General features: G+C 27.4%; 8 protein-coding genes and 1 non-coding gene across 22 annotated transcripts in view; 7 read left to right on the top strand and 2 right to left on the bottom strand.

The window, feature by feature from the left end:
- The window catches only part of LOC100213207 (regulator of G-protein signaling protein-like), a 49,654-nt gene extending 13,463 nt beyond the window's left edge, over nucleotides 1-36,191 (top strand). For 6 of the 14 annotated variants that reach the window (XM_065788513.1, XM_065788519.1, XM_065788512.1 and 3 more), the window contains 15 exons: nucleotides 1,168-1,314; nucleotides 5,122-5,456; nucleotides 5,620-5,682; nucleotides 13,172-13,319; nucleotides 13,423-13,539; nucleotides 14,239-14,374; nucleotides 14,500-14,693; nucleotides 16,648-16,765; nucleotides 17,295-17,406; nucleotides 17,514-17,625; nucleotides 18,203-18,335; nucleotides 22,690-22,828; nucleotides 27,434-27,558; nucleotides 30,138-30,277; nucleotides 36,018-36,191. In XM_065788513.1, the coding sequence (XP_065644585.1) occupies nucleotides 1,168-1,314; nucleotides 5,122-5,456; nucleotides 5,620-5,682; nucleotides 13,172-13,319; nucleotides 13,423-13,539; nucleotides 14,239-14,374; nucleotides 14,500-14,693; nucleotides 16,648-16,765; nucleotides 17,295-17,406; nucleotides 17,514-17,625; nucleotides 18,203-18,335; nucleotides 22,690-22,828; nucleotides 27,434-27,558; nucleotides 30,138-30,277; nucleotides 36,018-36,127 (2,129 nt within the window). In that variant the 3' untranslated portion in view covers nucleotides 36,128-36,191. Of the gene's footprint in view, nucleotides 1-1,167; nucleotides 1,315-5,121; nucleotides 5,457-5,619; nucleotides 5,683-13,171; nucleotides 13,320-13,422; nucleotides 13,540-14,238; nucleotides 14,375-14,499; nucleotides 14,694-16,647; nucleotides 16,766-17,294; nucleotides 17,407-17,513; nucleotides 17,626-18,202; nucleotides 18,336-22,689; nucleotides 22,829-27,433; nucleotides 27,559-27,998; nucleotides 28,316-30,137; nucleotides 30,278-30,351; nucleotides 30,508-34,835; nucleotides 34,938-36,017 lie in introns of those variants that run through there. The other 8 variants (XM_065788516.1, XM_065788514.1, XR_010635921.1 and 5 more) reach the window with 7 other exon arrangements.
- Nucleotides 36,192-44,544: 8,353 nt separating this feature from the next.
- Nucleotides 44,545-73,347, top strand: LOC100208834 (WD repeat and FYVE domain-containing protein 2). The gene is made up of 11 exons (XM_065788509.1): nucleotides 44,545-44,899; nucleotides 45,068-45,135; nucleotides 54,964-55,037; nucleotides 59,309-59,363; nucleotides 65,632-65,782; nucleotides 66,410-66,522; nucleotides 70,931-71,057; nucleotides 72,104-72,311; nucleotides 72,385-72,515; nucleotides 72,902-73,010; nucleotides 73,156-73,347. The coding sequence occupies exons 1-11, from the start codon at nucleotides 44,751-44,753 to the stop codon at nucleotides 73,183-73,185; spliced, it is 1,215 nt and encodes a 404-aa protein (XP_065644581.1). The 5' UTR covers nucleotides 44,545-44,750; the 3' UTR covers nucleotides 73,186-73,347.
- A 2,878-nt stretch (nucleotides 73,348-76,225) lies between these two features.
- LOC100212363 (uncharacterized) lies at nucleotides 76,226-100,884 on the top strand. Its single transcript, XM_065788508.1, has 4 exons — nucleotides 76,226-76,538; nucleotides 95,771-96,217; nucleotides 96,312-96,629; nucleotides 100,283-100,884. The coding sequence occupies exons 1-4, from the start codon at nucleotides 76,364-76,366 to the stop codon at nucleotides 100,786-100,788; spliced, it is 1,446 nt and encodes a 481-aa protein (XP_065644580.1). The 5' UTR covers nucleotides 76,226-76,363; the 3' UTR covers nucleotides 100,789-100,884.
- Nucleotides 100,885-101,257: 373 nt separating this feature from the next.
- LOC100215982 (transmembrane protein 101) lies at nucleotides 101,258-102,046 on the top strand. The gene has a single exon (XM_065786836.1). The coding sequence runs from the start codon at nucleotides 101,258-101,260 to the stop codon at nucleotides 102,044-102,046; it is 789 nt and encodes a 262-aa protein (XP_065642908.1).
- A 1,051-nt stretch (nucleotides 102,047-103,097) lies between these two features.
- LOC136075416 (uncharacterized) lies at nucleotides 103,098-108,131 on the bottom strand. The gene is made up of 5 exons (XM_065788507.1): nucleotides 108,104-108,131; nucleotides 105,851-107,988; nucleotides 105,452-105,664; nucleotides 103,514-105,261; nucleotides 103,098-103,357 (listed from the first exon to the last, which is right to left on the bottom strand). The coding sequence occupies exons 2-4, from the start codon at nucleotides 106,905-106,907 to the stop codon at nucleotides 104,558-104,560; spliced, it is 1,974 nt and encodes a 657-aa protein (XP_065644579.1). The 5' UTR covers nucleotides 106,908-107,988; nucleotides 108,104-108,131; the 3' UTR covers nucleotides 103,098-103,357; nucleotides 103,514-104,557.
- Nucleotides 108,132-112,911: 4,780 nt separating this feature from the next.
- Nucleotides 112,912-115,785, top strand: LOC136074507 (LINE-1 reverse transcriptase homolog). The gene is made up of 3 exons (XM_065786835.1): nucleotides 112,912-113,596; nucleotides 114,976-115,668; nucleotides 115,778-115,785. The coding sequence occupies exons 1-3, from the start codon at nucleotides 112,912-112,914 to the stop codon at nucleotides 115,783-115,785; spliced, it is 1,386 nt and encodes a 461-aa protein (XP_065642907.1).
- An 18,975-nt stretch (nucleotides 115,786-134,760) lies between these two features.
- Nucleotides 134,761-134,832, top strand: trnap-cgg (transfer RNA proline (anticodon CGG)). The gene has a single exon. It is a non-coding gene; the product is annotated as a tRNA-Pro (tRNA).
- A 10,472-nt stretch (nucleotides 134,833-145,304) lies between these two features.
- On the top strand, nucleotides 145,305-178,971 carry LOC100211155 (3'-5' ssDNA/RNA exonuclease TatD). Its single transcript, XM_065788506.1, has 5 exons — nucleotides 145,305-145,461; nucleotides 150,232-150,673; nucleotides 161,540-161,849; nucleotides 177,019-177,217; nucleotides 178,320-178,971. Exons 1-5 carry the CDS (start codon nucleotides 145,413-145,415, stop codon nucleotides 178,616-178,618), a joined length of 1,299 nt encoding a protein of 432 aa, XP_065644578.1. The 5' UTR covers nucleotides 145,305-145,412; the 3' UTR covers nucleotides 178,619-178,971.
- Nucleotides 178,972-193,022: 14,051 nt separating this feature from the next.
- LOC124810115 (stress-associated endoplasmic reticulum protein 2) lies at nucleotides 193,023-194,203 on the bottom strand. The gene is made up of 3 exons (XM_065788505.1): nucleotides 194,002-194,203; nucleotides 193,194-193,266; nucleotides 193,023-193,105 (listed from the first exon to the last, which is right to left on the bottom strand). The coding sequence occupies exons 1-3, from the start codon at nucleotides 194,083-194,085 to the stop codon at nucleotides 193,065-193,067; spliced, it is 198 nt and encodes a 65-aa protein (XP_065644577.1). The 5' UTR covers nucleotides 194,086-194,203; the 3' UTR covers nucleotides 193,023-193,064.
- Between the last annotated feature and the right edge of the window lie 22,377 nt (nucleotides 194,204-216,580).

Raw genomic sequence — 216,580 nt, 5'->3', positions numbered from 1 at the left:
ATAGAAACTTTTTTTTACACATTTTTAAAACTTATTTTAAAACTTTCAACTTTATCAGATGTAGCTGTTTGTTTCCTTTTTTCCTTTTTTTTTGTACTAGGTGTTTTTTATTTTGAAATGTACATGAAGAAACAGGTTTACCTTTATTTTAAACAGCATCACCAACTTTTTCTTCTGAATTGGTCCGAAAAAAACAAAATAAGCTCAGTTAATAATATTTTATGTTTAATTTTAAATTTTTTCAATCTTATCAGTTCTCAAAATTGAGCAGCATTTGTTTGTGGTACATATATTTGAGAATTTTTAAAACAACTGTCAACTCATTTGCCAATGAAAGTAAATCTAAAAGATATTGCATTGTTTTTTAAGTTTGTTTACTACAGCCAATATGGCACCCAACTTTATAGCTATCCACCAAAAAAATCAAATTAATCATTTTTTAACTTTGGTTGTCTGGTCCCTTTATTAAGTGAGCTATTACACAGGTTTGTTACAGTCTCTTTGTCTCTACAGCTGTTTTCAGCGCTAAATAGTTAATAAAGTTTCTATGGTAACTCTATTAGAGCTCCTATATGCTTTAAAAACTAAAAGATTTAAAATTAAAAATTAAAATAACTTTTTGTCCGGAGATGAGTCTTTATTGATGAAACACAGTGTAAAATGAAAAAAGTTTGAAAGATGATTTTCTACTAATTTATTACTGCTCTGTTCTTTTAAGAACATTGAGCACTCTATTTTGTAGAATACATTTAAAGTTATTAGTGTGTGTGTGTATATATATATATATATATATATATATATATATATATATATATATATATATATATATATATATATATATATATATATATACAAATATATATATATATATATATATATATATATATAAATATATATATATATATATACATATATATATATATATATATATATATATATATATATATATATATATATATATATATATATATATATATATATATATATATATGTATATATATTGTATACCTAATTTATATTTAAATATATATTATGTATATTTTATTAAAAGCCGTTTTTTATATATTATTTTATATAGATATAAAATAATAGTATGCTATGTTAATGTCAGGATTTTATATGATTTATAAAAGTAAATTTTATTTGTTAATAATTTTTATCTTATAGATGAAAGAATTCCTCTTATTAAAAGACTGGAAACCACAAGTATGACTATGCTGGCAAAGTTGATCTGTACTCCTCCAATCAACAATATGGCATTACCGACATTTTCAGGATCATTTGTTTATAAAAGTAAACAAATGGAAATGCAAAGTAATTAACTTTACCTCATTTAGTGTATTTAGGTTTTGTTGTTGCATATATGCAAGTGCATATATACATATTTAAGTTTAGGCTCAATATATTTTCAGCAAATCTTCATTAAAGTAATTTCTTATTTAAGTACAATATTATTGAGGAGTTAATGCATATATACATGTATACATGTATATATGCATTAACTCCTCAATATATATATATACATGTATATATATATATACATGTATATATATATATATATATATATATATATATATATATATATATATATATATATATATATATATATATATATATATATATATATATTGATATTTGAGGCTGTTTTGTATTATAATAATAAAACAAAACTCATAGTCGTAAAAGAGTGCTCAATATTAAAAAGATACTTCAAATAGAGCGATATACATATATATTAACGAAGAAAAAACAACTTTTTCTATGGTACTTTAAGATTCATGCCTATACGGCAATCATCAGCCATTGAATACAAATTCAAAAACAAAAAAAACCGCTAAAATTACAAAATACTGTGTAGTGGGATCTTAACGTCGCTAAGAAAAAACAAAATATCAGCTAATCACCGGTGTCAAAAAAAGATAAGAGGAATTTATTCTTGTGTCTGCATTTTGAAATCAACTCATTTCGTTTATTTAACAAGTTATCACCTTTATATGTTAAAATAAGGAATTTTTCGTATAAACAAAGATTGCAAATTTTTGACGAAGTGTTATAAGGATTGCAACGTTTTACAATTTTCCACTTAATTAAGGGTGTAAACATTTTGACTTTTATGTCCCAAATTTCTTTAGACAATTCGGTATCATTTTTATATTTATTAATGTTAAAAGACTTTAGATGGTTAGCATACCGAAATTTAAATGGAGTTTCACATAAGCCAAAATATACTTTTTCTTTGTAGTCAGGTTCATTTGATGACACGGTCGCTTGATAAACGATGTTCTTCGACAAGCACTGATTGTTCATGGGACAGATGGATTTATTGACACAGTTGCATGTTTTTCCCTCATCTTTAGCCAAGGTAAAGATGAGGGAAAAACATGCAACTGTGTCAATAAATCCATCTGTCCCATGAACAATCAGTGCTTGTCGAAGAACATCGTTTATCAAGCGACCGTGTCGTCAAATGAACCTGACTACAAAGAAAAAGTATATTTTGGCTTATGTGAAACTCCATTTAAATTTCGGTATGCTAACCATCTAAAATCTTTTAACATTAATAAATATAAAAATGATACCGAATTGTCTAAAGAAATTTGGGACATAAAAGTCAAAATGTTTACACCCTTAATTAAGTGGAAAATTGTAAAACGTTGCAATCCTTATAACACTTCGTCAAAAATTTGCAATCTTTGTTTATACGAAAAATTCCTTATTTTAACATATAAAGGTGATAACTTGTTAAATAAACGAAATGAGTTGATTTCAAAATGCAGACACAAGAATAAATTCCTCTTATCTTTTTTTGACACCGGTGATTAGCTGATATTTTGTTTTTTCTTAGCGACGTTAAGATCCCACTACACAGTATTTTGTAATTTTAGCGGTTTTTTTTGTTTTTGAATTTGTATTCAATGGCTGATGATTGCCGTATAGGCATGAATCTTAAAGTACCATAGAAAAAGTTGTTTTTTCTTCGTTAATATATATGTATATATATATATATATATATATATATGCATATTAGGGCAGAAAGCAAAATAGGACAAAAGTGCACATTTTAAACAAATAAATACATAAAATTACCTTTTGGGGTTAAATAAAGTTGAAAAATAAGACTATTGATTTTTATAATCAACTAAAATGGCTTATGTATGATTTTGGTTGTTAAATACTATCCATGTTTGAGTCAACTACATAGTTAAGTCAATATTGAATGTCAAGTCACATATTTACAGCACATCTTTTCACTTCAAATATTTTTATTTGAAACAAAAATTTGTGTGTGGGTACCTAGATCATCTCTAATACAAAATGTGTATTTATGTTGTATAGCATTTATGCAGTAGTGGTATAATGGTAGAGCAATACATAAGCAAGGGCTTTAGCTCCCACTATGTCCCTGCTATTACTATGATCAACTTGTTTCTCTGTGTAGCAGCCTTGTTTCTCAAGGTTTGTGTTATAAACCACAAAAGTAACACAAAAAAATAAAAGAATTATATTGAACAAATAATAAAGTATGTGGGGAGAAGTATCTTATTTTGTTTATTTGTTTATTTATTTATAATATTTTATTATATTTATTATGTTGAAATCAACAACAATACTAAAATTTACCAATTCCTTAAAGATAAAAATTTTCTTACTGAATTGAATAATAAGGAATATAAGAATGAAAATTTTTATATACTTAGATATGAGAATGGAATTTTGGAGATTTAGTAACCTATTTAGTAACTGAGGAGATTTAGTAACCTGTTCTTACAATTGTTTTTACCTATTCAAATATTTGATTTTTAGTGTTGGTTTTATTACATTTAAGAGAATAACTGAAACTTATTACATTTAAGAGAATAACTGAAACTTAAAAATCACAAACAACTATAAAACAAAAGCAAAAAATTTTTTTTTCAAAATCAAAAAGATTTTTGAACATTTTACTGATGAAGTTAAAGAATTTACAAAAATTTGTTCTTGAAATAAAATTGTTCTTTAATACTCTAAAAATTAAAAGACTATTTCAAAACAGTTCAAACAACAATTCAGATTCTGAGAGAAATTTTTCATCATCAGTTTGGTTTTGCACTAAATTTAATGTCTAATTTTTATTTATGTTGGTTTCACTGTCTCATTTTTAGATATATTGGTTAGCTCGTCAGATGTGTTGGTTAGCTTGTCGGATGTGTTGGTTAACTTGTCAGATGTGTTGGTTAGCTTGTCAGATGTGTTGGTTAGCTTGTCAGATGTGTTGGTTAGCTTGTCAGATGTGTTAGTTAGCTTGTCAGATTTTGATATTGATGTTACTTATTATATTGCTTAATTTTTTTTTTAAAACTCAAGACATGTAAATAAATATTAAGTTGTGTTTTAATTATTTTTTTTAATAGTAACATTATTTATCATTTTATATTAATAACTTAAATCAATGCCATGAAAATATGCAATAATGAATAAAAAGACCTTAAAGAAAAAATTAATCAAACCTGTTGTTTTCTCTTCATCTCAAAAAGTGATTCAAAGAATAATTTAAAAGCCATTCAAGTATAATTTATAAACATCTGGAAAAAAAAAGTTTCGAACAATTTTTTTCAAACTTTTTTTAAAATTAGAGAATTTAAAAAAAAAAATTGTTTTTTTATTTAGATTATTATTTATCATATATTATTATCAAATTAGTTCTGTTGTTTTATAGTTATTTTATTTTGTGTGTGCAAATATAATTTAGATTGTTTTAATTTCCATTAAAAATATTTTGCTGTTTATTTTGCAGAATACGTTTGTTATTTTATTTTGAAAAATGACTTTTCTAAATTTGAGGAAATATTGTGCTACTGTGATTAAATAAAATCATGTTTATTAATTACATTTTTTGGAGAGGATTAGCTTTAAGGAGGAAAAAGTTGAATACAGTGCATGGTCTATTAACTAGGAACGTGGTCAGATTTGAATACTCTATCTTTTATTCTGGTGAGTTATAGAAACTGTCTCATTGCCTCACTTATCTGGGTCTGAGCTTGTTTCAAATTTTAGAAAATAATGATCTTTTCAATGTGATCTTGTGTGCTTTTTATAGAAAAAATAATTAATTTTTTAAAATTATATATACATATGCTTTAGATAAGGAAGAACCTCTTGATAGTCTTATTGCTGCTTTAAATACAGACTTCCTTGCTGGTCAGCCACTCTTAGAGTATATAGTGTCTATTGGTGACAAAGAAGCAGAGGCAAATTATAAGTTTTGGATTGAAGTAAATAAAACCTTTCATAATACTTTTTATAATGAAACAATTTTTCGACAAAAGCAATACCAAACAATAATCAATTTGTTTTTGGCAAACAATGCTAGCTATAACATTTCTCTGTCATCTTTGAAAAAGCAAGAATTATGCAGATACCTAACTGAAGATGGAGGATTAGCAATGTTAATTGAAGCTTATGACCAAATAGCACTTGTAAATATATAAAATTAAATTTGGTTATGTTAAGTTCATTGATTTATATTTACACATTATTGTTTTAAAACAAACAATTTAGTTTTAAACAAGCAATTCAGTAAAGTTAACTTGTTTTTTATATTCAAAAATAAAAAATGAGTTTTCTTTTAATTTTATTTAGAAACTTTTGCCAATATGGGAAACTTTTTGCAAAAGTGATAAAGATTCATTTTTTAATGATGTGGTATGAATAAATATTTTTCTTTCAAGTTAAGTTAATCATTATAGATTATTACACAAATGAACTTTTTATTAGTGTTAACATTTAGATTATTAAACATAAAAAAACATTTGCAATGTGAATTTTTTTTTGGTGCATAGAGTTTGTTGATATTTACACGCAAAAAAAAATTTTTTTCAAAAGCTCCTAGAATTATAGCAACTCCTAGTAAAATAAAAATTTGGCTCTACTTTGACAATAAGAATTCAACTCCACACTTAGACTATAAGAATTGCACTTAATGCAATAATTTTGACAATAAGGATTGCTCTTAATGCAAAACTTTGACCATTATTAAGGCAGAGGCTGAGGAGGCTATAGCCACAGGCCCACCACAAAAAATAGGCCTACTGAAAAAAAGATAAAACAATTATAAAATATAGATCCACTCGCAGAAAAAAATATCTAAAAATAAAAGAACTATCTTAAATACTTCGAAAAGGTTAAAACACCATATTATCAACAATCAGATATTTAAACTCGCGGCCTCGCATACTAAATGTTTAACTATCAAACATCTAGACACTGTAACAATATATTTTACTTTGTTGGACAAATTTTTCAATAAATAAACCTAGACACTGCAACAATATATTTTACTTCATCAGAAAAATTGTTTTTTTCTTGTCATTTTGTTTATATCTGATTCAATAAAAAAAATTTAGTGCAGATTGTTTGCTCGTTATATTATTTATATGTTTTCTTTTTATTAAAAAATAAAGTAATAATTATGAAAAAATGTAAAAGCGGATGGAAGAAAACAAAACTTAAGAAAAAAGAAGAGGAACATTACAAAAAAGTTCTGGCAGTAACTAAAAAGATTACTGAACTCTATCAACCCCACAACATTACCAAGCCTGAATCGAATATTAAATTTGGTTTAAGTAGCACAATTGCAACTGAAACTTGCCAAACTGACGATCATGACCTAGCAATATGTATGGAGATATTAGATAACTCAACAAAAAAGTTATTTAAATAAAAACTACGAGGAAGCGAATAATTAAAAGTCTTGTAGAATAGTGCATGTCTGAAAGGAACTATTAGCATCAACTTTTCAAACGGGTTTTAAGTGTAATCAAATTATTTGTTAAAACAAAGAGAGGTCTTGTTTTTGGTGGAAATAATGAGATTTTTGGATCTGTGAACAATGGAAATTATTTAGGATGTTTGGAGTTACTTGTGCAGTATGATCCATTTCTTTCAGAACACATTCAACAATGCGCTAATAAAGGTAGAGGCCACATATCATATTTGTCACCAACAATTTGTGGTGAATTTATTTTAATTATAAGACAGCTGTCCAGTTGCAATTTATTTTTTTGACTTAATTTAAAAACTGTATCTTTCTCTGCTTCAACAAACCGATGGAATCTACATTTAACTGGCTTTACTCCTTTACAAATACCTACATAAAACAACTTTCAGATACACGTTGGTCAGTTCACCACGATACAGTTCATACACTGCAGAAAGGATATAAACAATTCAACAGATTCTTGTCAATATGTCTGAATAAACAACTGAAAAAGCTGATACGCGATTGGAAGCAAATAGACTAAATGCAAGTATAAATAAGTTAGAGACTATGCTAATGGTCCAGGTGTGTTCAATGGTTTTAGAAAGATTTGACAAAACAAGCAAAAATTGTATTCAAATCAAAACTAGATTACAGCTACAAAGATGTTGCAATCATATATACATAAAGCTCTTAAATAAATGCATTTATTTAAGAGCTTTATGTATATCAAGAAGAGCATAAAAGAAAAATTAAGTGAAACAAATGGGACTATTGTGATGCAGAAGCAGATGATGCTGAAGCTGGATTGACACTTTTGGAAAAGTTTAAAATACACACATTTCTTCCAATTATTGACAAGCTATTATCAGCCTTAAATCAGAGAATCTCTGCATACAGTGTTATTGATGATAAATTTGGTTTTTTATCTCAAGTTAGTTCTTTAAAATCAAAATGGTTTGCAAGCCAAAACTGGGCATTTAGTTGAAATAGACCATGAGGACCTTGAGCCTCAGTTATCCAATGAAATTTTTCAATTTATTGCTTTGTTCAAACAGTTTAACAAAGAAACCATGTCAACTGAAAAAAAAATTTTCGTAAGCAAAAGTAGAGTATTGCAAATGTTCATATTTTTTGGTAAGCATACTCTCATGGCTGCTTTTCCAAATATTTCAACTGCACTATGCATGTATCTTTGTTTAACAGTAAGCAATTGCAGCAGATAACATTCATTCTCTTAACTTAAGCTTATTAAAAATGATTAAAGATCAACCACGGGCCAAGAACGTTTTAACGCCCTGTCACTGTTATGCACAGGAAAAAGACTACTTCAACAGCTTAATTTAGATTCTGTAATTGAAGAATTTGCTAATAAAAAATATTGAAAAGTTAACGTCTAATAGTCTAGGATTTTAGTGAATAAACAAACCTTCAAACTTAAAAAAATGACAATATCATTAAAGAATTATTTGCAATTTAATGCATAGATTTATATTGCATAGGTTTGTTTAATTTTTTACAATTTTTTATTACATTAAAAACTACTTATGACAGTAAATGTTTTAAAAACGATGTTAACTGCATTGAATTATAATAATTATAAAAAAAACATTTCTTATCTTTTTTGTCATATTACTGCTACAAATTTTGTAATTTTTTAACAATAAGCCGTAGGCCTAGTCCAAATCTGCAACCTAAAGCCCACTTGGTCCTTAATCCTACCCTGCCAATATCCCTAAATATTTCTGTCACAGTCTTACAAAAGTATTCTTTATTACATAAAGTATAATTGTTTTTCTTTAAATTTTTAATTAAAATTTTTTTCCTGCCTGGTATTTGTAGTTCTAATTTTTGAAAAATCATTTGCTTTCTATTTTCTTACTCCTTATTCCATTCTCTGACTCTATAAATCTCTTATTCTTCCTTGTACAGAATACTGTTGACATATTTGAGCCGGTTCTTTTAATAAGATCCTAAATATTGCTGTACCTGCTCTAGTTGCCAAGCCTCTGTCTCATTGTTTTAAGAATGCATCTCATTCACTTTTCTACAAATACTGGTTACTGTTCAAGAAACCTGTTATCTGTTGTTCCATCAACTAAAAGTTAATCTTGTGTAAGTCATCATTCAGCAAAGTTGCATGAAGTTGAAAACCTAAAAGAAAGTTATAAAAAAAGTTATTTATAGTTAGTTATGCATTAGATAAAATGTATTCTAAAAAGTTACAACTTCAAAATATTTTTTAGTTGCAAAAGAGTTTTATTTGCTTTGAGTTTTTCTAGTGACTATTTATTTTAACCATTGGTTCATAGTATTTACTACAAGATAGTTATACAACTTTTTTTACTTGAGTTTTATTTTCCAAGTTTTTATGTTTGCAAATTAACAGAACACAGTGCGCTAAATTGACCGCCAGGTTTTATGTCCACCCACTCTGAATTTTTTTTTCTTTATTAAGTTAACAACAAATTATTTGTACACAAAAATTTTCCTCTAACTAAATATAAACTAAATATCAACTTAACAAAGTCGAATGTGTCTTTTACTATAATAATATCTCCCCTCAACTAAACGACCACTTGATTCCTTAACCAAAGTTTGTAGAACATTGTAAATGGTCTCCAGATAGTCTTTCAGTCTTTTAAATATATTGTCCTCAAAACTGCTTTTCCCCACTTTTTCTTTTACAATATGAACTACTATTTTTTCTGCACACTTTAAGTCCTCATTACCTCCCAATGCATGATTAACTAGTTTTTAACTTTTTCCTTTTTTCCGCATAGATGAAAATATTTCTTGCCTTAAATTGAATTAAGCTTCATAATTTTATTACTATTTTATTTAAAAATTTATTTCTTATTAAAATATTTTTTAAACAACACAAATTTAAATATACCAACAAAAACAAAACAGTGAATTATTAGATATTATATTAGAAGTGTTTCTTCTAACCTAGGAATATTTTTGATTGTTTCAGCATTTAAACTCGCTCTTGTTTTAAGTTTTGACCAATCATTCTAAATTGTATAATTAACAAAACCTTTATAAATATAAATCTTATCAAGTTATTTGATATATTTTGAGCAATTAAATATTTTTTTTTACTTGTTTAACTTGAAGTAACCATATTTCTGGAGTTATTTTTCCTTGCGCTTGTAGGTATAAATTTCTTTTACAATTGGTACATAGATTGTTCAATGCATCATTTAATTTAACACCAAACCCAATATATATATGTATATATATAGAACCCTTAGATGTTGTCCGAAAGTTTTTTCCATATTTTGTTGACAAAAAGTAAAAATTAAAATGCAAGACCAAAATTTTTTTTTTTTTATAATGATAGACTGCCTGCCCCAACCAAACCCTCAGTCGATGTAGCAGCACTCCCTTGCGGGTCAGGCTATTTGTCAGTCGATGTAGCAGCACTCCCTTGCGAGTCAGGCTATTTGTCAGTCGATGTAGCAGCACTCCCTTGCGAGTCAGGCTATTTGTTAGTCGATGTAGCAGCACTCCCTTGCGAGTCAGGCTATTTGTCAGTCGATGTAGCAGCACTCCCTTGCGAGTCAGGCTATAAGATAGTCGATGTAGCAACACTCCGCGCTTGATTTACCGTAAAAAAAATAAAAATAAAAACATTTTATTAAAAAAAATTAAAATAAAAACATTTTATTAAAAAAAATAAAAATAAAAACATTGTTTATATTGTTAAAAACATTCAAAACATTTTAAAAACATTCAGAATGTTTTTAAAAACATTCCGGTCAATTAAATTTGCGTTTTTGTGGTTTTTTTAAAAAACGATTAATTTGTAATTAAATTAATGGTTTTTACTTTCGTCCAACACGGAAATGTTGGATGAAAGTTAAAAGTAATTAAAAGTGACGTATATGTTGGCGTAAGAATTACTTTTTTCCTTCCGCTCTTCCCAAAGCCAACAAACTATAGATCTATATATATATATATATATATATATATATATATATATATATATATATATATATATATATATATATATATATATATATTTATATATATACATATATATATATATATATATATATATATATATATATATATATATATATATATATACATATATATATATATATATATATATATATATATATATATATATATATATATATATATATATATATATATATATATATATATATATATATATATATATATATATATATATATTAGGGTGGAGCGATTTTCATAGCAAAAAAAAAAGAGTTTAAAAACCAATATTACTGAGACACGAATCAATGTCTATTAATTATAAGATAAAAGTAAAAAAATATTTTTTGATTTTGATGAGATCTTGAGGGTCCTCTTTGGAATTTAAATTCTTGACAGGTCCTAATATTTTTGAATTTTTTTTTTTCTAAACCATATCAACCTTGGACTCAAAAAAAGCAGAAAAAAATGCTTGTTTCATAAATAATAATTTTATTAAAAAAATTTATTAGTGAAAAAAATACTTGCAAAAATATACCTTAAAACCCCAGTTTTGTTGAGGACGGGGGTTTTTAATGAAAAAAACAACTCTACTTTTTTAATTTTAATTTTTTAATAAAAACAAATATTATTTTCAAAATCAGCATATTATTTTGCTTCTTTTAAGTATCAAGTTGATATAGTTTAGAAAAAAAAAATTTAAACATTATTAGGACCCATCAAAAATTTAGAATCCAAAGAGGAATCTCAAGAACTCATCTAAACTAAAAAAAAAAGAGTAAGGTTCTTTTTTCACCAAAAGATATTGATTTGCTGCTCAGGCAAATCAAATTTCTAAAATTTTCAAAATCGCTCCACCTTAATATATATATATATATATATATATATATATAAATATATATATATATATATATATATATATATATATATATATATATATATATATATATATATATATGTATATATATATATATATTTATATATATATATATGTATATATATATATATATATATATATATATATATTTATATATATGTATATATACACACATATATATATTTATATATACATATATATATATATATACATATACATATATATATATATATATATATATATTTATATATATGTATATATACACACATATATATATATTTATATATACATATATATATATACATATATATATATATATATATATATATATATATATATATATATATATATATATATATATGTATATATATATATATATATATATATATATATATATATATATATATATATATATATATATATATATATATATATAAATATATATAAAAAGCTTAAGTTTTCAAACAAAACCAAAAAAAGTTTGGATTTATATACCAAAGAGGTACCAAAGTTTGGAGGTACCAAAAAATGTTTTATAATTGACTCTCACCAATATTTTCAATCAGATTACAAAAAAAAAGTTATAAATTTTTTTTCTTCCAGCACACACCCACTTTTGCACCACCCTTTTGGGGACTGGCTGCATACAAAAAGTAATTTTTCTGATACACCTTGATAGATGTGAATTTAAAATTATTTTTTTTGCAAATATTTGGAAAGTATCTTCATGAGGAACCAAAAAAATTCAGAGTGGACGGACATAAAACCTGGTGGTCAATTTAGCACACTGTAAGAAATGAATCAAATATTACAGTTGTCTTTAAATAAAACTTTTATTTATATTAGTTTTTAAAGAGTACGAACAAAATTTTTGAATGGTTATAAGCATGGGAAACCATGAGTTTTGAGCAAAAAAATAATTTTTCAATTTCTATCCCATAATGTCTTGCAACCTAATTCATATTTGTTATTTATACTATTCAACTTATACAAAAACTGTTAAATGATCTTTAACTCTGCAAATAATTGTTGAATAATCATAATTTGTTGCTCCCTTATTTTTTGGAGTATAAAGAAACTTATTTTTTTTTAAATTGGCCTTGTAAATGTGTTATAATGTTATAAATGTAAATATGTTAAGAAGGTGTGTATACATTAGTTAGTCTGGCTATCAAAAAAAAAAAGATGCCTTATCAAATTTTTTATTAAACTTTCGTTGAACTTTTTTATTTGGTGCTGCTGTTAATTGAAATCTTAAAAACCAAATATCTCTCAAAATTAAACAGAAGTTAAAATAAAAACTAATGTTAAGATCTAAAAAATTAATTAGATTAAATTAGAAAAACTAGAGCAAAAGATTTGGATATATTAGTATAACTATTCTAATTTATTCTAATGTATTTCATTTCTTTCCGCAAATAATAGTATAATTATTATACTATCTAGATATTAAAATAGATAGCTAGATGCTTAACTCTATCCTCTATTTATATCATATACTCTACCATACCAACTTGTGTTTTATGCAATGAAAGCGTTAGCCAATCAAAATCTTAATTTAATTATTGATTTAAATGTATTAACTTGTTTAGAGCATCCTAGCCCAACTTGAAACAATTCAAGATATAGAAGATAATAGGTGCAGTAGTAACTTGAGATCTACTCTTAAGAGAAATAAATTTAATAGTCGAAGAATGTGGAAAGCTCTGGAACTTGCTTTAACTATATCTAAACCAATAAGTGAAGTTTTAATATCATAAACAAATTAATTGTTTACTTTTTATAAATTGAAGACAAAATAAAACAAAACAAAAACTTTTTAATATGATAGTATTTATTATAGAACATCAGCTCTTTACCATAACTTCTTTATCAAGTTCTGATGAAGATTCTGGAGATGATGAATTAAGTATGGAGCAAAAATCTTTAAGGAGAAATGAATTGTTTTTAATTAATAATGGTATATAATATTATATTTTTTCTGATTTATTGAACACAAGATATTCTTAGCTAACAATCAACCCTGAAACCTGTATTGTACCTGTAAACATGATTTAAAACTATTTTAATATTTAAAGAAAAATTTTATATTTCTGTTTGTTTTTTTGTTTTGATGTCACTGGAATAATTGAACATAATTTGAAATATTTGAATATGTTTTAAAATGTTTAAACATAATTTGAAACAAATTATCAACACCATTAAGCTCAGAAGTCATGTATAGAGACTTTTTATTACATCAGTTACAATGATTATTTTTATGAGCAATGTCAAGGAAATCAAATATTTTTTTATTGTTGTTATTGTTTTAAATTTTAGTTTTTAGTTCGATAAAAAAAACCATTTTAGCTAGATCAAAAATTCTAGAAAAGTTTTTCATTTAAGGCAATTTTTTTTTTACTTTGGTTGCTAACATTTTAAAGTGTTTTTTTTTTTTGTTAATTGCATTTTTCTTCTTAAACAACAAAAAACCAATATTTTTACTTTATGTTGTTTTTTTAAGAACACCAAAAAATGAAATTGTTGCTTTATTGCTCTTTGAAAAATTTAAGTACAAATTTCATTTTTAAAGGCAATCTATTTTGTATCCGCTATATTTCTGTCAATATTGACCTGAATACATCATCGGATGTGACTCGTTTTTTTTTTAATTTTACAGACTCTGTGTTAACTCATAAATATATGGAATGGAAAACTAGTTCTTTGAAATTTGACACTAATGCAATTAGTCATGATACAAATATTCAAGAACAACAACCTCAAGAAATTTTGCTTGTCAAGCCTCGTAAACCAAGGTTGTGGAAGTTTATAACTAAAATTTTAGTTAATATTTTTTTTTTAATATTTAACTTTGTTTTTAACATTGTTTGTATAAACTAATTTAATTTAATATATTATTATTTAATAAAAAACAAAACAGAAGTTTCCATGAAATTTTAACGGATTCATTTCAACTTGACTTTTTTAAACAATACTTGACAAAAGAAAAAGAAGAAACTCCATTATTATTTTGGATTGCAGTGGAATCTATGAGAACAAAAAGTAAGGATGCAATGATAAGGCAAGGAAAAACTCAGGCGATTGTGAAAAGATTTTTTGGATCTGCTAATCAAGGTTTTTACTTTCCATTTTCAATTTATCAGTTTTAACACCTAATTTGTATAAATATATGCAAATATTTATGTAAATAAATGCAAATAATTTATGTATATATAATATAAATATAAACAATTTATATTGTTACATGTAAATAATTTACGTAAGTTTATGTTAATAACTTATGTAAATAATAATAAATTATAATAATAAATGAAATAACTTATATTGAGTAAAATTGAGTGTAATAATAGAACAGTTTGTAATTATAGAACAGTGTGTAAAGTTGGCTTTTATATTTTTATGAATAATCTGTAAATCATTAAATAGTTTTTATAAATTATCTGTAAAATCTTTTTTAGATTTTTTTTACAGTGTTGCATAGAATTTTTTACTCTATAGATGTTAAATAACTACTTGATTTTGAATTTAAAATATTAATTAAAATTAAAAAATTAATTTGCTTAAAAAAATATTTTCAAATTTTGGAGTTAGTTGTTAGTTGCAGATTGGTAAGAAAGTAGACAAATTGAGACTGGTGTTTAAATAAAGGAAAGGCTATGAGATGTTGAAAAAAGAGAAGACACAGAAAACAGAAATTCCCTGAAAGGTCCTAACAGTAATTTGGCATTAGTCAAAATTTATTTTTACCCAAAAATTTTTAAATTACTACAAGCAGCATTTAAAAATTACTACGAGAAAAGTGTCGAGAAATTTGAAAAACATTTTAATATATGATAAAATCTACTGCTGTTGGATGTTCCCAGACAAGCAATTTTATACAATCCTGAAAGTAGCAGAGTTTTTTTTGCAAAAAACAATTAAAACCAAAAAAAAGTGTTTCAAAACTTTGCCATTTTTTAAAAATGGAGACATGAATTTTAAAACTTATACAAAAAAATGTTTAAAAAGTGACTTCTGTATATAAACATGCCAAACCTCTTTCAATTCAAAAATTTTGGGCAACATTGAAATTTCAGCTATGTGAAATTGTGACAAACAATTAATACTGTCAAATTTAAGGTGTGACAAAATTTTACTGCTTATCAACAGCTTGTGCAAGGTGTTCAAGTTAAATTGAGAAAATAATATGATTAGCTCAAAGATGATGTTATATAAAAGCTTTACTGTGTTTGCAGATAAATTTTCTTCAAAGCAATAAAAAAATTATCAAAATCAATTAAGTGGTTCCCAAAATATCATAAAAATTTCTTTTATGGTATTATCATTCAAGACCAGCATTTAACTTAATTTGTCTTAATTTGTTTCTTATTGTGTGAATCTTTCTAAACTGACTGAGATTTTTGTGGGTATAGAGTTATATTTATGTAAATAAATATAGTATATATATATATATATATATATATATATATATATATATATATATATATATATATATATATATATATATATATATATATATATATATATATATATATATATGTATATGTATATGTATGTATGTATGTATATATATATATATATATATATATATATATATATATATATATATATATATATATATATATATATATATATATATATATATATATATATATAAGTAGTTATTGTAAAAATGTGAAACAGTTTACAAAAATATATATGTAAATAAATTATGCAAAATAAATAAATGTAGGCAATTTATAATAATATACGTAAATAAGTTAAGTAAATTCATGTTAATGGTTCACATAGACATAAATAAATAAATTTATATTAATGTAAACAATTTATGTAAATATATGTAAAAAGTTTATGTAAATATATGTAAATAATTTATGTAAATTTGTGATATTAGCTGATTATAGATTATTTGATTGCGTTTTGATATTTAATGCTAATAAGTTATTCATTTCACAATCAACTTACATTAAAGTTACTCACAACACAGTTTAACTCATAATAAAGTACCTCATACCACAACCTTGATTTAAAGTCTAAGATTCTCATTTATATCTTAATTTATTTTCAGGCAAAGATTTAAATTGTAATGCAGAAGTTATTAGTCAAATACCATTAGCTGATAAGGTTACTCCAGCCATGCTTATTTCAGCTCAAGCATGTGTAGCTAAAAGTTTAGAGGAATCTTGGTAATAAAAAAACTTATGAATTTTATTATTGAACCATACTTATTAGCAAATGAATCGAATATATATTTTATATATATATATATATATATATATGTATATATGTATATATATATATATATATATATATACACATGTATGCATATATATGTGTATATATATATATCTATATATATCTATATATATATATATATATATATATATATATATATATATATATATATATATATATATATATATATATATATATATATATATATTTATATATATATATATATATATATATATATATATATATATATATATATATATATATATATATATATATATATATATTAGAATCATTTTCTTATTGTAATTACCATATAATTTTATATAGTATACTAATCTTTATTTTAAACAGTTTCTTTCTCATTGTAATTACAATAGTATTTTTTATCTCTGTTGTAATAGTTATTATCTCCCTTGTAAATATCTTTATTGTGTTATCTTTAATTTATAATCTTTTAAATAATGACATTTGTTTTACTAGGTATAGTAGTTATCTTGCAACCTTCAGTAAAGATGATGAGACAGACATAAACATACCTGTTTACAATAAACATGGTATAAGTGGAAAATTCCAAAGTCTCCGTGAAAAAACGGTAAGTTATTGTAAATTTTAAAAGCAAATATTTTCTGTTTAAAATTTGTTTTTTGTTTTTTTCAATTTATCATATTAACAAATTTGCTTGTTTTAATATTTATTTAGCTTGTTTATTGGAGAATGTTTGTTCGAAATATAACTGTTTTTACAAGAGGTATTTCAAATAAAAATACATTTCGAATGTTTCGAGACTTTCTAAAGCTGCAATACCTGATGAGTAAATGTTTTTGTTATTTTTTATTTCTGCATTTATATATTTGCTACGTTTTTTTTATTTTCAATTTTTTTATTTAAAACATTGAGCTGGTTTTTGGACAATCTTTCAGACAGTCTGCTTAATGTATTTTTGACTTTGTTTTCACTTTTTTGGCAGCCATCTTTGAATCAATATTGACTTACTATGATAATGAATTTTTAAATGAATATTTTTATTAATATTTATTTTTTCCATGGGGACTGTTTTAATGAAATCTTCTTTTTTCCTTGTTTTGACTAAATTCCAGTAAGTTAAAAATTTGTTGCACAATAATATAGTCTTCCACTTTTGCAGTGTTGTCCTAGATAAACAGGTTAAAAAAGCAACATACAATAGTTTAGTTATTAAGTTGATTTTTATGGAACTTTATGTGGTTGATGAACCTTATGTGGTATAATAAGTCATTATACTAAACTGATGTTTTGATAATTACTTCTATAACTATAAGTTATTATTTTTAAAGTAATTAAAAATAATAACTTATTCCCATAAAATACAACAACTAGTTATGTAAATATTTTTAATCAGATTTTTTTAGGTGGATCTTCTGTTGGTGACACAAACAACTTTGCATTAGACAAGATTTCCTCCTCCGTTATTGTCATTAACCACAAACATGTCTTCATAGAAAAACTTGTTGCAGACCTCTACTTTTATTGTGAAGTTCAAAAGTATTATTTTTATTGTTAATAAGATTTTTAAATCTTGTTTTTCAAACAAAAATAACATCAACTGATAGTATACATGTTATTAGGAATTGTTTTTAAGTATAAATTTTTTGTTTTTTATGCATAAACTTTTTGCTTTTTATGTATAAATTAATTTTTTTTAATGCATAAACTTTTTGTTTTTTATGCATAAATTTCAGTTTTTGTTTAATTAACATGGAATATTTATTGTGTACAGCAATTTAATTATAAACTGTTCTTTTCGAATCATGGTTTTCATTTAGCAAGAAATAATATTTTTATAATTAGTCATTTGTGCTACATAAATCACTAGTAATATTGTTTAGTAGAAACTTATAGTGAATTTATTATTAGTGAATTATTGTTTAGTAGAAACTTTTATTAAGTGAAAGATGACAGGATGAAAAGATGACAGGAAGATACTTAATTTATATTATAGTGTTTTCTAACAAAATTATAATGCTAAAACTACCTAAAGTAATTCATGTAAAAACTACACAAAGTAATTCATGTAAAAAGTATAAAGTTGGTAGTAAGTTGATTAGTTAACAAATGTAAAATCAATGGAACTGTTAAAACTAAGCATTTAGGAGATGACCAGGAATGTAATCCTCAAACAAATTGTAGAATTGTTAGATTTATAAAAAAGAATCCGTTTGCTTGTATCGAAATACTATTCACAAAAAAAGCAAAAAGTATAAAAAGAAAATATATTAGCAAAAGAACCAAAAAGGGCAGTTTGCAAATTCTCATAAAAATTAGTATGATGGAGATGAGTATTATGGTTGAAATTATGGAGATGTATTATGGAGATGAGTATATGGTTGAATCAAAGTTTAACCAGAGAGGTTCTGATTGTAGACAAAATGTGAGAAGACCAGTTGGTAAGCATTTAAAAACAATAAAGCATGGGGGGGGGGGGGGGAGGTATGGTGATTTCAAAGTGCTTTTCAGTATTTACAGATTTGGATCACACTAGTATATTAAAGGTATAATGGACTAAAAATGTGCCTCTATGGTGGACATTACAACAGGACAAAAATCCTAAACACACATCAAAATTTGTTAAAGCATGGTTTGATACAAATATAAATAGTGTAATACAATAAGCTGCTCAATCTCCTGACCTAAATCCTATTGAAAATAAATGGAAGCAACTTAATAATAAAGTACATTTGCATAGTAGGTTCAGAAATACACAAGAATTGTATCAAGAACTTGAAACTGTCTGGTCAAAAATAAGTTTAAATTGGTTTAGTGAGCTTATTCATTATAGATGTACTGAAGTTATTAGGATAAAGATGTACTGAAGTTATTAGGATATGCTATATGCTGATATAGATGTACTGAAGTTATTAGGATATACTATATGCTGATATAGATGTACTGAAGTTATTAGGATATGCTATATGCTGATATAGATGTACTGAAGTTATTAGGATATGCTATATGCTGATATAGATGGATATGCCATCAATTACTGATCTGATTTGTTTTTAATGGTATACTCTTAAAAGTTTCTTAAGCTTTTTAGTTAAAGTATGTTACATGTATTTACTTTCTGCAGTTTTGTACCTTACATACAGTAGTTAATTACACTATATTTTATCTAAGTTAACAATATATATATATATATATATATATATATATATATATATATATATATATATATATATATATATATATATATATATATATATATATATATATATATATATATATATATATATGTCAGCAATAAATTGCCAACCTCATTTTTCCTAATTTCAAGACCTGATATATATACACTACCCTCCATAATTGTTCAAACAAAATTAACATTAAAAGAAGATTCATTTTAATAATTTATTAATTTTTATTTCTGCATAGTTAAATAATTTAGATAATAAAAAAATAGTTTGATTCATAAAAATCATAAAGTTAACAAATTGTATATTCATATTAGTTGAAGTGGGGTTCAGTGTTTATTATTTTTATAAGTGTACTGTTTTGTTATTCACTCATTAATTGTACAATTATTAAGTTTGATGTTTATGTTAATGATTCATAACTCAATTCAATGTTTACAATTATTAATGTTTATGTGATGGTAACATAAGCAACATAAACATTAAGTTCCTGTATATTTTCCATTCCTGTATATTTAAAGAGATTTTGCTTGAATGAATTTTGATAGTTTGTTGTGCGCTAATAGTTTATTTTTTATAAATGGTTGATATTTTTCACTGATTAGTAGCCCAAAAATAAAAATTGTCTGTAGAAAAATGATCTGCAATTCACATTGTGGCAATAAAAATGTTGTTCCAAATAGTAAATAAATTAAATATTTTGACTTTGACTGTGTAAAGTATTAAAAAAAGTAAGAAGAATCTGGAAGTGTAGTAGGAAGTGAGCGAAAGTTAATTGAACTCTTTTTTCGTGAATAAGTAATCAAGTGTCGCGGGCTTAAAATTTGTTGAAGAACAAGGAAGAAAATTAAGTTTTTATAAGTGACTTTTAGCCTACAAGATCATTTGTATTTTTCAAACAATATTATAATATTGCTCAAATTATTCTTATTTTTATTATTATTAATTTGATAATTATCAAAAATTAATTTGATAATTATCAAATTAATTTTTTTTTCAAATTTAATTTTGTCGTAGATTTTTGCGTTTTTTTATTACAAAAAGATATTCTATAATGCAGTGGTTGATTATTAATTTTTTACTTTTCTTAAACAAATAAACAAAAAGCAATATAAATAATTTTAAAAAATAGAAAAAATTTTTCTAAATTTTCTTAATATAAAAAGTTTCAGTTAGAACCTTGTCAACAAAATAATAATTACTTAAACATTATGTGACAGAAAAATTACAACGTCTAGTAAAAGAAATATAATATTGCTCTGAAATTAACTTTGAATAGTTTGCCATCAATGACTGGAAATATAATTTTTGGGCTAACTTGGTAAAGTTTTAAATCTTTGATTCTAAAAAAAGATCATTTGTCAAAAGATATAAAATACCTTCAGGTATTTTTTGACAAACAAGTCAGATTTTTGGGGACCCATTCATTTTTCAAGAAGGTAGCGATACAAAGCATTAATCAATACTTTATAGAAGTTATTGAGTAAGTTTGAGAATGATCAAATATTAAATAGAATGATTTGTTCTCTCTAATCACCAGATCTCTCTCCTATCAAAATTTACATCCAGCTCATAATTTGAGGACTTTAGTTTTAGGCAACTTTTAACATCATTGAGAGAATCTCAGTTTACTTTCATGTTACTTTTAATAATACTTATGTTTGTAAATATCTGTTTACAATAATATGTAGATTTAAAAACTGTTAAGAGAATTGCCACAAGTTTTAGTTGGTTGTAACTCTTAAGAAGATATGTTTCAAATTTAATTGGATCTTCCTTTTGAGAATTGGAAAGTTCTTTCCAGCCATGATCTATTGCAATATTTTCTTTTAGTCTTTCCATGTTTTTCTAGTTCGGTTTGCAAAGTTGTAAACTTTAAAGACACAACTTTTTTTGTTTGACAAATCTATTAACTGAATTTCAAATTAAACTCTATTGATCTTTTGGAACAGTTTAAAATTTAATTTGTTGGTATTTACAGTAAAGTGTCAGTGTGTCAGTGTGTAAAGTGTTAAATGTGTCAAAAATAACAAGTAGTTTTTTTTTTCTGAACGAGTAAAAGATTGGAAAAGAGTTTTTTAATTTTTTTTCTATAGCAGTTACAAAAAAATTACATTCATTATAATAACTTTTTGCTACTCAATGATAAAAAAGTTGTATGCAGCTTGTGAGTTTCAGGTTGCTGACCCTTGCCCTAGCAAATTAAAAACTTTTTTGAAAACTCATTTTGAGGTCCCCAAAATTTTGGGGTCTTAGGCTGCGGTCTAGTTGGCCTATCAGTAAATTTGGCTCTGTCTGAAGCTCTGCAGCTCCCAATTTTAGTATGACATTATCAATTACATTTTATGCTCATCTATGTATGCAAAGATGTTTGTGTGTGTGTGTGTGTATATATATATGTATATATATATATATATATATATATATATATATATATATATATATATATATATATATATATATATATATATATATGTGTATATATATATATATATATATATATATATATATATATATATATATATATATATATATATATATATATATATATATATATTATATATATATATATATATGTATATGTATATAATTTTTTTTGTATGTATATTTATTTTGTATATATAAATATATATGCACACACGCACACATATTTATTTATGTAAAAAATTTATTTTACATGTGTATATATTTAAATTTCATATCCTTAGATACAGAGATTTTAGTGATGCAGTAGTTGAATGTGCAAAGTTAGGGAACTATTCAAAGGATGATGAGTTGGTTGTTGTCAAGAAAGCTTATGCAATTATAGACTGTTTCGTTAACTCTCTGGTCGCTCCAACTTTGCAAGTATATTGTTTATTTTTAATTAAAACAATTTAGGAACTTTTTTAATATTAATAAGTCTGCTATTATCCCCACATGTCACAATCATTGTTATTTTTATAATTATTTTTATTATTACCATCATCAACATTACTGTCACTATGATGATGATGATGATGATGATGATAATGATAATGATAATGATGATGATGATGATTATCATCATCATCATGATCACCATCATCATTATGATTGTCATCATTATAATCATTATTGTCATAGCCGTTGTTGTCAATATCATCATAAACGTGGTAGTGGTGTAGCAGTAGAGTGCTCGCTTCATAAGTTTGAGAAGTTCTAAATTCGATCCTTGCAACATTAAAGTAGTTAGTCACCTCCCCAGGGTCTTTTTGGCCTTGTGGAGGTGAATAACATTTAAAGAAAAAAAATCATAAACACCTGTTAAATACATTTTTCTGGGATTTCAGACCAAGCTAGTAATAAATATTTATATATATTTTAAAATTTTTATTTTATGTGTCCCTTGTCACTGATGGCATGATATATACCTAGAGCTTGCTTCAAACCCTAAATCTCTTTCTTTTAAAGCAAACACTCTAACCACAGCGCCACAGTTATTTATAACTAACTTGTTTATTTTTATTTTTACTACTTAATTTTTTTAATATTACTTTATTTTTATAAATTATGTAATAAAAACAAACAATAGTTTAAAGTTTTTTTTGTTAATTTTAAATAAAATTGAAATACAGTGACTTTCAAAAATATAATGTTGCTTAGATTTTTTAACAATTACTTAAATTATTTTATACTTTTTTTAAAAAATAAAAAAAGTAAATAATAAAATAAATAACATTTTAAAAATATTTTGGTATAATATATAATTAATATATATAATAAAAATTTTGGTAGCAAAATCAATCAAAAAGAGAATCAAAAAATATCAAAAGTAAAAGATTACACAATTCAATTAATTCAGTATTTTGCATGACCATCACTTTTTTTTATGCAGGCTCGAATACATTTTAGCAAAGATTCAATTAGATGCATACTTAACTCCTTTGGAATTTTGTTCCAAATTTTTTTCCAGTGCAAGTAATTAATTTGTAATTTATATTTCAATTGAAAAAAGCAAGTTGAAATTTTCAGGATTTTTGTATAATTGATTTAAGAATTATTAAGTTTAAATTAATTGACTTTATAATTTTGACACATTTTTCATATTACCATTAATTTAATCAGAAAGGATAAATAGGTCCGATAAGTGTTATATATCAGTAGAAAGTTAATTGATTAATAAATTAGTTAAAACACAGAAGTTAAAAAAAGTTTTTTTAACTTCTGTGTTTTAACTACTTATTATTTCAAAAATTAAATAAAAGATAATTTATTAGCCGTCAAAAAAAATCTTAGTGACCTTATATTTTTTGAAGCTACAATAGTATGTATCAGTTTCAAAATATTTAAAAAAATGAAAATTTATTTACTGACAGTGTATAAAAACCATTATATGTAAAGTACTATTAGATTACTTAAGTACATATAGAAAATATTTTTTAAATTAACAACCACCCTATTTCAAATTTTATTTTTTATTTTTTCCCTTGAAACTGTTTATGAACAAAAAAAAACAGACAATTTACAACAACAACAAGCTCTTATTTGTTATATTGTTCATTTATTTTTATGTTTAAAATAGAGGTGCCACAAATATTCGACAACTATTTGATATTTGGTAACATTTTATACTATTTGGTATTCGGCCAAATATTGTAAACTATTTAAACAAATCACATTAGAAAAGGATTATATTAATATATATATCTATAAATAGTATCATAAAAGATTAATCAAATAATAAATATATTATATATATAAGATTCTATTAATCACAAAATTTTTTTATATAAAATAAGTTTAAAACTTGAAATTTATCAGTGGTAAATTATGATTAATGAAAATTTTTTTTTTGGCATTTGTTGATAGCAAACAATTCCACTTTTCCTCATAAATAATACCTGCTTCCAAAAATAGCTGTTCTCTATATACACTATTGCCATGAGATGATAATTAAATCTTAGCAAATTCTGTTAGACTTGGATATTTTCTTGCATTAGTGCATTAGTTGGTCACCACTTGTAATGGTCTGCTTTCTGATCTTGGTGAACAGTTTTCATGAATAAATCAATTTCGTTTACTGTTGAACTTTTTTGTTCCACATTTTCATCTGTGTGCGTGTTTTCTATAACGACTTTTTCAAAACAGTTCCAGAAACTATTATGTATCTCAATTGTTTTATTCATTTTCATTGACATTTTTTTCTTCCAAAGTGGAGATAAGTCATCATCGGTGCTACTAGACTCTTCAAAACTTTTTTTCAGAGCTTCTAAACGAATTTTTTGTTTTGTGTTTTTACTATACCCAAGAAATTAGTTTTAAAGAGTGAGTCAAGAAAAGTTGCAACCAGATATTTGTCATTTTCATTAAAGTTAAACCGCGCTTCAAGTTCAGATTAAAGCAAAGATCTCATTGTTGATAAATTCAGTGTTCTCTATGCTGTCTCTTCTTTTCCAAGGTATTTTAACAAAGCGATAACATGTGAAATATAAATACCTCAGAAATGCAAGAAATACCTGAGCTGGTTATTTTTGTAATTTCTTCAAACAGCTTGAGAAGTTTGATACATTGTTCCATTAACTCCCATTAAGCAGGCGTTAAATTGTTTAAAGAATCATGGTTAGTTACATACGAGACAGATCGCTTTTGCTCTAACAATTGCTCCATTAAATAGTATGTTGAGTTCCAGCGTGTCCATACGTCTTCTATTAATTGGTGGTCTGACACAGGTCTCTCGTACAGCTTTTATCATATTGGCTCCACTGTTATAGACAAGGAAGTGGATCTTGCTATGTGAAATGCTCTATCTTTCTGCAATAGCATTGAATTCTTTTGCAATATTGGTACCAGTATGTGAACCAGAAAATGCCATGTTCAAGAATAAAATCTATCCAATGCGCAGTAAAACTTAAGAAACTTTGTTTTTTGTGCTGACATGTCCACATGTCAAATGTTACGGATACTGATATTGGTTGTGAAAAACTAGCTTCAATTTAGTGCAAATTCTATTAAATATATCAGGAATAATTTTCTCAGTCATTCAGAGTTCTGAAAACTGTTTCTTTTTTAACATACCTGTTACTGCTGGTACATTAGAGTTGGTATAAGTACGTGAACCGTCACTTTTGCTCCCTCTTGGCAGAGTTCAGTTAACTTAGCGTACTGCTCAGAATGCTTGTTTTAAAGGTAGTTTTTCAGAGAAGTTGTAGCTGGAAACAAAAGTATTTAAACTTAACTTAGAGTAATTAATGTACCTACTGTGCAAAAAAAAAATAGGAATAAAAAAATCACCAGCATAAATAATTAGTTTAATTAAAACATTTTTAATTAGTTATAATATACATAATAGTTTTACTTGCTTTCCTTCCTTCGCCACCACGCAAGATCTTGCTTTTACATAGCAAACAAACTGCTAGTTTATCGTCTTCCCTACAAATTTCATAGTATTTCCAAGTTGGTGATTTTTTATTAAAAGATGCCATTTTTAAAGCTTTTTGCAAACAAAAATTTGAAATAACACAATTTTTGTTACTTATTGTAGTTTTTCAATCAAATACGAAGTCTTTTATGTTCACTAAATTGACAGTTTTTAATAAAAATTTTTGAGGTCTGTAATTTAAAAAAAATTTTTGAATTTGTAAATGCATAAATTGCATTTAGTAAATTTAATTTATTTATTTACAAATTCTAGTGACAATTTATATTATAAATATATTAACAACTAATATAAATCACGAACAACACGATTACCTCTAAATGTTCTTAAGCTTTTACTATTGGTTTACACTTATTGTGTATCGTACGAAGCGGGTATTTATTGTGTTATTGTGTGTTATCTTACGAAGCGGGTATTTATTGTGTTATTGTGTGCTATCTTACGAAGCGGGTATTTATTGTGTTATTGTGTGTTATCTTACGAAGCGGTTGCAAGAAATACAACCTATAAAAAACAAAGTTTGATGTAACAAATAATCAACAAATAACATGCCCAAACACGCAAATAAAACAAATACATGTAATTACCCATAGCGTAATTACCCATAGTGTGACTACGGTATTCACTTTACTAATGCAGATTGGAAACTGTCACCCATGAAATTATCAAAGTGTTACTGAATATTTGGTTATTTGGCAGAGGAAAGCCGAATATTCGGTATTTGGTATTCGACAAAATCACTATTTGTCGCATCTCTAGTTTAAAACAGTCAAAGTTTTGACAAACATAAAACAAAGGTTTTCATTTTATGAACTTTTATGATGATTATTAATACTTTTATTTTATGATTTTTTTTTATTAATTGTTTTATATATTTAATAGAATACTATAAAATAGAGTTCATTAAGTTTCATTTTATGAACTCTAGTCTAGTTCTTTTTATTAATTATTGTTTTTCTAGCTTATTTTAGTGCTAAAATAACAGGAATGATAATGACTGGGTGTTTTACCTTGCATTAATCTTTTTTATTTCTTTTTTTTGTTTTTGAATACAGATAAATATTTCTCGTGAGCAAGCAGAAACAATAATGACTTTGGCTGCAAACGGTATCATAGAAAGAGGTCTTTTTCATGATGCTACTCTATCAATATTTACTTCTCTTTTTTATTTTTGGAAAAAGTGAGTTGAAGTAATCAATTTTTCAAAAATAATTTAATTATTTTTAAAATAATTTAATTATTTTTAAAATAATTTAATTATTTTTAAAATAATTTAATTATTTTTAAAATAATTTAATTATTTTTAAAATAATTTAATTAGTTTTAATATAATTTAATTAGTTTTAATATAATTTAATTATTTTTAAAACAATTTAATTAGTTTTAATATAATTTAATTATTTATAAGATAATTTAATTATTTTTAAAATAATTATTTTTAAGATCATCATTTTTTATATGATTATAAAGTTTGAGTAATTATTTGATTATTATTTTAAGTTGTTATTTAAAACAGTAAAACATTTTGATTAATGATTTGTAATTAATTGAATTATATTAAACAAAGACTAAAAAATTTAGATTTATTTTTATATTATTTTATAAATTTTTTTAATTTAGTAGTTTCATGAGTTAATGTATATAAACCATAAGGGACACAGTGTAAGAGCTGTACCCTCATTACTGATTGAAAAAGTTGGATAGCCACTACTAAGAAGGCACAAGCAAAAACTCATATGTAGAATCAAAAAAATCTAGCGTTTATCATCTTATGCAGAAAACCATCTAACACAGGTCTTCAACAAGACACCAGACATTTAACAGATAGTGGCTTATACTATTCAAATAACCAGATTCTGACACTTAATGATGTCAGTGTATAAAACAGAGTATATGAGTCAACCGATCTTGTTTGGCTCACTATTTTAGGAAAAGATGTAAGTAAAGACCAACCAATTACTGAATAATTGGTTGGTCCCAATAATTCAGTAACATCTCAATGATGGTAAATTTATATTTTGGCCCATTTTAGACTCGTTACTCACTGCTAAATCCGTCACATATTGGCTACAAGCACTAATATTACCACTGGTACCAAAAACTGTGAATCCGACAAATGTGCCAGAACCATGTTTTATTGGAGATTTATTGCCAATTTTAATATTAAAATTTTTCTCTTGTATGCTTAATACAAGAGGGACAGATGGGTGGGGGTGAATTTTAGTTCATATTTAATAAACGGGGGTGGGATGGGGGGGGGGGGGGTCTTAATAAAAAAGTGAGTAAGAATTTTTTACAGTACTGGAATAAAACAATTTAATTTATTAATTAATTGTGGCTTGCGGTCAAAGACGTATTTTTTAACAGCTGTTCCATCATAATTTCAATAGGATTTAATATGCTTATATAAGTTTTATAGAATATTGAGAAATAAACGAACATCTCGTTTTTGACAAATCGAGATTTACAAGATTTTTTAAAGTTTCTTTAAACTGAAAGTTATTATTCTTATAAGTGATTGAAATATATTTTTTCAGATTTTTTTTTTTTTTTTTTGATAAAAAAAAAAAAAAAGTTAATAAATGGGAGGGTAGGGGGGTTAACAAGCTTAGGGCGGGTGGTAAAAATTTCCAAAAATTAACACATTTTCCTCCCGTATATTAAGCACTTAAGAGTATATATAGATGGCTAACAATGTTTACTAACTGGAAATTAAGATCAAGTGTTGCCTGAGATGCAGCGCAAATTGCGAACTCTTCATAAGAAGCTTATTGTTGCAACTTTAAGTAAGAAAACAGATGTCAAGGTTTTACAAAAAATAACTTCAATGACTCTAAATAGAAATTAAATACGCTGTTATGGAGTTATAAGATTTTTTTAAATTTTTATCAGTAAACGCTTGTAGCTTTAATGGTTTTTTATTTAACCAATAGTTTGTGAAATAAAATTATAGTGAAAAAATAATTTTTATGAGACGCATGATACTTATCATTTTAAACTTTACATTTTTATTTATTCTCTGTATTTGTTATTGTTGGAACATTCTTATCTAGAATATTTTATTGATGTTTTATATTTGATAAGGGGTCGTCCATAAAAACTTCACTCCTACACAACGACCCCTAAGATGCTAATTAATAATAAATAATAACAATTGTTTTTTTGTTAATCATTCTTAACCTGTTTATGATTTGTTTTTGTTTTTTTAATACATTTTTTTTTAAATTTAAAAGTGCTATTATGGATGCAATTTTAAGGAATGTCACCATTTTTTTATGTTTTCTTTTTTCAACATCATTCAACAAGAATTTTTTATTATACTCTCTTTTCAAACTTTGATTCCAATATTGCACGTCCTGCAGGTTGAAGAATGGGATGGAATTTATAGGATAGGCACATTTTAGCATACATGCATAGACTCGTATATTATGCCATAAACAGAGTGAGTGTAGACTATGATAATGTTATATAATAAAACTTTGATGTAAAAAAAAAATAATTTAGAAATTCTATTTTTATTTTCAATAATGTTTGAAACAAGTTAATTATACATAAAAAAAAAACTTTTTATACATAAATTGAAATTACATTCATTTTTTAGTGTCCGTATTGTATAACCAAAGTTATGTTTTATAATTTTATTTTATAGTTGTTTATGAATAGATTACAATCAAATATTTACCAACTTGCACTGTTTTATATATTACTATTATATTATCAATTATTATTTTGTATTGTGTTACATAACATACTTGTTAGGTTTTGTACTTTTCGTTTTGTGCTTCCGAACTTGATTCTGCCAAAGGAGAAGACACAAAGAAATGATAGATCTGCAAAAATTGCTCTCAAACAAGAAGCGCTAAAGTTGAATAAGTTCAAAAAAGTTTCTCTTCCAGAAGGTTTTTTAATGTTGTATATTTTTATATTTTCTCTTATATTTTCTGCAAATACAATATTATTTTTTTGTGTGTAGGTCTGTTTCCTGGTTTTACTTAGATTTTAGTTGTGAATGAGACGTAACAGGACTTTCAGATCGTTACAGTTTTTGTAGATTTTTAAAAATCTGTAATCACTTTTACAATAATTTTAATCAGAAAATAAAAAAAAATAAAAAAACAGCAAAAAAAAACAACATAAATCCTCCTCAAACTTTATTTTAGTTCTTTGCACAAACTTTTTAAACAAAATTTACATTTTTCTACACCAAAAACATAATATATAAAACAGTACAATTTATTATGTCTGTGTTTATCATGTCTGTATTAATTATTTATGCATTAATTATGTATGTAATAGTTATTTATTTATTAACTATATATGTATTAACTGTGTATTGATTAAACTGTATTACTGTATTATTAATTACAGCTGTGTCGAAAGCAAATTTTCCAATATTGATCTTTACCCTTATTATTTTCTTGATACTAACGCCAATACTACCGGTACCAAATTAAAAGCAAATAAATTTTTCCTTTGTTTCAAAAACACAACACACTACAAAAAAATATCAATGAAACAATTAAATCAACTATTTTTATGTTGATAAACATAAAAATAGTTTACTATTAGCTGCTTTAAATAAAACAATTTTTATTTGAAATGTACAGATTTACTCTATTACTAAAGAGTCTTTTCCAAAAAGGTGGAGAGCTTAGTGCTTTCCAAAAAGGTAGAGAGCTTAGTGCTTATTATTAGCTCGACCAAAAGTAAAAATTGGATCTTGTGTGATTGCCAGCATTCATAAGGATATCCATTTTTGTCTTTTAGTTCACTATTTAAAATTAAAGTCAGCAGTCAACCACCTGTTAAGATATAAGTTCTTCAAAACTTCATAATCAAGCTCAAAAAAGCTTTTTCATATTTTCACTCATTCCACTCTTTTGGTCCGATTCACTTTCGCTAATTGAAGAGTTTGTCAAATTTTTTTCTTTATATAATAGTCTTTTTTATCTTATTCAAACTTAGAATAAGATAAAAAAACTTAAATTTCTAAGTTTTTTTTTTTTAAAAAAAAAAAAAGCAAAAGGAAAGATAAGTTAAAAGTGTATGGTGTTTTTTATATAGTGTTGTGGTCACCTTTGTATTGTTTAAATCTATTTTTTATCAAATCAATAGAGCAAAGAGCTTACTCTCTAGACCACCTATTATTTCATTACTTTAAGTTTAAATTTATATTTTCATTAAACCGTAAAATTAACTATTTCTTGGCTCCTTTTCTTTTTTGAAGAATTCTGAATAATTATCAAAAAATAAAAGCATATAGGAAACAAATTTAAACAAAATGCACAAAAAAAACCTTGCACCATCATATATATAATAATAAACTAATAGTTCTGAAGCCCCCACTGCATCCGTGATGTAGTGGCTATTTTAATAAAGGTACAGTTCTATAACTTAATTTAATGTTTATGTGGCCGGTGGATCAATAGGTTATCGAACTCTGTGGGTGGTTCCATTAATTGCTTTTGAAGATTTCCTTGTGAAATCAACTGCGTATAAAAGGTGCCCATGTTAAAGTTTTTTGTTTTCATTGTAGAAGCCACATAAAAAGCTTTTTAATACAAGTTTGAGTTTGATTAGCAAATAAGAAGCAACCGCATAGTTTATTGATTAGGGTGTCGTACACTATTTATGATTGAGTCAAGTTTAATATTAAATTAAAAATATGAGGACAAAGTTTTATAAGAATTTCTGAAAACATTAAACAAAACAAACACTAAATTGTCCTTATCAATTAATTATCCTTTACTAATTATTTTAGTTTATGAAAATTCTTTATTGCTCTACTTCTTGGATTTATGTTTCTGCTCAAGTTGACCGAGTCAATTGTTATCTTTATTGTTATCTCTCAGCCATTATTATGTTATTGGTGACTTTAATGCTCATCACACTAAGTGGCTTGAAATTCTAGTTCTTTCTGGCTCTAAAACTAAATTTATTTTGTTTTTATCAATCTCTTAATCAGATAAGTAATTTTGTGACTGGTTTTCTTGACAACCCTAATCATTTCTCTTCACATCTTAACTTGTTTCGAACCCTTCGATGATTCCTCTCTCAAGGCTATAAGACAAAACTAATTACTATCCGAAGATTTTTTTCTTTAGTAACGTGTAATAACTAAAAATCTGGTTTAAACTAAAAATTATATATTTTTTTAATGGAATGATCAGTTTGATTAACTTCAAAAGTATAATAACAAAAAAAGTTTGAATAATAAAATAAAATAATGAAATTAAGTTTTTCATGCCATAACGATTTAATAGAAAAGCTGTGAAGAAAAATGTAATTTTAGTTTTATTAATTAAATTTAAGACTTAGCTAACTGAAAATTTTGTTTTTTATTAAATTTAGAATATATTGAATTTTTTTTTTAATTTTTATGTGAAGAGCTAATGGGGAAAATTTTGTCGCAAATGAAAGCAAATAACATATTGTAGTAAAATAATATCGAGTGTATCCTTCCTTAGATTTAATTACAGCCTGAATTCTTTCAGGAACACTATTCAATTTGCGGCATTCCTCGGGTGTAATTGAGTACCAAACCTCTTGTACACGAGCCCAAAGTTCATCCTTATTCTTAGGTGGAGTAGGAAAGTTGTAGACCCGTTGTTTAACTTTTGCCCATAAATTTTAGAGTGGGTTAAGATCAGGGCTTTGTGCTGGCCAGTCAACGACTTTCAATTTCTTCTTGTGAAGGAATTTAATGGTCTTATCAGCCTTATGCTTGGGGTCGTTGTCTTGCATGAACATCATGTTACATACAGTTCTGCTCCATTTTTGAAGGGACTTGAAATATCCGACCTTAAGGATGTTGATATAGTCATCAGCGTTCATTATTCCATTATTTTTTCACTAATTCACCGACTTCACGAGCACAGAAACATCCCCAAAACAAGAGTTTTCCTCCGCCATATTTAACGATTGGTGTAAAATCTTGAGCACTTAATGGTGAATTAAGTATATCTTATACCATCTGATCCAAACATATTAGTTTTACTTTCATCTGTCTAAATCCAGTCATAAAAGTCATCAAAAGTCATATGTGCATGAAGTTTAGCATAATTTAAACGAGCTTGGCGGTGATGAGAAACTAACAATGGCTTCTTGATCTTTCTTCTGGATCAAAAACCAATTCTTTTGAGCTCTCTATTGACTGTCCGCACTGAAGCATGAGTCCCATAGCTGTTATTTATTAAATTAGTAACATCCTTTGCAGTTTTGGTCTCTTGGTGTAAACATTTTCTTTCGACCACTTTTAGGCTTATTTACTTCTAAATTATTGCACAATTTGATTTTATATATGAGATTATGAGACTTTCCGAACTTAGCAGCGATTTCACGATGAGATTGTCCGGATTTAAGCCTTTCCACAATATTTTTTTCAAGTTCAAGATTTATTTTCCTTATGATGATAATAACAATACTTTTTTTATGTTTTGTAAGCAAAATCAAACTTTAAATAATATTTAATCGTTAAAAATCTGTGAAAAGTTGATAACTCAATCATTTTAGTCATAAGGCTCGTATGCCTAATTAACTGTGGACAAATATGTTAATTGCTTTCATTCGCGACAAAATTGTCACCATTAACTTTTCACATAAAAATTAAAAAAAAAAGTTCAATATCTTCTAAATTTAACAAAAAGCAAAATTTTTAGTTAGCTAAGTCTTGAATTTATAAAAATAAAATTTCATTTTTCTTCACAGCTTTTTTATAAAAATATATACAAAATATTTTTTTGTTCAAACATGGTGACAATTTTGGCACATACTGTATTTGTATATGTACGGTTGTGATACACTGAATCGACATTTTGTCTTGCGACCACTTCCAACTTTTCTTTTTGGTCCTATAATGTTTTATATTCTTTTGAGTTTTTTATACATAGTAGATTTTGGTATGTTTTCTATTCAAAAGTTATTTACCATAAAGCTTTTATTCTCATCTGGATGCAAATCAAAAAATGCACTCATTTTCTAAACAAATCTTCATCATAAGCTTTTCTTCCATTTTTAAATATAACAAAATCAAAAAGTTATTATTAATACATATAAAGAGTTAAATTTGTAACTAAATAGGTATGAGGGCAAGTTTATTAAATTGTTCCTTTATATTTTTATAGTTAATAAAACTTTGTCCAGATTTTTAGTTTTCACATATTATAATGACTGATCGTTAAAAAGGGTAATCAATTGTTAGACACACAACCCACTCTAGTTTCTATTTCTAAAATTATTTTTCATTTTGAACCTCCATAGTTTGTGGTTCGTATTCGCTAGAAAATGACATCTATGGTTCCATTTTTTTTATTCTAAAAATTTCACTGCTCACTTTAGTTGTCGCCTTGTTAGTCTTTATACTATTGATACCTAAGTCTTTATTTAACAAACTTCAAATATTTCATCTTAAGTTTAACTAACTTTTGAATCAAATTAAATGTTTGACAATTTACATAGGTATTCTCGATCTAATGCTGACTCAATAACTGTTATAAAAGTTCTGTTGTGCATAAGCTGAGTGGAGCATTAGGAAGCAATTTAGCCAGGTAGAAACTATATTTATATAGATCTATCTAAATTATATTTATTGATTATTAACTCGACACAATCCAATAACTTATTGTTTAAAAAAAAAAAAAATTCTTAGCAACAAAAGAAGTAATTATTCATTTCAAAACAACAAATGAAGAGAACAAAAATAATTAACGAAAATAACTTATTAACAATTTAAAACAGGTAGTTTTGAATCTGATCTTATTCTGTGACAGCTTGGGACTTGTAATGGCTGATGAGCTTTAACCAAAAAGAAACTCAATTCTCTACTACTAATAATTACCACCATTGCTTTCTTTTAAAATCCATATATACAATCTGTTGCAAATCTGTAAGGGTTACCTCTTAGTGTTGTATCTGTAAGGGTTGCCTCTTCTTGTTGTTTTTGCTATTTTCTTATTATTAATTCCATTCTCTACCTTTTCTTTCTGTGCTACTTCATTCGTTCTACAGACATATTTATGAATGGAATTTGAACTCAAAGAGTTTGTCTATAGTTATTTGGTTTTCTAAATTATATTAAATCATGAATTAGAGCATGAGCACTTTATGGTTCTTCTTGTTTTATCCCTCTTCTTGTTATTTTTGATATTTTCTTATTCCTAATTTATTCTAGTATTTTCAGTATTATTTTTATAAAATTAGATAGATTCACTTGCTTATTTTTAACAGGTCAAGGAGAAAATGGCTCTTTCTTATTTGTTTTTTCCCTTTTTTCAATGATTTTTTTTCTTTAATTATACTTAAAATTCCTCTTTTTTGTGACAAACCATGAAACTTTTTAAATATTGTTATACTAAATTTAAATTCCGCATTCTGCATTCTGGAAAATAAAAAGAATATTTTTACTTTGGCTTTAGCATTATGACATTATAGTAATACATTACTATGTATGTATTACTATAATGTCTACTACTAATGTTTTGATTATTTTCAATTTGATAAGTTTTAGTTTGAATGTAGCACTTAAAATTAAATATTTATCATTAAATAAAAAATGTGTATACTTTTAATTATGTTGTTCTTTGATGCATAAATTATACAATTTTAAATATTTTGTTCATGAATAGGATTTTTCATTTCTAGACGAAGATTGCTCAAAAATAATGTTTTCATTGCAGTTCGGTTTACGCATTGCCCGTGTTCGTGAAGGAAAGCGAGCAAAAAGCGATAAAAAACTTTTCGGAGTAAATTAAAATTATCTTAAATTTCAACTTGTTAAAGTGTGTTGTTATGAAATAGAATGAACATGACAACTTCTTATTGTCTCATTATTTCTAATTTTGATTTATTTCTACGCTTTTTTCAAAGGTTTTCTTTTTAGAGTTAAAGTTATTTTTACTTAATGGATTTTTAAGCCAACCTTTTCAGACCTTTTCTCAAGGTTTCTATTTAATGTTACCATTAAATAGAAAACATTGGGAACCAAATTAAAAGCTGTATATATATAATTAAATGAATAAAAACAACTTTTAATGGAACTCCGAATTTCATGCCTTTCGCAATCATCGGCCATTGAGTATAATTCGTAACGTAAAAACCGAGAGGTTGAAAGAGCGCGAATTTCATAAGTACAAAGTGTTGCAAAAACTGACATAAGTGCGAACTGACATAAGTGCGAACTGGCACAAGTGCGAAGCAGTTGTAAAAACTGGCACATGTGCAAACTGGCATAAGTGCGAATTGACAAAACTCCACTGAATAAATATGCAAACATTGGCATAAGTGCGAACTGTTACAAAAACTGACACAAGTGCAAACAGGCGTAAGTGTGCCGAATAAATTTGAAAACATTGGCATAAGTGCAAACTGGCATAAGTGCGAAGCAGTTACAAAAACTGGCATAAGTATACCAAAAGAATTTGCAAGCATTGCCATAAGTGCGAATTGGCATAAGTGCGAACTGGCATAAGTACGAAGCAGTTACAAAACTGGCATAAGTGCACCAAAAAAAACTTTATTTTTGAATTCGAGATCTCCAGAACCTACAGTGGCTTGGTATATTCTTACTTGGTATATTCTTACAAAGACATTGGTTATTTAATAGGCATATTTTTTTGTCTATGCAGTTGCGTTGCTTTGATGTTATAATTTCATTGCATTGTAAAATCTTGTTGTTATGTACATTTATTAAAGACTTGGCTTTAGGCATGCAACTATAGCTAACTTTAGTATAGTTTCGATTAAAAACTTTTATGAAGTGTCCTATAGGAAAGTGTAGGTCAATTAAAGCTAAGAAGTGGTTTCCAATTTTAGTTTCAACATTTTTGTTAAACGGGGGGTTGTACCATATAATTTTACGTTTGCGATTTTTTTTTTTAATTTTGTTTATTTGCGGTTGGTAGGTTTACAATATGGTTGGTAAGATCTGTTAATTAGGCTTAATGTTACATCAAGATAATTGACAACTTCAATATTACATTTGATGGAGATAAGTAGGTTGTTACTTTTAAAAATATGCGTAAAATGCATTTTAATTTTTTCCATTTGTTGGCCGCTTTTGTTTTCAAAAATAGCCAGCCCGTCGTCACGATACAAGCCAAAAATTATTTTTATCATAATGTTGAGAGAGCTGAAACAATATAAAAATACCAACTAGTCAGTTCCATCAAATGTTCCCATTGTGTCATCAAATAATCCGCCTCTTTTCTTTATCCAGGCTTCAATCCAAAATTAAAGATTTTCTTGCATGATACATTAATTTTTTATTGTCATCATTTATTATAACATGTTGTTCGGCGAAACTGATTGCATTGGTAGGAGTGTTTTCACTAACAGATGTGTAAATCATTAATTTGTGAAGGTGTTTATTTTTGATTTTTATAAACCAATCTATAACGAATTGGGTGCTTTGCCATAGATTCAACTGTAGTTTATTTTTTAATTCATGAATAATTTTTGATAAAATGACTTTACTAGTTCTTCCTACCCCATTTTTCGATGTATTTGAAAGACGAACCAAAGGGTTGTTAATGAAATTTTCCTTATGGTCTTTTAAAGTGAAAAAACAGCCGGATAATCCGTTTATCTCAATATTGTTATACACTTCATGGTGGATTGAAAGGTTTTTTCTTCCTTATTTATTTTATCTTTTAATTCTGGCATCGATTTTTTGTCGGTAGAAATAATTGCGTTTGTTAACAATTCGTTGTATTCATTTTTTTATATAATTTATATAAATTAAATGTTTTGTCTGCCTTTAATAATGTTTTATGCAACGTACGTAAAGATTATAAGTCTTTTTTCATATTATCTTGAAACTTGCAGTTTACATTGCAAAATTTTATTGATTTAACTAAGCTTATAAGATCTTTTTTGAAAGAACGTGTTTCATTTATTTGTGGTGGGCATTTTGATGATTTGATTCCTAGTCTGTGTAATTTAATTCATTTCTTGGGTAGTTATTTATGAAATAGAACGCCTTTCATCTCATTTGTTTAGCAATTTTAATTTTTTTTTTTTTGCAGATGGAATTGGTATATTTTTGATTGAATATTTCAAGTTTATTTTTTCCATTTTGCCGACGACTTAAGTAGAGTGCTTAACTAGAAGGAGCAAATTTATACATAAAAAGATAATGTATTATTATGGTATAATAATAATATTAACACAAATACTCATGCAACTTTTGATGGACTTTTTTGATGAATATAAATATTGCTCTATTATTTAATAGTATTGAGCACTCTTAAACGCACTAGAGTATTTGTATTATTATAATCATACCATAATAAAACATTGTCTTTAATCTTTAATGTATGCTTCAAGTAATATTACTACAGGTATAACCGTTTCACTGTCACAGAAACTCCAGGCTGCTGTCACTTTGATTACTGATGACGCAAGTCTTTCATTAATGTAACCATTTATTGTAAAATTTTAATTTGTTCAAAAAGTTTAGGAAAATTTTTTTCCTTAAACTTTATTTTTCTTATCGCATCCAATTCAGTTTAAGATGCTCACGTCTGTTTATTCTTAACAAAAAAATACCTTCACTCTCCAAAGGAGGTTTCGTATCGTACTTGTAATTGAATTGGAGCTAAATACGCTCTGTTAACTGTTAACTTGGTCAATGGGGATTTTATTAATTAATTATGTTTAACCTCACTTAAATCTCTTTAAATTTTTTGTATAAATTTTAAATTATTATCAAAGTTAATCTGATATAAAAAACGCCATGAAAAACTTCCAGGTAAAGATTAAAAAACCATACACGTAGTATTTAGAATACAAAGTATTTCACTTAACAAAGCTGCTCAATAATTATTCTTACCAATAGTAACTCTTTACAGACATGTGTATGTCATAGGTGAAATAATTGGCAGTGATTCAAATCTGAGATTTGTGCTTGAATTGACCTTAGTATCATTAATTTATACGCTAGGGACTTTAGGACAACTTACAATGACGTTATTTCACTAATTATTGACTATTTACAAGAATAAGGTCAATCTTATCTGTATTCCAACGGTATACCAGGGAGACTATGATGTAAGCTTTTTTTTATAAGCAAAAAAGTCATAAGTTGAGTATCAAAGCCATTAACTAAGCCCAGCAAACATTTTTTATTGTAGATTTGCCGTTGGCTTATATAAGTCTTTTGAGCGGTTTGTTGGAGTTTTTCTCATCAGTGGCAACCGCTTTAAATGACCAGCCGATACATTTTGACATGCTAATAATGGCTAGTCATCGGCTCGCTACTTTTGGTGGCTGCCACTAACGGTCTACTAAGTCACCAATGAGCAAAGCTCAATGGACAGTGGACCATTACAGTGAACTGCTTAAAGGTCCATTGAAATTCTGCTACAGAATGTTTGCAAAGAATTGTTATATTTCATCACTCAAAGCTGCTTCTTGCACGAATGAAATAGTAGCAAAGTATTTCAATTCAATGCAAACCGAAGTCAACGTTGAGGTTGTGAACAAAAATACATTATTTTATTATTGGAATTTTATAAAAATTGGCTTCTCCAGTGATTAAAGTTGGTAACAATGGTTGGTTACAACAAAAAAATCAACAACAAAAATTTACTGTTGAAAATCGCATCAATGCTGCAGGTAAATTTTCTGGTGTCATACATTATCTGTGATATTTTCTAAAATTTTTCAACAAAATATTTTTTTAAAAAATTAGTTACTGGCTGTAGCTTAGTAACATTTTACTAAGGAGTATGTCCAACTTACATACACATTTTGCCTTTTTTTTTTTTCAAAACACATATTGCGTTCAAGGATGTTAGAAAACAATATAAAACTACACTTTACAACTTAAAATAATTTTGATCTCAAAAAAAATTATATATATAAAAATCAATTATATACATAATTGATTTTTATATATATAATTATATATAAAATTTATATAATAAATAAAACATGTTTAAAAAAATTATTTTAAAAAAACTTAAAAATATTGACTTTTTTATTTTCATCTTAAAAGCAACAGTTTTTTAGGGGATTATATCTGAAAAAAATACTTTTATTTAAATTGATTATTATTTTTTTATTATTTATCATCATAAAAATCATTTCCAACCAAACTTTTGAATTAAAAAAATTAGACCTTTACTTATATGCATTAGATCTCTTGATAGCATGGCAATATCTTTAACAAAAACTTTCACTAACTCTCGTTTTAAATTATTTGGGCTTGCTTCGCTAAGACAAACTAAATATCTGATTTGTTACTAATATTATACATTTCTGAGAAAAACTTTAGCTCTATAGTTGATTCGTCGGTGTTATCAAATCTCCTTTATGCACACAATATGAATTTTCTTGATCTTGTTTTTTCGAATAACAGTTCTCTTATAAGTGATATATCTGTTGAGTGTCCTTTTAGCACTAGCGACCATAACACAGTCCAATTTTCTATAAATACGAACAATTTCAACCAGTGGGAAAATAAACCAGAATCTTTCTACGACTTTTCTAATGCTGAATTTAAGAGCCTTGAGTTATATCTATCAAAAATAAATTGGGATTTCGAGTTTTCTTGTGCCTGTACAATTGAGGATTACTGGAGCATTTTTCTAAGGCTTTTTGGTACTGGTATTAATGAATTTGTACCTATTAGGAAAAAGTATTATAACAAAACGAGTAATCTCTATCCAAAATACATTAAAAAAATCTTAAGCCGCAAAGTATTATTATGGAAAAGATGGACAAATAATAAAACTATTTATAACAAATCAGCTTACAAACAGTACGCCAGGGGTTGCAAACTAATCTTATCTAATTACCAATCGAAAATTGAATTCAACCTAGTAGAGGGAAATAATATTAACAAGTTTTATAAATATGTTAATAATAAAAAGAATATCCTTAATAAGCACCACCATCTAATAGACAAAAATAACAACAACAAGGTCACTTCCAGTAATATAGAAATTGCTAAGGTGTTTAATAATCACTTTGGAAGTGTTTTTACGGACATAATTGCTATTTGCCTAATATTGCCACCTATGTTAATGATCCAATAAGTATTGACACGGTTCATTTTTCCGTGGAGTCAGTGTATAAAACCCTAATGGGAATTAATCCAAGTACTTCGTTCGGTCCTGATGGTCTACCTAATGCAATTCTTAAAAAGTTAGCTCATGTTTTATGTTTTCCTCTTTCATATATTTTTGAGGCTAGTTTTACATCAAACGCTTTACCTAATCAATGGCGCAAAGCTTTCGTCTCCCCAATTTTTAAAAACGGAGCCACATCGGATTCTAACAACTATAGACACATCTCTTTAACTTGTACTTGTTGTCAAATCATGAAAAAAATTATAAACTCACATATTGTTGAATACCTAAATAAATATAACATAATATCTCCTAGTCAGCACGGTTTCCTCAATAAACGTTCTACATGTACGAATCTTTTAGAATCTACTAACGATTGGAGTACCGCACTTGACAATCATCTGATTACAGATGTTATATATATCGACTTCCGAAAGGCGTTTGATTCCGTATCTCATTCAAAATTAATATTTAAACTTTCATTATACAATATTCGTGGTAACCTTTTAAAGTGGATCACTGCATTTCTCACAGACAGATCTCAACAGGTAAAGATTAGTAGTGCTTTATCAGATCCGATTCGAATTGTAAGTGGTGTACCTCAGGGTAGTGTGCTAGGACCAACTTTGTTCTTATTATTTATAAATGACTTATCATCTGTAGTAAACAATCTCGAATGTACAATAAAACTTTTTGCTGATGATTTAAAGTTATATAGTTCGTATCGCGATATGAATCATAGCCACGATTTAACTGTTGCTCTTGATAGAATAATTATTTGGTCGGATACTTGGCAATTGCCAATTGCCAGCAAGAAATGCTTTGCACACAGAATAGCACTTTCTCCATTGCATAGTATTAGTTTTAATTACAAGTTGGGTGATTGTATTCTAGCTTGGTCATCTAACCCAAAAGATCTTGGAATAATTATGGACTCCCGCCAAAACTACAAAAAACACATTGCCAGAGTCATTCATGTAGCAAATACTAGAGCATACCTAATCTTAAAATGCTTTAAAACTCGCAATCCTATTGATGTTAGTACGTGCATTTACCACTTATATAAGACCAATTATTGAATATTGCTCTCCAGTTTGGTCGCCACACCAAACTATGTTAATTAAATCTATTGAAAATATTCAAAAACGATTCACAAAAAAAATTGCTAATATTAGTTGTTTAAGCTATTCTAGCGGTTTACAGTTGCTTGGTTTGGATTCTCTGGAACTCAGACGTTTAAAACATGATTTAGTCATATGTTTCAAAATTATGCATAATTTGGTTTGCATAGATAAAAACTTGTTTTTCGAAATTAATAATAATAATTATACCCGTGGTCATACTTTTAGGATTCGAAAGCAACGATGTCAACTCGACATTCGCAAATATTATTTTTCTCAACGAGTTGTAAATATCTGGAATAATCTGACATCAGAAGCTGTAAATGCTGATAACATTTGTATTTTTAAAAATAAAATAAAATCGCGCAATTTCGATAAACATTGTGTCTATAAAGTAAATGAATGAAATCTTGAATGTTTCTATTATAAACTATATTTGTTCCTATGTACTTTGTTTTCTTATTTAAGGGCATATTGTCAGTGTCTATTTATTGGACCTGTATGTCCTTTAGAACATGTATTTTTCTTTTTAAACTTGTTCTAATAAATCTTTATCTATTTATTTATCCTTTTAAGTTTGTACAACATTTCCCTAAACTATTGATTACACGAGTAATATTAGTGATTATTATTAGTAATCTGTGGTTATCATATCAATTATTCCTAGAAAAACTTTAAGCATAATTTTTATGTCATAATACATTAAATAAAAATAATAATGACACACTGGCACAAAACACCATGTAACACATGCTAACACCACAGCAACCCAGTTAAAGAGTTCAAAAATTTATCAAACTTTTTCAGTGCAAAAATTATAATTCTGAATTTATCTTGTTTTTAAATATTTTAAACTAAAAACTGGGATTTTTTTAAATTTTTTCTCTTTCTTGCGAAATTAAGTAAGTTTTTATTCGTCTAATGTATACACATAGCACCGCAAAAGAGCATATAACTAGAAAGTTCACGCCTTCCTTACCAACGTCGCTTATAGGGCTAGAGTCGGCGTCAAACCTTGGACCTCTTGGTTCTGATCCAGAACCATAATTTTGCTATATTTGTTTAAAAATGCAAATGCAGTTTTAACTTTTGTCTTCACATTTTAAACTTTGTCTTCACATTGTAAAGTTGTTTAACTTTTCAAATGTTTGCCAATTAGGTAAGTGTGTGGGGGGAAGTTACCCCAATGAATCAAAAAATGTTTTTCAAAGACTCATTAGAAAATATCACAAAAACTTTGCAAGTAAGTGTTTGTTCTGCGTCTGAAAACAGTTTATTAGGATATAGAAGTAGTTTTTCACTGGCCCACTGAGGATTAACCTTTTTTTTTTCACTGGCCCACTGAGGATTAACATACCTTTGCGAGGAAAAAAATTGTTTTATTAATTTATTAAAAATCTTGTAGACTTATATCCTATTTTTTATTAAACTTTTTTTTTCTGTAAATAATATTTAAGCCAATATAAACCATTTAAAAGAAAAAAATATTGTAGAATAAGTTATAAGATTTTTGTCAGACGTTTGAAACAACCATATTTTACCCAATATCAGGCCAGCGGCGACTCTACAATTTATAAGGTTTTTTTTTTTTGGCTAACACATTTTTATATAAATGGTCAATTTTTAAACCAATAAATGGTCAATTTTTAAACCAAGGTTGAAGTTCAATTTCCAAAAATATATAAAACATAAATCACTCTAAGGAAGATACTTAAATTTTGAGTTTTTCCTGAAATTATCAGAAACACGAAAAAAAATTTTACGCTAGAGCTGCAATATGAATGGGGTATTATTAGCCTAAATTTAAATTTTCTTTAAAATTTAGATTAAAATTTTCTTTAAAATTTAGAACAATTTTATACTTTATTTATGTAACATATTTATAAAATAATTGTTATGTAACAATCAGTCACAAAATAGTTCCCGCAGTGGGCGATAAAATGCTCTGTTTTTTGTTATTTTTTTATTTCCTTCAATACGCCGCTCAGGGCGCGATTTAAAAGGGATACTTCTCTAAAGTTACTTTTAATAATTCGTCTAAAGCAGGGTGAGCTAATGAATGAGCTAAATCGAACGAGACTCGTCTTAATATGTTTATCAAAAAAATATTTTTTAACAACGCGTTACTGAAATAACTTGATAAAAATCATTTTATTACGATTAATACAACTTTAAAAAACAAAATGGCAACAGACACTAAAGCAAGTTCTGTTAAAAAGCCAACTAAGAAAAAACCAATTTTAATTAATAAACTAGAGTTATCTAATGAAACTATCCACATGGCACTTTTTATTCCACACGAGGAAGCTATTATAACAGTATCTTCTGACAAGTAATACTTAAATACCTATAATGCATTTTTAAGCTAATTAATTAAGTTATTTGTTTGGTCAATTTATTATTTAGTTGTTTTATTTATATCTTGTTTATCCTTTTTATTGATCGTCGAGTAAAATATTATTGTTTATTAGTACCTTGAATTGCATTTTTTTTTTTATAGAACTGTTCGTGTTTGGATTCAGAGAGATAACGGTCAGTTTTGGCCAAGCATATGTCATTATATGCAAGGTATTATAAATGTTAATTAACATTTTTATTCCTAAATTGGGAAGTTAGAAAAACACAAAACTCTTAGTTTTAATTAATATCTTCTTTTAATTAATATTTAATAAAAATTAAAAGGTAGAATAATAATTTTACTTATTATTGTGTCTTTAAATTTTGCATATATAAACTAAGGATGTATATATGCAAAATTTAGTATGAATATGAAGTAAAAATGAAGTATATTGATATTTTGCATAATATATACTAATAATTTTGCATACTTCATAGGATAATAATTGTAAGTGAAAAAATTACTTTAATAAAAAAAAGCTGTGTAAATGAGATTTCCAAAAATGTTTAATTTGTTTTATATTAGTATGTAGAAATACTTTTTCAGAGATCATTGAACATTACTAAACATAATATGATTTTAAATTAACTGATGTGAATACAGTAAGAAGACAGCATAAAAAAAAAAAAGAAGATAATTGAGTGTATATAAATTGTGTAACAAGTTTTATTTAAAGTAAATATATAAGACAGAGTATAAATAAAATTTTGTTAAATGAAAGAGATCTAACAAGGTCAAGTAAAGGTCAGATAAAATCTGGCAGGGTATTTCAATAAATTCTATTATCAAGTCAATTAGTAAAACTGGTATGCATTATAACCATTTTTTTCTTTTAAATTATATAACCTTAAAAATGGTTTTCAGACTATTAGTTGTTAGTTCATTTTAATCATGTCATGATCATGTTCATTTTAATCATGAGTCATCATGAATTTTTAAATTGCATTCGACAAAATGTTGTTGTTTTTAGGAGAATACTGTGTATGTAGATACAATTTGTCAAAAAGCAATCTTGAAGCAAGCACTTCATATTTTTTGGTGAAGAAATGGGTGCTAAGAAGTTTGTTGCTTTTGATGCCATTGTTGTAAGACTATACCTATCTTTTAAGAATAGTAGAGATCAGTACTCTTTTGAGAATGTTGTTCACAAAAAAATTCATTAAATTGACTTTTATGCGTTCTGAACTTTTTGAAAGAACTTCTTGATTTGTTTTATTTGAATCTGAATCCTAAATGACTAGTTTAAAAAATTTTTTTTATATAATATCACATATGTAATCCCTTACCCTCTGTAATCCCACTCTACCCCCACACTTGTTAGTACTTTTAAAAAACATAAAAAAAAGATCAATAAAAGCCTTTTAATATAGGGTACTTACGCCAATTACTGGCCACATTTTTACAAGAAACACCCGTTACAGAAAAATACTTAAGTAAAGGGTGTTTTTTTTAGAGGTATAGAACTTTAAATTGCAATAAAACAACGATGGATTATTCGATTGACAAGAATTTTTTTTTATTAGAAAGATAATCTTGTGGCATTACACTTTAAATATAATTTCTGGCATATGACCGCCACGGCTGGCTTGGATGCAGTCCAATCTGGACGTCCAATTTTCGATGACTTTTTCCAACATTTGTGGCCGTATATCGGCAATAACACGGCGAATGTTGTCTTCCAAATGGTCAAGCGTTTGTGGCTTATCTGCATAGACCAATGAATTTACATAGCCCCACAGAAAGTAGTCTAGCGGTGTTAAATCACAAGATCTTGGAGGCCAATTCACAGGTCCAAAATGTGGAATTAGGCGGTCACCAAATGTGTCTTTCAATAAATCGATTGTGGCACGAGCTGTGTGACATGTTGCGCGGTCTTGTTGAAACCACAGCTCCTGGACATCATGGTTGTTCAATTCAGGAATGAAAAAGTTTGTAATCATGGCTCTATACCTATCACCATTGACTGTAACGTTCTGGCCATCATCATTTTTGAAGAAGTAGGGACCAATGATTCCACCAGCCCATAAAGCGCACCAAACAGTCATTTTTTCTGGATGTAACAGTGTTTTGACATACACTTAAGGATTATCTTCACTCCAAATGCGGCAGTTTTGTCTGTTGACGTAACCATTCAACCAGAAGTGCGCTTCATCGCTAAAGAAAATTCGCTTATGAAAATCGGGAACAACGGCAATCTTGTTTTGGGCCCATTCGACGAATCTACGCCTTGCTTGGTGATCGTTTGGCTTCAATTCTTGCACGAGTTGGATTTTGTAAGCACGCATACCAAGATCCTTCCGCAAAATCTTCCATACAGTGGATGGACACAGATCCAATTCCTGTGCTCGATGGCGGATAGACTCATTCGGGTTTTCTGCAATGCTATGCTCTACAGTAGCAATAGCTTCTTCTGTACGCACCGTACGGCGTCTCTGGGGATGCGAGTTATCAATAAGAGTAAACGTGGTGCGAAAACGTTCCATGGTTAATCGAATTAACTGCTCTGATGGATGATTTTGTCGAGATTAAAATGGACATAGAGCGCGATACATATTCCGCACAGAACCATTATTTTCAAAATAAAATTGAACTATTTGCAAGCGTTGTTCAGGCTTGAGTCTATTCATGATGAATTGCCAAACCAAACTGAGAATAAATCACTTGTCACCTGTTAAATCGGTCGCCATCTTGAACAGTAATGCCAACTTAAAGCTACCTTTGAAGCCCTATCTTCAAGCTTTGCATTATAATCCTCCTCTGAGGTCAGAACAAAAAACTTTAAATTAGAGTTTTTTGAGTGTTTTTTTGTTTGTTTAATTTGTGGAGAAGGATATGTAAGAACATCTGAATTTTTGTCTGATGGACAAGATGAATTAGCAAATGGAAATGGAAGATCTGTTAATGTTATGCAAAAAACTTTTTTTTTAACATTTGAATCTAATGATGATTCGATTACTTTCACTTCTTCAATACATATATCAGTATTAATATTCAAACCCAGAGTATTGTCTTGAACAGAAAAATCAATAAATTCATTGTCTTGAAGACAAGTTAATCGCAAAGCTGTTTTCTGATAGATCAGACAATAATGGAAGGTTGTTTATTGTTGAAATATTGCATACATTTTGACCTGGGACAGCATCTGAAATTATACTATATAAAATGTTTGGGATATATGCCTCTTTAGGTATATCATCTGGATTAAAGGGATAAATTCCACAAGCTCTAAATCCTGAGCGTATATTTGTGTCAGTCATAGCATATTTCCATGCTTTTGAAAATAAACCGCAAAAGTTAGAATGCGAAACAACTACACCTGGGTAGTCATTCATCATTGTTTGGCATTCCTCAAAATTGGCAGTTTTCAGTGACTTAAAAACTGTTCTGTCACAAAGCTGCAACCAGTTGCTGGTGTGAGCTGGAAGCTCGACAATTTCAATTTGGTTTACGATAGCCAGCTCAATCATTTCAACAAAATTGTGTGAGTCATATCCATCTAGGATTAAAATCTGTGGTCTTGCTGAGCCAATATTTGGAAGGAATGTTTTTTCAAACCATAACTCCGCAATACCTCGTTTTGTCCAGCCCCAGTCCAGACACACTCCATGTTGCTCCTCTTGGAGCATTTTCGGTATCAAAACCATAAAGAGTTCGTACAGTTTTTCCTTCCCCTATTATATGAGGTGGTATGACTTGACCAGCTGCACTTACGCAACATATAACAGTAATTGTTTCCTTGTTGCCACTTGTTCGACTCTGAATATATTTTGAGCCTTTCCTGGCAACAACACATCTAGGTTTATGGTCTAGTTGCATCCCTGTTTCATCCATGTTCCACATTCTGGTTTGTCCTGTAAATTCTTACTTTGTATCAGAATTTCTAAAGAAGTAAAATATTTGGAAACCTTTATCCTATCCATACACATGTGTCATATAGAAGCTGTAGCTTCTGGACAACGAAGACTAACACAACTGTGTCTCTTTTTAAGTAGTTGCCACCACTTTTCACTAGGTCGACCATTTTTAAAACTTATCTTATGTTTTTTAGCAAGCTTAGCAGCATAAGTGATGTTTTTTTCCCAAAACCGATTCCCATTTGAGCACGATTGCCAGCATAATCAATTAGTTTTTCTTCAAGGTCACCTAGCATTGGCTTTTTCCCTGGTTTCGCTCCAATTTTGGACTTTCCAGAGATTATGGTTTGCAGAGTCGATTGCGGAACTTTATATGATACACTTGCTTTCCGTTGAGACATACCTGATGCAACTGCATGTACTGCTAGTTTCATGTTATTCTCAGTCCATAGCATGCGTTTTTTTATTATTCTTGTTGAAATAAATGGTTTCATGGTTTCATATAATATTATTATTTATTAAAAATAAAAAAATAAAAACATACATTCATAAAATACTTTTAGGAAAATCATATATTTACTTTAATGGTGTATTTTTATTGAATCAACATTATCAGAATATAATTAACTATAATTATAATTAACTAAAACTTTCTGAGTTCATTCTACTTTTAAAGTAACTTTAAAATTAGTAACTTTAAAATGATTTTAAAACTAACTTTAAAATGATTTAGCATTTTACTTTTAAAGTAACTTTAAAAGTAGAATTAACTCAGAAAGTAACTTTAAAAGTAGAATGAACTCAGAAAATCGGAAATTACTTTAAATGCGGATTTTGTTAATATCTTAACTTAACTTTTCTCACACATGAATAATAACTGTGAGAAAATCCTATATAAAAATATGAAACTAAAAAATTTTATACCTGATACCATATTGGCCATGGCCAGTAAATAGATTAATTAACCGGCCAGTAAATGATTTATTAGAAAAGGATTAATCTAATTCAGTTAAAACATTATATGTGAATCACCAACTAAATACTTTTGTTTCAAAGTGTACATAAGAAATTTATCTTTTTTTTTCCTTCCTGAATGGACTGGCACAAATACTTGCAACGCACAAAAAAATGAATTTAAGAAAACGACGCGTAAAATTGTGACATTTTTTATGTTTTTGACATTTAGTTTTAGCGACTAAAATCTTCTAGAACTTTCCTGAAATTGCGATATTTACTAAGTTTTAATGAAGTCATTGAGTTTAAATAATAATATAGTACAAGTTGTGCCTTAGTTTTTTATGAGAAAAGCTTTTAAAAGTGGCTAGTAAATGGTTAATGGCCGTTAATTGGCGTATTTACCCTAGTCAGAAAAAAAAACTGAAAAAGTTGAAATTTGTTTCAGACTTTTTTTAAAAAAGTAACTGTTTACTAAATTTAGAACATTACTTATTACAATAGTGCTTTAGAAAATATAAATTTTATGTTCTGAAGTTAAAATGTTTATTTCAAGTTGTGGTTCTTGAAAGTATCAATTCAGGAAAAAAAGCTCTACCATTTTATTATACCTTTATGATTTATTATGAATGATGCATGAAATATTTCTAATAAAATTTTTATAAAAAGATAAAGATGAATGATACTAATGTTGATGCTACTCAAGCTTCTATATTAAGCTATCTGAGTTTCTATCTTTCTTAAGAAATGGTTGTTGTTTGTTTATTTAATTGTAGTCATTGATATTTTTTTGTTTAAATCATAAAAAACCCTGGCATGTGTTTATTGCAATGTTAATAATACAAAACGTTCATTTTTTTTTTTAGTTATATTCCCTTTTAGAAATTTTGTTTCCTTTTGAGCCATTTTGATATGTTTTGTAGATTATTTTTTAGATGTCTAAAGGGCTGGTTTTCTATTTTTTGGGGCCCGGATGCAACATACATTTTGGTGGCCCACAGATATAAATAAAGTTTTATACTGTAAACTTTTTGAATTTCTGAAGAAGGTCGAAAAAAAAAAGTTAACAATAAAAGATAAAAAATAGAATAACAATCAAAAACAAACTATCAGATAACACTCTCTTAAGAAGCTTAGAAATTTTTTTGACTCGATTGCATGTCATTTCTGTCCTAGCCTGATATTTAATGTATATATATATATATATATATATATATATATATATATATATATATATATATATATATATATATATATATATATATATATATATATATATATATACACATGTGTGTGTATATATATTATCAGGCTTGGGCAGGAATAGCGTGTGATCAAGCGTTATTGTTGACCACGCAAATGGTTGTTTTTTTTTGACAACTTGACAACTGTTTATATGTTTTAGAAATGATATTAGAAATGTGCTGAAAAAAAAAGCTAAACTTAAACTAAGAAGAAAATTAAAGAAAAAAATAAAGAAAGAAAAAACAAAACAATTCCTAACGAAAAAGATAATATGTAAACACTAAAATAAAACACAAAAAACTTGAATTGGAAGTGAAAATTACTTTTAGTTTAATTTTATTTTTATAATTATTTAGTTTTATTTTTAATTGCGTTAGAAATAAATTACTTAAAAACTTATCTGAAAAGTTTTATTAAAGTTACGCAAAACACTTTTACAAATTACTTTTAATTATTGTTGAATGAATGAACAAATTTTATTTAAATTGTTAAAAATGTTATATATATTATTTTTTAAATGTATAAACATTTATTTTTTTTTAAAAAAGGTTTTAGTCTTTTTAAAATAGTAATTTTTAATCATTTCATGCTCTGATTAGTAAGTGAAGTTTAAAAAAGGTTTTCAACAATTCTTTGTAAAAATAGAAACGAAAAAAAATTAATTATATAGCAATTAAATCATTTCATTACAACAGGAATATTTAATTTAACTTATTCATTATTTAAAGTAACTTAAAAAAACAATCTTTTAAAAGATTTTTAGAAAAACATGGAAAAATAGTTTCAAACGTTTAAATTTATCATAAAAAATACATGCCTACATTAAAGAAATTAAATATAAAATTTTTTGTGAATTTACACAAACAAGTTTATTTTAAACAATTGTTATAATTAATATCTAATTTTATTTAAAGTTTTTCACTAAATAAAAGCTTTAGAAAAATGTTCTTTATATTCGTTCAATTCAAAATACAAACCACTAAAATTGTAAAATTTAACAGTTACCTAAGATTTAATTGTTTTTTTTGAAAAGATTTATGCGCAAAAGTTTAGAAACAGTATCGCTTCCTCAATTAAATTAAGTTTTTGTAAACAAAATTAAAGTATAATTAATTGCCAAAATGTTTGTAAAATTTGATGATTAAATTATTTAGTGATCTTTTTAAAGCATGAGAAATGCTAAGCCAGCCTTACTCTGGAAGGTCTAAAGTTACTATGAAAATGGCTGATAAATTATTAATAAGGTATTCCTAGAATAATCCTCGCAGCAAACTGCTGCGTTGATCCAGTTAAATATTATTTATGACAAAGTAATCTATATAGGTGCCGTCCAGTTTGCAAAAGATCATCTCAGTTGGACAGTTAATGACTGGTCAAAAGATCATCTCAGTTGGACAGTTAATGACTGGTCAAAAGTCCTGTTTTTAAAAGTAGGTATGTCAGAAGTCCAATAGTAGACAGACTTGGACTTCTACAACAGCTGGCAATTAGTTTGTTGGTTGGTTTTAACCAACACTATTTATTTGCTTTGATTAAAAAATGTTGGTACAGTATTTCTCAGGATGTTCTCATTAATTTGGTTGATTAGATTGTCGTTGACGCTGTTTTAAAAGCAAATGAATGTCACTGTTTTAAAAGCAAATGAATGTAATTTTTTAAACTTTATCAAAAATTTCAGCTTTTTTGAAATAAATATGAAACAAAATTTTGGTTAAATTTCAATGTATCATTAAATTTTATGATTTTTTGGTTTGTATTTTGAATTGATGTCTCTATATCTCGAACCTCAGATAACTCGAACCTCTAGTAACTCAAACTACTTTTGAGTTCCACTTGAACCCTCACTAATATTTTCACATAAAAACAACTCAATAACTCGAACACCTGTTAGCTTGACCATTCGCTAAGTTGAACCATTTTATTTGTTCCTGTGGCTAATATTTTTCTGATGACTCGAATTTTAGAACAAAAATATAAAAAAAAAACCACAATGAAACCCTTGCATTGCAATGTAAATGATAATAATAGTTTGATAGTTAAGTTTAACGTATAAGTTACACTTATGTGCATTTCAATATTATAATAAAATTTGTTGTGTTTACATTTTATTACGACTACTGTTGCTGTAAAGAGAAAAATGAACACAAAATAAATTAAAGAAAAGTACATTGCTTTTAGGGAAATTGGAGAAGGATTGTTTAAGTCTCAGGTTGCTATAAAATATGGCATTCCATAAAATATGTGGTCAACATGGATCAAAAATAAAGAAAAAATTTTCAAATGTATAAAGATGCAAGGGCACAAGTCAAAACGTATGAAAATTAAAGTAGGAACATTCTTAAATTTCGATAATCTTGTTTTTAAATGGCTTTTAAATGTGAGGAGTAGAAGCGTGGCAGTATCAGCAACAATTCTTAAAACAAAAGCCAGAGAACTTGCTGAAAAAATTAATATAAATGGATTTCAAGCATTTGATGGTTGGCTTGATCGTTGGAAAAACAGGTGTAATGTTTCTTTCAAGACAGTATGTTGAGAGGGTCACTCTTGTACAGCTGAAATGACCATGCCATGGAAGGAAACAACTCTACCTACAATTTTATCAAAGTATAAACTTGATAAAATTTATAATGCAGATGAATTTGGATTGTTTTTTTGTATGCAACCTAATAAGTTACTAAATCTTCAATCTGAGGCGTGTAAAGGGGGAGAGCACAGTAAAACTTGTCTTTCAGGAATGGTCGCGGCAAGTGCAGCAGGTGATAAAGTTCCTATGTTTGTAATAGAAAAATCAAAATCCCCTCGCTGCTTCAAAGGAGTTAATCACTTACCTTACAGATACAGAAATCAAAATAAAAGCTGGACGTATAGCGTACTGTTTGAAGAGTGGATACAAAAAATGGATACTAAGTTTACAAAAGAAAAGAAGAAAGTATCGTTCAAAATAGATAACTGCCCAGCACACCCAGCAGTTGATAATCTAAAATCTATTGAGCTCATTTTTTTACCACCGAATACCACATCTAAACTTCAACTAATGGATCAGGGAGTTATACACTCTTTGAAAGTTTATTAAAGATCTTTGGCATTGTAAAAGCTGGTCGTAGCCATTGATAAAAGAAAAGATCTTCCTGTTTCTCTGATTTTAGATGCAATGAAAATGCTTGATCTTGCATGGCAAAAAGTGAATACTTCTACCATCGTTAATTCTTTTGCAAAAGCAGGAATTTCCGAAAATTTCAGCAGAAATCTGTCCATTCTAATAAGGGCAATGATTCCTTTAAAGAGGTTCAAAATCAGATAGAAAAACTTGATAATTTTTACCCTCCAGGTACAACAGCTAAAGATGTTATTTTTGCAGATGAAAACTTAATTAGCACAGTACCTTTGAACAATTAATAGAAGAAGTTAAAAATGCAGCAAGTGAACATGATGGTAATGATGAGGAAGATAATGATGATAATGCAATCGATCCAGTTTGCCTAAAAGGCTAGTGATATTCAGGAGGCACTGCAAGTTTTGTATGACTATATGCCCTTAAAGATTTTCAACAAAAGCTCAATGCAGCCTCAATTATATTCAATACAGACGTTTCTTCAAAACTAAGACAGAGTGACATTTTTTAGTTTATAATGTATTATTTTTATCTTTGAGATTAAAACTTTTGATAACTTGAATTGCTTTTACTTATTGGCAAAAGTTTGTGTAATAGAATGCCCTGATAACTTGAACTATTTTCTAGGTCCCTTGGAGGTTCAAGATATCTGGTGTTCACTGTAATATAAAGCACATGTGGGAAAAAAATTCAGCTCATTTAAAAAAGTTTGTAAAATGTTATGGGGTAAAAACTGAAAAAAACTTCAGGCTCAAGTAAATTTAAGGACTGAAATAGAAAAATTGCATTCATAATGTATATGTTGTATAAAATGTTCTTCATTTAAATTTTAGAAGTTGGTCTTTGTCTGGACTTCAATAAGGAAAGTGGGAAAGTTTTTATTGGTCAAACAAAAGGAATGATACAGGTTTTATATATTTATAATATTACTTAGTCTATTTTTTAATAATTTTTAAAATATATTTTATATATATATATCGCTCTCACCTACACTCCCCTAAAACATTTTATGAGTGCAATTTATGGCTCTCGCATATAATTTTTTCTCTCAAAAGTATTACTATCATTGTAACTGATAGTTATATTTGTTATGTATTTATTCTTGTCACTTTACAAACATATGCTTGTAACAAGTATAAAACCAAATTTTGTATTCAATAAGCAATTTTTTTTAATGAATAAACAGATAGCTTATGCAAAAACAAAAATTCTTGGAGGAGCAGCTCACATGGCTCACTATGTTTGTTTTAGGAGAGCTTTTCTCTGCTCTTGCACCCATTTATTCCCGTCAAGGCCTATTTTATATATATATATATATATATATATATATATATATATATATATATATATATAAATATATATATATATATATATATATATATATATATATATATATACACTCTTGCATAGTCGTTTTTAAGTTTTTACCATAAAATGTCAGTTTTAGGTTGTTTTTTAAAAAAAAAATTATTTTAAAGATAAGAAAAAGTTTAAAAACTTTATTTAAAAAGTTTTTTTTTAAATTATTTAATAGACTGCTCTAACCAAACCCTCGGTCAATGTAGCAGCACTTTGTTGCGAGTCAGCTTATAAGATAGTCAATGTAGTAGCACTTCCTTGTAGCAGCAGGCTGTAAGATAGTCAATGTAGCTACACTTCTCGCATGTGTTACAGTAAAAAAATAAAAACATTCAGAATGATCATCACAATTTGGGATTGCCTAATTTGCCATTTGTGTGTGTATATATATATATATATATATATATATATATATATATATATATATATATATATATATATATATATATATATATATATATATATATATATATATATATACAGCCCTCAGTATTAAGGTTGGCATTTGGCAATGCTGACCCCAACTGCCAACCTAGAAGTGTTTGACCTCATTTTATGTTATATGGTAAAACCTTTTTTAAATTTTTTTTGCCAACCTGATGCCGACCTTTAACAGACTAAGGTCCTTATTTTTGATAATTCCAAGGGCTGTATATATATATATATATATATATATATATATATATATATATATATATATATATATATATATATATATATATATATATATATATATATATATATATATATTTATACATACATACATATATAATAGGGTGACAATTTTCTGCACTTTTTAAACTTTTTCCAAAAAATACACTGTGTAAATACCTTTTCTCTATATACTAGCTTATATTAAAATTTTAGCTTACAAGGATCATTACTAGGAACAGGTAGATGTATCCATTACTAGATCCATTACTAGGAGCATGTAGATGTATTTTTTCAATAATTTGAATATTCATCATTTTTTGCCAATATATACTAACAAATATATGTAAAAAAGCATAGGTTAGTTTGTATAATTACTGTTTTATATTATTAGTATTATTAACTTTGATCTGAGATAATTAACGAAAAAGTTAAACAAACAATGCATGTGTGCATTTATAACAATATAATAAATAATAATATCTATTTCAAATTAACATAATCTTTCTCATAAACATTCTTTAAAATCTGTTTTCAATTTTCTCAAACAACTAGCAAAATGTTTTGTCACTGATCCTCAGAGTGTGAAGAGTTCACAAACTTTTGTATAAGTCCAATGTTTCTTTCAGAACAATCATTTGTGACACTAAGGTGTTTAATAAAAACAACAAATTTCTTGTACAAGGGTATCAAGCCTAAACCTTCTTTATTCTGGCAAACTTTCAACCAAATTTTTGTTTCCTTTACTAAGTCCAAAAAGGAGGAGTTTTAGCTGCAATTAGGCCATCTTGAGTAATTTCTTTATTGACAAGGATTGAATGGTACATTGAGTACATGAATGGTACATTGATAATTTTCTTTTTTTTAGCGTTGTTTGATGTTTTTTTATATTCATCCTCATGAGAATTATAATTAGTATTACATACCATCAATGCCAGATTTGAAAGATCTACAATAATAATAACAAAAAATGAAAATGAAAAAGTACATTTACCAGGTATGCGGAGTCCCAAAAAGGACTCCAGATTTAAAAGTCACAAAAAGATTACTTTATCCTAGTTTTTGGTATCCAGGTGCTCTAAAAATATAAATAAGTTTATGGACTACTAATAGGAAAAAAATTAAGACTTTTAGATTAGAGGAACAATCGTTTTTTGAGCCCGGAATCCTTAGGTATAATGGCGATAAGGACTCCAGGACTCCGAGCTTACAAACAATAAGTTTCAAGTCATTAAATCTCATGAATTTTTTTATTATAGCACATAATAAGTCAACAAACATGTTTAGAGCTTCTGGACACTACAGACTTGGAAAAAGTAGAGATATAAAGCCGGAGTCCTTTTGGGACTCCGCATCGCTGACATTTACAGATTATTCCATAAAGTAATATACAATATGCATGTGAAATGTACAGTTTAAATTTTTCATGATAAAAATTACCTGATTCAAATATCAATTTTATCTCATATTAATATTTTCAATCAGCATTTTTAATTGAGGGTTTTCTTCTAAATCTAAGTAATCTTAGTTCTTGTCATTATGATATTGGGCTTCTCCATTGGCCTCTATTGACATTTTTTTCTCATAATCTGTATACTTAAGGTATCTCTCTTGTCTACGTTCAACCTCTGCTTCAAGTTTTTTATCTATATGCCCACTTATAAACTGTTTTTTAGCATTTTTCTGATCTTCCAAAAATGCTAAATCTTCCTCTTTACTCTCTATGTTTCTTGACATATATGGACTGAGTTGTATAAGCTCTTTAATGTTAGGTTTTCCAATGTCAAAAAGAGTCTCCATGATTGATTGAAATTCTTCAACAAACTTTTCTTTGGTGTCCTTTTCCTAAACTAATAACTTTCCCTTGGTCATTGATACCGATTTTTTGCGAAGTTACACAAATTTTGATAATATTTTATCCTCTCCAATAATATAGTTTTTAAAACCACAGGACTCCCAGATGTTCACTATTTTTTTTAAGAAGATACAAATCTCCAATTTCCTGATAACACATTGTTTTTCCTATGCATTTCATGTTAAAATTTGATCCCATAGGACAAGAAAAGTTATTGTAATTACTTTTGAATCGTTTTAATCTACTGCTGATTAAATATTGATAATGTCATAGAAATAACCCATTAGTTAGAAGCTGATTCAGAGGTAAAAAAGAAGTAGGATATTTAAGAAGGTAAAGGGGCCTCCTACAACTGACATTCAGTTGTCCAACCCTCAGAATTAGGGTCGGCATTTGGCAATGCCGAGATAACTGCCGTCCTGAAAGTGTTTGAGGTTGGGAAAAAATTGCCAACCTCATTTCTATGTTTTATGGTAAGACCTTTGTATTAAACTTTATTTGCCAACTTGATGCCGACTTCTAAAAGAATGAGGTCGGCAAATATTTGCCGACCTCATTTTTCCTAATTCCTAGGGTTGGATGTCTAATATGTTTTCGCCTTCTTTTCAATATTTTTGTCTATATATTGGCAATTACATAAATAATGTTTAATGTTTATTTTTTATTCATATTTAATTCATTAAGCATAAATAATATACTAAATAATACCTTTAATAAACCTTACCTAAAACTATGTTTACTGCCCCCTTTTTTTTATATGTGCAATTTTTTATTAGTGGTTTTGTTTAAAAACAGTTTTAAAATGTTCAAAACTACTGTAAAACGTTTTGCAATAAAGTGTTATTCTATTCATTGAATGAAAAATTAAACAATAAATTACATTTTAAAAATGATACATTTTGAAAATGATAATTTCAAAAATTTTCAAAATGATACATTTTGATGAAATAAAAAAATATTGATGATGAACAAAGAAAATTTTGAAATAATGGTTAGTTGTGAAATCATCCGATTTCTACATCTAGCACTAATACTAATCCTTAAAACCAAACCAAAATAGTTTTAATATCACTGAGGGGTGTAAAAAAGAATTAGTGCATTTTTATTTTTTAATTTTTTTTTATTTTGCAAAATATATATATATATATATACATATATATATATATATATATATATATATATATATATATATATATATATATATATATATATATATATATATATATATATATATATATATATATATATATATATATATATATATATATATTACTGAAAATAATCTACATTATTGATCTTCAATCATAATTTAGGAATATGATTTGTCCAATGATTGTAACAAGCTGGTCTTAAGGCGAAATTATTCAGGTAAAATATTAAGTTAAAAGTAAGTATTTTTTTTTTTTTTTTCATTTTCAATTTATTCAACTCTAGAACTAAGAACACCTGATATTTAAAAAAATGTTGACTAGCTACTTTAGAGCAAACAAAACATTTATCCCATAATGCTCGAGATACAATTATAGTTTTAGTATTGTTAATAATAATATAGTAGTTCAATAGTGTTTACAATATTATTGTTTTATGGTTGTTTTTTGTTTGTTTTCTAGTTGTTAATAGTAAACTATTATTATTATAAATTTTTTAATAATAGTTTTGTTGTAATTAATAGTAAACAATTGTTATTATAAATTTTTAATAATAGTTTTGTTGTAATTAATAGTAAACAATTGTTATCAATAATACTTGATAGTTCTAATAAGTAACTTATTGAAAGTCAGATTTTTTGACAATTGAAGGATTTTTAAACATCATAGTTTATGCTTAACTAAAATAATGCAGATGCATGTAATGTTTACAAAATAAACAAGCGCCTTGTAACAAGTTTTGCTTGGTGTATATATACTTGATAGTATGGTTTGAATTTTAATGCTGGATTAGTTGACTTAAATAGCTTACAATGTCAAGGCTAAATTATTAATTAAATACAAGGTGAAAAACAGTAAAAATTAGTCAATTAGTAAAAAAGTGTAATAATGTAAGGTTCATTTGAAAACATCCAACTTAAGGTATTCTAAAGCTCTTTTAAATAGTGAGTTTAGGATCAGAGAGAACTCTCTGAGTAATTAACTGAGATCTATCAGTGCTTTCCCAATAATTAAATTGAGTTTCTTCTTTGTCAATTTTATTCTCATCTAAAAACTTTTTTAAACTATTAAAACTGTTAAAAAAACTTTTAAACTATTGGACATTTGTCTCATCTATAAATCATGCATTTTTTTATCATCAGATAATAATTCTGCCATTAAAGCTTTGTTTCTAACATTCCATATTGTAAATGCTGTTCCATGAATAGCATTTACAATATTGACTTTTAGATGATGTATACAAACACATAATTTTAACCAGGCATAATTTTAAAATATTTATTTTCTTGAAAATTTTTTAACTAAAACTGTAAGGAAGTCTGTTATTTTTTTTTTTTGCTTATTTCATCAGTAAGAATCTTATTTTCATTTTTAAGTTTACTAGCATATCTTTTGAGATGTTTATAAACTTCAAGTTATTCTGCACCATTTTTATTTTTCAACTGTTTTCTATTTTTATTAAAAGGAATATTTTGATTAAAACAAAATAAAATGTATATCAAGAAAACTAACTTTTTAGTTTTAGTTGAAGCTCACTGTCTCCATCTTAGTGTGATTTTTCAAGTCTTTAAAATATACACCACAATCTACTGACTATAATTTATTCAAGTGTGTTTAATTCCAAAGAGTTTTAGTATATAATGTCGTTGTAGAACTTGGATAAGAAATTTAAAAAATTTTTTTGCTTCGAATTATAGATTTTTTTTTCAGCATAGATTTCTTTAGTTACTTGTGATTATATATATAAAAAAAAATTTTCTTCGTGAATTACTAACAGGGACGAACCCAGACCTGTTTTGATACCGCTCCGGCGGTGTGAAAATAAAAAGAAAAAATTTATTTTCCTTTTGCTTTTCTATTGAAAATAAGAAAAAAAGTTTCAGTTTCAAATGCATGCAGTAGTAAGTAACTAATTTTCAGTTTATTTTCTCAAGTTCATTTTTTCTTCAGGACAATAAAATGAATTAATTAATTTTAGTTAAGTAATTACTTTATCTTGTTAAAACTTAATGTTTAAAACTAGTTTGGTTACTGAGATTTAAAAAAATGAAAGTTGTTATGAAATTTAATTTAAAACCTGTTACAAAATTTTAGACAATGGAATGTATGAAAAAATTTATTTATTTAAAAGTTAGAACGGTTTTAAAATATCCATTCAGAGTAAAGTTAACTTTTGTTTGTTGGCAATTAAGAGTAAAGTTGCTTTTGATAATAAATAAACAAAAGTAAAAATTGCAGGCTTAATAGCAGTCACGCAAATTTAATTTTTGAATTAATGAACTTTTGATCTTTAGCACGCTATATTACCTTACGTTAGGAAAATGAAAACACAAAGCGAAAACTTCTTCAAAAGGTTTTGTTTCTTTTCCATATTTTTTACAACTAAATGATAATAAAATTAAAGACTTAGTTATTTTTAAAATCAAGAACTTATTTATTTTTAAAATTCAAAGACTTTAATGTCAAAAAAATCCCTAGTAAATGTTGTTTATTAAACGTAATTTTTAAAATTATACTTAATGATTAAAAAAATTTTTTTTTTTTTTTATTAAAAAATATATTATATATTTTTTCAATCATTAAGTTTACCACAATTATCTCTTTAATTTAAGGCACCTTAAACCACAATAATCTCTTTAATTAAAGGCCGCTTATTTTATAAAATTAAAAAAGCCAAAACAAATTTTATTAATTCAAATAAAAAATCCTACAGTGATGTAAGTTTTGTTGCTGAAACTATGTAAAATTAAATGTGCTTGAATAATTTATAAGTCTGTAAATTGTGTTGTATATATTTTAAATACTTAAAAATCACACTAAAATGGAGACAGCAAGCTTCGACTAAAACTAAAAAGTTAGTTTTTCTTGGTATACGTTTATTATTTTGTTTTAATCAAAAAAATTCAACCCAAACATTTTTTTTTAAACATTCTATTTGATTACCATGAGCGAGACTAGGTTTTTTTAAACCGAGACAAGAAGTTAGTACTTCTCGTGAGACCGAGAACGAGACAAGACGAGAAATTTAACAATTTTTGAAAACAAATTTATTAAAATCCAAGTAAAAAATTGTAAACATGGTTTTGACAAATAGACACAAATGACATTTGTCAAATGTATACAAATTTTTCAAATATTAATTCAGAATTTTTTTGCCAAACTTTTCCAACAAGACAATGTTTTCTCTGATTAAGATGATTTGTTCTACTTTTTCTGGATGTAAGTTGTGTCTGGATGATCAATCGACATTTCCACCTGAGCTAAAAACTCTCTCTTATTTAGTTGAACTTGCTGGAATAGCTAAAATTTGTCTAGCTAATGAAGAGAGTTCTGGCAACGTATTTGAATGCAATTTCCACCAATCAAGAATCGGAAAGTCTTTTTTGGCATCAGGGAGATATTCATACTGGCACATTTTGCTCAAAATAGGATTCAGTTCAGATGTTGGCTCTTGTGTTTCAAGTCTGACATTTAACTTGCGCTTCAGTTTTGAATTAGGGGACAAATCTGCTGAAAGGACTCTGGCAACAGGTTGGCACTCAACATTATCCTTAACCTGTGAGGCTAACCATTCTTTTGTTGTTTGAAATTTTTTGAAGAGCTTCAAGTGAAGTCCCTTTAAAGCAGGATTTAAGTAGTTTGCTGCAGCACTCAATAAGTTTCCAGTGTGACAAAGAGGAAATCTTTTCTCAATGCAGCTTATCAAGTTTTTTGCATACAAGACACCGTAGCCATTTTTTCCATCCGTCTCAATAAATTGATCAATTTTGTCATGGATTAAATAAAGAAAATCGACGACAATGTTAATTGTTGGAATAGACTCAGCCGACCAAGTTTCTGTAGCTTCTTTAAGTGGTGCCAAAATTTCTACTGCTCCCTCGATGGATTTCCACTGTGATGCACTGATGGTCTTTGAAGAAAAAATATTTCATTTGCACATAAGCTGATAACTGCACTCTTTAGATGTAGGACAGAAGCCATGCAATCCAGTTCACTATTCCATCTTGTGTCAACAGATTGGCGTAACTGTCTAAAATTGATTCCTTGAGCGTCTGATTCTGATTCAAGCAACTCAGCTGCAACTGTTGACTGGTGAGTTAAAGAAGCCAAATCTTTGCATGTTTGCAACGCATCATCCATTCCAGCAGTCATTCCAATGAGTCTCGAACTGCACATTGCAAAATATGATTGTTGCGCAAGTATTGGTCAAGGCGCTTTGACAATTTGACTGCAAGTTTCATGTTTCTTGCCTGGTCGTTCACACAGTACATTGGCAAATCAGCAGGCAAATTTAGTTCTTCTAAGAAAGAATCCAGCTTTCCTTCAATTAAGATACCTGTGTGTCTGCCTGGGAACTGTTGGACATGGGGTGTCCAGTGATGTAGTCTCCAATTTTCGTCAATAGCATGAAAAGTCCAAGAGATGTAGCTGTCCTAAGCTCTAGAAGTCCAAAGGTCAGAAGTAAATGCAGCACTTTTTAGATTTGGGGTAATCTCCGTTATTATGCTCTTCAATCCAGCTTGAACTTCTCTTGACCGAATTGAAAGCTTTCTTGAATATGTTGTTCTGTGATGAAGGCTCAGTTTAGGGTTTGCAATGTCAAACAATTTCTTGAAACCTCTTCCTTCGACTGCTTAAAAGGATGCCAGATCAGTGCAAAAGTAATCCAGCATTGCAGTCAAACTGTTTTTGAATGGAATTGTCTTTGTTATAATTGGACTTTGATTCAAGCATTTCGACCATGGTTCGTTGTTTCTTCTTAGGAGGAGGAAGAAGAGAGTCGTCAGTTTTTTCAGAATACTCAACGTAATCTTGGCTGTGTTTTTTTTTGAGGTGACAATGAAGTCCGCTTGTGTTTCCATCTTTTGTTTTCAAAGACTTTTTGCACGCCTTGCATTCAGCACTGTCACTTGTTTTTTGAAAATACCTCCAGATTTTGTTTTTTCTTGGTGACATTTTTGATTGTTGAAATGAGGCAAGAATATTTCTTTTCAATATGAACAATATGTGTCAAGTTGAATTCCACTGGTAAACTAATGAAATTAGTTTACCAGTGGAATTCAAAAAAAGAAAAGTGGAAAGTGCACCATTTTATACAAAAAGTTTTTGTATTTAAAATCTAATTAAAAATATTTAAAATCTAATTAAAATTTTTTAATTAGATTTTTAAAAAAAATCTAATTAAAATCACGGAGTCAAAATATTAATTAATTAAAAAAACAAACTATTAAGCATTTTGCAAATTATAATAATTTTTAATTTGGAAAATAATATAATATTCAAGTCTCGTTCTACTTCTCGCGAGAATTTTCTATTTCTTGTTTCTCACGAGAAGTCCCATTTCTCACGAGAAACGAGAACGAGACAAGATCTCGCTCATGTTTACTATTTGATATAAATACAACTTGTCTTTGCACTTTTGGGATCCTTTTAAGACCTACCATCAACAAACATGCACTATCAATTTCAAACTCCATTTCGTTAATAGAAACAATTTTATTAAAAAAATAAAAAGCATTCCAGTTTATTAAATTTTGTTTTTAAGGGTTTTTAAAAAATGATAAAATTTAACTAGTTTTCTCAATTAAACTTAATGGTTATTCATAAAGTGTACTTAATTTTGTTATTTTTTAAAATCAAAGAGTCATTAAAAGTTGTTTTTTGTCATATATCGTAAATTTAAAGTCTTTACTATAGGAATTTAGATATACTATATCATATATAGACCAGCAATTGCTTACTCATTTTGCTTATCTTTATAGGATACAGCATTTTGAGAAAAAGAAAAAAAAAGGGGGGGGGGGAATAATGAAAGAAAAGATTGTTGCCCTAGCCCAAACCCTAAGTTGATGTAATGGCACTCGTTTGCGACAGAAGGCTATAAGTCAATGTATGTATTAAAGCCTCTGGCAACAGGCTATTTCAGTATGATGCCACACTGCTTAACTAAACACCCATTTATACTTTTATATATATATATATATGTGTATATATTTATGTATATATATATATATATATATATATATGTATAATTATGAATGTGTGTTTAGATAACATCCCTGATGTCACACTGAAATAGTCTGCTGCTAGGGGCTTCAGTACATACATTAGCTATCTTATAGCTTGCTGCCACAAATGAGTGCCACTACAATGACAATCTACAATCTGTGTATATGGACTTCTAAACAAGTGTTTCAAAATGCTAATTTTATTCTTAGAAATTAAACCTTGTTTATTGTGATTGTCAAAATTTGTGTAAAATTTATAGAATTCCTAACTTCAGCTGAAAACAGGAATTTCTACCATACCAAACTGAATATGAGAGCTTCTTCTAACTCCAGTTGAAAATAAGGAATGATTCCAGCTGATAGTAGGAACTCCTGGCCAACCATACAAACCTATTTTTTAATGCTAAAAGTAAATTATTTAAATCTTATTTTTGTGCTGTTTTTTATAATTTGTTCTATTTTTATTTAACTTGGTTTTAGCTCATACTTCTAATGTAAACACTGTTTTATTTACCTTGGACTATAATTGGATACTGAGCTGTGGTAATGATAAATACTTTCAATGGCATTGTACAAAAACTGGTAAAAGATTAGGTGGATATGGAGCAAAATCACATTGTAATTGTTTGCAGTATCTTTTTAGTTATAATAATACTTTAAATTGTTTTAGTTAATAATCATAGTTATATTTAGTTACTAAGTTACATTACATTGATTACAATTAAATTACATCTATTAATTACATTTTACCAACAAATACAATTTTCCTGTTTCTCTTCTCCTAATATAATTGTTCTTCATTCTCATTTTCCTCCCTTTTTTTAGTTTAAAAAAATGTAATTTTGTTTTTCAAATGCCAGAATGGATATCTGGTTATAAAAGTTGCTTTAGGTCTTCCATTATGTCATTAAACTTAGAAAATGGCAATATGGAAACTAGTCCAATCCACACAAATGTGAAAGCAAACACATTAAAATTGAAAAAATATTTTACATGTTAAAATATACTTTATCTTATATATACATATCAAGAAGGCTATTCTTCTCTTTTTTCTTTTTTAATGACTTTGTAGATTAAGGTTGATGCCTTTTTGTATATACATTTTATTTCTATTTAATTAATTGATTCTCTGATATTTATTATTTTGTTTGCTGAGTAAAGTTTAATAGAAAGTTAGAGTTGATTATTTTTAAAATAGTTTTTCTAACATCATTAGAGAATTAATTGTTTAAGAACCTTTCTTTGATGAATGAAAAAGATTTGACATAGAATCATCATATGTGTTTATGGGTGACGATTCTGGTGAAATACATATACTAAAACTGAGCACTGAAAATCTTAAAGTTATAACTACATTAAAAGGCCATTCAGGTTGTTTGTTTTTTTACTTTTTTTTTTACTTTTTTTTGAATTTGTTTTATGGCATTCTCATATTAGGATTAAAATCAGTTTACCTAGCATTAATAAATTAAACATTAGCTTTAATTTTAATTAAATCAAAAAGTTAATTAAATTTTGTTGCTAAATTCATTCATCTATTGTTATTTACAAATTTTATAATAAAAGTTTTTTAAAAAATAACTTAAAATAAAAAAATAATTAAAGTTCTAATATTTTTAAATCCTCTTAATATTTCAAACTATTAGAACTATTTACAGTTTACAGTTTTGTTTGGTTCAGCATTTTAAGTAACAGGTTATATATATATATATATATATATATATATATATATATATATATATATATATATATATATATATATATACATATATATATATATATATATATATATATATATATATATATATATATATATATATATATATATATATATATATATATATATATATATATATATATATATATATATATATATATATATATATATATATATATATATATATATATATATAGCCTTCTCAGGAGAGGCCTGTGGTGGCATGCCTTGTTTGACCACAAAAGGAATATTTTTTTAGACAACTTGGCCACAGTTTTTTGTATGAGTGTTTACAAAATTGCGTTGAAAAATCTAACTTTAAACGTGTTTACTGGACTATTAATGGATTTATTATGGATTCTAGAGAAAATAAAAGCATAAAGCTAATATATTTTTTAATTTAGAAGCGTTTCAATTAATAGTTCAAACAAAATTAATTTTATTTAAAAGCATTTCAACTAATAGTTTAAAACTAATAATTTTTCCTGTATTGCCACATTGATGCAGCACTTAGATTGATTAATTGCGTCATTTATGAAGCGCAAATGTTACATTGGCATTGGTTGAGGGTTCAAATCTTACTAATACTTAATTTTTTGGTGTCATATGGTGACAGTGTGTTTTAAACTCTTTTTAAAATGTTTTTATTTGTATACATTTCAATTTTTGTAATTAAAAACAATGAATTATGACTTATTCAAGTAGATTTAGTTATTCTCCAAATTTTTAGTATGCAGTGTGTGTATAAAATGTGTACTAAAACTTTTTTTTTTTAAGCAAATCTTAAAATTTTGATTTTTTAAGATTTTATGTTGGGCACATGTCTAATTATTATAAAAGTATTAATTTTGCTAATTTCTGTAAAGGTTTTCTTTCACAGTCACTTACTCCCCAATGCATAAAGTTGAGGGGATGAAATAGCGTAAAGTCAACAAAGGAAAAAGTGTTAAAATTTATTTTTTAACTTAATCTAGTTTTCAGCTTCTTTTTAATATGCAACATTCAGCTTTTTAATATACATATTTCAACTTCCTTTCAATATACAAAATTTTCCTTCACCATGGATGTGGAGTTAATTTTTCTGAACTCCGAGACTTTGACTACAGGTTTTTAAAATATTATTAAGTAGTTTGATTTTGTACTTTGATCTGGAGTTTTTATAAATTAGAAAATCACGGAAATGTCATAGCGTGCTATTAGATTTTCTTGCTAATTAAACACAGAAGTTAGTTTGTCCAGTAGCAACTGAATAAAATAAATGAATGAGAATAATAGATAATAATAATCTAGAATATTTATCTAGAATCCATAATAAATCCATTAATAGTCCAGTAAACACATTTAAAGTTTGTAAAACTTAGCAACTTTTACAAACTTTAAAAATTTAACTTGTTCTAACACACTGATGAAGAATATTTTATAAATAAAATAATTATGTTCTTGTTCTTGCATATTGTTTTACAGTTCAATTATAAATTATTTTTACTAATTGTTAAATGATATCTATCAGTCATTATGTTCGACCCATATTTTGTGTGCATTTATTTTATAATCATTTTAGTTGTTCCAAAATTATTAACTCAGAATTGTATATAAACTTCATTTTTCTATACAAAACAGAAAATGAAGTTGAATACTCAGTTATGTTAATAAAGTACATCATTTTTATAACATAGACGCCTAAGCATTAAATTTTTTTGATTTAAGTAGCCCAGTTTTTATTGTTTAGGGGAAGTGGGGGCAGAACCGCCCTCATAGCGTTTGGATTAATGCTATATAAAAATAAAATAAAAATGTGTTTTTTTAACAGTTTATTTCAATAACCACATTATCAAGCTAAATTAAAAAGTTTTTGAAAATGTTATTTCACAAAAATTACACTTAGTGAAAAAAATGGTTTTGCTCCGATTGTTAGACACAACCACACCCTCACAAAAATTTTTGGAGTACACTTTTCTTGGTACATTTTCTTTACAATTGTCACAGCTCAGATTAATTGCTGATTTTGTTGCACCTTTGCATATTGTGTAGGCATTCTTTGTATTTATAGCCTGATTTTTCTCATTTGATATACTCTTAGCTTTATATCTTAATCAAAATTTTATTTATAAAAATTAAATAAAAAAATACGAAATCTAATTTCCAACATCTCAAAACAAAACTATTTCTTTTCAAGTTTTGACATGAACGTATTCAAGTGTGACAATTGTAATTATTGTTATTCGTAATTATCTAACTTTGATAAATATCAAAAGTATGTGGTTGTGCCTCCTGTGTGTCTATGTGGTTCTGCCCCAAAGGGTAGTTTTTAAAAAGAATACAGGTTCATAGCTTGCTTATTAGGTTATGTTGATATCAAAAATGGTTTTCACTTGATGAAATAACGCTGATAACACATATCTTTTACACTAAAATCAAATATTGCTTAATCCTCAAAAGAAAGGTCTGGAAAAATATGATGTAAATATAATATTTTTATCAAAATAAACATTATTATGCACATCTTTTCAGAAATGTAACAGGCACTCTTTTTGACATAAGCGAAAGATAAAGGAAACTGTTTTACTAACACGTGATATGTTTTTACTATATTAGATAACATTTTTCAAAGGAAAATCTAAAAAATTGTTGTGTCGCCATATGTTGTTATGCCCCCACTTTCCCTATATTCCTTTATATATACGTTTCAATTAATTATTAGTTTAAATTTATATTTCAATATTTAATTTTTTGTCTGATGATTTTTATAAATTTCAAAAGAATATTTTAGCTTTTAAAACCCCTTATTTATCTTATAAAAATTTTAACGTAATAGTTTTTTTAATGCTTATAGAAACCAGTACTTTTTATTACTCTATTAAATTTGAATAATGTTATGTAACGTTTGTTTTTTCGCTAAAGTTTTTTGTTATTATAAGTGTTTATAAAAGTAATCATAAAAAAAGTTCAAAAAGATTTATTCAAAAATACATATTTAAATAAATGTATAATATTCTTTGATAATTTAAATATGAGTTTATTTTAAACAATCATTAAAATTTATTTGTTTGTTTATTTAATAAAGTAATAAGTAAACATAATAATTTATGTATTTAATATATTTATAATACTTTACAAAGTATTTCGCATACTATAGTAAATTTTTTCAAAGTGTAATATAAATGTAGTTTACTTTTCAAATTTTAGTTTTTTTAGTTTAGATTTTTTCTTTTTCTTTAAATTTTTTTTTAAAGATAAGTTATCTTTTAAATTTTCTTTTTATTTTCAGCTCATTTTTGAAACGCCTTTAGTTGTCAAAACAAACTGCCATAGTCATTTGTAAAAACAAAATATTTTAGACATGGTCAGGAATGGCCGATTGCATTTCTTTAGGTTTTATCGGACATGTCCACTAAGCTTGAGTAATTATCGGACAAAATGTCTGGAACAAAAAAGTTCGTTATTTCAAGTCCTGTATATATATATATATATGTGTGTGTGTGTGTGTGTGTGTGTGTGTGTGTGTGTGTGTGTGTGTGTGTGTGTGTGTGTGTGTGTGTGTGTGTGTGTGTGTATATATATATATACACACACACACACACACATATATATATATATATATATATATATATATATATATACACACACACAGGGCTCGAAAACTTTTTATACCATAATTAAAAACAGTTTCTGCTCCAACCCAAACTTTAAGTCAATGTAGCAGCACTCCCTTGCTTGTTCTCCCTATTTAATCAGTCAATTTATGTACTGAAGCCCCTGGTATATCACTATTTCAGTATAGCATCAAACTTCTGACACGCAGTGCGCTGTGATAAGACCATAAGGACTTTTTGGGGCACCTAAAAATAAATAAATAAAAAAATATATATTACTACTATTACAAATGCTGCAAGATACACATAATACTAATATAACATGTTAGTTCTGTATGTATCTGAATGTAATGACTTTTTTTATTGATAAAATCTGAGTTTATATATATATATATATATATATATATATATATATATCTATATATATATATATATATATATACATACGTACATACATACATACATACAGGAAGCGTTCAATGTATATCTTGGGATATGGAGAAAAAATGGTTATATTCTGGAAGTTTTGATGAATCTATCATCATTTGGGACATAGGTGGTCAGAAAGGCTCTGCATATGAACTGCATGGTCATACGTAAGCATAAATTCAAATAAAGTTGTTTTTGTTTAAATATATTAAAATCAAAACATTAGCATAAAAACTCTATTCATTGATCATAATTTAATTTTGATTTTAATTTTGATTTATTTAGAGTGTCATAATTATGCACATTTATAACTAATTATGCACATTTTTAGTTATTGAAGCACCATTTTTTACTTTTCTTTGAACTTTACTTCACTTGCACCTCCAACTAATTTGTTTTAATAATTTTTACCTTTATTTCACCATAAAAAGAGACTAAACAAAACATTTGAAAGTATTTTTTTAAAGAAAATCACTTATAAGACAAGAAAGTTACTTATAATACTTATAAATTGATTTTTTCTCCTTTTTATATACCCATATAATATACACATGTTTTAATAGCATTTAAAAAGCTGCATCATAAGTAATATTGTTAGATTAACCGTTAGTGCATATTTTACTTACATATTAAAATAGTTATAATATAATAAAAATAATATTATAATTTTAATGTTTTAATTAATTTTTTATTTAAAATCGCTTTTAAATTTTTAATTAATTATGTTGATGGTAAATTAATAAGAAAGTTTCAAAATTGAAATAAGATGTGAAAAGGAGTGCTGTATATTATAATTTTGTAGAATAAAAATAGAACTTTGAAATGTGACAAATTAGTATTTTAGTTTTTTGATTTTGTATTATGTGTGCTATGGATAGATGTATTTTTTTTTTAATTATTAGGTGCTCTAAATTTAAAACAGTTAGCATGGAGCTGTGTTTGTTGCTTGTATATCTTATTAACTTGTTTAGTAATAAATTATATTTAAACACTAAACAATTGATTAACAAACTCAATAGTATCTGTTTTATGTTTTAATAAAGTTATCATTTTTTATTATGTGTAATATTATTTTATATAATGAAGTAGTTGTTTAATTATATATTTGTTTAATTTCTTAGGTAATTATGAAAATTCTTATAATTATTCAATCAATGTGAATATAATAAAATGTCTTTTTTAACAACAAAAAATATATGTTTTTTTGGTTTAGTGAGAAAATAAGAACAATGTCGTTAGCAACTCATTCTCAAAAGCTTTTTACAATTGCCGATGATTGTAAATTGACAGTGTGGGATATGAAGACAGAAAGAGCTGAAACACCTACATGGTCTCAGAGCGATATGTGTGAGAAATGTGCCACACCCTTTTTTTGGAACTTTAAGCAAATGTGGGAGGAAAAAGCTGTTGGTGTAAGGCAGGTTAGTAAATGTCCTTTTTTTTTCATTTTAATTCTATGTTCAGAAAATTGATTTTTTATATTTATACTTTTAGCATCACTGTAGAAAGTGTGGACGTGCTGTGTGTATGAAATGCAGCTCTTATGTGTCAGTGCTTCCTAATCTAGGATATGAGTACGATGTTCGTGTTTGTGGTGACTGTTATAATTCTACTAAAGATGAAGAGTAAGGATTTAATTGTATTTTTTTTGTTTGTAGTTGTTGTTCTTTGTAGTTTTTCGACTGAGCGCCTGTTTTTGTGTTGCTCTAATACCCTTGGTTTTGAGGTCAACACCCTAGCACACCTCTGGTAGTGTCTTGCTAAACTTCATTTGCATTTTAACCAGCTTGCTTGCTTGTCAAGTTTTGTGATTTGGAGTTTTAGCTTTTGGAAAGGGAAAATAAAAGTATTTATGATAATTAAATGAACATTAGAACTGAGCAGTTTCCATAGGCTCCATCCTTTGACAGCAATAGGTGTCAAAGTGTCCTCCCTAGCCTTGGGTGATTTATTTTTTAAATTTACTACTATATATTCAATAAATACAAATTATTTTTAAATCTTGTTTCAGAAAAATTTCAACTACATGCTTTCATGATATAAAACATTTGATTAAGCATATGAATGTTGACCTTTCAAAAAAAAGAATGTTAACATGTGGAACTGATGAGCTTGTCAAGGTAAAACTTTTTGATGATTGTATAAAGCAATTATAAATAAAAAAAATTTTATTTTGTTATGTCTAACTTAAGAATAAACTTTAAATTTGATATAAAAAATTGAATTGATTTATATCTATTTAAAAAAATATGTTTTAACATTTAGATATGGGACATTAAAGAGTTATTGACATAAATGTTTCTTGTCACAGATGCTGTGTTTCTTCTAAAAATCAATTCCTAAATTTTTTCTTGTGAATTTGTAAATTTTGTTTTTGAAACATAAAAATTTTAAAACACTCAAAAGTCTGTATAAATATTATATATGATGTATATATAATACTTACATATGATATTCCATGCTTTTTATATATTATATATATATTATATATATATAATATTATAAATATCATACATGATATATATATATATATATATATATATATATATATATATATATATATATATATATATATAAGCTTACATATATATGTATATATAAGCTTACATATATATGTATATATAAATATGTAAGCTTATATATACATATATATGTATATATATATATATATATATATATATATATATATATATATATATATATATATATCTGTACCTCGGAGGGATACAACACTATGTCCATTTTCACAACTTTACAGGAGAGGACCACCAAGTCCACATGGTGTTCTATCCCTCTAAATGAAAGTGGACTTGGTGTTGTTTTAAAACATGCTATATCCGGTTCTAACTGGTTTTGGACATAGTGCTCTATTCCTCTAAGAAATATGAGAAAAGCTGATTTTAACTCTGTAATAAAGTCAATATGGAAAAAAATGGACATAGTGTTGTATCTCTCCGAGGTACATATATATATATATATATATATATATATATATATATATATATATATATATATATATATATATATATATATATACATACATATATAAATATACTTACATTGTTCATGATAATTATAATATTATATGTATAATATTTATAATATTAAGCAAAACATGCTTGTGTATAGCAATCAATGTTCATACTAGATTTGTGAGGCATGTGTTTTTGTTAAATTTCACTTACAGAAGAAAATAAAGAATTATATAATTACAAATATTTTTTAAAACTTGTTATTATTATTTTTGTTTGTTTTCTTTTTTCTTTTAACTTGTAATTTTTGGTTTTGTGCATGAATGTTTTTATTTGTTGTATGAAGTTATATTTTTGTTCTTTTTTAAAAGAAGCATTTTAATTCTTTTTTTTTTCTTTCTTTGAACTTTGCAAAAAAAAAAATTTTCTAATAACCGAACATTTTTTAGTCATTAGGTTTTTAAATTATTTATCCTTTTTTAGAAATGTGCAATCTGTTTTTATATATCAGATAGTTGTTATTTCTTGTCATTCTTTATTTTGTTTTGTATGTTTCATTGAAAATAGTTTAAAAGTCTTTATTTTTCTTAAATTTGTATTAATTATTTTTAATATATTTATTATTTTTTAGTTGACCATATCATAGTTTGAAAGAATTATAAAATAAATATTTTTTAATAATTTTGATCTTTTTTTTCTCACTTAGCTAGAAATACTTTAATTAATCTGTAGGTGGTATGCAGATGTAGATTTTAATTATCTGTAGGTAAATGTATCCTTGTTTGGAATTTTCAGTAATAAATCATTAAATGAAATGAATCTTAAACCAAAAGGTTACTAAAATAAATAAAAAATTTATAGTAGGCATAACACATAGTTGAATAGTTACACATACGATGTATTCAAGTTTTAGTTTTTTGTATACATCGATGTATTTTTGTATACATCGATGTATACATCGACTAAATGCCTAATAAAAATTTTTTGCTATGACCTTTGTTGAACCTAGTTATGATACCTAATAATAAACAATGGTTGCTGAGGTAATCAATGATAACCAATAATCTGAGTTTTGTAAAGAAATTCGTAAAGACTCCAATAGTCACATTCTAAGTTGCATGTGACTATTGGAGTCTTTACGAGTTTGTTTACAATAGAAATTCGTATAGACTCCAATAGTCTGGGCATTTATATTTATAAGAATTTACCCATTTGTCTGGAAATTAGGTTTTAGACAAAAAATTTCTCTTTTAGACAAGGTTCAAAAACGCATTGTAAACATAGTTGGACCTGTTATCTTGCTTAATAAACCTCATCTTTTCTCTTTCAATAACTTCCAACTCTAGTAGTGGTTGCTTGCAGCCTTGTTGGAAGGGAAGATGTTGAAAAAAAAATTAAAGTAAAAAATTTTAATGAAATTTCTAATAAAAAAAAATTTTCTTTAAAAAATTTTATTAGAAATATTTGTTTTGATGTTAGATTAAGATGTTAAACAAATTACAACAGTTAAGCAGTATGCATGTAATACTCTGACACAATACATGCAATTTAATATAAGTAAAGCTAGGAAGAGCTTGTAAATTTGGATGGTAAACTTTTTAGTGGTAGTATCCCATTAAAATTACTCAGTGGTCATCTGCAAAACAGGTTAATACAAGGAAAAGTATTTGGTTGTAAAAAATTGCTTCAACTTTTTTATAATTTCATTTAACATAGAAAATGGCATTGTGGAAACCTATCCCAACCATACAAAAGTGGTAACACTAATGTTAAAACTCAATTATATATATTTATCTTATTAGTTATTAAACAAAATAAATATTTTATATTTTAGCTTTAAATTTTAGTAAATAAAATTTACCAGATCAGAAGTTCTTGAAACAGTTTTTACAAGATCGCAATTCAATGCAGTCTTCTGCTTCTGTATTCAAAATATTTAATAAAATTTACATAATCTGGAATTTAATTTACTAAGATTTTAACAAAACGGTTACTGAGATTTTAACAAAAAGCCCTTACTTGTGATGAGTTTGTTAAATTTGCAATAAAAATACAATATCAAGAATATCTTTTGGTCTGATGGGGAATGGAGTTTAATGGAGAACGGGTGTGGGTAATGGAGTTTAATGGGGAATGGGTTACTAGCAAGAGCATATAGTGTGCTAGGTATATAGATATCTTGAAACTTCTTTGTTTTTTAATAGTATGTATTGTTTTATACAGTGTTTCCTGTTCAAGTTTAATTTTGTAATTCTACATGTAAAAATGAACATGGGTTTTGTTTTGTATACATAACAAATCCATACCAGCTTATAAACTTTAAACAATTTTTTTTTTTTTTTGTAGATTATATGTTTAGCTTATCTAATGTTTGTAATTTATTTTGTTCTTCAGTTTTTTTATGAAATTTAAACTTTGTTTCAAAAAATAATGAAACAACGGAACACATTTAAATATTAATATGAACCATTGATGGACTTGTACAGTTTAAGCACTGCAGGATGGACAAGTACATGCAAAATATCCATCCCGCACACATAGCGCTTGGTATAATGATAGGTGCAAGTGGAACTTTGGTTGCAGTTCAACTTTACTCTTTGTTGCAAAAGCAACCGAGAAAAGGCAATCCTCTACTACAACAAAATGATGTTCATTTGTCACTCTATCAATCTGCTGGTAAGTATTTGTATTATATTTTTGATGATATTTTATTTATTTTTTAATTTTTGTTTTTATTTATTATTATTTGATTTTAGATTTTTTTATTAAATTTTTGTATCAAATTTTATATTAAAATAAATGAAAAAAAAACAAAACAGAATTCCAATGATAGCCATTTCCTGGCTTCTCTTCACAAGTGCAGTGAAATCATCAAATCACTAATTGATTTCACTGCACCAGCTGAATCATGAAAATTTTAAACTTTTAGTTGTTAAAGTAGTTGTTTAGTTTTGGTTTTTTCAAAATGCTTTAAACGATAAATTTACTCCAAATTTACGAACAACTATTATTCAATTTGCAAAAAGCAAGCAAGAGCAAGAAAGCAGTTTACAGAAGACTTAAAAAACAGAATATTGCATGAGTCTGGAAAACATAAAGAAAAAGGAGAATTCCAAAACACCAATGTTCAACTAAGCACTAAAGCAATAGTGGCAATCTTAGAAGGTGAAATAGAAAGTGATACTTCAAGACTGGAGTGAATAGTTGTGTTACTTCATCAGTAAATAGATCCAATTGAGATATTAGATTATAAGGAAGATCATTAACATAGATAAGGAGCAACACAGGATCAAGGAATAAACCCTGTGGTTTCCTAGGAGTTACTGGAAACAAAATAGTGTTGTCTTCACGGACAACTTTAGTTATGCGATGAGAATAGAACAATTAAAAAAAAAAAAGACCAGTATGCCAGGCTTTTTTAGAAAACCTTTGATATGTCATTAGCAATGGCTTCTGCTTTCATCTGATGCACTATAGAACTTTTCTATTATAATGACTAACAAGTCAGCATGAGAGCAAGAAGATCAAAATCCATATTGATTGTCAGGAAATAATTTGTCAGACTCAAGGTAAAAAGTTGGTTAATTAAAAATGAAAAGACTTAATAAAATTAATTAAGACTAGACTGAGCTGTCAAGCCCAAGTGAATTTGCTAATAATAGTAAGAAGACTGGGCAATAGTTAGAATGGTCTCCAGATCTCTAGAGTTTTTAAAAATTAAAACAGTTGTTGTTTTCTAGCAGGAAAACAAGGTTTAGTTTTAAAAAATTTAAAGAATAATGAAAAGAGTTTTAAAGCTTTTGAAAGTAACAGAAATATTGTCTGAACCACAAACTGTTGAGAAGTTTAAGTTAGCAGCAGAATCATTCCTGATTCCACTTCTAATATTATATCGCAAAAAAATCACGAAAAGTGAAAAAATTTAGTAAAAGCAAATTTTACTAGATTAAAAATTTAGTATAAGCAAATTTTACTTGATTAAAAAGGAAAAGACTTTTGAAATCTCTATACAATAATGCTTTTTTTGAAATTCAGGTTGGCTCAAAATATTTTGACATTTTTTATCACATTTTAAATGACAGCCATGGCAATTTTTAATTGCATTTTGCATGTTGACCATATGTGTTCTCAATGCAACTAGGCATAAAACAGCATTTGTGTTCACAATGCAAAAAGACATAGAACAAACAAACTTGTAAAAAAAAAAAACCCATTAATTTTAAACAAATCCAATTGGTTGTTAGTAACAAATCGAACAACTTTTTATTTATTAGTATTTAATTTATGCAAACAAAGAATTTGTAAATAATGGCAAAATATTATAAACAACGGAAGTGTCTGTTCTAACAGTTTTGCAGGAGATATATCAATATAGTTATAAAGATATCTTGAAGTGTTTGTTTGACATAATTTATGAGCCTAATTACAATTTAATACATTTGTATTGGTATATTTTTAAAAATATGCTACTTTTAAAAGCATATAGAATGAATTGTGTAATATATATATTTCATTTTGCTCTGTGCTAAAAACAAAAAGTATTTATCTTAATACATTACTGAAGCCATAATAGTTGTTTGTATCAACTTAATAGACAAAGATATAATTGTTTTTATAACAATATGTTAAAAATAACTTATTACTTTTAAATTATTGTTATAAGAATAAAAGAAACCAAATGTCAATTAAAGTTTACTAATTATATAAAACGAAACAAGTTTGAAAATGAAAGTAATTTGTTTATAAAGTTTACCGCCTCTGTTTTTTAATTGTTTACGCATTCTGAATGAAATAAATTATTTTTTCAAGATAGTTGAATTAGTCCCGAGTATTTAAAAAAATGATACTAAATACAGAAAACAGTTTTGAATGGGGCTAAAAGTTATGATTATTTATGCAAAAACGACTTTTGTAGAAAAATCAACACTACCATAGTTTATCTGAATCTAACATGACATTATTGGTAAACATACTCATTTTGGTGTGGTATTGAAAATAATAACTTCAATTTTCAATTAAAAAAATGGTTTTTCATGGATAATTTTCCCAAATAATGTCTGATTTATAAGTATTTATAAAAAAATAAATGAAAGAAAAAGTGTTAATAAGTATTTATAAAAATGTAGTTAAATGTACACTTTATTTAAATAATCATACTTGGAAAAAGGCGATATAAAGATGGCGGATGTTGTGACACAAGATATTGATAACATTATTTTAACTGAATCATCAAACTATTTTAGTGATTTTGAGAACTTTTTTTATGATTTTTGTGAGACTGATGTGATGTTTTATTATGAACATGTAAACTTTTTCATAAATGTTATCCTCCAAATTCAAAAACAAAAGAAACGAGCGGATACTAACAGCATATTTTCTGAAGTATCTAAACATTTTAAAAGCAAAGTTGAAAAAGTGGATGTTGGCAATTTTCTTTGCATCTTGTCTCGGAAAACATTTTAAGTTGCTTACCGAAAGATGGGAAAGAATCTTTCAATGTAATAGGTAGTCTTAATAAAAATATTTATAACGATACTATAGAATTATTTCAAGAAAAACTTAAGTCTATGGAAATTGAAATAAATACTTTGAGAAAGGAAACAAACAATCTATAAATGATAGAGAGCAGTATATCAATCTTAAAAGATGAAAATTTATTCCTACAACAAGAGTTAAGTGAAATGAGGAAAATAATTTCATTTTTTATTGATTACGGTAAAAAAAATCAACTGACTAAACTTGAATCACCTAAAATTTCAAATCGCATTTTATGTAACAATTATAACATATTGTTTAATTCGACTAATAGTTCATTTAATGATTCAAATAGTGTTGACAAATTACAAACGAAAGTTACGCATAATAAACCTAATAAAATCATAAAATTAAATGAAGTTCTTTCTATAAACCCAACAAATAAAAAAGATTGATTAAATAATCAATTACTTGCAGTTCGCTCTCAATTAAAAAATAAGAAACATTTTATCCTGAATATGCAAAATCAACTATTTCTCAGATAAATGAACCAATTCAACCTTTGTACCCAAGAAAAGAAAAAATATCTAATCAATTAATTTTGGTAAGGAAAAAGCAAATAGTAGATTACTCTAATTATCAAAAAAGTTTACTCAAAAACAAAAACTTAAAAACTAAAAATACATCTTTCTGCAAAACTAAATCTATTCAGAAAAGTGTTATAATCTTTGATATTCAAAATAATAATCACAAATGGCCCTCAGGAATAACTTTGATATGTGGCGAAGAAAGAGTTTTTAATGGTGCATCTATTGAAAACATGCATTTTAATTTAATCCCACTTCTGAGAAAAGAACCTCAACTAAATCTCCATATTGAAATGAACAACTGCATAAATGACTCATCAGAAACTGCTATAAACAAACTGAATGATCTCATCACAAATATTGATTCTAAATCCCTTCTGCTTAGTTATTCTATCAACACCAATTTGCCGCTACGATAATGCTAAAGCTCAGTTGTCATCCAAACACTTAGCCGCAAAGATAAAAAGATCCAAGTAATTAAACATTAATTACTCAAATTTAACAAAAGAACACCTTGGGCTGCAGGGTCTACATTTAAACACACTAGGAACAGGTAGGTTAGCTATGAATTTTATTGCATATCTTAAGTCTCTTTGATATTTCTAACTCCCATAAGCTAAATGGTCACCAAACAACCTTGTATAACCCCAATGAAGAAAATAGTCATGTCTGTTTTGGATAAACTTAGTTTAAAATTCACAAATATTGTTAGTATAGCATTCATCAACATAAATTCTATACAAAATAAATTTACAGACATTACTTCCTTTATTAATAAAACTGTTGATATTTTTATTATTGGGGAAACCAAGCTAGATAAATCTTTTTTAACCAATCAGTTCTTATTAACAGGTTATAAAACTCCTTACTGTTTTGACATTTCTAATCTAAGTGGAGGTTTTCTTGTATATGTTAATGAAAACATCCCTTCAAGAAGGTTAAATAAAGTAGTTATACCTAATGATGTGCAAATCATCACTTGAAATTATATTAAAAAATCGAAAATGGCTAATATTAGCTATTTACAAGTCTCCATCTCAGATAAATGATTATTTCTTCATTCATCTTAAAAAAGTGCTTGACTTTTATTTGCAATCCTTTAATAATTTAATTATAATAGGCGACTTTAATTTAGAACACCATAATAGTTCAATGAATGAATTCTCAGAACTCTACCAATAAAGTAATTTAATACAATCAGCAACTTGTTTTAAATCGGTTATAAATACATTTTATATCGATCTCATCCTTACAAACAGAAAGTTTTGTTTCCAACATGCTAATGCTGTTTGCACGGGTGTGAGCGATCATTACCAGCTTGTCTATGCTATGTTAAGATCTACTTTTTGCAAGCTACCACCCAAAAAATTATATAGATCCTTCAAAAACTTCTCAAGCAATATTTTTTCTGAAAACTTAATGATTTAAAATCTTGTCAAGATATTTGTAAAATTAATAAAATATTTAGTAAAATTTTGAATTTACATGCAGAATTAAAACTAAAATCCTCAGAGGTAATGACAAGCTATTTTTTACTAAACCATTTAGAAAAGCAGTTATGCTTTGTTCATACTTAAAAAATAAATACCAGGCTTATAAATCTAAAATTTCTTTCTTATTATATAAAAATCAAAGAAATATTGTGGTTAACTTTAATCAGAAAATTAAACGAACGTATTTTGGATGCATCAATTTGCAAAAGAAAACCAAAACCTCTCTTTGGAGATTATGTAAATCATTTCTTTCAAGTAAGTCTGGTAATTTCAATGAACGTATAACTTTGGTGCAAAATGGTGAAGTGATTTTTGACAAAAATTTAATTTCAAATATTTTTAACGACTTTTTTCATAAATGTCACTTCCTCTGTTAATAATGAAGGCAAGATCTCTCAACATTTAAACATAATTTTGCAATACTCTGTTAAGACGGCTGTTGAGAGATATTTAAATCATCCGAGTATCAAAATTATAAAGAACAAATTTAAAATGATATCTCCGAGTTTTAAATTTCATAAAATTACGCAGAATGTTTCCAAAATTATTGATTCAATGAAAATTAATGAAACTAGCGACAACATACCAACATCTATGTTAAAGTCCTATGATAAGTTTTTTAGAGAAAGTCTTGCAAAATGTATAATAAAAAAGCATTTCTGGTAGGATATTTCCTTCCTTTTTAAAAATGGCTGATGTCATACCTTGTTTTAAGAAAGATGACCCAACAGATAAGTCAAACTATCGACCAATAAGTATCCTTCCAGCTCTTTCAAAAGTATTTGAGCTTATTATATTTGAGCAAATACGGGCATTTATTGAGCCTAGATTGAACATTCTGTTGTGTGGCTTTTGTAGAGGTTATGGCACTCAGCATGCGCTTTTTATTTTACTGAAAAAATGGCAGGAATGCTTGCATAAAGGAAATATTATTGGTTCCATGCTTATGGATCTTTCAAATGCTTAGGACCTGATCCCTCGTGATTTTTTAATAGCTAAATTGGAAGCTTATGGTTTTTCTCATGAAAGCCTTAAACTTTTACTATCATATCTAAGCAATCGTAAACAAAGAGTTAAATTGGGTTCATCATTTTCTGAGTGGTTAAGAGTTTCATTAGGAGTTCCTCAAGGATCAATGCTTGGGCCAATATTCTTTAATATATTTATAAATGACCATTTTCTATTTATTAAAGACTCTGTGATTTGCAATTTTGCTGACGATAATACTCTCTATGTTTGTGATAACTTAGAGAGTGTTATTCTTTGATTGCAAACCGAAACACTAAATGCCATTGAATGGTTTAGTTTTAACTATATGATCGTAAATCCCAAAAAAAATTTCAATTTCTTATAGTTGATCAAAAATATTCAAACAGCCAATTTATAATGGTTGGCGACGACAAGATTTTGCTTCAGATAAAGTCAAGCTACTTGGTGTTACAATTGATAAGGTTTAAAGTTTGGTGATCACATTAAAGCTCTATGCGGAAAAGCTAATAGTAAGTGCTTTGCCCTTTCTCAAATAAGAAGTTTTCTATTTTATAAAGAAACAACTCTATTATTTAACGTTTATATCTTATCAAATTTTTCATACTGCCCTTTGATTTGGGTGTTTTGCTCAAAATACAATGACAACCTTAATGATAAAATTCATAAAAAAGCACTCCACATAGTCCATAAAAGATTTGATTTGTCTTTGGATGAAATGTTAAAATTAAATAATAAACCAAGAATCTATCTTCAAAATTTACGATTTTTAATGATTGAAGTTTTTAAATCCCTTAATGGTTTAAACCCTGAATTATGAAGGGCTTATTTATAAAGAAAACTTTACCATTTCAGCTTAGATGTTGCAATAAATTGGTGCTACCGCCCTAATGCTCTAATCATAAAAATACAAATAATGTCTTTATAGAGCCACCTCACTCTAGAATTTCCTTGACAATAAAACCATGTGCTTAAAAAGTCTCCAGGTGTTCAAAAATAATATTTTACATTGGAACAGGAAAAAATGTTTTTGTAGAATTTGTAAAACTTAAATTTATGTATTATTATTACTAATCATGTCATTTTTACAAATTTATAAATTTATTTGTTCTTTTTACGGTATTTGCAAAGTTATTTTTTCTTTTTACAATATTTATAAAAAATCTTTTTTTTTCTGTTTAATTTTTTTTATGCATGATATTTTATTTAAGTACATTCTTATGCTAGCTGTTACTGATTTTTTATGGATATTTTTACAATATTTTTGTTTGTTTGTATTGTCTATACAGTTCATTGTGTTGATTTTAATTAGTTTATTTATAAACTAATGTATGCAATCAACTATAAATAAAGTTTTAAAATGATTATAAATGTCACGTTACATTCATTAAAAGCAAACACCAATATGTGCTTTTATGAAAAAATCAAATCTATAGATTTATCTATAGCCAAGCCCCAAGGTACTTTAAGATCAAAATTACATCTTTTCTAAATAAAACTACACTTGACGATTTTTATAGTCACATTACTTTTACCAGATTTTAATAGTGGTTAAAATAATCTTTTCAGACGTACCAAATATGTCATACTTTTTGATGAAAAAAATTTACATATATTTTAATTGAAAAAACTTGTATTTTTGTTCGGAAAAATATGTACCATGTCTTTGTTGCATTGAGTTTTCTTCAATGGCAACTATGTTTTGGTAAATATTTTTAATTATGTAGCATGATTGTTTTACTAATTTATTAAAAAGCATGTTTGAAGAAAAAGAATACCTAGGCAGTAGGGCGATTCCACCTAGCAAAATTTTTTGCAAACAAAAATTGATATGGCTGTGGAAGATTTTATATATGAATCCTAACACATTTTTATAAAAAATAGTTAAAAAAAATGTAAACTGATTTGGGTTTCAACATTTAAAAACTGACAAAATTGGGAATAGTTGTGCAAACATATATACTTTACACTTAAATATGGCTTGTGGTAAAAATTGGCTAAAATGTAAAGAATTAATATAAATATACAAGCTTAAATATTTTTGGATATCACCCATATAATATATGTCTGATAAAGGTGCTAAAGAGACTAACTCTCAGATCAATGCGTGGTAAAAAAGCGTAAACTTTACATATGGCATCGATTGAATAAAAATAAAACACCAGTTTAAGAATTTTTTAATTATCAATCAATTTATCATTTACTTGAGATAAAATAATTGGTTTCGTTAACATTCCTGTGATTTTCTTTTCTGCTCTAATCTTTATTAAGAATAAAGTTGTGCCTTTTTTTGAGACCATAAACTAGTTTAGATACTTTGGTTACAGACTTTACAACACATTCAACTGGTTGAGAGTTGTTTGGAAGATATGTAAGTGGCAAAACTTCTCCAGAATCTTTTGTGTTCATTAGATTAACAGATGAAAAACAGTGCAAAGTGGATCAGATTTTTTTATTTTTAAATTAAGCAAAAGTTAAAATATGTATTTTATTTTTTCAAGGCAAAAGGATGGAAATATATGTCCTTCATGATAAGAAATCACTAAAACCAAAATATTTATTATCTAATGGCTCACAGAGAGGTTTAAAGTGAGTTGTGTTTCGTGATTCACTGTGCCCCAGTACTGGGGCACTGTGAATCAATGAACACAGTTGTGAATTAATGATAGTAATTAGGGGCATAGCCAAAAAACTTTAAGGCTGTATGAGTAAAGGCACTTCGAGCTATACTTTTGGCATACTTTTAATGAGATTAGTATAAAATCAAAAAAAATAGACATTTTGAAATTTGAGAAGGAAAAAAAAAGAATTATATTGATAACAAAGCTTATAAAAATATTAAAAAATTAAAAACTCATTCAAATATTATTATTCATAACTTGAAACTAATAATTTCATTTTCATGTAGTTTGTTTGTTAAAAGTGCATGAATTTAATCTTTAAGATCGTTAATGGGCCATAGTGAATCAACCAATTCACTGTACCCTGATTCATTGTGCCCCACCATAACAAATTAAGTTTAACTCTAATTGTTTGGTACATCTTCTTGACTCAATGCATGGGTTTGCTTGTGTCACTGTTTTTATGACTAGGCAACTCATTCTATTATCTCCTTATGAGGGTACAGCTCTAAAACTCAGTTTTATGGTTCTGAGGCCGGCTGGTAGTCAGGTTTCCCAAACTCTGTGGTAGCTCTCAGAGAGGCTGATTCCATCAACAGCTGAAAAATATCAAAGTATTAACATGGATGGTGTCCCTGCGCATGGATGGTGTCCCTGTTTGTACTTTTGGTGTGCATTGCGGAAGCCACATTTGGAGCCCTTTGTTACGGCTTAGGGTTTATTAGTAGTAATGAGGCAATTGCTTGGGCTATTAAACGGTGTTCTGAGTACTATCTATGCTTTGAGTCAAGTTATTCTATCTAATTTAAAAATGAATATTTGCAATCTTTTAAATCGTCCGTCAATCGTTATCTTGCTCTACAATCTTCATCTTTTCTCTTACAGTAACTTCCAACTTTAATTAGTGGCTGCTTGCAGCCTTGTTGCAAGCGAAGATGTTTAAAAAAAAAAAAAAACTGAGTATTGTTTAAAGGAAAAGCTAAACTACTAAAAGGAAGCATATCAATAATCCGAATGAAAAACTTCAACTATTAAAGATATTTCAATCATAATCTCCGTAAAAAACATAAGGAAGGTAAGAAAATTTACTTAAGCTAAAAACTAAAATTACGTACCAAAAACTGGCAGTCAAAAATTATGTGGTAACAGCTATAAATAAAGATTGCTGATATATGAGCATATAAAATGATTACATTATCAAAATGAACAAAATTCTAATCTTTGAGAAAATGCATCTTATTCACTATGTCCCTCGATTCACTGTACCTCAACTTCTCCTACTTACTAAGCCATTTCAATATTTTCAATCTTCATAATTGATTTGGGTTTAATCTTAGGAACAAATTTTTTATTTTCTTTATTTTTATCTATTGAACACAGTTTATTACTCAAACTTGTGTTTTTGTAGGCTATGCAAAATAAATTGAATTCGTGTTTCTTAAAAAAAAAAGTTGCAACCATTATGGCGGTTTGTTTACAATGTTTCAGTCATTCCGAGTAACTTAGTGTGCTTTTCATTTCTTTGTGTTCTTTTTATGTAAAAATATTTATTTGGTTTGTAAAAAATTTTTTTACAAACCAAATAAATATTTTTACATAAATGGTTTTCTGATGATCTCCTTTTTCTTGATTTTTATAAATTTTTTCAATTTGCTAGTTATTTTTTAAGATAACAAAGTTCAAGTACAGATTCAAAGTTACACTTACTTGAAGGGTAACTTTGAACACTATTAAACTGAATATCAATTTTAATATTTTTATTTTAAAAAGTTGTTTAGATTTCTTTGCATTGTTTTAAAATAATTTTTAAACATATATAATATATATATTATATATATATATATATATATATATATATATATATATATATATATATATATATATATATATATATATATATAATAAGAATATTTGAAAATAAACACAAGCTATTCGATAAAATAATGCAAATCACAAAATAAACTTGTTGATCAAATTTTAAGATTATGAGAGAAAAATCTTTAAAGACAAGACATTTATAATTCTCTACTCATACATCATTTACTATAAAAGAAATATTACAGCAGTCTTCTCCATTTGATGAGCGCTTCCTTGCTCTTGCAGTTTTGCACTTGCCCACATGCCCACCAATTCTACGGCTGGCCATAGAATTTTTTGAAAACATGCTAGGAATTTTTTGGCGAGCGCTTATTCAGCGCTCACCAAAACATTCCTAGCATGTTTTTAAATTGCAACAAATCTTTTTTCTTAGTTAAACTCTAATTAAAGAAGTACAAAAAACAAATATTTTTAAAATCGCGCACCCCAGACAAATAATTACTGTTTGGCCAGCGCTTTTTCGTGCACATTGTGGTAAATTTCAAGCTATTACAGTGTTTAAGGTTTACAAAAAATCAAAGTTATAATATCTAAATGTAAATAAAATTATTGCAACTTAGCAACCAACGTGTCATCATTTATTGTATACACATTCTCATTAATTGAGAAGGACTCATTTAAAATGTTTCCAAACAATTTATCAGTAATTTCTATTTTTTCGACTTGGCCAGGGTATAAGTTCCCTTATAGATGAGACAAAATTAATTTTCAACAAGCTGTTAGTTTTTGGTGTTATTAGATAATTATAATTACTAAAGTTATAGATATAATTACATAATTACTCTGTTTTGAGACACAAATTTTTTCAATATTATCATTGTCTCATTCGACTTGGAAAATCACAATCAACTTGGATTTGTTCATGTCTCAAGTCATTATGTTGAGTCACAAACTTATTTATAGCATAACTATGATCTTCGAAAAAATGTGCATTGTAATTGTTTACTTGTTTCCTTGAAAATTATCCAATATTGAGTTAAGCATCAATATTTCACATCACAGAGCCCGAATTAACGCTAAAAAATCTAATCGCGATTTTTTTGTTGCTCATAACCCCTCCTGCACTCCCGCCCGAGGGGATGGGGCATTATTTATTTTAACTTATTTATAATAACATATATAATAGGTCTCATTTTTGCATAAGATGTCATAACATTTACGTTCAGCGGTTGTAAAGTAGCTTTAGTTATAGTTTACATTATTTCTATTATTATATTGCATTAAATCTAACAGCTATATTTTTGTAAAATCAATGAACTTGATATTATCTTCTTTTAATTAATTATTTCATTTTCTATTTTATTTACATATTTTAAACTGTTTAAAACAACTAGAATATTCAATTTTCTATAAATTTTTAACAGTAAAAAAAAATATTTCAAACTCTAACAAAACAATCTATAAATTTGAAACAGTTATAAAAAACTATTAAAAATGACGAAAACATTATCGTTAGTGTTCGGACTTTGTCAAATAAAATTCCGGTTTACGAGAAATTTCGAGAAATTTTTGATAAAAACTGAAAAATTCGGAAACGATAAATTATTATTTCTCGTTCCCGAGTTTTTTCCTAACGTCAGAATGAATAAAATATTTATTAATTTCTGTTCGAGTATTTTCGAAAAAAATCATTGTTTACAATAATTTTCATTTTTGACCACTATGTTTTTAAATACATTTTACTTTTTTTTACCTTTAAATTTTACAACAAATTTTTCATTGTTCTTTGTTTATTTTTATGATTTATTTTTATTTTAATTAATAACAGTGCAGAGACTTTCGGAATGGCGGACGCTTTTTTATAACGACTTTTATAAATAAATTATAAGATAAAGAAAAATAAATTATAAGATAAAGAAAAAAGAATAAAATAAGAAAAATAAATGAAATAAAAATAAAGAGAATGAAGAAAAGAAAAAAAAGATATAAAAAAGCAAAAACTAAAAAAAAATTAAAAAACAAATCAAACAAATTAAAAAAAGAAAAAAATTAGATAAGAAAAAGACAAAAAAACAAAGTTAAAAGAAAAAAAACATTCGAAAATGGAAAGTAATTAAAAAGAATTTTAAAAATATATAAAAATTGCTCCGTTTATGAAGAAAGAATTGGCAGAATTGGCGAGAGAATGGCTTTGTGTCCCAGCAGCTTCAAGCAGTAGTGAAAGGCTCTTTTCACAGAGTGGAAACATCATCAGTTTAAAAAGGCAGAACTTGGATCCTTCCACCTCCAAGAAATTAACCCTCATCAAGGTCAACTACGAGTTGGTGGTTAAAAAAAAAAGGTCAAACTGTTGAATGATGAGGAGAGAAGAGGTCGACGCAATGATGGAAGAGGAAGTTGAAGAGAAGGAGGATAGCCCCAAACCACCAGAAGCATCATCAACCCCAAAACCTCTAAAGAGAAGGAAATCATCAGAACAAGGTTCACAACAGAAAAAAAGAAGAGTGTCCATTAGATCAAAGGATTTGTTCCAAACCCAGTCAAAAGCCAGAGAAGGTCAAAGCTCAAATGCGGAGTTCCTCTAAGTGATATAAAAGATTAAAAAAGTGATAAAAAAGTTGAATTTTAGGTCCACTGATTAATTATTACAATAAATAAAGTTTGTTTTATCATAAAATATATTTTTTATTTCTGTAAAAAGTTGTGGAATTAAAAACTAACAATTAGAACTGTTAATTTATGCCTTAGACTTTTTATATCCTATAAGCTAATTACTTCAAAAATGTTGTGGATTAAAGTAAAAAAAATTCGACAAAAAATGATAAACTTACAATTTTTCGACGAAGTATGATTGCCGAAACATTACAAACATTCTCGAAAAATTCAATAAATTTCCGACTTTCGAGAAAGATTTTTTTTCTTGAAACAGATTTTTACGTTATTTTAAGTCGGAATAAAATTTTTATTCCGTTCCATTCCGAACTAGTTTTTGTCGAATCGAGTGTCCGGACACTAATTAACGTGATAAAATGTTAAAACTTAACATTTTCACGAAAACCTGCACAATCACAAGCAAGAATGATAATTAAATTCTTATTAAGTAAGTTTTCTTATCTAAGTAACCTTATCAAATTGACATGATATTTCTATCTATTGCTTTTTCATTCAATTTATTTTTTAATAAAAGTTAGCATTCACTTTTTTCATTCAATAAAATAAAGCGAAAGAAAAAAATGTGTCTAAATAATAGAATCTTTTACGATCTAATACTTTTTGATTTAAGTTTTGCCAAGTAATACGCAATATTAAACTTTTTCCGTAACAAGTCAGCGTTTTTTTACGGCCATTTTATGTAAACCACGTCCGACTGGAGTATTATGAATAACATGGTTAGATAATGAAACTGAACCTAATGTTATTTGTTGATGAATTCGCGTGGCCTCTTTATGTTGCGCACTGCACAAGTGCGGTGCCAGTGAATCTTTTTTTATTGATATTGTTCCTGGTTTGATCCAGGTCATGGAAAACAATTTTGTTTGACTTATCCGTTTTTCAAATTGTTTACATAAACTGCATCTTAATCTTATAACTTCATTTCCATTTAAATCGTATTCTAACTTGCAATTAAAATGTTTTTCCCACTTTTTAACTGTAGATAATCTGCATCTGTGGTCCTTATTTGCATCCATTTATTGCTATTAATTTAAAATTAGCAAGTGTACTAACAAACTTTAAAGTTTTTTTTTAATAAATATTTAGAGTCTATATTGCCTTCCACTCTTCTTTGCAAAATAAACTTATAAAAATATCATTAAATTTGTTCATAATGAATGAGCTAAATCAGAATAAAGCCCTTGAGAATTCGAGTTAATCGCGAAGGTGCGAAAAGTATTTGCGATAGCGATACGCTTAATTTGAGCCCTGCATTATATCCATGTTGCACATGTTATCTGCAATTACTCCATTTATTTTCTACTCTAGGTTTTGAATAACTGAAAAATAGTTTTATATGACAATTCTGCACATTTTTCTTTGAAATACTATAAGGCACTTTTTCTTTCAACAACAAATATCTGTCAAGATAAAGCTAACACCATTTTCAACCTGGTTGGCAATCTTTAAACTATTGTCTTATTTTTTCCCTTATTATCCAGATTGATTTTAACAAAACTTTTAAAGTCATTAACACCAATTTGTATTTATAATAATATTTTCTTGTGCCAGAATGAGTTCTCAAATATTTTCTTGACATTTTTGAATGCTAAAAATATAAAGAGAACTGCTATTATTAATAGAAAAATAAAAATTAGTTCATTAATAGTATATATAAATATTAAAAATAAATTATAAAAATATCTACCTACTTAAAAATTTTAATAAACTATTGCTTGTATTTTTTAAGTTATTTTATAAAATACATTCATTAGAAGCCATTTAATGTATGATATTATGCATTAAATGGCTTCTAATGATAGCATTTTATAAATAACTTTCAAAAAATATTAAAATAAATTATAGATATAAATAATAAATTATAATTAATATTAAAAAAATAGATATAAAAGTATGTTAACAATAGTTATTTTAATTAATTACTACATTAAAAAGATGTCTATTATTTATTATGTATTATTGCAATGTTACTCAGACATGAAGAAAAACATTTTTGGGTAAAATTGAATATTCAAAGTTATCCTGATTTTGGTTATGTTTTAGCTAAGTGGAATTATATATCTGTTTTGTAGCAAAAAACATGAAAGTTAATATTATTTTGAGCTTATGTTAAAATTCGACAAATAAATCAATAAAATACAAAAGTATTTACCTGATATATAATAACAATAAATACAAATTGAAAACATACGATGCTATCACCACTTTTGACTGTCACTGCAATAGGATAAAAATATTTTTGACAAATAAAATTTATTTACTATGTTAAAACTCCTGTAAAAAAAAGTAATTTATCATACTCTCGTAGGTTGAAGCAACAGCAAAGAAATTAGCAAAGGAAAAAAAATTGAAAACATTTACAAGTTTTATTAAATGTTATCCGCAAATTCAATGTTACCCAGAATGACTGTATGAAAGAGTTTATTGTTTTGCCGTTCCACACAGCGCGCCATAAACATAATTAGTTCAGCTTTTAATATTTCTTTTTTGATAGAAAATAACACTTAAAATACCTTTCCCTAATCAGTTTACATTTTTTATTAAAAAATAATTACATCATTGTTCTTAGTTTTATTCACAGAATTTTCCTCGTCTATACCAATATTTGATGGAAAAAATGGAATTGCCCTACTAGGTAGATTCAAGGTAATTTTTATTTGAACCATTTGGAAACAAAAGCAAATAAAATAAAAAGCAACCATCATTGATTAAACTCAAAGTGTTGATGCTCTTCATACCACAAAGAAGTAAAATGGCAATAATCAACTTCGATCAAGCTTCAAAGTTAGAGAGAGGCTTGACTCAAAACCTTCAAGAAGGAATAAAAGCTTCCTTGCCTACCTGAACCTAGGAGATTACAAAAAAGGTGCAATTATCAGCCATGAGAAAAAAATATATCAGCCAAAATTGAGTAATGACTAGTCAGTAAATCATTACCAAAGAGCATTCAAAGATCATTCTTTAGAAATACAAAAGCAATAAAAAAAATTATAGCAGTTTTGTTATTTAAAAGGAAAAGATTTATGCAATATCCTGTTCCAAAGTTTTATTACTTTTGTTTTCTTATTTTCACTATGATAAAATTGATAACTTTAATAAAATTTAGTATTAATTTATAATAGCTGAATGTATAATTTGTATAATAGTATTAATTTATAATAATTTATAATGTATAATTTGTATAAATAGTTGTATAACATAATAGTATAATAATGTATATATGCCCATCTATAACAAATCCTTCCTTAATGATTTTTAGATTAGGCAACATTGTGTCAAAGAGGTGTCCATGATGTTATCATTATAATTTTTTAAATTAATATTATTAATATAATTACTTAGTGTCACTCCTTTGATCAGGTTTCTGCAAAACAAATGTAGATGAGAAACATTAGACTTGTGATATCGCTGCTATTAATAAATAAAGAACTGTTAAAAAATAAATTTAATGAAAACTACTAGAAAAGAAGGTTTAATTTTAAAAACTTTTTACCATATAAAAAAACCTTAAGGAGAACACTATACTAATTCTGCTTCAATAACTATTAGGTTTAGCGCTGACAAACAGTCTTTGTTGTCTTTAAATGTGTTTTAATTCTTTTTAATTTGCAGATAGATTTTGTTACAGTTACCATGTTAACAAGTATTGTCAAATATAGCATAAGTGCTGTAATTATATCAGTGAATAAGCAACTTATATCACATTATGTTGTTGTGGACACATAAAATGTAAAAATGGAGAAATTTTCAACATGTAAGATGCTCCAGAAAAACAAAACAAACACTGAACCTTGTTACCATTTTTGAAGTTATTATTTTTATTGTTAACTATGAAATTTATCTAAAGCAGCAGTGTAGTTTTCAGGAATTTGTCAACAAGTTGTCCAGATTTCAAAAGTAAACAAATAAACAAATAAATTAGATTAATTTTTTAAAATAAAACAACATAGCACATTATTTTGATTTCAAATTTAATTATGGAACTATATTAATCAAAATTTTGAAGTTGATACAGTTGATACACCTTGGGGTCAAATTTTAGAGCAGCTACAGATTAAATTTCCAACATTAATATATATATTAATGGAGAGGTATGACATACTTTTAGGCATCAACATAAACCATAAATGTCAACAATTAGCTATCTGAGCAACACATTGAAAAAGACAAAAATCTTGAGCTTTAGAACCAACAGGTTCACTAGAGCCAAAGTTGTCAGTCCTTGGCCTTGCCTTAAGGCTAAAAATTGAGGCCTTAGCCTTGAAAATTTTAGCTCTGACCTTAATTGTTTTGGCCTTCAAAAAAAATACATATTTTCTTATTGACTTTGTTGAATTCTGCGCATAACCTTGGTCTATTTTTACAAAATGTGATTGTATTTTCACAGCACTTGCTACTTACAGTTTTGTTAATAATTGGCCTTAACAAAAATTGAAGTTTTTGGTCTTGAAAATGTTTGCGTAGGCTTTGGCCTTGAAACTCCTAATCTTGGCCTTGACCTTAAAACTCTTGTCCTTGTAACTTTTGGGCTTGGCCTTGTAACGTGTGGTCTTGGCCTTGCTACTTTTAGTCTTGTTAACAACTCTGATTAAGGTGAGCCATTTATAGTGATGAGCATTAGAAGTCACTAATAACAATTTAGGAATAATGAGAAAGGCTTGGTCAATTTGATCAGAAAAAATATTGAAAAAAAGTCACAGTTTTTTGATGGAAGAAAAAGAAGAATGTGAACGATAAAATTGCAGGTTTTTTTTATTGGAGAGGAGCAAGGTGAATGATAAAAAATAAAAACAAAATTGATGAAGTGAAGAGGTGCTTGAAACGAAAGCATAAAAAAAATACTCAGAGATAATAATAGAGAATTTAAACTCGGCTTTATGACAAATAGATGAACCTAAGTATATAAAGTATGCAATAAAGTATATAAAGTTGAAATAAAGTATATAAAGTATGCAATAAAGTATATAAAGTTGAAATAAAGTATATAAAGTATGCAATAAAGTATATAAAGTTGAAATAAAGTATATAAAGTATGCAATAAAGTATATAAAGTTAAAATAAAGTTTATAAAGTATAATCAAAGGATAATAGTCATCAACGATATCCGAAGATGAAACAGTTTTGAGGTAAGGTTCAACAGATTTTGAAAACTTATTTTGAAAACTATGAATATTTGTAAAGGATTGAAAAAGTATTTTTAGGTTCTTTATTCATGTTTTAAAATAATAGAAAACTTGACTCAATCATAAATAGCATATGACACTGTAAGCAATAAACTATGCAAATGCCTTATTTGCATATTTATCAACTCAAAATTAATCCTGCTAATCGACTCAAGACTCCAGTGAAATATGGTACTGTTAAAATTCTTATATTTTTATCAAGGAGGTGCAAGCAAAATCCAATGAGTTGAGTCAAAAAGATCTACATTAGCATATTTGATGAATAAGGTCTGCAAAGCTGGTCATCAGAAATTTTATGATTACCTCTGGTATAAGTAAACTATACTAGAGTATAATTTACTTCTCTTTTAAAAAACGGAAGTAACTTACTCTCTGAAAATTATAGGCTTGTCTTGTTGACTTCAGTGCCATTCAAAATAATATAAAGCATAATAGGTGAGTTGGTTATAAAGCTTAATGAATTCTATTTTAACTCCATGCTTTAACATGATTGGATGACATTCTTACAAGCTCTTTTCTTCTTTAATTTTTTTTTTCCAACTGAATTTTATGTCCAATTTTTCAAGTTTAAAGCACATTCTCATGTATAAGTTGATCTTCATATTTACTTTGTTTAAGCTCAAGTCCCCATTATTATCTTCTAAATTTAATCCATCACAAATCCACAAATAATTTGAGATTTTAGATTTTGTAATTTGTAGTTGTGAAAGACTTTCTTAAAAAACATTTGCTTTACAAGTATGATAGAGTATTTTTAATTTTTTTTTTTTTTTTTTTACTTTTAAAGAATGAAATAGAGTTATCTGATTGTTAAGATTTTGATACCATTTATTACAAAGTAAAGAAAAAAAAATACAAAGTTGTAATATACAAAGTAAAATAATTTCCATTTACAAAATAAGTGATTATAAAAAACGTCAATTTTAATTGACTTACATTAATGTAATAGTTTTTACATTATTAATATTTTAATGATAGTTACATCAGTTTGCTTATAATATTAATATAATATTTTAATGTTTTAATTTTTATTGGCAATATGTAATTTTGGTACCATTGATAAAATTTTAGCTCCTTTGATGCAAAATCATCATTCAAATAGTCTGACATCAGCTACCCTTACGCTTAACAATGACCCTGTTGATAATGATTTGTCACAGCCATCTGAACAAACATCTGTTCATAGATTTCTTTCAGAAAATGAAGAAGCTGCTTGTTTCGACAATGATGTTGACCATAAAAAGGAAGCTGAAAAATTGCTTTGTCTACTTTATAGCATTGGTGAGACGCAATCAAAACAAACTTATATAATTCATCGTGGAATAAGTTGTAATATATGTGGGACCAACCCTTTAACTGGTGTTCGTTTTAAATGTATCAATTGTGTTGACTATGATGTTTGCTCTCGATGTGAACCATCGTGTAATCATCAGAGAACACATGTTTTTGTAAAAATCACCACACCAATACCACCTCTAGTCAATCCGCGTTCTGCCATGCTGCCAACCTTTTATCCAGGTGTGAACTATTTTCTATTATAAGCAGAGTTTATATTTAAACATATATTTAATGGTTTTATTTCTTTAGGTTTTTAAAATTGTTTTCTTTGTAGGTAAAAACAACTTAGAAAGCTCTTTGCCACTAAATGAAATAATGGTTCTTCGCGAAAAATCCAGTTTTGACACAGCTTATATTGAAGTTTTATATGATCAATATTTGTCACTCTGCAACGATGACAGAGGTATCACGAAAGATGTGTTTCAAATGTGTCTTGGACCACTAACGTCAAAAAAAAATTTAGTTGTTCAACAATTGTTCCAGTTTTATGATCAAGATAAAGATGGGATTATTAATTTTAATGATTTTATACATGGAATGTCTGTTTTAACAAAGGGCTCAAAAGCAGAGCGTATGAAACATATATTCGATGGTAATAAGCTTTCTTAGAACTTAATTTTTGCTTTGCTTTGCATAGTTTATTGCTTTAGCTAAATTACTATTAATTTTGATATATTATTATTTGATATCATGTTTAAGTTTTTAATATTTTAGTATATGATATTATTTTTTTTTTTACCTTCATTCCTGAGAATACACACTTTTTAATCTGTATCTGCCATTCTGTCAATATCTTTGTTATGGTAGCTTAATGATCGTCATACTGATTGGCTTGACTCTAATGCCAAGTATTCTCTAAAATCAAATCTCTTTTCATAACATCGAAAGTTGATGAAAAAAAGATTTCTAAAAGGTATTCTCGCATAAAAGCTAGCAGCATTGGCGCAGTGGTAGCGCACTTGCCTCAGAAACATAGGATCTGTGGTTCAAACCCCACCTCTGGGCAAGTCTTGTGACATCGGTTAGGAAGGAGAAATGAACTTCCAATTAAATGCTCATCCGCGGTGCTCTGTGATAAGACCGTAAGGACTACTTGGGGCACCTAAATAAAATTAAAAAAAAAAAATTAAATCTTGAACTCTTCCTGACATTTTAGACAAACATTTAATGCATTGACATTTAAGAGAGCTTCTGTTATTAAGTATCCATTTAAAATTTTCTGATGCTTGTGGTTTGGATAAAGTTTTTACAGTCTTGAAAAATTATCCAGAAATCTCCTCATAACTCTTTAAAGTAACAAAAACTCAACTGAATCTTCTTGCCTGTTAAAAAATGGCATGTTGTTCCACTCTGACCCTTTCGACATTGTTCAAACAATCTTCTTACAATGTTTTAAGTTTTTTTTTGTTGTTGTTGTTGTTTTCGGAAAGGTTAGACTTATTCAGATTATTTTATATTTATTTATATTTAATGTTTAAAATAAATGAAATTTAATAGAATTTTTTGAAGATGTTTAACAGTATTTTTAAAAACTAATTAATAATATTAAAAAAGTAGAGTAAAAGTACCGCAAACCGGATACTCTTCACAAACCGGACAAAAAGCTAAATAACTTTTTTAATATTGAGAATTTGTAGGATTTTTTTTTCTGGAATAAAGTTGTTTGTTAAAGCAATTCTGAAGTGTAAAAAAAAAATTAATTTCAAGTTTCTATGGAAAATAAAATTTTATTTTTTTAAAAAGTGTTAGTTTTTCGGAAAGTTGTCCCTAAAAGTGGACAGTTCCAAATTATATGAAAAAAACATAGATAAATTGATAAATTCAATATTTTTATTTTTATTGTTAAAATATACACATAATGATAATACAAGCAGAAAAAACTAGAAAAAAAAAACAAAGAAAAAAGCATAAGCAAGCTTGAGCTTGAAATAAAAATAAAAAATTTATAAACTAGGTTCTGCAACTTTTCGTGCAAAAGAATTCTTCGCCTTTTACACATCTTTTTGGGAGACAAGGTTCACAAAGCCACAAACTGCAACCTGATTTTTCACAAGTTTTCCATAAAACTTGCATCTCTTCGTGTTCGAAAAACTTTGGACACTTTTTGTACTTTTTTGGCTTTCTTGGCAGGAGTTTCTACTTCTGTTGCTGCAATTTCAACATGTGTTCATTTTAATAGCTTTGCGTCTTCTTCTTCTCTTAACCATGCTTCTTCTGTAAAAGCTTGACCAGCCACTGTTCTAACATTTCTCATTTCTTTTTTTGCAGGATGCTTGTAAGCATTTTGAATAGAATTTGCTTCAAGAGAGCTCTTTCAAGACTGATTTTTATACAAGTCGCTAATTCTTCTTGGGAAGTTAAATTTAAAGTTGAAGTTGGAGTTGCAGGCGGAATTAAGGTTTGTGTTTGTTAAGCAGTTTGAGGCAAAGAACTTGGGCTGCATGGTGATTTTGTAAATGTTGATAATGTTATTAAGACATTAAAAGTTTGACAAATTTGTAGTTTTGATTTGTCAATGTTGTCTTGATTTAATGGAAAGAGCCTAGTATTTTCAAAACCAGCAATAATTTGAGTACGAGTGTAAGCTTTGTTCATTTTTTTAGACAAATTGCTAAAACCACTTTTAGCATAAAATTTTCTTAAAATATCACGCCAAACATCTTTAACATGGCAAAATATACCAACATCTAGAGGTTGCAGAATGTGAGATGGGTGGGAATGCAAATTAGTGTTATATTGTTTTTTTTTTACACTTTAAGGATACACTTAATGACACGTGTGTGCTGTGGCTATCCAAAACTAAAATATGTTGACCACCAATTTTTTGAATGTGAGCCGCTGCAAAAATTGATTACTTTCCATCCAACCAGATGGTGATGTTTTGTAAAGTGTGTTTGGTGGGCCTCCTTTAATTCAATCATCATAGAGTCAATTCTTTGATTTGTAAACGACAAAAGGCGGTAGAAAGAATCCGTCAGCATTAACACAATTAAGAACAATGTAGTTTATTTTTTCGTTATTTCCAGTTAATACTAGTGGGCGCTTTGCACCTCTTCTGGTAATTACATCAATTACATCGGTAATTACTTTCGCATCGCCTTTGTCACCATTGAAACCAGTTTCATCGCAGTTCCTCAAATGCACGGCTTTACTAAAACCTATTCTTGCTAAATCAAAATGTTTTTTCAAAGCATCAAAATAACGAGCAATAATTTCCAAAGCCCCAATCGCCAAGCATCTGAAGAAGGTGAACTAAGGTTAATTCTATAAAAGGGCTCAATTTTGTCGTATTGCCACTACCAACTACTGAAGTCTTATTTGATTTTCGGTCGGAAAACGTTGATTTTGGTATGCGGTAGAATACTTAAGCTTAACTTGCCATTTTCAATCCTATTCAATGCGTTTTTTATTGTCTTCTTAGTGTAAGCCTTCTCATTTGTTTTATTTTTTTGCCATAATAAGTTTAGTAAAATCAATTCAGTTACAGATTTTTGAAATTGAAGAAACGAAGCACTTTGTGTTTTGCACTTCAATAGTATAAGTGCATAAGTACAAAATTAGTTAACACGAAAGTGTGAAAACTTAAAAAACTCAAATGAAAAAAGTTCAGTCAGTGTGAAAAAATAATAAAATAAATTAACACAATAAAAAAATTCAATTAAAGTGAAAAAATAACAAACAAATTAACCTATTAAATTTTAATTGATTATAGGGTTGATTTATTGTGTCCGGTTTAAGGTGAAAACTGAAGAAAATCTTATTTCCGTCATAATTTTTTAACGGAGTAAGGTATTGAAAATCTAAAACTATTCTTGAAATTAGAAGAAAATTTCCAACAAAATAGCTTCCTTGTTTTTAAATTGCCTTTTTAAATCTTTCATGCTGAGAACCTAATTTCCAAAAAAAAGTTTGATTTTAAGGGTTAAATTTTGAACTTAAATATTTTATTAAAGCAATATCTGAATAATTTTTTTTGAAATTTTCTAATTTTCCACACACTAAAAATTAAAAACTTTTTTAAATTTTGCAAATATCTTTATTTTTAGTGAAGATATTTAGTTTTTTCGTTAAGTGTTCGCTTTTGCGTCCGGTTTGTGCTACTTTTACTCTATACTTAAAAATATTTAAAAAAATTATTTATCAATACTTTAAAGATATATATTTAATAAATAGATTTCTAAATAAATTTTGTTTTATTATTTTTTTAATACTATGTTAATTGATTTAAGTTGCGTTTTATATTAGGATATGATCTCGATAGAGATGGTTATATTTCTCGAGATGACCTAATACAAATGTTGCAAGCATATCATCAGCTTTCTATGGAAATCGTACGAGATGTTGTGCGTTCATGTGAAGAAGAAATGATGTCTACATACGATGACTCTGGTAACAGACCAATATCAGCTGTGTTTAATGCACCCATTCCTGATACTGGTAGCTCTGGGAATTTTATTAAAAACGAGAGAACACAATCTGTGTCTGAAGAAAACAAAACTTTAATTCAAATTAACTTATTTGATTCTTCAACTAGTCAAGGACTAACAAACAAAAAAAACAATAAAAACCGCGAACGCTTGTCTGCAGTAGAAGCAATGACTCAAGATGCTATTGTTGAGTTAGTTGACCAGATCATGCATGATGCTGATATTGATAAAGATGGAAAGTTGTCTGAACATGACTTTTATCAATACGCTGTTATAGATACTTCTTTGCTTGCTTGGTTTGAAGCAATAGATACTGTTTTCTAAATTTTATTTTATATTAAAATGTATATAGTGTTGGTAAATTTTGTTTTTATGATAAACCCAGGTTTCCTAATATAAAGTGTTCTTATAACATTGAAATATTTGTTATAATAATGTTAGCGGTTTTAATTAAAAGAAGTTAAAATTATTTTTTGTTTTGTTTTATAAATGAACATTTTCTATAAGTGTTTTTTAACTATTTCTTTTATATTGCATGCACATGTTTTAACTAATGTGTTCAAGGTTTTTGCGGGTTAAGCGTTCTTAGATCTTTAATGTCATCTTTAAATTTTGGCAAAAGCAATGTATATGTGTGTGTGTGTGTGTATATATATATATATATATATATATATATATATATATAAATATATATATATAAAAATATATATATATATATATATATATATATATATATATATATATATATATAAACTATTTTCATTAAATTTTTTTTTTTTTTTCAGTGTTAAATATGGCCAAACAAATGTCATCTGATAAGAAAGATCCGCTTTTGTCACGTGATATATTAATGCGTGCTTCTTCTGAAAGTGCGTGCTTCATTTTAACTCGCTACCCGTATCTTTCTGCCGTTCTTCTAATGATAATAACGGGTGAGCAATCAAAAACAACTGACTTGAATGAGAGAAAGTATTACATTTATGTTCACGTAGGTCTTTATTTTGTGTCCGCAACATTGATGGCTTATAACTTGTTTGGACTAAAAAAGTTGTTCGCTTTAGTCAATGTTTTTCATACAATTATTGTTACTTGCTTAGAATACGAACCATCTAGGCACGGTGAACATATTGCGATCCGGTTATTGATTCGAAATTTTGGCATTGTTGGTTCTTATTTAATGGTTGCTGGTGGTTTAGGTGAGACAAATGAAAAACTGTTGCCTAGCAAAAATCTTATGTCGTTTGGCATTAGAATTATTGGTGCTTTCTCTATTTTATCAGCTGTTCTAATATGGAATAGTAAAGAAGAATTGCAAATATATTTGCAGGCGTTACCAACTGGAACTTTGCTTGTGTATGCAGTTGTATTTCCGCTGGTTATATGTGGTGTTTGCATTTATAGTGGATATCATGTAGTATTGACATGCAAGGTATTAACGTTACTGCTGCTAATTATCACTTTGATAGATTTCGCTCATATCTCTTCAAATTTTAAACAGAATAATAGTTGGGTTTCCATTTATGTTACATGTCGTCTTATACCAATAATGGGTGCTCTTCTTTTAGTTAATAAAACGTATTAAAAAAATAAGATTTCGATCGAATGTTGTGAACATTAAATTTTGTACTTTTATGTTTGCATTGAATATCAGTTCATACAGTATCTTAATGTACAATATTAGTTTATTTTGCACAAAATATCGTTTGACGTTAATTTTTATATTTGAACGAAAAATCAGGTGAAACAATTTATGCACAGTAATTGTTATGATTAGAATAATTAGTGGATCGGGCACATAATAGGTACGTGTGCAAAATTTTTAAACTATTCAAATATTCAATTATTATACATCATTGTAAAGAGCTTTAATTCAGTATTACAATGGTGAAAATTTCATAAAAAATAAATGATTCTACTAAAAGTTATGCCCATTTAAGTGACAAAAATTCATTATAAGGAATGCTTAAGAAAACTGCAACCAACTTAAAAAATTAGCGTTCGGCTTACGGTAGTTTTATAATAGAACTTCATTGTTTAGTTTTTAGCGCATAACTTTGCCTCGCTTATATTTTTATTCAAGTTATAACAAACAAAAAAAATTAAAATTGCTTAATTAAAAAAAATTATTTCTATTAACAAATTAAAAAAATTATAAATAATAATAAGATAAATCAATTTTTAAAAGATTAAAAATTTTTTTCATAAATTAATTTATTTTATAACTATTTTTTAAAGATAATACTTATTATATTACACTTTACTTTACATATATAGGCTTATATATTAAAACGCGTAGTTCATTTGTTGCGATATTATATATGTACATAGCCTACTAGAAGATAAACAGTGAGCTGAGAGAAAGTAATAACCTCTTTAATTATATCTATTTTTTGCGAGCGAAAAATATGGCTTGAAGAAAAAGTCGGAAAAGGATGTGATTTGTGTATTTGTATGATCAATAGTTTTGGGGAAAAAAAAGGCCTGTTGTCCCAACCGTACCACTGTTATTAATCAAGCCACATAATTTTCCACTTAATCCATGATAGATACTAAAAAATACTATAATAAAAATTGTTTAACTACTTTGACAATTAGCGATAACATTTCATGTTAATTAGTATTTAGAGAGATGAAGATATGTATTTAGAAATGCGCTTCAGAATATCCTTTGTATATCGCCTCGATTAACATCGAATAATACGCCCACCCCTATAAAAAAAAAGATTTATTTGTTTTAAAATATACTTCATAATATAAAATTTAAACTAAATTAATTGTTTTCCATATGCTTATTAATGTTTTTAACAGAATTATGGCTATGAAAATAGCCTAGTTTTGAAGCAAATCTAGCATTGACATCCAAAGATAGAAAAAGTCGATCCTTCGAGAATATCTAAAAAAAACAAACAGATTTTCAAATAAATCTATAGATCACCACAGCACAACCATTATTAATAGAGAAGGCATATGTCCTGAAAAATAAATTATTATCTAATATGATACAAATATGTTATTACTGCATAATTTAATCTTATAAGTATAAATTAACCTCTTTCCTGACTTGTTAAAGATCCATAGAAGCAATAGTCTATTTTTCAGTTTTCATACTGTGAGTTAAAACCTAGCAATGATAGATAAAATACATCAGATATTTAAAATAACTACTAAAAAAACCCATCACAAATTAGGAAAAAAAAAGGTTTTTGTTTTAGGTTAAAAATAATTTAAAATAACTTAACTTCTGATGTATAACACATTATGTCATTAAAACAGAAATATCAATGGAACAAATAGAATTCTTCGATTTGTCGCCTGAAAAAGAAAAGATATTATGTATAAAAATAATAATCAAAAAAACTGATTTCTATACTGATTGATTTAAACTACATAACACTAACATCTTGGTGTCCATGCATGCAAAAGGTCACCTTTTTAAGTTGAAATAGTATATCAAAAGCTAGATGATTGGCTCAAAGCCAATAGTAAATGAGCTATGGTTTCCCATAGCATTTTACAACCAAGTCAACCCTGGTTGTTGGATGTCGGTAACTACCCGACTACCTAAAATAAGATCTGATATATAAAAATAATCAATGAAAGAATTATAAATCTTTTCATAATCTTATCAACAACAACAAAAAGAGGGTGAGGGGGCATAATATACACATTAGGCATTTTAAAAATATTGCTAACCAAGGCACTTACCTAATATCTGTAAATAAAAATTATTAATGCAAGTATATAAACCATATTATGATTTACAATAACACATATCTTATTATAATCAATTTGCACATCATTTTTTTATGATATTACCATATTACCACTAATGATGTCTGCAGATAGTTGATATTTGCTCATTTCATACTCAACAGCATCATCATCCTCATTTGGTTTCCAATAAGAAACTATGTATATACCACTGTTTTCTTTTTAATGCTAAGAAGTCTGCCATAATATACATCTTGGCTGTTAGTGGCATTATCAAACCACAAGTGGCAAATACATTTTCCAATAGCAGCTCTAATAAGAATTTCTTCAATATTGGAAGCCTCATTATTTTCTAGGTCAGGAAATATTTCTTTTATCTGATTTAGGCATACAATTTTTTAAAATTTTTTCTATTTTTCTCTGTTCTTTGAATTTTTTTATTTTGAATTTTGTCAGCCATACGCTTTATAAGTTCTGACGTCATTTCTTTATGAGATTGTGCATTTGCAAATCGAGTTTTTCTGGCATTAGAAATAGCCCATAATGTTAATTTGTTTTGAATATCAGTAGGTTTTTTGGAGAGTAGAGCAGTTGTTTTATTTTTACAAGCATGAAGTTTTGAAGAAAGAAAGCAAAGCATGGCATTTGGAGCTTTTTGCTTTGCAGCACTAAACATACCCATAAGTTCTTCTGAGTCAATGTTGTGAAGCCTTGCTGATTTAGTCTGGTTCATAATTTGATCATTAGAACTCATGTTGAACTGCTGCTTGTACTGCCTGTCAATGACACTAACAACAGCTTTCAGACATTCAGCTAATGTTTTACTCATTTCATCAGTTACTGGGCAAAAGCTGATTATTGAATCAAAAACAGGATCTTTAATAATATTTCCGAAAAAATCAGTTTTTTGTTTAATTAGATTTAGAGGATCCTTGCTGCTTTCAATAAGAGTATTCCGAACATTTTTGACTACCTGAATGCCAGATATGTAGTCAAGTCCCTGACCTGGTTGGATATAAAATTTTGTCATCCAAGGACCAGTCAGTAGCTTTCCAATTAAAGCTAGAGCACATAATCCACGGATACCTGAAACAAAAAATTTATAAATAAACCATAATATTAGTCTCTAATAATCTATAATCCATTAACTATTGCTCTTAGTATCATTACTACTGGTTTTAAAGGTTCATCCCATAGCCTTTAATATTGCACCCTTTCCTATCAATTTAATATCTGAATGTGTCCAAGAAAGGAAACAATCATATAAAAGATTCACCTGTTTCAGATGTAAAATCTTGGTACAAACTATATCTCAGACCTCCGCATAACGCTAAGCCAGAAAACAGAAATGTTTTCAATATTTCATAGTGATGAATCAAAATACCACATGTGTGAAAAAGAATGTGTAGTCTATTACCTCTGTAGCGTGGTAGCAGTCCTCTGGGCAGCTTGTGTTGGTCCAAAAAGGCTACAAAACCCTTTGGGTCACCTTTAAATAACATAAAGCAATTGTTTTAAAGAGCATAAGGAGCATGTGAAATAAGAAGAAATCTAAAATTTTTTTTTTTATTAGCATTTATATGCTAATAAAAAAAATATTTTAGATTTATATATCATAATTCACAAAATTATGTTGTGTTAAAGTAAAAAAGTGGGATTAAGATTATAGATCTACCTTTTCCATCCTTATAGCGAAGTTTGTTCAGCTGTAAAACAATATTTGCTGCAATGCAGTCTCTTCCAAAAAGTTTTCCTTTAGAAGTCTTTAATGCTTTGAGTGAAGATTTGCATGAACTGGTCATTGTGTCCAAGGGGTGAAGGTGACAGTTTAGTTCATTTAATGATTTCTGCCAAACAAGGTTTAACTTAGTAACTGTCGCATGGTTTGTTGCTACTCTGTCACTCATCGTGTTAGTTATGTTTCCAATAATAGTACTTCGCACATCAGTGAATTGTAGCTGGTAGAAATCACTATATAACTTGGCAAGATTATCAACAGATTTTGTTATGTGACTCTGATAGTCGTAAGCTGTACCTCCAGGAAATTGATCAATAGCTACAACCATGCATACTGATTCTGTTGTTAAGTGCACAACATTTACATGAACACCCTCCTGTGTTGTTGCATCAAAACCAAGTGTCAGATTTTTTGTTGAGAAAGCTATCTCAGCAGTCAGTAAGTCTGAAATTACACCTAGCTCATGCATCATTTGTTCCACAGTTGTGTGATGTGGAATGTGACTAAATTGATAGCCAGTGTGTTCTCCAATTTTACTGAGCAAAGTTGGAACACTATGTGTAGGAACTTGGCACACAAGAATGTCATATATAAGTGCTCTAATATCTGCTGAGTAGCATTTTTCAGTTTTGGTGTTTTGCGTTATTTGTTGCATTTGCTCCACTTTTTCCTGTAAAATCAGTAGGTCATTTTGCAGTACAAGAACTTCAGAATTTTTGTGAGCAAGTTGTTGGCTTAACATAGCCTTTTGATAAGATAAGTTGCTTTGAGTAAATGTCAACTGTTGTTTTAAAATAAAAATGTGATTTTGAAGTTTCTTTAACTGTAAATTCAAATATTTTTCCTTTAATTTTTTTCGAAGATTAAGGATTGTCTTTTCTTTGCGAGCAATAACCTGATTTAGATATTTAAGTTGGTATGGTCGGGCCTTTGCCTTTTCTCTTAACTCTTTTAGATCCTCTTTTATGCTTTTTTTTTTTATTTGCCATTTCATTTGCCAAAATGGTTAACCTCTTTCGTAAAACTTTTTTCCTAGGACTTAACTGATCAGCTCTCAACCTGGGTAGTAGTGGTTCATGAGAAGAGGTTATTAAAGTGAGACCAGATAAAGGAGATAAATGATTACTATTTGATACAGATAAAGCACTGATGTGTTGAGAAGGTAAAATAGAAGAACACGAAACAATGTTACTTGAGTTTGTGGTTGAATGCAATGGTTGTGGCACAGCAGATATTGATTCTTGGTATGCAAAGAGCATGTTGCAGATATTAATAAATTGTTCAGAATCCCTTGAATAATTACGAGCATAGAATTTGGATCTATTTACTAGTTGCACGATCTGACTTTTACATATTTTGAAATTAAAAAGTTTATTGACTATTTCAACAGTTGTTTTAAATGATTCATTGTTGGATATGAATATATTTAATATATGTCCATTTCTACATTCAACATTTAAATGAGTTGGCATTGTAAAGTTACAAGCTAAATAATTTTTGGCTTCACCATAAAATAGATGATTCTTTTTAGGTCTCATAATGCTCTAAAAAAAAATTTAATAATCATAATAATTATTTTATTGAAACAGCTTTAATTATTATTACACTTTTTTTTAAATAAAAAAAGCTATACAACATGCAACAGAAAAAAAAATCAATTGAATCTTAAATAAAATATATATAAACAAAGAAATAGCATAGTGTGTGTGTGTGTGTAAATCATGTTTTGAATACTTTAAAAAAATCACCAATATTTTTAATAAAGTTTCATTTTTCAAAAAAAAAACAACTTTTTAATTAATAAAAAAGTTCAAATATACAAAATGCTCATAATCGTGAATCGCCCTCACCCACAACCTCTATAACAGAAGAATATTTGGTACCTTTACTGCGTGCAAAAATAGAGTATGAGCGTGTCATTATTTTTTAATGAAATTTGGCAAGTACATAGAAAATAGATATATAAAATTGACTGGAAAGTTAGAAAAAAAACCCATCATTCCTTCAATGTCAATCCACTTCCAGAACAGGAACGAAGTTTTCAATAGCAATGAAATCACTAAAAACGTTAGTAACTGCAAAAAAAAAAAAAACTGCAATAAACTTACAACACTCTACTTTTAAAATATTATCTAAGTCAATAAAAAATTCTGAAAAAAAACGACAAAAATCCATCCTTACTACACCTACTTCGAGCACGCGGTGAAAAAATGGTCACAGATTTTATCTTTAAAATCGGTGCCGTAAATCAAAGATACGCACGTACCTACACATAATGAAACTTTTATTTATGGATAAAATAGAACTCAAATTAAGATAGTTTGACTCTAAAATTGCGCTAAGAAAATGGAAAATATCTTTTGATTTATTTTTCCGCAATATATAGTTATTTTTAGATGCTGTGTATTCGAGAAAACGTTTTTTCATTTGATACTCGTACAAAAATTTCCAGGAGACCTTTGTCTCTTTCGCAAATATTAGCAGTGAGTAGCTTGGTAGATGATAGAAACAAAAACCTATTCTGGCGTTTGAAGTTTTGTGTAAATTGATGACCGGAATATAACAAAATAAGTGTTTGCCTTGATTTTTAAATCACTTTTTAATTCAAACTATTTTTTTAACTTATTGCATGACCAAATCGAAACTCTTAGTTGATGTATGTACACTCCCTGAATGTTCTACCTATTTAGTCAGTTGATGTATGTACACCATCTGCATGTTATACGTGTTTAAGTCGGTTTATGTGAGCACACTTCCTAGTTTTTATAATAAATAATAATTTATAAACAATATAACTTTTTGTTAACAACAATCGTAGGCATCGACGACAAGGGTACTTTACTGTCTTTTTAATACTCGTATAATAAACCATTCCAGCAAGGTTTTTATCCAAGTGGTCCGCATGCTTTTTCCATGAGGATTTACAGGGTATAGTGCGCTAAGAATAGCCCACTCAAAGCATCGGTTATTTATGCTTTTAACATTTATAACGCAGCGCTTTGGGATGTAACCTGGTGTTTTAATATAACTATTCCCCCTGAATGGGTTATATTTTGCAAACCCAATGTGTAGTAATTCAAAACGAATAAGTTGCCAACCTGAACCTTTATGAATAAGTTTTTTTATTATTTTTCGCTAGAGCTGTATCGAGGTAAATCCTTAATGATATTTTTAACAGCTATACCTGAGCGCAGGTAAATAATTTGTTTTATAATTTTAGAGGATTCATTAAACGCGGCCTTTTTTATTTCGGCTACTCAAACCAGTGTAACTTTGTGCTAATCTTTATGGTTTTACTTTATATTAATTCATTTATTTTTGGTACCATTTTGTTTATAAATACGAGAGCATTCGATTCAAGTCTATGACCTTGTGGTAATTCAGCCGCATAATTCGCAAGTTGGATAGTTTTTTTGCGAATTTTAAAATTGGGTAAAATGTCTACCTTTAGTACACCTAACTTTATTAAAAAGTTGTGAAATTCTTTATCTGAAAATTTCCTTTTCATTTTATGTGGCTCTTCAATCTTTGGAAAAGGCTTAGTTGCTGGCCTAGGTGCTGGTCTTGGTAGTGGTATTGGTTTAGACAGTCTGGTTTGTGGTATAGGTTTAACCAATGGTTTATTGATATATTCTTTTACAGCTGATTTATAATCATCAAACGTAATTATTTTATTGAAAAGCAATTCTTTTAGGTCTGCAAGAGCTTGTGCTTTACCAGAGTCCATAATCTCTATTATACAACTTATAATTACCTTTATCTAATTGAAAGATTTTAAGGAAGTTGCTATATTACATTAACTTTTTAGCTTTACGATTTTTATCATATAATGCTAAATCCTTGTTTACTTCTTCACTTTTTACTAAGACGTAAATACACTAGTTTTCTAAATTTAGAAAGATCATTAGAGTAATAGTTGAGAATTTTGTTTGTTAATGTCATAACTAGCTCTGGCGTTACTTGAAGTTTTTCCGGTTTTACTTGATGAATATCAATTTGTGTTTTTTCTTTAATATCTTTCACTAATTGAATGAAATAATCTATTCGTAAAAAGCTCTTTTTTACTCCTCCGGTAGATTTGCGAGGAATATTTTCATAAGCAGCTACTTCACCAACAATTCTTGTGAGATGTTTTCGAAGATCACGTCGTTTATAGTTAAAAATAGTTTTTGCATAGATATCAAACTCTTTTTTATTCAAGTCCGCAATTTCTATGAACTCTTCTTTGTTTGGTTTTCTTAGTATAAGATCAATTTTAGTAAAATCTATTTTTCATGGCCGACAACACGGGTTTCGAAGCGAGGAGGAGGGGGATGGGTTGCACAATCGTTAAAGTCCTCTATATCTAGAATTTTTTTTACAATTAAAAAAAAAGTCCTTTAGAAAAAAGTGTGTGTGTTGAAGGGGGACATACCCCGGGCCCCCCCCCCCTCCTTTCTCCCGGTGTTATTGACCCTGTTTTTAGTAAAATCTTTTTTTTAGTAAAATCTATTTTTAGCAAAAAATCTTTTGGTAAAAACTTTTTTATATACTATATACCATCTTTTTTCTCTAATTTAAATTTGTCGATACTTTTTTTTTATTTTCAAAGTCTGAGAATAAGTACTCTTCATCGTCTGCTATTTTTTCTACAATAACTGCTTTTGCATAGAGTGAAAATGAAATTCCTATAGTGGTTATACAAATGCTACTAAAATTTACAATTGTATCAATCTTACATCCCTTCTCAATAAAATATTTAATATTTTTATTTGAAGTTTTCTCTCCATTCACTTTTGCTAGTTTATATCTTGATTTACCTTGCACTAAATAAAGTTCTTTTTTTATCATAAAATTTTGTTTAATCCATGCTTAGTAAATCCTTGTTATTGCATTCGATGATTCCTGATACTCTTTAACCACGCTAACAATTTTTGGATTAGGAACAACTATTATTCCTTTTAACAAAAGGTTGTGATCTGTATCTAATAGAAAACATTTTACTATTTCTTATGCCATCTGCGTAGTAATAAGTACATCACCTGCTTTCTTAGGATAAGCAATATCTTTTACATAATTATTTTTTCTTATGCTTTCTAAATACTCCTCACCGCGCTTAAAACGTTGCTTTGTTTCATTAATAAACGCGTCATTCAAAAGAAAAATAGTTGCATAATAATTATTTATTATATCACTATTACTTTTTCGAATTAAAATCATTGGTCTCTTTTTTCTATGTCATTTTTACAAATAACACGTCCTATATGAGTCTAATCATACATTGAAATTAAATCTTCTGAAACGCCTAGAGGGTTTGTATATGTAGCACCTATCCAAAGAATGTCATTATTGCCTTTTTTAGCATTATTCCATTTAAATATCAAGAGTTAGAGTCCACTAGTCTTCTGTATTACTATTAGAGTCCACTAGTCCTCTGTATTATTATTTTTTAGTTTAGATAAATGGCTAACAACGTCTTTTACATTAAAATCGTTTTTGTATATTGCATACTTTTTTTTATTGACCGCTCTCTATATATGTAGAGCTATTTGGTGAAAAGTTTAAACATAATATGTTTTAAAAAGTTGCGTAAAAATGTCTAAAATTTTGAAAACTGGTGGAAAACCCCTCCATGGAATGGCCGATTACCATGCACGGTCGTTTAAAAGCGCTATGTTTAGGTGCGTCAGAAAATACGAAAAACTTTTGAACTTTTAAAATGGCTACGGTCCTTAACTACTGTGAATATTTTATATGGCAACCGTCCATTTGTTATTTAATTTCTGAAAACTCAATGTTGTAGCCTTATTTTTAATGTAAATCAGTATATTATTACAAAAATTTCACAAAAATATATTAAAAAAAAAGATTAAAAATATTTTAGCGTACTTAAACTTTACTTTCAATTAATAACTTTTTAGTGTAACTCATGATTTGTTTATTTATTTGAAATCAATTTTCTAAAAACCTGACTTTAGGATTTCAATAACTTTTTTTTAAACTTCAGATAATATGTTCTATATTTATGATATTTTTCTAGTCATTGCTTTAACTTTTTTTCGGTATAAAAATTTGCTTTTACTGTTATGGCTATTTACTAATATATCAAAGGGCAATTTTACACACACACACACACACACACACACACACACACACACACACACAGATATATATATATATATATTTTTTTCAATTTTTATTTTAGGTGCCCCAAGAAGTCCTGACGGTCTTGTCACAGAGCACCGCGGAAGTGCATTTAACCAGGAAGTTCACGCCTCCTTCCTTACCGTGACGCGAAAATTTGTCCAGAGCTCGTTTCGAACCTGGATCTCCTGCTTATAAAGCAAGCGCTCTAACCACTGCGCCACGGCCGCAATATATATATATATATATATATATATATATATATATATATATATATATATATATATATATATATATATATATATATATATATATATATATATATATATATATATATATATATATATATATATATATATATATATATATATATATATATATATATATATATATATATAGTGCTGGCAAAAAGTCTTGCAACAAGGCACAATTTTACACAAATCAATGTTTGCAATGTGTACACAAATGCAAAAAGTCTTGCAATATCATAATTACTTTTCATAATTACTTCCAAAAACAATAATACTTCCAAAAACATTATATTTTCACCAAAAACAAGTTCAATTATTTTTATTACATTGTATAATCATTTAAAACAGATGTACTACTAATACTTTTTTTTTTTTTTTTTTTTTTTTTTTTTTTTGTTTTTTTTTTTTTTTTTTTTTTTTTTTTTTTTTTTGTTTTTTGGTTGTTGTTTTCTGGTTGTAAAGTTGTTCAATAAATTCAGCTGTTGAAAGTTTTCGTTTTCTGTTTGTTGTTTTCTGAAAAAAATTTTTGTTTTGTTTTTTTGGTAAATTTGAACAGAATTGTTTCTGATTTGAATTTAATAAAAGAAAAAGAACTTGATCATAATAAAGTAAAAAAAAGAAATAATGGAAATTACATTGAAAAATATAGAGAAATTAATTACAAACAAACTCGAAGAACAAAAAAAGAGTATTTTAAAAGAAACGGAGCGCCTGTTAAAAGATCAAGAAAAAAATTTTACTGGTATAATTAGTGCAAATTTAAAAATACTCACTAATCGATTAGATAAAATTGAAAAAGAAGTAGACTCTAACAAATCGAAAGTCTTGAGCATAGAAAAAGACCTACGCGATTTTAAAGAAAGTCTTAACTTTCAAGAAATAAGCATCACGGAAAAATTAAATCAGATCACGAAGCGTTATGAAAAAGAAATTAACAATTTAAATAAAAAGGCATTAGATCTGGAGAACCGGTCTCGAAGGAATAATTTAAGAATAGACGGGATATATGAAAAAACAAATGAAAATTGGGCTGAGTGCGAAAATGTAGTAAAGGAAATGTTCAAAAACCAACTAAAAATTAAAAATGATATAGTTATAGAAAGAGCTCATAGAATAGGCCAACCTAAAGAAGATAAAAAACCAAGAACTATTGTCCTAAAGTTGTTAAATTTTCAAGACAAAACAAAAATACTTAATGCTACAAAAAACTTGCGAGGAACACGGATTTATGTTAATGAGGATTTCGCTAAAGAAACGATCGAAAACCGAAAAAAGTTGTGGGATCAAGTCAAAAAGCTGCGACTCGAAGGTAAGTATGCAGTTATTAAATATGATAAAATTTTTTCTAGAGAATTTCGGAAGTAAATGTGTTCGTTCTTAAAAAGAATTCCTTTTTAATTTATTTGTTATAACTAATCATGGTTTTAAAAAGTGACTTTGAAACTCTTGCCTTTAATTTTTTTGAAACGAAATTTTTTTCATTACACGAAAACTCCGACCCAGATATTAATTATTTTCATGATACAAAAATCGAATGTTCTTACTATTATCCAAGTGAATTAAAAGGAATTCTATTTAAGAATGTTAACAAAGAAAGCAACGTTCAAATTAGAATTCTACACGTAAATATCAGAAGCATTAATTGTAATTTTGAAAAGTTCCAAAATTTACTTGAGGAAACTAAATACTTTTTTAATATTATTTGCTTAACTGAAACTTGGACTACCTCAAACGACACTAATAAAAACTCTAATTTTTATCTTTCTCATTTTGAAATGATTTCTCTTGAAAGGCAAATAAATAAGCGTGGTGGTGGAGTTCTAATTTACGTTCATGAAAATATTAGGCATTGCTGTAGAAATGATCTTTGCGTTTCTGACGGCGATAGAGAAATATTAACAATTGAGATTATTAATGAACGAACAAAAAACATTTTAATTAGCTGTTGTTATCGACCGCCAGATGGCGTGAGCGAGAACTTGAGCATGTTTTTACAGCAAAAAGTTATTGCGAAAGGTAACAACGAAAAGAAAAAAAACTTTCTAATTGGTGATTTTAATATGAATTGTTTTGACTACAATGACGATAATAAAGTTAGAAATTTTTATGATGCAATTTTTGAATCTGGAGCAATTCCTTTAATAAATCGTCCAACTAGAGTAACAAAAAATTCAGCAACCTTGCTGGATTATATTATTTCCACAGACTTGTTCAACAGTGATATAAAATTGGGCATCTTAAAAACAGATATTTCAGACCACTTTCCTATTTTTCTAACCATAAACACTAACCAACCACAACAAAAATTAAATAAAGTTATAAAAAAACGTTTTTTTAAACCATCAAATATTGAGTCTTTCAAAAATCAGCTCTCATTATTACATTGGAAACACTTAAATTTTAATGAAAACGCAAACAACCTTTATGAAAAGTTCTTTGAAACATTCACCTCTATTTACGAATCTAATTTCCCAATTGTTACAGTTACATTAAAAACAAAACACTTTAATAATCCCTGGATTACCAAAGGATTCAAAAAATCATCGAAAACAAAACAAAAGCTATACATTAAATATCTGAAAACAAAAACACCAGCTAGTGAAAAAATTTACAAAGATTACAAAAATCTTTTCGAAAAAATTCGAAAAAATTTAAAAAAAACTTACTATTCAAAATTAATTAATAAAGTTAAAAATGACTCAAAAAGCACTTGGAAAGTATTAAAAGAAATTACTGGAAAACAAAAAACATGCTCAAGCTCTTTGCCACAAATGCTGAAAGTCGATAACAATAGCTTGTATGAACCACAAATAATAGCTCATGAATTCAATAAATATTTCACTGAAATTGGATCAACTCTGTCAAGAAAAATACCAAATACCCAAACCTCATTTTATGACTTTTTGGTACCTATTGACAAAGATATTTGCTCTGAAGAATTATCTGCCGAACTATCATTTGATGAGTTTGAAAAAGCTTTCAAATCCTTAAAAAAAAATAAAGCACCTGGTGCAGATGAAATAAACGGGAATATTGTTATAGATTGCTACGAACAATTAAAAAATGTTCTTTTTAAAATTTTCAGAGCATCAATTCATCAAGGTATTTTTCCTGAACGTTTAAAACTTGCCAGGGTTACCCCTATCCATAAAGAAGGCGACAGATCCAATATCAGTAACTATCGTCCTATCTCTGTTCTTTCTATATTTTCTAAAATTTTAGAAAGAGTTATCTTCAACAGAGTATACAATTATTTTAATTACAACCACTTATTTCATGACAATCAGTATGGTTTCAGAAAAGGAAGTTCAACAGAACATGCCATTATTCAATTTATACATAACATCTCTGAATCTTTTAAAAAATCTCAATATACACTAGGTGTTTTTATTGACCTATCAAAAGCTTTTGATACGGTCGATCACCGAATTTTAATCAAAAAAATTAAACATTATGGTTTAAACAATAAAATTTTAAAATGGTTTAAAAGCTATTTAACAAATCGAAAACAACTTGTATATAGTAATGATGGTCAGCAAAGTGAACCCCTGAGCATAACCTGTGGTGTTCCACAAGGTTCTATTCTCGGACCACTACTATTTTTAATCTATGTAAACGACTTAAACAATGCTTCCAAATTGAAAAGTATAATGTTCGCTGATGATACTAATCTTTTCTTATCCCATACTGATGTTTATGAACTCTTTTCAACTACAAACAAAGAACTCAATCTCATTTCTAATTGGTTCAAAGCTAATAAATTAACTTTAAATATAAACAAAACAAAATGGATTATCTTTCACTCCTGCGCAAAAAAACGTTTTTTACCAAGTAATATGCCTCAAATTTATATTGATGAAACGATAATAAAAAGAGATAATGTTATAAAATTCTTAGGTGTTTATCTTGATGAGAATATTACTTGGAGAAAACATATTGATCATATAAGCACTAAAATTTCTAAAAACATTGGCATTTTATACAAAGCCCGAAATTATCTAAACAAAAAAAACCTAACCCAACTCTATTATTCATTTATACACAATTATATAAATTATGCAATCATCGCCTGGGGAAGTACGGATAAAAGTAAATTACAACATCTTTATCGCCGTCAGAAACATGCAATCCGCATAGTTAATTATGCGGATCGCTTTTCACATTCAAAATATTTTTTTGATTATATGAAGGTTTTAAATGTTTATAAACTGAACGTATTTAATGTCTTATGTTTTACTTTTATATGGAAAAACGATTTATCTTTATTTGTTTTTAATGATCTTTTTTCTTTAAAACCAATAAATAAGTACACATTAAGAAATTTTAGTTTTTTAAGTGAACCTTTTTGTAGAACTAAGTTCAATCAATTTTGTATTTCATATCGTGCACCCCATCTTTGGAATAAAATAGTATTACCTAACTTTGATCCTTCTATTACTCTTCCTGTTTTTAAAATTAAGTTAAAAAAATTAATTCTCTCTATGGACAACATTCTAAAATTCTACTAAAAATAAATGTAAAATGTATTTGTTAAATCTTCAGCTTATTATATATTAAAATGTGTTGTATATTTGCATAATGTAAATACGTTAAATCTTATGTGTGTGTGTATATGTATGTATGTGTGTGTATGTATGTATGTATGTATATATGTATATATATATATGTATGTATATATATATATATGTATATATATATATATATATGTATATGTGTGTGTGTGTGTATATGTATATATGTATATGTGTGTGTATGTGTGTTTTGCATATATATATATATATATATATATATATATATATATATATATATATATATATATATATATTTGTATATATATTTTATTTTATATATATATACGTTATAAATATTACTTTTTAAGGTTCCGATGATAAGATCCTTATGATCTTCTTTTGGAAACCTAGCTTTATATTGTTAGTACGCTGAATTGTATTATTTGCGTAATTGTATTACGACTTATGTTTATGTATTACGGCTTATGAATTATTTAACACGACTAACATTGTAAACTTAAAAAAATATAAAAAAAAAAAAAAAAAAAAAAATACTTGGAAGGATATCCTTTGTTTTTTAACACAGCACTAATTCGTTTGGGCATGGATTTGGCAAGATTTTCACATAGTCCTGATGTAATTTCTGTACACCATACATGACGAATAGCATTTTTTAAACCATCTAATGAACTGCAGTTATCAAGAAGCGTGTATCTGCACTTAGCAGATACACGCTTCTTGATTAACATCCAAAGATTTTCAATTGGGTTGGTATCTGGAGAATTTCCAGGCCAATTAAGCAACTATATGTTTTTTGATCCAAGCCACTGCTTTACAGAGTTCGCAGTGTGGCATGGTGCTGAATCATGTTGAAAGATTGTGTACTGATGAATAATCGTGAAATTGATTAGAGATTCATCCAAAACGTTGAGGTACTTTTTTGCATTCATAGTTTCTCCTTATAAATTATAACATCATAGAACAATTTAAAACCGTTTATATACACTTAAAGTTTTAATGAATATACTAATGCTGTGGTTGAAGTAGACGCAAATGTAAATTAGAAAAAAAAAATTCTAAAGAGAAAAATGTTGTTTAAAAAATTGATGGAAATAAATAAAATTTACATAAAATATTGCGCTTTTTAAAATATTATATTATAACTCTATATATTGTCTAGATTTTAAAAGTTGTTAGACTAAAATTGGTATGTAATTAACATATTTATAGCAAATTTAAATATGCTTAATTTGTTATATTTTAATGTCTAACTTTTGCTTTTAATTGGCAATATATTTTTTTTATTGCTACATCTTGCTTTTATACTCAGATATTTTAAAGCTTATATATGTTTGCTTAAATAATTTCATAAATCTGGCTGCCACTAGCCGCCACTTAGGTTTTCTTTTACGTTTGAACTCTTTTACCTAAGAAAAAATCTGTAATTGCGCTCAAAAATTTTTATTTGCACAAAATTTTAAAAAACGTGGAAAACATATAATACGGACTTAGTCATACAAAACGTATTACTGAACAATAATACATATATATATATATATATATATATATATATATATATATATATATATATATCCTAATTTAACTTTTGTTCTTATTTATTTAGCGCTTGTCAAACGAAATTGATTTAATAATCTATTTTGGTTGTGGCTATTCATTTTAGATGTTGAAATGCTGTTTTTATTAAGGCTTCATGAGTGTCACAAGAAGCAAAATTCACTAATTTATTTGACTCAACAATCTTTCGTTTATTTATTTTGATTATGTTAAGAGATGGATTCAACGTAAACTAACCGGTGCAAGGTTTATTATAAAGAATTCAGCTTGGCTTGAAAATGATTTTAATACCACATTAATGAAGGATAGTAAAAATAAACAACTCGGCAGACCTACATTATCATTTCAAGAATCATCATTAAAAGCAAAGAAAAGTTGCAACTTTGTCAACTTCAAATTCTTGTGAATTATTGTTTGCTAAGCTTGTACTACTTATAGATTACATTGTCAAGGATTTTTGACGATTGTGAATGCATGGGAACAATATAAACATACAAATTTTAAAAATTCTGTAGACGCTCGTAAAATCTGTTAATTAGAAAAACTAATCAAGGTAGAATACAATTTTTTTCTTCAGGAAAACAAGTTTATCTAGCAACGTGTAGTCATATTAAACTTAAATAAGTTTTGCTTTTCACGAGCAAGGGTCTCATAATAAAACAGGTGCTAAATAGTGTACATAGCGCAAATAAAACATATGCAACTAATATAAGTTAGTTGCTGCTAAGCAAAATTAGGTATCCATAGCAACTAAATAAAAAATATATTCGTTTTTAAAAAGCCTCATATTGGTACTTATATAAAATTTGGTAAACATAGCACTCGTAAAAATATCTGCAAATACCAAAACTAGATTTTTGCTATCCGAAATTTAGTATCCATAGCAACTAATTAAAAAAATAACACCTTCATAAGAAGCGCAGACATCATATTATTAATCATCCTAATTTTAGTCAATATAGCCCTAATATTAAATTAGTTATGAATTTTGTCCAGTAAAAGTGAATTCTGGCCCACTGTGCATTGTTACCATCCTGAGGTCAGTACGCTGTGAAGTGACTCTAGGACGACCAGACCTCTTTTTAGGAGACAGGGGGATAACCTGCTTTACAAAACGCCAAATTGTAGTGCGTTCAACCATGTAAATTGTTGCAATGTCTGCATGAGACATACCACTTTTAGCAAGACGTTGAATGCATGCTTTTTCTTCTTTACTAAGCTGCCGAATCTTAGCCATGATTTTCACTGAATTAACTGTTTAAGCTACAAAATTGTCTTTATAAATATATTTATACCTTAAGATAAAAATATAAGATAATAACACTGAGCCTACTGGCGCGGAAACATTGATTTGTGTAAAATTGTGCCTTGTTGCAAGACTTTTTGCCAGCACTGTATATTATATACTTCTATTTTACACAGTATTTGTCATTAAAAAAATATAAAGTCAATAAAACAGTTAGATTTATAACAAAACTATGGAATTAGTAAAAATCAACTAAAATAGAAAAATTCAACTTTTTTAAAAAGAATGGTAAAATTGAGTATGTTTTCTAATTTTTTGCATCTATGTTGTTTAATAAAGAATGCTTAATGCAATTACATTTTCCCTTGATACAACTAAATAGAAATTCAATCAGTTTTAAGTATAATTTTTAATACTTGGTCACATAACCTTTTGCATCAATAACCGCTTGGCATCTGTGGGACATGCTTTTAAATAGTTTTGTTTACAAACTATCTTCAGTGAATTTCAACCGTTTAAAAGTGTCAAAAATAATTCATCTCCATTACAAGGTTTTCTGTCTTTTAGTTTACAATCTAATATAGACCACAGGTTCTCAATTGGATTAAGATCAAGTGATTGTGCCGGCCACTCAAAGGTAGGTATACCAGCCTTTAGCATATACCTTTTATTTTTTATTTTTTGCTGTATGCTTTGGGTCATTGTCTTGCTGAAATATAGAATTTCCATCTGGAAATAGATGTGTCATACTAGGTTTTAATTGGTGAACTAAAATATAATGGTACTTATGTTGGTCTTACTTATATTATGGTCCATAATTCCTTCAACTCTGTACAGGTTTCTCACTCCATGAGTAGCAAATGCATCCCAAATAATGATTTTCTTGTCATGTTTTACTGTCGCACGTGTGCACTCTGGATTATATGGTTCACCTTTTTTTTCCAGATTCTTTTTCTTTTTCCAGATTCTTTTTTTTTTCCAGATTCTTGTACCTATTTAATGGTTGAATTTTTGTAGTAGTAGAACCAAAAGTATCTAACTTAGCCATTGTTGCCATTTAATTATATTTTCTAATTATATAAAATTGCTAAAAAAATTAATTTAAATAAAATAATACAAATTTTTTGAGTCATGAAGATATAAAAAGTTAAAAACAACTTAACTTTGCAAAAAACAATATAAAATCACATGTAACACTTTATAATGAGAAAAACTTTAATGTTCTAATTTTATAATTAAGAAAAAAAACTTTGATACTACATTGATTTTTATCATTTTATATTTTATATTAAAACAGTGATACTACATTGATTTTTATGACTTTTAACAAAAAAGTCATGCTGTCCCTTTTTTTTTAAAGACACTGTATATATATATATATATATATATATATATATATATATATATATATATATATATATATATAATTATTTTATTTTTTTCGTTACCTGAAATATGCAAATATTTTTTCATAAATATTCATTGCAAGTAACATAAAAAAATAAGTGATTAAAGACCTGCTTGCTATGATGCAAGTATGCATTTTTAACTGTATAATTGCATATATTTGCATATACAAACTATTTAAATGCATATGTTCGCATATTTATATTTAAAAAATAGGGAAAATCTTAGCAAAAAAGAGTATTCTTATTGCATTTTCTACTTTTTGTTGCAATATTCAACAAACTTAGTAACAAAGTATAATAAAATAATTTCATTCAATAATAATGTCTAAGCAATTTAATTTGTAGGATTATAATAATTTTAGTTTTTAGTTATGTTAATATAGATTAGATTCTTCTGACTTACTAAATATTTACAGTTAAACAAAACCTGCAAAGTGCAAAATATAAATAACTTTTTGAAAGGAATGGCGTTAAGTCTGGAACATCTTCAACACATAAACTAATTAAGGAAACAGTTCTAAAAGTAGTTCTATATTAACTTGCAGGTTGCTTATCATTTGTGTGGTGCTTTTGTGACAAAATTATTATAGATTTTTTACTAAAGTATACACAGCTAAAGTTTCATCTGCAACCAGTCTTTGCACAACTCATGTTAAATAATTGTGCAAATCTTGTATTGAAACTATTTTATCAATTGTTGCTCACAAACACTCTTGTTTGTGAGCAACAATTGATAAAAATGATGCTTCTGGGAGATCACGCATGCTTTAATTAATATCAAGAGCAAGAAATCACCAAACAAAACATTTTAGGCAGATAAACATGTGAAATTTTATAGGAAAAATTTTGTGAATTATTTTGCTTTTTATTTCTGCTACACCATATATGTTAAAAGTAGCTTGAGCTTTAAAAAAAGCTAAAAGAAATATACTTTGTTACACAACATTATTTACTTGTTAATATAAAGCTGCTTTGTATTAAAATATAAAACAAGTACGTTTTTAATTAAAATAAATATGTTGTATATATATATATATATATATATATATATATATATATATATATATATATATATATATATATATATATTTATATATATATATATATATATATCCATGTATGTATGTATGTATGTATGTATGTATGTATGTATGTATGTATGTATGTATGTATGTATGTATGTATGTATGTATGCATGTAGTTGGTTTGTAAGTTTTGCTGTAACTGGCTAAGTAAGCCAGTTACAGCAAAACTTAAGTGAGTATGCCTTTAAGGATACAGTGTTAGCCTAATCGATCAATTGTTGTTCATCATTTACATATATATATATATATATATATATATATATATATATATATATATATATATATATATATATATATATATATATATATATATATATATATATATATATATATATATATATTGTTTATACATTCACATCATTTATATATTTATATTATTTATATTCTTTATATGTTTTATTGTTACATCCATATATTTTTCAAAAATGTTGTTTTTTGGGAAAACCCTATTAAATAATAATATATTTTTTTAACTTTAGATAAATATGTTCTATATTGATGATATGTTCTATATTGCTTCAACTTATTTTCGATGTAAAAAATTACTTTTACTGTTATAACTTTTTCCTAATATATTGAAGTGTTTTTTTATTTTTGTTATTTATTATTTAACAAAAATAAGTAACAGAATAAGTAACAAACTCTCTCTCTTTCATCTCTCATCTCTCAAAAATAATAAATAACAAAACAATTAATGAAATTGCACTTTGATATATTAGTAAATCACAACAGTAAAAACAAATTTTTATATTGAAAAAAAGTTGAAGCAATGACCAGAAAAATATCATTAATTATTTATTTATAATTTTTCTGAAATTTTAAATAAAATTATTGAAATCCTGCAGTCAGATTTTTAGAAAATTGATTTCAAATAAATAAACATATGATTTACTCTAAAAAGATATTAAATAAAAATAAAGTTAAAGCGCGCTAAGATTTTTGTTACCTCTTTTAATTTATATTTTTGTGAAATTTTTGTATTAATATATTGATTTACGCTAAAAAATAAGGCTGCACCATTGACTTTTCAGAAATTAATTAAAAAAGAAATTGTTGCCATATAAAATATTCTCGGTAAGGGGTCGTCCATAAAGTACGTACGCCAAAAATTTTGAAATTTGACCCCCCCCCCCTGTTGCCATGCGTACTTTTATGTCCCCACCCCCCCTTAAAAGTACGTACGTTTCTCAAATATCCCCCCCCCCCCCTCAAATATCCCCCCCCATCCCTCCTTTTTTTTTTTCTTAATTAAAAAGTTTAATTAAAAAAAAAAAAGACGGAGGGTACCTTAGATACTTTATACTACCGCAAAGCTTTTTGCTTACGCATTTTGAAAACGTCTTCAAGTATAAATGCAAATAATAATTTAAATAAATTTAAAATTAACTATTGTAAGTGTGTATTTGGGCGAAAGGTTTGTGCGGCGGCAAAAGTCGACGGAGATCCAGGTTTGATTCTCGGTGAAATCGCGAAAAACTTTTATTGTTTTTTTAACGAATCAAATGTAAATAAACTATACTTAAGGTGGACGTTTTTTTCAGGCACCCCTCTTTAGTAAGTAAAAAACGAGTCTAAGGTGAGATCAGTAATATTGAAAACAAAGGGTAAAACCCAGTGGGAGGGAGCAACAGCAAATTTTGTGCCCTTTTGCTATTTTAAGAAACTTTTTATTTTAGCAAAGCCTAGCGGTCTTTGAGACGCCATTGACACGTTTTTTTTGGGGTGACTCCGTCCCATCAACCACGGCCCTCAGGTCTTACTCAGGGCCAGTAGATAAGGGCGGGCATGTGTGCATAGGCCCCCTCAGGATTTTTTGATGTTTTGATTTTTGATGATAGAACACTTTCACACAACGTGCAAACTTAAGTTTGTTAATATGCCAAATGAGGTGGCCTTGCAAAAAGTTTGGATGGCGGAGGCCATCCAAATTTTTTTCCAAATCTAAAAGTTATAACCATGCAAAATTTACACCCCTCTCATTTTGGGGGTCGGGAGGGTAAGCGTTTTAAGGCTTTTTGTTCACAGGCCTCCGCCATCCCGATATTTTGCAAGGCCTCCTCATTTGGCATAGGTATAAACAAACTTAAGTTATGAGTTTGCACGATGTGTGAAAGTGTCCTATCTGGAACATCAAAAAATTCTGAGGGCGCCCATACATGTGTGTGCATAGAGGAAAACTATACCCTCTACTTCATATACCATACATCTTTTTATGTTGGCAAACTAGAATCTTTAGTCAGAATGTAACTTTTCTATTGATTAGCTGGTTAATTGTGATAAATTAGAAAATCGAAGTACGTACTTTTAAATTGAACCCTCCCCCCCCCCCTCCCATACGCTTTCGTACGCTTTTTGAAGACCCCCCCTCCCCCCTATGAGCGTACGTACTTTATGGACGACCCCTAATTAAGAACCGAAGCTATTTTAAAAGTTTAAAAGTTTTTCGTATTTTCTTACGCTTGCAAACCTTATAGTCAGACACTACGTGTAATTTTTTCTTAGAAATGAAGTGGACATGACAAAAACTAATTAAATAGTTTAAGGATGATGTGTTGAGTGAGAAAAACTTTACGTGCCTTTCTGAAAGTGCTTGAAGGGTCAAATTTGGGCCCCTATTTAGTACTGATGACGTCACGCTGATATATATGTTTTTTATCAAAGTAAAAAATACAGATTTACGTTAAACGTTAAATATCCTCTTAAGAAAACCTTATAACCTAATAAAAAAAAATATCTTGAGAAAAACTTACGAGCAATTCTAAAAGTGCTTAAAGGGTCAAATTTGGGCCCTTACTTGGTACTATAGACGTCACGCTAATCGCTTTTTCAAATATATATATATTTACGTTAAAGGTAAATTCTTTCTAAAAAGGTAAATTTAAGGTAAATTCTTTCTAAAAAAAAATTTCGTGAATAGATTTGTAAGAGGGAAAATATTACAAGAGACGAAGTTCTTGATTGATGACTTCATTCATACATCCAGGATAAATACATTTTCGATTTTTTTGCATGCGTGTGTGTTTGTGTGCGTATATATATATATATATATATATATATATATATATATATATATATATATATATATATATATATATATATATATATATATATATATGTATATATATATATGTATATATATATATCTATACATATCTATATATATATATATATATATATATATATATATATATATTATATATATATATATATATATATATATATATATATATATATATATATATATATATATATATATATATATATATATATATATATACATATCATAAATATTCAATCAGTTTCAGAAATTCCTGAAATTGCATAAAAATTAGTCGAATAATATTCTGTTAAAGTGTCGTCCCAACTATTTGTGTCTTTGCAAGACGAACAATTGCACAAATCCGTACAATTCAATCGGTGTGATCGACAAAGACAAACCCGTATTTCACATTTTGACTTTTTACATGCACGGAAATTAACTGCAAAACATCTTCTGGAGCAGGTGGAATGATCATCCATTCAACCTCAAGTTGATCAGTTTCTTCAGATGTACTATAACCTTTTATTCCTTCTTAGCATTTCTGATCACGATTTATAGTTTGTTCAATGCAGTGGTCAGATGGAACTTTGTTAAACGTACCGCTCGTTTTTCGTACGGAGAAGTTTCCAGTCAAACGGATAATAAGTTATGAAGCTATTTTTAAAACTAAAACTTGTTGAAATCCAAACAAAATATTTTGGAGTACAAGCTTACATAAACTGTTGATAAATACTTCGATAAGTTTTAGGAGTTTGCATCATTTCGGTCCAATAGAAAGTTAAAAAGCGAGAATTATTTGGACGATCATTTGCAAAAAACTACGGTAGCATTTGGTGTGTTCCCTCCAAATGAGGAGTCCAGTTACCAACCTTCGTTGAACGAAGCAAAGCAAAAAAAAAATTTAACATTTCAACAAAGGAAAACCAAAGAGCGGATGTTGGTCCAAAAATATCAATATCATTTAACATATTTGAGTAATTATCTAAAGTTTTGAAGAAATCATCATCAAACAAGGATTTCAAATTGTCATAATTCGCCTAGAAATAATCAAAGTATAATTTTAATATCATCATTAAATTGAATTAACTATATAAACTGAATGCGGTAGTGGTGTAGTAATAGAGCACTCGCCTCATATGCGAGAAGTTCCGAGTTTGATCCCAAGGGTTTTTTAATTTACCTGATGCATTATACACCCCTACGCTCTCTTTTTCTGTTCTATTTCTCCGATATTGTAGAATATTTAACTTTTTTATATTCACATACTTATCGTAACATTTTTAATGAAACAGAAGAGTTGTTGGGCACGTATCAGGTTGAATGTTTATGATTTTAAAGTCATTTCGAATTTGACTAAAGTAAAAAAAAGTATTATTATCAAATTCATGCTATTTATTATTTTATTCCGTACCATTGTTTTAGGCATATATAAAGAAATAAATTGAGTTGGACATTTAGGTTGTGACTTACCAAGCATTCTTCACTTTCGCAAGCGCATTTTCAGTAAAACTACGCAGTTCGTTATTATTATGACCAACTTCCCCTTGATGAAGTATGCAAGCATTTTTAGTTTCTTTTTTAGGAGCTAGATTAAAATGCTGCGTTTTTTTGCTACTCGTCATTATTTACTTTATTAATAATCAATAAATTGAATAAATAAAACACATTTTTTGAAGTAAACAATTTTTGAAAAGTAAACATTTTTTAACGTAAATAAAGAACGGGAACAAGTTTTATTTTTTAGATTTAGATTTAAGTTAAAACTGTTTTATAATTTTAATACAACATTAGGCAGAAATTATAAACAAATTTTTTTTAAATAATGTTTATGAAATTTTAATTACATAAATTTAAGTATTTATATTTAAAGCATCTAATTTTACAAATTGTTAACCCCCTGTCAATAATTTGTAAAAACTAAATTAATGCTTTGCGGTATTCGATTTATATAAACATGGAGGATATTTTATACTTGAAATCTTTTCAAAAAGTAGTATCTATTTTTGTCTCTAACTAAAGTTATAAGCAGTTTCCAAGCGGCATGTAAAAATGTTTAAACTTCTTAAGTTATATGGAACAAGTCTATACAAAAATTGAAATGTCCACTCGAAATGTTTAGTTTTCCTTTTTTTTTTTTTTTACATGTAGCGACCAGACTATTAACATAGCACTTTTTACTAATATCTAAACAACCGTGCATTGAGGAAAAATGTTTTTCGAGGGGTTGTCAAAATGTTTTCTTAGGGAGGGGTATCAAAAAGGTCTACACTGGGGGTTACATAGAAAATTTAGGGAACAAAGTAGTCAAATGGCCTCTTTTACATCTACTCTTCATACTCTAAAATTTATACTCTTTTTTTTTTGCGTACATTGGACAACGCAGTGGACAAGTTTAATCCTGGTAAAATTTAAACATTCCGATAATTTATAAATGTCATTTAAACACGGTGCATAGGAACATACTCTAAGACCTTGCAACACATCCCTAGAAATTTTTTTTTGATTATCATTAGAAAACATTTCTTCATTCAAAAAATGTAAACGGCAACTTTTTTTAGTGGGGGCCTTAGGAGAAATCATATATTTTAAGGGAGTGCTATCTTGAACAACAAAATGTTGTTCAAGATAGGTAACTAAGAGGCATAGAGTATACTCAAATTTCTAGCATGTTGATACTGGTGTCGAATGAGAATGACTAGTAAAAAAATTAGGATAATTGAAGCTAAACCAACCTCACCCCAATCCCTAACTACCCTCTTTCTAGAACTACGTCTTCTTTAATCGTAAAAAAATTTTTTTTTGTTCTATCATAAACTGGATCAAAATTCATCGACAGATTTCAAATTTCATCAAAAAACCTTTTTTCGTTTAAGATTTATAACCATGCAAAGCTTAAAATTACCCCTGAAATAACTTTAAATGGTCTCAACTTTTAAACGAAAAATTTTTTTTTTATGTTATTTGAAATCTGTGGATGAATTTTGATCTAGTTTAATATAAAACAAGTAAAAAATTGAAAAGTGTTTTTTGGAACCATACCCTAGGGGGGATTCGGGGATCGTTTCGAACACCACAAAATCATACCCATGCCCCTGTATTTAGATTTTCAGAAATGTTTGTGATAGATTTATCAATTTTTTTTTAAAGTTTTTAAAAATTTTTGTTTATCATCGAAATTTACAGACGGATAAGTAATTTTCATTACTTTCTATTTACATTTTTATTGAAATAAAAACAAATCAAAGCAACCTTTAATTATTACCAATTAGTAAAATGTAGCAGTTGCTAATTTGTTAACAGTTGCATAATAACTCCTTGCACGCGTTAATATACGAACTGAAAGCATGTTTATAGCCATTATATTGACATTTGATTGATATGATCGATATATCATGCCATTATTATCACTCCATATCAGAAATTTTTATTTGAAGCATTCATTTAAAATGCCTAAACATGCAAAAGGACATAGTGATTTTGTTAAAAAATTTTGCATTTGGTGCTTCAGGAAAGGCAAGGATTTAAGACTAATGAACAATGTTGAAACAACTAATTTAAATCTAAATAAAAAGAAAAATGACTACTCAAACCTTTTCAAAACTATATTCTGAAAAGGTTATTCAGCGAATAACCCTGACCTTCCTACCATGCTTTGCTCAAAATGTAGTAAAAGGCTTGCAGGGACTGATCCTTACTTCATTATGCAGCCGTGTTATGAAGGTAATTTTAACTATATTGATGTTTAATTTACTTCAGTTAAAATTTAGTTTCGTTATTTTGGTTATTATAGTTGCTATACATATGCTATAAAATTTAGACCTGAATACCAGAGTTATTAGAGGGAGAAAATGTGAATGTTTTATTTGTGAAAATGGGTACAATTCAAAAATGAAAAAAATATTGGCCCCTATGGTTGAATATGTGCCGGAAAAACTTGTTTATCAAGGCGGTGAAGATGTTTCAAATAAACCTGCAGAAAGGCTAATTTGTCAAGGTTGCTATGCCCAAGTGGGACAAGGAATTCCACATCCTTGTACGAAATTAGAAAGACAAAAGAATATGACTGATATTGTAAAATCAACATCCCCAACAACGCAAGGAAAAGTTCTGTCCAGCTCTATCAAAGATTTCAGCACAAATGACCCAGGGAACACCTTAGCTTTGAAAACTTTTGGTCCAAAGCAACTCATTGTATCTTTCGGAAAGACTGAGGTTAAGAAACCTTTCTTTTCTTTAGATAAATTGAACAAATTTTAATTAAAACTACATTCCAGGTAAGTTTTTGTTGCTTAAAAATACTTTTAAAAATAAATTTGTTATGAGTTTAAAGCTAATTTTTTTTATAACTTCATTATGATTTCTAAGTAATTGCAACATGATTGTTACACGATTTCTGAGAAGTGAGGCAGGGCGGAAAAGTGTGGAATCTGATTTCAATATTAAACTGATTGAGAACAGCAAAATGATTAAAAAATTGTGATAAACTTCCATTGCTATTGGAGTTTAATGAAAGCGAAGAGGTAAGTAAACTATTACCAAAAAAAAAGATTTTTATAGTTAGATTGCAATTTGTATTATTCATTTTGATTTTTTATAAATGTATAGTTGGTAGAAAAAGATACTCCTATCGTGTATTGCAGTGACATTGAAGGGCTTGCACTATGTGTTTTGGGGTGGCCAAAATACGAAAAAAAGTTGTCTCAGATTTTCGAAAACTAAATTTCTACTGCTTTATAATACTCAGATTAAGGAAAATACAAAATATTTTTACTCTAGTGATAGTAATCTCAGAGATAGCGACGATCAAAGTCAAAAATGGTTGCCAAATTTAAGTTTTCAAAAATTATGTTAGCGTATTAAATTAGCGTATCTGGCTATAAACGAATCCAAAAGGCATCTAAAATAAGATATCCATCTTATTCAACAGTTGAAAAAGCACTTAAGTTGTGTGGTCCATTGGATAATCACTTGGAAGTCAGTGATTTAAGAATCAAAGTAGATTTACAAGCACTTGAATAAAACCACTGAAAGAATTGTAAAAATTAGGCAAAAAGAAATAATGGATTTATTTGGATATCAGTAACAAACTAAGTGAAAATATGTTGCTTTTAAGCAGTTGGGGTATGGATGGATCTACTGGGCAGGCTTTGTACAACCAAGCGTTTTCTGATTTTGTTGACAGTCAAAATTCAAGCATGTTTGCAGTTGTAACAACCCCTCTGAAGCTTAGTATGTCAAATTCAAAAAATGCATTAATTTGGTCCACAAAAAACTTTTTGTGGACCAAATTAATGCTTCTTAGTGTAAGATTTTGTAGGCCAATTGAATTTCATTTCATCAATGAAACTGCCGTAGTTGTTTTAGGGAAAAAACGTCAAATAGAAAATCAAATTTAGGATTTGCATTCAGTGAATATTGAATTGGTTAATGGAAAGTTTGTTATTATTGATTTCAATCTTATTTTGTGCATGATTGATGGAAAGGTTTTAGCAATTATAACAAACACATGATCAACGCAGTGCTGTTGTATTTGCGGAGCTATACCAACTACAATGACTTGTTTAAAGAACTTTCTAAATGGATTTACAGCAAAAAAAGGTACACTTATCTATGGGATATCTCCGTTACATGCTTGGATAAGGTTTCTAGAGTGTCTTTTACATATTTTATACCGACTCAAATTCAAAAAATGGAAAGTAACCAAAGAATTCAAGACAGTATACGATAGCAAAAAGAAATTTATCCAATTAATGTTCAAATGGAAGCATCTCCGAGTTGATTTTCCCCCAGTTAGTGGAGCAGGAACATCTACCACCGGAAATGTTTGCAGAAAAGCGTTCTCTTACCCAAAAGAACTAAATGAAATATTAGGGATTGATAAGACAATTATTAAAATGTTCAAAAGTAGAGATCATCCGATCCTTTTATTAGTTCTATCTCATTAGAATCTAGACGGACGAAGAAAGTTGTGCTCAAACTTCCAAAAAAAGTAAAAAGTTTTTTAATTTTAGAATTTTATAAGGAATCAATAAAACTGACAGAACTAGAATCCTCAGACTTAGAATTATTGGAACAAACAGAAATTATTAATTTAAAAGATGAAATAATGAACGATTTAGAAGCTACTAATGAAGATTATTTGGAAGATGAAAACATTGACGTGTGAAATAAATATAGCGATATTTAAAGTAAAAATTGTTACTTTGAAGAAAGTTTTTTAAATTTTCTCTTTTTAAGGTGGCACACAACTGAAAAAAAGCAAGTTTTTTGAAAAAAATCAATTTTTAGATTTTTGGGTATTTTGATTCTATAACCATTCCTTGAACATATAAAAAAAAAATTAGTCTCAAAAATGATATAAAAGTTGATTTAATATCATTTTAGTAGATGACACTTGAAAATAAATTCCCTAACAACGCCTTAGCAACCATCAGTCATTAGAGTTTTTCTGAATTCAAAACAGTAAAACACCATCACAAACTTGGTTTTAATTTGTTATACGCAGACTCTTGTTAGTTTTCAGTTTTAAAAGTCATAATTCAAAATTTTATTTACGAACAAGAGTGTTTTTAATCTGTTAATGTTAGTCTTTTATACTGTAACTTTTCTCTCATTTTATACCAAATAATTTAAAAATTGATTTCAATTTAGTTGGAATAAAGTTGTTTTTAAATGAATAAACAAGGAAATAAAACTAAACAAAATTTATCAAGAAGGATAAAACGAAAATGGAATGGTGTTGTTGGAAATAAAAAATCATCTTCTTCTTACATCTTATCATCGACGATGACATCGTCCACAACTCAAGCAGCAAGTAGCTGTTCTAGTGAAAGGAAAATCAAACCCAACTACTCGAATACATTTGATTCTGGAAAAGATAACTATTTTGTTTTTATTAATTTTTCAATTCTTAAAGAACTTATAGCTTAAACTGCATGCAACAACTGCTTTCAGCCATTACTTTTAACAGATGTTGATTCCAGTAGAAAAGGATTTGCACATTTGTTTCAATTAAAATGTGAACACTGTGATTATGTTAAAAGATTTAATTCATCAAACAAATCAATAAATGCTAAATTTGATGCAGTAACAGCTAACTCACCATATGATGTTAATATTCGTGCAATAATAGCTTTTCGAGAAGTAGGCTGTGGTTATGGAGCTATAAAAACATTTTCATCTTGCATGAACTTAAAATGTATATCTGAAAATGGATTTCAAAAATTAAACAAAACTATTATGGTAGCTTATAAAAGTGCTTCAGAGAAAAGTATGTTATTAGCGACTAAGGACTCTAAAAAAGTTGACATTGCTCAGGATATACCATGTGTAAGAGTTTCAATTGATGGTACATGGCAGAAACGCGGTCACAATTCATTGCACGGTGTAGTTACTGCGATTTCTGGGGATAAATGCATTGATATTGAAGTTTTGTCTAAGTACTGCATGGGCTGTAAAATGTGGAACAGTAAAAAAGGAACTCCAGAATATCAGTGTTGGATAATTGATCATCAATGTGAAATAAATCACAAATCTTCGTCTGGAAGTATGGAGTCTGCAGGAGCAGTAACAATTTTTAATCGCTCGGTTAAAAAAAATAATCTAATTTATAAAGAGTTTCTAGGTGATGGAGACACTTCTTCATTCAAAGATGTCAAAAACTCAAACCCTTACCAGGATTTTGACATCACTCCAATAAAACTTGAATGTGTAGGTCATGTGCAAAAAAGATTGGGTACACGACTTAGAAATTTAGTCAAAGCACACAAAGGCACTAAAACACCTTTATCAGGTAGAGGTAACCTAACAGAAAAATGTATAAATTCTATGCAAAACTATTATGGCATGGCCATTCGTCAAAATGTCAACAACTTGTATGCTATGAAATAGGCAGTTTATGCTATTTTATTTCATTTTACCAACTTTGAAAACCAGCAAATGCAACATCAGTTTTGCCCAAGAGGATTGGCAAGTTGGTGCAAATATTGGGCTCTAAATAATACAAATTACAAATCAAAATCATGTATACCTATCTGGATTAAGAATCTTATTTTACCAATCATCAAGGATCTTCAGGCTGATGATCTTCTAATTAAATGTTTGCATGGAACGACGCAAAATGCCAATGAAGCATTAAATTCTATTATATGGTCTCGCGTACCAAAGCACACATTTGTTAGTAAGTCTACAATTGAAATGGGAACATACTCAGCAGTGCTGCATTATAATGATGGTGCTAATGGTGTATTAGAAGTTTTAAAATACTTTGGCTTGAGTGGAATTGTTACATTAGCTTCGTCAAGTAAAGTTGACAAAACCAGAATTCGACATATGAAGTCAAAGTCAACGGATAAAAGTAAAATGCAGAGAAAAAAAATAAGAGCAGTTAAAAAAGGTTTCATAGACGATCAGCAAATAAAAGAAACAACTGATAGTTACATCTCTGGTGGATTTTGATAATTTTTATGTTGTTATATATTTTTTTCTTATTTTTGCTTTTTTCTCAATATGTATTTTTTTAAACTTTGAAACACATTTTCTCATTAACAAAACAGAATTACATAATACAATTTTCAGGATTTGTTTATCATAATATAATACTTCATTTAACCCTCAGAATTTTCATAAAAAGTTATAGAAAGTGAAATATTGATGTTTATAGTGCTGAATTTATTGATATTTCATATATATATTAGGTGATTTTGTTAGAAATGCAATATTTCATGAAATAATTTAAATTATAAAAATTCCCACGGTCAAACAGGGTGAAATATGATTAGGAAGCTATGTTCAAAATTTTAGTTTCAGTAGTTGAGGCAAAATTAAGTTATTAGGTTTTGAAGATTTACTAAAAACACATGTTTTACAACCCATTTTTGGCCATTATGGATAATAAAATTAATTAAAAAAAAAAATTATCTGTTTTTTATTTTATTTTAATATAGAATAATTGTCATTAAAAAAAAAAAAATCAAAATTTTGATTATTTACAAAAAAACTTGTTTTCAGTTGTGTGCCACCTTAAAAATTAAAACAAGTTTGTAACCTTTTGTAGAAGTACTAGTGTCCTTATCGGTATTTATGGCCTACTACACAGTTTACTAATTAGGTCTGTGAGGGTAATGGGTTATCTTTAGAAGTTGCCTGCTCCAACGAAACAATATAATTAATAATAAATAATACAATCAGTGGCGCGGCTTGTTGTTCGGAGTTGTCCCCTAAAATTAGGGGACAACTCCGAACAGTCATTAGGGCCCAACAAATCTTAAAATTTTTTCCTTCATTAAGTTTAACTATAAATAAAAATAAAAAAAAATCGAAATTTGTACTTTTATAAAAAAAACTCTTAAAATTGGGTCAAAACGCAGCGCCGTCCAGGTGTTTGAACTAAATAAGTTAATAAATTGTTAGTTTAATGACATAAAGAAAAAAAATATTACTTTCTTTAAAACTACTTTTGGCCACCCATTTGTATAAAATTACGACGTAGTGAGTTGTTGGTATCTTTTACCTACCGTCAAGACATTTATGTATATATGATTAAAAAAAATTTTTTTGTCGTCATTATATTTAATTTATAAACTTTTTAACTTCGTAGTAGTTATCTGGCCTGTTGGTCTAGTGGTATGATTCGCGCTTCGGGTGCGTGAGGTCCCGGGTTCGACTCCCGGACAGGCCCGCATAATTTCATAATCATTTTCTTTTTCAAACTTCTTGAACAATTCTTTTAAAAATTTAACTTCTGTTTAACACTGTAAAATTTATCTAGATATTCTTTGTTGTTTCTAGAGATAATAATAATAAAAGTTTGAAATAATCAACTTTTAAACAAAAAGAATATACCCAATTTTTTTACGTTCATTTTTTACGAGGGGCTAAGATTTTAGGGTTTCAGAAACCCTAAAATCTTAGCCCCTCTACCCTAGACGTGAGGGCAATGAATTGAATTATTAATTTTTCATAAATATAAACTAGTTATGGATTCATCGACAGATTTCAAATTTTATGTTTAAATTATACAGTATTCAGTTTTATGATCATGAAAAGTTTGTGGCCCCCTCAAGTTGAGAGGTGGGGGTTATTCTTTACATGGTCATAAAAACTGAACAATGAATAACTTAGGGTTGTCCATTAATTACGTCAAGAAAATAGGGGGGAGGGGGGTCTGATCATTTTTGACATTTGTTGACAAGGGGGGGGGGGAGGTCAAGTAAAGTGACGTCAATAATTTTTACTTTTTTAATTCTATTAGTCCCAAAACAAAAATTAGGCTGCGTTTATAGCGTAGTTTCTTCACATAATGTGAAAGAAGATTTTGAAGACTTGTAAAAAATTCCAATAGTTACGACTTCTTTATCATAATAAGAATTTATGAAAACATCGAACATAACGTTCTGAAAGTTTTGAAACCCACATATTATTCTTTACGTTAACTACAATGTTTTCCTTTACTTAAATCAGAACTCCTTCGACTCGTTTATTAGCTAGTCTCTACAACAATTTCTCTTAAAACCTGGACGATGGTAAACATTAATTATCTGAAAGGTCCATTGAAACTCAAAGAAATCCAAGTTTCAGTTTATGCAAATTATATATCCAAGGTTTAAAATTCTTCTTAAAAAGGTATTTTATTTTTCGAAAAAGCAAACAGACACATTTTCATTAACATTACCAGTAGACATGTTAGTTTTTCTCAACCGTATTTGGGACTTGCGAATAAGAAAACTTAAAACAAAATAAAGTTTTGATATAAGTAAAGAAGAACAACTTTAAACCAATAACATCATTAAAATCTAAGTCCCGATTGCATACTTTAAAACCCTATACAGGCTCAGAATAGCCAGAAAAATGAGCAATCTGATTCGCTGATTTTGAAAGAGAGGCAAGTGCAATTTTGTTGAAAAATATAATTAAAATCAAAACAAACAGATTTTTGAAATAAATTTCAAAGTAATGATATACTAAGTTTATCAATACAAGTCACGTGTTACTATCAACACAGGAAATTCATTTTATTTTAGTACTCTTCAGAGTATTTATAATGTATCAAAATCTATTTGTACAAGAGAATTTTCACTCGCAAAATTTCAATAAAGTTTATCTTGGTGATGAAGATTTTATTTTATTGTGTAATTTTAAGAAACGGAAAAAAAAAATGTGTTGAAGTAAATTTGAAAAAATCTACAAATGTGTTTCTCTTAAAATATGCTCTTGGCCTTAAAGCATTCTTAAATACATAGTTTATATAAGTATGTTGTACGAGACTAATAGTGAAGCACTTTTGCATACAAAGTTTATATGCAGTTTTATGTGACTACTGGTGAAGAACTTTATTTATAAACTGATTTACATGTTAATTATGAAGAGTTGAAAATTAGAGTTTTTAAAAAAGAAAATTTGTACTAATTGCAAAACTAGTTTACATGTTCCATGTCAATATATGAGCTCTGAGGAGATTTTGTTTTCATGCTTTGTTTCAACCATAGTTTGGAGGAGGCTGATGTATTTTTTTATTACGTAACTTTAATAAAACATCGTTTTTTTTATATTACATTAAAAGCAAGAAAAAGTATTGAAGTCAAATAAGTTAACCAAATAAAAGTGGATTATAGCATAAATAAAAGTGGATTATGGCAAATGATTGTGGCATTTTTTGTATTGCAGTAATTGAAAAAAAAATGATTTAAAAAACTAAACTAAGTGGTTAAAATCAATCGTTTTAATGAAAAAAGAGTAGTAAAAAAAGAAAAGAAAATTATCAAAAAAAGAACAAAATAAGTTGTCATGCTATGAATATTTTTGCTATTATAAAATGCGTTTTGTATGTATAAACTCTTGAAATATTTCACTTGAATTTGCATGTGTGCAATTTTGCAAGATTTCTAAATGTGTTTCTTATCAAATATAATGTCTGTGTTCTATAAAGCATGATCGATACAAAGTTTATATGCAATTGCACCAGACTACTGGTAAAGTACTTAAAATATGCAAAGTATAAATTTTAGGCTGAGGTAGAGGTTGTTCTAAGCTCGTTACTGCATCTTTATACCAACTTGTTAATTATAAACAGTTTAACATTTAAAATTTTGGAAAAAGAAAATTTTTACAGCTGTTTTGCCAAACTAGCTTACATGCTCCATATAAATCTACGAACCCTGAAGCAGTTACTGTTCAACCTAAATTTTGAGAAGGCTGATAAGGTGCACATCAATATTTTTCTTTATATATTATATAGGATGAAAATTGGATATTAATCTAATGGAAATAATTTGAATAATAAATTGGATAATAATCTATTGAAAAATTTAACAAAAAATTAATACTTGTTTTTTCACTAAACATTAAAACTTGACTGATTATTAAATTCAAAAAATTTAACCAAATAAAGGTGAATTATGGCAATTTTTGAAATAAAAATAACTTCATCAAAATTAGCTTTTACATTTGAAGAAGCAAGTTTTCAAAAAAATTGTTAATATTACATCAAAATAAAACATAACGCATCTCTGTTTTTATATTAATAAACAAGAGATATTCACTGAAATTTGAAAAAAGAACACTTGTTTTTATTGGTTATATTAAAAATTACATAATAAAACTGTAAATAAAGTTTGTAAATATGGAGTACATTTTATTTAAGATTTTTTTTCTAATTTTTTTAGAGCAAACATATTTTCTTTTTCTTCTAGAGTATATAATGTAAAATAAATTATTAGCATTATAAACATATAAAATTTATCAAAGTTTGCTGCTTTATTTAATATTATTTACCATCAGTTGCTATTAAAGGATACACATTTTATATTATTTATAGAATACAATAACAAGTATTTTGTTCAGGTTAAAAGCTATATATCAACAAAAATGTATTGAGTTTTGAAATAAACAACAACATGAACTTGCATGTTTGCAATCTTTCTTGTTTCTACCTTTTTACACTTAGTTTTTCATCAAGAATATAAGTTTCCTATATCAAAACACACTTATGGACATCAGGTTATAGATTTTTTCTAATAGCTTACAATGCTTTGTGATCTTTTATTACTATACATTACCAAAGGATATCTAAATTTGCTCTTGCTTACAATTGCTTTTAATTTAAGAGTGTTGCAAATCATCTGGGCTAGCTATAACAACCAATAAGCAATATTCTCAATTTTTTTTAGTGTTGTATATAATTTATATATGGGAGTAATAAGTGTAAAGTTCTAAAAAGAAATTAGGCTATTGTTTCAAAATACTTTTCTTGCTAAATGATTGGATAAATGGGAACTTAATTTAAAAAAATTATACCAAGTTAATTATAGTCTATTGATATTAGTAGATAAATTTTAAAACTGTTTTAAAAAATCTATTGTATGAGAATCACAGCATAGTCAAGTTTCACCATCTGGTTTATATTTTGTTACAATGGTTGTCTTTTTTATATCTTAGAATTATAAAAACAATTAGAAAAACAAACTAATTTTTTGAAATCTTTATTTTAAGAAAAAATTCTGAAAATTACGGATGTTTTGAGCTGTGAGGGTTTGTATAAGTATTTGCACTATATTGCACAAAATTGGATAGAAAAATCATAATTTTTTTTGCTAACTATTATTTGGTTTTTTATGAAATTACTCAAATTCACTTGTATTTTTTAATAGGTTTTTTGACATTTGTTTTAATTTAAACATACGCGCAAAATGCCTCTCTTTCAAAATCAGCGAATCAGATTGCGCATATCTCTGCCTATTCTGAGTCTGTATAGGGCAATGATATATATTACATAGATATCTAACTCGAGCCGCGGTTGTGAGGCAAATTTGTTTATCGGAAGCCATATTGAATACTGGCAAAAAACGCAAAAAAAATATCATAATATTTAAAAAAAACACCTAATTTTACTTTTTTTACTAAAGAAATGGTTATATCTTGCTCTGCTTATGGTTGTGTAAACCGATTTACCAAAGGTGTTGCGATATCTTTTCATAAATTCCCTTTAAAAAATAGCGAGCTGTGTCAAAAATGGGTTGTGGCAACAAAACGTGCTTTATTTGTTCCTACGAAATATAGTTATATATGTAGTGTTCACTTTCATAAAGAAGATTATAATTATGAAAATGCGAATAAACCTCGTTTAAAGGCTAATGTTGTACCATCTATATTTGATTTCCCGGCGAAAATGCATTGTAAAAAGCCAATCAAAAGAAAACGTGTTTCCAGGAATGTAACCGAGACATACAATCAAAAAAAGATATCTCTTTCGTTGCCATCTTCTTCTCAAAATCATATTTTAACTAGTGTTGATTTTACTATTGATAACCTAAATAATAAAGTTGACTCTCCATCTAAAGTAAAGCTTAAAAGAAAAATTAAGACTCTTAAGCAAAAACTAAGAAGAAAAGAATTGAAAATCAATACAATGGCTGAAATTATTAAAAAACTTGAAAATGATAAGCTTATATATGCTGATACAGCTCAATTTCTTGATAATAGTTTTTCTGGTCTTGTTTGTGATTTATTTAAATCTGAACTAGTGAATAAATGCAAAGATTCTAGATGTCACAGATATTCAGAAGAAGTGAAGAATTTTGCTTTGACACTTCATTTTTATTCACCTCGTGCCTATACTTTTGTCAGATCATTGTTTGCTTTGCCTTGCATAAGTTCTTTATCAAATTGGTCTTCATCTATAGATTGCTCACCTGGGTTTTTTAAAGATGTTTTTTCTTACATACAACAAAAGGGATTAGAAGATAATACATATAAAGATTGTGCATTAATCTTTGATTCTATGCATATTAAATCAGGTCTTGTTTATAATCCAAGTAATGGTAACTATGAAGGCTTTTCAGATTATGGAAACAATAATCTGCTTTTGATCCAAATTGTATAGCTACTGAGGCTCTTGTCTTTATGCTTGTTGGACTTCAAGGTCATTGGAAATGTCCTATCAGTTATGTTCTATGTGAAAAGATTTCAACAACAAACTTAGTTTGGCTTCTAACTAAAGCAATTAATTTGTGTGTTCAACATGGTATAGATGTTCACAGCGTAACTTGTGATGATGCTTTTTCTAATTTTAGTGCAACGAAAAGTCTTGGTTGTTCGTTTGATAAAGTTGAAAATATGAAAACTCATTTCAATATTGAATCTTATGATAAAGTTATTTATTTTATTCCTGATCCTTGCCATATGCTAAAACCAAGATCACATAATGCATGAAATGCATTATGTGATCTTGGTTTATAATTAGTAAAAACACTTATCTAATTTTTTCTTTCTACTACACAGTATTTCTCCATCAGTAGTTTCATCAGGAAGAATCTTCCTGATGAACTTACTGATGGAGAAACACTGTGTAGAAGAAAGAAAAAATTAGCTAAGTGTTTTTACTAATTTATATATATATATATATATATATATATATATATATATATATATATATATATATATATATATATATATATATATATATATATATATATATGTATATACATGTATATATATATATATGTATATATATATATTTATATATATATATGTATATATATGTATATATATGTATATACATATATATATATATATATATATATATATACATATATATATATATATATATATATATATATATATATATATATGTATATATATATATATATATATATATATATATATATATATATATATATATATATATATATATATATATATATATATATATATATATATAATGTTTATTTATAATAATTTTTTTTTCATAAATATCAATTATATTAGAAAAACACAACTTGCATTATCCCCAAAACCAGGTTTTGTATATATATATATATATATATATATATATATATATATATATATATATATATATATATATATATATATATATATATATATATATATATATATATTTATATATATATATATATATATATATATATATGTATATATATATATATATATATATATATATATATATATATATATATATATATATATATATATATATATATGTTTACTTATAATATTTTTCTTTTCATAAATGTATATATATATATTTATATTATATATATATATATATTTATATATATATATATATTGTATATGATATAATATATATAGTGGAAATACTATTATTAATAGTTAATTTATTGTATTCTGGTAATAGAGTATTTACTAAATACCTCCTTAATCCAAGCTATGTCCAGTTTTTTCAAAGCATATCATAAATAATAGCTTCTTTCTAAGGTAATTAACTTATTTTTATAACTATAACCTTAAAGTAACATCAACTACTTTAAGTTTACTAATATAAAAATAACATCCAGGTTAAGTAATTATAATAAACTTTTTCGACAAAAGCGCAACATTAACTATACTAACAAGATTATGTTGTGCCATTTTTAATAAATAAATCTAAACAGGTCAGATCTATTATTTAATGTTTATAATTTCTTGTAAAACTAATGCAGAGGTTCATCGCTAATTTACGATGTTTTGCCAGTATTCAATATGGCTTCCTCCAAAAAAAAAAAGCCTCAAATTTCCTAACGGTATTTTTACGGAGTTAGACATCTATGTATATATCATTGGTATAGGGTTTCAAAATATGCGTCCCGATCACGGTGGAGAAAAACTAACACGTCGACTTTTAATGTTAATGAAAATTTGGGAAAAAATAAATTTTATATAAAAGTTGTATCTTAAAAAAAAAAAAAATTACCCATTTAATTTATATATGGTTTTTTTTCCAGGTACAACTTTTATATAAAGTTTTTTTTTCGCCGGTAACCGCCCATTCGTTTAACGGGTACATGGGCAAGCATTTTTACGATTTTCGACAGTCTTATCTAGGACTTATTTAATATCTTATTAATACATTACATATCTAGAACCATTAAATAATTGTTAAACAGGCCTAGGTCTATATGTTCTTTTGTGTTAAATAACAAATTTGTTACCAGTTGATTTTAGATTTTTTATTTTTTATTTTTTTTTTTTTTGGTGCTCCAAGAAGTCCTAACGGTCTTGTCACAGAGCACCGCGGAAGTGCATTTAACCAGGAAGTTCACGCCTCCTTCCTTACCGTGACGCGAAAATATGTCCAGAGCTATAAACTAAATCAAATCTTAATCAATTTTTGAATTATCATATTTTTTTTAGATTTACAATGGACAAACCAAACTTTCACAAGTCGTTGTATGAAGCATATATAAAGGCATTTCCCAACAAGCGTAAGCAAGACTGTCAAAGAGAGGTTACTGAAATTTGGAATGATTTGAAAAAAGAGGACGATTTACCAAAAAAAAATAGATTTGTTGTTGAATAGTTATTCCGCTTTAGCACAGAAAAATAAGGCAACATTGTTGACCATTTGGGCAGGCCATTCAACGAAGGCTGGAAGTGTCCTTCCTAAAAAAGTAGCAACAAATGTAAAAATGTTACAAGTTGTGAAACGACAAACACAAAGCATTCAACAAAACCTCATAGAAATCGATTTTGAAGCTGGTCCATCTAGTACTACTTGTAATGAAAAATCTGTAAAATACAAAGCAAAAGCACAAGATGAATTACAGATTCAGATAAGCATCTTCAAGAGCGATTTGATTGGCTTGTATAAATGAAAAGAATGTGGTGTTATAAATTCAGATCAGGAAAAGGAACTAAAAGAAAAGAAATCTAAAGTTAATGAGCTTGAAAAAAAACTCAAAAGAAAAAATATGAACAAGAAAAACAAATAATATTTCGAAAAAAGAAAAAAGAAACTTTAGCGGAAATTTGTGCTAAAAATCTTGACATCAGCAGTAAATTAAAGATCTGACAGACAGCTAGGCGACCAACAATTGAAGAAGATCAGCCGCTACTTTTAAAAACCATAGTTGACATTGCATTGTATGGGTCTGCTGCTCATGGAAAAAGACAAAGTGATGTGTATCATAGTGTTAGAAATCTTGATGAATTGACAGAACAATTAAATATTAACGGTTTTCAAATAAGTAGAAGTGCTGTTTATACTCGGCTCCTGCCAAAACGAAGTTTGTCATCGGAAGGCAAACGCCATGTAACAACTGTACCAGTGAAATTAATTTAAGCATAAAATGATTTGCATTCAAAACACATTGATGGTCAGTTTTGTACAGCTACTTTGAATCACCTAGAGGAAGTGACTTCTTTGTTGGCACCTAAATAAGTATGCTTCATCAGTCAAGATGACAAAGCCAGAGTACCCATAGCATTGACAGCAGCTAACAAGCAAGCTCCATTATTAATGCACGTCGAATACCGCGTTACATTGCATGATCACAACTGGGTTGTAGGATCTAGACACAAACTCGTACCATCTGTTTATGCTGGCATTGAAATCCAAAAAGACGGTTTAGGTAAACCGGAAGCTGTATCATATTCAGGTCCAACTTACATAGCTATCAGATCAGACAAGCATTGCTCATCATCTGCTTATAGTCATGGACTAGATTATGAAATGCTTCTTAAATTGGAGGAGTTTGACATTGTTACAAAAAATCCAAGCAGCAAGTTGATCAAACCGATTCTTATTATGTCTGTGGATGGTGGACTTAATAAAAATCCGAGGTATCAAAAAGTTATTGATGTTGCTGTCCATCATTGTGTAAAGCAAAACATTGATGCAATGTTTGTAGCAACAAATGCACCTGGTAGAAGTGCGTTTAATAGAATAGAAAGACGAATGGCTCCTCTTAGTCGAAAACTGTCCGGACTAATTTTGTTGCATGAACATTTTGGAAGCCACCTTGACACACAAGGTAGAACAGTTGACGAAGAATTGGAAAAATTAAACTTCAAATATGCTGGGCAAACATTGTCAGAAGTAAGGAAGCAAGTAAATATAGATAATTTTCTAACAGTGGCAGAGTATATTGTGTTTGAAAAGTCTGAGCTTAAAGTTGAAAATTTAGTAATCTAAGATCAAGTCTGGTTCCAAAACCATGTAAGAACAAGTCACTATTTTCTTCAAATTATCAAATGCTGTGATTTAACTTGTTGACAACCGATTAGAAGCTCGTATTTTGAAATTATTGCTAATAGATTTATCCCCCCACCAATTCCAGTCTGTCAAACTAATGAGGATCTTAAAGCACCAGATATATCTGATATAAACTTACATAGATTTCAATCTCTTTTCTGGAGTCAGTCTATCAAAGTTGAAACTATACTAACTTGATCAGCAAAAGCTTTCAAAATTCTTCCATATGATATATATTGTCCATCTATTCAGTTATCATTGTTTGAACGGATCTGTAAAATCTGTCACGTTTATATTACTTCGCAAGCCATATTAAAAAAGCACATTCAACAACACCAAAAATGTATGTCTGGTTCCTGTCAAATACTACATGCACCCCAACAACAAGGAATTCGTCCAATGCGAGTAGCTGCCAAAAGTCAGAGAGAACTCATGGCAGTTATTGCTTATGGAGAGATGCTAAGTGTAGAATGGCTAGATGAAGAAAATATTGACTGGTGTTTTGGTTCCTCAAGAAATTATTCAATCAGACCCAATGCCAATAATAACAATTGAGGAGCATTTGGCATCTCTATGGGAAGATGTAGAGGCTACAATTTAAGATTTGGGTTTATTTGTAAATATATGTTAGAAAATTAAAGAAATTTTTCTTGAAGTTGTAAACTACTAATGTAACTACTACTTAAAATAAACTTTTTTTTCTTAAGGAGGGGGGGGGGGTAATTAAATGTTGATGTAATTTTATAGGGGGTCTTTGAAAGTTTGACAAGTTGTTGACAAGGGGAAGGGGGGGAGATAAAACTCGTCAAAAATTTGTTAAAGTAATTAATAGACGGCCCCTTAAACACGAAATTTGAAATCTGTCGATGAATAACATAACTGGTTTATATTTATGAAAAAATAAATAATTCAACTCAAATTCAACAACTTTATTTGTAATCAGATTTTCAACTATCAATAAAAATTGAAAAATTTTCTCCCTATTTGTAACGGTATTAAGAAAGATGAAGAACCATTTTCTCAAAACATCTTTTTTCATTGGGTTTTTATTTGCAACTCTTACATAGAGCTTTTTAATTTGATACTGTTATAAACAAAATAATAAAACCAAAACATAAATGTTTTTTGTTTTCGTCGAATATATCTTATCTTTAACGCAAAATGTTGTTTCGAACCTATCAAATTCACGAGATGCACGTGTGATTTATTATACGTTAGACCACGGTCTCCTCTTCTCTTGCCATCTGCATTTCAAAAAGGGCACAAAATTTAAAATGTCTAATCCTGGCGTAGCTGAAACTGCAAAAAAGCGTATATATGTTGGTAAGCGTTTGTGAGATGTGTTTCTTAATGGAATCCTAAGTTAGGAAGGGTTATTTAGTTTTCAATTAATGCTATGGCAAAATAGGTTATAAACACAATCCGCTCTCGAGTTGCCATTCCTGACTAATGCCTAATTACACGCCTGTATTACACCAGCAGCTATAGACTAACATACTATAGTAAAGTCAAATATTATATATTTTATATAAATTGTAATTTTATATATAACATGGTGTATATAGGGTTAATAATGCCACTCTTTTCTCATAACCTCATGTTTTCAAGTAGTTATGAGATAAATAAATATAAAATTTAAACAGTAATTTTATCTTATAACAAAAGTTGTGGACTTGCATCATTATCTGGCGAATTGTATTGCATTGCTGTTTTGTTGTGTATCTGAAACATTAACCAAGTTAATTCTAGGGTGTAATGCCCTTGTAAAAGTGTAATATGTAGAGTGTTTTTATTTTCCTTACAAAAATAAAAATAGATACATATTTGGTTAATTTTAGATTTAAATGTAAATATCCTGTAGACCTTCTAGACCTATATCATTTATTAGTCTGTATCATGTGTAGTTGCATATATATATATATATATATATATATATATATATATATATATATATATATATATATATATATATATATTTATATACACATATATTTATATACACGTTTATATAGTTATGCATAGAGTGTCAATCATATTCATACCTAAATAACCATCACTATTGGCTCAATGATTTTTTTTAATAATCTGAAAACCAATTCTCTGACAAAAAAACAACATTTGTGAAATGGTTGCATAGATATTTTGTGTGCATGTTAACATGAATATGACCAAAGTTAAGTATTGTAAAATCAAGAATGAACAAATAAAATGTGTGTGTTGGAACAAGGTTGGAACAATTAATAAATTTACACAAGATGGTAAATATGGTGTTTATAGTTCTTTTTGTTTTGACTAGAACGTAAATACTAAGAAGTCAAAAAAAGATTTTATATGTGTATTTGCTAGTTTTTATCCCATTTAAACTCTCAGTTGATGTAGCAGCAACCCCCTAGCATGTTCTCCCTATATCAGTTGTTGTATGCATTTAAGTCCTCACATCTTCCTAAATCATTATGCCATCAGACTATCTAAGTGTGCTTTTATATTTTGTTGTATATTTTATATTACATGCATATGTATATATAATTAAGAAAAAATGGAATGTGTCAAAAACTTTTGTTATCTCTGAGGTACAATTAGATCAGCTGGTGAATCAGTCAAGGCATCAAGAGCCAAAGTAAAGTGTGCTTGGGCCAAGTTCAGAAATTCAACATAGCAAAGGTTGCATCGTTGAAGATTCAGAGAGTGAAGGAAACATTTAACTAGTGCAGAATCACTAAGATAATGTTGATGATTATATTATGATGTCCAATCACAATTTCAAAATGTTTAGCATTTGTTATTATAAATTAAACTGCTAAACAACAAATACTTTAAGCTAAAAAGAAAATTCTAATTCTTTATTAGTATGTTTTGAATTCCAGAATGTTTTAAAGTTGAATTTGATTTAAAAAAGGCAGCATATAAACTATTTTTTATACATATTTTGATTTAATAATATATTAATGTATATATATATATATATATATATATATATATATATATATATATATATATATATATATATATATATATATATATATATATATACACTTCAGAGTATATATATATATGTAGCGTGACTTGGTCCGCAACTCCGTTATATGCAGACTTTCCATTTGGTAGCGTAGTTGCAAAAGCGCTTTCACTAAAAAAATTTCATGGCTACCAAAAAATACATAAAATAAAGATTTTTCTGTATTATCAAAATAATCTCAAATGTCTGCAATTTGATTTTAAAGTTTGTGCTATATGTATTGTTTGCAACTAACTCCATGTATTATTTATGTTATGCATACATACATGTTGATCTAGACTTTTCTATCATCGTAAATTGTGAACTAATCTATTGGGACTTTATATTAATTTTTTTGTAAACCTAATAAATAGGAAGATAACATAATTCAGGTAGACTTTTTTTTTAGTTTTTCTCACAATAGTAACTAAAACTTTGATTTCTTATATCGAAAAGTACAACCATTTAAATAATTATGGACGGTTGTGTATTTAGGGTGACTATTGTCGCAGTTTTTACATAGGAGAGCGCAGTATTAAACTAATTTTAATTAGTTTAGCGCTGCACTCTCCTACATAAAACCAAGACAATGGTCACTCTCTCTTTCTATATATATATATATATATATATATATATATATATATATATATATATATATATATATATATATATATATATATATATATATGTATATATATATATATATATATATATATATATATATATATATATATATATATATTATATATATATATATATATACTAACATATACAAATAATTTTAATTGTATTCTACAAAATAGAGTGCTCAATATTCTTAAAAGTACAGAGAAATAATAAGATAGTAGAAAATCACTTATAAAACTTTTTTCATTTTACACTGTTTCATCAATTAACAGTGGCGTGCTGGCTTCAAAAAGTGCCAGATTTTCCCATATATACTTAATTTGAATGCCCATAAATAAATAAACGCTACGATTTATAACGACATTTAAACGCTACGTTTTATAACAACATTTAAGTTATATAATACTTTATTGATATTATAATTAATATATATCAAGTTTAATTTAAACTAAAGTTTGGTAAAGAATTTTAACTTGTCAGGCAGATAAATTGAAATTCTTGAAGTGTTTAACTTTTGTTATGAAAAATGTGTGATTTACTATGTTAAATAAAACAAGAAATTTTTAACTAGACAATTTAGTTGATATTTTCTTTTATACAAAACAATCTTTTGTCATGTAAAGTAATTTTTAAGCTTTGAAATCACCTTTTTAAATAAATTTTTACATGATAACTTGGATATTTGATTAAAATACTTTAATTAGTCTAATGGCAAATTTTTGTTAGAAGTAAATTTTTCTTTATTCAAATAGCCTATTTATTTTTTAATATACAATTAAAAGTAGATTATTAAATTGTCGTTTCCAAAGATAATTTTAATAGTAAAAGAATAATTTTTCTTTGAGAAAATTTAATTTTTTTTTTTAACAATTTTATCAATTTGAAAATATTTTGATGGCATAAAAAAGTCGGATATCAAACTTAAGATATCAACTAAAAGCATTGTTTTAAAGTCATGGTTACATGACAAATAATCTGATGGCCAACAAACCAACAAAAACAATCAATTTATTTTCCATAAATCATGTTAGTAGTATTAATAAAAATATAAATAACATTAGTTATAAAAAACAACAATGATAATTATTATTATGATTATTATTATTATAAAAGTAAAAAAATTGAGCTATAAAACAAAATTAATGCAAATTATAGTAATAGTAAAAATAAGTAAGTTTACAATAATAACAATGAATAAAGAATAATAATAATATAACAATAGCGATATAAGCATTATGTAATTTTTAATAATCAGTTAATGATTTATTAGCAAGCAATAAATAAGATTTAAAACTAAATAGCTTTAATAATAAAGTGTTTTAGCTGAAAAAAATATTAAATTTTATGAGCATTATATTCTAATACTTGAAAATCAGCAATTGTAATTTCTTTTAGTTTAATATTAAGACGCTTCTTTAACTTATTACAATCTTTAAATTAAATTGTTAAATTAAATCATTGGCGCTTTTTTACTTTATCATAATTGTTAAAAGCAATTTATGTGGCGAAAAATAAGCCTTTTTTGGAATTATTTTTTAGATCTTTACATTTTATTATGGAAAGTACTAATATACTGCTAAAAGTTTTACACTTTAAATCAGATAATTAGAACTTTGTTAAAGCAATAATAGAGTGAATAAAAAAATATTTGTTGATCATTTAAAGAATATAGTATAATATACTATAATTTTTTTTTTCTTTTCAAAAAACCTTTCTACGATAAAAGTCTTAAGGCCCATGTGGAATTCCCGCATAGCCTCTGGGGTCAGCACACCACTGTCAATAAAGACTCATCAGAAATTAATGATGAGCCTTGATTGATGAAACACAGTGTAAAATGGAAAAGGTTTGATATGTGATTTTCTACTAATTTATATTTGATCCTATCAATTAATCCTGATCCTATATTAAAACAGGTGATATGTAAAGCAGGTTAACTCCTGGGTATTCAATTGTGAAAATTTGTTTTATTTCTCCAACAATGTCATATTTAAATAAAAAACATTATAGAAGCTTGTCTAAATAAACAAGTGTGGAACCATTAAACAAAAAAGTGTATTTTACTTTTTATTAATCATCTAAGTACAACATTAATGAATCATTCTAAGTATGATGTATTATAGCAAATAATTCTTTATTCTTTTCATTATTTCACTAAAAATGAAAGTGTACTTTTAAAGTTTAGTAAGGCAAATATTATTGTGTTGTGGCATGATAAATTTGTAGAAGATTTAGTAGAAACAAAAATGTTACTCAATGATTGACTTGGATAGGTGACTTAATATTTAATTGCATAATATTTCAAGCAAATAAAATAAGCCAGTTTTTAAGGTATTTGTATGGTATCCAAGTAAGAACACTACTAAATTACACCATTACAGTTTGTTCAAATCTGTTTCAATATTAATGTCAAATTATTAATGTATATTTTTAAATGTTTGTCAGAACTATTTTTACTAATTATAATTTAGGAAATTTGGGTACAAATGTCACAACAGAGGATTTAACACAGTTGTTTGGTCTTGGAGCCACACCTTATCTACGCCAAAGCTGCAGTGTAGATCTTGCAACTTGTGAGAAAACTGGCAAGTCTAAAAACTTTGCTTTTGTTAATGTCCCAGAACATGTTCATAGTGAGCTTATGAATCTTAATGGAATTGAATTTTATGGTCGTCAACTAGTTATAGAAGAAGCAAAAACAAAATCAGATGACGATAAAGAAAATAAAGACAAAAAAGAGAAAAAGACTTTTAGGGGCAATACTAATACTGCTAAAAGAGGAACTGGAAACTTTCGCAGGGGAAATAATAGAAAATGGGGCCCCCGTCCAAAAAGTAAATTTAATCTCCCAACTTTAGAACCAGATCAAATTTTTCATCTTGTTGATGGTGGTGTGAATTTAACAAACCCCAAGTAAGTTTTAATTAGCAAAAAGTAATAATTTTAAATACCAAATTTGTTTGTATGTGACTTGAAAAAAGTGTGTCGAAAGTTATATTTATGTTTCACCATGAATTAATTTAATAATTTGATATCTAGTTTGGTGAATCTAAAGTTATATGTTTTACCTGTTTTCATTTTAGTTTATTAGTGCTTTTAAACACAGTTGAATAAAATTTATAAATTATTTAATTATGGATAGATTATAATAATTGCTTATAAGTCTCTTTTATTTGTCTATAAATTTTATTTTATTTCAATTAAGTCTTATTTGTCTATATGTTTTAATTATCTTAATCAAAATGTTTATTTTAATTTATTTTTATAAAAAAAAAGTTATTTAAGCAATTTTAAAATTTTTTTTAAAAATAAAACAGTTTTTATTTAAAACAACAAGAGGCTAAAATTTAAGTGATTGAGGATCTAAAAAAAAGAGGGATTAGTGAGGGGCTAAAAAAATAGGTAGTCAGCAAGCGGCTTGAAATTGAGAATTAGTGGAGAACTAAAACTATTTAAATGCCAAAACATTTTAAAATAATTCAACATTTGAATCTTAAAATATTATACTAGTACTAATAAGCAGTTCTATATTAAGTCTCAATGACATGATAAGGAATTGTAACCAAATAAAATTCTAGTTTTTGGATATATTTTTCATATTAGGATGATCAAATGCTGAAAACTTAAGTTTTTAGTTGTTAGTGGTTAAGAAATTATGTTTATTAAAATTTTTATTGGTTTTGTCATTTTTAGAAATATTTTTTCTGTTATATTAAACGCATGTTAGAAAAAGCTCGATATTTTTAAAAATATTTTTAAAAGTTTATAAAAATTGCTGTCTCATCATTTTTGAGTGAAGAATCCAAAAGTCTAAGTTCTTTGACAAATTTCAATAATTTCCTGATTCAAACTTACAATTTGCATAGTTATATATAGCAAACTTCCAATAACTCGAATCCTCAATAACTCAAACTATTTATTTGCCTCTAAGAGGTTTCAGTTATCAGGAGTTTACTGTAATTTCGTTTTCTCAACTTTCGGTTTTAAAATTAACTAACTTTATAACTAACTGACTTTGAAACTATGCATAGGCTCTTATATTTTGATTTGAATAAATCAAAAATAAGTGTTTATTCTATTGTTAAGAGGTGAAAGAATAAGCATAAGGGTTATTTTGCTAATGGTTTGTCGATGTTGTGTTACAAATTGTAATGGTAATTATAACCTTTAGAGTTAACACTTTTTTAAATCGCAAGAAACATTGGTATATAAAGGAGTTGGATTGCTATAATACCAATAAATGATAAAGCACCAGTAATTCCAATAAATGATAAAACACCAAAAGTTCCAATAAATGATAAAACACCAATAATGCCAATAAATGATAAAACACCAATAATGCCAATAAATGATAAAACACCAATAATGCCAATATAATAAATAATACTATATTATTTTATTTTACCAATGATTTCTCTATACTAAAAACACCAAAGTTAGTTTAGCCATAAGGCTATGCTACTTATTACAATAGATTATTTGTGATTTTGCAAAGATGAGACCTAGTGATTCACTATCACTAGACCTAATCTTTGCAAAATCTCAAATGGCTATACACAATCAAATTAGTATTTGATTGTGTAAAGCCAAGTTTAGTGTTTTTACTTTACCTTTGTCGCTCAGGAGAAGGATGAGTTAGCAAAGTTTAATTCCCAAGACAAGATAGAGAGTATACATGTTTTATAAAATAATTTAAAAACTAATGAATTAATTTTTTATATTATCAATTATTTATATAATTGATATTAGAAAAATTAATTATATCATTAGTGTAATTATATATTCAGCTTTCAGACTTGGAAAGTGCAAGTCCAAAAGTTTTTCTGTAAATACAACTTTAATTATATATTTTTATAATATAATTGTTTTTTTAAAACTTTTTCAGTCATGGCTCAGTAATTTTTCGCTTATTGCACAAAATTTGAGTCTCATAAAAAATAAGTAAGCTACGGCTAAATTTTAAATTAAGCAAAGTTAAGTAAAATGAAATTAAAATTAAGCAAAATGTTAAGTTAAGCAAAGTTTATAAATTTTTTTTTTTACAGATTTCCCCAATATTTTTTGTCAGTATTTTCTAGATTTTTAAAATATGACGCAGATCTCTGTATTCCTAGATTTTTGCTTTGAATAATTAAAGGTTGGCTTCCGCAGAAGTCTTATATACAATCCATTGGTCTTTATTGTTCTTTTCATTGTCCTGATTCCATTTTCAACCTCTATAAATCTCTTTTTTCTCAAACATCAGTTCTTTGAAATTTGCTCCCTTCAACTTGTTTTCCTGATTCATATAATTTGCAATCTTTTAATTAGTCTGTTAATTGCTATCTTCCTTTATAAATTTCATCTTTTCTCTTCCAGTAACTTCCAACTCTAATAGTGGTTGCTTGCAGCCTTGTTGAAAGTGAAGAATTTAAAAAAAAAACAACAACTCTAATTTCAATATGCTATAAAAAAAAGAATTAAGTTTTATGAGAGATAAAGAGTAAGAGATCAAAGCAAGTCATACTCCTTGTCTTTAACACCCGCCCCCCAAACTTTGTACGCATTCATACGTTTTTGATAACTCCCCCTTATCTCCATACATACTTTATGGAAGACCTTATTTGTCTAAAAGTAATTTGTAATGAAACATTGGCAGGATTTAAAAGTCATCTAGACCTGCATAAAAATGAATGATTATTTTAATCTCTCAAGTCATTAATTTCATTGTTTTTTCTCATAATAAGAACCTTAAGTAAATTTTCTGCAATGAGTGATTTTGCAAATAAAATATAAAAAACCAAAGGAAAAAGGATAAAAATTAAAAAAACCCAGCGTGAATCAAATAATAGATACTATTATATTAAATATAAACTTTTATTACTTGTTATTCTACTTTTATTTTTGAAAGTATGCAGATCTTTGCATTTCTTTGTTGTTTTTATTTTTTATAAAACCCAAGTTATTAAGAATTGAAAATAAATTATAGCATAAGTTTAAATATAGTTGTTAAATGATCTTTAAAAGTGTTACAATACTTAAGTTAAATTTTAAATTTCACTCAAGTTTCAAAAATATAATATTTAAATGTGTCTCATTAATTTTATCTTGACTATCTAAAAGATAAAAGTACAGTTGTGCATTGGCAGGGTCTATTATATAGTAAGCCATGCTATATTTTTTGGTATAATTAAGCCAAGCCATTGTTTAGATAGATGTACCCTTTAGGGCTTCCAGTTCGAGCATTCGAACTTTTGCCATTTTTTAAGAGGTCCAAGTTCAAACTTTTTTTCTCAAAAAGTTTGAACATGTATATATATGAAAATGAGATTCTTTATTATCAATTTTAACAATTGAGCCAAAATCTTTTTTAAACTGACTTTTTTAAAAGTAACACTTTTAAAATTTAAGACACTTAACCTGAACATCAAATGTGTTACAACCATGCTATTCATCTATGTGTAATTAATGTGCTCTTTACAAAAAACAAAGTTTGTGTACATGGTTCTGATAATAACCCTGTTGATGGTGATATAGAAGCTGTAGATTATGATTGCAGTTACAGTGATCATAATCTACAGCTTGTTCATGCAGTTAGTGAAGATTCTATTCCATTATTGAAACTGGAATATCAATAAACCGTGGCAAAAATTAAAAATTAAAAAAAATGTTATAGATCACTAGTGAGCAATGAAAATGAAGTTTAACCAAATGTAATTGAAAAGTTTGGAAAAGAAAAAGCTTTGATTTGTGATTCAAGGACAAGATGGATCAATACTCTTTATATGCTTGAACGATTTTTGGAGGTGCAAACAGAAGTAAAAATAGCTCTGATTGGTATGAATATTGATTCCTCTCACTAAAAATGAGCTTGATGTCATTAACTTTGTGTTGCTTTAAAACCACTAAAATTGACCGTTAATTTTCAAAAGGAGATGCTGATCTTTTATATTCTAAAATTTGAATTTACAAGAAAAAACTTCATGAAGATAATACACCTATAAGTCACTTGTTATACAGATATTTAAATATAGAATAATTGAAAGAAGAAACATTTATTTAATTCATCTCATGAAGTACTTGTCAAATCAGAATGTCTTAAATGAAGATCACCAATTTAGCAACAAGAATAAAAAAAAGATAGTTACTAATCTTGCTGCTAATCTCATTCAGTGATTATTTCAGCCATCTGATGATGGCTCTGTTGATGAAAAGGAAGTAAATATTGATAGTATCAGAGATGCGGAGTTCCAAAAGAACTCCAGCATTATATCTCTACTTTTTCCAAGTCTGTAGTGTCCAGAAGCTCTAAACATGTTTGTTGACTTATGATCTGCTATAAGAAAAAAATTCATGAGATTTAATGACTTGAAACTTATTGTTTTAACTTATGATTGTTCCTCTAATCTAAAAGTTTTAATTTTTTTCCTATCAGTAGTCCATAAACTTATTTATATTTTTAGAGCTCCTGTATACCAAAAACTAGGATGAAGTAATCTTTTTGTGACTTTCAAATCCGGAGTCCTTTTTGGGACTCCGCATCCCTGGATAATATAATTGATAACGTAAAAAGTATCAAAAATGAATTGAATTTAGCTCAACGACTCAAACTTTTTATTAAACAATCAGACACTGAAATTAAACTTGACCACCAGGAAATCGGAACAAACCTCATTCAAAAGGAAATGGCTGTTTTTGAAGCTAGCAAAGCTTGGCCTAAGTATTTAGATTTGCTTTTCAAAGCTCTTCAAACAATTCCTCCTACATCTGTTGAAGCTGAGAAAGCTTTTTCTAGTCTTAGACTTTTTGCTACTAAATTAAGAAGTTCTTTAAATGACAAAGCTTTACATGCACTAACTTTTTTGAAGCAAACTCTAAAGAATACTCATTAATGTTATTTACTTTTGTCCTAATTAATGATGATAAACAAATAAATACTTTTACGCATAGTTTGTATTATTTTTGTGTGTTTTAACATAACTAAAATAAAGTTCGAAACAATTTGAAGTTTTTTCTGTAATATTTCAAACATGTTCAGGTTTGAACTTTTAAAAAAATGTTCTTACTGGAAGCCCTAGAACTCTTATGCTGTGTTTTTGTCTTCTTTCTTTTTTTTTTGTTTGTTTTGAATAAAAAAGGATTTTGTGAATTTATAACAGTTAAAACTGAAATTAAAAAAAAAATTATAATAAATTAAGATTTATGGTAAGGTTTTTTCATTGCAATGTGCATCAGTTCATATTTAGCTTGAAAGTATTATATTTTAAAAATATTTTTTTTTTTTACAACAATCAGTAACAGTCAGTTTTGTGGGGCAGTACATATTATGCTTGTAAGCTTAAAGTCTTGGGTTCAAATTGATCGTTATATAAACATTTTTTATATACAGATAACTGTATTTTCAAATCTGATTTAGCAAATTTTTTTTTTTGTATTTGTATTGGAAATGAATCTTATAAATAAAAAATTAAAAAAACTTTCTTATAAGGGGGCATCCATAAAGTATGTATGCAGTAAAACCACTGATTTAGGGCCCCCTCCCCCTTGTACAAACCTGTACGGCTTTCAAAGACCCTCCCCAAGTCAGAAAAAAAACGCAATACTGATTTGTTACAAACGTGAAATTCAATGTTTTTATAAAAAATAATAATAATGAAATCAAGTTTAGGAGGGATACTCAAACCCCATATGTACTCACTGTCTCTAACACTCCTTTCCACCCCCACCCTCTCCTTGTACGCGCTCGTATGCTTTTGGGAAACCCCCTCCCGCCATACCTGTGTACGTACTTTATGGATGGCCCTTAAATAAAAATTTTACAAAAATTAAAAAAAACTTTCTTATAAATTATAATAAAAAAATAAAAAAAAAACTTTCTTATAAATAAAAAATTTTAAAAAAATTTCATATAAATGAAAAATAGTTTTTATTAGATTATGATGATTATATTTTATGATTTTAGAAAATAAACAAATTCTATTAAAATTTGCATTTTAGAAATGTGTTCTGCCCTAACTAAAGGAGGCTTTTTGATACAAAATAAGTTTTTTATTTTTGTTCTATATTGTTCTATAGGATTTTCAGAATCTTTTGGTTAAAAAAATGACTTATATTTTGCCTCAATATAGTTTTTTAAATTTCTGTTTATCTGAAAACATAAGACTTAGCATGCTTTATTTTTGTTTTATACAAATAAACTCCCAACAAGGCTGCAAGTAACAACTAATTAAGTTAACAGAAAAGTTAACGAAGAGTTAACAGAAAGCAAAAAGAGTTAAAGAATTCCAAGCAGTTGATGTGACTATAAAAAATACAAATCCCACAAGATTGAGTTTTGATTGATGGAACAAGTGCCTCTATTTTATGATTATAATTATTTTATACTTTCTATTTAATCAAATTTAACACTAAAAACAAAAATTATTACATTGTTTTGAATTTTAAATGAATTTGAAATAAAAACTAGAAATGTTAGCATTTCTTGTTTTTCTTTCAAATTCATTTTATTAAAAAAAAAAATTCAAATCAATCATAGATATTCATTAACATTTATTTAACTAATTGAATTTTTTTTTTTCTGACTTCAAAGTAAAAAAAAAAAAATGTTTTAATTAAATGAAAATATTCATCTCAAACTATTTAAATTAATTTAAAAAATATAAATATCTCAAACTTTGTTTATTCTGCCAATCAAAATATTCATTAATTTTTATCATTTTGTGTTTTTGCTGTTTTCAGTTATATTTTCACACTTTTTTTATACTATAAATTAAATATTGTTATGGTCTCAAAACTTTTTTTTTTTCCAATTATCAAAAACATTTAGTTTTTAACTTAATCATTTAAACTTTCTGTTTTTGAAAGTGTATAATTTTTTATTGTTAAGTTTGCCTTGCATTTCTTGCTAATCAAATTTAATCGGCAAGAGTTGATATTGGGAAATCAAAACATCATTTTTTTAATAGTAGACAGTCATTGATTGTTGATCGGCCGTTGTTTCCAGCGCTGTAGTAATATTAAAAAAATATGATTTCTATTTATTTATTTTTTTTTTTTAAGAAAGAAAAAAAACAGTAGAAAATGGTTAAACTTTTTGTTTCAAATAAAAATTTCTTAGTGAAATTATAATAAATACAAGCATTGTATTAAGGATTTGACACTAGCTGTGAAGTTTTTTGTTTTGTTTTCGAGGTTCCAGTTATAAAGCAAACTTGGTATTAATACAGTATAGTCCATAATTATTTTTGCATCGTCCATAATTATTTTCGTGTCGTCCATAATTAATTTCGGTTTAAGGAAAAATAAGATTTATTTTATCAATAAATGATTTTTAAAATGTAAATTGTATAAAAAATTGCTAAACACAAATATAAAGTGTTATAAATAACAAATAAAGACATAAAAATTTTATTTAAATAAATTAGTGTCTCTGCAAATCTTTCAATAACCATTCTCTCACATGTGTATAATAATTTTGGAGATTTTGATTGGAAAATTGGTTCAAAATTTCTGTAATTTTTTCAATCATCTCTAGTGTTGAAGTTGACCTGGGATTGATCTTTTTGTATAAATTTTTTAAAACACCGAAAAACTCTTCTATAGGATTAAGCTGGGGGCTATAGGGAGGAGGATATTGTATGGTGCAAAAAAAAGAAAAAAGATGAAGATTGTAGAGCAAGATAACGATTGACGGACAACTTAAAGGATTGCAAATTATATGAATCAGGAAAGCAAGATGAAGGAAGCGAATTACAAAGAGCTGATGTTCGAGGAAAAAAAACTAGATAAATAAGCGTTTTTGGAGCACTTTGGAACAGTCACAGAAAAACGATGACACTTAATTGAATGACGAGTAACACGAGAATGAATTTTAGTAGATGGCACAAGAGACACTAGCTCTTTAGAGCAGTGCCCATTATAGTGTTTGTAGAAAAGAGAAAGACAAGCAACATTATGACGATGTGAATGGTTGGAGGTTGGCTGCAAGAGCAGGTCCAACTATGTTTACAATGCGTTTTTGCACCTTTTCTAAAAGAAAAAGGGCATCATTAGAAGAACCGCCCAAGATATGGCAACAGTATTCCATACAAGGCCGGATTTGAGATTTATAGAGATAGAGAATAGAATCCAAAGTAAGAAAGTGACGAGCTCGATAAAGAGATGCAACCTTAGCAGATGCTAATTTTGCAACTGATTTGATATATGGCTTCCAAGAAAGATTGGAAGTAAGAGTTAATCCTAGAAGATGAAGAGTAGGTGACTCATCGAGTACATCACCATTCATAAATATAGGAAGATCTAAATTATTGCAATAATGATTGGCTGAAAAAAATTGAGTTTTATCTGAATTAAAGTTCACCAGCCACTGTGAGCCCCATGCTGTAGCAGAAGTGAGATCCTTTTCAAGCTCAAATGCCCCCTCCAAGCAATTAGAGGGTGTTGGTTTCTTATCACGACAAGAATAAATGGTAGTATCATCAGCAAACAATGCCACCTTAGATGTGAGAATATCTGGAAGATTGTTAATGTAAATTAAAAAGAGTATAGGGCCAAGGATAGAACCTTGAGAAACCCCTGAAGTTACAGAATAAGAAGAAGAGTGCCGTCCATCGAGGACAACTTTTATACTACGATTAGAAAGGAAGGATTCAATAATCCTAAAGATGTTGCCGGATACACCATAAGAAGAAAGCTTATGGAGAAGACCAGCATGCCAAACTTTATCAAAAGCTTTTGAAATGTCAAGAGCGATGGCCTTAACCTCTCCACCTTTATCTAATGCACGATAAAACCTATCAGTTATTACTGTTAACAAATCAGCTGTAGAATGAGAAGATCGAAATCCATATTGATATTAAATGTTTGTTAATTAAAGATTCAAAAACCTTACTTATGATAGGAAGAAGACTAATGGGACGGTAGTTAGACGAATCAGATCGCTCTCCAGAATTTTTGAAGGTGGGGTTAACAGATGCGGCTTTCCAGCAGGCTGGAAAATAAGACTCTGATAAGCACTTGTTGAATAGTTTTGAGAGTATAGACGACAGCTCCGGAGAACACTTCTGCAAGACAATAACAGGTATGTTGTCCAGGCCACAAGCTGTAGAAGAATCTAGGCAGGAAATCACTTTAGATACAGAAGCTAGAGTGATACGAATGTCAAGCAATGGATCAACCTGTTTGTTGGCAATATCAGGTAGAGCGCAACTAGTGGAATCAAGAGATAATATTGATGTAAAGTTCTTAGCAAATAATTCAGCTTTGTCTTTAGGTGAGGTGACAAAGTCTGAACCAAACAAGAAAGGTGGAATTAGAGATTTGCCCTTATTATTGATATTATTAAAAATTCTCCAGAAGTCACGAGAGCCTAATTTTTGAGATGAGATACGAGATTTCATGACCTGAGAATAGCGGGTTTTGGCATTAGACAAAACCTTTTTACAATTGTTTCTAGCAGTAATAAACAGACGTCTGTTTTCTGGAGAATTATTTTGCTGATAAATATGGAAGTAACGGTTTCAATTGGCAATCGCAGCACAGTGTGAGGAAAACCATGGAGGAGAGTGAGGCTTGACCTGGAATCGTCGAGAGGGAACAAAAGATTCCATTCCAGCCTGAATCCACGAAGTTATTTAAGAAGCACATTTGTCGACAGGAAGACAAAAGATTTCTACCCAAGGGCCATCACGAAGAAAATCACGTAAAGAATCCCAGTCAGCTTTACTGTAGTTGTAAGAGGTTCGATAATAGGGGGGTTCAGGTGATGAAGAAGAATGAGAAGCACCTAAGGGTGAATGTGGAGAAACTGAGCACTGACTAGGAGTAGAAACAAGACATAAGTCGAGTAGTGTAGGTAAATGATTCGGGTTGTCAGGAAAGCGAGTTGGAAAGTTGACTATTTGAGTTAGGGATTGAGAAAGGCAAAAGTTGTGGACTTTAATGCCTGCAGAATCAGTGTGAAGAATCACTTGTGAAGAATTTCTTGCAGCAACTATAGGTTTAAGACGTTTTCTAGTATATCCCATATTTCTGAGTTCCCTTTTTATTGTTGTTGTTAAACATTTTAAATCTGAGGCATTAGTTCTGAAATATCAACTGTAGTTAAAGAGTTGTTAGCAGAAATTAATAATTTTTTTTTTCTTCTACGCTGATTATTTATATTTGAATGTCACCCCGTTTTTTGGGACTAATATCTGGATTGTTTTTTAATTTTGCAACCCAATTTTGAACTGTGCTATTAGATAAACCTGTAGCTCTTGAAATAACAATATTTATCTCACCTGATGACATCATACCCTTTATTGTATCAATAGTTTCCTTTGTAACCAAACTTTTAGAGTTATTTTTTGGGCAGTTGAACCTATATTTTTAAAATTGTTATATTGATTGTTGTTATATTGATTACTTGATGCCATGTTAAAATTTAAATTTGCATTAAAACTGTTTAACTTTATTTAAAAATTTGTCTTATCATACCGAAAGTAATTATGGACAATATGAAAATAATTATGGACGATGCGAAAATAATTAAGGACAATGTGAAAATAAATATGGACTATACTGTAATACCAATTACAATTTTTGATACCAAATTAGAATGTTAAACAGATCATTTAAACGCTTTATCTTTTTGAAAAAAATACTAATAAGTTAAAAGTTTTTAATTTGTAGATAAAACAAGATAACAATTTGTTATCTGAATATTGAAATATAACAAGTATTAAGCAAGTACCTAATTTAATAATAGTTTGTATGGTAATTGGTTTCACCAAAATTTATTATCAATTTATATAACAATAGGTTTCACCAAAATATGGATTTTATTGTTGCTCGTGCTTTAGCTGCAGGTGTTCAAAAAATGGTTATAACTGGACTTAAAATGAATGGTAATAAATCTGCTGTCGTTATGGCAAAAACAAGACCAAATATTTTGTATGCAGCTGTTGGTATTCATCCTCATTTTGTAAAAGATGATTGGAATGATAAATCAGCAGATATATTAGAAGAAATGATTAAGTTGACTGAATGTGTTGCTGTAGGTGAATGTGGTCTTGACTTTAAACGCGATTATTCTCCACGAGATATTCAGGAAGCTGCTTTTAGAAAGCAGGTATTTTTTATGTAATGTTACTCAGATGAAAACAACTTGTGTTATTAATAAGTTATTAGCTATTAGATGTTGAGGTATTTTATAAAACAGGAAAAAGAAACAAAAAAACAGAGATAAAATATTTTGTAAAAAAAAAATTCACCTAATTTAAGATTTGTTTCAAATAAAATAGTTTCAAAAGTTTTACAAACACAGTTGCTAAAATTTACAAACAAAATTTCTACTAATAAATCAAAACTATATTAAATAATTTGACTAATTCTGAAAACTTCTGAAACACTTAAAAATTTAAATCACTTTTAAAAACATCTCAAGGAAGATATAAAAACAAATAATACTTCAGGTGAAAATGGTTTTTGCGACAAAAAAGTTGATTTAAATAATTTTTCGAAATGTATTAACTACAAATAAAATAAAATATCAATGAACATTATTCAATTATTACATTATACATATGCCAAGAGCATAAAAGTAATGTTTATCTGAGGGTATCAAGGCCAAAACTTTATATTCAGTTTAAGTTTAAAAAAATAGAAGGCTTGTTAAAAAAAACCATTGTTGGATTGACATTCTCAAAATATTTTAATTATTTCACTATAAATTTAAGGTAATTAAATTTGGCACTGAATAAATATATTTGTGTTGGTTAAATTGAAATCTCTACTAAACTTCACTAAACTTCGCATTCTTAGTTTTGGCTTCTTTTTAATAATAGATAATTATGGTTAATAAATAAAGTGTTTCTTGTACCTCTAATTATATTTGTTGGGAAGAAATATCCAAAAGATAATGATTTGAGAAAGATTTGTCAGTAGAAAGTTTGGTACTTTCAAGGACTGTACAAGAAATAAAAAAATGCAATACAAACTTTTTAAAAATGTGAAACAAAATATTTTTATTTTTAATTTTTTAAATGCAACATTTGAAATAATATCGCGTTTCTTTTTTTTCTTTTTTTTTTAATTTTAAAATATTTATTATAATAAGTCTTTTAATGTATTATTAAAGTGTTATTAAAATATTAATAATATTATTTAAAAAATAATACTTTCCTTCTTATAGAATAAATTAAATTATTAGAATAAATGTTTGAAATAACTGTTTATATTTTCTTTTCCACAATTTTGGTGATTTAAACATAAAAATGGTAGGATTAAAAATAAAATCCTTCTCTATTGCCACAAACTAACTTTGCTGATTTACAGTATTGCATTTGAGGCTGATAAATAACATTAAATATGTGATCGAAACTGTCTCAGGTATGTTCTAAAAGTGTTAATGATGAATTTGTTAGCCAATATCTGGACAGTTTATTTAAATAATTGAATTCTGTTGACAATGTTGAGTACAAAGCAATTTGCAACATAATTCAAACTTCTTATTCAATTTTTGAACCATAACTGATAACTTCACAAGAATCATCTGATAAAGTCACACAATCAAAATCTCTTTCTTTGATCTGCTCCATCAAGGATTTAACATGTTTATCTTCAACAGAATTGGTATCATTTCCAAAAATGAAAATTATTTTTTTTAATTAAACTTTTGTTAGGATTACCCTCTCACTGCATAATCTCCTCTTAAATCCTCTAATACCCTCTTTTCCTTATAAAAATTTTATATGGCCATCCTGTTTGGGGATGTTAATTGAAATTTAAAAAAATATGTAAATAGAAGTGGAAATTTCTTTAGCAGTAAATATTAAGTTTGCAATATGTTTTGTAACATAAAGGCAAATTGAAGCATATTTGAAGAATAAATTTGATTTTTTTAATTTTATTTGGTGACCTTTAAGTTTTTCAAAAACAGAAGACAACTTTTCTTTTTTGATGCTAAAATGTAAATTGAAATTTTTCACCATACTCCTTTTTAATATACTCTTACTATGGTTACACACATTGTGTTACTCTGAGCTAAGGTAGTAATGAAACTGGAAGATTGTTATAAAAAGTTTGACAATAATAAAAACTTTTTGCAATGTGAATAGATTCAGCAACTTCATGAATGTGTAGATCATTTTAATAACTTTCTCAAATCATCATCTTTTGTATAACTTAAAACTGGAGCTACTTAACCACCAATATATTTTTATATACAACTAACAACTCAGCTTTTATTAACCATAATTACTATTACTAAAAAGAAGCCACTTATAGTATACAAAGTTTTAGTGAAGGTTAATAGAGATTTCTATTTAACTAACGCAAAAATTTTTATTCAGCCAGATTTACTTAGTTAAATTTAGAATGCAATAATTAAAGTATTTTAAGAATGTTTGTCCATCTGACATATATATATGTTTTTTAAACTGGCCTTCTTTTTTTTTAAAGCATTTTAGCAGAAAGGCTACATATTTAAGTAGGCCATGGGGAGTAGTTAATACAAAGAAAAATTATAAATTATGAAATTTGTTTATAGGGGCAGATCTATAAAGTTTTAATGTTTTAGTGAGGTAACTTCCAAGCATGCTGCAAACCTCAAACTTTTACGAACTTATACTATCATTAAATAAGGATGTTTGGCCAAAAATAATTTTTTTTATGTTTTATTAAAATACATTCACTAACCCCAAATGAAAGGCAAATATTGAAATTAAAAAGTATTTTTGTACTATCTTTTAGTAAATGAAGTTTTATTAATAGAAATTAAAAAATTAATACAAATCCTAACATTGCATCTGACATAGTAGACTTTCCTAGATTTTCATCAAAAAATAAAAAAAATAAAGAAATAATAAAAGTTCTTCATAGCTTGATGATATCTGTTAAACCTAAATCCATAATTGTTTATGTATCAATGACTTTTTATGTTAAGTTAAGTTAACAGATATTTACACACACATGAACACACACTGGGCGCACAACATGTTGACAAAATTTAAGTAAAATAAAAACATACCATTAAAGTATAGTATTGCGTACCTTCATCGACTTTTCTTTATCCATATCCATCAACATCATAGTATTTTCAATTTTATCTTTATAGCCTCTTTATTGTAATGTGGTTGTTTATTGAATTCTCACTAACAAAAACTCCATACATAATAATCTAAAGATTTGTATCTAATAAACTAATTAGCTTAATTTCCTTTGACCAAAATTCAGTAACATTAACACCGAGAAATTGTTGCACCTTTTTAGATAAAATGATGATCATTTCCTACTTGCTTTATCCATCATACAAATACTATACAACTACTCAGAGTTATTAACAAGGCCAAAAGTAGCGAGGCCAAGAGTTTTAAGGACAAGGCCTATGCAAACATTTTGAAGACTTAAATTTTTACAATAAGGCCAATTATTAACAAATCTTTAGGTAAGAATTGCTGTGACAATAAAACCACATGTTGTAAAAATAAACCAAGGTTATTCGCAGAACTCAATGAAGTCAATAAAAAAATATACTTGTAGGTATATATGAAAGCCGAAAACAAAAATACATAAAGAAAAATAATGAAAACTTTTAACTCTTTAATTTTATGTACTTTTTTTGAAGGCCTAGGCCAAAACAATAAAGGCCAAGGCCAAAATTTTCAAGGCCAAGGTCAACAGTTTCAAGTTTAAAACCTTAATTTTTGGCCTTAAGTCAAGGCCAAGGATTAACAACTCTGCAACTACTATAAGGTTAAACATCAGTGACCTTCAAGCTTTATGAAAAAAAATGCAGAGTCATGGTATCTCCTTGATTGCTTACAACACCTAGTGCCATCGAAGTAGCAGGATTTTTTTTTTTTTAATGAGAATTGGGACTTCGTTATTAGTTTTACAGAGCTGTCTTAGTTTCTTTTGTTGACTATCTGGTCCTTTTGAAAATTCTTTTCATTGGAAAAGAAAATCAAAGATTTTTTTCTTTATTATTTTCAGTTTTGTTAGAAGTGTGCTTTTTCGAATTGCCTTTTCTTTGCTGTGTCATGAATCAACCTCTTCTAAAAACATATGATCTGTATTAGATATTTTCAGCAATGCTTATGCAAATAGTTGCATCTGATAAATGCAGATCTCTTGCTATGTAGCACATAATCTTTCTCATGTATTTATTAATGATCTCCTGGATTCTCTGTGCAATATCTGGACTTGTGTGATCCTTATGTACTCTGTGCGTTTTCTTTGTTTGTGTGGTGGCATCAGGATCAGTATCTTTTACTTTTTTGCATGTTGTTGAAGACCAGTTTTTTTTAGAAATTTACCCTTACTGCAGTTCCATTTAAAATTAACATTAAGCACATGAAATAATGAAATAAACATTTATTGTCAATTTATCTTGTGCACCCTTTATATATATCATATATTTAGATTGGCACTTACATTAATACCAACTTAAATCCAGACTATTTTTTCAGAAAAAGGAAAAAAAACAGTTTTTTTGTCCTAATTAAAGTTCTTCATATCTAGGTAATACCTTCCCAAACCCTCAGTTAATGTATGTACTGAAGTCCCTGGAGCTCCCTATTTCAGAATCATATCATCAAAGGCATTTTATGCAAGGCTAAGTACACAAATATATTAGTGCGTGTGTGAGTGTATATATATATATATATATATATATTTTTTATATTTTATATATATATATGTTTTATATTTTATATATATATATATATAAATATATATATATATATATATATTATATATATATATATATATATATATTATATATATATATATATATATATATATATATATATATATATATATATATATATATATATATATATATAAAAGGGTGGTTCAAAAAACAACTTTTTTTAAAATAGTCTGCTGCACTTAACTAAATGTGTTTTATATAATACAAAAACATAAGGTTTAAAATTTTTTTTGAATAAAAATTATTTTTAGGGGTGCCTCTCAACCCATAAAAATTTGACAAGTCCCTAATATTTTGAGAAAAAAAGTTTATCAAAAATAATAATCATTTTACATAAAAATATAATCTGCTGTTATAAGTTGCAGATATAATCGCTTAAAAACTATTGTTTTTAAGATGAAAATAAACAAAGTCAATATTTTTAAGTTTTTTTTAAATAATTTTTTGAACATGTTTTTTATGTAAATTGATTATTATTTTTTAAGTTTTTACATAATTTCGCTTCTTTTGAGTACCAGGTTGACATACTTTAGAAAAACCTTTTTTTTTCAAAATATTAGGGACCTGTCAAATTTTTAAGGGTCTTGAGGCACCCCTAAAAATATTTTTTATTCAAAAAAAATTTAAACCTAGTGTTTTTGTATTATATAGAACACATTTAGTTAAGTGCAGCAGACTATTTTTAAAAAAAGTTGTTTTTTGAACCACCCTTTTATATATATATATATATATATATATATATATATATATATATATATATATATATATATATATATATATATATATATATATATATATATATATATATATATATATATATATATATATATAAATAAACATACACTCACACACATACATACACACATGTGTGTGTATATATATATATATATATATATATATATATATATATATATATATATATAAATAAACATACACTCACACACATACATACACACATGTGTGTATATATATATATATATATATATATATATATATATATATATATATATATATATATATATATATATATATATATATATATATATACATATATATACACACACAGTTGTAACCAAAAAGCTGTTGTATTCGTGTTTTTTCAACAAACTCAAAGTTTAAACAGACACAGTGTCTCTGACACATCTCACAGTTTGTCAATACATTGTTTAAAATTGCATTAATATATTTCTTTAACTATAGTAACTAAATTAATACAGTTACAAATTACAGTAATATTGTTCAGTTTTACATATCACTAATATCTGCTACACTGTCCCTTATTCTTAATTACTTCAACAATTCTTGCAGGCATAAAATTATGAGATTTTTACAAACATCAAAAGTTATGTCTTTGCACCACACATGTGTAATGATGGCACAAAGATCATCTAAATTTGATGGTTTCTCTTAATCAACTTTAGTTTCATTATATGCCACAAGTTTTCGATGGAGTTAAGGTCTGGGCTCTGTCCTAGCCAAGAACCTAGAACCTCAACCCCATGATCCCGAAGCCAATTTTTCACTAAAGCTGCTTGATGGCAGGGAGCACCGTCATGCATAAACAGTTTGTAGTTGTGAATCTGCATAACTGTCAAAAGCTTTTCATCCAGTATGGTAATATATTTCTGTGCATTCATAGTGGTATTTTATGGGAGAAAGTAGAGGGAGCCTCAGCAAGACGCTGAGAAGCTGCCCCATACCATCAAGTATGCTGTATGTTTAACAGTTCATATGCAAAACTTTGAATCAAATCTTTTATTGACAGGACAGCGAACATATCTTGGTGCTGCAAAATACAACTTTGTTACCTTCGTCACTAAATATTACTTCATTCCACATTTCACTAGTGTAATGTTTGAATTTCCTGCCAAAAAGTGATCTATGACGAATGTTCTTCTTCGATAACAGCGTGCAGGTCAATACGGTTTTAGATTAAGTGTCACTTAAACGTCGTTGAATGGTTCTTGCACTAACTCTGTGTGGCAGTTGACTTGCTACGGCAAAGGATGATATCATTGGATTCTTTAACACGTGTTATTTTATTGCTCAATCTATAGTAGGAGTTGTAACCTTAGGGTGTCCGGTTCGACATTTTGATTTCACATCACCTGTCTCTTGCCAACATTTCATTGTCAATGACACAACTTGCTGGAAACATTAAGATGTTGTGTCACAGGTGCTTGTGTTAAACCCGAGTTAACTAATGCAACAATCTGACCATAATTTTTATGTGAAAATTCAATTATTGGTATGAAATTATTGATCTAAAGTAAACAAAGAACACAACATAAACAAAGAAGAAATGAAACTATTTCATTTTTTAAAATAAAAGATTATCTTAATTAGTTCAAGCACTAAAAGCAACAGCTTTGGTTCATTTCTAGCTTTCAACAAGCTTAAAACAGCAAATTATGCAAAATGCAGTTATATTTGAGCATACAAAAGATTTATGGTCACAACTGTGTGTGTGTGTGTGTGTGTGTGTGTGTGTGTGTGTGTGTGTGTGTGTGTGTGTGTGTGTGTGTGTGTGTGTATATATGTATATATATATAAAACCCCTAACTGGTTGTCAGGAAGTTTTTCCGTATTTTGTTGACAAAAAGTAAAATGTAAGACTGGAATTTTTTTTTTATTACTTGATAGACTGCCTGCCCCAACCAAACCCTCAGTCTATGTAGCAGCTCCCTTGCATATCAGACTAAAAGATAGTTGATGTAGCAGTACTCCGTTATGAGTTAGGCTATTTGTCAGTCGATATAGCAGCACTCCGTTGCGAGTCAGGCTATTTGTCAGTCGATGTAGCAGCACTTCATTGCGAGTCAGGCTATAAGATAGTCGATGTAGCAACACTCGGTGCATGATTTACAGTAAAAAAAAATTAAAATAAAAAAATTTTATTAAAAAGAATAAAAATAAAAACATTGTTTATATTATTAAAAACATTCAGAATGTTTTTAAAAACATTTTGGTCAATTAAATTTGCGTTTTTGCGGGTTTTTTAAAAGATGATTAATTTGGAATTAGATTAATGGTTTTTACTTTCTGACAACATGGAAATGTTGGACGAAAGTCAAAAGTAATTAAAAGTGACATATATGTTGGCATAAGTAGTGGCACACACACACACCAAAGCTCAGCAAAAAACTGATTTAAAACAATTTAAAAGATTTGTTGTGTCTCGCCTAAGTGCTCAAACTACAAAGTAGTGGGCCAGCATCCCATAAGGAGAGTGCTCAGCAAAATAAAAAGTTATATATATATATATCAGGCCTTGTTAAGAAGCGTTATGCAGCTCGCATTATGCCTGCGAAAAGTCGATTTGCCTACGCGTTCAGCAGTTTTGCGTTACGCAAAATCTTTTATCTTTTAGAATATTTAAATTATCTCTTGATATTGTTTACATGATGTTTATACAGAAGAAATAAAGTCATAAGTAAAAGCATTCAACCGCAGTTGTAAACTAATAGATTTTTTGTTAAAGAAACAGTTTGTTTAATAATTTTGTTGTTGTTGCTAAAAATTAGTTAAAGAAAATAAAGTGTTTTAAGTTTTATCTTAAGGAATTCAATATATAAATTCCTTTTAAATGTAAAAATTATTTTTTGTCATAATAGTTTAAAATTATTTTATTTTGATGTATATATTTTATTAATAAGATATTTTGTTTATTGTTAATTCAATAATGTAAAGTTTTAATGATGTTCGTTTAATTTATGAAAATAAATTATGATCACAAATATATTATCGGTAACTGATAAATAATAAAAGAAAACTCTTTATTGTTTAAAAACATTATTAAAAAGAGTTCACAAAATAAATAAGAAAAAATTTATTAACAGTTAATAATATAACCAAAAACCAACTGTAAAATTATGAAAAAATAAACAAATATAATGTTACGTTTTATGAAAAAAATGTTTTTTTCAAAAAAAGTTTAGTTGATATTTGAAAAAAATAATAAAAATGATTTTTCAAATAGGAACTTAGATTTTATTTGTAACTTTTGTTATTGTGAGAAAAAAAAACTGTTTGTATGATTTTTAACACGTTGATAAAATAACTTTAATTACAATGCGGTACTTGAGAAGACACTAGTGACGCAATATAACTTCTAACAATACAAAATATATTTGCTGAGTTGAGTTACTTTGAAATGCGTTATGTTTTCATTACGCAGGGAAATCTCGTAACAAGGCCCGATATATATATATATTTGGGTGGGTCAAAAAATATAAAATTTTAGCAACACAAATCAAACGTACTTAAAAAAGGCGCTCCTTTTTTTCCTGAAAAAGATGGTATAAAATTTTTTGAATAAAATATATTTTTAGGGGTCCTAACTAGGGATCCTTGAATATTTAATGGGTTCCTAATTTTATCTTCCAAAATATTTTTCAAAAGTATGTCAACCTGGTATTCAAAAGAAGCGAAATTTTATAAAAGTTTTAAAAATAGCTATTATTTTTTATAAATATTACCATTTTAAATTTTTTTGTATAAAAGCAATTGTTTTTCAAAAAAGGTAGTTTTTTTTTATAAAATATTTTATAAAAAAATTTTTATATAAAATATAATCATTTAAAAAAAAAAAAAAAAGAATTTATAAAATATGATTGCTATTTTTAAAACTTTTATAAAATTTTGCTTCTTTTGAGTACCAGGTTGACATTTTGTATGCTTTTGAATTTTTGAACATTTTAGTTATTAGTTAAATCAATCAGCGATTTTATGTCCATTTGTATTGGCCACAAATCTGCAATTCATAAATTACTAATTTATTCACACCTGCATACAACACATATGTATACTAGGATGGTGCTATAATAACTTTTTTTCGAATACTATGTGAAACCTTTTCTAAAACGTCAATAATTAAAAAAAAAATAGTTGAATTTTTAAAAATTTTATAGAAATAAGAAAAAAATCCTTTTTTTTTTTTTTTTACTCTACAAACTATAAATATGATAAAACAGAGTTTAAAAAGTTAGATCATTGTTGATTAAACATTTTAATAAACATTTCAGTTAAGAAATGTTTATTAAAATGTTTCAAGAGTTCTCAAAAGCATCATCAGACTTAGCCCGGTAAGCTCAAATGTCCATAGTTCGAAGTCCTCTCAAGCAATCTCATTTGTTCTATGCACATTTTTTAATGTGACCTCAACACCAAGAATATGCCTGGTCAGAGCTTCTTGGGCTGTAATGTAGGCTGATGTGGCCTCTTTCAGGTTCACCCAATTGGAATCTTCCCTCATTTTAATCCATGCATGTGACCAAGAACAGCTAATAAAAGCCCGGGTGAATAAAAATGAGCAATTGCTTTTACTTAGTAATTGGTCAGCTTTACGTGAATAAAAACCTCAGCAGTTTTGCTCAAATTTTTATTCACGTAAAGTTAAGCAATTTGCTCAGTAATTGCTCAGCTTTACATGAATAAAAACTTGAGTAAAATTGCTGAAGTTTTTATTCAGGTATAGGAGAAGAGATCAGAGTCATTGTCATTTTGAGAGCTTGATTCTGCATATAATTGCTCTAGATAATGAAGATCCAGGTTTTTTTAGTATCAATTGCCTATTAGCAGGATGCTCAACAATTTTTTGATCGGTGGATACACAGCTCTTTCTATCAGCCATTTGATGGTTATAAAAGATTTGTTCTTTGCTCTTCGTTTTTCTTTTTTCGTCAAGAATATTAAACGGCATAAGAAAATCCATAGTTGAATATCTCTTCAAGCATTTTTATATTCAACCACAAGTTTATTTAGTTTTTTTGTGATGCCAGCTCTGGTTACTGATGGTAAGCTAAATTTCATATTGCGAAGCTGCTCCAAATCCTTCACTATTTGTATAACAACTTTAGATGGTGGTGCAAGGTGTGTGTCAACTAAATGGTGATAGTAGCCAAGAATGTGTCGAATTCCTGGAATAGTCTTGAAATTAGCTAAGCTTTTTGTTCGTAATCCATATGGAGCAGCTGATACCAGAAGCTCCCTTGATTCTTTTGAACATGGTGGTCTAGAGTTGTCTGCCTTTCTCTTTGAGGCTCCATTAGCACTTATGCGGGACATATTTATGGAAATATATTTATATCTAAATTAGAAAATTAAATAATTTTCTACTCCAACAATGATAGTTAAGCTAAATTTATAATATAATAACTATTAACTTCATCTAATTTAAAAACGGTATAAATATTCTCTAATAAAGGATAATTATAATTAAGTAATCCTGATAAGTATTTTTATCTTATTTCTATAAAGTAACTTTTTGACCTAATAAAATTTTTAAATTATTTTTTAAATTGTTCTTAGAAAACATTTATTCTTCTTATGGAATAGGTTTCATGAGAAAATAAAAAGTTGCATCACCCTAATGTATATTATCATGTTTGTTATTTAATCTTGTTTCCATCAAACTAGTTGAGCTCTGTTTCCTTGGATAACTTAGGAGTGTTTGTTAAACGTGTAAAGTTATTAACTTTATTCTTTTTTACATCTTTATTAAAATATAGTTATCCTTGTCCTTTTTCCCACACTTTCATTTGCTTCTTTGATAATAATGCTCATTGTTTTAAGATAATATATTCTAAAATGTTAATGTAAGGAATTCTGTTTTTGGTGGAACTCAAAAGTATGATAAAAGATATTTTTAATTATGTTCTTACTTTTTCTTTTTAAGCATCATAATAACTTTAACAGCTGAAACATTTATCAGAAGTTATATAATGATAACAATATAAATCATATAACATCAGGTATTTAAAGACTAATCAGGAATTAGTCTTTAAATACATGATGTTATATGATTTATATTGTTATCATTATATAACTTCTGATACATGTTTCAGCTGTTAAAGTTATTATAGCTTACAATACCTTGTTATTGCTGGTATGCAGAAACAACTTAGCAGAAAATGATGTAGCCCAATAGCCTATAACTATTAGAGAAGGGCTGAATTATTTTAACAGTATAATAAAAAAAAATTTTGTTTTTTTATTTTCACTGTTTTAAGTTATTAATATATATTTATATAAACTTATATAATTTACACAAACTTAAAAGAGCATTTTAGCTTTTTTGAAAGAAGTATAATAAAAAATATTTTTTTTTTTAAATTTATAAACATGGTTTTCCTTTGTGAATCTTTAATCATTCAGTAGTCATAGTTACTTATCAAAGCTTTTTAAAGTTATGAAAGTAATAGTTTTTATGAAATTTTTTGTGTGTGTGTGTGTTTTAAATATTTTATTTTTTGTAAAATAATGATATGCAATAACAGCAGGCACTTCTTCTTGCAATTTCTGCTATAGTAACAGTAACTAATCTTGTAATTCTAATCTTGTAATCTAAGTAATTAATCTTGTTTCACATCGTTGGTTCGCATTTTTTTAAGGTGTACAGTGGTAACACCTGGTTTATTGATATTATAAGTGTTTCTCAAAATTGTAATGATTCATGACTTCTGTGAATTTATTAAAGACGAAATTAAAGTGATTTGTTGCTCTTGATTGTTGATTTTGCTGATACATCAAAACTATGTGGCTTCAAACTATGTGGCTTTGACTTTGAGAGTGTCTTTATTATAATTTTTTATGGTTTATCTCCTTTATATTATCTTTATTTATATGGTTTATTATATTTTTTTATGGTTTATCTCCATGTTGTTATAAATGTGTAGCTGCTCTTTTTTTGAAAAAAAAACTGTTTTTCATAACCAACATGTAGGTGTCTGAACAAAAAAACATTTACATTTGAGAATCATTTTATTATATGGGAATAAAATTGCATGGTAGATTCCGTAACGCTTATAAATACAACAAATTCATCCTTTTTTATTTTACTGTGACTAGGATGGTGATAATATGAGGAAAAATTTAGCTGGTCTTCTTTTTATATTTTCTTATTTAAATATACAAGTATAATATCACACCAAGGGTCAGTACATTAAAATTGTTATTGTATTGTGTGTTTGTATATTTTGTTTATTTTTGTTAAGTAACATTTATTTTTGATCACTACAGTTCAAAATATAAAATAAAAAAACACTTTTTAATAAAGTCTTATCACATTTTATTTTCTTTAGAAAATGAGAAAGTTTTCTGAAAATGTGCGAGAGAAATAAAGTTTTTTTTTTTAAATTATCAACCTAATTTCTAGCTAGTTACAAATGAATAACGTTTTATTTAGTTACACAAATGAATACCGTTGATAGTTTATTGATTACACAAAAGCAATCAATGAAAAAAAATGAAAAAACCATAAAAATCATTTTTCAAAAAAATTGTAAATGTTAACACAGTTCATAAGAAATCATTTGGTAGTTTTGCAATTATAAAACCTTAATTTTTTTCCTTAGATAAGATCAAAAAAATAAAATTTATCATAGCATATTAAATCATACTGAACTATTTTATTTTATTAAATATGAAACTGGATATTCAAGTAAGTACACTAATTTTCATGATAAAAAGATGCCTCAAATTAAACTGTTTTCTAAAATTCTTTTAAATAACAAGTCTTGAAAATAAGAAAGTTAAGTATTTAATTTGGATACTCTGAAATACTTTGCATTTTCTTTAATTTTTTTGGTTTTTTTTATAACAATCATTTGTGTTCATTTGAAACTCCACTGTGTACACAGGGCGTAAAGTTCAACTTATAACCTGACTTTGAACAACTTAACATATATATAGTTCCCAGATCACAGTTTGATTTTAAAAACCTTAATTGTAATATTTAAACAAAAAATAATTTTTTAGTCTGTAGTTGACCTCTTGGCTTTGTAGAGGTGAATATATTTTTCAAAAAAGTGGACTATTTATTCTGAATGTGATAAGAGTGTAAAACATTTAACATGTTGATGACAAACCTAATAAAAACAAATGTAGTTCCAATATAATTATATTTTCTAATATAAATATATAAGTATTATATCATACCTCTTTGCAATTAAATGGTATTGCTTTATTCATCATTATTTTGTTATCTTTTATGAACTGTAATTTAAAATACACAATAAAGCTGCCTAGTCTCTATTAGTACAGTTAATTTGTTAAATGTTGCATTATCTGAGACTGGTTTTTGAACTTAATATCATTGTCTTAATATGTTTGTTTTAAGGCAAGTTAAAGAATGTGCTGTGAAAAAAATCCATTGTGAAAGAGTTTTGCCATTTAAATCGATTTGTAAGACAAATGCTTTAGTTATGAAATTACAAAAAATAGAATAAAGCAAATTTTTTACTGAATATTATATGCAAGGTAATATAAGGTTTTAAGTATGCAGTTTTTTTAAAATAATGATGAATCTAAGGTAAAAACTACAGTTGTGCATGTCTGACAGTTGCCACCTATGATTAAGGATAAATTAAATTAAGTATTTAGTATGCTTTTGCATTACCTCTTGTAGCAATAGTATGTTAAAATGTAATCTTATTAGGATACAGCAAGAATCAAAATGATGACAAGTCAATAATTAACAAAATGGTGGATAGCTCAGTTTGTTAGAGCGTCAAACAAAAAGTTAAAACCCGTATTGTTGTGCAATACTAATTCAAATCCTGCCACCCCCAACTCAGTGCTTGAGTAGTACTTTGGTGCGCAAAAATATTGTTCAATAATGGACAATACTTTAGATAAATCTCAATGACTATTTGTGACTGTTCCTATGCTAAGTCAAAAATATCTTAAGATATATGAGTAAAGAAAAATATCTTCATATATAAGATTACAGAAAAATATTTTCACATATAAGATTACAGAAAAATCTCTTTACATATAAGATTACAGAAAAATATCTTCACATATAAGAGTACAGAAAAATATCTTCACATATAAGAGTACAGAAAAATATCTTCAGATATTTCAGAGTACAGAAAAATATCTTCACATATAAGGGTACAGAAAAATATCTTCAGATATTTCAGAGTACAGAAAAATAAAGCATGAAAATTCAAAAAAAAAAAAAAATTTTCTTTATTGATCAAATTTGATTGAATATAATTAAAAAATAATGAATCAATTTTCTAGAAATTACATAAATGTTACCAAGTAGCAGTGTATAAAAAAATTCTGTTAAATCCAAATTTAAAAACTAATTGCTTGAAACCTTATTGGAAGTAGGAGTTGATTTTTTTTTTTTAATTAAGTCTTAAATTGACACTTTTTAAACTAAAGGTTTACTGCTATTTATCAGAGTGTGCAAAGATCAACATGATAAATAATGTGTGTATGTGCGTGTGTATATATATATATATATATATATATATATATATATATATATATATATATATATATATATATATATATATATATATATATATATATATATATATATATGCATTTAAGAATGTAATATTTTGGGAAAATTGTCATTAATATCATGGAAAAGTCATGCATTATTTAATATTATGAATAACCGGAGATAATTTAATTGATACAAATAATATTTCATGTCAGCAGTTTATGCTTAAATGATATAAAATATATTTTGAATAAACGTAACATTTTTTAATTAACATAAAAAAAAAAAATGTGCTAAATTACTAATTGTTTAAAAAAATTTTTAAATGAATGATTTTAATTGTTTTAGGTACAACTTGCTATACGATATCAAAAAGCAATTCTTGTTCACGAACGTGATTCACATCAAGCTATCTTAGATGTACTAAAAGACTTTGAATCTTCATTACCCCCAGTTGTTATTCACTGCTTCACTGGAACAGCTGAGGAAATCAAAACATATGTTGAACGAGGATATTTCATAGGCATTACTGGATTTGTTTGCAAGGGTATACTGAGGGTTTATGATTAAAATATTAAAAGCCTTGAAATATTTAAAGTGTCCAGTTGTTTTTTGACTGTGTTGTGATCAAAATTTAACAGTATTTTTTTTTTTTTTTTTGCCAAGATGTTATAGCTTATTTCATATTCTTAAGAAAGAATAGTCTGAAAGAAATAATAGCAAAAGTTTGTATAAATATTTCTATATTAGTTGTTGTGTAAGTAATTGTGATTAGGTTTTTCAAAATTTTTGTATTTCCTTATGATGAACAACATTGATGTGTTCATCATAAGGAAGTTCATTTGATTTTTATTTTAATTTCGTGTTATTGTTGAAATCTTAGCAATGATTGGTAGTGTAAATCATTCATGAAGTTATTGGTACAATCACTATAAGTATTATTTATAGCTGAATATTTTTATTCAGTTAATAAATTATTTAACATAGTTTAATGGTGCAATATAGAGAAATCTTAATAATCCTCGATACCTAGTGTTCGGGAGCCTTAGTAAGCCTCGTTCCCCAATCCTCCTACACTATGGCTTATAAAATGATATCCTCCTACGTTATGACGTATAACGTTGTGGTGTATAACGTTATGACGTATATATTATTGTATAACAATATTGTAACAAAAGTACAAAATATAAAGTATTAAATATAATGCTTTATATTTTTGCAAGTTTTGAAGTGGAAACATTTTGAAATTTGAAAATTGTGTTTAGTCGGTGACTATTATTTCTTATGACTGTTTATTTAAAAATATTTTTAAAGTTATGTTTACTTTTTAATATACTTTGTAATGTTATGATTTTCTAATATTGTTGTTTTTAAATACCTTATCGGACAAGAGTAAATAAAGTTTATCATGTTTATTAAAAAAAATCGATCTTGTAGATACAATTTTATTTATTTATTTTGTAAACGGTTACAGTAAATGTACAATAAACAGTGGATACTAAGTTATGTCCAACTAAAACTTATTCGATATTATTTAAAGCTATCCGATAAAGTATATATGTACAAACTTTGTAAAATGTTTTAGCAGTAAATTTACGGCGAAATAGAGCAAATTTTTTTATGTATTCACTTTCCATCATTTTTCCTAGAAAAACACGGCCAAGCACTTCGTGATGCCATAAAAGATGGAACTCTACCGTTAAACAGGATTATTGTACAGACTAACGCCCCATACATGACACCGAATACTCCGCGTGATGAAATAGATCCAGTCAGTCAAACTTTGTTAGACCATTGTTATTCCGATAATGAACCGTGTACGCTTTCAATTATAATTCGATGTATTGCTAAATGTTTATCTCAAGAACCACGAACGATTGCTGACGAATGTACAGAAACTGCAATGAAAGTCTTCCGATTTCAAAAGACAGAAGTAAATTTTGAATGATAATTTAATTTGTCTCTTAGAAATGCAGGTGGCAGAGTAATTTGATGCAGCCGGCCTTTAAATTCTGAGAGTTTCTTTAATATTCGTGTTCAAAATTGTTTATTTTTTCTACGTTCTACGTAGTTGTGTTAGTGTTCCGTTAACCTTTTTAAAAAAATCCTTTAGTTTTTTTAAGCTGCATCACATGTTTGCTACTGCCTAATTGTATCCATTCGGATATGCGGTATTGGCGCCGTTTTGTACACATTTTATAAACGGAATTTCTTTTAATTTTTTTTTCAGAGAAAATTTATTTTATGTACTTTACCGAACCAAGTAAATGCAATAAAAGCAAAGGATTATAAATCATCGCATTTGTTTGGTTTTGTTAATATATATATATTTTTTTAAATATGTTTTGCTAAACTTTTGCTTCCAATTTGTTACTGATCGTCGTTTTTTGAGACTCGCAATAACTTTTGCAATAAGTAAGAGGACTGTTATGAATATAAAATTTTTCGTTTTTTTTAGTGTGTATTAGAAAAGAAAATAAAAAATAAAATTCGTTTGAGCGAAGATGAAACAATGGAAGAGAGAAAGCAACATCAAAAAAATAAAATAAAAACTTTATTTAGCTCAAAGATACACAAAGTACTTTTTATTGTATTGATTGAAAATGTGATTATTTTTTTAATAAAAAGTTAATTCAACCAAGAACTTATAAATAGAATTAATTTATACGTCCTTGGTTCAACCAAGTTGAAAAAGATGTTCTTTTTGAAATAATTCAGTAAACGATTTGATTGAGTGTTAATATCAAGATAAGTAATACTAAATTACTCAAATTGTGTTGAAAGATTTAGACTATTGGGCATTTAGACTATTGGGCATTTCCGAAAAATCACGCACGGAAACTCGTATATGTTTTGTCTATTATTTTAATAATAATAAAACTGGCAATCTCAAATTTACTCTCATTTCATTCTATTCTATATAAATATTTTGTAAACAAAGAATGGTTCGGATTTTAAAGAAAATTCAGATTTTAGTTACTTAATTAACTTTAATTCTTCGGAAAATATAAGTTTTAGCAGTATACTTTTTTTATAAGTAATATTTTATCTATTAGTAAAGATTTCTAGAAAGTTACAGAATTGCACTATGTATCATAGAGATACGTATACAGATTTCATGTAGGTAATTCTATGATAATAAATTGCTTGTGAGTATTTCAAGTGAAATATTATTTAATAAATATTTAATGATAATAAATATTTAATTATTTCATATTTCTAGCTAGAGTATAGCGTTTTGAAAATTATTGTATATTTTTCAAACTATTTCGTCATTAACACGCACAAAAAATATACATTTAAACGTTCAGGTAGCCTAAAATATAAAAATCTTTTTGTTATTATTTGCTCTTTAAGATAATCATAATAGTATCCATATTGCTTTAAGTCCAAAGCTTCTTTTTGTAAAAAAATCACGCACAGAAACAAAAATTCCCTACTATAAAAAACAGTTTTGAAATTATTGTTTATTAATTTTTAGAAAGTTTAAAGAAAGGAGCTGTCTTCTTTAGAGCTATCCGCGTGTTGCCGTAAAATTATTTAAATAACTTTCCAGATATTTAATTTCTTTCCACTTAATGAAAAAAGAAAACCATCTAGGTTGAGTTTTTAGATCTAATTTTTTGAATAAACAAAATGTGTGTTAAACTCTGGCTCTAAAGACTTCATAATATATTTCATGCGCGCTCGTAAGCTTAAAAATGGACATTAAATAAATTATCAAGTAACGTTAACCGGTAGGGGAAAGGGGCCTATGATGGCATACTTAATTTTGAAGCTTCATTATTCAGTATCCTGTAGACCATGAACAAAAGTTTTGATATGGATACATTCTTTGTTACATGTAGAACAAAAATTACCCCAAGAGTTTTTACCTGTTTTATTTTTATATTAGTTATTTTTATTTTTAAAAAAAAGCACAAGTATGCCATCATAGGCAACTACTGCTCCTATGATGACATAGGGGAGGACGGGGCTGGTTAGTATCAAGGGTAACTTGACAATTTCATTTCACCTACCTTTCATTTCAGAGTCTTCCCTCAGAAATGCCAGAAACTACGCGTAATCATCCTAATTAACCACTTCGTGCTACACAACAGCAGTGTAGAATTTAGCGCTTGTGCATAAGAGATATTGCGTTTTATGTGTTTTTTGAACCCAAAATTTTTTAGTGAAGTAAAAATTCCTTTTTACTTCACTAAAAAATATGTTGTTTTTATGAAAGAAAAAAGGTTTCTCAACTCGTCAATATTGCAACACACCTAACTCCTCAGTATGCCATCATAGGAAGAAGTCATCATTTTTATTTAAACAAGCTATGTCTGCCTTGTCCAAAAGATGAAATTAAAATAAGTATTCTACTAAATGCACAAAACTTGGAAATAAAATGCATGAAAATTTCATTTCTGCACAATTGATAATAAAATCACAATCTTAAATATTTAAAGGGATTAAATATACAACAGCACATCGCAAAATCGATTTTAGTTGATTATAAAAGCAAAATTTGTGCATAAGGAACGTATTTTTACTAAAATTAATGTAAAGTCAGTATAGACATGTTGGTCTAATCACTTTTTTGCCATAAGCAATATTTATGAAAATATGACCGGTATGCCATCATTGGTGCTATGCCATCATAGGCCCCTTTTCCCTACTTTATATTTTTCTAGAAAAAAAGACTTTATTCCAACAATAAACAAATCAATAAGAGTTACAAACAGGTCTTCTACTCTACTTGATAACATTATAACTATTATCAAATTTCAAAATGGCTACTAAAAATTTTTCATCTGCACAATTAAAAGATATTTTGGAAATTCATGAAAATACTATTATAAATTTTAATTATATATTTCGTCGTTAATAGTATTTACAATAACAATGTTCATGAATAAAAAACAAGATATGACAGGGGCAAAAAGAAGACTATAGTTGCCTTATCACTAAGCCCCGTAATAAATATACCGTAAATTACAATGCTAATAAAAACCGTAAAAGTTACATATGGTATAAATTATTTTTTTTTATTAACGCTTAAGTTTACTTTACTTACTAAAAAGACCAACAATAAAGAAGAAAAAACAAACAAACAAACAAACAAAAAAAAAAAAAAGACAAAAAAAAAAAAATAAACAGAAACAAGACTAGAGACAAGATTATTTATCATATTTATGTATTAGAATAGACAATCTTAGTAATAAACAATTATTAATACTAAATCATTAATAATAGTACTCTCATTTTAAACGCTTCAGAAGAATGAAAGAATAAAGATGTTTAATGATAGAATTGAAAAAGTTGAAAACAAATTAAACTCAGTAATTGACGAGAACAAGGAACTAAAAAAGGAATTACGCGAAGTTAATAAAGCTGTTGAATTTTTGAGTAATAATTATGATAAACTAGTTGCTGATCATCTAACATCAAAAATATCATTGATAAATGAGTATGCAAATACTAAAATGATTAACAAATTGGCAGAACTTGAAGACAGAAGTCGACGCAACAACTTAAGATTCTACGGGATTGAAGAAATTGAAAATGAAATTTGAGAAGACAGTGAAAATAAAGTAAGGGAGTTTTTAAATAATAAACTTCAACTACACGGAAACTTTGAAATTGAAAGGGCGCATCGAGTTGGCAAAAAATTACCTGAAAATAATAAAAAAAATAGATCAATCGTAGTAAGATTTCTTAACTACAAAGACAAAGCCACGATATTAAAAAAATATACGACGATGAAATTATGGACTCAAAAGGTTTACATAAATGAAGATTATAGTAATCATAAGCTGGAATTGCGGAAAAAACTCCTGAATGAGGCAAAAGATTTAAGGGCAAAGGGTAAGTACGCTAAAGCTGGATATAATAAATTAATCATACGGGATTTATAAAAGAAATTCTTTGATCTCATTTCGAATATGAAAGAAACAAAAATTAAATGGATTCTAATGAAACCTTAAATTTTGAGTCTAGTTTTTATAATTTTTTTCGAACAGTTCGGATGACGTAAATTCTTTTACCAATTTTGAACGGCAGGGTTTTAATATAATTTCATTGGCACGAAAAACAAATAAGTGTGGCGGAGGCATTCTTATTTATGTTAAAAATAACTTACAATATTTTACCCGGCATGACATGAGCATCACTGATGCTGATAAAGAGGTTTTAACGATTGAAATTTTAACCAAAAATTAAAAAATAAAATTCTAAGTTGTTGTTATCGCTCACCTTCAGGTGAAATTATAAATTTTAATTCGTTTTTATGTAATGACGTTATTAAAAAAAGTAACCGCGAAAATAAATTTATCTACTTATTGGGTGATCTGAATTTAGATTGTTTTCAATACCACGTCAATAATAACATTAAAAAGTTTTATAATGGCATTCTCGAAAATGGTGCGATTCCTTTGATTGGCAAACCGACAAGAATTACTCAATCAAGTGCTTCTTTAATTGATAATATTTTAACCACTGATGTTTTTAACGTATCCTTAAAAAAAGGCATAATTAAAAATGACATATCTGATCATTTTCCTGTTTTCTTTTCTATAAATATAGATAATAACTTACTTCCTAATGAAAAACGAGTTTTCAAAAAGCGAATTTTTACAAATAAAAACCTTGAATCTTTTAAAGAACAATTATCTTTAATTGATTGGATCTTTTTAACGCCTCTGATAATTCAAACTTAGTCATTTTTTAAAACTTTCTATGATATTTACGACACTAATTTCCCTGAAGTTAATTTAAATCTCAAAGCTAAAAGTATTAAATCGCCTTGGATTACAAAGGGTTTTCGTAAGTCTTCAAAAATGAAACAAAAATTATACATTAATTACTTAAAATGTAAAACAAATGATAATAAAATTATATATAAAAATTACGCTAAACTTTTTGAAAGCCTCAAAAAAAAAAAATTATTTTAATTTACTAGATAAATATAAATTAAATTTTAAGCGCACTTGGTTTATAATAAGAGAAATTACTGGCAGCAAAAAAGTACATCTCACCCTTTGCCAAACATGGTTAAACATAATAATGAATTTTTATATGATAAAATAGAAATTACGGAAGAGTTTAACAAATATTTTGTGTCTGTAGGACCAAATCTTGCAAAAAACATTCCTATAGCAAACAGTTTAATGATTGATTTATATTTTGCTCTAAACTTTTACTTGAACTCTTTTGAATTATCTTTTGAAGAGTTTGAAATTGCATTTAAAATGTTGAAATCTAACAAAGCAGTAGGCCCTGATGGTATTAACGGCAACATTATTATAAGTTCATTTGATGTTTTAAAAGATATACTCTTTAAGATTTTTTCAATATCAATTAAACAGGGAATTTTTCACAAGCTCTAAAATTAGCAAAAGTCATACCAATATTAAAAGGTGGTGACATATCGTCCAATTTCACTACTTTCTGTATTCTCTAAAGTTTTAGAAAGAATTTTGTACAATAAAATTTATAATCATCTTACTATAAACAATTTATTATACAGCAATCAATATGGATTCCAAAAAAACAATTCCACTGAACATGCCATTTTACAATTTACAAGAAATATATCTGACTCATTTGAAAATTCTCAATTTACTTTAGGTGTTTTCATTGACTTGGCAAAAGCTTTTGATACTATTGATCACAAAATTCTTTTTTAAAAAGTTGGAGTGGTACGGAATTACTGGAAATCCCAGTGGGCACAGTACGTTTTTAAAACGTTCTTTGGACATTTTTATTAGGTTTAAACCTTATAAAAACGTCTAAAAAACGTTTTAAAAACATTTTAAAAACGTACCATGCTTACTGGGATATATTAATTTGGCTTAAAACTTATTAGGACCCCGCCTATTTCTAATATATATTAATGATATACCAAAAGCTTCTAATCTAATGACAATTATGTTTGCTGATGATTCTAACTTATTTCTTTCTCATAAAAACATTTTTACACTTAGCAACATGAACATTGAACTAGTCAAAATTTCCGAATGGTTTAGATTAAACAAACTATCATTAAATATTGATAAAACGTAATGGATTCTTTTTCATCCTTAAGGTAAAAAGCACCAGCTGCCTAGCAACTTACCCTTTCTTTTTATCGATAACATAATTATTAAAAGAGTTCTAGTGACAAGATTTTTAGGTGTATATATCGATGAAAATCCTAATTGGAAAAGCCACATTGCTAACTTGTGCAATAAAATTTCAAAGAGTATAGGCATTTTATACAAAATAAGAAACGTTCTAGATAAACATACCTTAATTCAGTTATATTATTCGCTAATTCATTGCCATATTAATAATGCAAACATTGCTTGGGGTAGCACTTATAAAAGTAAACTTAAACCTCTCTATCGGCAACAGAAACATGTAGCACGCCTTATAAATTTCAAGGACCGTTTTGCTCACGCCAAGCCTCTTTTATATGATATGAAAGCACTCAATATATATGAGTTAAATGTTTTTAATATTCTTTGTTTTATGTATAAATGCAAGACCCACCTATCACCCGTTTCTTTTCGTAACTTGTATTTACAAAGAGATAGAAATAAATATATTTTAAGGAACGATAATTTAATTCGACAACCATTTTCTCAAACTAATTTTGGAAAATTTTTTATTTCATTTTTATGGAATGTGGATCATTTTTATGGAATAGTATAGTTCTAAATACTTCTAAAGATTTTTCTCAAGAATGTAATTTTGATTCTTTTAAACAAAATTTTAAAAAACTCATTATTTCAACTGAAAATATACTAATCTACTTTTAAATTTTAAAATTTTTTGAAAATCCCTTATCTATATTAGTATACGTATATATTTAATGTATATTCTTTTTTATTTATTTTTTGTTTGTTTGTCTTCTTTGAGTATACACGTTCTTTATATTTATTATTACTATATATTTTTTAACGATATCTTGACTTGTTAACTTTTATTATTGTAATAAAGTTTTGTTTATTTAAATTGTAATAAATATTGTAATAAAGAAAAGAAAAAAAAAAAAAAAAAAAAATCAACTAACAGTTTTTATAATAGTCCTCTTTACTGCACCATTCAGACTGATTTATCAGATCATTTTTCTAATTCTTAGCTACCAACAACATTTTAATTAACAATATTGCCACAAAATCCACAATATTTCGGCGACAGATCAATGAAAACTCCTTAAAACATTTTAAAAACTGTTTAAAACATTATCTTGATTGGAATCTGGTTTTTGCAATCAAGTGAGGTTAACAATGCTTACAACTTGTTTCTCGGTCAATTTTACAAGCGATAAGAAAATAGCGTTTCCAGAAAAAAAAAGTCTCAAATACCAAAAAAAATCACAAATACTTATATATTTTCATAGTTGTCACTTTAAAGTCTCAAGATGTGAAAAGCTTAACTAAAATCTTCAAAAAACAAAGAAAAATTATTGAAGCTTTATTTCATATTTTCGATTTTTCATTTAAATTAGGTGTTGTTCGTGACAAACTAAAAATTGCCTGTATAATACCAATTTTTAAATCTGGAGATAAGTCAAATATTTTTAATTCCAAGCCTATGTCTATACTAACTTGTTTTTCAAAATTGCTAGAGAGAATAATATAAAATAGGCTATATAATATTCTAACTGAGAACGATATATTGTATTGCAAGCAATTTGGTTAAAAAAAAATTCCACTGAACATACTGTAGTTGAACTTTCAAATCAAATAACTAACGCTTTTGATAATGGCTGTTTTACATAGGTAGTTTTCATTGATCTGTCAAAACTTTTGATACCGTAAATCGCAATATTTTAATAAAATAATTTGAAAACGACGGAGTAAAAATTAAAAACTTACTTTGGTTTAAAGAATACCAGACTGATCAAAATAACACAATTCCATATTCCATAACTTGTGGGGTTCCTTTGGACCGCTTCTACTTCTATTGTATATAAACGACTTACACTTAGCAACAAATCTTTTAGACCTAATTTTGTTTGCTAATGATTCTAATTTTTTTTTGTTCTCACAGAGATATTAAAACACTTATTAAAATAATTAATGAACAGTTAAAGAAAACATATAAGGTTAAAGAATGGTTCATAAGTAACAAACTTTCACTAAATGTTGATTAAACAAAATATGTACTTTTCCATAAATTAAGTAAATCAGAAAGCATTCCTCTTAAATTACCAAATCTTATAATTAATAAGACTTATTAATTATAAGGTTTGTTTATAATTAATAAGACTTATTAATTATAAGGTTTTATTAAAGAGGAAACATATATAAACTTTTTAGGAGTAAAACTGGATAAAAATTTACTTTGATATTCACATATAAATAGTATTGAAACAACACTCTCAAAAAATAACGCAATGATGTTTAATGCTTTTCTAAATATAACATCACTGAAAAAATTATATTTTGCCTTTTCTCAAAGTTATTTCTCTTACTGCAATATTGTGTGATCTAATTCTATCCATATAAAAAAAATCTATAATAAACAAAAACATGCATGCAGAATAGTGTTGAAGCTTATAGAAATGCTCCTTTTACATGCGCTTAAATGTGTATAAACTCAATTTACACCAAGTTTTATTGTTTATTTTTAAAACAAAAATGGGATTTCTCCAAAAATCTTTCAAACTTATTTTAATAAAATTAATCATAAATATTTAACAAAATTTTCAAACAACAACTTTGTTCTTCTCAAAATAATTTAAAATTAGCTTTCTATTAATAGAAAGCTAATTTTAAATTATATTTGAGAAGAACAAAGTTGTTGTTTGAAATTTTTTAATCAACTTTCAAATTTACTATAAAAGAAACATTTAAAGTCGGATATATTAAAATCCCTGAATAGTAATAACCGTTTTGATTCATTCTTGTTTTTGTTGACAATATCTGGGAATTTTTTCCGCAGATAAGGTCTGCGGCATTTAATTGAATATATTCAATTTAATTGAATATATTCATTTAATTGAATATATTTAATTAAATGCCGCAGACCTTATCTGCGGAAAAAACTCCCAGATATTGTCAACAAAAACAAGAATGAATCAAAACGGTTATTACTTTTCAGGGATTTTAATATATCCGACTTTAAATGTTTCTTTTAAAGTAAATTTGGATGTTGATTAATAATCGATATTCTACTGATTATGTTAATTATAAATTTAATTCTAATTTTTTTTTTTTTTTTTTTTTTGCCATACAAATTTATTCAAATCGTAAAACATAATATAAAAACAAATAGCAGGAGCAAGAAGAAGACATAGTTTGTCTTATCACCAAGCCCTTCAGTCTCTACCGTAAATATAAAACAACAAAAATCAAAAAACGTAACACTATATAATATGAATAACGTTTGGGTTGAATATAACTGTTATTTCAAAATCTGGTTAGATATATATTCTGATTTATTTTCAATAGCGGGTAAAATATTTTAGGAAACATATTTTTATCAATTTTGAACATAAATATAAGTAGATAATAGACATTTATTTGATAGACATTCATTATATTTGAATTAACAAACAATGCTTCGAGTGAGAAAAACTACCCACATTGGAAATGATTCTGATCGCATGCTTTTGTTTATTAAACAGTTTTTTTATTTTATTTTTATTTGTACTGCACCAAGCAATGTTTGCATAATTAAGATGGCAATGAACGAGAAATATAAAAACTTTAGGCGACTTGCATTTAAAAAAGGCTTTGCTCTACACAGCCTGCTATGTTCTTTGAGATTTTACTTTCGAAAAAATGTATGTGATCTCTCCACGTCACGTTTTCATCAAGAAGTACGCAGAGAAATTTTAAAGTGGTGTCTCTTTTTATGTCCTGATTGGCAATACATAGTTTTGGAAGTTTTAAAGGAGTTTTTTTCGGTAATGAAAACGATGGAAAAAAGTATATTTTGTTTTGGTTACATTTAGAGATATTTACATTTAGTAAGATTTAACAGCTCTTTGTTTACTGACTTAAACAGAATATTTATATCATTATGTGCATAACATGGATTTGTGTCATCTGCAAATAAAACTGTACCTAGTTCAGTACAAGCTTTTTTTAAATCATTAATATAAATGAGAAATAGGAGTGGTCCTAAAATAGATCCCTGAGGAACCCCACATGTCATGTTCATATTGATCGTTTTACCTTCATTAAAAGAAATGTATTGTTTTATATTTGACAAATAGCTTTTAAAACACGCAATATTTATATGTTTAATGCCATAGTTTTCTAATTTTGTTATAAAATGTAATGATTGACAGTGTCAAAAACCTTACTGAAATCAATAAATACACCTATGTATATTTATTTCCATCAAATGATTTAAAGATATCATGAACAAGATAAACAATAGCTAATCAGTAGAGTACCTATTTTTAAACCAAAATTGCTTGCTATAAATAATATTTCTAGCATCTAAAAAGTAATAAAATTTTTCAAACATAATGTACTCTAATAATTTTGAAAATCATGATAGTATAGAGAAAGGTCTGTAAATGGAAACACTAGCCTTATCTCTTGATTTTAGTATAGGTATTACCCTTGCAGTTTTAAGTTTATCGGGAAAGATTTGTAGAATTTTTGTTTTGATAAATCTAGATGATATTGGGAATGCTTGATTGTAGTAACATTCAAATATATGATAAAATTTATCATAAACTTCATTAACATTTTCAGTTTTCAAAACAAATTCCCAGTTTTTCGTCAATACGAGGCTAATAAATGTCACAAGAGAAGTGTCCTTAATTAACCGTTTTATTAGTTTTTACTTTATCAGAAAGTTGATTTACCGATTTTTGTGCTGTTATAAAAACCGAAAAATGGTCAGATATGTCTGTTAAAAATATTCCAGTTTTAAATTTTATGTTTTTGAAATTATTAATAATAATTTGATCAATTGAAGTGGCAGTATTTTTTGTTATTCAAATAGGTTTATTTATAGTTGGAATCCATTTTGAAACATAATCATAATTTCGAAACATAATATTAATAGAAAGTCTCATACAACTTAGTTTGCTGACGATATTACGCAATCATTTTATAAAACCAAAGACTTATGTACTTCACGATAATTTTTCTGTACTCGCGATAATTTATTTTTTATTTTTTTTAGATTTCGCTTATATTAAAATGTCACTGTACAATTATATATGTTATATATATCGTATTACAATTAAAATAATTACAGCATTTGTCAGCATAATTAAAATAAGAAAAAAACACACACATATACATATATAAATATAAGTATTTATACTCTTACAAATGTATAGATGCGCACATATATAAACTAAAACTAACAATAAAACATATGCTAGGATCTGAAAGATCACAAGATCTTGTCGTCAGAACCTTATAAAGTACAAACAAGCAAATTAAAGACAAGTAAATTAATTAAATTAAAGACAAGTAAATTAAAGACAAGCAAATTAAAGACAAGTAAATTAATTAAATTAAAGACAAGTAAATTAAAGACAAGTAAATTAAAGACAAGCAAATTAAAATCAAGATATTAAAAAATAAAGTAAAAACTAAAATGAAAAAGTATTAAAAATCCAAGTTTAATAACAATTTTCGATATTTCGACCTTGTTTTGACATCTAATATCAGCTTCAGCTCTTTATGAAACAAAGGTTTTGCGTAGATTTGTAAAACGTCATTTTTAAGAGGTGATTTGCGGAACATTCGAACCACTTTTCGAACCATCTGAATTGTTAAGGTTATATCTACGCTATTTTGTAAATCATCAATAAACGTAACACCTGTTGAGCTGTATGACTCATCATTACAGTCAAATACATCATCAAACTCATCGTAATCACTCAAACTTTAATCGGAATCTTGCAAATGCGATTCAAATTCAATATATTTTGCTGTAGAGTCTGACTTTTTGTAAAGAAAATCACACACTGCCAAATGGAGTCTGTGGGCATAACACAGCTGATGTTCGATACCACCTAGCCGTCAAAAGTTTTTCTTTATGGATGCTCCGTCAGTGACACTAGCTATAAAGTGTTTTTGAAATGATAAATTGAAATACGACAGCTTATTTTCAACCAGATCAACAATTTTTTCTGCAGGAAGTGATCCAGCTATAGGAGTCAATCCCAGGTTCCAAAACTTTGTTAATAAGTGTAAATTTACATTTAAATAACGTCGATTTTTTGAAGACGTATATTCGTCTAACGATAAAGAAAATCGCGACCCACTAAATATTTCTTTTGTTATCTCTAAAAACACAGTTTGATTAGCTAAATCATTTCGTTTTTTTATCATACTCATAACATGGGATGGATTTTTTGGTAATAAAATGCCTTTTTCAGACAATGATTTTCAAATGAATTCACTTTTTGTTATGGCATTTATTGAAAAGCAATTCACCGTTGCTAGCTTTGACACAATTTCCTCGATAGTCTGCTGTTTAACAAACAATATGATTTTCTTTTGCACAATTTAAATTTCCGAACCAGTATCTTCATGTAGACGCTTCATATTTAAATCTAGATCTTTAAGTGCGTTTTTAAAACGACGAAGGAGCCCACTTGTCGAAAATCCTTTGCACATTATATTTTCTTTGCACTTTTTGCAAATTGCAGATTCGTCAGATTTTTCTTTACAAAAATACTGCCTTGCTTTCGATCCATTTATAATTGACATAGGATAAGTAAATTGAATCGTAAAACAACTAAAGGTAAAGTTACAAATATTTCTTACATATGTATGTTATCTTACGTATGACTTTTCCTGTTTTTTAAATACAAAAATTATTAAATATTTCAATAATTGAATGCAGAAAAAGTTTAACTTTTCAATAATTTAGAAGTTTAAAAATCAAACTTACTGTTTTCGTCGCAAAAAATCTTTTTTATTTTTTACTCATATTTTATAATAACGAGAAAAAAGAAAACGTCGCATTGCAAATTGCAATGCATTTCTTGAGTTAGATAATTTCAATAACATTTCTTGTTGTGCTTGGTTTTAATATGAGATATGAACACATAAAACACAACAAAATGCAATAATATTTTTCTTATTTTTGGTCGAATTAGTTCAAACAGTTATCATATGTATGTTTGAGAAACCCTAATTATAACTTTAACACTTCTTAATTACCTGTTATTCTGAATTTCTTTATTCTCTTGGTTATTTCTATTTCATTTCTAATTTATATTTACATATATATTTTTGTATGTTACGGTTATGTATAATTTTTTAATGTGAAGCTCGGCAGCTAAGCAAAATGGGCCTTCCTCTTGCTCCAGCCATTAATTTATATATAGGCATACGCAATGTAAACATTCTTTAACGGCGAAATAAACTAGACTTAAAAAAAAATTAAAATAAGGCTTGCAGTAAAAAGGTTGTGAAGCTACCCGGGTAAAATAGGTCTTCATTTCCAAAAAAGATTCGGCAGATTGTACACCAAGATTAAGATGAGTACTACATAGTATGTAGAGAGCTTAAATGTTATTCTGTATCAGTGCTTGTAACATTTGGGCAACGCTGTTTTGTTGATGTATTGAACAGCTGATATTTAGAGAGCAGTAAGTTAATCGGATAAACTAATTTATCTTTTAAAACAAGCAGCTTAGTGTATGTAAAAATTTTTTTAGTACCTTTAAAGGGGTTTATCAAAAACCTTTTTAAGAAATAAAGTGAGACAAACGTAATAAATGTAAAAGACAAAACTTTAATTTTAACTTTGCTAAAAATGTTCTGAGGCAGGAGACGTGCAAATTTTAAATAAAAAGTGTATTTGTTTTAAATAAACAATTGAAATAAGTAATTGTTTGCACCACCATCATGTAAAACAAAATTTAAATTTAAGTTTAGCGGTTTTACCATTTTACAAATTTAATATTCAATTAAAATTTTTAACAATAATTGTAACTAATAATTATTGTTAAAATGGCAAAATTAGATTTATACCGAACCTTAGCACAAACTTAAAAAATAATAAAAGGTGTAATGTTTTTATCATACCGTGAGTTTACATTTTTTTGGAATAAGATACACACAGCTGTTAACTGGTAACAAAAAATCGAAGGTGAATAAGTAAAATATTTTTAAAAGCTGCTTCAATGTACCGCCTTATAATTTTAAGTTTTTCAACATCAACAAGAAAAAGATATTTAAGCAAGGATATATACATCTTTATTCTACCCATGCAGAAATAATTAAAATCGATTTTCCATTTTATAAAAAAAACAACAAACCATACAAATTAAAAGTGTAAAAAAAAAATACACTTTTTGGGGAAATTTTGAGACTAATAACAGTCAACTATTGAAGGGGCCAAAATTACAAATTTAAAGTTCATAAATTATAAATTAAAGAAAAAAATCCATATAAATATTTTTAAAATTTCTTTATAAACCAATTTTGACGACATTACATTCCATATCGAATACTCTGTATTATTTGAAAGACAGCTAAAAGTAAAATAATATTATGTTTAAAAAAATTATTACTATTATTAAAAATGATTATTTTAATTATTAAAATGCTTTTAGTTTATACCTGAGCCACAAACAACAAAAAGGAATAGTCCTAAGAGATATGGTCCAACTGCATATTTTTCATCTTTTGGGTTCTAAAAAAAATCTAAAAAATTTACTATGTATCATAAAAGGAGTTACTCTCTAAATGATAACTTTATATTAACTACGAATAACTATAAAAACTTTAAATTACAAAATATACATTTATCTGGCATCGTGTTGCTTTTAGCCATACCAAAGAAATATCTATATTCAACTTACAAAAAAACAATAAAAAGTTTTTTCTATTTCTTTAATTTAAATTCTCTTTCTTTAAATCAGGTTAAATATAGTAAGAAGTAGGATAATTTCTTCAAAAAAATGCTTCATTTTATTCTAACAACCACTTGAAAATTTGTTAAACTTTTATTTTTAGTGTGTTAGTGCGTGTGTTTGTTTGTGTGTGTGAATAATAATTAATTTGTATAAAATATTTATAATGTATAAAATTTTTAATGCTGTTATAAAATTGTAAAGAGGTGTTATGAAATTGTAAATATCACATACTATGCTTTTTTTTAACTACACTTAATACTCATTTGAAAAAAACAAAAAAACATTAAACATATCTACTTTGTCTTTAAAATATGCCATATTTCAATAAGAAAAAACACATATGTAAAACTTTAAATAACAAACAACAAATACAAACCCAGTAAATAATTTACACGTTTACTAACTAAATTTAAAACTCTGTTAAGGCTTTTTAAATTACATTAATAAAGACCAATGTCAAATTTACAATAATACGATAATTACAATAACTATATGTAGAAAAAAAAACAAACCATGGTTTTTGGAACATTTCCTCTCATTGTGACATTTTGGCTATGCTTCTCATTAGCAACACGCATTCTTTGTTTTGGTGCCATATTATTATGAAAATGAAGTATGGTAGATTTTTACTGTATTTTTTTTTTAAATAAAATAAAAACCTTCACAATTTGTGTTAAATTGAAAAAGGAAGTTGCGTACATTAACTGCAATTTTTGTTTAGTACGAATAAATTTCGGATTGGTTGAAAATTTTTGCCACGTGATACGTGTTTTTCAATTATGCGGAACAAAATCTGTATCGCTTCTATGCTTAACATCAAATCGTTACAACTGAAGTTATAATTGCCAATTACCATAAATTTTGCCTAGTGCCTACCAATTACCAATGTAATGTCTTTAAGTACTTTTTTCATGGGATTCTTTTAAGTACCGTATTTCTAGTAATTTTAAGTAAGTAATCTTATGTATTTTCGTAAGTGTTTATAGTTTTATGGTTTTCCACACTGTGGGTTTCGTTCTGCAAAGTATACAATACCACAGAGCTTAAAGCTCAGTCTAAGTGCAAATTTCATAACTGCAAATCTGCTAAAATGAAAATGTTAAAAGTGCAAATTTGCACTTACAACATTTCAAGCAGTAGACAATGTTTCGTCTGACTTTTTTTTTCCCGTGAACTTTGGGAAGTCATGACTTCCCGAAGTTCACGGGAAAAAAAGTCAGACGAATTATCGTCTATTCAAGCAGTTGAAAAAACTTGATTACGTGCGATTCTGCGTAAGAGCGTTAAAAGTATTTAATACTGGTGTTAATGCTAACTTGCGTAAGAAAAACCTTTTAAAAGTGCGTACTACAAGCTTTTATGAAAAAATAAATGCGTCACTTCTGTGATTTGGTTGGGAACGATGTATTTTAAACTTTTCGTTTAAAATACATTCGTTTATTATTAAAAAAAGTTAAAATCGTTTGTCCACCTTTAACTAATTTGCGCTTTTTCAAGTTTTTGCCACTGTTTAGCACTTTTGAAGGTGTGCAATTATGCTAATTTGTACTTAAGACAGTGTTTAACAACTCTTTTGGCGCAAAGTTTTTGCAGATTCTGAAAACACTAAACAAGCTCTTTTATTATCAAAAATAAAACTAACCAGTGATATTTAAGTTCGAAATATAAAAAAAATTATACACTGCGCGACATAATGATAGGACACCCCAAAAAGATTTATAAAACTCTACTATACATTTATAATTAAAAAATAATTTTTATTGTAAATGAAAGCAAAGGGTTTACAACACTAAACAGCAGTTTAACAAATTTATTTTTAATGTAACTTGCATTTTATTAAAAAAAACCCGTTTTTTCAGTGCGACAAAATTATAAGACAATTTTATAAAAAAACATTTTATTTGCAAACCGCAGTTGTGGGCAATTAAGAATATTTATTTGATGTAAACACCTCAGACGATTATTAAACTGTAAACTTTTGTGAACTTTGTGAAATTAAATATAAAATAACAAATTAAATAACAATGGGTCGTGCTGAACTGTTGAGTCCAGATGAGAAAAAAGTGCTCTCTAACTTACCGAAAATGGGTCACTCCGTTAGTTACATGGCTAGAGCTATTGGACGCAGCCAAATTGTGATTAAAAACTACGTTAATAGTCCTCATATGAAAGGAATAAAAAAAAGTCCCGGACTTCCATCAACATTAAGTGACCGTGATAAGCGAAGGTTGTTGAAAAAAGCTTCAAATTCTTCATTAACTACACGTCAAATTAATGCAGAAGCAGGCGTGTTTGCTAATTTACGTACAGCTCAGCGAGTTATTCATAATGCTTTTTACCTTTCACGCAAAATACTTCAGTGAAAACCACCTTTGACAACACAGTCACATAAAAAATCGAATAAATTTTGAAAAGGACTACGTAACATGGAAAGAAGAATGGTAAAAAGTAGTATTTTCTGACGAAAAGCAATTTTGTCCTGATGGGCCGGATAAATGAAATTATTATTTTCACGATTTGCATAAAGAACCCGCAACACAGCAACGACGTCAAATGGGTGGTGATGGTATAATGATTTGGTGTGCAATTGAGTATTATGGTATATCAAAAATTCATTTTATTGACGGAAAAATGAAGGCTATGGATTATCTTTTAATTGTTCAAGAATTTTTAAGACATGAAGCATCTGTAATAGGTGGTGAAAATTTTGTTTTTCTGCAAGTTAATGCTAGCGTTCATACAGCTAAAATAGTAAAGAAATATTTCAAGTAAAATTGAAACATTGAAGTGGCCTAAATCAGCTAAAAGAAAGTAAAGAACCATACAACTAAAAAGTTGTATGGCTCTTTACCTTCTAGGATGATTGAAGTGATTCAAAAAAGTTGTAAAAGTACCCACTATTGATTGTTTAAAATTGAGACGTCTTTTAATATAAATGACTATTTATACGAATTGTTTCCAAAAGTGTCTTATAATTTTGTCGCACTAAAAAAACAGTTTTTTTTTTAATAAAATACGTGATATGTTTAAAATAAGTTTTTTAAAATGTTGTTTAGTCTTGTAATCCTTTTGCTCTCATTTACTATAAAAATTAGTTTTTAAATATAAATGTATAGTAAAGTTTTATAAATATCTTTAGGGGGTCTTATCATTATGTCGCGCAGTGTATATGTTCAAAATATATTATTTTTCAGTTTTTGTTCAGTTCTTATGGAATTGATTTATTTTCTAATTCTAATTTTACTTATAAAAATAATTCCTGTTTCAGTTTTAAATCTTTTTTCTTAAAACTAATTTCAGCTTAGTTCTTACGATTTCAACAATTTTACTTCTTATTTTAGTTCCTAATTCAGTTAATATTTTACTTTTATCAGTATTTTTTTAGCAGTTTTTAACAGGATGTTTATAAAGTAAAGTATCATTATCAAAGTTTCAAGGCAACAATATTAAAACAATTTTATAATATAATACAATATCAATACTAATTAAGCAAACGATAATTGTGAATCAGTCATTCAACAATTGATTTGAATTGAGATTAGATTTTTTTTGATACTGTAAGAAAATAAATGCCTAAATGGCAATCGCATATCGTTGTTTAGTTTTTATAAAATTCTTCTCTCTAATAATTTTTTCATTCAGTTATGGCGTCCACTTGTTAAAATTTTTATGATTAATTTCTTTATTTGAAAGGATTTTATTCGACAAGAATTTAAAGCGCTTCAAGACACCAGATTAACATTTAGATCTATTTACTCAGCAGATTCACATTTAGATCCATAGACTCAGCAGCTGTTTGTAATTCTGGCTCATTTCCATAAACACTTGTTATATACATCTTTGTTACATGGAACAAGGTTTCCATTTCCGGCTGTAAAAATTGAAACAAGGTTTTCATTTCCGGCGTAAAAATAAAGACAGCAGTAGTTGGATCTAAAACCATGCAGCAGATGTAAGAGGATTAAATGAATTTGAGTCCGGGTGCAGAATTGATTTAAACGTTCGACATAGGTCTCCAAAAATTTCGCTGTCAAAGTCATGTTTGTTGGATTATCTTGCAGGTGGCATTCTAAGTTGAGTATGGATGTTAAAACCTGTGAAGGAAATTTGGGCACCGGTAGTGATGGAAAAAAAAACGTATTTTTTTGCTATCGTGTTTTTTTCACACCCAAAAAACGTGTTTTTTTTATTTTTTGTTTTTTTTGGAGATTTTTTGACTTTTACAGATCTTTTTGGTGTTTTTATTTACTTACTTTCAAATTTTTTTAAATGTCTCCAACTTATCTAAAATGTTTCTATTTAGTTTTGGTTGAGTATTTTAGATTCTATATTAAATTAATTTATTTTTAAAGCGTGAACAGAGTTCACAAAAGAGTTAAATTAATGATTTTTTTATTGATAAAATCGTTAACAAACTATTTGTTTTTTTCAAAATTTGAATTCAAAAATTGATAAGAAGCAACTTTATTTTAAGTTTTTTTTTATTATCTCAAATTCATCTACAGAAGAATCTTGACTAGAAAGCTCTGATTCTTGTTCAAGTGACTCAAATTCTAGTTCAGGTGGCTCTTCATCTGAAACATTAATTGTTTCATGAGATTTATCTAAAATATTTATTAGTTCTTTAGGCAGAACTGGTTGTTGTGTTGCACACATATCCATTGCTTCAAGTTTTAAATTTTGTGATACAAACACTAATTTTGTTGCTCTTTCATTTATTAATCTGTTTCTTTTGGCACTGTGAATATTTGCATAAATGCTAAAAACTCTTTCGCAAGCAGCACTTGTAGCAGGAAGCTGAAGAATTTTTACTGCTACTTTTGATAATTCAGTAGATGAACATAATCCCTTCCACCAGTTTGGACCTAACGTTAGGTCAATAGCTGTCCATATAAAAGTTTTTGAAAAACTCCTCCTTTACTCTGGTAATTTTCTAAATCAGCCATCAAAATATCTATTTTGGTATTAGATGAGTTTACAGCAATTGAATATATTACTTCACATGCATCAATCTGTTAAAAAAATTTAGATATTGCATTAATGGTTTTACTTAGTTTAATAAAAATAAACAAAAGTTACTAATAATTTAACCTTTTGTTCCCCCATTTAAATATCTTCCTTGATATTTGGGGTCAAGTAGATTAGCAGCCATATGAATTTTTGTTAAGCAAAATTTTTTTCTTTTAGCAAATAGTTCTTTCATCTCTACATCCTCATTCTTTGTTAAAGGACTGCTTTCTATGTTTTGATTAATATTATTTTCTAAATTATAAAAGATTTCAACTACAGACGACAACATTGGGCTGTCGGCTTCTTTTTGTTGCAGAATTCAATACACATCGCTCAGAGATGGCCAAAGATTTTAAAGATTGTTTATTTTTCTGTATACTCTCAAGACACGCCACAGTGGAACCCCATCTATTAATAAAATAGATTTTAATCACATATCCTAGTTTAGTAATATAAAATTAGAAATAAAATAGATTGCTATATAAAACTATGTTTTAATTAATTGTATAAAAAATAACAATTACCTGGTCTTTACCTGTAGTTTTAATGAAATGTTTGAATTTTTGATTGTTGGTTTTTGAATTTCTTTAAACATTGCGCCTATTATGTGAGAGTTTTTGATTTCCTTTACAATATCTGTTGCTTGTGACATTAACATACAAAGAGTAGGTATTTTACCTGAAGGTAGTGATTTCCATAAAATGGGCAATGATGAAGGTAATGTCAACACAAAGTTGATAACTGCTTCATTTCTGCAAAATGTAAATAGTTTTCAAGTTTTTATTTTTAAATTATTTGCATAAATAATATATTAGTATTTTTGTATAAATTTATTAAACTAATACCTAATATAACTCCATCCATCACACATAAGTCCTACTGAATCTGCTATTGCAATTAAGTCTTTAACATTGTTTGATATTCTATTGAATTCTTTATCCAAAAGTGTGTTTGACACTTCATACCTTGATGGAAGCTGATAAGCTGGGCGTAAGTTATTTAAAAAGGTTTTCCAGTATTTATTATCAATTAAACTCATGAGTGACCCACTTGCGTAAATAGCTCTAGATAGATGTGCATCAATTGATTCCTATGACATTATTAATCTTAGATAAACAATTAAAAACAAATATACTACGCAACAAAAAAAAAAATGTTGATACCTTTTCACATTGTTTCATGCTATCAAACATTGAACAGGATTTACCACTTTTAAATATTAGTTCTGAATGTTTTAAAGTGTCTGAAATAATGTTTGTGACATTTTTACTATTACAATGCTTACTTAAAACAAAGTTTTTAAAAATTGCATGTTGCTTTTCTTTGTGTTGTTTCTGTCATGATTTTTTTGACATAACTGTGTCATCATTTAAAAACTTGTATTTGACTTCAACTGGACATTTTCTACATTTCTTAATATGCATGGCCATTCGTGTTCCACTTTTCGGCATAACATCATTGTAAAAAGAACAATAAACTCTTTCCATTTTGCTCACCTGGCTTGCTGGCTTGAATAAAATGCTCACCGTTGTTTTCTTTCTACCCCCAGTGTGGCTACAGACCACACTATTATTACTACTCATTACTAAGTTCTAATCAAACAAATAAATGATGTGACTATTTTGATTAGAAATCTGCTTAATTAATGCTTACAATACCTTGTAAAGGCTATATTCTAAATTAATTTCATAGTTTAGTTATATTATCAAATAAACAAATAATAATAATAATTGTATTACAAAAAATTTTCTTTACTTCAAATTGTAATAAACTGGTACATTAAGATTTTTAAAACAACAATATATCATCATTAATAACCTTATGTTTCAAAACAAAAAACAAAAAGCATAAAATAAGATAGCAAAATTACAAAAAAAAAATTAAAACTATGCAAAACTTATACAATACATATAAATTTTGCTATGCAGTGTTATTTTATTTATAAGTTAAAAAAAAATTTATAAATGAAAAAAGTTCTCATTCATTCTACAAATTACAAAAATTAGTTTTCATTCTCTTGAAAAATTTGTTTTTAATGTTAAGGAAAATTTGTTTTGAACTCAAAAAATATATCTACATAAAAAAACAAACAAAGAAAGACAAATCTCCTTTACTTATGATGTCTATGTATTTTATGAGAAAATACTTTCAATTTTATTTTAGCTTATTATAAGTAAGTCATTGAAGAACAGTTGTTAAACTTATTTGATAGACATTTGAAGAACTTGTAAAACAAGACAGATAAATGGTATGTTAAATAGGAGAATGTTTAAAAAAACAACCCAAAAAAACCAAAAAACAAAGCAGTTGGTTTTTTGGCCAAAAAAGAGTTTTTTTTTGCAAAAAAATAAGAAACAAGAAAACGACTCACATCTCTAGGCATCGGTTTGAAGTATATCAGTTTGTACTGCGAAGGGTTCTAAAAGTGAGGAAATGTTTTGAAGCCAAACTCATTCACTTGCTTTGAATGTGTCAATTCCTAGATTCAAGTAAACCATCTGAATTTAAAGTTTATACTATTATTAAAGTTTATACTAATTAAACTAGTAACAGTTATAATAACTGATAATTGTCATTGTTTTTCCACGCTTTTTTGGCATGATTTAAAATGCAGGAATAATGTTTTAAAATACAGGAAAATAAAGCCTTTACTATAAATCCTGTTTTGTTTTTCAATGGTAAAGACTAAAGAACATTTTTTGGTTTATTGCTACTTTTACTTTTATAGTTTAAATAAGACTACAACTTTGTAAGTTTTAAAATACCAAAAATAGTTTATATTGTTAAATAGTTATATAGTTAAATATCGGAAGTATTAGTTAATCCTCGAAGTTAAAGGGATGAAGAAAGATCTAGATTATCGCGAAAACGATTAGCTGAAAAAAATGAGTTTCATCAAAGTTCACCAGCTAAAGTTCATCAGCCACTGAGCCCCATACTGTAGCTGTTTTCAAGCTCAAATTCCGCCTCAAAACAATCAAAGAGGTTTCTTATCAAGACAAAAATAAAAGGTAGTATCAGCAGCGGCCACTTGTCGATGTGAGAATTTTTGGGAGATTGTTTATGTAAATTAAAAAAGTATAGAGCCAAGGATAAAAAACTTGAGGAACCCCTGAAGTTACAAGATATGAAGAAGAATGCTATCCATAGAAGACAACTTTTATAATGCGATTGGTAATAAAGGATTCAGTAATCTTAAAGATGTTACCTAAAAATAAACCGTAAGAGAAGAGCTTATGGAGAAGACCAGCATACCACCAAACTTAACCAAAAGCTTTAGAAATGTTGAGAACAATAGACTTAATCTCTCCACATCTATCTAATGCACAATAAAACCTATCAGTTGTTACCGTCAAAAAATCAGCAATAGAACAAGAAGATCGAAATCCATATTGATGATCAAAAAGAAAGTTATTAGATTCAAGATGAGAGATGAAATGTTTAATCTCTCATTGTGAACCTAACTTAAAACTAACTAAAGACTCAAAAACCATGCTCATGATAAGAAAACTAAGGAGACAATAGTTATAAAAAGTATGATTGCTCTCAAAAAATTTTGAAAAATTGAGATAACAGCTGCTGCTTTCAGACAGGAAACGACAGTCATATATATATATAAAGTAATTCTATATATCAAAATTAAGGAGATGTTGGCGCAATGCAATTTTCATGTAAAAAGTAAAACTGTGAAACTTAATAAACTATTTAACTAAATATAGATGTCATGATATAATGTTAGATAAATGTTAGATATAATATTAGGAAATGTTATGATAAATTGCTAGATATAATAATAGTAATAATAATAATAATAATAATATATATATATATATATATATATATATATATATATATATATATATATCTACATACACCTTCGTTCACATTTTCTTATTTAAAATATGTCGCGACTCTTTCACGCCATTAACTCAGCTGTTATGGCTGCCATGAGTTCAGTTCAAACACGCACGAATGAGTAAAGGTAGCAGCATTAAATACAGCATTAATATAACTATGTATATATTTTATTATTATTCTTATTCACTCCCAACTAGGCTGCAAACAACCACTACTAAGTTAGGAGTTACTAGAAAAAAAGAATAGAGTTACAGAGTAAGAGAACGGTTGACAGAAGACTTAAAAAGTTGAAGGTTGTATGAGTTAGAAAAACATGAAGATGGGAGAGAGTTCCCAAGGAATGAAGTGTGGGAAAAAAAGCTAGACGAATAAAAGTTTTTGGAGCATGCGGGGACAGACACAGTAAAAGAATGAACAATGTTCAATGACGAGTCAAGTGAGAATGAGTTTTAGTAGATGGAACTAGAGATGATAGCTCCATTGAGCAGCGACTTTGATAGTGTTTGTAGAAAAGAGAAAGAGATGCAACTTTACGACGATGGGAAAGAGGCTCAAGCTTAGCAGATAGAGCGGATCCAACTACCTTTACAATTCGTTTTTGGACATTGTCAAAAGGAGAAAGAGCATCGTTAGAAGAACCAGCCCAAATATGACAACAGTATTCTATACAATGACGAATAAGAGATTTATAAAGGTAGAGAATGGATTCAGGAGAGAGAAAATGGCGAGCACGATAAAGAGAAGCAACCTTTCAACATTTGCCTTTGTGGATTTTCAAATATAATGTTAAAAATGTGTCCATAGAAAGTAATGTTAATGTAAGAAAATCGTTTACATTTTGATTGACCAGATTTGTCATGCATTTCTAGTATTAATAAACTTTGTACAGATAACTTTTAAATTAAATTTTCATATTATTCTACCTTTTAAAAAGGTATAAAACGTTTGTTTCGACCCAATAAAATTGACTTGATAAAACCAATTTGTTTTATTTAAATTTAAGAAATTTATATGAAAAAAAAAAGTGTTATTATTACATAAATTAACTTTGTTTATTAAACTATTGTTTACATAACATATGTTAACAACTACTTAGTCGAAAGAGTTGTCGGTATAAACAATTGAGTATTTCGGTTATTAACGAACCAATTAATATAAGTTTTTTGACATGAATGAATCTATTAGAGTTTAGGTGCATGAAGTTGTGAGTTTTATTACAGTGTTATATTTCCTGAAGAGTATTATAAAAAAAAATTCTTATCAGTTTTGGTGGAAGTAGAAAAGTGTGAACAAACAAGGTAGCTTTAGTTTTAAACTCACTGTAGCGCAAATGTTTCATAATGTTTCTCAACAGTTATTGATGTAGTTACACAATTAAATATGTAACATTTTCAACTTTACAGTTTAATAGTGACAACATATTTTCATATCATTTTTTCGTGACTTTTTTCTTTATTTTTACGTGTGCTTTAAATAAATAAACTTTTATCTATTATAAGATGGCGCTTAAAAGCTTCGCCTCAGCACTTTATATTTTATGGATTCTAACAACAGTTTCACCTTTAACAGGTAAATATATATATTTTTTAAACATTTTTATTAATATACTGCAAACTTATGAAAAACCTTTTCTTTCTGTTTAGATGGAACTGTTTTAACTATATAAAATTGTAAATTTTATTTGTATCAAGTTAACTGTTGTTTAGGTCAAAGGCACCGAATCCCAACACCGTCAACAACAAGTGTCAGCCCAGTACTGCCAGCGAAGACAACGAGTACCTCTCCGTTAGTGAACGTTAACACATTAGTATTGTCAACATTACTCAAATCAATATCATCTACAGCGGCTGGTAAATCTTCTATAACAATTCTAATTTAATATTACTTAAAAAAATTTACGCTCTTTGTGAGTTTTTAATTTTTTAAGTCTCCACTCCCAAAAGCAATTGACAAAATGACATTTAGTGCCGTCAGCATATTTAGTGCTGTCAGCACATTATTGTCTACACATTTTTTACGTGAAAAAATATTTGTTCAAAGTTTTGCGGTTCGTTCATAAACATATTTTGTTTTTTATAAGTTTTTTTTTGTTAAGTCAACTGACGATATGCTTTTGTTTAAGTTATTGATTATTGTTAATGTAATAAACAAACTATTTGCTTGAATTTTAGCCACTTTGAAACAATCAAGCACAGGTTCATTGTTAGAAAATCGACAGTCAAATTCGTTAAGTACTACTACGGCTAAAATCACAACAAATAAAGTTCCCCGTATATACGGTAAGTTTATAACTTGTCTTTTTAATTTGGTTGAATATTGCATGCAATTGTTAAAGGTCTTGCATTAATTTTAGCGCCAGCAACGTTGTGCAATTCTTTATCTTGTCGTCTGCCGCTCTGCAGATGCGCAGGAACAGATATCCCTGGCGGGTTTCCAAAGAACAACACACCACAAATGATTATGCTAACTATGGATGACGGAGTAGTGTTAGAAAACATTCAAATATATAAAGATTTGCTCGATGGTGTAAATAACTCTAATGGATGCCCAGTTAAAGCAACGTTTTTTGTTTCTGGGGATAATACTGATTACAGTTTAGTTAAAGAATTAAAACAGCGTGGTAAACAGTTTTAATTTGTGTATACATCAATCTCATTTTTTTATTGCAAAAAAATAATAATAAGGAATGAAATCTCGTAAACCCTGCTTTTCAAGGTTATAAAGTTTTTTAAAGAAAAAATCTTTATCAAACATGTATAAGAATAAAGTATAAATATACATATATATATATATTTGTAATAATGTGTTAGAGTGTAATTTAAGGCCACGAAATAGCCGATCACTCAGTCACTCACAAGTTTCCCATTGAGTGGTGAAGCCAAAACGTAAGCATTACGATATTTTAAAATCTGCAAAAATGAAAAATGAAAACCTGCAACAACTAATTATATACAAACTTTTTATTTAAAAGCCATCCTACACAGAACTCGAATTTGAGATTGTTGGTCAAATGAATACTATCCAGGATAAAATTGGTGTTACTACGCGTGGATGGAGAAATCCTTTTCTTGGAGGCACCGAAAACACATTTCAAGTTTTAGCTGATAATGACTTTTTGTATGATAGCACTTTGGGTACGTTTCCAGGAGTGAGATGGTGGCCTTATACGTTAGATTATTTACCGTCCTCAGAGTGTTATATGGAAAACTGTCCTCAAAGTAAAGTTTTACTTACAAATTTTTTGTAGTGTAAATGATCATTTTTTCTCAACTGAAAATTGGCATCAGGAATGGAATTCTTTTTTTTTGTATTTTAGATTCTTACCCTAGTTTATGGGAAGTCCCACTTGTTTCATGGCAATGCGATGAAGGCGGCAACAATTTCGGAACAATGATTAACGAATGTCAAGATTCTGGTGACGAAGAAAGTGTGTATCAAATGATAATGAGAAACTTTCAGCTTCATTACCAGGACAAAAAGCAACCATTTCCTATGTTTGGTCACTCGTTCTGGTTTGATAACGCTTCTTACAGGAAAACCGGTAAGATTTTCATTTTAATTTAATTTATAAATGAATGAACACAAAAAAATGAAATGTCAATCCAAAATAATGGCGCATTACTTTTAAGTTAACCATTCTTTTTTTCCAGCACTCGTCAGATTTATAAACGATGTTAGAAAGTTAAAAGACGTATATTTTGTGACAGTTCAGCAGGTCGTTAAATGGATGCAATCACCTATTGGCCTAGATAAAAACCCGTTTTCGTGTCGTTCAACTTTTGTTTGACATTATTTTGAGTGCTGTAGTTTGAACACTTTATATATAACTACTTGTTTGTCCGCGTTAACAACTTTTTTATGTGTTTTTTTTTAATGGTTTGCATTGGTATTTTAGTAAATCAGAGTTATATTTTATATTTATTATATAAAAATTTTTATAATTATACAACTTTTAATTTAAAAAACAACTTGTTTTTGTTTATCCCATACAAAACGCCTATATTGACAATTAGACAAACAAAAAGAATGTGTTTAAGATTTTCCCACAAAGAAGGTAGTAAAATCTTGTTACCAAGCACTGCTTTTGCATATAAAACAAAGGAAGCGACTGCAAACGATCTTTATTAAATAAAGATTTAAACAGACAGGGGCTCAAATAAGATGAAGATGACAACACGTCGTCGTCATCTTTTCAAATACCTACAAATATAGGTTTAATAAATATAGTAATTGTTTTAAAAAGCGTCAAAAGCTTAATGCAATATTTACTGCGCTCATGAGCAAATCAAACAAAAACAAAAAACCGAAAAAGAAAACGCAACAAATGACTTCGGAGAAACTTTAAGGACATATCAGCAACTTCACGAGCGTATCACTAAAATTAAAAAAACTAAACACAGCCGAGATTACATCATGCTACATATCAATAGAAAGCTCTAACTCTTCTCCTTCAGGAATAATAGAGTTTTTATAGTCTGGAGCAATTATACAAATTTAAAAGATCTGAAACAGAAGGTTAAAATCTGTTTCCCAGCTGCACAAATCATTGGTATTTATGATACGAAAATGCCAACTGCCACAAGAATTCAGATAAAACATTAATTTTAGTCGCGTAGAGACGTGTCTTGTTGTGCCAATTAGGGTACCAATAATTTTATTTCTAAAGCAACCAGAAATAAAATTATTATGAAACGTAAGAACCCGGAATTCTAGAGCAAACAACACTGACACATTCCACAAAAAAAATTTCGCTAACTTAATTAAAAAAAAAAATTTTGCTAAATTAAGTTAATTTCATTTTGTTTTTATGCCACAATGTGACAACTTTTGTGCAAAATTTAAAGTTGCTAAACTGAAGCCGCCAGTAAGGTTTTATAAACCTCAATAACCCATATTATTCTGCTGCCGGAGTTCTTTGACATTTTTAGCTTTTTGCTTTTTTATAATTCTTTGAATTTAATTGCTCGTTTTAAACTTCAATGCAATAATAAAACTAGTCTAAATGAACATTCTATCATCTAGTGCAATGTCTGTCCTCTTTTCTCTATGTTATTTTTCTAACTCGAGATCTGACTTTTACTCTTGTTTACTTCTGTTCTTCCGTAAACTAACTTACTCTTGGAAGCCCGTTGCAAGCTTTTTTTGTTGTTTGAGATAACTTTCAGACATGGAGCACACTCCAAACATTTGTAAGTTTATGTTTATGTTAAATAAGGAAATTTGCAAAAAATCGACATGACCGGAGCCTTGGAACAAATAAAGCCTGAAACCTTTACTCCTCCCCGTGTTTTTAACTTAAAAGCAACGAGTTTATAAAATATATATTTTAACTGTTTATAACTATATTTATAATCATCGACAATTTTTAAACAATTACCTCTAAGTCTTCGTAAAGTGCAGAGAAAGCAAAAGGTTAAGGACTTTATTTGTGCCCAGGCTCCGGTCATCTCGATTTTTTGCAAATGTTCCTTATTTGACATAAAAATAAACTTAAAAATATATCTGCTGAACGGCAAAAGAAGTTTTGTGAAAAGCAGTTGCAAAAATATGACAAAAAAGAAGTGAAAGAAAAAAAAAAGAGTTGCTATGTTGGAGTCTGAACAACAAAAAGATGAAGAAAGAGTAAACTTAAAGAATCAAAATCTTTAGATGTTACATTACCGTCTTACAAATCTGCAAGCATCATCGAGTCGTCGCTAACAAAAAAAAAATCACCCAGAAAGAGAGCAAAAGTTGTACAAAAGCCTTAAATAAAGATTAAAGGAATCTTTAGCCTAATAATGTAAATCTCTAGCCCTTGCAATACTGTTGTCATAGTTGGACAAGTTCTTAAATACTGTTGTCATATTTGGGCCGGTTCTCCTAATTTGACACTCTCTCTTTTAGAAAATGTTCAAAAACGCATTGTGTGTGTTCTTATACCTGCTCTAGATGATGAGCCCGAGCCTTTTTCCCATTCTTATAAGGTTGCATACCGTTCTTTTTTCAAAAAAAACCTACCATGGTTGCTGCTCAAGTCAGCTACCATCACTTGTTACTTCAGCGAAACTCAATCTCGCGTGGCTAAGTTGCACATTTTTATTGTTACTGTTTTTTCATTATGCTTACAAATATCAGTAAAATTCTTTTTCATATTTGTGTTTTCCTAAAACATACAGTATACAGTTTATAAGTCTTCTGTCCAACACTTTCAGTGCAAGAATTAATTTATAAAGTTAAAACAATCATTTCAAGTTTTTAAATTTTTAGTGTCAAAATTTTTTTTTTAAATGAGTCTGCAAATAGCAAGACTGAATTCAGAAAATATGATAGATCTGTTTCTACTTTTTCCATTGAGACAAAAGGTTTCTATTATTGGTGAAGAACAATTTATTAATTCAACTGGCAAAAGAATTTTTGGACCCTGGATTTGGTTTAAAATAGATTCTTGTCAGACTTGAATTTATGGGAGCCGGAAGGCATATACTTTTAACAGAAATGTAAGTCTTGACTTACATTTCTGACTTAGACTTCTTGTAACAATGATTCTTGTTAAGTTGGGAGAAAGAAAAGACGAAACAGCAAGGTGACTTTTGTTCTCGCGCCATTTGCTGACTCGTGCATAATACTAGAAGTAGTAGTAAACTTAATCTTTCTGAATTCAGCGACGAAGAAATTTTAGTATTTATATTTGATGGACATGGAAGTCACTTGATTTATTACGTAACCCGCACAGCGAGGGATAACGGCATTATACTTTTTATGTTTACCGCCTCATACGTCACAAGTCTTCAACCATTAGACATTGGTGTATTTGCTCCTATGAAAAATGACTGGAAAATATATTTAAGACATGGTACCGTGGGTCACGTCTTAAAAATGTAGATAAAGCTATTTTTCCAAGTCTTTTAAAGAAACTTGTAGAAGTCTCATTCAATTCTAATCACATAATAGGCGGTTTCAAAAGATCTGGTATTTACCCAGTGAATCCAACCATTCTGGAAAGCAAAATTGTTTCAATCCAACGCAACATTTTAAACCAAACAGATCTTGAACTTAGAATTTCTCAAGTTAAGAAAACTAATCAATCAAATAATATTGGAAACGTCATGAAACCCTCTAGCAATTCAGATTGTTCAAATGCACCAGGCTCATTAACTAGGACATCACTAATGAGAAAGCTAAGAGATGCAATTACAACCACACTACCACCGGATCAATCTAAAGATGTGTGTACAGCTTTGAAAAATTCTAAGACAAAGAGACGAAGGGTGCAAGAGAGTTGTGGAAAAGTTCTTACAACTGATGAAGTACTAAAAAGGTTGAAAGAAGAGGAGGTAAAAAGAAAGAAGAAAAAGAAAGAAAAAAGTACTAAAACTACTAGGTAGATACTAAAAAAGGCTACTACTAGGTAGATACTAAAAAAGGCAAATAAAAATAAAAATATATAAAACTATAAAAGTAAAAATACTATAAAAATAAAAATACTACTACAGCTTTAGATCTTAACATTAAAAAGGAGAAAATAAAAATACTACTACAGCTTTAGATCTTAACATTAAACAGGAGAAAATAAAAATACTACTACAGCTTTAGATCTTAACATTAAACAGGAGAAAATAAAAATACTACTACAGCTTTAGATCTTAACATTAAACAGGAGAAAAATTTGAGAAAAAAAGGATTTTAAAAAAGTACTTGTTACTAATTTTAATGCTTTTAAAACTTTTTTAGTGTTTAATAATATTATAAAACAAAATTTTAATACAACTTTTTTATGACATTTAACATTTTATTTTTACTATACCTACAATCAACCTAAGTTGGTTAAATTGGGTATAACAGCTGTTAAAAGTATGTTTTACTTTAAAAAACATTTATCATACCCTAATTACGCCATCCATGGGGTAATTTGAGTATATTATAACTAACGGTTTGAATTATTTTACTAATTAATTTATGACCGCCAATCTTATACAAAACAATTCTAGAAGGTCATAATGCTAAGACGGACAAAAAAAGATTCCATTTTTTTCAAAGAAAATTAAATAGCATAGCTTAAAAGTTGCAAATAGGTACATTTTATACCCAAATAACCCCAATAGACCCTACAATTAATTACAATTGTGTTCTATTACAAAAGCAGTATACATATCAAAATTAAATTATTACGCGCGTTTCTGTAGTTTTTTTGATAAAGTCATTTTGATAGAGACATTGTTGTCTTACACATCGGATAGCATAACTTCTATATTTTTGCTTATCCGGTTTTTTACTTTTTTGAACTTAAATTATTGAATAACAAGTTCTTTTGAACATCATTTAAATAAATGTCGCATAATTATGCGACAATCTTTAAATAATCAACGAATAAACATTTAATTATGGAGAAAATAATAAAACAATTAATAGTTTAAGTGAATACAAAGAATCATATTGTTAGCTAGCTTATTATACCTTCTTTGTGATTGGTTTTGTCAGATAAAATTTAAATTTTTATTTAATAATCTTTTATATATTTAAAAATCTATTTTTTTAAGATTTAAAAATCCTTTTTTTTTTCATTTTAAACCTAAAAAAAAATTTTACCATTGAAATTCAAGACAGTGTTAAAATTATATTTATTTGGTTAGTTTTGATTCTCGATTTTATGTTTCCAAATCAAAGGAAAAAACAAAAATTATTACTCCCTTAAGTAGTTTTATGACAAAAATAGACTAAAAGTTAACTTAGTAGTTATTTTTACGTGTTCGAATAAAATAGATAATTCTTTTTCAACAAGTGTTTTTAATTTTTAAAGATAGTTTTATCCGTTTCAGTCTTATTTCAATATTTCGATAGTGATAAAAAGTATAAACGTAGGATCGGTTTGTTGTGACTATACGCTTTATAACAATGAATTCAATTTTATTATTGTTTTAAAGGAATGCATTTTTCAATGAGTATCTTATCAATGCTGACAAAATTCAAGATTTTGCTTTAAATAAAAGGCACTATATGCTTTTAAAAGAATAAGTTCTAACAAAAGTTTGCTTTATATTTAGAAAGATCAATTATATTATCTCCAAGTTAACGTTTTATTTTAAACTCCATCGCAAACTCAAAGAACCACAGACTACCGTGTTCAGGGAATATAATTAGTGTTTAGACGGCCCTATTTTTTAGTAACAAAAAAGCATAGTCATAATCACAGATGGTCAGTTGGGCCGTTTTCACAAGGTTCTATTATTTTTAAAGTAAAGTTAAAATTTTGAACTTATGTTGAAAACTGTTTATTTATCGTGCCAAGACTATTAATATGTGCGCAAAAATTCAAAAAAATGATAGCAGACGAACAACCCATTGATTATCTCATATTAGATTTAGAGTCAGATATTTTTTTCAAAAACAATAAGTTTCTGTTGATGCTCTTCTTACTGAAATTAAGAATAGAAATTCTTTAATCAGTTTTAATTGCCTGCAGTGTGTTAAAAAAGTCAGAGAAAGAGCTCAAGCGATACATAACAAACTCAACAATCAAATAGTGTCCTAACACACCCAATAAATCCAACAACTAATGTTAAGCAAATACGTTTTGTAGATGAGTTCAAAACCTTTGTTGTAAAAAGCATTAACATTCTTAAATACGATTTTTGCTACCCTATATTTACTATTTGAGTTGAACTTTCAAAATACATGTTCTCAGAAGAAGCATTCATTCGACTTAATAAAAAACGTTATTGAAAATTTTAATGGTGACGCGGACGTTTTATATTCAAATTCTTACAAAGTTGTTGGTCATAAAGTATTTTTGAAATATCTTACAGATAAAACCTCAACTCTTGTAAGATATGAGACCTTGCTAATCATATTACGGCTCCCTTAACCAAGTCTAAAAATGCAGTCTCAGTTTTAGTTTTTGACAATGCAATAATAGAAAAAGAAAAAACGTTAACTGAATATTTAGAAGTTATGTTTTTAGTACTTTTTATCAAAGGATATCAAAGGATGGCAAAAGTTGATAAAGTAAATTTGGTCAAGGAACACTCCTAATTTTGTTGGCTGGAAAAATTATAGAAAATGAATTTAAAGAGTATAATCATAAAACTGATAGAAAATTTATTTATTTAAAAATCAAGGTGGTCTTTGGTCTGTATCATCTGATGCTTTTTCGATATTTAAAATAGTAGAAATTGCATTCAGAAGTTCAACAAAAACTTTGTGTAAAAATAAGACAACAGAATTGCTCCAAAATGTTATGGTTTTATTTTACTGTTCAAATATTTGTTATGATAGTTCTACTAAGGTATCTATAGAGATGTCTCTCAATCTTTTAGACCTACTTTTAATACTTTATTTCCGTGTTCGCTCATTTTCCTATTTAAAGAATTTTGTAAACTTGCATGAAATCATGTCCAAGAAGAGAAAAACAAATTTGTTAAGAAAAGAAATCAAAAAAGTACCTTTAAATTCCACTGAATAATGATTAGACATTTAAAATAGGGTATTTTCATAGCCAAAATTTTACTAAAAACTATTCTAGCATACGAACTAAATTGCAACACAACGGAGAGATGTAATCAGTAATTAAGTGAAAGCCAAGTGCAGGGTCGCCGAGAGAGGGGTGCGGACGAAAGGGACAGTGGTCCCGGGCTGCAGATATTGAAGGGGCACCAAATGAAAAGAAGGTACCTAAAAAAAAAAGAAGTTCTTTTATCTATAATATAGGGAAATTTTGATATTGATAGAGCTAATCAGGGTTGCAGTTCCAGGCGGCGTTATGGCTCTCGGCGGCCCAAACGAAGTTATCTTAGGAAAAAATGCTCTATAGAATTTCTATAAACTTTTGAAACATATGGCCTATAGAACTTTTATAGAATCTCTTTAATTTCTATAGAACTTTTTTTCTATTATTTTTTCTATAGAAAATAAAGTTTTATAGCAATTTCTATAGAAATTAATATATATTCTATAGAAATTCTATAGAATTCTATAGAATTTCTATCGGCCATATGTTTCAAAAGTTTATAGAAATTCTATAGAACTTTTTTTCCTGGGATGTAAGTTTTTATTTTAAGTAATAATATCAAATAATGTAGTGAATCACTACTACTTGGTTTATTCAGTGATTAAATCAAGCAGTTTAATATTTATACAAATTAATTATTATTATTATTATTATTTTATATATATATATATTTTTTTATTTTTTTTATTTTTTACGTTCATATGTATGACGAAAAGATTCTTCACAAAAAAAATTACTGTGATAGGAGAATGGGAATAAGAGACCCTAAAATCTTAGCCTCTTTACTCTAAACGTGAGGGCGATGAGTTGAATTATTTATTTTTTCATAAATATAAACGAGTTTTGTATTTATCGACAGATTTCAAATTTTAAAGAATGTAGCCCCTTCAAATTGAGGGGGTTATTCTTTACATGGTCATAAACACTGAATAATTTAAATATAAAACTTGAAATCTGTCAATGAATACATAACTAGTTTATATTTAGTAGCAATTACTTTTAGATTGCATGAAAGTTCTAAAATACTTGCAGCTTTCCAAAATAAGGGGAATAGCTGAATAGCTTGAATATTTGTTGAAGCAAAATTTGCAAAGCTATATTTAAAAGGGTTTACAATACCTCTCACAAGAAAAACAAGAACATGTATTGCAATTTCATCAGCCTTATTCAGAGTTGCATAGTTAATATAAGTGTCACCAAGGTCAACAAATCTTATAAGATTTGTAGAATACTTATCCCATGCTAAATTTGCTTGAATTTTAATTTCATCTAATAAAAGTGCAACAAACCGTTCTTGATTAGAAAAATCCTTTACCTTTAAACTTAATTTATTTACAATTTCATGATTAAAACCTCTTTATTTAAAACCTCTAAATTAACTTCATAAATGAAGTTACTGTACTATCGTTTCTTGATGTGATTGAAACCAAGTCTTTCTGTAGTCTATGTCATCTCTGACAAGATGATGACATTGACTACACAAAGTATTTGTGGATTTATTTAAGGGGGCTCACCCCCCTCAAAAATATTTCGACAACTTCCAAGCTCATAGGATTTTTAGGGTATTCATTGGAAAGGATATTATAATAGTGTTTAAAAAAACGTGTTTTCATTTTTAAAAAAAGTCAGCTGTTGCCATGGTTACAAATTCAAAATGGCAAAAGTCATAAATTCTTGAAATTTGGAAAGCTAATTCCCTTGGGTTGGTACACTATTTTTCAATGAAACTTTCTAACATTATTTATTTACATTAGATGCATGCAATAAACTAAAAAAAAGTGAAATATTATTTCGGGAAGAATGACTTTTTTAGTTTTTAAAAAATTACCAATATTTTTCTATATTTTCAACATAAAATTGAACTTTAGACAAGTTAATCACAGACAATATAAAATATTTAAATCAAACTTTTGGTTTATTGCATGAAACAATCTATTATTTTCTTTTGCTTTTTTTATCATCTTTTTTTTTTTTTTTGTCTTCTAATTTGATCTGAAATCCTGGAACAATCTTTCATACAAATTAACAGTCTTTCATACAAATTAATAACAGCTTTAGCTCCAATGTTAAACTTAAAATGCAACTTACTGTTCCATTTAGCGATGAAAATCCTCGTCTTTGCCAGGTGCCATCACATGACACAGGTATATCATAAAATTTATTCTATGGTTGATTTTTGGATAACTCTTTTAGTTCTTGAGCTGCATCATCCATAGTTTGAGTGGCAATAAACTTAATACTTTTTTTTAACTTAAAAACAATCTTGTTATAGTTATTTGATGTAAATCGTGGTGGAAAATTCATAAGTGCATTAAAGCAATTAATACTAGCAAAGCCTTGACCACTTCTACGCATTGAGTATACTAATCTGTAGTTTATATCAAACCCTCATGACATAAACGGTAGTTTTTTTAATGTCCAAAATGAATGCTCCCATTGGCAAAAATATTTTACAGTCATTTTACTTGCTAATCCATGTTTAAGACTTTCACTTAGCTTTAAACATGAACTTTGTTTACATTGAGGACAGCCAAAAACTGAAATTAAGTTTGATAATTTAAACATATCAAAAATTCTATTTCCAGTAATACCATCATTTAAAGGCTGAGAAATAGCATGGCTTGACAGCTTAGTAAACGATCTTGTCTTTGGTAATGATGATGAAGTACTTGGAATAAGATTTAATAGTTCAGATTGCATGGACACGAATTGTTTCTTGCTTGTGTATTGATTTCCTTTAAATTTTCTTTTCTTTTTTTTAAACTTGCAAATTTTACTCTTTTAATTTTATTATTTGTTATTGTTTTTTTATTTGCAACTAAATTTTTTTCCATTATCAACTTGATAATCAAGCTCTTTTTTTTAAACTAATAATTATTTTAATACTTATCCACAACTAAAAATGCCAAGTTGTTATTTATAAATAAACAAAATAATCACTAAATAATCTACAGAACAAAATTTAATTTATAATAAAAAGTTAGACACACAATGTGTAGTGTATCTATGTGGTTGTTTTACAGTGTGGTTAGCATGCTTACAAAGTTCATTTTGTAAGCTTTTCCAGACCTACATGGAAACAGTTTGAAAAATTAATATTTCACAGACTCAGATTAATCATATAAGATTAACTTTTAAGAAAAAGGTGTTGTAGATAAGTGGAAAAGAGAAAATAAAATTGTTGCTATGGACGTTGCTAAGAAGGTTATTTTTGACTGATTAAATAATCAAGAAATAGACATACTTATGTGTTTTTTTTTCAAAATTTTAATTCAGAATCAGATTCCTCGTTAATTTTTACACTTGAAACATGAAAAACCAAAAAATTCAAAAAAAATTATTTTTTTGCTATTTTGACAGGGGTGAGCCCCCTTAATTCCTGTTGCATTTTTTTGATGCTAAGCAATTTATTTTCTGAGCGGTAACTTTGTGGGGTAAATTCTACACGTTTTGATGCAGTTTTAGAAATTGGAGCTCAAAATTTAGGTGAAAAAAGTTTTTATTACTATTTTTTTTTAACAGATATTTTGAGACTGCAGGCACTCTATACAAATAACTTTTTTTTTTAATAACAACTTCACACGAAAGATATTTTGAGACTGCAGTCTATACAAATAACTTTTTTTTTTAATAACAACTTCACACGAAAGAGCTCGGGTATGTTCTGTTTGGTTTAAAGATAAATTATAATTATTAAATAATTCAAAATTTTTATGTATAACATGAAGAAGATAGCC

This window comes from Hydra vulgaris, chromosome 01, assembly GCF_038396675.1.
Source record: "Hydra vulgaris chromosome 01, alternate assembly HydraT2T_AEP".
In the NCBI taxonomy this organism is placed as follows: domain Eukaryota; kingdom Metazoa; phylum Cnidaria; class Hydrozoa; order Anthoathecata; family Hydridae; genus Hydra; species Hydra vulgaris.
The sequence above is the reverse complement of the archived record's forward strand: the minus strand, read 5'-3'. Positions and strand labels throughout refer to the sequence as shown.

Bases quoted from the DNA above. Each gene is read 5' to 3' on its own strand.
- LOC100208834 (XM_065788509.1), top strand. From the start codon at position 44,751: ATGGCAACAGACACTAAAGCAAGTTCTGTTAAAAAGCCAACTAAGAAA. The intron at 45,136-54,963 runs GTATTATAAATG...TTTAAATTTTAG, and splicing joins CATATGTCATTATATGCAAG to AAGTTGGTCTTTGTCTGGAC. The intron at 65,783-66,409 runs GTATCTTTTTAG...TGAATGAAAAAG, and splicing joins TCACATTGTAATTGTTTGCA to ATTTGACATAGAATCATCAT.
- LOC100212363 (XM_065788508.1), top strand. From the start codon at position 76,364: ATGGACAAGTACATGCAAAATATCCATCCCGCACACATAGCGCTTGGT. The intron at 76,539-95,770 runs GTAAGTATTTGT...ATAAAATTTTAG, and splicing joins GTCACTCTATCAATCTGCTG to CTCCTTTGATGCAAAATCAT. The intron at 96,630-100,282 runs GTAATAAGCTTT...GTTTTATATTAG, and splicing joins TATGAAACATATATTCGATG to GATATGATCTCGATAGAGAT.
- LOC100215982 (XM_065786836.1), top strand. From the start codon at position 101,258: ATGGCCAAACAAATGTCATCTGATAAGAAAGATCCGCTTTTGTCACGT.
- LOC136075416 (XM_065788507.1), bottom strand. From the start codon at position 106,907: ATGAAATGGCAAATAAAAAAAAAAAGCATAAAAGAGGATCTAAAAGAG. The intron at 105,665-105,850 runs GTAGATCTATAA...TGTTATTTAAAG, and splicing joins TCGCTATAAGGATGGAAAAG to GTGACCCAAAGGGTTTTGTA. The intron at 105,262-105,451 runs GTGAATCTTTTA...TTTTTGTTTCAG, and splicing joins AGATTTTACATCTGAAACAG to GTATCCGTGGATTATGTGCT.
- LOC136074507 (XM_065786835.1), top strand. From the start codon at position 112,912: ATGGAAATTACATTGAAAAATATAGAGAAATTAATTACAAACAAACTC. The intron at 113,597-114,975 runs GTAAGTATGCAG...TAATTAATAAAG, and splicing joins CAAAAAGCTGCGACTCGAAG to TTAAAAATGACTCAAAAAGC.
- LOC100211155 (XM_065788506.1), top strand. From the start codon at position 145,413: ATGTCTAATCCTGGCGTAGCTGAAACTGCAAAAAAGCGTATATATGTT. The intron at 150,674-161,539 runs GTAAGTTTTAAT...ATATAACAATAG, and splicing joins GTGAATTTAACAAACCCCAA to GTTTCACCAAAATATGGATT. The intron at 177,218-178,319 runs GTATACTGAGGG...CATTTTTCCTAG, and splicing joins TACTGGATTTGTTTGCAAGG to AAAAACACGGCCAAGCACTT.
- LOC124810115 (XM_065788505.1), bottom strand. From the start codon at position 194,085: ATGGCACCAAAACAAAGAATGCGTGTTGCTAATGAGAAGCATAGCCAA. The intron at 193,267-194,001 runs GTTTGTTTTTTT...GATTTTTTTTAG, and splicing joins GAAATGTTCCAAAAACCATG to AACCCAAAAGATGAAAAATA. The intron at 193,106-193,193 runs GTATAAACTAAA...TTTTACTTTTAG, and splicing joins TTTTGTTGTTTGTGGCTCAG to CTGTCTTTCAAATAATACAG.